This window comes from Nipponia nippon, unplaced genomic scaffold (assembly GCF_047370975.1).
Source record: "Nipponia nippon isolate SJK-2023a ecotype South Korea unplaced genomic scaffold, ASM4737097v1 scaffold_6, whole genome shotgun sequence".
NCBI lineage: Eukaryota > Metazoa > Chordata > Aves > Pelecaniformes > Threskiornithidae > Nipponia > Nipponia nippon.
The window spans coordinates 17,403,839-17,692,196 of NW_028262380.1; the positions used below are offsets into that span (position 1 = coordinate 17,403,839).

At 40.2% G+C, this 288,358-nt stretch overlaps 1 protein-coding gene and 1 long non-coding RNA gene across 10 annotated transcripts in view; both read right to left on the reverse strand.

The window, feature by feature from the left end:
* Positions 1–1,683, reverse strand: part of LOC148051378 (uncharacterized) — a 6,402-nt gene extending 4,719 nt beyond the window's left edge. The window contains exon 1 of the long non-coding RNA XR_015699658.1: positions 1,571–1,683. This is a non-coding gene — a long non-coding RNA (uncharacterized LOC148051378). The remainder of the gene's footprint in view (positions 1–1,570) is intronic.
* Positions 1,684–6,075: 4,392 nt separating this feature from the next.
* On the reverse strand, positions 6,076–231,235 carry LDB2 (LIM domain binding 2). 9 transcript variants are annotated; one of them, XM_087737396.1, is made up of 9 exons: positions 231,035–231,231; positions 230,775–230,850; positions 153,843–153,945; positions 60,211–60,383; positions 54,934–55,056; positions 53,230–53,313; positions 17,582–17,705; positions 16,391–16,542; positions 6,076–7,353 (listed from the first exon to the last, which is right to left on the reverse strand). In XM_087737396.1, the coding sequence occupies exons 2-9, from the start codon at positions 230,832–230,834 to the stop codon at positions 7,123–7,125; spliced, it is 1,050 nt and encodes a 349-aa protein (XP_087593522.1). In that variant the 5' UTR covers positions 230,835–230,850; positions 231,035–231,231; the 3' UTR covers positions 6,076–7,122. The 9 variants fall into 9 exon arrangements, with proteins under 9 accessions (XP_087593522.1, XP_087593521.1, XP_087593520.1 ...); XM_087737398.1 differs by adding an exon at positions 10,062–10,204 and having other exon boundaries at positions 7,222–7,353; positions 16,391–16,539; positions 230,775–231,235; XM_087737399.1 differs by adding an exon at positions 10,062–10,204 and having other exon boundaries at positions 7,222–7,353; positions 16,397–16,542; positions 230,775–231,235.
* Between the last annotated feature and the right edge of the window lie 57,123 nt (positions 231,236–288,358).

Sequence of the window (288,358 nt, forward strand, 5' to 3'; positions counted from 1 at the left end):
ATCACAGATTATTAAAAAATAAGTGAATAAAAAAATAAAGTAAAATAAATTTTCCATTTCCCTTTCAAGTCTTGACCTTGCAGCTATGTGCCCGCCCTGGTACCTGGCGGTGCCTGCATGAGGCCCATCTCTGGAAGGTTTCCTTCATTACTGATTGCAATTTTGTTCCCTGCTATATGGGCTTTTCTTGGAAACCGCCGTCTTGTAGATTGCCACTTGCTGAAGTGTCAGACTGTTGGAAGGCAATTACTATACAGACCACTCCCTCCTTCCCCAACAGTTCCCCTCCCTACTTGAGAACTGGCTATGCCACGGGTCTCACAATAAAAATCATAGGACTTGACAAGTCTGTTTCCATTTTAAAAGCCCACATCCCACTATTACATGGTCTTGAGCTTAAAAATATTGCCTCCCTGTGGAGTGCCACTGTTCAATCACTCATTATAAACTGGTCATTAGTATTATTTTTTCCCCCCTTCAGAGGAATGCAGCTGGTATCTACAGTAAAGTCAAATCCTGCTGTGCGAAATTTATGAGTTAGGCCCTTCTCAAGGGAGTTCTGACTTCAAAAAAAAAAAGGCGGGGTATTTAAAAATAATACCTTTTCTGAGGGAAAGAAGGCTGATTTAGGTTATATTTTTCTGAGGCCTTAGGCTGAAATAACAGCCAAAGTTGGAAATTTGCTAGACAAAGCCAACTTGAAACTCCCTGTCCCTGTTGACACAAAGGCAAGCAGAGGAGATAGCTGTGATATGCAAAAATGAAATCGCATTGCTCCTACAAAGCTCGGTAACCACAATAAAGGTTCTTGATCACTGTCCAGGGACACCTTAGCTATGATCCCAGCTCCTATAAATTGAGCGTCTGTAGCACGTCACACCTGATTCACAGCAGAGGAGCTGGTGATTTACGCACAGAGACAGTCATAGAGCTGCTGAAAAACCTGTATGAAAAGATAGCTGTCTCAGTTGCTCACCTTTTATCATCACCCTTTGGAACATGAGTTTAACCCAGAGAGGAGATTTCGAAGAAAACAGCCAAAAATTCCCTCTCAAAATGGAGTTTACAGTCAGACACAAGCCCCAGTATCCATCGCAGTCCCTAAGTTTCACACCTTCTGTCTGCTGAATTTGATCTCTCTTGGCAACCCAGGAGCAATCCACCTTGGTTTTGATGGGTTTGTCTATGTGGAGTACAAGTGAATCCTGCGTTTTGTTTTACACATAGCCAGAAGAAGGTGGAAAGTTAAAAACTTGGGGCAAAACAGCAAAAAAATTTTCAAAAGCTATCAAAGAGAGATGAAAGAAAATTGAATGGAAAAAAAACCCTCAACCCAGCATCTGAAAGCACCAAACAGTTCTTAAAAGCTTTTTCCAGTACTCAGACCCCCCAAGAGATCACTCAGGGAGGATAAAACTTTATGGGATGAAATGAGAGTTGCAATCAAACACGATAAGGAGGGTTAAATGCCTGCTTCGTATCAAGCATTTGCTAAAACATCTCCTAATGCACTTACAAAGGAGACGCTAGCCTCATATGTTATAGCTGCTCAATACAAAATTGTACATACCATCTCAAATGAGTTCAGAGTTGTTGAGACAGAGCTATTAATTAAACTAGGGCAATACACAACTTGAGGATCTCCAGAGATCAGACAGAATTCCTTTTAACATAATATAAAATACAGCTCCCCCTTGCCTTGCCCTGCCCTGCCCTCTTCATGCCACCTTCCAACTAGCAAGATCCTAGACACCTGACAAGTATTTATACCATAGAGCATTGTACCAATTAAAAAAAAAAAAGCCCAAACACCAGCAAAAAAAAACCCTCATAAAATCCCCACAACCACACACAGAAAGAAGATAAAAACAACCTGAAGAATTTTGGACTCCAGCTAATGAGCTCAGACCTACAGGACCCTAAATTTGGGTGTCCAACAGGAACGGAGGCATGCTCGGTGGGCATTTATCTGGGTTCAGCTGAAGCACGTTCCCCTGCTAATGTGAAGTAAACATCAGCACCTGAGTTATCAGGATACATTTAGTAACTTACCCACACCCAGACTTATTGCTCTCATCCTGCTCCCTGTGAAGTTGATGGAAGCACAATCAGGAGTTTCTTGGGGAACTGGAGTGTTTGTGCTCTGTTGTGGCTGGATGCTTTTAATAAAGTTTTTGATTCTGTAGGCACAAGTGTGTCATTCTCTGATGTCATCTTTAGTGCATAATGGTATTTGAAAATGTGCTTATGGATTAAGACTGCCCATACACCCATTAAAATTATTTCTTGATGTAAGGGATATAGTTCTTTCATTTCAGAAGTGACTCACAGGGTCACAGAAGAAATGCTGCCACAGTTAGATTGCTCCATCGCTGATCCTAATAAAGCCTTTCCCTTTGAAAGAACTAGTCGCTGTCAAAATAACATGCTAAATTAGAACAGATTTTAATACTGTGAACATTCAGTGGAAATTCATATCTTCTCATGAAACATAGCAGCATGGTCCATAAATTTAGAGACCTCCATAAGCAACTCTTTATCTAAAGGTACCATCTGCCATTCTGCAATGCTGGGGTACCAGCAGACTTCCTAATAGAAGCATAATGATATGCTAGAGTAACATCAGTTCTATGGGATGTTAAATATTCAGTAGCTCCTCTTACATAGTAGAAGACTCAGGCCTTAGCCTTGTATAAAAATATGCTGTCAAAAAGCTAGAAAAAACAGACAAATCATCCAGTCCTACACAGTAAAACCAGCTGCTGGAGTTACTTGTGCCCCAGGGCAGCTTTAATTTGGACGTGCAATATATCACCATAGGGCTACTTGATCAGAGTTGCAGTCTCAGGAAATATTTTCAGGACTATTCAATTTCCATTAGCAGTTTCTCCAGGATATATTAGGCACAAACTGGGTTTCCTTCAATATCGATCATTCATGTTTTCTCTTTCATCCTGTCTTTGCTAAAATGGGATTTTCATGGAGGCCATGAAATTGCAAAATTTAGTCTGTTCTTATGGCTGGTTCTATCATTTAGGCTCCTTTCATGGTGTTCCGCAGCAAAGGCTGGGTAAGGAACCTCTCTCCACCCTGGTGTTAGAGAACAGCCAGTAATGCTCAGTATTCTGCCTTTCCATTCGGCAGATTCCTTCCCCTCTCCCCCCATCTCTTTCCGCACACTTCAGGACCGATTCTCCTTGGCAGCTCTCTGGCAATGGGTACTTTTGCTCTGTTCCCCAAGGGCGCAAGTCGGTTACACTTCCCCAGCGTGCCAGAGTCGTACCTTCTCCAGGACCAAGGTTAAAAATTAGTTGCTTATGACTTTCACAGAGCCCTATGATGCTGCAAGCATACAAATGCTAGCTGTGCCTCCCGAGGTCCCTTCCAAATTGAATTACCCTACAATGTTATTACATTCATACATACTGATGCAAAGATGATGAGACCCGAGGACACCTTCCTTCTGAAAAGACTACAAAGCTGCAAATATTGCTTCTTTTTGCTTGTTGTGAAAAGGGAGAAAGAAGGAGCTTTGAGAACTGACCTGTTCTCACGCGGGGCCGCTGGTGCGACCAGCTGGTGATTCATGTGACTTGGAAGCTCCCTGAGAAGGGGACTTTGCCGACCCAAGACAAAAAAAAAAAAATCCCCAAACAAAGCAATTCAAGGAATAACCAAAACCCACCAGTGCTTACAATTCTTGCATGTTCCAAGTCCTCTGTAACAGCAACCGGCCTAGTTATCAGTGTTCTTACTCAGTCACTTTACTAATTACATGATTCTGCTTTTCTAAGTGAACGCCTGGAATTTCCTCCCTCTGATTTGCAAGGGTGCTTCTCAGGGCCAGTATTTCCCTCCATTTAGCTAAAACAAACAAGAGCTTTCTCTTTGAAACTATTTCAGCATCATGAGATAAGTTTCCTTCCTCCTTTTAATAATGGCAGGGCTCTCCAGAGGAAAGCGTCAACATTATTTCCTTCCAAATTCTAAGAGAGATACAATGTTCTTGTAGGTGGTGAGATTAGATTACAGTAAAATTAATTGTTGGTTTCAAGCTTTCATTCTTCAGGCAGAAACCTCAGCTCTCATGAACACGTTACTTCAACTCACCTGTGATCTTCATTCACCTTTCCCACTTCTCTGCGTCCGACGGTCACGGCGCCCGCAACAGCTGCAACCCACAACCAATCCAGTAGTTAATGTCATCGCTGTACCTTAATTCCCTACCTGTAGGGAGCGTTCCCAAGGACAGCGCACACGGGAAGACACAGGGTCACAGGCTCTGTCTTGGTGAGTTTACTGCATCTTTTGAAAAATGGTAAGAAAAGCCCATGCAGCAGCCCAGGGCGTGGGGCCGAAGGAAGCGGCAGTGACGAGACTGGGTGGCCGGCTGCTGTACATCTCAAACCACTTCATTGAGATGACCCGTTTGGACACTTTCTTTTATGAATAAATAAGTGAATAAATAAAATCAGCCAGCTCCATCTGTTATTCACCCTAACCACAATAGGGTGGATTAATAGCTTGTAGATGGGGTTTTTGAGGAGATATGGAGAAAGTGTCCTTCCAGATAATTCAAGGACAGCACTCTAAGGAGTCTGTTACCCATTTTTCAAGCGTTCCTATGTTTATTTACTGAAACAACAGGAGTAATGTGACATCATAAATCTTTTAAAAATTGAAATAGTAGTGCCAGTCTTGAAAGATTAATAATAAGGAACGCCTTTTAGAGTGTGCTCATGGAAATGTAATATGAATGATTAGTGTTTTTGAACATTAGAATTACAGTGTATAATTGTAATGTTATAGCAGCTATATAGGAGCCAGTGATCCCCTAATGGAATACATTGTGAATTTAATTATTTACATGGAAAAATCGGGGCTGATATAGCCACTGAATGATAGACCTGCCGTTTCCTACGCCCTGCAAGTGTTACGAAGGAGCAGCGTTGCTAGCTATGTGGATACACTCAGTCCACCTTTGTTATTTAGTTTGTTTCAAACTCTACCCTACAGCTGATGTGCTTTTGTGTCTCTTTTAGGCTATCTTCCTGTAAGGCCTGCCATGGGTGCCAAAATCCACTGAATGAGGATTTTGCTTGCAGGAGGATGGGGCCCATGCCGGAGGCTGAGGTTCGTTCTTGGGCAGGGAGGGAGCTCTCTCCCGCTGCAGAACCAAGCGGCCACGCAGGGTCCTTTGCCCTGTATTTCTTCTGCAATGGTGGTTTCAAAACTATTTGGCCAAATCACATCCACCAAAAGCATGCTTAAAAATATGCATATACGCTTGGGAGACACATTTCCCTAGAGTGGCTTCTGGGTATACATACAGTCACTCAGATAAAAAACAAGAGTTCTTCAGATGCTTTTATAATGTCAGTAATATTAAAAGTACAGTTTCAGTCAAGAGCAAAACATCACTCCCCCGCACAAAAGGCAGGACCGCGTAGATTCAGCATCTCTGTGTCGGTAGCTCTCCCTGTAAGTATTTGCCACCCGCGGGGTGCACCCTGCAGGGCTTCTCGGCTGCCGCGGGGTGCAGGCGTGTGCCTCTGCCTCCCAGCTCAGCCGAGGGCCTTTACACGCCGGGCTGCATTCAGAGCGGCTGCACCAGTCCACAGGTTCTGCTTGCTCCCGTGAACAATTGATTTGATAGCAAAGGGAAGAAAGAAGGGGAATTTTTTAAATCCTCTCAGCCCCAGTTGAGGGACTCATCATAAAACTATCGGACAGAATTCAGCAGAGTGGAAATCCCTGCTCTGATAAGCCCCGGCCCTGGAAGGCGAGGGGTGCGAAGTTCAGGACGGAGGTGTGCTTGCTGGATGCCCTGCACTCCCTCACGCTTGGCTCTCGCTGCTGTCGCTGACCTGTGCTGTTACACATCATTAATGTTAAAAAAGAGCATCTAACCAAATTGAGCTGCACGTGATTCACACCTGAACTACAGGCTTTCCTTTTAGCTGGAAAAAGATTGTAATTCAGTGAAACATTAATTCCAAGAATTCCTGGTGCACGATCCTGCACATGGGCCTGTGTCTTTTGCATGCAAGGAACTGTAAATGCACTATGTAAGAGCACATTAGTTAACACAGTTTATTGGCACACTTATTGGCAAAGCATACATAAAATACAGTTGTATTATATAACACACTGACTCACTGTGTCTTTACATGATGAGTTGAACATCTTAATATGTAAATGAAAAAATTAGTTTCTTTTATAAAGTTTCACATAAATACACCGGATTAAAAAAAAAAAAAAAGTAGAACAAAAAATGGTTTGAGGGCTTTACAAAAATATTATACAAGAAATATACTATGAAAAGAAATAACAACAAAGCCAACTCAGATACAATAATAAAAACACAAAAGTTTTAGATTTATTAAGCTGTCCACAAAGTTAATGGATTACATGGCTTTAAAATATCTGGATCGACAGCAATTTTACAAAGCATAAACTCTCATAGGACTGAGTGTCTTTTTCCACATAAAAATATTTCTCATGTCTTTGATGAAAAAAAGACATTTCTTGTTTCAGCATTTTTATTAAATGATGGAAAGAGTATCTACTGGCATCAGCTAAATGCAAATTAAAAATGCTGGATCCTTTAAATGATTAACTGATGAAAGTTAAAGAAAGAACAAAAGTTACTTTAAATTACTTTTCCTTAAAAGCTGATTTTTTTCTGAAACAAGAAATTTCAGGTGCAAGTTGAAAAGGAGAAAATATATTACAATTGTAAAAAGTTTTACATAGTTACGTTAATGAGATCCTGAGCACTGATGACTTGTTAAAATATGGCCATTGTTTGATGAGGAAATAAACAACCCCTTCCAATAAAATGCATTGTCAGAAATTTGCCATGAGATGCTAGTCAATTGTCAATTATTTTAACTGAGGTCAGTGCCAGTATCAAGTTGTATGTGAATGCCTCCAAGAAATGTATACGGAAGCTTCTACAAGATTTTTCCCTAATTAAAAAAAATCAGATAGCTTTAGTTTAGAAATAGATACTGTATCCATTGAAAGGTAGGGTTTTTTAATTTTGTTTTGAAGAATGCTGTGAAACAGTAATTAATAACCCACTGACACACATTGCAGTGGGTACTGCTGCGGAACAACCTATTGGGAAGCTTGTGGTGTGGGGTTTTCAGATTTAGTCTCCTGGTTAGCAGGAGGTTTGCTGTTCCATGGGCTGTTATTTCCCAGTGCAGGTGAATTGTTGAAATCTTCTTCATCATCCATGCCATTTGCTGCATCATACTGTGTATTCTCTAATCTAGTGATAAGCCTTTCGTCTTCATCCCCAAATTCGCCTCCCATCAGAGTTGGTTCTCCTACCACCATCACATCCTGTGAACAGCACCCAATATTTGTTATATGGAAACCTTGAGAGAGAAAAAATCAACTTAAAAAAATTATGTTAGAGAATTTGCATCTCTTAACTTTGTGATATTTGAACAACAGCGTTAAAAGTTCCTGCATAGTAGGAACCAGGAGACAGGCTGACACTTTATTTCTAATTTAAATGAAAAACTATAACGCATCTCTCTAGCCGCATGCTCATGGCTCTGGATCTCAGAAACCCCAGAACTGAAAAGCAGGTAGACTGAAAAATGCTCACGATTTTAAGCAAATAAGCAGGCTATGAAGCTGCCTTGAACTCCTGCTTGAAATATTTAGCCTTTATCCAGCAATTCTTTCCTGAGCCTTTTTATTCGGAAAGGCACCAGGGTGCGTCTCAGTTGCAGCTCAGCGATATGTGTATTTTAAAAGTAGTTTAAAAGAAACTGCAATTCTTATCCTCAGACTTCTCAAATGTGGAGCACGGCACTCTAATAAAGATGGTAACTCTCTTATCCATAGCCAGCCAAGCCCTTTTACGCATCCAATATACTTGACATTCTGCTACTTAATTATGGTAATTAATTTAGGTAAAGTTTTCGATAAAAACAATGTTCACACTGATTTGACAATTTGCATAGCTAATTAAGTCATTAGCAAAAACCTGCTGATTGCCAACAAGCCCTGAATTTACCATCTGTTATTTCATGGTGCCTGTCACCTAACTCCATGTAGGCAACCCTGCCGCCAATCTGTGCAGTAAGAGGACCAATCTGTCCAGCTGGTACCGTAAAAGGAAGATGAAGAGTGCTAATTATAATTACACTGATGAAGCTAGTAGTCATCCAAAACTGAAGCATGCAAGAAAGAAAGAATTCATCTAATCACTGCTTTAAGTACAAATTGTCCTTCCACGAAAACAAGTAAACCGCCTACTGTACTCCAGTGCATCACAGATTTGCTGCAAAAAACCTAACCAGCATGGGATAGAAAGGTGCAAACTTGAGATTGGAAAGCAAAGGTGCAAAGCCAGAGAGCTCGCTTGTTCTCTCTGTTCAATGGAGAATCAGGCTGCTGTGCTAACCGCTAAAGAAATATGTGGGAGGCATCTTTTCATGCAGCTCAGGTGGCAGGGCATCAGCTAGCGTTTGCTAAAAGTGCAGTAATTCCAGATGTCTAGCTTCGTACCTGCTGATTTAACAAGCCCTTCCAAGAATCCAAGCAAACAACAGATTCATATTTTAAAGGATCTGTTCCTCCTTATGAATGTAAAAGCATTTGTAAAAAGCAAACAGAAGACAAATGTTTGCCTTCAATAAGGTTTCTTTTTAAGCAGATAGGTACTTCCTTCACCGTGAAACAATACAAAGTATCGCCTGTAAGTATGTACACTGTTTCTCGATATCCTTCAGCAAAGGCTGACATGCTACAGAAGAATGTTTACATCACATTTTCAGCCTGTGCTATGTGAAAAATTTGTGAGTAGATGGAAACTGTTACATGATTTCTTCTTTACATTGTCTATATTTTGTTACTCCATATATCCATAAAATATTTGGTTAAATAAAACTCACACACAGCTTTGCAACATAGAAGTTTAAAAAGACAAAGGTGTTTGTAACCAAAAGTTTATCCTAATTTATTTCAGCCCTCTAAACAACAGACAATGTAAGGTGTGCACTGCTGAACCAGACCTGACCCCATTGTATTGCGAGAGCATTAATGACAAGAGAGACCTGGCAGAGGACAGCAAGTTGGGTTTGAGCGTGCAGTGTGATACGGCAGGCAAAAAGGACCACAGTGGCTGAAATACAGAATCACAGACCGAGGTGGCAACAGTTCCTCTTACTTCAACCCTCGTGAGTGTGGACCTCAAGTTCTCCCTGTTGCCATACCAGCAAGAGGTCGGCAACTTGGATGAGACTTGGAGAAGCGCATCAAAAATAACTATGGGGCTGGAACAGCTGGCTGGGGAGGCCACGTGAAAGAATTAAGTATGCATTACATCCACCAAATGACTGGGAGGAGTAAATATGCTTAACAGCTGCAAGTGCTGAAAGGAAGAGGATCGCTTTAGGCTAATCTGATGAGATGTAAACTAGGGTACTAAGATGACATTAAGTAAACGAAAATGTAACCCCCACTGCTAAAACAATATTCCCGTTACTGAGAACCGCTGACTGAGGATTAATGACCCCACTGGAACAGTGCTAGCTTTGCTGCTCAGGTCACCTAACGCTGGGCTGGGAAAAATCTCAGTCGGTGGTAGGAAACATTCGTGCATCAGTGGGGAGATGCTCAATGACCTCGTAAGTATTTCCATCTCTAATTTCTCAGACTCTTTGCAAATATTATTCCTTTAATATAATGACAGCTACTGAGAGGACAGTTTGCACTTTTATTTCTCTCCATGCTATTGAGTCTCTCTCTCTCTGGGAATTAAACTACAATTATATTGAGGTTAGTGGAGTTTTCCCTCATTCTATTTAAAAGATAAATATCACGGCATTAGTTACAGGACATTTAAAAAAAATTATATATATATTCTTGACAATCCTGCCACTTATAGTTACGTCAGGCAAAAATAGTGTCTCAGGAAGCGCACATGCTGGTTCCTCCCCGGAGAGGATTCTGCTCCTCAGACTGAAAGCTGAAGACCCCACCGAGTGCACCCCATTGAACCTCCACTCACTAGATCCCGTGCAATGACCACCAACCTCTGAGGAGGACTGGAAGTGACTCCTTTTAGAGCCCCTCAATGCTTCTCCTTAAATTGGCCAGTGGGGGTCACTGCTGTTGAATGACACAAGGCTCCATCCCTCCCAGGGTTGAGGCTGCAGCTCTGGAGTGCTCCTAGCTCCTGCTCATGGAGTGAGAAGCAGAATCCAAGAATTAAACCCTAGTCTCTTGCACGGCAGCACACACTGCTATGGCCTAGTTATGGTAGCACATATTTGACTAGATTAGTTTAAAAAAGATTTAGACTGTAGTCACTCAATCTTATTAATTTACTCTGTGATTAGAAACAACATTTTTGGTCAAGGAATGTCTCATGATAGTAAAGTATGGTTGCAGTGAAGCACTGTAAATAAAGCAGTGGATGTTTTACATTATGTGATAGAAATGTATTATTTAAGAATATAACCACAAAAGCAGCTTTCATGTATATCATACCTTTCATCCTGAAATAACCCTAATTGCCATCCAAACTTAAATTGATGCATATAAACTATACACAGAGATCACTTCATACACAACTCAAATGCAAGCACTTCTCTTTAACAGACCGGTCATTTCTCAAGCTTCATCTTTTTTACACTAGCCTCGAAATTTAGCTCTGCTATGCCCTATTATGTAATGAAACTTTTTAACTTGGGATTTTAAAGATCATCCGATGGCTAAACAGTAATGTCTTACTGGAGTCTGGAGGTAAAAATGTGTGGTGGGCCATGTAAAATTCCCCATCCTTATGCCTGCCATCTTTGCTGCTGTTAGTATGTAGCCCTGCTCAGTGTGTTACCGTGATTAGTTCGTAGCTCAGGTGTCACAGTCCCCAGAAGGAGAAGAACAGTGCTTCACAAGCCTGAGATAATTAAAAACGCCTGGAACTATCAAGTATATTGTTCAAGCAAGTCTGATACTCCAAGGACTGAAGGTTGCACTAGTTTTAGCAGCCAGCATACCTCTTAAGTTCTAAGTCAAAAGAAGAAGGGTACCTCCTCCTGCTTTCCTTCCTTCCTTCAGAATTGTATTAGGGGTGATTATTTTAATAATTGACTTCTTAGCTCCTTGCCACAAAAATTATTAATGACTGAGAGCCCCATTGCTGCCCACACCCGTAATGGTCACTGCCTCCAAGACAAAAACATCGGACTGATGTGAGTGTTGAAATGATCTATAGAAACAGAACTGACATTTTAATTAGGTTTCAGAGTAAACACTTTCTAGAGGAAAATGGTTATCTTTCACATCTCATCATAGTCCTCTCTGTTAACTTGACATTCTGGTCTTGTTTGGAATATTTTTTCTGAAGTGCAACAACTGGAAACCAATTTGTTCAGTCTCATCTCTCCTTGCGGCTAAATCTTAGATTCTGAATTGCACAATTCTGAGACATGGGATAATTTCTGACACTAATCTTCTGGCCCTGGAACTGTAGCTCTGGTACTACTACATCCATTACAAACCACCTAAACCTACCCCTCATTTCTGAAACATGTAAGAGATTGTATTGCTCCCTTCCACATTAGCAGGTTTATTTATGGATTTGGCTTTTGAGGAGCTTACAGAGAACTACAAAGAGAAGGAGAGATTATTGAGGTATGTAACTTGCTTAAAGAGTGCAAGGAGGCTCTAAATAAGACTCCGGATGTAGCAAAGAACATTTGATTTACTTAGTGGCATGTAGTTATGCTTTATTGTTTCCAACACAAATGATATTTTACTGGGTTCATGGTCACAGTATTACACTCAACAGGATCTTCATTAGTAAATGAAAGCAAAATCCACCTATTAATTTCTGTGGTTATGACTGGGAGCAGCCTAGAGCAATGGGTCTTAGAGTTTGTGAGAGTTGTGCATTGCTGTCAAATTTCCAAATTCAAACAGATGAAAATGGATCAATGTGCACATTTTTTATTGAACTTAACAGAAAGTGATATGGCTGTATGGATCTCTTCTGATGATCTTGCATATACCTGTAATCCACAGATCACAGTGTACAAGTCACTGCTTTACGTACAAGGGTCTGCACTTGCAAGAAAGTTTTATTTGAAACAAAAGAATACGAAAAACGCAAAGGAATACAATTTCAGCCAGTAAAGAGGCTTGAAAACTGAGCAAAGACTTGGGAAAACACTGCAGCTAGCTTCAAATATTGAAGGAAATAGTACTGTGTAAGTGATAAGGCAGTGACACACCTGAATTAGATAACTGATTTCTTTAAAAGCATAGGAAAGCTAACATTAGAAAGGCAGGTTTTCTATGAACCTTGCAGAAGGAGTCTTACCCATCTTTGCTCTTTGTTTGGAGGAAAGAAGAAATTGGTAATTCCAGTTTCTGCACAATGGGTTAACGTTTCTTCCAAAAATCAGACGTGATGGAGAACATGAACAAAACTGAGAACAGTTCAAATGACTGGCATCTGCTGAGACTGAAACAGCTGAGTGGACTACAATTTGTGGGTCCCTGTACTGTCAACTTTCTTTATGCATGAAAAAAAGCCTGTGGAAATCACTGGAAGTACTGAGCCTGCACCAATGAGAGCCTGGGAGAAGAAAACTTCTGGTGAGAAAAATGTTTTTGTATTTGTGCTATTGGAGAGACTTCAGTGGCACTTGGTTCTGCTTCCAACACACTACGGTGTGTTGCCTCAGCACTTACAGATTCAAGTCAAAAGAATCACTGGCCAAGTAATAGGCCAACCTAGGCATGAGTTGTGCAGTGCAATCATGTAGCACACTGGCTAACTACATTTGTTTTAAGAATGCAGGAAATACGTAGTATGTAGGAAAGGTGTTAAACAAGGGACTTGGGCAGGAAGAGTCATATTGACATGAGGAGATGCTGAAGGTCTGCAACCCGTAGCATGAGAACTAACAGAATCACAGAAACCACATTACAGAGGAAAATGAGTGTAATAGAGTGCAAGTGACTGTCAAAAGGGCAAAACTTTGTATTCTATTTAACAGGGCTGAGAAAGTATAAAAAAATAGAGATATGAGGACAGACTGCAACTGACCCTTTTCAAATTACTGATGAGAGGGAAGATGCACGCATACCCACCCACTGGCAGAGGCCCTTAAGATGCTTTCGAAGACTGTGTTGTTAAAGATGTATCAGAATGTGTCAACACAGTCAAAGCGCTCATGAATTTAAGGCAACAGAAAGGGCACAAATGATACTGATTGATTAGGCTGCAGCAACTGAACTTCAGGGTGCAGTGCCAACGTGACCCATCATCATTTCACTTTCTGGGCTTGGCTCTGTATTGTCAGCACTGTCCCTGCCTGAAGAACTGATCAGAAAATAACACAGGTAGAGGAACTGGCACAACCTCCTATTTCTGAAGAAGAACAGGTGTGTGACAAAAAATGGTCCATCTCACTGATCAAGGTTTGCTCAGCCCCATGTATTTATCTGAAGATCTGGAAGGGGCTATGGGGAAAATGACAAATCTCTCTGAAGTTTCAAGCTTTGTCATAGCTGATGGTACTCCAGCTGCTTTCCAGTCACTGTCCTGAACATGGAACATTTGCCTCTCCAGACATGGTGACCTCATCAAAGAAACAGAAGTTTCTTTGGTGTGGGTGAGAAACATGGATGAAGGATATGGTAAGTTAACACATTTGCCATAGTGTACACAGCACTACTGTAGGAGCAAAACTGATGTCCTAAACCAAGAAATATTACATAGAATAGAGGCTAAAGAAATATTCTCTAACCAGGATTAACTTACTATCAAAGAGAAACCAACATAGGAGCATAAAAGTGACAGGAAATTAGGAGTTAGATTCTATTATGGTGAAGAGACTGGTTTTGCTAGCTGGGAAGAAATCACTGGAGAAAAAGAGAAAGCGGGAGTACATGACTTCATATTAATCCAAGTTTGGTATGGGTATGAGCTCATTGTTGGGGTTCTCCAGAGAGGATGACGGGAAAAGTAGAACTGAACCTAGCTCTGCTTATGTGAGTCATCTGGACAGAAGATGCAATGATTTTATTCCTCTTCTCTAATAATGAGGGGGAAAATGCTTTTAACACTGAAAATGAATTATTTCAATAGTGTTTTTTCTACTGAGCAGGAAAGTCCCATTCACAGAAAGTCCTATGGCCAAATGAAACTTATAGTTAGCAGAAAAATGTCAAATTGTGTTTGAGGATATCTTGGTTTCTATTGCATATAAGGAAAATCAAACATTAACTACTGAATGATTCTCTTAAGGTAAAGTTAAGAGAAGGAGACAAAAAGCAAGCTACTGCTACCTGCAACTAACTTCACAAAGCAGTGGCATGCCTGTAATAAGGCCCACTTCAAAGAATGCATAATTTTGAAGAGACATGGTAACATCTCTCTATTTAACTGAAAAGTGTTGAATAGTTTTACACTAAAATATCCTACTGCTAAAATTATTTTGAGTTCTGTCTACTCTACAGGGTGGCCCAACCACCAGTTCCATCTGGTTTACTGTGTTTGCTGTGGGGAAGATAGGAAGAGCTGTTAGTATGTCAAACCAAACGGCTAAGCATTTTCCACTGTGCAGAGGGAAAGCAGAAGAGTCCTAAAAATGGAACCTGATCCTCCATACAAAAGAGTTTGGACCATCTTGCTACTCTGGTACAGAGAGCAAACAATATTGAAAAATATTGACTATGCAGCATCCTGAAAGTCAATGAAGACTAAAAATCCATCCTTCATACCATGATAAACTTCACCATTATATCTCAGATGCTCAACTATCATCTCCATCGGGAAGAGTAAGCTTGACTACTTCATCTGTCAAGACTAGCCTTTCAGTACCTGAAGTCAGCCTGAATATCAGTGGGAGTGACAGGTAAGTATCAGAGGGCTCAATTACACTCGAACATATGAGCACACATGGCTACCACCGAAGCCAACAAAAGTCGTCTCTCAGGGAGGAGTAGGCTGAAGAGAGGCAGAGGATCAGATTGTGGTCCTACTGAACTGAACTCAGGGCAGGGAGTAGCCGAGATAAAGTAATTTTACTGTCTTTTAAACTTGGAGACAGCAGGGAACTATCTGGTTGCTCAGTTTTACACCTAATTGCTGTTTTTTTCTTAAATATGGTTGATTATTGATCCAAGGGGTTTCTTGGCAGACACAGTCAGTGAGGCAAGAGTGGCCCCTGCCACCAGGGGATCAGGCAGCTGGCCTTCAGACTGCTTTGTGCTGCCAGAAAAACCCAGATGCCTATGTTAGGGAAAGAACCTGACTCCGGGGATGCGAGCCACGTGAAAATTTTAATATGACAAGGAGAAAATATGAGTTTAATGTACTGAAGCCCAAAGCTTCTGTAAGCTAGTGGATTGCTGAATCAGTTGCTAAACAAAAATCTTCATTTCATTTCACTGGTGTTAGTCTACTCCTCTTTTTTATCTGGGTATTCAAGCTTCCTAGGAAGTGCCTGCTTTGTGCTAACAAAAGGCCTATATTATTTGTCAGGCTTCAGAAGAGACCTAGCCCTTTCCTATCTGCTGATCAGAAATCCAATAAAAATCCCTGCATGTTATTCCCAAGATACCACTTTACAGTTCCTATAATATCAAATTAATTTCCCCAGCTTTAAAATGCATAAGCTATCTCCTTATTGACTAAGGCACACTTTGTCACAATTTGGGGTCTGATTACCCCTATATTGTGAATAAGGCAATAAATGTGATTATTAAAGTGCTAGTACAGTTCTGGAAATGACTTGGTGTTTCCCTATATAATTAGGATGTCACCAGTTACAGCTAGCAGGGTGGATAAGCTGAGACCCCTATTCCAGGGGATCTATGCTCTGCAAGTGGAGTGGTTGGAAAAAGAGATAACCTCTGCAGGTAAATTAATTCGTAACCTGTCCCACTGAAGCATCTGAACCCGACACCGACTAGAGGTAAGGTACTAACGCAGAGAGACCAGCCGTCTGCTCAGGGACAGCTGTCCTATTCCACAGGGACTCATCCTCACTTAGCACCGGGCAGATGGAAGTCTGCAAGACTCATGCTATATCTAAAAACACGAGGCCCAATCTGAGTCCCACTGCCAGTGGAAGGACTCCCACTGACAAGAAGGGGAGTTGGCCCAGACCTTAAAAAAATAACATCTGGTCCTCAGGATACCCCTGCTTGAGGGTCATTCATTAAAGCTGCACTGCAGAATGGCTTCTTCACATCTCTCCACTAATTCCCCAGCTTCCACAGCACACTGTGCAAGATCGCCTTTTGCTTGTGATAGTTTAGGCTCAAGAATGCACCTTCTTTACAATGTAAGGAAAGAATTAAAGCACCGTAAGCGATTCAGGCCTAAAAGGAAAGTGAGACTTACAGGTACCTGACTTGATAGACTCAGGTTTGCAGCAGCTGACTTTTTCTTGCTGCTGGTACTATTTGCATTGTTCCCAGCACTGCTGTTGGAAGTGCTGCTGGTAGAGTTTTTCCTTTTTCTCCGTTTGGTTGTCGGTTGTCTTGTGGGTTCTGCTGCAATGAAATGGTAAGAAGGAAAGCAAATGGCAGATATTGTAAAGCGTGTACTAAAATCTTCCATAAGCAGAAGTGCTGAAATATTTTTTAATTTATTTTTAAATTCCTATGTTTACTAGTATAGGTACTAGTAGTAGTAGTATTAGATTTAACATATGAACCATAGGATGATATTTGGACCCAAACCAATGGAATCTGCTTTCAATTTTGCATAATGGACTAATGAAGTTTACTCTCTTATTATTATTATAAACAAAACTCCAGGTCTTATTCTGATGTAGGGTACTGCCTCAACTGACCCAGCCAGAGGCAAAGGCTAAAGGTAGCTTTCTACCCTGCTGCTGCCATCGATACAGCAAATGAACAACTACCATTTCAGTTCCTTCTACCTCTGATGTGGGCTTCATCTTTAAAACTGCCACTCCCAAGGGAACACGATAGAGACTGCTGAGTGCCATTTCTCTGCGAGTCTTCCAAACTCAGGCCGAATTAGGACAATTACACAACTTTTCTTCAATTGGAAAAGAACAGAGGGGCAATTGTACTTTTCAAAATTTGGCCTGGGTACTCATGTGAATAGGCTTAGATACACAAATCTTTAATAATCTGAAAAAAGAGAGAATTATTATTTTGAGGAGTAAGAGGAAGGAGATTAGGTCCAGGCCTGTAAATAACACTATATTAGTCTCAAAGACAATTAATTATGAATTGTAGCTGTAATTTCAGAGTCACAGCAGGAAGCTGAATTACACAAACGATGAATTCTAATGGAGCCAGTAGGCATTTTGCATTCCATCTACACATATTTTTGTACTAAATTATATCCTAGTCATAGTGAAACCATCTGAATGTGCACATCTATAAATCAGTTGGGTCAGACTGAAATCATAAAACAACAGAATCATTTTCAGGCTTACTTTTGGAACAGTGCTAATTCTTACTACTTCCCTTTGTAAGTAAATTTGCAGTAAATTTTCCCATTGTTTCTATATTAATTTAACCATAAAATAAGTAAAATACTGAAAATGAAACATACCTGGTGGGGCCACCATTCTCTGCCATTTTTGAAACAAGCAAGTCTTCAAGCAGTCTCGGGGACTTAGATTGTAAGTTTTATGTCTTGACATCAGTTCCTGCATTGGCTCCAGTATTACACACAACTGGAAGAAAAGTGAGAATAGAATGATTTCATCCAAGCAAAGACTCAGCTGATCAGTATTTACATAGCTGGAAAGTATATTCCTGGATTTTTTTTTACCTTTGCTAACAGAGTATGCCTTGTACAGCTCAGTTTAATCTGCACTGGGATTGCAGGATCAAAACTCTGAATTGAGAAAACTTTTGCTCGGTATTTGCCATCTATCTGAAGTATTTTTAAAAAAATCAGATAAACTTCAACTCTACAGAGTCTCTACAAGACTACAGAGATTTCAGAAGAGTAGAAAATTTTCATGCTTGATTGCCAAAGCTGCAAAGATGAATTAATAAATAATGCCCATAGTGGATTATCATTCCCGTATAGCAAAATGTACACACAGTGATCTTCTGACCTGCTGCACTCCACAATGAAGACTTCTCATAAATGAAGGTTGTAAACATGATATATTATCTTGCTATTGCTTGCAAAATAATTCAAATACTTTTGCTCCTTTCTTGTTATGAGGACTATACATTCTCTTCCTATCACATGAATGATGTGTCCAAGAAAAAGAATTATTTTATTTTCCTCGTCAGCTTGAATGCTCTATTATGTCGAAGTTGGAGATTTCTGAAAACATGGCATTTCAAGCAAACCTCTTCTTTAAATAGAGTCTTACATATTTTCTGTATGTTCACTTAGTAATGAAAATCACTGTTCACCGCTTTTTGCTCCTGTTAGCACAGCAGATCTAGCATAAAGAACACAGTAAGCTGGTTTCTATTCCCTCCTGTTTATCACCACAGAATCATTTCCAGTCAGTTAAACCTTACGCAAAGCCACAGAAGACTACAGAATCGCACACGTGTGATTGAGGGCTTACTCTCTCTTGCAGGATCCTTGTTTTTTTGGTCATCCTACATGAGAAGAAAAAATCCAGGTTGACCCCTACGTTCCACCTGAAATTTGCAGGGCTGATGCATAGGAGGAAAAGGTTCCTTACTTGCTAACTGAGCACATTTGATAAGGAAATAGCTGACACAGAATAAACGTGGAGCCTGTACGCGATATTTAGTCACTTTTCAAAGCAGAACTGCATTTAGAAGCAGGGGAAGATTTGTCTTTTTTTACCAACAGAAGTAAGGCAACAAGTTGGTCAAATTATTAGAAGTTAGAATGGCAACTGCAGAAAGGCATAACTTAAGCCAGGTCTTGTTTTGAGTTATTTACTTAATTTTAGCAGGTCTTGCTTGGATTTACTTCAGCAGGCAATGTTTTCCTTCCGTGCTTTAACAAATATATAAGACATGAGGCAAATGCTTCTCTCTGGGCGGCACAGCTGATCAATGTTTGCTCCATTCTCCCCGTGTGCACCCCAGTCTCATTCATATAAATGGAGATGCCAAGTATGCAGGGGAACTAGCTGAAAGGGAGGTGCCATGAGGACTAAGAGATTAATTCAGCATTTAAATATTACTGTGTATCGGCACTGCCTTTTGATGAGCCTTTCATTAACAGCAGTTAAAACAGAGATAACATAAAGCAGCAGGGAGAATGAAGAGCTTCAGTATGAGGTATTATTTTTTTCCCAACTGCAGAAATTGAATCTGCAGTTGCCTCATTGATCTTTTTCTTACATAGACTTTTTACATATATTTTTGTAGATAAATATCTGCAAGGTAATCTAACAGACAGAAAGTTGCTATCAGATTGTGCACTTTGGGCTCAGATTTTCCTCTGGTTCAATATTCTACCAAAAATGAAGAGCATCATGTCCTAAAGTATGTGCAGGATCCAGTTTATGCTGTGAAAGAGGTGTTGTATTTTGAGTTCTTATTCAATTTATTCTGAAACCTGCAGGCACTTGCTCAGGTTTTGTGTGAGAGAGATTCATGATCATAATTGACACCATTGCTTTGGTTCTCAAAAGCCTGGGTTTCTGGCAGGGCTGCCTAAATTGTCTCATTATGACCAGATAGTAACTAGCATGAAAAAGATACCTGTGATAATTCTTAACAAACTAGTTAGCCTGGGCAGAGCACTACACTCACATAGCTCTACTGCTGCTGGGACTAAAAGTATGTAAATATACATGTAGGGTCTTCCAAGATTTCCTTAGGGACACTTTATTCATGACACATTTACTCCTCCGTATATATTTATTGTTGGCAACAAAGAGAATGGTTCTTCTTTATCATCTGCCAAAGATGTTTCTTATTGTGCACTAAACGTAATGCGCACTGAGGAGAACTATGCAGTCCCTGCTGCCTGTAGATATCTTGACTGCTAATCCTGTCTATAATCTCTTTCACTTCACACACAAGATTAAAATCCGATACAGACCCAAAACGTAGCAATGCCTGACTGTTCTCCCATGCAGGGACTCAAAATGACAAGCGCCGGGGCCCTTACACTGGGACATGGAACAGTATCATCTCCAGGATATTTGGGAGCCACATGGACTTGTGTGAATTCTTCTGGTTCTGGGACTGGGGAATTCTCAATCGTTTTCTCCCTCTAATGTCTGCAAATTGTAAGGTCAGCTTTGGATGCCTGAGTAATAGGAGAGCATTGCACTCTGTAGTGACAAGGCCATTTTAAATGCATCTAGCTTATGTGAATTGGGCACAAATGTAAAACGAACTGGATTAACGATGATTGATATTAAATATCACAGTCTTTCTCAGTGACCTTTGAGACCTACTTGAAATCTAAAGTATCTCAAAACCAAATCCCTGAAAGAGGAAAAAATTGTGGTCCAATTACCTGCAGTCTGAGGAACCTGCCACTGACAATCAGTAGCTTGGTTTTTGCAAAGAGCTAGATTAAAAATGTGGGGACAACATGCATTTAAGAGCTAGGTTGGCCAAAACCACCTGCCATCTTTAACAGCTAGTGAGCAGGGTAACTGGCAGGTTGGTTTGACTGCATCATTTTACAAAGTGACTTCTTAAAACAAAGCTAACGAAATGTTTTACATACTCCTACATTCACTGGCATATACAAGAAGCCTGAGGCTTAGACTGCCTATTCCCCACAGATCACCTAATCTCACTCTGTGAGATTCCTTTTCAAAACATCTATTTTAACATTTTTTCAAGCATTGGATCATATTAAATAAGGTACAAGTCTTTACTGTAGTACTGTAATAATAATATTTGGAACACCAACAAAACCAATCTCTCCTCCAAGCATTTTCTGCACAGCTCAGAATCAGTCACCCAGGAAAATACCTTAAAGACTTAAAGACTTTAGTGCAGTGATGATGTATCATCACAGAAATAACTTCTATATTTCTAGGGGCCCAGAACCTTTAATGGCAATGCTTGACAAGACACAGTTAGACATTTCCAAGCTCCACATTTAGGCAACACAAAAGATGGGACTCATTTGTCTGCACATAGGTGTCTAGAGCCAGCTGAAATGCCCTAGGTTATGCTGGGTCTGATCCATCTGATCTCTCTTGCTGTCCCAGAAGAACACAAAGCTCCATGTGGATGTTTCAGGCTCGAGAAGGTGTCTTAAGTGTGTGGACAATTGAAAGAAGCCCAAAGTTAAAAGAAAAATTATGCTTCTTTTAGCTTTTAAGACATATTTGGAAGAACATGTATCGCAATAGATTATATACTTTCCCTCTGCAGTACTAAAACCTACTGAAAGAACTCCACGTGATGCTTAGTAACCCAGTATTATTAGAATTAGTTTCCAGTCATGTTTTCTTATTTGAACTTATCACAATGATGTCTGACCATTACTGCAGAACCATTGCTGTTTCACTGTGTCGTAGCTGTGTGTGAGTTGGATCAATTGCTAGAGACGAACACAGCGCTTTACAACGAGAGAAACCACTGGCAAGAAAAGTTTGTATTTGTGGGTGCCCAGTACACACTGGGACACATGCACACATTTTGGTGCTGTATAGAGTCTCAATGATTTTGCTGGAGTTCCATATGGATCCTATGGACAATTCATCAATTACAGGGCTTGGATCCAACTTGAGAAAATGTTAATGTTATACTCTTGGGGCTCAGGGAAGTGAAAGTAGGGAACATAATAAAGCACATGATTTTTTGTGTTAGTAAAACACATCTGGAAGGATTTGATTTATTTTTTTTTTAATGACTCTTTTTTAGAGAAGACTAGCATTTATAGGTTTCAGAAAACAGCGTGTTTTAAGAAGGGAGTTATATGAGGAGATACTGGAGGCACTGCAGACAGGAGTTAGAGGGTTCTGAGAATATGGATCCACACGTAATTTCCTGTAATACTTCAGTTATCAGCAGAGCCAAAATCAGCCTTTATAGGTAAGGGGTCAGATTCAGCTCTGAGATCACTCCAGTCACACCAAGAATGGTTTTAGCCTTATGATTTTTGTTCTAACACCGGGTTTCTATTCTATTCTGAGAACACATATGCATTCTGATAGCAGTGAAGATTAGCAGAAAGACCAATGTGAAAGCTCTCTTTTTACCTTACTTTTGCATACTATAAGCGTATGTATTCTACTGCTAATTTAATTAGCAGGTACACTCTTCAGTGAAACCTCTTGTCTCCAGGAGAATTTTTACATTTCCAGTAGCGAAGGTTTATTACGGTGTCGGTGAAGATGCTGTGGTCCTGCCGGCTCTGAGCTGCAGGTGGCAGAGCTAGCCCAGCTAACAGCCTTCCCTTGCTTCCATGCTAGGAGCACAAAAGAACTGCAGCCTTTCAGTCTTTCAATGCCTTTTGCATTTTAAAGAGAATTCAGCGGGACTCGAGCCTTGCAATACTTAGGTGTCGAGACTGATATAACCACCAGCCAGCTTCTTTAAAGCAGGAAACCTATCTGGTCAGTAAGTGCTGGGCAGCCAACAAGTCCCAAAGTCTACCAAAAGAAGCAAGTTTTGAGAACTGCATCTTCCCGTGGTTACCAGTTTTGTCTGTATATGCAAAAGTTACACTAACCACAGTTAAAAAAATGGAATTATCTAAAATTTTCATGTAGAAGGCACTTAAAAATGTTAATGTATAATGTAACATCAGTTCTTCTGAATGAAACCAGCAAGGACCCTGACAGCGATGAGAGTGTTTCCTGAAGTTTTACTGAAATTTAGTTTTCACTCTTTCATGCTTGAAACTTCTCCTGGTTGAATGCCTGTATTAATCACTTGAAAACTATAGGAACTGTTGCATAGTCAGAGCTCACAGAGATTTACAACCCTTCCTAAAGGGGACAAAAAACATTTGAATGGGAGCATTAGTCACTGTCTAATGTTCAGGTAGGATGTTGACAGCGAAGGTATACCTGGAATACACTGTGCAGCTTTGAAGGGGTTCAGTGCTTTCTTTTAGAGCTCATTTTTTATCCCCCACAAAGATTTTGAGTTATTAACTAACAAATCTGAACACAATGACATTTTATTTCTACGTTGAAATGCAGTCCTCCCTCTCCATGCCCTATATGTGCTCCAGAGAGAACGGCTCCAGTTAACACTGCCAGTGAAATTCTGGCCCCAGTGGGTTTCCCTGGGAAAGGCCCCATTGACTTCAGTGGGGCGGGATTTCTGCAAAGAACCAAAATGTCTCTGCACGCTGTTTCGTAGACATCTACAGATATATATTTCCAGAGGTCCATGATATGTTACTGATATCTCTGTGATGAGGAAGGGGACGCATTACGGACATTTTTTCAGCCCCTGCAAAGAGCTATACCTGCAAGTCAGACTTCCAGGAGTGGGTTCAAAGCCCTGTACAAGTGCCCTGCACTCCCAGCAGTATGGCACTGAAACAGGAATGCTTTGCTGCAGTCCTCAAATGCAGTCCTCATTCTTTGGTGTTAGAAATAGGGAAGACTTATAGCTGAGTTTAAATTTCTCTGCTCGTGCTTGTTTTTCAAAATTAATGTAAGTATCATTCCTCTGCAGAACAGAGGGAGGAATGAAAATTTCCTAGGAACATATTGCTGCTTCTTTCACTGGCCGGCTTGCAATTCACTGCTGAAAATAGCTTGTGTTTTTTAAGAATCGCATGTGAATACAGAACATTTTCATCTCAAAAACCATCTTTGTTTTCCGTTAAAAACATGGAGATATAAAAGAGAAATGTTTTGGTTTTTTTATGAACCAAAAGAAATGAGGTTTTTTTTACATATTTGTTTTTCTGGAGGGGATTGCTTTTGCTTTGTTCTAAGCTCTTGCCCAGTATGTCAAGTCAAATATAAGTCTCTTCCATCAGTGCGTTTCAGTGGATCAGCTATATCCATGCTCCTTCCCTGCATGATAAACTTTAAGCCAAAATAAGTGGTTTTGAGATTCCCATCACTCAACATACTAGTCTGATACCTGCTTTCACTTTTTGAAGAGCCACTGTACACTCCTGCTGAGATGTGGACACTAATAAGAAATGTTCACTGTACATCCCATGTAATGATATCCATAGAATAAATAAATGATCAGTTTTGAAATTTTGCAGTACATAGTGTAGCAAGCAGCAAATTCAGTAACCACTTTGATTTAAATTATAAAAAGTAGTTATTTTAACCTGACTATTCAAAATCCAATCTGCACAGGCTCATTTATTTTAGTGAAACCTTAGATGATCTAGGGACAGAATGAAAAGGCAGCTCTTAACCCCAATAGCTTAAGTAGTCCAATACCATAGAGTAATCCCTGACTTGTTTACCGTGACTACTATTCTCTCCGTATTTCCAATTCCTTCTGTGCCAAAGATTTTTAAATTGGCAGTGTATAAGCAGATTGAAGTCCTTGGTTTTGGTACATAGGTACGGAACAATATGAGCTTTTGGTATCCAGGAGGTGGGAAACTGCTTGGAAATATGGTATAGGCACATTTACTGTATTTAATCCTAAATTAAATACATTTGCTTTAAACAGATAGTAATGAAAAGGTTTAAAAACCGTCACTGAAATTTCTTTCTTTGGGCTTTGACTTAAAATCTCATTGAGATGAATGGGATTGCACCTTTCAAAGAAATTGTTTCAGACTAGTTCAGGGCTCAGCAAGACAGCGCTGCATCAGCTTGAACTTGGCTCATATTTTAAGTACGACTCCAAAACCATATGGAGTGGATATTTTGTTTTAGCTTTAAAAAAATGCAGAAGCTCGTTCTGCAGCGCAATACCATAGCAAGAGTAGATTCTAGGACAAATTCCATAACCTGAGATTTACTGGGTCTGGGATATACTTAATAGCCATCATTCCTCACTGGAGAAGGCTCCATGTTTTGTGACTACTCACCATGCTAAGTCAAGAAATATTTATACTTGCAATCACCTAGGATTTAGAATTTCCAGCTTAACACTTGCAATATTAATGATCATTAGCATCTACAGCTTATTATTTATTATTTATACAATGCCAGAGATATACACGGATATTTTACAAACTACTGAGCCCCTTGTTCTGAAGAGATTCCTATCTCAACTAGATAAGAGGGAAAATACTAAGCCAGGAGTAATTTGGCAACAGTAAAGTATGCACATGAAAACAATTTCATGTAGCTATCTACAAGTCCCTTGAGAACTACTGATATATATTTAAGCGGTTCTCACCTGTTGTCACTTGAAAATATGGCTGTTCTGCTATGCAGACTGCCTGCCGCACATTAAGCAAAATGTCATTCATTTCATTGATATTTTGGTTATTTAGGAAACAATATAAGATCAATTCTGCCACAAGGCTCCTGGAATTCACTCTTTCTTTCCTGTGCATTGCCAGCCCTGCAAGGTGCAGTGGGATGATGTGCAACCACTGAAGCTCCATGCTGGATTCACTAGTAAATACTCAGCACTCCGTAATGTTTATTCATCCTATGCTCTGCCCTGGCTGCCAGTCTAAGACTCTCCAGTTTCTCACCAACACCCAGAGGTAGCAAATGATTTCTCAATAATGCAGTATTCAGCTGCTCAATTGCTCCCAAGCTACATAGCTCATCATGTTTTTACACTGCTCTGTATCTGCAGCCATTTCAATTCCCAGCAACAGTGAGAATGGAAAGAAGCAGCATTCATTTCAGGTAAGGCTAAGCTTAAAAAAAAAATGTGTTTTTCCAGGCAAATACTATGAGTGGGTAGGAAACAGAAAGTTCTTAACACAGCACAGCTATCACCAGCACTGCAGCTAATTCTCATTAGTGTGTTGGACCCCAATTTAATTTCTTTCTCTCTCCCCTTCCCTCCTTTTGTTTTTTTATAACGTATCAGCTAGCTAACAGCTTCCACCAGTGCCCTCTCCTCCACGCACTCTGCACGCAATGCAGGTGATAATGGAAACTCTGCTAGCTCTCGTGGCCATTAATTTTGCCCTTCTGTGTGGTGGCACCAGTGACAGCATCAAAACTGTGTGCCTGGTCAGCAAGGAACCCAACCTCCTTTACAGTTCAAAAAGCTTCTCCCTCCTTCCCTGCATCCCACCCGGGACTTCAGGTTCCTCACTCCCTGCAGTATGCCCATACTAGTGAAAGGGCTCCATGTTCAACTCTTCTGTAACCAGAAAAGCATCCCTGTAAACGTCCTTGTTCTTGCAGAACTGCTGCTGAAATGCTTTGCAGACAGCTGAGCACACTCCCCCTGAGGAGAGCCTTGTTTGAGGGCCTCCTTGGCATTCATATTGTACCAACCTAAGCATTTCTTACGCTTCGTGACATCTTCAGTTTATATGTAATGAATGGTGTGAAGCACCTTTGAGATGCCATGTAATGAATGCTGAACTGGGCAGACGTGCTCTCCTTTCCCCGTCTGCTGGAGTTGCATTTGTGGAGACGAGTCTGACATCTGCCTTATTCGGTTATCACTTTGGCAGTATGCACATCATTACAGCATGGGCTGGAATGAATTCTGTTTCACAATACTCTTAAGCATTAAAAAAATGTTTTAGGCCTCTCAGTCATTGCTGTAACTATTTGGTAACCCTCTCCCCTCAGACTTTTTGATAAAGTCGCTCTTTTTACTTTCCTTGCAATTTTGCTTAATCTTTCTATTTAGATCTATAGTTTATGGGTTCAGAAAGGAGCTCTATTGTTTGTATTTTTGCTTCTCTCTCTGAAGTTTTAATACTGTTTTTTAACAGGTTTATATTTTTTGGACTCATTGCAAGAACTTTGCAACTTTAAATTATTCACTTTTCCTCTCATTACCCAGCCGTTAAAAGAATGTCCTTTCAGTAAATGCTCTTTTTCCTACTCACCCTCTGCACAATGGGGAGATATTTTGAAAAACCCTTCCTTCAACGGCATCACACAAGTCTTATGAGCTTTTAGCATTGTTTGCACCAGCTGCGCTCATGTCTTTTACTACTTCCTACACCAAAGTGAACAGCGAAGGTTATCTGGTTCCTTTCCTTCTCTCCTGTTGGCAAATCAGGTAAAGTAAGGGCAGTTGGTTTCAATAATACAAGTAGATTTTCCTGGAATCCCAATGGCAGAGGCAAATTGCATCCAGTTGCTGTATGTATTTTCAGCTAATGAAAACAAAAGGACTTGCAGGAGAAGTTTCTTCTTCCTCCTGATGGGCTTAGTTCCGAAGGCTGTGAAAACCCAGATTCTGAATAATTCACCACCTAACTCTTCCTTATGGACCTCCTGGTGCAATCTGGCCTCATCCAAAGTATATAGATTGTTTGGTGTTTTCTGCAATGAGGCTGAACTACTTGAGCCTTCTCCTTGAGCAGAGATCCTAACTGCAGAAAAGGATCATTACATCAAATCACAAGCCTGTATCAGAACAAAAAGTCTTGTACAGCCCATCGTATTGTGTGATTCTTCTCTCACAACTATCTGTATATTCAATGATCAATAGGCAAGATTTGTGTCTTACATATCTCAGATCAGAATTAAGGTCTTAAATGATTTTAAGAGAGACCATAAAATTTATCTTTGTAATTTAACATTAGTGTTAAATTATATTGCAAAGTGCATCATGTTGACTGCATGATATGATCCTTTATACTGCACTTGGTATTGCGCTGAGTATCAATTTCAGAGAGCTTGTGTCAGGACAAAATTAAATTTTAATGTAAATCGGAACAGATCCATTGATTTCAGCCTATACTGGATTTGGACGGAGTTCCACCATTACGTGGGAGTTAAGGCTGGTCCGTAGTAATTAAGAGGAGGAACTAAGCACTTTGGACCAAATATTTTTTACTTGAGCCTGGTCTTGTGAACTAATCTCTCCTCTTTTACATCCAATTATAGGTTGTGAATTGACACAGAAACCCAATAGCTGTTGTTTTACCTCACTCTGTTTCAGTGGCCTGGTGCAAAGCACATGACATTTGAAAGCTTTCTTAATTTCATTTTCTCTAGGTAGTTCAAAAATTATACAGCTTACAATTTATTCTCATTTCATTATTATCACCTCTGCTCCTAACACAATCACCAATTGTATTTGTTACACAGTGCTGAGTTAAGAACAAAACAAGGGTGACTTCGGAGACTGTTGTGCACTTCAAAAAAGGTTCATTCCTCTCTTATTCTTTGCCAAGTGCAGATATTTAATAATCCGAATTCCTTAATAATCCACCATCACAGCCAGTCCAAACAGTATCTTTAGGAAACAGCATCGGAAAGGTCTATTTCCCTGTTTGCCATCTCCCATCACTATCACGTGTGATGTTGCTGCATGACATTTCCTTCCTCTCTATTTCTCCAGAGGCAAACAAGCTACTATTCAGCAGTTCTGAGTCAAATCCTAACACCTGATATTTCTGATATGCAAACTGTTAGCTTTTTCTATTTGTGCAACAATGAGACCTTATCAGTTTTGCCGCTTTTCATTTTGACTATGAAATGCATCCACTATCACTCTTCACCTGTGTCCCTGGCAGCTCCCTCAGGTTCAGATGGAATCCGGTATGCTGTTTGTCTTGTTCAAACTACTGCTGATCCAAAACAAATCACAGCATTATAAAAAAGATCAAGAGTGTAGGGACTGCACTTGAATGCTGACAATTTTTACTGTGCAGCTGTGTTACAACTTGGAAATAAGTTTAGGAATGTTTTCATGGTGAAGTGGTCTGGAGATGGCAACTGCTGCCTTAAAGATACTGAAGGCAGAACAATAGGAGAGGCTATAACTGGCCAAAATACAAGTCTAAAAATACAGTGGTGCAGTTGAAGTTTTAGTTTAGTGTATAATTTTTTGAGGATACTTCAAAATATGTGCCACAGATGAAGACACTCTTTATACTGAAAACCAAAACATTCCCTTCGCCTATGATTTTATAAATTCACTTCTGTACATTGCACCATTTTCAGGTTTCCTTGTACAAGAAATCAGCTTTCCTTCATACAAGAGATCCACATGAAGATTCATACATACTGAGGCAATACCACAACTATGATTCATCCTTCAGACTAACGTGTACATAGCAACTCTAATCTTATTTACAACCATGCAAAAAGAAAGCTTTTTCCAGAGTATAAGCAGCTAGCTCTTCTGTGTCATGAATCTCTTCCCCCGTCCATATAAAATCCTCTTGTTTCTATACTGCAGCTCAAGCACAAATGCAGTGTTTTTCACATAACCAGTTCTATTTTTAGCCTGAATTGTAGGAAGGCTGCAGCATTAATAAATGGAAGAGAAGTACAGAACTACACCGCATGGTAATGTGCCAATGCAAAAGCGAGCTTGGCCTTTAGCCAATGAACTGTGGTTAGATGTTAGAGCAATGAAAGTAAAAACACCACTTATAATGGAATGATTAATAAGCTGACAAACTTCCATGCATTTATTTCATACTTTTTGAATGCCAACCTTATTAATACCAACACATTTTCTATTTTATTAGTGATATCTCTCAGCCTGAAGCATAGAGAGATATATATGTATATGTATTTTTATATATACAATTGCAGTTTGCTTAATTCTGTGTTCAAATAGAAAGGAACAATATAAGAAGCAGATGATACTTCGCAGTGCAGAGCTTGACGTAGGAAAAAAGGAATAAGGAAGGAGTTTTTCTTTATAAACTAATAAAGCAACTCCACTAGACACTAAACCCACTGTTTCATGATTTTTTTCTCCTATTGACTCTGCAATTCCCTTGTTTGGTACCAAAATTATGAAAGCAAAAATCCTCCAGAGCTGTTACACAGGGGACAAAAGTTCACAGTTCTTATAGGGACACAGAGTCTTCTGTAATCTCTCCACTTCTTGCCCAATCGACAAAGCTTGTCCCAGCACTGTTACACTGTGGACAGATGGATGTTTATATAAAAGACCTTGCGCCTCAATAAAATTCCATATCGGGGTTATATAAAAACAGCAATTACTGGAAAATGGAACTTTTTAATTAAACGCATTCGAAGAAAGCAGGGATTAATGACTTTAACGTAGAGAGCATTTAATGCTTGCAGTCATAGATCATCCACTAGTGAAGCTGTATTATCACCATCAGGCAACAATGCTTTGAAGTATTGATAGTGTGTGCGTTAATAATGCTTAAACTGTTTGCATAACAATGTAATTAGTAACACAACTAATGTATACTATACCTATTATTAAAATAATGTTTGAATAAACTTAATTCACAGCAACATCCTCAAAATAAATAAGGATACACCTCGGATCAGGCTAGTTGTCCCTTGGCACAGTGAACGGCAGATAAGCTACATTTTGAATCTTTTTAGTAATGCTGATGTAGTAGGGTATGGTTCCTGATAATTGCCCCAGAAAAATGTAATAACTGCCCATCTGATTCTCTCATTTGTAGGTAGGAAGGAAATTATTGCTTTGCACTTCAATTAAATACAGGCAATAAAACATAGGCAAAATTATCTACCGGTTCTGAAAGCGTGCCTGCACAGATCAGAGCCTGGGTCATCCTCATCTTAAAAATCAAGCTCTAACTCTGCACGTCACATGGATCAAATACTATATGTCGAGTACAGAAACCCACGCACAAAAGTCAAAAGAGAAAAAAACCAAAACACCAACATTAGGTTTGTTTTTCTGTTTAGAATTCTATTCAGGTACAGCAAAATCAATACTTTTCCTCTGACTGTACACAGTGTACTCGAGCTGTTCTGTCAGGATCTATACAAAAAACAGAGATGGGATTTAAGGTGGGTGGATCTGATGGTCAGGTGGAGGTATAACACAGTGGTACGTGCGGCCCCCGCTTCCCAGAACGACTGCATCTCGCAGCGCCATGGGGGAATCGTGTGTGGCGATGGCACCGCCTCAGCCCACCTGCTCCCACAAGAGCTCAGTGGTCTGTCGGTGCTGCGGAGGTAGTCCCCGGGGAAACTCATCTAACGTCCCCCGAGAGGGAACGTGCCACGACATGCGGACATGGCCAGATGGGGACAATCCAACCTCTCCCCACCCCCCCGCACTGCAGCATAGCATAGACAGAAAGACGGAGAACTACCAACCAAACTGACAGTCGCTAGACACTTAGAAAAATCAGATTGCCCAATCTGCCTGGTATCTTAATAAATTAGATACTGGATCATTCAACTGCCTTATGACACGTGATGCTGTACCTCAACTTGACCTCCCCTGCACTAATCTTCTGTGATGTGAAATGACTAAGATCCGTGCTCCCTCCTTCCCCATGTATGTAAAGAAGTGAGCTAAAAAGCAAATAGGAAAAAACAATTTTCTTAACCCTTTCCCTGCTTCTCTTTTTCCCTCCCCAGTCTTTTACAAGCCCATCCTGCGGTAGCTCCTGAGATGCACCAGCATCATCACACGCTACTAGGTGTGGCTGCTGTCTGGTCTTGTATTGGTTTGCATGGCAAGGTTTTGGTAGCAGGGGGGCTGCAGGGGTGGCTTCTGTGCGAAGCTGCTAGAAGCTTCCGCTGTGTCTTATAGAGCCAATGCCAGCCGGCTCCAAGACAGACCTGCTGCTGGCCAAGGCCGAGCCCATCAACGATGGTGGTAGCACCTCTGGGATAATGTATTTAAGAAGGGGAAAAAAAAACCCCTGTGCAATTGCAGTGGGAGAGAGGAGTGAGAAAATGTGAGAGGAACAACCCTGCAGACAGCAACGGCAGTGAAGAAGGAGGCAGAGGAGGTGCTCCAGGCGCCGGAGCAGAGATTCCCCTGCAGCCCCTGGTGAAGCCCACGGTGAGGCAGGCTGTCCCCCTGCAGACCATGCAGGTTAACGCTGGAGCAGAGATACACCTGCAGCCCTGGAGGACCCCACGCCAGAGCAGGTGGATGCCCGAAGGAGGCTATGAACCTGCAGAAAGCCTGCGCTGGAGCAGGCTCCTGGCAGGACCTTTGGACCCATGGAGAGAGGAGCCCAGGCTGGAGCAGGGGAAGAGTGTGAGGAGGAGCGGCAGAGACAACATGTGATGGACTGACTGCACCCCCATTCCCTGTCCCCCTGCGCTGCTGGTGGGGAGGAGGTGGAGAAAATCGGGAATGAAGTTGAGCCTGGGAAGAAGGGAGGGGTGGGGGGAAGGTGTTTTTAAGATTTGGTTTTATTTCTCATTATCCTACTCTGATTTGATTGGTAATAAACTAATTTCTCCAAGTCGATTCTTGTTTTGCCTATGACGGTAGTTGGTGAATGATCTCTCCCTGTCCTTACCTCGACCCACGAGCCTTTCGTTATATTTTCTCTCCCCTGTTCAGCTGAGGAGAGAAGTGACAGAGCGGCTTTGGTGGGCACCTGGCGTCCAGCCAGGGTCAACCCACCACAGGTCTTGGTGTGTGTCTTGATATGTCTGTGTTGAATTTCCGGGTTAGTTGTACAGGTGAAACAGAAAAAGGAGAGAGCAATAACACACAATTGTTTCACAAAAAGAAGCTTTTCAATGGTTGTCAAATTACTTAATCCACAGACTACTTAGATGAATAACTGAGCTGCCAGCTGAAAAGGAAATGTATTTTCTGGGAAGTCTTTCAAATGCATCCATTCATTTGAAGTTCTCAGTAGCAGCAATATTGAAAAAGGTCTTCTGTACATATATCGGTGCTACCAACTGCACTGCAGCACTGCTCTCAATGCCGTTAACTGTGCAACTAAGGTCGTGCTTCAGCAGCACAGCAACCCTGGCATTAAAGCTCCTGGGTACCAGTGATGCAGAGAGCTGTGCTTGTAGAAATTAATTTGACTGCTTCAAATTTTTTCAAAAATTACTTTTCAAAAATTACTTCAGATTACTTTTGTATCAGCACACTTCAGGCCATACAAGGAATCACCTGCCAGTTCCATTCCAGCATCAGATCAGGTATTGCCCAGCACAAAGTCAGTCTAAATTCCACAATGGATGCTCTGCTAATATAACAGAAATGTAATTTGCTCCCAGGCAAGTTTATATGGCTTGGTGATCCAGTGCACAAGGATCCAGTACTAATGGGTATGGAACCACAGACTTATGGGTACATTTATGCTCCCAAATAAAATGGGTGAGGCCCATTCTCCAGCCTTCAGGGTGTGTGACAGAGCAGCACTTATGCGCACACAGCTAAACTCTGCCTGCTGCCAGCGGAGGGTGGCCCCAGCCGCTCTGCTTACTGGAAACCCTCCCTCGCCCAGGCTGCTCAGAGAACAGTACCAAGATGCGGTCTGGGAGAGAGCGAGGTGGCAGGGGATAAGTTGTCTGAGAAAACATGCCAACAGCTCACCTGGGTGGATATTTATACACCAGCTCTCGACTCAGTGCTGTAGCTCTGTTTGGTTTACTAGCAGAAATGCAGCCAGAGAGACTTATGCCAAGAACATCGTCTACCTAATGACAGCTACAGGTCTGGTAACTCCGATGTCGTATTTGTTTTCCATGGTGAAGAGGAACAGGACTAATTGGACAGAGCTACATTTCTGGATCAGGAAGCCAAAACCTGCCATCGCTTGCAGACAGCACTGTCCATACATTACTGATGCATGTAGACAGTACGCAGTGGTCCTGCTGGTGCTGGGGACACTGCGGCTGTTATTTCCAGAGCGGCCACCATGTCCCCGGAAGCTGACAGGACACAGGGTCTGCCTCTGGAAACTCTGACCACAGCAACAATTATGATTTGGCTTTTTATACTTTCTTTATAAAAAATATTTACAATTTGCATCTTGTTACGTGAGCAAGGCAATGTGAATCTTACTTCTGGCACAGAGTCTGGGTAATTTTGCCTATGCTAACACATCAGTTTTCTTCAGGCAGTTCCGTGCTTTTAGAGAGCAAGGACAGATTTTGAACTTTTCTGCTAGTGTGATCACAGTAATGTATCCTCTATCTTCAAAACAGCTTTTTAATGTGTTCCAGCCAGGACTGAAAATATCACACAAGTCGCAGAACAATCGTCAAATTCTCATTATCACCACTAGTGTCAGGAGAAGTCAGTTTTATGGGGAAGGACTTACTGAGACCTTAATATTCCTGTGGTATTTTCTTTTTTTTTCTTTCCTTGAGAAAATAGCCTCCTGGTAGAGCCTGCGGCATCCAGAAAGACCTTCCAATGGTTCCCTGAACTACTCTACGTCCCATCTATATAATAAGGAAACTAATAATTCCATAATTCGAAATGGGTACTGTGAGGATACTTTCTGCTCTTGCCAAACACCAGTTATGTCTCAGTGAAATGGGAGCCACTGGGCTCAGTTTGGCAGTAATTCAGTAAAATGTAACGGCCTATGATATACACAAAGTCAGACTGGATTCTCTGCTGATGCCTTATGCCCTTTAATATCATCTATCTATGAATCAATGATGCTTTTATCAGTAATTTTGAGGTGTTCTGATACTGTAAGAACTGAAAATTAAACTACCTAAACAGTTATTACTTTTTACTGTGTTTGTTTAAGGGACCCTTTTAGCTTTTACAGTCACGTTCCAAAATATTGTCCTATTCAACACCAAAGTAAAGGACATCGGAAATTCTTTTCCCCCTTTTTTTCTCATGCAGCTAAACCAGAATTTTTCAAGTCCTTAAAGATGGGACAGTATTTGCAGCTCTTGTGTGTCATCTCACAGAGGAAGCCATTTATCACCAAGTTAAACTTCTGTGCAAATGCCTTTTGACTTCCACAGCCATTATCTTTTGTGGCACAGATTGTTAAGTGTAATTATTACCAATTAAATAAGTAATAATTCAATTATGTTTCTTATAGCAATTTATATTACAAGGGAAAAACTGCAACTTCCCATATTTAAGCAGTCTTGATGAAAAGAAATAAAGACATATTTTTCAGTGGTTGAAATGGGTTGGTATATGCTAATATACCCTATGACACTTCAGAGATGCACCAGCACTTCCCAGACTACAGGAATACTGGGATCTTTTTTCCCCTATATTACCATTCCTACGTTTGACAACACGGAAGTCCAATACCATCTCTTGACTAACATACATATTTCACAATAGTATCTGAACAACCAAGTTTCTCAGCCTTCAATCATGTTTTATAGGAAAGCATCCTCAGCAACACTATTGATCCAAAGATCAGCTGAAAAGATCCAAATGCTTATCACCCACTTTGATCAACACAACACATTCTTAGCAAAAACAGCTGCATTGTCTAAACCACCTAAACCACAGTCAATCGGTGGCCGTATCCTGGTGACGGTGTCCAAGCCCAGACTTTGCATGTACTCACCCACAGCATCCAAGCATGTTTGAAAAACCTGTGCTTCTTATTCTCTGCATAATAATGTCCACACTTGTGTTTCCTGTAGTTAAACAGCAATTCCTATCTGAGTCTGAACTAGACTCCAGAGTAGATAATATTAAGCTCCACAACCTTCCCCACTCCTAAAAACTGTGAAAAAAATCAGATCTCTGAGGTCTATGAAATGACATCATTCTTCCTTCCCTCTCCCGGCTGCACTTGTAAGCACCCAGATTTTTGTTTTCATAGCTTTCTGAAACAATTTTCTTTCTCCAAATGTATTTCAACACACAGTCCCATGTGTCTACTATCCTTTCCCCTTCTGATACTTGGTTCAGCAGATGGTGCAAATGAACTGGCATATACAGTATTTGCTTAATCCTATGCTCCTTTGAATTGCTGTTTTGAGACTAATGCAGCTACTTTATTATTGTGAATTGTCTGCATTATATCCTTGCCTATGTTTGATTTATCTTGTTCTTCCTGAGCGGGTTCATTCTGAGAGTTGATGATGAAGAATCGTACAGCTTGGAGAGCCCTTTCGTTAGCTCCACCGAAAGGTGGAAACTCTTGCGAAGAAATTTCCTGAAGTCTAAGAGATGACACAAGGTACAAAGCACAGCCAGAGCCAGAGATTTCCAATCATTAAAAATATTCTGAGATTGAACGGGAAAAGTATGAGATCATTATGGCATGAGTCAATTGATCAAGACACGAGGACAAATCAGTCTGCAGACACCACTGACCAGCAAAGCTTTAGCAGGAATATGCTCTTTCAGACCCCTTGTTTTTACGCGTTTAACTAGTTTTGCAGACTGCAAAAGAACCCTAGTCTTGGTGTTCTGGGAAGCAATATGGTATGAGCACCACGAAGTGAACATTTAGGGTGTGGAGAACATGAGAAATGCTGGCAATTCCTTTATATTTAATAGGTATGCTCCAGTTTCCCCAACCCTTCAGTAATCTGTGGCTTCAATAATCTGTGGGACAAATGAGTTAAACTCTTCTGTTGTTGAGAAGGAAGAAGACTGCAAGTATTTGTATCCAGCTGTATAACCTGTGATTGAATAACCCATCAAATATCGAATACGCTGCTACTTAGGAAAAATCTTGTTTCAGAATCGTCAGTACTAATTGACTGCCTTCTCTCCCTTCTCCCCCTCTCCCAGAAAGCAAGGCCAGAAGAAATCACGTAGAAGTTTTAGGAAGGGTCAGGATCCAAAGGACACTACACTAAGGCTGCTGTTTCTTAGGTGGCAATGCCAGCTTAAGCAGCACCATGCTGTCCCCACTGCTGTGCGAGCCCAGCTAGTTGTGTGCTGTACAGCAAACCAGCTGGGGGAACAGATCTGTCCAAAAAATAACCAAGGGAATAGGCAGCATGTGGGCAGAAATGTGTGGCTGAAACTGGTGATGTGGGACAAACGTGTGGCTGAAACTGGTACAGCCAGCCAATCCATGTGTCGGTTTCTGAAAGCAATTGGAGAAGGTTTTCTGCTTGGTGATAAACAAAGGCGTTTTTAGGACTGTGTTCTGAGCCAGATCCTTGCTGGCTTGCTTAAGTAAAGCTATCTTACTTTAGCTCTAATTACTGCTGATCATCTCAGCTCCCCAGAAAGGGTCATTCTGGAGCAGAGACTGATGGTATTGTGGAGGCTTGTGGCTCTCAGGTCCAGACTCAGAAGAGCTCTTGGGGATCACCCTTACTCCACTATGGCTGGGAGGCATAAGTAAGATGACATCACAGCTGCGGACCAAATCTCTTTGTCCAGAAGCCAAGATAGATGACAACATAGAAAACTACATTTAGTTCTATATTGCATTTAATTTTTTTTTTAATCTGTGTATGACTCTTCTAGTTTTTCCAGTATCCAAGTACAGTGAAGAGGAGAAAATGGTTTTTAGAAGAACTGCCTTCCTGATGGAATTTCAAAGAATGGTCATTTATCTGGCAGGCTGAGCTAAAGCAGTTTTTCTTCTTATTGTGACAGAAGCTGTCCCCTGATCCTGGCAGAGTAGCAGCACTGGGAATTCACCTTCAGCCAGGGTTTGGTATTACAGTACCATGTAAAGTATTAGGGACATGTAAACAGACCATGGATGTTCAGCCATTTGAGATTCAAGAGACTGTCTCAAAGCATTCCCTGAACCTTGTTACTCTACTACCTCATATTCTGTCTGATCCAGAGTTTAACACACCTCTGGGTTCATTCCAGGATGGGAAGAGGCTGTACCTGGGCACAGATAAGGTTAAATCTTTAGTTTCCATGGCTTTACTTTCCATGGTGATCATTTGTAACCCTCAGGTCTCCCCCATACTTGTTTAGTGCCAAGAAGGCAAATTAAAACAGGCTGGCCACAGGAGGAGCGTGGGCGTAGCTGAGGATGCACAAGCTCCTCTCCCGATCACTGGGTTTTACTGCACACACAACGCTGCATCAACTCTGAGGAGGATCAAACCCCTGTGCCAATACTGCTGATACCAGGGGAGTAACAGGTTTGCATAGCCCTTTACATCTGGCAGAGGAAAGCCCATCTTCTGGGCATGACCATGTCAAAAGATCATTTTGGGGGGGATTCCTGGAACCTTCTCTCATGCAGAAAGGTCAGCTTGTGTCTGGCTGCCAGGGCGGGCAGCACCCAGCGGACTGTCATCTCCGTTGAGTAATGGGGGCAGCAGACAGGGCCACGGTGTGCTGCTTCACCCTGCCAGCACAGCAGGGTCCCTTAGCCAGGAATACCACTGTGTGTTTGTTACGAGATGTGCAAGAGGTCTAAATCAAACATTCAGGGAAGAATCTAAATCACGAATGCTCCCTACCATTTTATGTGGGGAGATCAAGCCACACTCTCTGCTGCTCACAGAAGAAAAAATACACTGAAACTCTGTCATGGTCTCTAGATAAGACTTTGAGCCACCTAACAGCCTAGCAGTAAAAAGAAGCACTACTTTTTTTTCTTCTATTGACTATAAAATAGCCCAAGGTCACCAATAAGCAAAATGTAGGCTCAAAATACCAACTCCATGTGCAGGCTTGAAACAAAAGTTAAAATTATATCAAATCAACAATAACTCATTCCCATGGTGTTCCACCTGCCCTCATTAGGTTATACAGAACAAATGTCAAAGAGATAACATTCAGGAAAAAGGTGTTCTTCTGATAAGGAAAAGAGCTTTGTAGCAGTTCCTTTGGGGGGAAATAAATAGTCTTCCTTCCCTCCTTTTAAAAACAGACCAGCTGATCTATTACTAGATTTGTGCAAAGTTTTGCACAACAAGGTCCTTAAACTGCTGTTATACTTCATTTGTGCCTTGGTAAAATAACGTCATAAGGTCCCAAGATTATTATCTCACAGTGATTTCTACATCAGACCTGCAGTTTACATGTACAAATATCTTTTTCCTAATTGCTAGCACTGCAAACTCTTGCTTGGAGTTTGAAAGTCAAGCTGTGTTCCTTCTGTCTCATATATCACCACAATAAAACACTGCACTCGGCGCTTAACAATTCTGTTGTAAAGTGCAACTCAGAAAGGAGAAACCCCTCTAATCTTTGCAAGCTGCATGACTTTGCAGCACTAACAAAAGAAATCAAAGAATAAATTCTTACTTTACTCAGACAAGCACACAAGGACCAGAGGTATTCAAGAAGGAGCTGGCATGTTTTTCAGATTTTAGACCCATTTTGTGGACCCAGACACACACTTCCAAGTGTTACGGGTTCTCTGTGGCATTCAGGAGCTGTCCTCACATCCCAGAACATGTTGTGTTATGTACCAGTTGGGCACTTTGATGCTTGGCTGTTACACGCCTGCCTCCAGTCTAGGCAGCTGGCCTCTTCCAGAGAGGCAAGTAAAGGTATTTCTGTCACTACTAGAAGTGTGTATGGGAGAGGAGTAAAAAGAGACTGCCATTTCTCCTGCCAGCTGACAGAGCAAGTTGTTATTACCAACTGTGATCCCAGTATGCAGGAGAACAATAGTAGCATTTTCCTGTGACAGAAAGAATAAGTACAAACAAGCACGCGTTTCTGTTAATACAGAAAAAAAAAGGAATGAAACAGCGGTAATGATATCAGGCAAAAGATTAGGAGAGCTGGTCTTCAAGCTCATTCTTTGTCTGTGACCATGGGCGTACCACTAAATGCAACATCAGAAAAAAAAACAGATCTGAAACTACCTACATTTAAGCATTCAGCTCCAAGAGTATGAGCCATAAAAGTCCTGCTGAGGCACCTGTGTTTCACCTGCCTTGGTTGAGGTGAGCCTGGCACATACTCAAACAGTTCAGAATTCACAAAATAGGGTGCTTAAGCCCCCTGAAGGCATAGCAACCCTAGTAAACTAAATGTGCCAGTGCTGTTCTCTGGCAGTGAGGCCAACTGGCAGGGAACGTCCCGCCTTCATAATGCTAAGCCTTCTCATGCACCAAGACAGGAGACCACATACAAACTGCCTTCCAGCAATGGACTCTGTATCATGCCAACTCCTGAACTGCGCTCAGGAATTATGTGAGAGTCAGCAAAGCAGGCCAGGGACAGCTCTAAAAGAGGACAGACATTGCGTTCAGGTACCCAAGAACATCGCTAGGTGCTGTTTAGTATACAAGATGGACATAACCTGAGGGTTTGAATAGATGAATGAGCTCGAAGTCTGATAGACCTGGATGGCTTAAGTACATAGAAGTACAAGTTGAGTACACAGAAGAGCAACCACTGGCACCTTCACTCCAATCTGCTGTTCAGTCGCTCTTCAACAAAAAAATGAGTCCTGAGACCAAAGACTGGAGCATAGAAGTCCTCATTCTTAGTCAGCCACGCTCCCTATCAGCTGAGACAATCTGGCTCCTTTTTGTACTCTCCTTTCTGACCCAGGGAGCCAGGCCCTCCTGGCTGCATTGTGGCCCAGCTTCAACGGGTTGCTCACAGCAGACGCTACTTTTTTAGCCTGTTCATGGTGCATCGGCACATGAGGCTTTGAACTCCCTCAGGTTAAGGAGGGCATTGACCCATGTGTCAAGATTTCTGGGCAAGGGTTCTGGAACACCAGATAAAGCCAGGCATCACTTACCACCTCCAGTCCTGTGCTGTAAAAATGAACAAAAGAATGGCTGGCTGAAACCAACATGCCACACATGCCTGTGGTGTCCCAAGCAATGAACTCCAGTCAAAGATAAGCCTCTAGCTGAAGGCTGCAGTGAGGCCCCTAAGTCTGACTGTGGCTTTATGTCCTTCTGAGCATCCTAAAGCTCCTCACCTGTGCAAGGGGTATAATGGCTTTTATAACAATGCCACCGGAATAAAAAATAAAAAATTGCAAAAAGATCAGATACTATGATGATGGGAGTGCGGTTAGATCTAGATTTTCAGAGTCCACAGAAAACATGAGAAGGCATAACAAAATTCATTATAGGAAATTGCTTTACTATGCTAGAACTTTCAGGTATGTTTTTAATGATGTCATGGACATACACTTTAGTAAATGTATGTGGATGAACTTTTTTCCCCTCTTCATAATTATTTCTATTTTATAATAGCCACAAAAGCCTGCAGGCAATGCATTTTCTTGTACTTTTTGGATAGCTGAAGTCATCTGGTTTTCCTGATGCTATGCAATTCATTCAAGGTGTTTAATACAGATAACCAACCACAGATGCACTCCCTGGACTTTCCCATTGCCTCAATAACACACTGCCTAAAATGGCCAACTAATACGGGGGGGGGGGTTCAACTAAAACTGGGGAAAACACAGAATTTCATATTCATATAAAAATACCAATGTGATAAACAAAAAAGTCATCATAGATTAAGCCCTTCTGGGTTTTGTTTAATTTTTTTGAGCGCTCCCAAGAGGGAGGTTGAATTGTTCATCACCAAAGGCGTTTTCTGCACAATCACAATTTCTATGATATTCTATAGATTCATACAGCTTTATTTATTAAAACACAGGGAGTTGAGTGTTATTAAATGCATGTTTCTGACAGCCCCTGCAGATACGAATAAAGCAGCTAATGAGAAGAAAAACTGTCCATATTGCCTTATTCCCAAGGCACATATCATCTTTAAGCTAGACTGCGATGACAAATGGTTGTTTTCACCTTTATATACATCATCTTCCATGATTACACATATAGATGAATAGCTTTTTGGACTGTGTCCATAACTAGCCTCAGACACTGTCTCAAGAACTTGATTCCAGCCTTACCAGTAGGAAGCTGAGCAAAGATGAACTATATTCATTGTTTGGGAAAGCATATGTTTATGTGCCTAAAAGAAACGAGTGTGAGCAAAATTTCAGCAGCTCACCTTTTAAAAACTTTGTCAAAGCAAGCTTGAAGAATATTAAACGCATGTACTTTTCCTCTAAGTGTTTTTTCCCTGTTTTGGCCTGATTTTTTTATAACTCAGTATAATTCCACCAAAATCATCAACCCTCTTGCAGTTGATACTCTCTGAAGTTCTTTCTAATCTAATTCTTGTCCAAAAAGAAACTATAAAAGAACAAAACTTTGAACAATGAAATCAAACACTGGAAGTTAAAAATGTAAGCTCCCTTTAGGTTTGAGTGAGAATACAAATTAGGGGTAAAAGCTGGCATGATACATCCATCTCAAGAAGAACTAATCAGCCACAACTTCCATTTAAACAAAGGCATTTTCAAGGACCAATAACTGCCTTCATAGCAGGTGTCAAAAAAGGCTGCTTTCTGCTTTAATTTCACTTAAAGGAAATGGAGAGAAAAAAGCCTAAAATATCAGTCCAAACCAATCAGCGTTAAAAGAAGTATTTTGTTTTATATTTTGACCCTTCCTGTGATTTCTCTGGTTTTCTATCCTCTTCAAGGGAATGGTCTTTAGCAGAATGTGGTGCAAGAAATGTGGGAGGACAGCGTAAGCAGAGAATTGAGAGCATCTTCATAGACAGCATCCTTCTCAAGCCCCCTGGGGGGCTACAGTGCTTTGGAATGTGGGTAGATTTTGTTTCTGCTGCTTTTCCTCTTGCTTCATGTATTTCTAATCCCTGCTGCAGTAGTCAGTGAAAAAGAAAAAGAAAGCTCTTGAAGCTTTTTTTGGTCTGGAAGGGAGGCAGCCTTTTCCCTCTGAACTGGGTTCGTACTCAGAAGAGCCTTGAGCAGTGCATGGCTGCTCCCTGTGGTCTCAGCAGAACCGGGCCAACTGGCAGAAGCTTGGGAGCAAGCCTTGGAAGTCAGGGTATGACAGTGTCCACATGGCCTTTGCTGCTGTGAAGTTCGCTGATTAATCTGATAGTGTTCGTACCTTGTATTTCTAAAGGTAATGACATACATAAATACCACAGGAGAAGCTTTGCACCCACTTATATCACTCTGGAGAAGGGCCACTGCTTTCTGAGATGTTATTCCAGTTTGCATACTTGTGTAATTGAAAGCATAATTTTTCCTTACCATTTGTTATAGCAACAGGAAGCTTACTTTAGGTAGCAAAGTGGCCCACAGTAGGAATATGAATATTAAAATAAGACTATGGGAACCAACCTATCCTTACACTAAACTAAAAAGGATTTGAAGAAGCTGAGAAACAAAGAGACCAGATGGTCTTCAAGATACAATTAGCCACCAAGAAGGTGGACAAAAGAAACAAAAAGTGTCATGAATATGATTTTGGTGATAACATTGAAAGACTCCAAGAATATACATTTTGTTCTGAATCATTTTTCATTCTCCTTACACTGTTAGCTATCATAATGAGCAAGCTGTATTTCATGTTCTGTTTCTTATTGAAATTATTTTCATAAAATTAATTCATTTTTAAAATTACATTGTTCAAGGGCACTTAGCCATAGAATATATGATATTCTCTCCTTTGTATGGCTTAACATTTCATCTCAGACACTGGGAAAGAAAATCAGTAAGGCATCCAAGGATACACTGGAATGCCACCACGATATTGGGAGAGTTATAAAAGACAGAGACTTGCTATTAAATAGACTACCGTATTTCAAAAGACACCATAGCTCAAACACATCTTGTCAAAAGCTAATCAGTGGAAAGGTCCGATGTAGTGTTTAGAAGATTGAAACTTTACTTCCTTCCTCTGCATATCACTATCAGAAGATTATTCCATTTTATATTTCATTACTTTTCCTCATTACAGAAACCTCTGCCTTCTTGTAGACTTGGGATCTACGTTACATTGTGGTATACAGAGTGGTAATACTCCTGATGAAGCTGGTGCGGCGAAGCACCAGAGTGAGTCAAGGTCTGCTCTGGAGAGTACCGTGATCTCTGCCTAGTCACCAACACCATTTTGTTTAAACAGTGCTTGTGTTTTCCCTGGAGGTTTTGATCCAGCATAGCTGGGTCCAATCCTGCTTTATAAATGAGATGCTATGAAATCTAGGCTAGGGAATATGGCTGTGGGCTTTTTTTCATGTGATTCATACTTACTTTAGTAAAAGCACCTTATCTTGCGTAGAAATGGTGCACCGTCCTTCAATTAAATCAGCTCTAAGTTTTGCCTGAATGATTAATAAAATGAAAAAATTCTCTGTCTTACTATGAAAGCACTATTCTTTTGTGTTCCTTCATTCTTTTCTATTCCTAAACCGTTTCTTCAAATCAGATTCCCAGGTTGATATTTGTTCCTTTGGGCTCACCTAAGAACTATAATCTGTGGCTAAATCAAGTTAATTTTCTTTTGTCACAAAACCCCAAAACAAAACAACAAAAAAACAAGCAATAAAAATAAGCAGTTGTTGTTGTTGTTCACGAAGCATGGCATTTTCATGGCTAAAATTGCCCAGGGGAATGGAGAAATTAATTTCAATAAATTGGATTTTATGGGAATAAAAGACCTCTGAATAAATGAAAAACTATGAGATGACATTTGGATCAAAGGAGATATACCCATTGACTTCAGTGGATGTTGAACTGGATCTTTGATTAACAAACTGCCTTATTATGAAGTAACGGTGAGGCAGCAACACCAACTGGAAAAGGTAACAAGGCACAGGTTTACGGAAGAGATTTGGGGTAAGGACGAACACTCCATATAGCACAGTTTTCTAGCTGTGCAGAACACCGTACCAGAAATGACACAATTCAGATGGAAACCTGTGTTATCATTTTAATAATGTCTCCTGCCTCCACTCCGCTCACAAGCCTCATGTATGCATCAGTACAAGTCTGGTTCAGCACCTCTGCTCATCAGCGCTGGCTGTAGATTCTCCATGTTACATCCTATGGGTCTACCTGAGGTAAGGTAAACACAAAATCATGAGCTTCTGTTTATTAATTTGATACACCTGTTGATATTTCCTTTAACATGAACAGAAGGTATCCTTACAAATCAAAAGCAATGCACAGATTTGCTCATTAATGACCACTAGATAGACACTGATATTCATGTATGTGTACATACAGCAGTGAAAAAGTTTACCAAAGTTTTCTAATAGGTTAGTACAAATGAAGAATATTTGCAATTAATCAGCAAATTACTAAACAGTATGGTTCATAGCGAACCAACAAAAGTGTGTGTTCCACTTACATCCATATGCACATATATACAGATAGAATTTTGTTTTTCACCCAGAACCAGTGCGATAAATCAACCGTTTCTCTTTCTGCTTATTTTGTTTTCAATTCAAGTTTTGTAAATTATGGTAATCTGGTATGAGCAAGAGTCTTTTCTAAATTGTACCGCTGAAAGTCAGTAGTCACTCTACTGAAGTGAATAAATTTATAGCAGTGTGAGGCCATAATAGGTCAGACACAACTGCTATGATGTTCTCAGATCCAGAAGTAAGAAAGGGAAATTTACAGCTTAGGATCTGTAGGATTCCCCAGCACTTTCTTGTCTTTTCCTTTCAGTGCTGGCAAATTTGGAGATGAGGTCCAACTTCAAGACAGATGCCAGCTGATATGAATCCACACTGCTGCTCTCTTCCCTGCCCAGCACAAGTAGCACTCAGGGAGCTATTAAGGATGGTCATCATTTGGGTAGAAAGGACTAGATTAGTTTTTTCATCAGATTAGTCTCCTGACAGTGCTTACACCAGTCCAAGGGAGGTGACTGGAAGACAAATTTAGTTTTGTGTGTGCCAGTCTCTAAAACCCAAAGAAACCCAGGACTATTATTCACTTTTGAAATGCTCAGTCTATTTTACTGTTTAGAGTCAGGTTTTGGGTTTTAGGGTTTCTGTTGTGAATATAAAATGGTGAGATTACAGCAGAAAAAGTGGGACTATACGGACAGACTGAATGACAAAGTGGGGAGGCATCCTCCATACAGACAAGGATCAGGGGATCACACAAGAAAGATGAGAATGTTGAAGATCATCACACAAAAAAGATGTTCTTTTTGGGAACATCCTAGAAATAGGATCAAACTCAAGAGTCCAAAGCAGAACTCCAACATATGTAGACACGGAAAAGCCAAATTTGATCCTGAGATGCATCAAAGAAGATCTCTCCAGCAGAGATGGGTAAGCGGTAATGCCATTTTACCTATAGAAAGAGTGGCAGAGGAAGGGGAAGGGACAAGCAGGCCAGCCAGTAAAGTTAACTACGTACAGAAAATTATTTAAAAACATTATATGACCGAGTTGCTTGTGATATCACAATAAACAGACTCATGAAAGAATCTTTCTGGAGATTAAAAACAAGAGGTGGGGGGGTATAGGATTCACTTTCCAAATCAAGAGACCGCAGGGCTGCCATAAGCTTTCTACAATGAATACTTCAGGTTCTAAAAAAACTGCTTCCAAGAACAAAGATCTGAATGACCAGCTTTGCTTTAAAGCCTATTTCTTGACCTCTTCTGAGCACCGACCCCTCCCTGCATAACAATTTGCACCAAACACCCATGGATATTCAATATTAAACAACTAATTAAAATTTTTGCTGTTTTCATTGCTTTGAACAAGAAACTAGTTTTGGCGTTTTCAGGTCTTCATACAAATCGTACCTCTGCAGCTCTCATTCCTAAACTTAATTAATAGTTATTATTATTTATGACTGCACTGCATACTAGCCCAAGCTTTAATTTGGTCTTCTAAAAAGAGAGCCTGTGGCTGTGTTCTTGGACTTTTTTCCTTCATCTTTTTTTTTCTTTGGAATAACATTATTAGTTCAAATCTTGTAGCTTGTTTTTATACGGCTAGTGCATTGTCTTTGTCTCTCTTTTACCTTTCTGACTTTTTTATTTTTAAACTGCTCCAACCTAACTTCATTCTGATTTCTTACTCATGGATGCTTCAAGGACTCACATCGCTGATTATCATCCTTCCATTCTCATTAGTCCAGACCTTAATTTTATTTCAAAGGTCATATGGTCTGTATGTCCAGTGGGCATGGTAGCTGGCTTGTGTTCATACACAATATATATTTCTTCTTAACTGATATTCATGAGCCTAGGAGTGCCCTTTGTGTGAAGACTGGCCATTACCATCTCCAGACCACCGGTAAAATTTGCCATTTCTGCTAAAATCCCAATTTGTTCTCTAATCACTTGCACTCTGTTTCCATTCCCCATTTTTCACTGCCTTCTGAAATTCCTGCTGTCCACAGACACTAAAATCTATTTCAGAGCCATGAGAAGCAGAAGTGGTCATGACTGCACCAGCTCACTGTACTCTCCAAAGTCTGGTTTAAAATTGCCATCTGATTTTTTTACATGCTATCAGGTTCGCTCCACCGTTGTTTGCTTCTCACGTGCCACAATTTTCCCATCTATAAAACACTTCATTTGTTTTAATAAAATGCTTAGCTATCAGTGGATGAAAAGCATACCACTATTATTGTTAAGAATATGAATGTTATCTTTCCAACTCATGTCCTATCCAGAGATCGCTTCAGATTCCATCTCCTCTTCAGAACATTTCTAAGTTGGTGCTTCGTTCTCTACCTGTCCCATCCTCTGCAGCTCTCCCATCCCTGCTCCCCTGTCCCACCCACTCCATCCTGATTACTTCTTTTTTAAAAATTTTGCTGTATTGTTTTCTCTGATCTTTCCTTCTTATGACAGAATAACTCTCAATATAACTATTTTGTGATGTGTCTTTATTAAAAAAGTGAAAAGCTAACATTTGACTGAATGAGCTGTTGCAAAGAATACATTTCTTCTCATTTATTATTCTGAAAGTAACATATAACACTGTCTGTAAAGCATTAGATGCATAAAAGAGAGGAACAGAAACCACTGTGATCATTACTAAAATAAATGCTAAGAAATTACATTGCCAGAAAACCTTGGAAGAACCAGCTAATTATAGCTGGCACAGACAGATTACGGATAGCCAGCTATAGTCATCTGAATCCTTCTGTGAGAACCCTCTGATTTTGACTGCATTTTTCTGGGGAAAGCTGCCCCAAGCTGATTTTAGGTTGAAAAATTCCATCATTTATAGGAATAAAGTCTACAAAATGTTGTGTCTGCTTTCAGCATCTCCAGTTCTGAGGATTCTTTAAAATTTTGACAGCTTTCATAGGAAAAGCTCCAGAATGATTAAATGATCCAACCCCCCTCCTTGGAGTGCTTGTGAACCCTTAACAGAATTTCTTATTCATATCCATTAGGATACAGCATCTCGCTACACGATCACATACTCTGTTTCCCTAACACCCCCCATTCAGTGCACAGCACAAAGTAAATGAAGTTGCTGTGTGTAGGACTTCATTCGTATCTACTGAAAACATGGAAACGTGGCAGAAGCATGAAGCAGGGAAGAGCAGAGCAAGAAAGTTTGAGCTCAGAGTAACCCAATGCTGCTTTAACAAACTGCCCCTGCCCCCGAGCTCTACCGTGGTACTAAGCAATGGAAAAACCATTTTCACTACTGTGTTCCCAGAAACACCTTTTTCAACTATACTGCTAGCCTGAGACAACAGACTGCATCCAACGGCAATAGTTTTGTTATTAGTACATGGGACAAGACGAAATTCCAAGTGCTCTGCAAAACCAGGCCCTTGCTTTCTCAGAATGGCCCCCTCCCCTTGGCTGACCCCTCTGAGTGCCCCGGTGCTCATCTCTGTGCCTCAATGCCGGACGTGCACGCCGGGAATGACAATGCCTCTTCAGCTGGTCGGTGCTACGCAGCCATTGACATTCGCAGCTGAGACACTAGCATGACACTGCAGAGAAGCCTACAAGGAAATGAGTAGCACTGGACCAGTTGCTGCTGAGAGTGCTAGTCATCCCGTGCACTGTGTGTGTCAGGGAACCTGTGGGAAATGCAATGCATGATGACGTAGGTAGAAGATGATGACATAAGGTAACTCACAAAGCGAAACAAATCCACATTGCATGAGTGACTAAATATAGCATTTCTTTTCTCCCAGTGCCGGACTTTGCATCCTTAACACGCTTGCATGTAACCTTTCTCCTTCTTCACTGAAGATACACAAACAGCTGTAAAATATTGACCAGATAGCTGCCACAAACTGTTACATACTAGGAGCAAACTAGCTCCCAAATGATTTGAGTTCATATCCTTTCCATGCATGAAACAGTATTCCGAGAAGCAAATTTCCCTGCACATTAAAGGAAGCTGTTGCATGCGTGCCTATTTTGCATGTGCAAAAGAAAATTTTGCATACACAATGGGTATACATACCAATGGCTTTTGATTGCAATGTAAGTACTGCCTTTAGAAAATTGCATCCCGTTAAATAATTCATGTTATTCTCCTAGCAGAAGAAATCCGAAAGTGTCTAGTGAAGAACTAAATTAGTAAAAGTGGGGATTCAGAAAATATTGTCCTCTGTGTTGCAATAGTAACACTTCATTATTGGTTTATACAGAAAACAAATAAATTGGATAATTTGTAGCTCAGAGAAGCCTTGGTTAATATAACCATACAGGATGTAAGGGGAAATGGGAGTGTGCATTCCCCTGCCTAGATACCTCTCCCGACACAGAGCGGGAGGGCTCTGCCACGCTGACTCTCACTTTGCAAAGGACAGATGCAGATTTGGCTCCGTTAACACCAATGAACTGGCTCCCAGAGCCCACCCACGGCGTGGGGACGAGGCAATAGCTACACCTGGGGAAGAGCACTAAGAAATCGCTCCAACCCAACCAGTGCAAGAAAGCCGAGACAAATTTTGAAAACCTGCTGGGCAAGATAAAACTACATTTTGAGGGTAAGGCCAGGTAGTCCTGCCTAATTGACAGTAAAGGCTGGCTTTTTTATAATTTCAGAAATTTTGAGAGAATAAATAATTTTATAGAAGGCAGCAAGAAACATTTGAGCTCCAAATTGTGAATAGGGCTGCTGGTATAAAGCTACTGTTTTTAGAGTACATTCAATCCATTATGCACTGAAAATCTAAATAAAATAGCTGAGCAACTAGAAAATTACATAGGGGAAAAAAAAAAAAGAAGGTAATGTGTGGGGGTGAAATTATTGTAGCTTGGTGGAAACTGTTCCTCTAAGTGTTATCTCCATCTTCAAACTCCGTACAGGATTTCTGTTTGTTCCTGGACTCGTACCGACTGAGACTAGGATATAGGTCTTGGCCTTATTATCTGATAGTTTGTAATATCTACTACTTGATGACTTGATGAGAAATTACATTTTAAAAACCTTGATATTAATTTAAAACCTACAAGGTTTTGCTCATTATTTCTGAGACAGCCTATTCAACTCCTAGTCAGCAGCTACAGCAAAGTATGCTGACCCCATTGATGAGGTAATCAATTATGCTGGAACAAAACAAACTGGTAACTAGAAAGACAGGAAGCCTATGGTTTTGTACAGAGCCAGAAAAAGCAGGGAGAAAGAGCGTTTGGCAAATGACACAGGACAAAACATTTCATTTCCAGGTTCCAAGAAGATATATTTTAAATTTGTATTAAATATGATTTACAAAATCAATGTTCTTCTATGCTGGACAGCTTTACTTGGAGGGAATGAAGACAAACCAGGGCATGCATCCAAAGCTGTGGCTCTACAGGCATGTGGCACTCTGGAATGGAGGTTTACATGCCAGCAACTGCAATTATCCCAACTAGCAATGATTTAGCATTCTGTGATGTCTAGAATGTAAAAAAATTCAGGCTGTACCTTTATATCACAACCATCTGAAATCGAGGTTTAAATTCTGCCCTTAAAGAGACTGCAGCACAGCTTGCTGCTGTGTGCACGTTGGAGAATAAAAATGATTAATTCTGCCCATCAGTGAAGTTTTCGCTTATGAGTATCACAAGCCTTTGCTGTGTGCAGCAGAAAAAAAAAATGGAAATCATTTTTATGCTTAGTTTCAAATCCTTATTCAAAACCATGTAACAGTGCTAATTACTAAACACAGGGAAGACTGGATAAAATATCATAAAATGCTGACTTAAAAAAAAAACAACCACAAAACAAAACACCTTAAACCTAAGTGCATTTACCACATTTTTTAGTGCATGATTTTACAATCCCAAGTTCAGAAAAGATTTTCATGTTAAAATTAACAGAAGAAAGTAATTGGGAAAGAAGTAAATCAAAATGGAAATATATCATCTACTATGAGCTCCCATGATGAGCTGAACATCTGAAAAAAGAGCAGAATGATCAATTCCTCACCACAAGAAAGAGAGATGCAAAGATTGGCTTGGGAAAAAAAAAAAAATTCCTTTTGGAATCACCACAGCGGGAGCCAGAGGAAGCTTTGCACCCAGAGACCTAATGTTGTCTGTTAAGCTAATAAAACTAGCCTGGAAGAAGAAAAAAAGTAAGACTTCATCTTTTCATCCCCTTCCACTTCACTGCTCATCTCCCTAGCGCTTATCTTGATCCCAGTTTTCTTTTTCTGAGGATTTTTTTCCTCCCTCCCCCCCTTCCTTCCTTTCTTTTTTTTTTTTTTGATGCTGACAGGGGGAGCAGCATGGGTGCCTGATGCCAGCTGCATCCTAACAGGGACCCTGCCTTTCTCATTTGCATTGTCACATCCAGCAATTACCGAATACGCCACAAAGGACCTGGAAGGGGTCGGTGACAGAGAAAGCACTGCAAATTCAGCATGGCCCTCTGAGCCTTGCGGAGGACAGGTACTGAGTACTGTGGCTGGTATCATAGAATCATAGAATTGTTAAGGTTGGAAAAGACCCTTAAGATCATCGAGTCCAACCGTTAACCTAGCACTGCCAAGTCCACCACTAAATCATGTCCTCAAGCACCACATCTACACTTCTTTTAAATACCTCCAGGGATGGAGACTCAACCACTTCCCTGGGCAGCCTGTTCCAATGCTTGACCACCCTTTTGGTGAAGAAGCTTTTCCTAATATCCAACCTAAACTTCCCTTGACACAGCTTGAGGCCGTTTCCTCTCGTCCTATCACTTGTTACTAGGGAGAAGAGACCGACGCCCACCTGGCTACAACCTCCTTTCAGGTAGTTGTAGAGATCAATAAGGTCTCCCCTCAGCCTCCTCTTCTCCAGACTAAACAACACCAGCTCCCTCAGCTGCTCCTAGTAAGACTTGTCCTCTAGACCCTTCACCAACTTCGTTGCCCTTCTTTGGGCACGGTCCAGCAGCCCAAGTGCTTGCCAGTGTGCCTGGTCTTGCTAAGGGGATGAAGACCTCAAAAGAAGGCCTTGTGCCACAGGAAAATTTAGAAAGAAAATATGGAAATAGCCTACCTAAGCCAGCTGCTTGCTGCCCAGTTTGCCATGAGGGTGTAATGCAAAACTTGGTGTGACTGAGGAGGAATCCCCAGTGGGGATTTCTGGAGAACATGCTCTAGGATGCCCCATCACGAGACAACGACAGTGTGGCTATAGGGATGTTGCCAAAGCTCAATGGTCACTCTCTATACCAAACCAGAGATTAAACTAACTGTGAGAATACAATATGCACAACACACGCGTATTATTCTTGTATTTATACATGGAAAAATTCTAATGCAATGTATTATTCCTCTGAGGTTTTATGCCATTTTGTTCTTTCAGTTACAGTACAGCAGCCCTGCCCTGCATAACTCAGACTGTAATTTGAGCAGTAACTTTTACGCTAACACCACGTACGCAACAATCAGCAATGGCTTATCATATTGGGAGAGTAAGGACAACCGCAGGCTGTCTATAAGCTGTCGGGATACAGTGAGAGAAATCTCACCGCACATCTCAGCCTGCACACTGTCCCCCTTAAAGTTCAAAATGCTCTGGGGGCAGGACTCCATCCAGAGGGAAGGTGTAACAAAGATCACAGACCTGAATGAAGTGCAACTAAAATATAGACTATCAGGTACAGCTCTACATTAGGCTGCAAATAACTGCATTTTCTAGTGCGCTTGTTATCTTAAATAAGCATCTTGAATAATTACTCACACAATTCAAAGGAATAAAATCAGGTATTCTTGGCCAAGTTAGCTTGGTGTATCACTGAGTAATTTGCCTCATTTTATCTACTAATGGCATGTCTAGAAATAAGAAAAAGCTGAATTTTAACCTTGAAATATGAACTCTACAGACCCGTATTTCAGTGTATGCATTGTAAGCCCACACCAGGGAATACTTTCAAAAATAAAAATAAATTTCCAAACTTTGAATGCACTTTAAGGGTCAAAAAGCAATGGGAACAAATGCATTATTTAATCATAAAAAACACACTCGATTCAGTGCAAGGCTGAGAAGGGAGCTTAGGCTCCCAGAGGCAAGTGAAGCGAGGACTGCTCAGAGGGACTGCTGCGAACAGGACTGGAGCTGAGCCTTCCCTCAGCCCTGCCTCTGCATGGGAGAGGTGGGGAGGTCGAAGAGCTGGAGAAGACAGGCAGCTCTTAACAAGAACGAGCTGCGATTTTCTCAGGAACAGTGAAGCAGAGAGGAAAAATGGTGGAAAACTTCTTGCTTACAAAAAATGAAGCCATTATTCAAAAATTACAGTCTCTGTGTTTCTCCTTCATCCTCATGAAGAGTAAGGTCCATTTCTTACCTGACTGACACAGGCTCTGCTCTCATTACCTTGACTCAAAGCTAACAGTAACTTTTAAAAAATGCTCACAATAATCAGCAGCTATAGTATGCTTACCCTGAGGTAGTTGAGGGTGAAGTTTGTCAGACCCATTCGAGTGATGTTTTTGGACAGCTGCTCCAGCACCTGAGGGTCTTGTGCCTAAACAACAGAGGAAAAAAGAATTTTCACTTGGCTTTTTGTCTATTTGTTTTTCTCTATGTGCTTAGTGGAGTGCAGGGAGGGTTCTTTGAAGAGAGATGCCATTCCTATGGAAAAAATACACATTGATACTAAATTTATGTCATGAGCTACAGAGTTCTGTTTGCACATAAAAATGCAAAGCCTTATGAAATTGGAGCAGAATAAAACTGTTTTCCAGTATGTTCTTTCTGTCCCTACCCATTCAAGAGAGAGACCTAGGAGGTCCGGTCATGCACCAGGGTGCAAGCGAGCAGGGCCCCACCAAAGAGCTTCCTGAGGGATCAGAGTACACTTTGAGCCTTCCATTTGTTGGCTGGGAGTCCCAGCAGACTAAGCAGATAAAGGCAGGAATAAAGATGTCTTTTTCTTTTTGTGGATAAGAAACTGAAGCAGAGAGAACTCATCAAGGCACCTTCAGCAGAGCTGATCACGTAAGTGGCATTAAGCACAGGCTGGAGAACCCTTCTGGTCTAAGTTATTTTCCCAGAATTAAACAGGAAAAATGCAAGCACTGTCTTTCTCTGACCCTAGCCAGGAGCTTCACCTGTGAGACCAGCCTCCTCTTTAAAATGAGATCAATCTCATTACTAAAATTAATACCTGCTGGTTGCTGCCTAACCTGGCCTACTCTCTTTGAATTGCAGCCCTCTAAATCCATATTGTTGCTCATGGCCATCCTTGTTGTCCCTTAATGGGATACTGTTGAAAAGTTCAGAAGATCAGCCCTCTAAAATAACTCAGAGAGAGAAACGGTGGGGCAGATTTTCAAAGGTATTTTCTTCAGGCCTGTAATACAATTTTCAGAAGAGTCCAGGCTGCTTAAGTTATTTAAAACTCCTCGCTAAGAATGTATCTTTATCTATGTATATCTAAGTAACTTGATGTCAAAATATGGGCACGTATTTGGGCCTGTGTTCTTACGTTCTATAAAACCAGTCCTGCAAATAATTTTGTATATGGAGCACTGCTAATCTGAACGATTCTACAGTGCAGAACTGAAAGTCGCAATAAGACTCTGTCCTTTGTTTCTCCCCAACGATTTACTTTATAAGAGTTCGACTTCAACCTGTAGAGTATTTAATATTTTAATATTCCATTGTGTGTGTTTTCATACAATTAAAAAAAAAAAAAAAGTCTTGAAATGTGAAAAAAGAAGATCTCGATTATAATTCTAAGGGTTTCCAAGTAAATACATGGTAATTGCTTCTTTTCTGTCTCATACAAGGGTAACAATGCTTAATTTAAAGACTAAATATAATTCATACCTACAATGATGAAAATTCACTGAATTTAGTGTAGTTCAGATCAATAAGAACAGATTATGGGCCCAAATCATACAGACCACTAAATGGGATTAAAAGGAAAACTGTGTGCTAAAACAAAATGAAAACATAGCAACAGTGGCAACAATAGAGCACTGAGAAACAAGGGAGCGATGAAAGAACTTGTAAATGGATGCGGTTGCAGGCAAAACAAAATATTTATAGTTAATTGCCTTGGGTGTGAAATTTGCTGGAATTCTTCATAAACCTAATCTCATCTCTTTGCATTAGGTCAAGTGAAAAAAGGATTACTTACATGCATGGCTAGAATGCTGCGTGGGACTAATTCTCTGTACTGTCTAATAGTAAAGTGCCATGTTTTTATTCTCATAAGATCATCAAAAGTAAACTCCAAGATAAGACGTCCTTCTGTGCATACCTAGAATACATAAAATGCATGAAATAAATTCCCAGGAATTTTGTTTGCAATGGTATTGTATCATCGATTAAACAACATTCAAAAATATCAGAGCAGCATTCTATTGTTCATCTCTGCTAGATTAATTGGTTTTTTTTCTCTTGGGGAGAAAAAACGAATATGGGAAAATGACTTCATAGGCCTTACCGCAGAGACAGTAACTTATAATACTATAGATTTTATAGCATTTTACAAACATAGAATATTGTGTGCGCTAAATCTTATTTATTGCATCAATTCTCTTTCCCTCGCAGTTCGCTACTGCTAATTAATGACCGAACTTCGCAGTGGAGGTGGCTGTGGTGCAACTGTGCGCACTTGATGTCAAGCTGCTGAACCAGTCGTTCCCAAACCTGTTTTATGTTGCCCTTTCCTTACAATAGCTTGGCATATAAACCTTCCTTTCATGTCCAGTTGGAGTACAGAGCCCTGAATGCCTGTGGCCAAACCTGATTTTGTTCCTATTTTTTTCCTTCTTGTCTTTTCCAAGCGTTCTTGTCTTTTCCAGGCATTTTATCCCATTTTTACTTTTCATTTCTTATCTACTTTTATTAACCCTGCCCTTCCAAGGAAAGCCAGATGGGGTGTCTGCCATCGGGCTGTATGAGCTGCATTGCCACAGCAGGTTTGAGAGCCAGGGGGGCAGAGACAAGGTTGCAGTCGTGGACAGCAGAGCTGCTTCCACAGAAAGTGGCTCACGCAGCTTTGTGAGGGGCCTTGTCTGAGAAAGGAGAGAAAATATGGGAGGAATAACTGCAGTAAGTGGGTACCATCTGGAAATGAAAAGTAAAATAAATTACTGGGGACTTTTAAACAACTGTCCACAACTGTATGTGGAAAAAATGCTGTGGCTGTGGTGGTCTTTAAGGTGCAAAATACATGCCCAGCATGGTATCCTGACTGGAGTACTTTAAATGATGCATGATCTGAAAATTAACTCCCTCTGTTGTTGATCTTTTTCTTTAAATTGGATGTTCAGACTTACAACTCCTATTCAAAGTAAACTTGCAAGTGCAGTGTCCAGAGATATGGTGGAAACAGGGTGTAACGGCTTTCAAAAGAAAAGGTTCCTGCAACTGTATTTTTAATACAGCTAATATTTGATTGAACAACTAGCCATCCTAGATTCAGTTGAGTCTGTTGAGCCTTTTTACAAGCCCCAACTCAGACTTGGCTAGTTCCCACTTGGGCAATGTGTGGCTTTTCTGGTTAACAGTTCACTTAACGTCATCATAGTTTTTCCTCCTGGCTGTTTCTGCAAAAACACGTAGGTAATTTTAAACAGACATACTATATAGACAAATTACTGTAGACCTATGAAGGAGAATCTTGCAACAGGTTCTCATCTGCCCTTTTCAACATACCTTAGTGATGCCTTCAAATTTTTAATGTGACTTATTTTGTCATTTGACCCTGATTTTGATTTTCTCATCAGTTGCACTATGATAAGAAATTACACAGGGGTACACATGCACACACTTAAGGGTTCATACAAGAAGAAAAACATTTTATATTAATGTTACTGTGTTGAGGCCAAAGATCCCGATTACTGAGCAGTTAACATGAAAATATTTCAGGCTTAAAATATTTTTTTATAATAATACCTGTGGCTTCTCAAATGTTTCTTCTGTTAAGCTCAAAACCCCACAGCTCTTAACAGATTTATTTTATGTACTGGCATTAACAAATTTTAATAGAAAAACTGAAACACATACCTCATATCACAGTAGTAAAAATTTATACATCTTACAAAGGAATTTAATTTCCTTATGTAGAGCAGAATTTTACGCATTGCTTTTAATCAATAAAATTGGTGCAGTTCTTATTTTAAATGGGCCTCTTATTTTTTTTTAAAGCTGCCTTTTACATAGAATCCAAAAAATCAAAAGGGTCTCCAATTAAGAAAACATTTTCTGTTGTGCTGAATTCATGTTACCGTACTGTGAGCTCTGACATTTTGTTTCTGTGGTAACCAAAATCAGCTGATTAGTTGGCATGGCAACAGAAAAGATGTAATCCCAGCAGACACACTCTAATCAATGCCCCCAGCACAGATGGTCTCCGGAGGATCAACAAGAAAGAGGCTGGCAGGCATTCAGTATATCACGTGGTTGCTCTAGACTAGGCCAGGAAAAAACTAAAAAAGAACATTTCTCAAACTAACCAATAGCTTTTTAACCCCTTCACTGCACTTATTAATTGTAGGAATTTCAACTGCTTGCACCTATGAAAACCAACTTTGGTCCTGTGCCTTATTGCTGAGAGTCTCACTCTCCTAACACCGGGCATCTTTTAAAACTCTTCCCTTTTTATTAACGACCATTTCTCAAACCTGACTCTGTGCTTGAAAAGAAACCTAAAGCTTGTACACATCTGGGAAATGCCTAAGATTGCTCGTAAGGACTAAAATCACTGAGTTTCAAGGGCTTCACCTATAAAATCCAGCTGATGGCCGCACTGTCGGGCGCAGGAAGAGACCGGTGTGAACACGGGTTGCTCACTACTCAGTGGTGAAGGCAAAGCTTGCCTCTGCCAATCTATCGGGAAATATAAATAAACATCTCTAACTGCAGAAAAACAGTTTGCCTACACATAAAGTTGGAGTGTCGGTAAACACAGTGGAAACAGAGACTTAGGAGGATTTCTAAAGCTTTCCTTTACCTGGAGAAAAAAATGAAGCATCTGCCAGGTAAACAAACATGGTAGTTTGGGCTTCAGTCTCTTCTTTTACCACATTTAATTCATGCCATTGAACTGTATTAAATTCTTTATAGTATTTATTTATACCTCGATAAAACAATTTTAAAGTGTGTGACACTTCACAAGGACCTCTTGCCCTCTAAAGACAAGCTGGACTATTCATACTGTTACTGTTAGGCATATTCTAGCCATATTTGTTTGAAAAAAAATAATTGGAAATGCCATTTTATATATTCGTCCAACACTGCAGTATGCAGTGAGTTGCTCTAACTAGGAAAATGTCGAAATGAATGAAATGCAGCTGTGGATTCCTGATTCAATACTTGATGAGAACTGTTTCAGCCTGTTATATTAGAAGTCAGTGAATTTGTAGCTTACAAGTCGTGAAACTGAAACAGCTATTAACAAATATAGTTAGTTTGTATTTTTGCATCAAAAAAGCTCTTCGTGGTAGCTTCACTGGGTCAAATTCAGACATGATCTAAGGAGCTACGCAGTCCATTGGAGTGCTGCTTATTACAGGAGGTCTGCTTTGTTCCACCACCGACGCTGTGAGAGTTAGACGTTCACCTTGGGGTACAAGATCTGTGCCCTCAGTATCTCTGCTAGAAGTTACACACACACAGCTGAGACAACATTTGGCTCTAACTTTCTCAGAGAGTAATATATTCTCTTCTTCCTTATTCCACCAACTACCGTGTTTTATTTCAAATTTGCTCTTACTAACACAGTCAGATTTTAAACATACAGCCATTAACACCCCCTAATTTTTCTCCTAGAATCCAAATCACATCCCCACCTGAACTGCCAGGATACAGAGGTTTGTATTGGGATGGGGAACAGAAACGACAGGGCTGAAGCAGGCCGCGCGCTGCCAGGGCTGCGGTGCTCAGGGAGGCTCTCACCGCACACAAGAGGGTGGTGCGGCGGGAGGCGACCGTGGCCGCCCTCACGCGAGGCGTGCACCCAGCCCCGTCCTGGCTCCTAGCCTGTCTTTGACTTGCTGGATACTAGTCTCCCTTCCGAAGTAACAACACTGTAATGTGCTTTTATGATAAGTAAAATAAACTAATTGAATCAAGAAAAGCGTGTTTTGTTTACTGATTAAACAAAAAACCCCTTTTATTTGCTATTGCATTAAAGCTAACACAAAGGGAAATGACAGAAATCATTTTAGGGAGCTACGCAAAGCAGCAGCTACTGTATACCCTCATCACGTCCTCTGCACATGGCCAGCATGCACAACTCCTCGTGGCAAAGAGGTGCTACCTAGGAATATCTGGTCTCTTTGCATCTCTCTCTGTTTGTGTTTATGTAAGTCACAGGGGGCTGAAGTGGGAGAGCTGGAACAACGACACCATTAAACGCACACCTCCCAGCTCACCAGTGCTCCGCACACCAGTGGCTTCCTCTCCCTCTTCTTTGAGCCCCACTCCAAGGGCCATGAAGATGTCAGGGAAGACACTGCGAAGGGATGGGACGGGACTCACATATATGCTAAAACAGCACACGCCATGTGGGCCCTGGTCATGATGCTGCCAACAGCTGGTGCCTTTTTTGACTCCACTGCAGGCCACGGGCAACACGGACGGGTTATGTCCTCCTGCTGCCCCTTCTCCTTTTGTGTTTTTCTCCATGCAAAGGTTAAAATTCATAGGGAGGAACAGGTACAAGATGGAAAATCATCATTTCCTGTTAATTTATGAAAGGGTACATTTCAATTTTGAAAATCAGTTTACTGATTTTTTTAATATAAGAAAATTTGTGTTTTAATTAGTATTTTCCACCTTTTTGGTACTGTTTTTTATAAATATCTGGCACTCAGTTTAATTACAGGACTAGAAGTGGCCAATGCACGAAGATAATTCACTATCAATTACAAATATTGAATATTCACTAACTGCCTGATCCAGAGCACATTTAAATCAATTGACTCCTTCCATTGACTTCACTGCCCTTTGGACCGGCATCCTACTGTATTAAATCACTATTTTCCTAAAGATTTATGGTCCTTGGATTGGGTAAGTATCAAATGTAAAGCATACCATCCCAAATGGTAGGTACCAGCAATGTGAAATCTCATTGTTGCTTTAAAATCAAGCCCAGAGAAAAGGAGATGGGCAGGTTGAATTTAATTCACCTACAGCTGATGGTTCTGGCAACCTGGCATTATGCGCTTCTCTTGCAATCTTTCTGGGAGAATTGCAGAGGATGCCCACAGAATTTTCCAGTCACGTAATGAATATAGAAAATAGTAATTAAATGGCTTCAAGGGTTTTCAGTATTAGAAATAATCTCAGTCTACCAGAAAAATGCAACAGCCAATATTTTTCACCCTTATATACACTGAAAAAGAAAAAAAAAACAACAAAAAAACCAAACCAACAACATGCTTTATTGAGTCTTCCCTGTTACCTTGGTAAACATGGGTTTTCCATGCTGAGTGACCATGGTGCATTGATCACAGTCCACTGTGATGGATGAGTTGTGGTATGACTCTTTTGAGTGCTTGAGAATGTAATACAGGTCTGTTACACCTCCTTCAAAGACAGTGCTAAAATAACGAGGAATGAGGGTCCTTCCAATTGCTGTGAGGAAAATACAAAGCAGAATTCAGCAAATGCTCTAGGTTATAAAATCTCAAACCATTTGCTAACAGAACATGAATAATTTTAAGCGCAATGAAATCAAACTTTCATTTAATGAATATAATACATGTTCTCTGTCTGCTGTAGAAATGAAGTTGCGCCTGCTCCCATTGAAATCAATGAAAACGGCTTACTCCATTCAGAGGGAGTGGGCTCATCTTATTTAATCTTTTTACATTGATGGTGAGTTAGAGTCACTCTTGAAACCATCTGCAAGGTTTTTTGTCCCAAAGTAATTATTATACAGAAAGCCACATGGTGTCAATTATGACTGAAAGTTGGATATTACTCATAAATGTACAAGTGGTGAGCATTTACAGAAATACACTCATACACCCAAAAAGGCAAAGCACATTTATATAGGGGGGTTGTGTACACATATATGTTTGTCTGTGTGTGGGCACGTGTGTATTTATATATACCCACCCACACATACACATACACATGCACACGTGTGCTTGATTGAATAGGAGGGCTACTGCTGAGAAATCAGAGTCCTGGGGACTGAAGAAGGATCTGAGAATGCAATACGATACATGCTACACAATATATGACTACCCACAGGTCTAGCTGAGATCTCTCTTTAGACCAGAAGTACTTATGTCATAGGCTAGAAAGTCTGAGCAGATGCCTCAACTAGCTTATATGCACCACTTAAACGCCAAACTATGGACTCAAGGTACCCAATTCTGCAATATTTACTCAGCCAAAACTCTCAGTGAAGCCACACCTCTCACTTCAATAGCAGTTTCAGGTAAGCACTACAAGGTCTAATTCCAAATACCTAATAGTAATAGTGAGCTTCTGGGTGTATTTCAGATGCACAAACTAGCAGAAGCACTGACATCAAAGGCAATTATCTTGTATGCAACTGATGTTTTCCATCTCCTTTTTTACAGATAAATTTGGATGCAACCACAAGCCTGGTATGACAGAACACTTCAGTTTATAATAGACCGATACTTCCATACCGAATGACTCATTGCTTTGCATGCATTAATCAATCCACAGTAATTCTGAGTGGTGGATACACAAAAATTGCCTCCATTTTACAGAGGGAAAAACCAAGTGATCTAAACTGTGTTTTGGAAGAATGAGATAGAAAAGTCCCCATCAACAGGCAAGATTAGAATTTATTAGTTCCTAATTCTTATTTGTCTATTAGGACTATGCAGTGACTCATGCCTCCCCCATTTGCTGTAGACTTTTGAGAGTAATTTCTAAAAAAATTATTTTCATAGGAATTTTGCCAGCATATGAACAAAGGCTCCTGACCCTAAAAATGTATTTGCAAGTGGGTGTTGCAAATTAAAAAGTATGGCGTTTTCACAGTAGTTCTGTGAAAACTGTTTCTGCTCTGTGCATCACAGTGTGGAATATTGCATGTGCAGTCATAACGCACATTATATAATGGTAATATACAAATATAGAAAATTAGGACTTGTTAAAGCTTTTGCTGTAATATTAGATATTAATGTAATTTAATGCACAAAAACATACCACACCCTCTGGAAGTGGCTGACAATTCAATGAATACGTTGAATGACTATTCTACGACTCTAGCTCCTAAAAAATCCCACCCACGCACCACGCATATATTAGCTTTCTACAGTCTTTTAATTTAATTTAGAAAAACTGAAGTCCAGTGTATCAGCATAGGACTCAACTCAGGCTTTAACGCAAATTTTTCCATGTTCGTAGGGTATATAGTAAAACGTGAAATTTACCCATCGAGTTAATTTCTTGCTCCCCTAAGGCTAATTAGTGCAAATTAAATTTCCTGCTAATCATCCTAAGCAGCGAATGTGTGATATGAAAATCCAGCATTCCTACTGATTGTGATAAACCTCTATTCACGTGACTTATGAACTGCATAAATATCTTGAAACTATTTTAACTGCAGTTTAGAGACCGTTCCCAAAGTAGCATGGTCATATGGTGTTGCTTTTTGCCTTGTATTCACAGCTACAACACATTCAAGAAGGCTAGAAATACATTAAATACCTTATACTTATTACTTTTCTTAGTAAGCATTATCTGTGTTTGCCACAGGGCTATGCTACTGTGAACAACAAAGTGAGGAACCAAAAGGCTGAAGAGGAATAGAGGTGCACACAAGGATATGCCCCCATGGAACCTGATTTTCAATGACAGATGCACATGCAGACCCTGTCTGTCTGTAAAATTGAAAATAGCTAATGCAAATGTCCAGCACAAACGATTATAGCTGATATTCACCTCCAGAAGAAACATTCATGGAAACCCGTATTAATAAGCAGACCTGTCCTCAGCTCATCAAGTTGCCTTGCCACAGAAGACTGAAGCAGTTTCAAGGTTTTGGTTCTCTTCCTGAAGCACTCAATGGCTTTAAAAGATCATTTCATTTCTAGGATAAACATGAAACTCTCTAAAGCTTATTTGTGCAGGAGACAGTATTTCCAAGAGCAACAGAAGGCTGTGGAACAGCTCTTATAAAGCCTAGGGATCATCACAAACTTTGTGCATTTTAAGTGCGAAGGACTTTTCCTTGATGTTTTCTCCTCCAAAACCTAATTGTGTATTATATGTGTGCGCACCCTCAGCTCTGCTGCATGCATACATACAATCCTTTCCTGGGCGTAGGAATATGAACGTGGCAAACGTGCTTTTCCTTCCCTTCTTGCAGTAGATGGACATGCTCAGGTGTGCATGTACACACTTCACCTGTGTCCGCCACTGTACATCTCAATAGGATTTTAGCAACACCATGTATCTTCTGCCAGAGTCAGCTGAAGGCTGCTTCCCAGCAGGACTCCAGGTAATGTGAAGGCAGGAGTGTGGGATAACCCGTGGCCACTTCAGGGTGCAGTTTAGCCACCCTTGCACCAGAAATGTGAACTCACACCTTGCAGAGCACAGCACAAGCTGTAGGCTAGCTTGGTCTTGGGTTTGCAATTCCCCAGAGGCAGTCACAGATAATAATGGCAAGTATAGTCTGAGTAGCATATGGTGTAACATCTCATCACGCCAACAGGGCTGAACGAAGCCTTATACGCTACTGCCATTGGAATTTCTTCATGTTTTAGAGCTTGGCTTTTAGTCCACAGAATACATTTTTAAGAATGTGTCTCTGTGCATGGTTTTGTAGTGCTCCTCCCTCCCACACCACACTCCCTAAAGGAGCATCACATGGACACCCTCAGAGCCAGCGCACAGATGTTTGCCGCAGGAGCTCTGAGAGTTTGCAGTAGCAGTTTGAGTATGGGGAGGCTCTTGTAATTTCCTTCACTGGTGTCAGGGCCCTGAGAGCACCCTGAGAGCACCCTGCTCTGAGGCTGGACTGCCAGAAGGATTTTCTTTCTGGCTTCTCGGTGGAATCCTTACCCAGCTACTGCAAGGCTTTCTGCCTACATCCTCATGGAGCTCCCTGCAACTGGATCTCCTTCCAGTCCCGTCTCCTATCCAACTGTTCTTTATTCTTTCTCCAGTCTCATTGCTCACCTACCCCCATGGTCCAATCCTCTGTTTTCTCACCGTATGGTTGGTTGCTTCGCATCAGTTACCTTCCAAGTTCAATGTTCAACTCCCAGTATCTCCCTGTCTTCTCTTCCCCTCCTCGCATGCTGCCCCCTTTTCTCTTGCTCGGGGAGGCTCACTAACGTTTCCGAAACCCACCTGATTTCCTCACTGTCCTCACTTAAGCAGGACCAGCTATCTAGTCTCAGTCTCCCTGTTCTCCTCCACTCTCCCCAACACACCAGCTTCATGCCCACTTTCTCAGTGCCCTTCCTACCCAGCCAGGCTGCCCCAGCTCCTTGTCCCAGGCTCCCTGTCTCAGCATTCTAAGCCCTCCTTCTGGATCTCGATTTTGTGGGTTTTTTTCCCCCAGGATTCTCTCTCTGCTCTTTTCCCCACTCTGCCTCCTCCTAACAGCACATTCTTTCTCCAAAGGAAACCCATCTCCCCTTCCTTCCTTCACCTTCTCATCCAGCCAGGGAGCAGGCAAGAGGACCTCTTCCCTCTGTGCCTCCCACCCAGCCAAACATCTTCCTGTTCCCTGTGTTTTTCTCATTGACTTCCAACTCTCCCTTACTTAATCACCCTCCATCTTCTCCTTTCACCTCCCAGTTACTATTCCTCTCCCCTCTCCTGCATTAATGTCATTGTGCACTGATTTATTCCCTTCTCTTTTCTTTCCTCCTCTTCCCTCTTCTTTCCTCTACATTTAGGTCAAGTTGCTTCCTCTGCAGGGCCACCTGGGTCCCAGGTGCATCCGCCGGGAGCACAGGAGAAGGAAGGGCCTCCTGCTCTTGCATGCAGCACTGGCTGAGCCTTCCCCTTGAGCTTTGCAGTGGAAACGTCCATGAGTCCACATAGCCCTGTGGCTGCAACATGTCTAGTTACTCTTTGCAGTTGGCATGTGGATAGCCCCATTGGGCTCCTGTGAGGAGCCTTACTATGTTCCTGGGGAAGGGAGTCCTTGGAAATTTTAGCTGGCAAACTTTAGAAAAGCCTGCACTGAGTACTTGAGAATAGGCACTTTTTTTCCCCAAAGATTTATAAATTTGCTAAATCCAGTCAGATTTCCACAAAGAGGACAAAAGGGAAACTCCTGCCACAAAGGTGAGCAACCCTACTCCAGAGCATACAGATTCCTGGGCATTTAAAAAACAAAGTTGGAAGACTTCCGTTACACTGACAAAACAATATTTTCCATTTTGGGGGGAAAGAAGAAATCTTTTTTGGCTCAAATGAAAAAGAACTAGCTAAAAGCAAAACCAATTTCAGCTTAATTGGGTCAAGTTTGGCAAAATGATAAATAAGTAGAAAGAAGTCCTTTTAATGGGACATATCAAATAATATTAATAAGAGATGCTATATCATCTGCCTGCAAGAATACATTGGAATAGCCATGACTGCAGATGCTGAGGCTCTGAGCCCAATACTCAGGCTTAGGAGAGCAGACATAGGTTCACACCTGCATCTATACAAATACTAACAGGCTCTCACAGTCACATTACCCAGAAAAGACCTTTTTATAGTGTGAAATGTGACACCCTGCATTGTAAGATACTGGATATACTAGAAGAAAAATTCACCTGCCCCTCAGCATTCAGGCATTAATTCCAGATCATTAGAATGCTGCCTTAAATTGTCGTTTGGTCCTGGGCAGCATCCTTCATCCCTAGCTGAGTATCTGAGGATGCACTATTTCCCATGAGAAGCGGGCACTGCCCCTTAACGTTTGCTTCATTTGTGCTAGCAAATCCCCAGATAGCAAAGCAAACTGACAAAGATCAGCTGGATTTAGCAACAGGTAATGGTTATTTATATGAAAATGTCTATAAGAAAGACATATCTGAAGTGACTATTTTGCACAAAATATAATGCTGTCATCTGCTGGAATGACATACCTTTAGCATATTCAGTGGTGGAACGGTTTGGCTACATGTGATTTTGTATACCTTTCCAGTGGATCAGAGACCTAAATACAATTTTAGAATTGAAGTAAGACAGGTAGATTTGTGACACTCCCCCAAATATGAGCGGTCCGGAAATCAATTAATTCAATCTATGAACATAGGCAAGAAGCTTTATAGGTCAGTATCAGTTATATTATATGTAATTTCTTAAGTATCATTCCTGGGGAATTCTAAAGAAAAGAACGAAACCATCTGATATATTAAATGGCCCAAGGCCTGCCTCTCAGGGAGGGAGGCACTTAGGTCACACCTCTGCTTTTTGGCCGGGGCATGCAACAATAATGATTAGGGTGCCCCTCTGTCATCCTGATCCTAGCAATCATTATTTCCATGCCGTCCTTTCATTTATTTTGCCTTTTAAATATGTTTTCCTGAGTGTAAAATACTTTATTCTCTCAGGAATATGTTTAAGTCTAAAATTATTCTTCCATCCCAAATTGAACCAAAAAGTCCAATGATCTCTAGGTGGGAATGGCCATAATTTGTGAAGTTCAGGGTTTTCATAAGCCTCAGACTAGCTATGGGCAGAAAGCCAGTTAAAAAAATAGTTTGTAATATAATTGTGGTACCACCACACACCACGTGGGGGTGAAGGTACTGTTGGCTTTTTTTTTTTTCCCCAAGGAAAATTTGAATAAAATAGAAAGTAAACATGTTTTTCTAGTTCACGGGAAACTGGTATTATTTGTGGGCTAGGAACAGAAGAAAGCTTCCTCCCTTTGTGTCCCAAAGATAGGCTGTCAAAATCTCAATGCCCTCTCTACAGAATGAAGGTTTATGGCCTCTTTGCAGAAGCAGGGCTTGACAGCAAAGCCCTTCTTGCTCACTGAACTGCTCACGTGTTGCCTTTACAGTAGAAGCTCTCAGGGGCAGAGACTTGGATTTAGCATATACATATACACCATGTAAGACAACTGCCAAGTTGGTATAGAAGTGAAACAATGGAAGTGTTAATCAGTGAAATAAAAATATTGGTTTTATTGCTTCCAGGCTGGTTTTTGCAGCTCTGAGTCCTGTCAAGTCCTATGTCTTCAATTAGAGGTAGGATATAAAATAAGTAATGAAACAGACACCAATATAAAAACATAAAATATAAAAAGCCTTTAAAAGTTCCACAGAATCAGCAACAGAATGAAAAAAACACCCTGTGCCTACGGCTTAAAGGAGCTCTGTCTGGAAGCTCTGGTGCACCCTGCAGCTGATTATCTCCTCAACATGCTACAGATGGGCTTGAGGAACTCCACTGGTTGGGGCTGTGGGTTTTTTTGGCTCCCAACACAAAATTTTGAGCTGCCCTGTAAAGCGCTAGGCAGACCATGAAAGTCTCTTGCTTGAGAGATTATCACAGTTGGATCTCAGTAATTAAATGGAGATGCTACAACTAACTCTCCTTTGGCCATACATAAGGGCTAGGGAAGACAGGAGATGACTTCCCATTGATTGCAAATGAGCCTTCCCGAGCACCGCAGAAGAAAGCCTGAGCTTTCTGTTAATTGTTAATTGACATCTCTGGGCATGGCTAATTGACATCTGTGTGGGCCAGAGCTTGGCATGTTCATTTACATATATTTTTTTAACTGAAATAAACAAATCAGTACACACAAAGCAAAACTTCATGGAGGTACACAGTGATGTCATAGCTGTAACTCTGCCTATAGTTCTATTTGCCCCAATTCGTCCCAGTGAAGTAGCACGTCAGGTGTGTCCCTCCGCAGCCAGACACAGCCCATCTGGCTGGGACGCGGAGGGAGGGATCCCTCCATGAAGCTGGACAACAGTAAAGCTCCAGTTTTCAGTACTGTGACCTGCTCTCTGGAAGAGCTGCAAGGCAGGCTGCTCGTGGGAACACCCCTCCACCTTTATAAGACCTTATCTGGTGAGTGGATTCAAACCCAAACAGCATGAATCTGTCAATTCCCGGGAAAAGCTACTGTTAGATTTGACAGTATGGCATGAAAGGCAGTGAAAAGACAGTCTAATAAGTCCAAATTCTGTCTCAGAGATGTGTGGGCCATGTTGATTAAACCACCCACATGTATCCGAGGCAGAATCTGGCACACACAGACCTGTCCTTTTTTTCTCCCTGTCTAGTGGGTAAGATTGGGCTCCTATCATTCAGACTGCTTATAGAACAAAAATTATAATATATGATTAATTTCCACTTACAGGAAATGTCTAGTTATTTATACAAATTAAATACTAAGTAAAATGAAATGTATGATTTAAAATCTATTACAACAGTAGTAATAATATACTGCAGTATACTAATATACTATTAATAGTAGTATACTAGTAATATACTATATTGTATTTAGACATTCAGAAAACATCTGTATAATCTACAGACATTACAGATTTTGAACTCCATGAAGTTTGGAAGACAGTGGAAGTACTACCTCCATATGGCTAATAAAGCACACCTTTTTGAGGAGTAAAATTAGTCGTGTATACATTCTTCCATGTCCTTACAATTTTGTTTTTATCTTTAATGATCTACGTAGCACTTCATAGAAATTGGGGAAATCTAAGCTTTCCAACCATTTTGCCTTTGTTCTCAATTTTGTAGCAAAACTGCAAAGTGGGAGGAGTAACATGGATTCAGCACTGTGGCTGAGTGACTTGATTCCTTCCCACATCCAGAACCCAATGTTTTGGGGTGTTTTTGTTTTGATCCATGGTTTTTGATCCATGTTTTCACGGTATCTGCAATATCTTATTTATTTTATGTCAGTAATATTGCCTACAGTTAAAAGCTATAACCCAAAATACTAAAGGTTATTCAATTTTAAATGTCTAGGTTTCCCTCTCCAGTTCCTTCTATCCTGTGTAATTCAAACATTGTTTTAGGTTTGACTCTGCCTTTTCTCCAGTAATTATCTTCTAACAACATTTTACCCTGGTGAGGATTTGCCTGTATAATTTTGATTCAGTTGACAGTGTATTTCCTTTTCTCGAACGTCTGTAACTAGCACTTCAATCCTCTAAAACACACTTGAGTCAAGAACAAGTAACAGAAACTTCATGACAATGAGACCTCAGCTTAACTCCCCACCCTTATGACCCTTATTCGCATAGACACATAATCTGCAACTCAGCCTTAAATCCATCATCTCTCTGAAGAGAGACAATAGTTTACTATAATTCATTTTGGTAAAAATAGTCGGAAAACAACTATAAAAAGCCCTATGTGTCTCAGTACAAAGCTAAACTGCATCAGCATAGTTTTTCATTAAGGCTCAGCCAGTCGACCTATTACAATAAAATTTGCTCCCAACCCTTTCCTTATTATACTGGCAGCACACTACCAGTCTTTAAAGAATTGCTCACTACGAAATTCAGAGTCTTCAGATCTAGAGTATTTCAGCCTCAGGCAAAGACACTGTGGACCATGGGATGTGGAGAGCAAGCGGCAGAGCCCCAGATCCCTTTCACGGGATGGCAGCTGGGCTTGGAGGGCACCTCTGGGGATCATCTGGTCCAACCCCCGCTCAGAGCAGGGTCACCTGCAGCGGGTTGCCTAGGACTGTGTCCAGTTGGGTTTTGAATATCTCCAAGGATGGAGCTTTCACGACCTTTCTGGGCAACCTGTGCCAGTGTTTGACCATCCTTTGAGGAAAATGCTTTTTCTTACGTTTAAATGGAATTTTCTGTGGTTTATGTTGTGCCCAGTGCCTCTTGCATTTCACTGGGCAACACTGAGAAGAGCCTGGCTCTGCCTTCTGTACTCCGTCCCCATCATATATTTACACACATTGATAAGATGCCCCTTCTCCAGGCTGCGCAGTCTCAGCTCTCTCAGCCTCTCCTCGTATGGCAGGTCCTCCAAGCCCTTAATCGTAATCGTGGCTCTTCTCTGGACTCACTCCAGTACAACCACGTCTTTCGTCTAAATGGTGAGCCCAAACTGAATATCCTACTCCAGATGTGTCTCACCAGCACCGAGGGAAGGATCACCTCCTTCAAACTCTCCCTAATGCAGCCAAGGAAGCTGTTGGCTTCTTTGCTGCAATGGCACATTGCTGGCTCACAGTCAACTTGAACTCTCAACTCCCTTCCTGCAGGTCTCGTAACCAGCGCCTCAAATTCAAGCACAAACAGCAGAGCACTGGCCCTGCACAGTTTTGTACCAGCTTCAAGCTTTACGTTTTCGCTCTGTATCCAGTGACAACACTCTAAGAACTCAGGGAGTCTGCTAACCGATCATAAAAGGAAAACTCAGAGCCCATACAGTTTGTTGTTTAAACAACTGAATTAGGTTTCTAGTAGTACAGAGCAGGCCAGATCCTTCCCCCACATTGAAAAATTCAGAATTTCTCACGGCAGGCACATTTCTGAGGAAGCCTGTGGTCTAAGCTGATTTGTAGGCTGGAGGGTAGAAGTGTTTGAGGGGGTTACCCATATTCTTTTTCCACAGACAAAAGACATACCCTAGATGAGGAAGCTTCAGTTTTAACTGTAAAAGTTCCACATCTTATAAATCAAAAACCGTCACTCCCCAGCAAAGATCTCTACATGAATATTTTACCAAAGAGAATATTTATATTTGCATAAAAGATCTGCACTCTGAGTGCGAATAAAGCCAGAACAAATGGTTTGCCTGGTTGCATTATACAGCCACGCACACTTCTGTCTGTGCTAATCATTCTGTTTGAAGAAAGAGTATTTCAGTTAACTTTGTTCAACAACTGCAAAGAAGAAAGTTTTAAAGGCAAGCCAAAGAGGTTATTCACAGCTGTATGACAAACCACTGTCAAAACATAACAAACCACAACCAAACTCAAGCAGAAAATGACAAAATGTAAGACCGTAAAAATGATGGAAATTGTGCAGGACAGGCATTTTAGATGAACAAATGCAATCTGTAACCAGCATAAAGGACCAACACAGCACAGAAAATGATACCCAGAAAAGTCGTCTCAAGAAATAAAGGCAAAAACATAAAATTCAAATGACAGGACACCAAAAGGAAGAGACAAAAACCAGGCAAACCATCCAGTTGTATTAAATCAAACACATCCCTGACCCCTGACTTCATCTGACCTAGCAGAATACTAAACATGGCATGAAACAAAAAATTATGTAAAAGCACAAGCAAAATGACATTAAGATAAAGGCATATTGGCCATACCCTCACATACTGCCACAATTCTTTTATGCAGGTACCCAAGCTGGTCTGGGGCAGAACCTAGACAGAGAGCTCAAAACCAAAGCTTAGTTGCTGCAGAAAATGGGTGTCTGCCTTTCTGTGGCATGTTCATGCTGGTGGTGGGTTAACTGACCAACGCACACATTTCACAGCAATCGACTCGATTAATCTCTTGTTGATCTGAATCCAAACAGTTCCATGAAAATTAAGCAAGTCACAGGAACCACACCAATTACCACCTGCAAAAATTTTGGCCATTATGCTGGGGATCTTTCCCCCGCCAGATTGTATAAATATTCAAGCTATTGCTACTGAAGTGCGTAGGAAGATTTGTTGTGCTGTATTTGCTGGTGCAAAGTTGTTCTGAAGACAGATGTCTACAAATGTAATTCTACCAGTTTCTGATCTCCACTCTTTCCTCTGAACCATGTTGAGATGGGAAGCTGAGGCGGAGAAAAAAAAAAGATCCTACATGTATTCTAGACATACTATTAAACATTTACAGCCTATACGAGGGAAGAATAAACAACTGACAAAGTACCGATCTGAATAATGCATAGGTCCCTTTCACCCTTAGAAACATTAACAGAGAAGCTGTGAGTGACTGAGACAGAGTACCATGTCTAGTGGATAGCTTTTTCACTTCCAAAGCTCCTGATTTACATCCAGGCAAAATTAGCAGCAACATACACCTTTCATTAGCTGCAACTCTGATAAATACTGGTTTTGGTTTCAGTCCAGTTTGTATCTGCCAGAATAGCACCTCACACCACCACCACCATGCCTGACGAGAAGCCTGAGGACAAGCACAGGCTGCCAGAACCTCACAGGGCTCAGCTCAGGCAGAATTTACCTTTCTTGGATACTTTCCGCAGCTCTCCACAAGCCCCCTCCTGCTGAGAGACAGCTACTAACAGTACTTATAGCAGCTAGTTTAAGTTAGTTAAACCTACTCCTTCGCTGTGGTTAGTACAGTGTAAACATAGCCATGAATGTGTCTATAAAACATATTGTAGGCAGACACCAACTTGCTCTGCTAACACTCCAAGTAACCCAAAAGCTACCTGTTTGCATAGCGTGGCATCATGTCTGAGCAAGTAAACCCTGTGAAGAGGCAGGATATATTTGTTTGGGCTCCGAGCCAGGTGAAAATGGCCACAAAGCATCTGGTCAGCTCGGCACATGGGCAGAACGGGCTCATATAGGCATTTGCCATAAAGGCATAGCTGACCTCCTCAACACTGGAAGACTTCTTTTCATGGCAAGACTGAAGCCCACGAGTAGGCAATGTGAAGCAGAAAGAAGTCCCTTCCCTGAACACAGGACTTCGTGCTCAAGCACTGTCAGTCAAGCATCACAGCACGGTCCACATTCAGGTGAAAAATATCAGAGGTGAAATGTGTTGATACGTGCATCAGAAGGCACATAACGTAGTGGGGAGTGTGTCTGGAGAACTGGTGGGAGGTGAGGGGTTACGGCGATACGATAAAAGATACACACGGCATTCTCAAAATCCTCAAACTGCATTGAACACATGTGGATTGATAACCAGCATGATTTTTCTGGTAATTTTATGCTGTAGACATATGAACAATATCTCACCAGTGGATAATATCAGTTGTCATTTATATACATGTTTTATAACAACCAGAACACTCTTTTTCAAAAAGCCGTTGGTGGTTGGCTTTGATTTCTTTTTTTCTGCAGCAAAGCTTGCTTTCCCACTCTCTTTCTCTTTCTCTTTCAAGTTCATGGAAGCTAACTGCAGAGAAAGTAAAAAGGTATTCAACACACTAGACAAAATAATGAGGAAAATATTCTACCATTTAAAAATGTTTTGTTGGTTTTAAAAGTGCAGCTTGTTTATTACGCTTAAAATGAAGGCAAGTGCCCTGTATTCAGCTATACAAATCAGATGTCTGACAAAATAATGTCAAATAATAAAGAACCACTTTTAGAAAAGGGCAAGTAATGTAACAGGTTTAGAAGCTTCAGTCAGAACGCACATTATACGTAGCTTTTAATAAAATTTTATGCAGCAAGTAATGCAGAATGCTCTTAACTTGAAAAAGGTAACATCAGTAATAAGTGCTGTAACAAATCTGTGCGGAAGTTGAAATAGCCTCTTCCTATGTTTTCTGTCCTTTTCGCTCTATGATACCTTTTTTCCACATTTCACCAAAAGTCATTATATCATCCTCTTGATATATTTTTGCTACAACGACTTACTGTGATTTCTGGAACCACTACAGGTAAGATGCAGTTCCCGTGACAATGCTGAACTACCACTGTCAGGACAGCTCCAGGGACCCCCTGACCACGAAGCATAACAACCACCACACAGGATCAACCCGAATGCCCACCCAGACCAACACCTGGGCCTGACAACAGCCAAACTAAAAACCTAAGAAAAAAATGGAAAAAAAAAAGGACAAGTGTGACATGATCCTTGCCCTGGTCCATCACACCTGCTTCCAAAAATGACCAGGTGGAAAGCTACAAAGGTGATGGTTGCGTTCAATTGCACATGGAAGTCACGGCTACTAATAGCTATTAACATCCAAGTACAATGAGATCGCAGGGAAACCCCATGCTCCAAATATCAACCTGACAACTCTTAATTTAATTACAGAAAAATATATACAAACATTATGATCCCAGACTGGAAACATATAAAAAAATTTCTCTTGGAACATATTTTCTTACAGAACTGAAGAAATTCAAGGTGGGAACTTCTTCTCTAAAGGTTTAGGAATAACATTTATCTTTCAGCAGTGTTGATAGGGTTACAGGGGTAACCCTATGCCAATAAGCATCCCTGTTGACATCAGGGAGAATGACCCAGACTGATAACTCTATGTTCTGATATGTGAACATGAATATGACTATCTAATTCAAAATACGTCTTTGACAAATTATTTTTAGAAAAATCTGAAAAATGTACAGAAATCACCTAATGTGGGAAGACCAATTTAATTTAGTATCTTTCACATTCGTTATGGTCAAACAGGACTCCAAATAAAAAAAAAAAAAGATAATTCACCTTGCAATGTAAACATGCAAATATGGTGCTGTATACATACACATTTGAAATATCCCCCTGGCTTTCAAATAATTTGTACATATTTCACACTAAGAATATCTTTTTTAACAGCAGCATTGCAAACTCAACTCCGGATCTGGAAACAAATTTGCATGGCGATTGCTGCAGTGAATAGTTAGATGACTTACTTGTTTACAAAGCCTAACACCATATAACAGTAAGTTTGATAGGAACCAAGTCATACTTTTGTTATAAGACAAATAAAAAAGGTGCTGGAATAAAATGCCTAAAATGCCAGTCCAAAATTGTTATGTTGTGGGCATCCATTACACAGAAGAGTAACAGAAAGTAACACTCCAACAAAGTCATTTTTTCACCATAACCACAGAAAAATATCTCTGCCTGAAGTCAGTCTTCCTTCACTACACTCATACATGAAAATTTTCAAATGATTTTTTCCCCCTGTTAATCCTGATCTTACTTCAGACATTATTCAAGGACAAATCCTGGTCTCTCATGGATCTCCACTTAAACAGCAGGAATTTTGCTTGCGTAACAATAAGAAGAACTGAAGAAAGTTATCTTCATTTTTGCGAAGCTAGTCATCCAAGGGGCACGGGCAGAGGAGGAGTGCCGTACTCTAATGCAGGACAGGTAGCTGCACTGTTTTTCCTCCCTATGTGTCTGGACCATGTCAGTAAAGCACACTGTGTGCCACTTGAAAAAACTCAGGAAACATGGGCTTTGCTCTGCAACTACTTGCTAATACAAACTGAATTCTGTATATTTTTTTTCAGAAAAATTGTGGATTAATTCAAAACTAAAATTTCGTTTTGCTACAAAAAATAGAAAAGGAGAAAAAATCACCCACAGTGAGGCATAAGGAAAGCGATTTAGACAAATAAGAGCTGTTCCCAGACCTCTACAGAAACCTTGGACTGAACATGACATTTAAAATTTTTTTTGGATCAGCACTCTTGTATTTTATACAGTACTTTATCCACATCTCTCCTATCCTCTTGTTCCTAGAATCAGCACAGCTAGAAATATAAATTAAAAGGTTATTCTTGCATACCTCACATCTGGTTAGAGTTAGGAACTGCTAAAAATCATATGAGGGAGTTTATTCTCACAGGCTTTTGAGCCTGAAATTCTTTTTGTTTCCTGCATTTGCAAGAACTTCGGAGGCATGTGGTTCTTAAAAAGGGGTGTCTTTTCCTTGCCGTTGGAAAAGAGTGAAATTACTTTGATGGTCTGAGCTATGGCTTGGAACTTATAAATAACTCATGAAATATTTGAATGTATGCAAGTTAACACAGAAAACAATTCACCAGCAACCAACGTGATACTAATGACTCTTCTCCCCTGGGCTTCATACCCAGTAGGTGCCCACGCTGACTGCAGAATGTAACACAACGCATGTCACATAACTGCAGGAAAGATTCATGGGGTGGTTTGGTTTTGGCAAACCGTGCAACCGAATCTCACCTGTTACTGCAGATGAAACTCATATCAGTATACAGGGACCTATACTTCTGAAAGTAGAAAATATCAACCCTCTCTTACAGTATGTTCTTTGTGTCTACATAACGTGCCCACTCCAGGAGCAATAAACATTTAGCAAAGTGACTCTGAAATTCTTCAGGCTAATCCCCTATGCCTACACACTCACGCAATATCCTACTGGGGTGGAACAGGAGCTTCTAACCATACGCACACTGTGCCAGCAAAGCAGCATGAGTTTGCTTTCCCAGAGCTATTCCCATGAGGTGGTGTGCAGCGTAGTCACAAGCAGTGGCTCTGAGTGACATTTCTCACCTTTAATTTCTCCTAAAAATCCGCCACTTCTGAGGCAGATGGCAGGCTACACCCCCAAAGAGGCAACTTCACAGGAAGCCTTCGCTTTGCGTGGAGATGCTGCATAGGGGAGCTGAACTTTTGCTCCTCCTCTGCTATTTCCACCTGCTTTTTTCCCCCGAGTTTCATCACTTGTATGTCATCCCATTCACATTTTATTCTCCCATGTTGTAAGCTGTCTGCTCCATTCAATGTCCTTCAAAGGGGTACTCGCACGGAAGTCACTCACAAGAAGGTCACCCAAAGCCTTTCCATTGAAGAATTTGTGTTTGCCACTTGTTTGTTAAGTTATCGGTGCTCCGTATGTTCTGAGTAGTGATAAATGCACCCAAAACTGAAGAATCTCAAGAAAGGTGATGGGAATGGTTGAATTTCAGAACACAGGTTTTCATGCAACTGTGAGAAGATTTAAGAGCAAATGGTAGTACTAACAAAACAACATTTTTGTTTACTGCATCAGAACTACAAGTTACACTTGAGGAATGACATTCTTAACAGTGTCAAGAAACAGTGGTGTTTACTTTATAAAGAGTAAATTTTAACCCAAATGCAATCAGAAACCAAGAAAAATTCTTACTTTTTTCAGAGAAACTTCTATGTTTACACTCCCGTATCATGAAAAAAATTACAATATCTATGTTGTGGGTGTCTTTTTTGTCTCCCCAGTGATTCCAGAAATTAAGAATATTTTGGTATATTCTATAGCATTTTATTTGAAATACCTAACCTTTATATAACTAGCCGACTGATGTGGAATAATCAACTCCTCCCCATATGCTATACTCACTATACCGACCATGTACGTTGGGATGACACATCTTAGGCAAATGTTGCAGCTCTCCCTGCCAAGTTTACAAACTAGTCCCAAGACTGTGACTGCCGATGGATGTTTCTTAATGGGCACTGTGAGATGACAATTATGAGAGATTCTTCCAACTACCTACCCGTTTATGAATCATTCTCCTAGATTTACCAGGAATTACTACATTGTCTTTATTAAATGCGATACTAAGCAGGAGTTTTGCTGAAATGTTGAATAAAAACTGGTCTGCCGGCAACATTAGATATGTTGAAGGAAAGAGTCATCGGCCACTTGCATATCTGCTAACCACAGGAATACACTACTGCAAGATGGATGATCCATATTATTGATACCACATCGGTGTCACTGTAATGGAAAATTATACAGGTTTTCTTTTTGTCTTTTTCAGTATTTTTTCTCAATGCATCACTGACAGTAATAATACGAATCTGCTCTTGTTTGAAACGTAGTGGCCTAGAAAATATATAAACTGATGCCAGTGTGTCTGCTACAGAGCAGAAGGATCCCAGTGGGCTCCCTTTATAAGATTATTCCAGTATGGGTCAACTGTTGCAATATTCAGCAACCTAAATATCATTAAAGGAGTTATTCCCCACTGTGTCCTTTTGTATCTAACACCTTTTTGAGCAAAAACTTGCATGTTTCCTCCAATACATATTTTTGAGTATCCCCCTTATCTTGCTTTTTCTTGGAAAACACCCTGGCAATCTGTAGAAATGAATCTCATGTTGCAGCATTGCTGTTTTCGATGGCTGTTTTCGACAGTCCATGCTACAAAGCGGTGTGTTCACCTGGTTCACTCTACACCACAGTTCTACTTCCCGGCTCCTCTGAATGGTTACAAGACATTTACTTCATATATGGTTTCACTGGTAAAGTTAAGAGCCGCATTACCTGAAAAAGCTTCAGAAACGTAGGCTCATTTTAAAAGCAAATCTCTACATGATCTGGCACAGTTACTGTCATGAAAAACATTGACAGCAAGGGCAGATTGTCTTCCAGATTTGCAAGATATATTTTGAAAATAGGAAAACAGACCATTGTGTTTATTTACCTACGCTTTTGAAATGAAATGTGCAATACAGAACCCCTCCTCAGCATCACTGGGGACAGTCAGCAGCAGTCAGTCTTTGCTGAGATACAGAAGGGACCCTGCCTTTGAGCAGACAAACTTTCCTGTAACTCCTTACAATTTAGGCTGACTACATGCAATACCATTTGTCGCTGCAATGCACTGTCAATTAGCATATGCAAATTATGAATTAAAATATGCAAACCATATGTAAATCACACTTATTTTTAAAAGGCTTGCCTAAAGAGGGGGATGTAGCTGTCACTTTTAACAATAGCAAACACCTAATAGCAAACGCCTACGTGTAAAACTACTAAAAAGACACAGTAATGGTGCAGTGTTGGAGCACATCTGAACCCACATCCTCTTTCAATACACAAAATAAGTTTTTATGAGATTTTTTTTGGCATTTGTTAATGGTGCATTGCATACGTATGCCTACTAGCAGATGTTTTAAAACAGGATAGCTGGAAATATTGCAACAGATAAGCTTGTAGAGAACAATCTTTCCCCCTGAATATGCAAGCAAGCATATAATGCTCTGAGAGAGACACGGTAAGTACTAAAAAACCCTTGTACCATGAATAAAAAGGAAAGACTTGGCCCACATTATTATGTCACTGCTTTTCTGTGAGAAGTTGAGCCCTGAAGTGGAATCACAAGCTTATGATGAGCCCCGGAGTCTTCTTTAATTTATCATCATTTTCCCTTGAAAATCTTGAGAGCAAATTTCAAAGTCTCTCCCCTGTCTTCTCTAATGTCCTATGGCGCACAGTAAACTGGGGGCAATTATTTCATCACGAAGCAATTAATTATTTTCACTCATGTCATAAAGATGGGTGCTGAACACGTGCGAAACTGAAACAGAAAGCTTACTGCAAATACTTTCATTGAAAATACTGTTCTTACAGCCTAGTTCCCAATCTACACACAGCTTGATAGAAGTATAATTGTAGGACAGTAAATATCATTGAAATACTTACAGCAGCAACATTCTAAGAACGGTCACGGTAGTAGCAGGCAAATGGGTATTATTCAGGTAAAGCTTATCCCTCTTTGCATACAGGCATGACGCATGCTGTTATAAATGTATCACCATGAAAGGGGTTAAGGACAACTTCATGTGAGCAAAGGGCCATGCTCACAGGCAGACCCACGCAGTAGGCAGAGCGGGAGCAATGCAAAACGTGACCAGCTTAGCTGTTTGCTGTCATCCTGCTGGGAGTTAGAAGCCCATGGGGAGACACCACAATGGCCCTCGTGATGGCTCCTACTCCAAACGAGGGCTTGGTGGTGGCTGAAGATGACTTGGCAAGGCAGCCCATGACAAAAGCCCCCCTCTGAGGTCAGTCACCTCCAGAGGAAGAGCAGTAGCAAGGAGCAAGAATGGTCACTTTTAAAATGACTACAGCTGTTTCCACGTGTGCCTGTGCTCTAACAGTGTGGTCTGCAACCATTATTTAATTGTAATTTCAACTAACCGTTTTGTAGTAATTGATGGCTGAATAAGAAATTCAACAGCTGCCTATATGGCTGAACAAATTATATTCTGCTTATAATACTTTCTTAACTCAGCCACCCACTATGGCTGAAATATTTGATTGCTAAATTGATTTTTCATTAATTTAATCTTCAAGGATGATTATTATTCTGAAGCTGGACCACACACAATAAAAATAGGCATTTTATTAGTCATACAGTCATAGGGCACATAGGGAAAAAGGCATGTGCCCTGGCTGATGAATCCTGGATGATGTATAATTTGTAGTTCCAATGCCAACTTGCAGAACACTATTACTTCATCACAATTGGTCTGATAGAAGTGAAAAGAAATCTGGGTCCCATTAGTCCTTTTAAAAAATCTTGACCTTGAAAATACGAAACTACTTGGAAGAGATTATTAAATAGCTGTAATAATAAAAAATAATCCCAATACTGAAATTTTAAATTAAGAAAAGCTCTTTCTCATTTCAGGAGACGTTTGTTATCAGGAAGACAGTGCATCCTGAAAGTGCTCTGTGATAGTTTCACAGTAAATAAATGCTTCTAAAACCATGGACTGTGATTACCATAAAATACATCCTTGCAAAAAATATAATCAATTAGCAAAAGGTCTTTAATCCAAGACACTTTACAAATACATGTCACTGAAACTACTCACACAAATAAATGTTTGCAGGAGAGCAAGGGGGAGACCTTAATGCTTTTTGAGTGAAAACTTGCTAGGAAGCAACTACACCTACTTCAGTGAATAAGAGACGTGGTCAGCAACATAAATTAATGGTGTGCAAGCCATCTCAAAAGTCCTGCTTGGTAATGTTTTTGAACTACCTCTTTTTTTTCTGGCAGTCACCATTTTGCAGGTCTTAACTACCCCAGCCAAAGCAAAGCAGCAGAATACTGCTGACCTCCTCAGGGTCTAGAGAGGCCAATTTTATTTCTAAGGTTAATATTCTCCCTTTTGGTGAGATTTTCCTTTCATTTCTGAGAGTAACCCAGGCCCAAAAGACTTCAGCACGATGCCCATCAACTAATGAATTAATCAGCTACACCGAAAACACCTAAAGCCCTGGACTGACCTGAAACTAGCAATGTCTCAACCAGCTTAGACCCACCAGGGACCTGTCTTTAACACTAGATCTTTAAAAAAGGACATGGAGAAGAAATGGAGGAAAAACTTGCTTCTATGTCTTTTTCTCTCCATATTATGGGTACATAAGAATCTTAACAGCTTGTGTGATGAAGGTGTGAGGAAAGGAAGTGTAGTAATACAAAAGACATAGATGGTTCTCGACATGCAACATGTCAGCGTACTGCATTTTTTTGTTTCAACTTTCTGCAAAACGGATGTTTATACTGGAAGAACTGGTTTTTTGCAGAACCCCATGCACAACCTTCTGCAATGTCCGTAATGGTAAAGCAGTGGATACTTTGCACCGAAGAGAGCCCAGAGGGTTCTGTAGTTGTAATACTAAAATATTTTTCAAACAAGTATTCTCCAGTAGTGTGAGCCAGGCAAACCCAAGATGCTCCCCCCTAAGAATTTTCTTCTACTTTCTTTTAATAACAACTCTTGTCAGTTAAAGTGTTCAAGACATACCCCCCCAACAAAATCCATTACTGTAGGGGAATAACGTGAAGAACCACTTCACAGCTGAAATTAGATAACCTGGACTTGCTTTGTTCACCAGAGCCCCTTTCTTTTCTTGCATATATTTTTAAATTATTTTTATTTCCTAAAGTCAGAAAATAATTTAGCCCATTACAAATATTTTTAATAGGAAAACTTTCCTGTGTGGTTAATTGTTACTGACAGGCATCTAAAGATGAACATTTTTAGCTGCCCAGAACCTTCACATTTATTATCCTGCTAGAAATGATGTGCCTTTGAATTTCTACTGGTGGAATCCGCATCGCAAGAATCATAACCTCCAAGAAGTTCCTTTTATATTCTGAGCCAAATTCAACCTCTTACTTCAGTAAAACTTACTACCACACTGTTCCAGTGAATTAGTTGTGGAAGTGAACTTACAATGGGTAGAGCACACACTATGTTTTTCATATTTTTTAAGGTTTGCACTCGTGTCAGCAAAGACGACCTGAGTTTTACTGCTATTAAAGGTGTTTTATGTCCTCTTAGCAGCCCAGCAGTTTTATTACACCCATTTTGTGTTTCCTTTGCCAAAATTATGTAAAGTAGCCTAACATAAATAATTCCATAATTACAATCCAGCTTTTGTACAATCTAAAACCTCTAATAAATACATAAATCTTCTGAGTCTGAGTACTTCTGAGCAATGTTTTAGGTATGAATGAGGATACCTCTCAAGGAAAGGTTGCATCTTGTTCAATATCAATTTTAGGATAAATAAACTAGCACGTTCTAAGCAAGGTGTGCCACATATGATGCATTCATAGGTGATTAACAGCAATGAAGAACATAAGACCTCATAAATCTGCAGATTCAGTCCCCTACTGACTCAGCAAATCACATCATACAATCTTTTTCACAAGCTTACTGAGCTCTGCCTTAAAACCGGTCCATTTCTTCCTCCACTACTACTGATTCAGACCCCATTGATCTGATGACTAGAAATGTTGTTCTGATTTCCAGCCTATATTCGCTCATATCCTTTTGTTCTAGTGCCAAATGCCCCTTCTCTCCCACACTGCTCTTTCCCCCCCAAAGCTCATGCAGACAGCAGTCCAGTCTCCTCTCAACCTTATATTACTGGACTAAACAAGCCACAACCTTTTACTTTGTTGGCACAACGTAAGGTTCTGTAGCATTCTGATCACCCCTATAACCCTTACTAATGCTTGTTCCACTTGGATTTCATCTTTCTTAAAAATGGGTGTCCAGTTTTTCAAAAGGGAGCTCTCCAGTGCTGCTACAACATTAACATTTCCATGTCTCTGCAGGAAATATCTCATTTGATACTTTCTAGGATCACACCGCTTTCTTCACAGCTGTATCACATCGGTGACTCATAGTTATTCTATGACTGATTGTTACACACAGGTCTTTTGCCTCCTCTGTCATTTTCAACTGATAAGTCTCTAGCAGAAATTCTTTTTAGCAGCCCTTAAGTGCCATCCGTACTCTTAAATTTCATCTCATTTCTACTACTTGAGTCCTCAAGGTCAGAACATTTTTCCTGTGTAATATTCCGATCATCCTTTATATTAATGATGCCTCACAATATTTTGCTACCACCAAATTCCATTCCTCTACTTCTACATTTTGTGCCAACATCATTAATTAAAATGTTAAGTAAGTCAAGTCCTCTAGATTGATCCTTGAAAAATTCTGCTGATATCTTCCTTCCAGTGTGACACTTCTCCATTTAACATAACCTGTTGTCATCTCTTTTTTTATTCAGCTCCATTCCGTTCTGCAGTACCACTACTAACATCCACCTTGGTGAACTGGACTAATAATTTCCCATGTGTGATCCTGTATCAAACACTGAACTCCAAATAATATCAGATCTACCACATTTCCTGTATCTAGGTATCAGGGTAGTCTGGGATAATAACTTTGATAAATCTATGTTGCATTTGTTTGAATGTTCTAATATTGTGCTTGCTTAAAACTAATTTAAAGGTCAAACAAAATGAGATTGTAGTAAATTACCTCTTAAGAAAATTGTCGTTAAAGAAATTTTATTTCAGAGCAACCCGTGAAATAAAGACGACTTATATGCAAGAAATTAACTGAAGCACTAAAAGATCAGCTATTAACCAGCAGTGATCTAAAATGGTTGTAAGAAACAGGACAACTTATCATGTAGATTTGGCATAGAGCCTTAGAATATAATGTGTCGCAAGAAATAAACATTCTTATATGAACTTGTGTTTAAACATGACTATCTTCCTATATCTATTAACAAACTAAGCATCCATGCATCTTCACAAGACAGGAAAAGAAGTGGAAAAGCACAGATCTGTGAGGATATAGCAGGCTTCTCATAGAAGATGGAGCATAGCAAGAAAAAGCTATTATAAGTGCCAGGTAGAAAAATAAAAAATGGCAAATACATGAATTTCTGCTCTTCAAACAGGTAACACATTTTCCAGGGTAGTTAGAGACTTGATTAGAGACTGATTAGCATTGTGCTCTAGCAGGGTTATTGCGCTTGCTATTGCTAGAAAGTGAGGAGTCAACATCGTTGGAAGATCTGTAGCTGTTAGCCTAAATTCAGTAGTTAATATGTGGCTGTGGAAAGAGTTTTGGAAGATGTTCTGTGCCACTGGACCCAGTTTCTCCTGGAGCTTTTTAGATCTTTACCGGGGAAATATACTCACCCAGGAGGCAACCACTATGAACTGGTAAACAAGGACGTTTCTGAGAGCATGTAACTCAATTAACATGCCTGTCTGCAGCTGAAAGAAACGTCTGACTGGACTGTAACACTGCAGTTTGCCTGAGCTTTAAAGATCACATTGAAAGAAACCACAAGTAGCGAATATGGCGGTATGCTGTCTAATTTGAAGGGATGCTCTGAACAGAAGGCTGCCCAGGCCCAGCCCAGAGGCCAGCTGTGCCTCCTGGGATTCCCTCGCTGCCTTCTCCTGCTTTCTGGAGCTCCATGGCCTCCCATCCGTCACATGCTGGGAGTGTGCATGCCCTTCATGACATGATGGAGGCTGCCTACATGTCCCATCATGGCTCAGGAGGCATATATGACAGGCGTGTGGCTGCCATATGGTCGATTCCTGCTTTACCTGGAACACAGGACAACCGCATTTGTAGTCAGACAACAGGATGGGGCCACCAAACACTTCCCAAAGGGCCTCTACAGGTTTCTCCAGCCAAAAGGTTGGAAATACTGCCAAGAATATGTCAAATCTATCACCACTAGCTATGCCAGTTCCCTCCAGAATATTACATTAAGGTCAGTTCTGCAGCCTTAGCTCCAAATCACTTAAAGATCTGGCTGTAGGATGTTTAAAAGACTGTTTAAAGCTCAGGAGTGATGACCCTTTTCCTCTGGTGCAATGTCACTCTCTATCACATGAATAAAGTTAGGTTCTGCAGCAGCTTCCTTCTCTCCTCAGGTAAGGCTGAGACACACGCTTTCAGGCTTGAAGAGCAGGTTTTGAATTTATTTCCTTCGCTCTGGACTTTGCTAATGCAAACCTGTAATGTAAAATGTTTCTACAATTTAAATATGATCTATTCATGACAGTGAATGGGTTCCTACATCGTCATTGCACTAAATTTAATCTTGTTTCTCAGAATCATTACAGAACACTAAGAAATGCTGCTGCCACCTCAGAGATTATTTAGTTATTGACAAGACTTTCTGGGACACACTGTAACATGCATGAAGGCAAAGTTAACAGGAGGAATGGTGGGAAAAAATAACCTAACCACACATTTTTTCAAGAAGAAAAAATCAAGCAATTGATTACAGACAACAAGAAGAGCAAAATGAAAAAGAATATATGGTCTGGAGAATGAATCAGATGATATTAATTAAAAGATGAAAACTGTTGTTTTCTGAATGAAGCTATCAGCCAGACTATCAGGCAGATTCCATTTTCCCCTACACTTTCTGTATCAGAAGTGAAAGTTTTAAGGTTCAATGCCAAGTACATTGGTAAGGAACAGCTGAAAAAAAATTGAGGAAAATTAGCCATTTCCTAGATTATCACAATAGCTTCTCTTACTTTCTGTTAAAATGTTACAAATCAATAGCAATATACAGTATCCATCCCAGACACTGTTGAATATAAGACTAACTCCTGGTTTTCCTATGTGATGAACTAGACTATACATCATTTTCTAGAGCAGTAACTTGCATGACTGTGGGATTAAACTTCTCCATATGCTTTTGAGCAGCACTCTTGCACTGAATTACAGTACTCTGAGCAGGAAAGCAAATGGGGACAGGCCCCAATATTTCTCGTTATGGATGGTAACAATAAAAATAAATAAAAATAACAGTTCATTACTGCATGAGCTTCTTCTCTTACTACAGGAACTGCCAGTGCCAGCATAATTCCTCATTTGCTGTACAGGGAATATCACTGGAACTTGCGCATGCATTTTACTGATCTCCCTCACGGAAGGTAGTATGTGTTTGCTGACTCCTTTTAAAAATTCCTTTCCAAAAGAAAAATAAAGCAAACAGGAGGGAGTACAATCCCATACAATGATCTTAAGAAAGGCCCAGAATGAAAAGGGAATCAGTTCTGTAACAAGTTCCCTTCATTTCTATGATTTCATGAGGGAGTCTTCCCCCTGGCCTTTCCTCAGCGACTGGAGGGTTTCTCTTCACGGGATGCACACACCTCCACGCCAGAGCAAGGCAACGCGGCACAAGATACCATTAACCCAGTTCCTGATGCCGCGCCTCAGCTGGCCTCAACATACACGGCTCACGTCTGCCGGACCAGACTCTGCACCTCTATCAATTTCCAAGGGGTCCCCTTGGTGGTGTCTGGTCTCCTGGGGCAGCTTCTAAGAGCAGCCCTGGTAAGACAATTATGCACAGATGCAATATAATCGACTGGACAAGTTCCTACCCTTAGATTAGCTGAAACCCATAACAGCAACAACTGCTTTCCTGCAGGTACAGTGCAGGAAAAGGTTTGCATGAAGTCCATTCATATCCCCTGACAGCCAAGTGGATGTGAGTTAAATAGGAGAATTTAACTCACCAAGGTGAACTTCTGGTTAACTACTACTTCTATTTTTCCACTGTTTAATTTTTTAATAATATAGTCTTAGTTTGCTATGGAAGAAGAATTATTCATGGTTTAAACATACAAATATAATGATGTCAAACAGCGAAATGAATCTGTAACCAACATTTAAGCATAAATAGCTCACTATTTTATAAACTGTTACCTCATTATTTTATATATATGTCTAAGGGTGTGTGTCTGTGTACACCTACACAAACATATTCCAAATATAATCACCAACAAATCTTGATTACAAAACAAAGGAAAACCTTGAAAAATCTAACAAGTATTATCACATAAATTTTGGAGAAAGTACATATAACAGGCCAACATGCCAAATAGCTGTCTTAACATTTTATATTTGGCACTCAGACGATGAGTACCTTGTACTTAATAGTTGAAGATGTCACCTAAACAGAATGCTCTTCAGATATTTTAAGCCGTGTAAAATTCAACATACCCTTTCTAACTTACAGCTTTTTTCCAAGCTATGTGACAAATGGCTATACAATTTAAATAAAATAATGAACTTGTATCTAATTTGCAGATTCATCATGCACAGAGCTCTTCGGAAAATTCTTATGCACTGCTTTTACCTTCATACATAATGTGGGAACATGCGTATTGTAACCACCACCAAAAATATTTTTATAGTGTTTTCACCCCTGCCAGAGGAGTTTAAAACTCAGAATTCAGGACTTGAGTTTTACATCCTTCCTTTGAAAAATCTAATGTTCCCTTCCATTTATTAGGTTTTAATTTAAATACTCAAAAATACATTCTTTAAAAATCATATGTAGAAAAGTAGAAACATATACCTGTACATAACTTACAGGATGAACTAAAGTAAAAGCTAAAGTAGAATCCACAGTCTGCACATTTTGGTAAGTCTTTCAGTGTTAGACTTCTCTCTTGGAGAGAAGCGGTTCCTACTGGGATGTTATTTAATATGGCAGACAGATTCCATCCAGCTGCTCCTTTTATATCCAGGGAAACAGAAAAAAACAGACTGGAGATGTCTTACTATTACTTTTGCAAGCTCCTACTTTGAACAAGCTACTTATAATACAGAAAACAGCTTACTGATTCTTTAATGAGTGGACTACATAGCACCACATTTGATCTTGTATGCAAGGTATTTCTTGTAATGGAAAGTTATTCTAGAAGAGAGTACAAAATTAAATAAACTATTAACAGGAAAAAATCAACAGCACACAGATGCAATGAGTAAATATAAAAAAAATAAATCAATGGATAATACCATTCCTGGGATATTTGTAAGAAACATTACCTGTGTTATTACATTAATTACATTACTCATGTAAATCATAACTAGGTGAAAAGGTTTTTTAGAACAAGTTGGTTTTTTTTCAACACAGTGATAGTCTCTGAATTAAACCAGCTAAAAATCAAACTGCTTCAAATGGAACAGTAAAGCACAGGCTGATCCATAGCAGGAAATCTTGTTTTTCAAAGCCAAAAAGTTTTAATTGTATATATTCAAAATGTTCTCGGCTATCATAATTTTCCAGATATCAAAGGTAACGAATTTTATTACTACATTGTATTCTACAGCCTTCACTCTTAATTTTATCAATCCAATACAGAATTTGATAGTTAGAAGCTGAATATTGCCATAAGTATCCGGTGTCCCTACCGACCACTCACTTCACAGTTGACCAAAATTCTTCCAAGGAAACCCAAAACCCTTCCAGTTTTAATTAACAGATTGTAGCTAGCATCCTTCCTGACTGAGGGTGTAAAGAATCTTGTTAAACAGCTACTGTGATCAGAGAAAAATGTGGAAATACCGACACTATTTCCTCTCTTAAAATACCACCGCTCCCAGCAAAACTGGCTCTCACCTGGAAAAGAGCTGGAAAACCACCTGCCCTCCTGTTGCAACACAAGAAAAACAAACTGCTAATTCTCAGTACTCTTACGCATTTACGAGATATCAAATGATATTAAAAATGGCCAACCACTACACTAATGTACCTCCTCCTGGAGAGACTGTAGGTTTTATTTTCACTTTTCCATCACACTGAATCTCATGGAGGGTGCTACATGCTTCAGTGCTGGATACACATTAGTCCTGTGGCAATTTTCCTGAAATTACACATTAGAGAGGCTCATACAGCCTGGAGATAGCTTCATGATTAACTGATATTTCTTTTTAAAATCCTAGGTTGGAGTGCCTGAATGTTGACAGAAAACAGATTTGTACCTAATGCAATGGAAGACTTATTATTTAAATATTTAAACTGCACTTAGCACTGGGCTTTCATTCAGTAATCTAGATTTGCTTTATGAGATTATGGGATGTTCACTGGCACATCAGGTACAAAACAGAGAGGCCAAATTGTTGGGTGACATCTTTGTCTTACTTCTCAGGGATGGTTCTTACTTCTCAGGAGGTTTTGTGCATATAGCTAAATTTGGGATGCTTTCTGAGTACATTTCAGTGCGTGGACATATATCGTCTTCCCTATTCTTTTGTTCCATAGAGAAGGGACATGAGGATAGTGTGTGTTTACAGATGTTCTCACAGTAGAAGTTATTTGGAGGAAAATATTCAGCTTTTTGAGCAAGTTACATGTAAGCGTGTGTTACCTGTTATTAAGTACAAATCCCAACAATAGCAGCATACAATTCTTGCTCAATTATATGATGTATCAGGTGTCATTCAATGGACAAGATCCAACGTACAACATGGCAAGTTGAATGTGGTGGGATATTCTAGTGAAAAGCTGGTATATCAATTCAATTTCAGCTCAGGGATGATGAAGGTACTTTCCAAGGCTTTTGTGCAGGGAAAAGAAAGGAGTTAGTAAATGATGGGAAGAAACTCTTCTTCAAACATGAAAACACGGTGTTAGGTACTAAGGATCCTGGCTAATAGATACCATATTCCTGCTGTCTTTGTAATAAGATCATATGACTCCTTCAGTGTTTTGTGACTATTTTACCTTTCATGAGACTTTAAAATTAAATGTAGTTTCAAAAAGTTAAACACTCTGCTGAGGGTTTACATTCTGTATACATCCAAAACAGCTGTCCTATACATTCCCTCATTAAGCACACAGGGAATACCAATATTAAATTCAAAGCAAACACATGTTCTGTTTCTCTTTCAACAGTGTGAAGTTCAAAAGAATAAACATTGCCTATTGTTAATTAAACAATATATACACTTGCGTTATTGAAATCCATTTTCAAAACACATGGGCTGAGCACTGAACTGCATAGCTGAGTCACACACCAAGACAGAAGTCAGGAAAAATTACAGCTGTCCACTGCAGCTGTGGTATCCATTATGCTGGGATTTAACAATAGACAACAACAGAAATCCCACTGCAGACCAGAAAGCTGGCGGAGAAGAATGGACTATAAATCAAGCAAGCAACATTGCTGTTGCACTTTTAAATGACATCTCTCCATTAGAGATGTCTAAGTTATAGATAGGCAAATTAGGACAATATTATAACGAAATCCTTAAAATGGATCACTGAATGTCATCATATTTTTTAAGAATACAGCTAAGGTCTGAACTTCACATTCGTCTGACTTTTCGAACGAGTCTAATTTTCATGTGGAGCTGGTGGGGTGGTTTTTCGTTCTGGAGAGGTCTGAAACTCCTCATCTTTGAGATGCACAGTGCCAATAGGTGTCCTAACAGCACCTGCACTTGTGTCTTGTCACATGAAACCAGAGAGGCTGGTGGGTATATTCTGTCCTGTGTCTCACATTCCAGGCAGAGAAGTGAGGAACAAGAATATGTCCTTCATGGATGCAGCAAGAAAAGCTTTTCTAGTTTTGTGCGAAGGGACACGCATATTCCCAAGGATATAACCTGCAATAGAAACACTCCTAAAAGAAAGCTGATGCATAGACAAGAAAGTTATATGCCTGCAGTTTAACTTCACCTTAGTTGGTTATTTTTGTGAATAACTATATGCTCAAGTTAAAAACATCTAATATATTGCCACAACTTTTGCCAATAGGTGGAACACATTAAAAATAACTCGCCTTAACTTGACAGTAGGAAATTAATATGTAGCCCAGGGTGCTGACTTGAATTTTAAACTCCGTAACAGGCAGCAGTTGTTCGCTTGGCCCAGCCAGGGAGGTACTGATAATTTTAGGGGCCTAATCTGACCCTTTGGTTCCCCAAATCCTGTTGGAGATTCTTCCATTCCCATCCCACAAACAAAATCAACCTGTAAGTGAAAAAAAGCAACCAGCCCTCCTGAAGTTTCTCCTTGCCCCATTGCTTCTTGTTATCGTGGGGTCTATTCTCAGTGGCTTTACCTGCAGGCAACCTTCTGCCCACACCCTAAGGAGACTCTTGTAAATCTAGTGCTATAGTTTTTCATTTCAGAGAACACCTTTTGGACTTGAGATGGCAGCAGTGATTCCAGAAGGCAGATCAATTTTTGGAACGCATTAAAATATACATTGAAAGTCACTACTGCTAAGTTTTGATGGCTTTCCTTGGCATATAGTTGTAACCCATTTTTTCTAGAAATCCAATTCTTGAATTTTTGGAGGGATTTGCATCATCATAAACCTTACAGCTAGAATGCAACTGTACATATGTGATGAATTTATAGCTGCTATTGCTATGAGGCTGAAAATTTCTGAAAAATTCCAGAGAATATAAGAAGTTAAAAACAATATAGAAGTTTAAAATAACACAAAATATCAAGGAAAGTAAAACAAAATCAGAAAGCACAGTTTTGAAACTTAAATTACTCCCTAGAAAATGCTGCAGAAGTTATGTGTCTGAAATGATTTCAACACTGCAAAATAATTCAGAGACATTTGATACCAACTCTCCCTAGTGCAGTCTGGGGTTGCAATAGCTTTGGTTACAGTTTTGATGATATACGTAGGATTCTTGCAGTTCTCAAATTACTTTCTTTAGGGATATTTCAAAATATCACTTGGAGATTGGAGGAATTCAGAAAAAAAACTGGGTTTCCTGTGGTGCCTTGGTGTTTGGGCTCTGGTCGAACTCCCAGCGAAATCTGTGGGATTAGCAAGTACTGGCTGTCAGCCTTACATCACAGGTCTTCACAACGGGGACTTCACAACAGTTCGCATGGGCTGTTCAGCACAGGGAATATTGTCACCGGACAGAAGAAAACTACAAATAGTTAAGTAGTTGAATGGAAGTCAGTTTTCCCTGCCAAATCTTTGGGGTCTGTGTCAGGTCGGCTCGTTCTCTAAGGTCTGAGCCTGTCCTCTCCTCAAACTAATCACAGCTGGGTTGTGCCTGAAATGTCTGCAAGATGGAGAGGCCTTCAAACAAACCAAAGCTTTCCTTTCAGCTGTCCTACTGCTTGGGCAAGGTTTCAGTCTTGAAGGACTATGCCACTGGGGAGAGCAGGTCCCCAAACCAGGACTCCTTAGCACGTGTGCTGAGTGAAATGGTACTCCTCCAAGCATACTTCCCTGGTATCTCCCAACACCAGCTCTGATGATTAATTCTGCCTGCAGGTTGCAATTTCTTCTCTGCAATTTCTGTTATTTATCTCCTGTCCTATCCTAACTTTGTTTTGTTTTGTTTTATTGCAAGTAGCGGCTCTGTTGCGCATGACTGAGCACAGCCACACGAGACAGGACCGGCCAGCACATTTTCTCACCTTTTTAAGGGTGGCCTAGCCAGTGTAATTGATTCAATTGCTATCTGAGTCAGCTAGCAATTCTCTGGCTGAAAGGGATAGATGAGCAAGAGATCATAATTATTTTTTAATTTTCAAAAAATTAGTAATTTGTTTTCTTGTAAAAAATATTTTGAGTTATCCTAGGGTTTTTGTTCTCTGACTAATGTCAGAAACATGTAAGAAACACCTAAATTCTAAGAAAAATATTTCAACTGAGGAAGAGATACATAAACATTTCTATTTGAAATAGACTTAAGACCTGCTGTTAGTCATTATTTTTAGATAATTCTTTACCTGCCATCTTGTTTCTTTTCAAGAACCTTAACATGATTTCACCACGACTGCAAAACCTCAAAAATTGCATTTTTGTTTTTATAGAACAAGAACTTTTCCCAGTAGTCACCTATTTCCATTTATCTAAAAATGCATTGTACGAAGAATTCTGAGTCACTATGAACTGTGGAATAATAACGCTCTTCTAAGTTTCTTTTGAAATGTGGCTGGAAGTTGTAACTTTCTGAAAATAACTTTCTACTGTATTCTGTATGACTTCAGCACCAAATCCCAGTCTCAGCTGCCCATCCATGCACAGAGTTGAGTTTTCCCTTTAACTTAACAGTCATGAGAGTTCAAACAGATCGGACGCCTGGTCACAAGACAGACTTTCAGAGCACTTGCTTGTGGAAGGCTCTTTATTCAAGTAGAGCTAAGTCAACAAATGTCCCAAACCAGCTTGCTGAACATCTGTACCTCAGCACAACAGCAACTGGGGCTTCCACCCCACCCTTGCCAGTAGAAGATTCACACACCGAGCTGTCGAAATACTCCCTAAACACGTGAAATGTAAAATCTGTGTTTGAATATATCTTCCCTTCCCTCCCTCTTCCAGGAGAAGGAAAAAAAAAAAAAAAAGAGACTAAAAAGCCACAATAACTTCTTCTTGGAAAAAAAAGGAGTTACATGTTGCCTTTTTTCAATATAATACAACTGGCTTACACAAAGAAAGCATGAAAATGTAAAATGCTAGGGTTTGTAATTTAATTGCCAGTATGTGTATTTTGAAATATTCTGGATTTTCAGGCAGGTAAATTCATAATGTGAATACCGCATTAATATTGTAGAATATGATCCTGTAGAAGACTTATGCATGTATTAAACTTTACATATACAATGAGCCCCATTGAATTCAGGAGCTGGCTTGAAAGAGTACTGCAAATGACACAGTTCCAAAAATAATGAACTGCATTATTCATTACATATATAAGAAAATAGCACAGTATATACATATGTATGCCTGTGTACATTTTTATTATAGACAAGAGCTCCAGTTAAGTTTGCTTAATATTTTTTAATATAATACGTTGGTTTCAGTTGCTTATGTCTTTGCCAAGCTGTAATTATTTAGCTGAAATTTTCCAGGCTAGATGTTTGTCTCAGATGAAATTTTATTTTTTGACTTGCAACAAAAGCAGTTTCTGTCATTCCAAAAGAAAAAGGAGGTTAGGGAAACATGTTATTTGCCTGTGTTAAAAAAAAACCAAACCAAACTCAAACCCTTTTTCTTTACTGGGAAGCTCGAATGCTTGATGCATTGAAGCAAGAATAGGAAGTGTGGTAGGATGAAGAGAAAGGGTAAAATGCAGAAGTTTCCCTAGTATCCAGGATATGGTTGTTACTGTGATTGAAAATCCACTTCTGAAAAATCTGTACTTTTCACACAATAAAATACACCAGAGGCCATCAGATCAGTCACCTCAGTCACCAAATGTTCTGTCTGTACTGACCATGCTCTCCCCTTTGGATCTGGCTGCTAAAGTACATCTCTTAGAGACGGAGTTTTCTGTAGCTGCCAACTGCATAGTTCAAGAAATGGAGAGTTATTCTGTGCAGCAAAAGATTCCAATAATTCTCAAGACAGTGTGTGCTTGGTTCTAAACTATAGAAAATGGGATTTTTTTTTTTTTAATTCAAGAATATTTCAGTAACATCAAGGCTGCTGGCTCAGAAATAACATAAATCTCATGGTAGGAGATGAAATTTTACATCTAAAACCATCACTCATGCAGGGCTTGACTTGAGACGGCCAATGTCAAATGTCTGGTGCCACCTGAGACGCTGTAGGGTATCTGAGACATCCCCATGGGCTGGCACAAATGCCACAGGCCTTGGGAAGACCGGAGGCCAAGGCGGGCAATGAGAGGGCGCTTTGAATGGCTCTGGCCATCCATGCTCTGTAACTGAAAGCAACCCACAGTGTCACAGCTCTTTACAACACATGAACTAGAAAAGATGAAGAGAAGGGTTTGATCGGAAGGGTTCAGAGCTCATTTCATGAGAAGAGAGTAAGTAAGAGCTAATGTTTTCAGCACAGAGAAGTGAAGCCTGAAGGTGTTGTACCATGGCAGCTTAAACTGATGTAATTCACAGCTACCATATGCCTGTCCTTTTTTCTATATATCTATATTTCTCCCTCTGTCTTTCTATTCCAGCCACATGGTCCCTCCCTCTCCTTTGCACCACCACTAGCGCATGTGCAGTCAGGTGGTGAGCGAGTTTAGAGAGCTGCGGTGGCAGGAAAATAACCCAGCATTTAAAGTAATTAAGCTTCCATGGACCTGCACTTTGAAAGATGTGATGTAAATGAAATTGGGGGGAAACATGGGAGAGGTAAAAGAACTATTTAATCTAAAAGAGAATGTTGATGTGACAAAAAAATAGCTCTAAGCAATCATGGAGAAATGTAATCTAGAAATTACAAAAGAGTTTCTAAGCATTACCGCCTTGCATTGTAAAATAACTTTCCAGCAGCAGTAATGAGAAAACAATCCTAAATAATGGAGCTTGACCAATTTAATAAAGGGATTATATGACGTGGTGGCCTGTGGTGCCACACCACTGGACTTACTGCATTTCTCTGTTACACCCCTCTAGTACTGTCATTCAAAACCAAACTCCCTGTTCACAAAAGCAGCCTGCAACGATGGGCACCAGCGCGATCTGTCGGTGCCCTCCACGGCAGGCGAGAACCCGTGTGGGCTCAGTATAACGTGTACCTTAGTCTGTTACCAGGTGCAGTTGGAGCAGTTGTCTGTAGACAGCTTGTAACCCACCACAGGAGGCTCCCGTGCTGAGAAAGTCACAGGTTACTGAGCGTGTTGTGTTTATGCCCTCCTTGCACTTACCACTGAGTGCCGTGCATCTACTGCTAATGATGCAGGAGGACCCTTTCAGCGTCGCATCAGAAGCTCAAAAGTTAGAAACAACCATGTTACTGTTGCTTTTTCAACCCTAAATTGAGGTCTTGTCCTTGTGTGCAACTTTTAATTACATGAGCTCCACTTATTTTTTCTACAGGCTTGTAAAAGGATCATTTAAAAACATTCTGCTAATATACTACATATGTCCTGACTACATGTGAGGTGAAAGTAGTTACTACCTACGAAACTCATTCCAATGCGTTTCTCAGGCTGACACGAAGGTAACTCTCTACTCCAGTTCCTCATTTCACTGCGTGCTATAGTTCATGCATTCCCTTAGGACACAATTTTTATTTTTAGAGAAGCCTCTATTTGCTGACTGTTGTGAAAGGAACACTCAGGAGATGCGATTAGCAGTCACTTGTTTCAGTAAACATTGAATGTAACATATGCCTCTCAAGTAATGTGTATCCAAACATACAATTTACAAATAATTAACATCATGTTAATTAGTCACATTAATTTATGCCACTTTGTGGAATTATTTCCTCAGAGTCTTTAGGAATGCTGCCAGCAGTTTGAGCCAAAGAGTGTGAAAATTTGCTTGAAGTAACTGTTGTGACTGGCTGTGACACACAGCTTGAACAACAAGCGACTAGGGGCCATGAAGACTGATTGAAGATCAGGAAGCCGTGGAGGTGGCTCGCTGCTGACACGGCCTGACGCGGGCAGCCGCCCGGGAGCGCTCCCCGGGCAGGGCTCGCGCGCGCGCGCGCGCTGCCTCGCGGCCTGCCCCGCGCCTCTCTCAAAGAAAACACGTGCAGGAGGTGATCAGCAATATCCTGACAAATTCTTGTAATTACTGCGGGTTATTTCAGATGATGAATCTTAGAAAAAAAGCTGTTGAAACCAAACATAACTTCAGAACTGATAAATGCCAAAATTAAGCTTTAACTTCTCAAAAACAAAAGAGAAGCCATTTGGAATATTGGCACAATCTCAAAAAAATCAGGCACAGCTATTCTTAAATGTGTGAGGATGGAGCTACTAAACACAGCTGTACATTTCAGTAATACAATATGAAATGTGCCTTGTATAGAAGAAGAGTTGCCGTCTAAGAATTGAGATGGTGAGGCCAAACACAGTAAGAAACAAAAGAAGCTATCTGCAGTCACTTATGCTTTGCAATCAATAGTTCTGCTTTCATAAGTAATGATATATTAAAACTATATAACATTTGTATTGGGATTGCAACTCTTCAATTTTTAGGAAAATTATAAAACGACTCCACGTAAGTAACTGACTGGGCAAGGAATAGCATCACCAATTTCTCTTAATGCACCTGAATTCCAAATTATGGGGATATTAGAAACACCTCAACTATACATTCATTACATTTCTACAGAAAAAAAGCAGACTGAAAAGGCAGCTCAAATGATAAATACACACAGCATTCTAGGAAGGCCACACTACGGCTGATAACTAGACACCCAGAGAGGCAGGCAGGTGTACAGATGATAATGCAAAAACCAACAGGCCCTGAGAAATGTATTAAGAATCTTTTTTTTTTAATCCTTCTTCCTGTGCCAAGGACCATGAGCCATGATGTTAATACAAACTGACTTATGCAGCCTCCAAAAAAACTACACTGCTGGCCCAGACTTGGGGTTTTGGTGCAGGGAAAATCCCCACTGGTGCCTGTCTTGCCTTACTGCACCATGAGGACCTTTGCTCTCCTTCAGACAGCCGCAATACTTCATGACTTTAGTTGCTGGGAAATACAGATTTTCTGCTGCTGCTGTTTGTAAAACTCTTCAGAAGCCACTGTTGGGATTTTAAACAGGAATGATGACAAATGGTATGGGCCTGATCTGTTGCCCGCTGAAATCACTGGACAAATTCCACTTTTCAAATGATCCACATTTCAGTTTGCACTGTGTACTTCTGCACGGTACCTGTATGTATGAGCATATTAGCAAACCACTGCCTCTGCTTCTTAACAAGCTCTAGGAAGAGCTACAGATAAGAGTACCATATACAGTGCACGTTAAATGCCATCCGAGATAGAGATGACACATAAAGGTTTGAAGCTATCACCTTTTATACACCCGTCCCACATACAGCTATAGACAAAGGTATCAACATGCATACCACTGCATGTAGTCTAAGATTATTTTCCCCAGTCCATCAAAGATGCTTTCCCAGAAATACTGGAATCATTGTAGGTTGTCTAGCATAGCTGGTTGAGCTAGCTACAGAAATAAACAAATAAGTAAACAAATACTATATAATACACATTATATATAATTTTATGTATATGTATATGAAACCCATTATATTCCAAGTATTACAAGTTGTTTTGGGGGATGCTTATCTGGCTGATTTTGTCTTTTCTTGTCTTTATCCTTTACAAATACTTAACCAGACTCTTGTAGAACAGTGTCTGAACATGTGAAAAGTACCCAGTAAAGCACAGGATGCCACTGAGAATTTGAAAGTAGGGCATCTTTCACAGGGTTTAGATACACTCTGCCCTTCCAAGTGATTGGGAAGGAAGCAATACAACTCTTCTCAACCTAAAAGCTCACTTGGTACAAGCAACCATTCTCACTGCATACCCATTCTAAACTTAATTTTAAATGGTAGGAGAGGTACCCCATCTTCTCTTGCAGCTGATGATAGAACATTGATTACTGCTCAGATATTTTTGGAAGTATCTCTTACAGAATAGAAGTATATATTTCTAGGTAGGGTTTTCAAGGAGTAACTTTAATGACACGGTTCAGCTTCTCTAAGGATTCCTTCAAGATCCTTAGAGGTCCTTACATTCAACATCCTCTAAAATAAAGACATTGAAAATATTTATATTTATAGAGGCCTGGATTCTGTGCATGTGCTCTCTCTATTCACAGGATTGTGGTACCTTCCTCTGTTGAGTCTGGTCCTTTGACAATTAAATAGAATTTTCTCCTTGTCATTTTTAATGCTACTTCTGAGCCTTTTGCTAGAGCAGCCAGTCTCGATGAAAAGCCCCCACAGTACATTCAGGCATGTCTAGACAGATGGCATCCTTATTATATTCAATAGGAACACTTCAGTTCTACCTGGTATTGTACCACCCCTCAGCCCCCTTCCATGTGGCTGCCGTGCCCACCTGTTGTCTCTCGTGTTATCTTTTGAGTGTAAGTTCTTTTACAGTCCTTTTTTACGTATCATTCATTACATGTGCATATACAGCAGCAACACAAAAGGAACCCAAGTACTAACTGGCCACAAAACAGACCACATTAGAAACATGTGCCATTAATTAACAAAAATCAATGACAGTTATGCTGGAGACATCGTAAGAGGGAAGAGTCTAATGCAGGAGGCAGTAAATTAGTTTCTAGTTTGGGTTGAAACATCATTTTCCAAATTAGTTTGAGTTTAATTTATAATTTATACACTCTGTGGCCAAAAGGGACTGCTCTGATCATCTAGTCTGACCTCGTCTATACACAGAACAGAATTTTTCTGAGATGCAGCTGTTTTAAGAGTAATCTCATTTCATTTCAGTCTCCAACTGACGCGTCTGCCACCTTCCCTGGTGAGCTGCTCCCATGCTAAATTACCTTAATACAAGGAAAATCTGTCTCCTTCAAGGCTGAATTTGTCTAAGTTCAACTTTTACCCACTGGACCCTTATGTGCTTTTGTTTGTGACATCTAAGCTTCCATCAAGCCCGCCTTCCATGGATAATTATCCATGTCCAGTCCTAAAGCTGTGTCTCAGTCATCAAGTGATTCAGCATTTTCGGCTTCTTGGATAATCCCTGTAAGACTTCTAATTGTACGTTCTCCAGGCCTTTTGTTTCTATAGCATTTAATTACAGCAGATACTGTTGCACATTCTTTTTCACTGCAGATGGTAAACTTCTCATTTCATCCACTGTATCATCTTCTACTTCTCTTCAAACACTGAACAGAATTATTAATCCTTATTATTTATTTATTATTATTTATTATTTATTTATTATTAATTACTAATAAAATAAAAACATTTCTGACTTTTCCGTATTATTTGATTTTACATTCTGCATATTGCAATGGACCTAGTCTAGGATTAAGGTGATTTTTATTCCTAATATCCTTTAAAATCTTTCTTACTATTTTAATTCTATTTCTACTTATATCTCATTGATTTCTTTAGCTTCTCTTATCCACTGCATGCATTTTTAACCTGTAATTTAAATTCACTGCGTCTACTTTCACATTTTCCCATTATTTCTATATTTTCTTGCATTTACTTTTTAAAGATGATTCTACGTGTCTTCTATCAGGGACTTTTCAGAACTTTTTTCACATTTTTACAGTCACGGCTTTTGGATCAACCAGTACAATCTCTTTCAACAATACCAAAGATTTACAATTCCAATTTTAAATATAATATTGCCATCATTTATGCCAGGAGAGATTTCAGCTTTGGTAATAACATGGATTTTTTTAAAGTAGTAAATGTAGACATTATTGGCTGGTACCATAATTTCTATTCACAGCTATAACAAGCTCGTGATCACTAGCTGCATATGCAACAAATGCTTTGTAGATAATCAGTTAACTCTTGGTGCATCAGAACGCCCTGTACTGAGCAGTATTTCCTGGACTAATGAACCGGCATCTTTGCTTTAGGAATTCAAAGGTAACTTTGATTCTGGCTACATCCAAATTCTCCATCACGCAGCAACTGGGGAATCTTTATGTTCACTAGGATTTATGTGCCTAATGGGGAAAGCCTTTTCTTCAGAGTGTATATCAGGTTTAACAGTGAGTGCCTCAGCTGGAGAGAAAGAAAGAAAGAATATGGGATTTCATTTCTGTCACCTATATACACTGAAGAATGATGAGCCATGTGCCTCTTCAGAGACTTGAAGAGCTTGTGGCTCATACTAAGATGAATCACTGAGATAAGAATGAATGTATCATTTGGTCATTTCCTGAAACCATGTAAAATCATCCCCTGAGGTACACTTCTGTGACTTTTCCCAACCTCTTATTTACTTACTTTTTTAATCCAACGCAACTGTTTAATTTAACCACTTCTCAGTGGAGAGCACTCTAGGGCCCATGTGATGTTCTCCCATAACATTTACTCTAAACCTTCTCTTTTTCACTGTTGCCTGCAGTGCTTGTCCAGACCATGCTCATCAATCGTCTCCAAACAACTGGACTTGCCCTTTCAAGCTACAGTAGCTGGTCCATGGCCACTCAATTACAAGGTTCTCGCAAAGTGTCCCAGAAGCCAATTCCTGCTTTGTCAGGGATCCCTTTATGGTTTTGCTGTGGCAAACAGTTGTGGTAATGAATTTTGGGGCAAAGACACAACGTCTCTCAACACTATGGCAATGTTACATCTAATGATTTCAACATCTAAGAAGAAAATACGATCTTGGAGAGAATAGCATGCGTGCATACGGCTAGAAGTGTTTCTTTATGGTTACATACGGAAGCAGAAGGAAGCCTTTAAATTCTTATGCAAGCAAAGGCATAAATAAAGCCAGACACATGCAAAGGATGCTTACGAGAAAAGACTCAAAACTCTGGCCATAGACAGCTGAATGAACAGAGATGTGAACTCTCTCATGGGTGGGGGTTTCCGTTGGTGATGTGGTAATATCTTCATCCATCACAGGAACAGGCAGATGAATGCAAAAGTACAGTTACACAAATGCGTTTAATTTACACAGCCAGTCCTCAGAGCTGTATATTTGCATGTGAGATGTACATTGTTTGCTTGATAGTCAATCACAACTAAACTTACAAGTCCCTATGAATTATATTAAAAATGCAATATTTAAAAGCTTCTTTAGTGCCTTGATGTAAATGCTTTATAGTTCATACTGATGGATGACTAACTGATTAAAGTCCACACTGAATCAGTCCAGAGCACTGATTCAGTGTGGACTTTGTTGTAGACGTTGTATATTTATTAACTTTTGGGAAAGGTTATAGTCTAGAAAGAGAAGACATTTCTAAGTGTTCCTAGTATGCTTATGTGTCATGCACATTTGTCTGGAATTTTTGCTTTGTTCCATTTCTGAGAGTTTTTTGAAGCATGAAAATTGGATCCTGTGTCTCTATAACACTAACAGACTCTCAGCAAATCTGCATGTCAGGGTGAGACTGGATTCCATACAAGAGACGACTAACAAAAAAAAGTCATGCTTTTAACATGGGACTGAGTGCCTGTGTGGGCAATGTGCATCTACAGTTCGAAAAAGCCTAAACTCACTTTCGATCTTAGGCTGTCAAGTTATCTTTGTACAACCTTACAAGCAAGCATAAATTGCAGAGAATCATTTCTAATAAAACCACAGGCAGTGGCCACTAGCATAACCGAAGTGGGCGAGGGAGATCAGCAGTGACCAAGGCAAGCAGAAACATATGCCCCCCCCTTCTGCCCCACTGATGTGGGACCACACAACCTGGTTATTTTTTAATAAATGTCAATGCATTATTGAAAAGATACTTTAAAAGGCATTTATGGTGTGTGTTCATGTCTTCATACTGTTTTATCTCTATATGAAAAATATATAGTGAAGGGAGTGAAGACAACAAGGGTTTAAAGGAAACTTGGGTTTTTTTAGCTTTTTGTTCTGCTTTGAAAGCCTCCTTAGACATATGTTTTTGCTTAGAACAGAGGTGAATAAATCAGTTGATCAGCATTCCCCTAGAGCTGCCTGTATTGACTTTCTTGGCATGATCTCATCACTTAAGTCAATATGACTTAAGAGTTTCTCTAACAGTTTATTCGCCTCTAATTCTATACTGTTCCTGAATCTAAACTTCAACTTACTTAACAGAAAAATGGAAAGTTTGTAGGAACGGAGAGTCCAGAGATGTACTGTCATAAGAAGCAGAAGTTCCCCTCGCAGACCTGAATTAGTGAGCTGCTTTTCTTCAGACATAAAAAGTTCTCCATATGGTCAACTTTGTGTTTACAAGTAAATCAGAAGTATTCCAGAAGGAAAGTAATCTTTGTACCTTTACCACGGTCCTCCACATTACTAAATCCAACACATTTATCTCTCTTTTCTCCAGACTTTGCTGCATATCGCTTGGCTGCAAAAGCCAGACAGTCCATTTGAAAAAGTATATTGTGGGGAAATGCCACGTGGATGTATTTGGAGACACTGGCTCTTTTTCTTACCACTTGTGAACGCATTCAGGGAACAAGTAGATGCAAATCACCAATTTGTTCACTCAGATGTTTACTTATCGGCTTATTTTCCTAAGTGACTACATACTTACAGCCAATAATGAGGCCTTCGTTTGCACCTAACAAAGGCGCGTTTGGAAATGAACAGATGTAGGATGCAATTTGGCAGCCGCTGCCTGTCCACAGTAGCGGGTTGTACAACCAGGCAGAGAGAAAGGAAGAAGAAACACGCTCGTACTCTAATCCCTGCATCGTCCAAGTGAGGGGACTGAGGCCACCCACATAAGTGGATCGCCTTTTGTGGAGACACAGGAGCGCGGCGTGGCTGGAAAGCAGCAGGGTCGTGCTGCGCGGCACTGCCAGGGGTGGGTGTCACAGCAGGCAGCGGTGCCAGCAGTGCCGGCGGCCGGGGGAGTGCTGAGCTCCAGCGAAGGCCCACGGAGGGAGGCTGGATCCCCCAGGCTGTGCCTGCCGCGGGCACGCTGTGCCGGGAGTTGCAGCCAGGCGATGCAGAGCCATGCAGCACCCTCCCTGGCGGTGCCCAAACTGCCTCAGAAGAGCCTACAGTCAGTTCGGGAAACAAGACTGAATGAGCCAGGGGGACTTTGCACAAGAAAAGACTTTCTGCGTCAGTGAACAGATTCTTTTCCCCTACAACCACTCCTGGCAAAGGCTGAGCTTTCTCCCAGCTCTGCCTCAGTCTGCTGCTAACTAAGCACGAGCAGGTAACAGCACAACCTGGTGTGCGGTCTCCAAGGGGCCCTGCCTTCCCACAAAAACTGGCCATCAGCGAAACAGACATCAACAAATTTTTTGCTCTAAATCAGCACTCTCTGCTGAGAGGCCGGCTGAAAAGAAACATTTGCGCTGAAGCGCTACAGCAGCGGGAGCTCACCGGGCCCCCTCGGCCGCAGCAGCACACGGTCCTGCACAGGACCTTCCCTCCCGGGAGTCCCAGCTAGCTTAGCTAAGAGGGATGGCATTCATACAGCTGAAAAGTACCACAAACCCTAAGAAAAGACACATTTTAGCATTCATTCACAGCAGCTAACTGCTTGATTCCCTCTCTTTGATCAACACTGAATTTTCATAAAACAGCAGAATATTTCTCAGATCTGCACACAGAATTTGAATTTAGTTTTCTAGGCACACACCTTTATCCTCTCCTCATATAAATAAAAATGCTTCTAGGGTTTTTTTGGGGGTGTGGTGGTTTTTTTTTTACTGTTTGACTTATTTTCACCCTGTTTTCTTCTTCTAAATCGCATGTATTGCTCCTGGACACGCCAGTCTTCTTACAAGAAATAAATCTAAGGTCCTAACCACTGGGAACATTGGAAATCTTGTAAAAAAAATTGAGGGTAAGGTGCTAGTTTTGCCCAGTTTGCCAAAATCTAATTTGGGTTGTCACATTATGTCTTTGTAACCTTCCCTTGTAATTTCAGCTGGCTGGAGCTGCACACGATTACCATCCTTTGTGTAAGAGCTGCCTCCTGTGCCGGCAGTTCTGGTGCAAGCAAATCCAACCCTTTATAGGTTGGGTCATACCTTCAAATTTCCTTTGTGTTCTAGTGAATTCTTTCCGAGGCAGAATGTCCACTGACATCAACAACAGTGTTACCGAAGTAGTGAACAAAAAATGAACAAGAACAGTATGATCGCATTTTTGCAAAGTAATCATCCACAGGCTTAAACTTAAGCATCTCTTTGTTGAACTGGTGTACTGATCCAGAACTGATAAAAATTGAATACATGAAAGTATATAATTGTCCTATTTTGTCTCATCAACTTGTATCTCATATATAAGAAATAAACATATTAAAACATGAATAATAATAATAGAGTACATAAGACTATAAGCTAAAGTAAAATAGAATAGAAGCATGGTCTCCTGATATTCTAGCTAGCTCAAAAAGCAACCTGTCCAGGGCAGAGTATTTGATCTCCTGGCGAAGATTTAAGAATAGTTTTGAGTTTTGTACAGGCATTTGTAAAGAACGATTACATATAGTTGATTATTTTAACTTTTATGTTCCTGAGCAAGTTTCCCATTTCTCACCAAAAACCAATCCCACAGCATTCATATCCTTCAGTGGTTCTTTACTCCAGTTTTAACAGAACCAAGGTATAAATTCAGGACCAACGCTTTTTTTGATATTTAGTCTACTTAGCTACAAATACAGAAGCGTTTGGTAAAAGACTGTTACAAGTTCCTCTATGGTCTATTTTTTTGGGAGAGCAGCTGCACTTTGGAGGAGGCTTGCATGAGCTACTTGCCCTAATTAGGCTTTAATCTACAAATCCCATTATGCAGATCAGTTTGTATTACTGTAGTTGCATTTAGAATTACCCTTCACATTGTACTGGAATAAGCACAGAACAGACACAAATATTTTCAGATTGCTACACAAAGTTTGCATTTTCCAGAGTAAATCGCACAGGAGTCACATAGCTACAAAACCACACAGAAATTGGCCAATACTCTGCTTAGCATCAAGCTGATCTCACATCTTTCAGTTGAAATTTTTTACATTTTTTTTTTAATACCTACTTTGTTAGCACTCCATATAGCCAGCAAGACACATTCCTTCAATTCTAAGTGCTTAGAATACATTACATTTGGAACTTTTTTTTTTAGGTCAAAATAAACTGCATGAAGTAGATGGGTCCGCAATGAATCAGGATAACAGGAAAACAAAACAAAAAAAAAAAAGGATGCAGCCCCCCAACAGCTTGTTGGACTAAATCTGTTGCTGAAACAAAAAGCACACAGCTCCTCTGCCCATCTCTGAAATATTTCCAAACACTTCAAGGTAACAGTTTACAGTGGCTATTTTATACAGTTCCTACAGACTGTGAAATGCAAGTCTTGTTGAAAGCTCTGATGAAAGCAACCTCCATTTAATACCATGTGGTGATAATTGTGCAGGAACACAGGCACAGTGCAGAAGCAGTTTGCACGAGGGTCAGCACCACCTCCTCATGATTAGTATGGAATTAGTAGTCCAGGATTAGTAGTCATTTGAACCCCTTTTCACCTACATCTGCTTTCAGTCTGTACCAAATGAAGATGTCTGATTTTCAGCTTTAACCACAACACCAACTTCTTTCTACAGAAAAAATGTTAAAGAGTGTTTCAGCTCAGTTTATAGGCAGATGAGTCACTACATACATTCGTGCTGGCGAAAGTTGTGCTGTAACTTCACCTGTAACAGGCAGTAATGGGCACTTGGGATAATGCTTCGCATCATGGGAGGCAGACAAAAGAGCTGCAGTTTGTACAGCAGTTGCTCCTACCTGACGCCTTCTAGCTGGGCCAGCACAGACCACTTCTGCAATCACAATCTGAGGGGTAATGAGCGACAAAAAAGATGATAGCTCCTACAGGTGTCAGCAAGTTTTCCCATAAATCATGTTTAAACATCACAGGCAGCACCAGCATCTGGGCTGGAAACCTGGAAGGGAACCTAAAGGCAGCACAAGTGAGACTGCAAATTCAGCAGAGGCTGCTCCTCCCCAGGAGCCTGGTCTGCAGTCCTGTTTTCCTCCTGCAGTGCTTTGGGCCATCAAGCTGCTGGACATACTTTTGCAGGGCATGTAAAAGTCAAGGCTTCTTGAAAGGCCTGTGCCGCTCTGTAGAGCTCAGGAGCCCTTATACACAGATTTTTCCATGGGATGGTGATGCTACTGCTTTCACTGAACCACTCCTGAAGTTTCTGTGTCAGGAGAGACCTTCTTTCCCCAGATGTGCTGGTTCCTGCTTTGTGCTGCTTTTCTGAGCACATTTAAACAGCTGTCACAGCTCTCTCACAAGCTGGACACTGTGATCCAGTTTTTATTCTACAAAAATAAAAAATCCTACCTATTCTCCAATAATGGCCCAAATCATTTCAGTAGCACTAATGCAATCTGTAGTGTTTTAGACCATTACTCAGAAAACAGCAATTGTGTTCTGTTTTATAAGTGTCACCTGTGTAACAGTTTAAGTTTATAAATCACCTCTGGATCCTTTGTGATGAAAGGTGCTATACAAACTCGAGCTATTATCATTCCTACATTTCACTGCTCCATAAATGAGAGAGATACTACAGCAGCTCCACTCCAGCAATATGTTTGCTATCACATAACCCTCCCTCCCCAATATTTCATTTTTACTGGAATTAGTGATTAACATGAACATCACACCTTTTCCTATACCCCACCCCTCTGGGGGTTTTGGATTTTATGCCTGGCAACGTTGCACTGCCTTTCTGTAAGTCGTTTCATTGGAATCAGACAAGAGCAATTAAACTGGCTATTAGGATGAAAAGTGTGCAGGTCAGTGCAGCGTCTGCCAGGCAAACCCGCCTTAAAAACACAGCCCTGAGACTCCCACCCATTTCTGAAAGGTTCAGGAGACTACGGAAAAGCGCTTCATGGACAAGCTGCAGCAAAGAGCTCCTTTACAAACAATGGGATTATTTCCGTTTTAATTGCTTTACATGGGCAAAAGTTAAGGAAAACAATTGCTAATTTCTACAGAAAGTTTGAAATAGGAGGCGGCTGGTGTCCTGGTCTTCATTCTTCCCTGCTTGCCCCACAACTTTTCTTTTTTGCTGCAGCAGGTTTTCTCTAACCAGGGCCCCACTGAGCAGATCCCATTTGCACAGTTTGCTATTTCCCCTCCTCCTTTTTGACGCGCTGCAGCAACCTGAGGGAGCCAATAGTCGAAACAGATAACGAGCTATGACAAATAATGCAAGAAAAAATGGCCAGGTAAAAGTCATTTGACAGTATCCAGTTGATATTTCTCAGCAGCAAGGGGGAATGAGGCGCACCAGGCACACTCTGCCGAAAATTTCTGTCACCAATGTAAATTAAGCAACATGGCAAAAGCAATCAGAGGGTTAAAAGAATCTTGCCTTTGCCCTTGTTTGCCTCATTTCTTGTTTCTCTCTTAAACTGCACCACTGGGATGAACCACAAGACTTCCCTTCTCCTTATTAAAAAAGCAAAAACTGCTTATGCAGCAACTGCAGCAGGGCTCTGTTGTTAGCAGATAGTAAGGACGTATGGAGATGAGCTACAAACGGTATCCATATCAGCGGAGACACTTACGGGGAAAAAATTGTTCTGTGAACATTACAAATTCTGGCTCTAATTAAACATTCATCTCTCACTCTTCTGGGGGTGGAGAAGAAAATCATTGTCCTTTTATACTGCAGTTAAAAGTGGAAAACATTGCATCCAGAAATACAAAGAAGAAGTATTTTTCTATTCTGTGACAGCAATGAACGCTGAGGGTTACGCTGACTGAAGGTAATTACTACAGCTCTTTGCTTGTTCTTTAAAAAAAAAAAGGACTGTGCATGCCTCAAAATACTGCCTTTTAGAATATATCTGTAAATCATTCTGTGCTATAATTCCTTTAAGCTGTGGGTACAAGCGCAGACATGATTCTCCCCTTGCTGAGCTTCCTGGCCTTAAAAACATGCTCGAAGATACGTACACACCAAGTTGAACAAAGAGACACAGACAGAGTAGAGGTGTTCCCAGCTGAGACTGGGTTCATTGAGGGAAGGAAACACTCCTTCCCAGGTCTCTGGTGAGGCAGATGAAAGGCATCACCAAGTTTAATTGTGGAAAGAGGCAGATGAATATTACAAACATTAGATAGGGAATGACCAAAGAACTCAAAATGACCAGTCTCATCAGAGTCTCTGCCTTGCACTCTCTCACAAAAACATTGGATGAAGAGCGCCAAAACCTAGAGCTAAGCTGCTTTATGAGAATAACTTGGTGACATTTTGGAAGGGCTTATACACTGCTTTGGGAACATCTCTGGTTTGTTTTTTTCCTCTCCCCTGTTTGAGTTCTTTTTCTGTTATCTGTGCTTTCCTCCTTTTTCAGACGGTGAATCCTCTAGGGATTCAGCGAAGCCTGAAGTTCTTTCTTGTGGAGGGGAAAGAGAGGAGGGTTGTATCTATCAATAGTAATAAAACATTCCACATGATTGATATAAATGTTTTTGACTTTTTGCATGCGTTTGGGAAAGGCCTCAGCTGCCAAAACCCACTCTCCATATTATGCTCCCATTCGTCTTCAATATTCAGGGAAGGGGAAGACTCACTCCAGTGTTTTTGAAGATCTGATGGCAATGAACTGGAGCTCAGTGCTACAGAAACGTGTGGCACCATCAGAGGCAGAAGAGAAGGAGGAGAAGCAGTCAGTGTAGAGTTAACACAGCTGGTCTCCAGGGCCCAAAGGCCCTGAGATCCATAATTTGTGCGTGCTTAGATCACCACTGTGGACTCTCTATCCCCCTTGCTTTCTTAGGATTGCTCTGCAAAAGTTAACCAACATAAAGCAATGCAAAGCGACCACTAAGGCCAAAAGATATGAATAACTGCATTCACAGTTTCCAATCTACAACGCCACTGAGGAGAAACACCCACGATCCAAGTCTGAGAAGTAGCTGAAATGTAAAATACTCTTAGTCAATTGTATGATTTCAATTGAAAGATTAAGATAAAACTTTACTGCAAAACATTGGTGTTCATTGCAGAAGATTTGTTCATGCTGTCAAATCACTAAACTCAATTTGATTTCTTTTTCAGCCCTGTCTTGTCCTGTCAAAAACTTGGTCGTCTTGTTTCTTACATGCACTCTCAATTTCTGACCACGGACTTCTAATGCCCAAACAAGTTATATAGCTTTTATATGAGCTAAGAGCTAGATGGAAAAATAACCAATTACTTGCTATTACCAGTTACTAGACAGTAGTGAAGGAAACAGAAAGCTGAGATTATATTTCTAGCTATGTGAGAAGCATGTACTTCAGTGTGTATGGGCAGGATCGCAAGCAGAAATAACATGGTTTTTCCAAACAAGTGGATAAAAGTTGGATCTATCAGCTCGATTCCTGTCTTTGCCTGGAGAGATCTCGGGCAAACTTTCAGATTATTTATCTGTAAAATTAAAAGGAATGGTTTGTTTTCCTTCTAGATCTTTTAGCATGTTTAACAAGCTGAACTATTAATCATACCACTAGTCTAGCAAATCATACATAAAAAAATTACGGGATTTCACTGAGCTAAGACTGAGATAATCCAGACCATGTTACACAATACAGAAACCTGTGCTTTAAAGACCCACTGTTTCATTTCTGGAAGAACTGTCACTTATTTTCTTCTACAAAGGAAAATTAAAGTAAATAATTTTTTAAAATAAAATTAATAATGAATAGGTTATTTTGTCACTGACCAGATCCTAGACTTAGATCTTTCTGAATACCTTCCAGCTTTGATGTTAGCCCTGCTTTGAGACACAGTTTGGACCAGATGGCCTTCAGACAACCCTAGCAACCTAAATATTCTATGATTCACTTGACTGACTAATTTTTGATTTAAAAGGACAGTAAGCCTATGTCCATTTTCCCCTACCTAAGGATGACAATCCTCAAGAGTTTGTAAACTGAGCTAGTAAATGAAGCACAAGTATTACAACCCCATCATATTTGAAGGTTCACACCACACTAGGAGGCTAAATTAGCCCCCAAGAATTGACACAGTGATTTTTGTATGTCCATGAATCAAATAATCAGAATTTATTTCTATAAATAACCAAATTCCATTTAAACATGAAAGCAACTTCCAAATTAAGAAAACCTGGCATTAGTTTAGGCTAAAGATTAATTTCTTCAAATAAGATGTGCTCAAACATTTATTGGTACTGCTAAATTGCAACAAACCTTCATGTGAGGTAGTGAAGTGTACCATAAAGAAACCAAAGATAAATGTCATTTGTTTTCACCCAACATATACAAAAGAGAATAAGATTTACTAAATAAAATGTACTTCCATAACACAGAATTCTGTGCAGTTCTTTTTGCCACATTCCTAATTTTTCCTGTTAGATAACTAACATCACTTGAGTATAATACACCAAGAGACAGCTATAATCTTCCTCACTTCTTAACCCAAGTCAAATATTTGTTGAAGGAATGTGTTTTCAAATTATGAGAATACATTTGCGTTGTAGTTTTCTGTCAGTTTGATAGTAGACAGAAGAAAATGTTCACCTACTCACTAAAATTATGCTTTTATTCAGAGTGTTACCAGAAAGACTCATTTACCTATCTGTATCTTCTGACATGATAAGTAATTAAGTAAAATAATTATAATTTATAATTGGAATTATTATTTAATTTCAGGGCTAAATATTCAGCTAAAGCTCTTCATTATGTAACTTCTACTACTGTTGGAATCGTTTTGATGGACAGGAATTTGCAAATATCACCCTAACTTCATCCAAATCTTCAAGGAGAACTACCACCATGCATAAGCATGCAAAAGTGGAGACCCTCACAGATTAAGTGTAGGAGCTGCTCACAAACCTCAAAATTAACCATGGTAGAAAAAGATCCTATAGGCATTACCTTTATTAAGCCTCAAAGTTACAAATGCTTACGTCTGAGCTCAAATCTAAAACTAAATTAAATTAAATTAAATTAAGAGTTTAGGTCCTGATCATTGTTTTGATTTTTAATTTTCTCCACCTAACTCTGATATGTATGCAGCAAGTAGCTTTGCTATTTCAGATTTCTAGTAAAATTCATGCTCTGCATGACTGTATCAGCCTTCGTCACGTGGGAGTCAGAAAGAGTGGCCTGTGGGTGAGAGCATCTCTGTGGGTCATTGACAATGCCCTGAAGAATGCAGTCTACTATAAACAATTAGCTGATAATTTTACTGAAAGTCTAATGATAGTCAATGACTTTCTTAAATAGCAGGTCCCGGAATAAGAATCAGCCTTCATGTGACAAAAAGAAAATCCTTAGAGACTTAGTGGTTGCAGAAGAAAACCAAAACTGAACCAGCACACACCCAAAACATTTGAAATCAAGTGACAAAATTTAAAAATATTATGTTCTTTAAAGCTTATGCTATTTTGGAGAGTTATCTGCCACTTATAAGCAGTTAGCTTTGCCCATGCTAGTTAAACATTTGAGAATGAAACTGTTTTCTGGAAAAGTAAATTCACTAAATCAATTCCTAACTTTTTTGGAGCTCACAAAAACAGCATCTTGTATTCTCTAGACACTGGCCGAGATCTTTCCTATTGCTCTTACTCTCAAAAATAATCCCACTCTGCCAGATTGCGTTAATCACAAAAACAATGCAGGAATAAAACCACTGTTGGTATAACACCCACATTTCATAGAATCATAGAATCATAGAATTGTTAAGGTTGGAAAAGACCCGTAAATTCATTGAGTCCAACTGTTAACCTAGCACTGCCAAGTCCACCACTAAACCATGTCCCTAAGCACCATGTCTACCCGTCTTTTAAATACCTCCAGGGATGGAGACTCAACCACTTCGCTCGGCAGCCTGTTCCAGTGCCTGACTACTCTTTCGGTGAAGAAGTTTTTCCTAATATCCAACCTAAACCTCCCCTGGCTCAGCTTGAGGCCGTTTCATCTCATCCTATCACTTGTTACTTGGGAGAAGAGACCAACACCCACCTCGCTACAACCTCCTTTCAGGTAGTTGTAGAGAGCAACAAAGTCTCCCCTCAGCCTCCTCTTCTCCAGACTAAACAACCCCAGCTCCCTCAGCCTCTCCTCATAAGACTTGTGCTCCAGACCCTTCACCAACTTCGTTGCCCTCCTCTGGACACAATCCAGCACCTCGATGTCCTTCTTGGAGTGAGGGGCCCAAAACTGAACACAGTACTCGAGGTGCGGCCTCACCAATGCCGAGTACAGGGGCACTATCACCTCCCTGGTCCTGCTGGCCACACTATTCCTGATACAAGCCAGGATGCCATTGGCCCTCTTGGCCACCTGGGCACACTGCTGGCTCATGTTCAGGTGGCTGTCAACCAACACCCCCAGGTCCTTTTCTGCCAGACAGCTCTCCAGCCACTCCTCCCCCAGCCTGCAGCGTTGCATGGGGTTGTTGTGACCCAAATGCAGGACCCGGCACTTAGCCTTGTTGAACCTCATGCAGTTGGCCCCGGCCCATCGGTCCAGCCTGTCCAGGTCCCTCTGTAGGGCCTTCCTGCCCTCCAGCAGATGAACACTTCTACCCAACTTGGTGTCATATGCAAACTTACTGAGGGTGCACTCAATCCCCTCATCCAGATCATCAGTGAAAATATTGAACAGGACCGGCTCCAACACTGAGCCCTGGGGAACACCACTCGTGACTGGCCGCCAACTGCATTTGATTCCATTTAGCACCACCCTCTGGGCTCGGCCGTCCAGCCAGTTTTTAACCCAGCGCAGAGTGCACCCATCCAAGCCGTGTGCAGCCAGCTTCTCCAGGAGAATGCTGTGGGAGGCAGTGTCAAAGGCCTTACTAAAGTCCAGGTAGACACTATCCACAGCCTTCCCCTCATCCACTAAGCAGGTCACCTTGTTGTAGAAGGAGACCTGGTTAGTGAAGCAGGACCTCCCTTTCATAAACCCATGCTGGCTGAGCCTGATCCCCTAGTTGTCCCGCATGTGCCGTGTAATGGCACCCAAGATGATTTGCTCCATGACCTTCCCTGGCACCGAGGTCAGGCTGACAGGCCTGTAGTTCCCCGGATCCTCCTTCCGACACTTCTTGTAGAGGGGCGTCACGTTTGCTAGCTTCCAGTCATCTGGTACCTCCCCAGTTGACCAGCACTGCTGATAAATGATGGCAAGTGGCTTGGCCAGCTCCTCTGCCAGCTCCCTCAGTATCCTTGGGTGGATCCTGTCTGGCCTCATAGACTTCTGAGCATTCAGGTGGAGGGGCAGGTTGGTGACTGCCACCTCTTCAACAACTGGGACTTCACTCTGCATCCTATCTCCATCTCCCAGCTCAGGGGCCTGAAAACCCTGAGGATGACCAGCCTGACTATTAAAGACTGAAGCAAAGAAAGCATTAAGTACCTCAGCCTTCTCCTCATCCTTCGTGGCAAAGTTACCTTCTGCATCCAACAAAGGAGGGAGATTCTCACTGGCCCTCCTTTGTCACTGATATATTTGTAAAAACTTTTTTCGTTATCTTTAATGGCGGTGGCCAGTTTAAGTTCCAGCTGGGCCTTTGCCTTTCTGATCTTCTCCCTGCATAACCTCACAACATCCTTGTAGTCCTCCTGAGTCACCTGCCCCTTCTTCCAAAGGTGGTAGGCTCTCCTTTTTTTCCTGAGTTCCAGCCAAAGCTCTCTGTTCAGCCAGGCTGGTCTTCTCCCCCGCCTGCTCGACTTACGGCACATGGGGACAGCCTGCTCCTGTGTCTTTAAGACTACCTTCTTGAATAACATCCAGCCTTCCTGGACTCCTTTGCCCTTCAGGACTGCCTCCCAAGGGACTCTGTTAACCAGACTCCTAAACAGGACAAAGTCTGCCCTTCAGGGTAGTGGTTTTGCTGACCTCCTTCCTTACTTCTCCAAGAACTGAAAACTCTATCATGTCGTGGTTGCTGAGCCTGAGACAGCCTCTGACAACCACATCACCCACCAGGCCTTCTCTGTTCGTAAACAACAGGTCCAGCGGGGCACCCCCCCCGGTTGGCTCGCTTACCAGCTGCGTCAGGAAGTTATCTCCCACACACTCCAGGAACCTCTGAGACTGCTTTCTCTCTGCTGTGTTGTATTTCCAGCAGATATCTGGTAAGTTGAAGTCTCCCACGAGAACAAGGGCTAGAGATTGTGAGACTTCAGCCAACCGCTTGTAGAATACTTTGTCTGTTTCCTCATCCTGGTTGGGTGATATCTGCCTTATTAGCCTTCTCTCTGGTCTTTACTCATAAGCACTCAACCTTATCATTACCTTCGTTGAGCTGTAGACAATCAAAACGCTCTCTAACATACAAGGCTACCCCACCACCTCTCCTTCTTTGCCTATCCCTTCTAAAGAGCTTGTAGCCATCCATTGCAGCACTCCAGTTGTGTGAGTCATCCCACCATGTTTCCATGATGGTGACCAGATCATAGTTTTCCTGCCGTGCAATGGCTTCCAGCGCCTCCTGTTTACTACCCACGCTGCGTGCATTGGTGTAAATGCACTTCAGCTGGGCTATTGATCTCTTCTCCAATACAGGCATGCCACCCCTAGGCTCATCCCTAGCAAGCCTGGTTTTATCCCCTTCCCCCTTTGAATCTAGTTTAAAGCTCTCTCGATGAGGCCTGCTAACTCCTGAGCCAGAATCCTTTTCCCCCTTTGCGACAGGTGAACCCCATCTCTCTTCAGCAGGCCTGGTGCCATGTAAACTGCCCCATGATTGAAAAACCCCAAATTCCACCTCTGGCACCAGCCTCTGAGCCAAGCGTTCATGCGATGGGATTTCCTGTTCCCTTCCGTATGCCTCCCGGCTACTGATGGGATGGAGGAAAACACTACCTGCGCTCCTGATCCTTCAAGTAATCTCCCCAGTTCTCTAAGGTGCCTTTTGATCGTCTTTGTGCCTCTATCAGCTACCTCATCCCTGCCAACCTGAACAACCAACAGTTGATAATAATCAGATGATTTTACCAGCCTAGGGAGCGTCCTAGTAATGTCTCTTATCCTTGTCCCAGGGAGGCAGCAGACTTCCCTATGGGATGGGTCCGGTTGGCATATCGGGCCCTCTCTTCCCTTCAGAAGGGAGTTGCCTATGACAATTACCCTTTTTTTTTTTTCTTACCAGTGGCCCTTCACCTTTTTCCAACAATTCCTCCACCTTTTCCAACAATTCCCCTCCACCTTTTTCCAACAATAATGCCCAGATTCTTAAATCTTAGGGGTTTGTATTTGGTCATTTTTTGTTGTTGTTGTTGTTTGGGAATTTTGTTTGTTTGTTTGTCTGTTTTAATCTTTTATTGGTAATCTGAAAGGTTTGCATCAATAGCCTTCAGAATCTCATTACAGCTTTCTTGTTTCAGCTCACAGAAATGTCTGGTGGACACCAAGGATGCCGCCGCCTTCTGTGTAGACCAGCTCAGGCAGAGAGAGATAAAAATACAGACATTGCTACCTGTAGGCTACATCCATAGGTCTAAGGCAGCAATGCACCACATACCAGGGTGCCCTCTTCTTTCTGCAGGGCATTACAGCAGAGAGGCTCAGCACTTACCAACAGCATAGCTGTACCTAAGCCCTATCTATCATCTGCCTGAGCTAAATCAGGAACTGCTGGATGCAAGAACTAAAATTCCTACTTCTTCAGCTAAAGGACTAACACAGAAACAACAGAAGAGTTCTAATCAAGCTGTGGTCTAGCTACCAAAACATGGCACATAACCATACTGGCACACCTCATTTGCCCTAAACATGCCAAAATCATCAGTGAAAAGTAGCATTTAGATCTGTTCCAGAAGAAACCTGGATTCCAACGCCCACTCTTTCTGAGGTGACTTTGCAATAGTCTCACTGACTTCAAGCTAAGAACGATGCACGTATAATGATCAGAGAGGTTTGCCATGTTCTGTATTTCAAGCTGTAGCCCAGAGACCTGAAAATCAAACTGAAGTTTGGTTGAACAACTCAACGATTTTGCAACACTCCTTTCTGTCCCAAATTTGTCACATAGGTGGAATTATACTCCTCACACCTGGCACTGAATTATGTGTGTGAGGAATTCATCTCTCTCAACCCCTTTCTCTAGTCACTTATTCACTGAGAGTCCTTTGTGAGACAAACATCGTTGTTATTATTATATATACAGTTATTGTTATATTGACATATTGTTATTGTTATATTATTGTTATATTATATTGACAAAATTATTGGTAAACAACATTACAGCAATATTTATTGTTTAGCATTCCAACAATTTCTTTCTGCTGAAATCCACTGGAAAACTAATGGCAGGGAAGCTACACTGAGGACTCAAATCCCTTTCAGGCCATCAGCATTTTTAGTGGAGGACTGAAAATAAGATTATTATCATGGGTATATTTAGCACATGTGAATTTCTCATCAGATAGTGGTCAGAGGCAAAAATAGCTTTGAAGCAAGTGAATACTTTAAAGAGACAGACATGTTGGGGGATGTTTAAGAACTGCCGCATAAATTAAATACAAAATTTAACATCTTTTCAAATTGTTGTTCTTGCCTGTGACACAATTAGTAAAGCTATTTATGTTTATCCAAAATGGTACATTTTCTCAAAGATCACCGATTCCTTCTGCAGTAAAGAGAGTAGTGAATTTAAGAGCTGGTATTCATTTCCCCAAAAACAGTCTTATAATGCCATACACAGAAAAGATCCACTCCTGGAGCACTAGTGCCCAGAACAATAATTACGTTAGGGATGTCTTGTCTACGTTAATACCTGACAATCTACTTAATGTGTTTATTTATTTAAATAGGGTAGCATTTACCTAAATTATGGGAACATCAACTGGCCCAAAGACAGCTAAAGATGATGAAGAAAATGAAAGGACATTTTTATTACTGGCTGTGAGCAGCTTGCAAAATGAAGACTGGAGGCAGGCAGAGAGATGCTAGGGTGTGTGGTTGGGGTATTATGATGAAAGGGAAAGGCAAAATTTGATCCAAGGAGTAAATTCACTGGAGTCAATGGAGAAGCAGGGGTAAAGCAGCTTTAAAAAATTATCCACGGTATCACAAGAAAAAATAGAACAAATTGGACAGTATTCTTTCTGACTTTGGCTTAGGATGGAAGTTCTTCTTAAGCATTGTGATCTGGACAGTATGGGTTAAATTACAGATAGATTTTATGTAGGAAGATGATGCGAATATGTGAAATGAGGACATTGAGAGTCTCTCTACTGCTTATACAAGACCCAGCAGAAAGCTACACATGAGCTTTAACCCTGTAGGAAGCATATCTGGGAGCATCTCATTCCCTGCAAGAGCAGTGCTCAGCTAAAGTGAAGTTCATGACAAGTGAATTCCAGGCAACATCTACTGCCTGAATGTCAGCGTGCTGCACAGTGCACATTTCTTGCCCGGATCAGCAGGAGAGCCAGCTTTCTTGCATGCTCTGTTCCCGCTTGTATGGGTCCTTCAGATTTAGGACGTCTCAGCCAAGGAATTTGGCAGCTCCAACTTTCTTCCGTCTTACATTACTTCTCCCAAAGGACCAGTCAGAAGATCTTCTGAACCATGTCAATGAAACAGGACAGCATATCTGTCTCAGACTTTGAGAAATTCAGTAAAAGTTCACCATTTCCTGAAGCCTGGATCCTTCTGCTGCTGAATACATATGTATTCAATATGGAACCAACGTCTGCATTGACTAATCTCTAAGATTCGGTAAAACTGAAGGAATTATGAAGCATCACAGAATCTGGACTGAAGACGTTGGGTTCTGTTTTGTGCTCCATCTCTGACTTGTCAGGCAAACTTGGCCAAGTCATTATTTCTCTCAATACTCTACAGTCCACTTCTACAAAACAGACATGCAAACAAGTGTACATACAAATACCACAAATTATTATGCCAATGAGTGCACCTTTAACATAGGATACTCTCTTCTTAAGAGTGAAAAATTTGACTAAGCGTGAATGATACCCTTTCCTCCCAACACCCGGTATCTATAAAAGGGTTAATTCAAAAACACCCTCAGAAACCAGAGAACTACAGGTACTCTTGATACCCTGAACATGTAATATTTATAACAGTCATACAACTTTAATTTTACTTCTTTGCCTTAGAAAAAAAAGAGTGCAATTTTTCTAAGCACAGCACTGCAGAAAAAAAAAAAATGAAGCGCTCGTTAGTTTGGAATTTTCCACTCCTTTTTGCTTGTGCCTGAAAGGCAGAGGACTGTGGGGGTTTCATAGCGGAAAGAATTTAGGCCTGTCTCCCTTTGACTTGCAAATTTTAGAAACAGTGAGCTATCCATCTAACCGGTTGGCAAGGATTTAAGGTTGATTTAATATCCCTTAAGCCAGTCATGAAGCATTGTACAGCCTTGTCTCCTCTTCCTCCTCCCTCCCTCACCCTTCAACTTGTGTATAAAAGCTCAGTGCATGGAGAATTTACACCCATAACAGTGGTGGTCACTAGTGTCACTATAAAGTGTCACAGTAACAGCACTTAGAGGTCTGGCAGTGATACTGCCATGAGCTCCAGATTTTCTTAAGCAAAATGATGCCTCACCTGTTAAAACTCATGCTGGTCCAAAATATGGTGCCTATGCATCAAATACAACAACTAAAAAAATATTTTCACAATACAGACTGGAAAGTGGTAAGAAGCTTTCCCACTGCATTTTCAGCACTATATCAGTATGTATTTACATGTCCTCTTTTCATATTTTACTTTATTTTTTCAGACCTCTAGAGTAGGTAGTAAAATGAGACACCTAAAATACTAAATATAAATTATGGGCAAAAATATATCATCGTTGAATTCACTTAAAAAGCTCTTCAGAAAAAAATTTTCTAAAGCACTTCCATCTGTTGTCCTCAAACTATATAGGAGTTCTTCTACCATGCTCATCACAGTGACTATATATATAAAGACACTTGTCCAGTCTATGCTTGCAGTTTTTTTTTCTTCTTTTGAGTGACTTGTGCTTTGAAAAGCTGACTTTTTGGGGGAAGGATCTAATTAAAGAGACAAGCATATCTAAGCTAAAGCTGTGTACATTTTTTTTAATTGCTTGAATAGTCATAGGAACAGGTAAGATGATTGAAGAAAAACCTGCATATTTATTGTGTCACAACCCCCCCTTGCACTTTCAGGGGCAAAAGGTAATTTGTACCTAAAATCCCATTTGTACACGTTGCTCTCTCAACTGGACATGACCTTTGAATGTAAAAAGGCAGGCTGGTGCAGACATTATCTCCCACAGGGGGAAACGGTGGGCTACTTATCATCCCATCAACCTCAAAGCCTAAGTCACATTTGACATCAAACTAATGTCGCTGAGATGAATGACATTCACCTACTAGATGGGACGCAGAACCAGATAAGCTAGAAAACTAATGTAGTAAGGTGGGGCCATCGAGGAAATACTGGCACTCTGTTTCATGACTACTGTACTCACTTCAGTCCATGTAATACAAGGAAAATACTATTAATATTAATACTGCAGAATTCATATATAATTTCATCAAAATCCATATAAAGACAGCAAGAAGTAGTTAACGGCATAGTCAGTAACCCAGCATTTCATTACCTCTGCTTACACACTACTAGAGTTTTGTATGCACGGAATCATTCCAAAATAAATCAAGACGTTTAGCACAGTTCATTATTTTAAAAAATCATCCGAAATGCACAGCACGTTTTGTATAAAAACACATTGTGTCTTCACATTAGGCATTAGGAGTTCTCTTGTACAAACTTTCAGATACGCTGCTCTCGATTTTTTCAGAGGATGAAATAAAAAGTCCTACAGCAGAATCAAACCGAGCTCTCAGTCCCGTTTTGCAGTCATGTTACTGGACAAGGTATAGCAAATCAGCAACAAAAGGATCAGCAGAACAACCTTATCAGTAAATCACTTGCTACACTCTTAATAGTTGCCTTTCAAAATGTGGTCTGCAATACTTGAAGAGTTATATTGATTTTATATCTGTCCCTGAACTTGCCTGTGTTTAAGTTTAAAGTCCGCGAATATCAGTTAGCTTTTAATAAAGTGCCATTTATACAATCATACTGCAAACAAGGCTGGATTTCACACATGCACGAGTGATAACCTGCCTTCCTCCCTTCCAAAGCAAGGAGAGGACTGACAGCTATAAAAGGAAATGTCTTTTGGGTTTTTTTGGGTTTTTTGTTTTTTGTTTTTTTTTTTTCATTTTGGTGGTATTGTCTGTGTTTTTATTACCTGCTATGGATCAAAGAAGGAACCCCTAGTGACTTTGCTTCTTCTCTCCTATGGTCTATTAGCAGAAAAGAGTAATCTTTGCATAACCAATTATTTACTGACACTTTCAAGCTCTGGGGCTAAAATGATTTGGGCAATTTAGTTAGGCTTTTTTCCTTGCAGCACATTGCTGGAGATGTTTTACCTTTGGAAATTTTTCTAGTTTTCCTTTTTTCTTTAATGCTCATAGTGGCATCCCGTCCTTTTGCCTGGACTCGAGGCCCAGGATCCAGCTGTTGCAGCTCACCATTTCAGCTGGCACCACCCCATTACCATTTTGTGCCATGCTGTCTTCTGTACACCAGGCAGCTAGGAGAATGGCCAGATCGTACCAGTTAAGCATGAAAAAGTGAGGGGATACCAAAATTACCTACGCTCAGTCCTCATGTGTCTATAATTTAATTCCAGAGGACATCGTATTTTCAAATAATATTAGCAACATTTTACAACATTCAACTGTACATCATTTTCCAATGTTTTACAATGAAAACGTCCCACTGTCATAATCTGTGCATCTCCATTGCCCAGCTCCATCCACTCTTGCCAACAAACACATATTAAGCATTTTTTTCCATACGATCTGCCCTAGGTTAACCAATTAACAACATAATTAATTTAGCAGTGAATAAGTTGGCTTTGCTATTGTGTCGGTTTATACTGGGGAAGCCTGGCAGCTGGAGGCCTAAGGAAGAAAAGCATCCCTTCTCTGAAATCTCCACGGGGACCAAGTCCGATGGGGTCAGGAACGTTACTGGCTCTGACGGAGCAGGACAGGCCAACAGGCGAGCCTGAGCAAGCGTGAATGATGTGTCTATTTGGCAGCTTTTCTGAAGAAAACAGCTTTGTAATAAAGACAAGGGAAATATGAAAATCATAACGATATCCTTCTACGATAGGTAGATCTATGATGGATCTAGGTAGATCTACGATGGATCTACCCCTGGTCTGGCACTCCGATCTCCACCCACAGCCCTTGGCGAGGAAGCTCTGGTGAAGGAAGGTCCTGCAGGGAGGTTTTGTTCACCTCACTGCACACAAGTGAGAAATTGCTTTGCCCCCTGAGCACCGGCCTGAGTTTAGTACCCGTGTTTGCAGGCAGGGAATCAAGCCGGGGTTGATGAAGGGGTGTTTTTGGAAGACAGGATCTGACCCTGTTGCAAGGGGGCCTCGATCAGTACCTGTCAGAGGAGTTATAATTGGGTAGTGCTTTAGCTAGTAAAATTGCACAGTGTAAGGCACTGGGGCCTGTTGCGGAGCTGGCCTTTTAAGTGTGTATTGGGTTCAACAATTTTCTCTGCTTCATGGGTGATGGAATCGAAGATCTCCTCGTGAAGTGACAGCTAGGTGATGCAGCTGCTCATGAAAGGAAGCTCAGGGCTCAGTCAGCAGGGAGGTGCAGGGGAGCTGGAGCAGGGGCAGAAGCTGCCAGAGCTCAGGAGAGCTGCCACCTGCCCAGGAACAAAAGCTGTTCTGGAAGGAACATGCCACTGCCCTGTGCCATCGAGCCCAGAGGAGCAGTTTGAGCTTTAGGGAAGACAAGACTGTAAAGACCCTATGGGAAGTCTAAAAAAAAAAAAAAGAATTTTTTTTTTAAATCAAGCTTTGCTAAAGGATGGGGTGGAATATGTTGGCCTTGGAAAGATGGCTGGAAAACACCAATTTGAAGGAAACTGTAAATATACAATGCAACTGAAGACTGATTTGAAAAGATTTAAATGTGGGGTTGATATTAGCTAGGAGTGAAGAAACTGAGGCAGCAGACATGGCAAGCAATAGACTGGATACAGACCCTGCTACCTGGATCGTGGTGTATATAGCATGATAGGCCTGTTGCATTTTTGTACTGCAAACATAATGTCATTTCAACTCCACAAGAGGTTAAAAACATTTGTACAAAGTCTTTTCCTTCTTTAGTTTCTCTGAGGCTGAGCTACATGACTATGTGTGTGTAGGAAAACACTTTGTTGTGTTATGAGCATCATTTAGGAGATCTCTAGGAGCTGAGGAGAGGAGGGAGCCTTTGGCTTAGTCCCTAAAAATTGACAGTTCTTTCAATGTGTCCCTCGTACCTTATAAAGTCCCAGCCTCAGGTGCCTCCACCCATTTTCAGAACCATATTGCACTATACTCCGCACTTTCGCTAAATTAACCATATGCACAGAGTCTTTCCTCTGCTGCACACCCTGTAAGCTCAGAGGAGAAATTTTTTTTTTTTCCACTTGCTCAAAGGCTTACAGCTCAGTCAAATCAAAAGCAATTTTCTCTAGAAAAAGCAACAGCACTTCTCCTTCATGAGAGCTATTTCCATGCCAAATTTCAAGCTTCTACCTACAGCCGAACAAGCTGTCAGAGTCCACAAATATTCCCTGTAAAAGTGGAAAGTATGTTTTCTCTGGGTCCGTATTAGAAAATGGCTCAAACCTTGTTCAGACTGGCAAACGGGATTTCCAGGCAGGCATGCAGCGGGAGCATTTTTAACCCCCAAGTGAACACTCTGGCAACTTATAAGTGACTGAAAACAAGAAGTTCAAATTAAAACTATTATGCAAATTCAACACGTAATGCAATCCATAAGAGATCGTAATTGCGCCTGAAAATTTGCTAGTGACCCTTGCTTCAAATAATAATAGCAAACAAAAGGCATTTGAGAAAATGAGCTTTGTTTTCATGTTTGTTTTGCGTACGTGGCAGAAGTTGCACATCATCAGTTTTCCTCTTCCCTGTGCAGAGGCATCTACTTGCCCAGCTCCCACGATTTGTTCAGGCATTGCAGGCAGTAACCAGGAGGAGAGAACTGTTTTAAGGTTCAGTATAATATGATTTAAAGCCACAAAAAGCAGCAGCAAAACAAATGGATGGCTTCTAAAAATGGTGGGCACCCTGCAGTCCCCATGGGCCTTGGATTGCCATTGCTTCCTCCGCAGTATTGAAAATCAGGCCACCTACTTATGCCCTAAAAAAAATTAAAATCTAATGGAGGCATCTTTCTTGGAAAATCCTTGCCATCTCCTTTAAGCCTGTGGTTCTACTCCTTAAAAAGCAAATCAAAATAACAAAAATCCTAACCCCAACCTAGGAAACAGTAAAAATATCTTGCCTTTTCAAATACTGCTTGCACTTAAATCCTGTTTGACATTTATCTTATGCAATGTGGTCTAAGGTGAAGAAAGGAACTTTTTTTTTCTCCCCTCCCCCCAATTTCAGACTTTCATTTTGTGTGGAAAAAAGTTACAGCTAAAATTCTGTTTCCATCGAGTGCTATACAAATTTGTAAGTCAGAAATCAAAGGAGTTAATTTACATCTAAAAGCAAATCGGCGCACACAGGAACTAGAGCACATGAGAAGCCCTGAGACAGTTGTTTGTTTATGATAATAATTTTATTTATTTTTGTGGGATGTATGCTTCCTCTGGTAGTCAGATGCAACCTGATACAGTCCATCTATCTTTCTCTGATCAAACAGCAGTGAAGATGATTACAACCTTTTCTGCTTGGTCATTTTTATTACTTCTGATGTTACTGAAAGCCTAAACTAATATTAAATTCCGTATTATGTACAGTTATTCCTAAAATGGTATATTATATAACCTGAAAAAAATATAATTGGAATTATAAGCCAGAAATAATTAAAAGCCTATAGAAAATAACCTGAATTCACTGCTGGATTAAGCTGTATTTTCATCTTTTAAAATATTTTTATCTTCTAATATCTAACAGGAATATACACATCCCTAAGAAAACATGTGTATATATGTGTATATATATATATAAATAAAAAAATAAATTTACACACCCCTAAAAATAATAAATCCATCTTATTACTGACAGTTAACAGAATTTGCTGGACTGGTTCTTTTCAATGGCAAAGCTGAACCCACTTTCAGAGTGATAATTTCTAGGGTTAATTGTCATAGTTTCCTCGACGCAATCTTCTCCACCAGCTTTATTTTATCTGCCAGAGCACCAATATGCCACGATTAGCATAAATTAAACTAAATAAATTCGGTGGGTTACTATATTATTTTATGCTAATCCGTTTATTTATTTATTTTTAAACATTTCAAGGTTAGGGATGGGTGAGCAGTGCGATGGCGAATTCCTAATGGCAGCTGGTTCAAATTCAGCTCAGAAGTGCTTAAAAACTGTGTGATATTTTTCAGAAATGTTTGGGATAAAAAATCCAGTGTGAAAAATGTCATCAAGTGCAAACTGCTATATCATTATATACTGACCTTTTACAGACGTACCCATGGCACGCTACTGTGAGGCAAGGAACTCAATACGTGCAACTCAATAACACAGAGCAAGAGAACAAGAAGCACCAAGCAGATTTGCTTGCGTGACTCAAATGAGAGGCTTTCCTGGTGTTAAAAAAGATACATGCTGACCTCTTACTGCTCCAAGTAATGTCTTTTCACAGACTGTAGAAAGGAGTTTGCTCATCTTGAACAACTGCTTCATGCCAGCTGCCCGTGCTGGTACTCACAAAGGCCTTCCTTGTGAATCTGCTGACTACAAATAAACCAGAGGCAGCTAGAGGATGGGGCCGTGGTGCATGTGAGGAACATACAGCCAGAGCCATGCCGATGACCATCTGGCCAAGTTGGTGCCCCTCTAATACCATTCTGCTCCGAATGGAAATTTTCTCAAAAGAGGTGCGAAGAACACATGTAGTATGTTTATCACTGACTGAATCTCTCTCTTCAGGAGAAGATCTAACTCAAAATCATAGCCAACTAACGCTTGATAAGACTATAATTGTTCAAGGTAGGTATACATTCTCCATCCTATCTGTCAGCACAGCTTGTGCAAACACACTGTACCACATCATGTAGAAATGAAACTAGCAGTGAGATTCACAAAACACTTTAATTTGCTTCTTGCACGTGATGGCAGAGTAAAGACATATGCTGTTCTGGTTTGTCAAGTGTGCAACAATATAAGAGGTGATGGGTACAGAAGCAGACCTTGAAAGAAATGGAAAGCCAGGATGAGATTTTCATCAGAGAGTTTTGATGGAGTAGGAGGGTGGGCAGAGTAGCTGAAGTAGCGAAAAGATGGTGAAATTGTAATCAGTCCAACTGCGCTTGCACAAGCAAATAAGCTTTTCATTTATTGATGATAAAATTATCTTTATTCTCTATTATCAAATTACAAAATATTTTCTTGTTTGGCCAGTTACATATAAGACAAATTGTGACTCTTCTGTTCCAAAGAAGATGAAGCAAGAGCATGACAGTACAGATACAGAAGAGGAGACACAGTCTCTATGTAGGGACAGAATTAAACACAAGGGTCCAACCAGTAGCAGAAAAACTAAAGACCAGATCTAGAATGCACAGCTAAGACAAGGAAATGCAAATTTTGAGTGCCTAGGCTTGAGAAGGGACAAATTGATCACTTAAAGGAGGTCTGTATAGTCTCTGCCAAATTAACTAATAGCCATAGGCATCTTTTAAGGTCTCTGCTTAAATCAAGTGTCAAAGTGGCTGATGATCTGTGCATGTTCCATACATTCCACAGTAGCAGAAAACAGATGAAGGAAACATCCAACAGCAGCAATGTCCCACTAATAACTTACAAATTCTTACTAACCCTTCAAAAGCCAAGGTTGCCACCTGACTAGTCCCGTCAGTGGACTGTCTCATCTTACCATAAGTTACCTTTCTGTATGCCACCAGAGCTAATGCTTATGTGGCAGAAGACATACATGACAGCACCTTCTGCGATCCAGAAGCATACACCAGCAAGAATTTGAACAGAAGGCCTCCAGTTTGGAAGTCAGAATGGACAGCAGGGAAGGGTTAGAGACTCTACTCAGACCTTCATTTTCAGGGCTCATACGCTGTTGATGCCAAGTCTCAGACAGGTCTCGTATTTTGCTGCTCCATCCCCAAATCCAGCAGCCAGATGTGAGCCCTTCTGCTAGCACTGCACGAAGTCAGTAGGGAACAGAGATGCGTGCTCAGGGTAAAGCTGAGGTAACCCTTGTGAGATCAGCACTAGAGCAGTCAACACCTTGTAGGACCCAGACCTTGGTGAATTATATGCAAACTGTTGTCAGTAGTAACTGTTGACTATGGAAACCAGTTCAAAAATACTTACGAGTTTAGAGCACTTGAAAAAAGGGCAGTTAAAAAAAAAATGCACGAAAGCAGATACCAGATGCATTGTATCACATACATTATAGTAGCTTTCCTTCACAATGATTTTCAAGATGATATCTTAAAGGATCAAAACCTAGAAGCATTAAAAAGGGTGTTAGATGCTGAAAGCCATCAGAATCCCTTGTTCTATCACTCTGAATACATTATTGCATCTTACTTTCTAATGCTGAAAATGGATAGATTTTCAGATAAAAATTAGGAGAGCCTGAATTGCACTCACTCTGGATTCTTGTATGCATTTTCATAATGTTTTGTGTAAAGCATTCGGGGAAAAAAATCACATACATTTATGGTCAAATTACTGGTAGCTTAGCTTCACAAATGCTGTAATTTAACGGTTTAACAGTAAATTAAATTTATGGTTTGTAATGTAAATAAATTGTTCTTTTTAATTCAAATAATAGTAAATAATATGTCTATAATAGAACTTCTGTTTAACAATGACAGACTATTTTCACAACAGATGAAATTTACTTATTTGAGCTTGTATTTATTGCTAAACAATCTCACAATAACAGAGATTGTTTCCAACTATAAATGTGTGTTAAAACATTTAACTTTAATAGCGGAATCTTGTCAAATTGATGCACAGTAATAGAATGTCATAAAATCTTATTCCAAGTTGTAAACTGAAGCATTAAAAATTAATTTTATACACTAAGAAACACAGGTTGAAATTACTGCTATATGGTCAGAAAGTTAATTTAAAGCACGGGTTAAAATTTGATTCTGCTTAATACATTTAAAACAGAAAAATCCTAAAATTGTTGGACGTTTCTAAAAGAATCAGAAAGTGTTTAGGCTTCAGTTCTGCCAGATTCAGGATGATCTGTGCTAACAAATGTTGCTGCCCTATCAAGCTGCTCTGACTTTAGTCCTCTAGGGTGTGCAGAGGCAGACGAGTTTGCAAGACAAGTGTCCTTAAGTTAAAAATTCATGGGAAAGGTCATGTTTCTACCATTTCTGAAGTGCTGAGTCGATCAACAGAACGCACGAAACAAAACAGTAAGGCACCGAAATGATTTCCTGCTGACCGGCACTCTTGGAAGCAGCACCTGGGAAAGGCACAGGATTGAGGATTGCCACCGCTACCCAACTTTGGGGCATTCTCTGCTTCTGGCATGCGACAAAGCGGAGCTGGAGATGCAGGGTGCCTATTCCACTGGCAGGAGCAAGCACGCAGGTACCTTCAAAGGCCCCTAATGAAGTCAATGTGCTGAGCTAAGCTGAGATAACCGACTTCTTAAAAAATGGGACATAGATACATGGGAACCTTCTGGCTAGCAGCAAGGCTAAATCTCCGGTAATTAATCCCCCTGGTGTTGACCTAAAGACTTTGTGTCACAGGGAGGACGTCCTTGCCTGGAGCAGGGGGTTCCTCACCCTGCGTGGCAGGGGCAGTGTAAAAGCCCGCACTGGCCAATTCTCATACAAACAGGAAAGGAAACACTGAGCTGGGCAACACGCCTCCGCTTCAGGTCCTACGGTATGAATGTGGCCATACCAAAACCCTGTCTAGTCTGGGGCTGCAGCCTGTCCTGATGGAGCCAGTCCCACTGGAAGCTTTTCCCTTTGGATCAAGTCCTCAAAATATGCCTTTATGTATCCAGCACAACCTGACCCTGAATTTCAATAGTGAGCTGTATGACAGTCAGAGCAACGCAGGGTTTGTCTCACACAATCACAGTTATCCTTTTGATACTAATTCTTTCATTTGTATCGGAGATTCTTAGCTTGCTTTCTATTTCATCTGCTTCCCAGAGACCAAATTTACCTCCCTTAGCAATGTTTTGCCCCATAACTGAACACTTCATGATAGATACACTACTGTACCTTAAACATGACATTTCCTGTAGAGTAAAAAAGGCTCTTAAAGGGACTTTGTGACTTCACCCTACTGAAGCTGAAGAAGGCCAGATATAATTGAGGATGGCAGTTGGCTGGCAGTCCCTCAACAGCAGCCCCACTACTTCAGTCCTTTCAAAATCAGCAAAATAAAAAGCAGGTCATTCAGAACTGTGTTTTGTGGCCAGACACTTGCAAGAGAATTGAACACGATCTAAACTCACAGCCTGATACCATTTAAAAGCACACCACAAAATTCAACACACTTATTGATAATTTGGAAGTGGAGGTCTTAATAGTTGTTTTTCTGAATATTATTTTCTGAGATTTTCCTCTTCATGTATAGCAAATGGTTTTATAAAAGGCATTGTTTTTTTAACCATATCTATTATATACTGATACGTATTCTTTTGAGGATTACATCAGCTACCTTAGCTCATGTTTAACAACATTGCATTCAACACACATCCCTACTGAAGTTGATACAGGATTAGGTACTAGCTAATATGAGGGCTAGCATCAGAGCCTGACCCTTAGTACTGGAAAACTCAGACAGCATCTTAACCTCACTAAGAACCCAAAGTGCTTTACAGATTGAATATGCAGTAATTGATCACTCGGGCTGAGCCGTCCTCAGAAATCTCTCATCAGGGTGTCAGTTAGACATGAGATATGATAAGACTACAGCAAAGATGGCAAATTTGCAAACATAAGCTGAAAATATCTAGCAGTCTTCTAAAACGAGGGACAGTCTAGCTATTAAGAGCAAAATCAGCTCCCTTCCCTTGGCTGTTCTAACTCACTGACAGCTGGTTCAATCTTCTTACAAGTAGCTCTAGTTTATTTAAGAATGCTTCGTTCTGCCTGTACCACCTCTTTCAATTTGCTATTTCCTGCTTAAAGGGGGGGAAAAAAAGGAAAGCTCATTGAAAATGTAAAGTATATAAATCATGTATCAGAAAAATTAAAACACATAAGTCAAAAGCATTGCTTTACTTGTTTTACAAATTACAAGAGTTGAGACTCATGTCTCCTCATGCTCCCCCCAGAGCTGTGCCACAGCTCTGCCACTATATCACACTGCCTGCAAGAATGCTGCTGAGTTACTCCTTGCAGCTTTCTCTGCAATGGAAATATTCCCTGCAGATTCAGCTTTGTTTAGTCAATTTTTAGTCAACTGAATTTCCAGGTGGTCATGTACCTGGTGGATGAAATAGTAGTTGCTTTCCAAGTGCTGCAGGGAAACATGATTTTATTCCTATATTTGTTTCCTTTGGAATTTAAAAATAAATGTGACCAACATCTCTATCTCAGGTTCTGAAAGAAGCTAAATTCTAGACCAAGCTAAAAATTGATTTTAAAAACATCCATTTCTTCCAACACTGGACAAAAAAATTTCATAAGAAAACGAGCAGTACTGCTAAAATGATGTGGTGTTGTCCTGCCGCTCTGCCTTGAGCTTGCCTGTCTTTCTGCTATGCATTTAAAAATAATGCCAATACTTTCACACAGAGCATCTCCGTGATGCTTTTTATTTATCTGGTTCTTTGCACTTCCAGTTAACGTCCAATGCAGGAGGCTCCCAGCTCTGTTGTGAAGGCATCTTGTTCAGCTCTGCAAGAAAGCAAGCTGTGAACTGCAGAGTCTGTGCAGGAGCTGCAGCACTGGACTTTTAACAGCAATTCTCACTTAGCTCTCGAAGAAGAGCCACTTTGCATTCGTGTGATCCTAACTTAAGCATAAAGTATACAATGCTCACAAGAAATTAAATGAAATAAGGGAAAATACTACTTCTGCCTGCACTGAGAAATCTGTTGGCAGGGCTGTGTGTTTCACTTCTGTACAGGAGGCAATAGAGTAGAGTTTCCATCAAGCTTTCTAACTGTGTCACAGAAAAACTGGAGCCATGCCACTGACTTATATTCACCCTCCAGTGAAGATGGCAGCTTGCTCCACCTTGTTTGACTTCAAGGATTTTATCCAGAACAGTGGCATTTCAGCAGTGAGAACTGTGCCTGCCAATATCACGGTGGTCTAAGTTCAAACCCCGTTTCTCACAAATGCAGCAATGCCTAAGCGTAGCACATTCCTGAATACAAAGAATCAGCCACAGTCAAGGAGCAGGATTTGTTGAAGTTCTGCCACAAATTCTGTTTTAAAACTCCCTGTTTTCATGTGGAGTGGACACATGAAAATCAGGCTGTGTGGGTGAAAAATTAACAAATCTTTGAAAAAAAAACCACAAAGCTGCATAATCTGCTGTATTTCAGTTGGTCTTTATCCGCAAAATCCCAGATCTTTGTTTAAGCTACAAACAGACTATAAAAACCAGCTTGCTGGCCTCTCTCCTTATTATCCACATCCCTGCACAAATCAAATGAAGCTTTTGCTGTAAAGCTGATAAAAAACTACACACACATGAGCAAGCTGATGTATTTAAAAAGTGGTTATCATTTCTAATCCTTTCCTCTCTCTCCAGGGAATATCATCTTTCCAAGGAACACACAAAACTCCACCACTGAGCACACATCAGCACTTATACTTGTTTTGATTAGGGATTTTCTAAAATAACAATGAACGAAGTAGTCTGGCATTATCATTGATTTTTAGCACCTAGGGAAACAGTACGACAGTTATCCAATTGTTTAAAATCAGTGCATAGCCAAGACCAGTTCTGACAAATATTTGCACTCACATAATCTATTTCAGAGACCTTCACAAAATGAACTACAGTACCTGGTTTGATAGCATGTGGATGCTTTTGCCATTTCTTTGTAGATAACCCAAGGCCCCGTGTGTGACCCAGAACAGGAGAAGTGGTCACAGATGCTAAACTTATGCCTGAGCTCTCCTAGCAGGCACTGGCATTTGTTTGGGATTCGAGGTATCGACTGAGATGCTCTCCATCCAGTTCCAGTTCCTTGCCAATTGTGCCAGGAAAACAAAACAATTTTTATTCTCTAATTGAGACATATCCAAATGATATGTCTAAATCCACTCTAGACAATCAAGCTTAGATTCAGGCATGAAAGGACTAATAATCATTTCACACAGGTGTAAATCTAGTCTTGCAACTTGCCCCAAGCCAATGAGTGACAGCACTGGGAAACGAACGTGAGATCAGATTCAGGTCCCACCTCCTAGAATTCAGTCTTTTAAATGGGAACGTTTCCCCATAGGATGAAATTCCTCTCAAAAGAGTAAATTATCAGCCATTGCATTCCCTGATTTCAGCCTGATTTGTTACAGACTTAAGACAAAGACTAGAAAGTTTGACTTACAGCTTAAGCAGTGCTGCGAGGTTTAAGTGTCCCTCTTCACGTTGTGCACATTAAAATTTTGTCCATTCAAAGACTTTGCTTTATAAATAAAACTGCAGACATGAGTTATGAGTTTAGACTCCTGAAAATATACACATACACAGGCAAAGAATAAGGAACAGAAATACAGCACTTAATACACAGATTTCTGACTGCTGCAGAATGAAAAAGGTGCTTCTTCAATGTAGGCTTGAGCACAGTGGGCCTTACATTCATAGCTGTGGTTCCTGTGTCAAACACGGTGTGCATTTCATGTCGTGTGTGATTTTTAACTTATGTAACACACCACATGCACTATGCTACGTAGTTTCTATCCATTCAACCGTGTATTAAGAGCCTCAGCTTTTACATGAAGGCAGTACGCAGTCCACATAGTAGGGAGCGGGGTGAGATAACAGCATGCTCCCTGCCAGGCAGTGGCTGATCTTGAAAACAGGAAAGGGCGAAGAAACGGAGATGAATCTACTAATGCAAAAAGTCTTTGCTCTTTGTAAATTTTTAAGTGCTGGTAAACAGCAGGAACAGCACTTTAGAAGTAGCCACAGAAGTTTGGGAATTATGAAATATCAAAATAAAATCTACTCGATTGAAGCCATTTATATCTATAGAACCTTCTCCTGTAAATAAGGTTCTTTCATTTTAATTTTCTCTGATCCTTTTTGTCTTTTTTTGGACATTAGAATTCATAAAGCAAAGACTCAAGCCTGGCTTGCTTCAGAAGCAGCACAGACAACTAGCTGTTTGAGAAAACTAAACTTAATTGAACATGGATATGTATTTTAAAGGAATGGAAACAAAACTGACATTAGGGAAGGAGTAAACACTGCAAATTCTCCTCTCTTTTAGCTAAAAGAAGTTGTCAGGGTTTTTTATTTGGCAATTTCTGTTAAATGAATAATCAGATAAAACGAATAAAAACAGAAGTAACACCTCCTTAGTCTGACATGAGCACAGAGGTGAATCAGATTCAGCCTTTAACAGCCGCCCTCGGGTGCCTGAGGAATCATAGCAAGGTAATTCACACACCGTTAGGGCAATTTTCAATGGACTTCTGTCAGTTGAACAGTTGATAAAAGCCGTCTGGACCATCAAATACTGCATAGTGCAAGATACAGAAAGTGGTGAATGTATGTAAGCCCAATCAGTCTGAATGACAGATCTGCCTCCTCACTGCCTAGTTCTTTGTTACTGTTTTTGACAGCTATATATATTCCATTTTCAACAGAGTTCAGAAGTCCAGGCTCTATCTATATGGCATTTTTAATTCACATCTACACAAATGTCATGGTATTTCTCTAAGGGAAAAAAGTGTAAAAGATTATTTTTGTGTCAGCTAATAAAATTATTGTATAATTCATTCAATTATATTTCCTTAGCCATATATTTACATGGATACCTAACAGTTACAAGGCAAATGATAGACATAGACAAGATCATGCAGTCTACACAGACTGTCACTACTACCCAACAAGATATAAATGAAGAAGTGGTATGGAAGAGGCTCAGTCTTTCACAAGGACCTAACAGGTTACCTCTCCTATCCAAAATGAGACAGCTATGAATCGCTAACAGTTTAGCCTCACAAATCCAATGCACAACTGCCATGTGATTGAACAACCACTGTCCTTTTCTATCAGACATTTAATAATGGAGAGAGACACCAGCATTTATCTTCTGCCTCTAAGAGGCTTTCTCACCTATAAGAAACTTAGAAATAGAGACAAGAGGTATCCTGGCTGCTAAAAACTTAACGGGTGAAAATGCTGGCTATTTGCATGACAAGCTTTTGCCATGGCACAGATTTGTTCTTAAGATGTGCCTTGATATTCAGGTCTGCATTTTCAACTGCACTAGTGGTGTCAGCCACCTAACCTCACACTGGCTTGTCACGTGCATGTGGCATTTATCTCCTCTGTGTGCCTATGACAATCCTCCCCTCACCCATGCAAGTAACTTTCATTGACTTTGTGGAAAATTAGGTGTTTTGGAATTTTGAAAATGAGGGTGATTTTTTAAGGCCTTAAATATATGTTCTAGAACATAATCCAAGACCCTGTTGTTGAAAGCTCTTGTCCATGTTCATCATCCTCACAGTCTAACACTAAAGCTCTGCTTCTGTAATAAGGAACACAGATACAAGAAACAGAACAAATGTTAAGTAGGACTGGCGTTGCAAGTAAAGACAAACTCTTTATTGCAAACATGAGGACCAAAATTCACACCATCTAATTCCATCTAAGATGTGGATGGACTTCCGTTTGCAAGAGGGTCAACTAGAAAGTCTTTACAGTTGACTTGTACAGAAACCAACTCTCTGATGAGCCTGGGAGCTCCCTGGACCTGTGCACGTGGAAAGGCAGTTTGACCTGTCAGATACCCACCTCCCATGTGTGGCAGGGTTTAGGACAGGCGATCAAAGAAGGTATCTGACCTTGTCCAACAGAACAAATCTTACCTGAATTAACTGTCACAATCTGAGTAGACACGTTTTTGATCCTTTGCTAGCTGCATCCCTTAGACCTTCTCCACTTGTTGAGGTGTAACTTCAGTCACAAATCATAGCAGAAGGCAGCAGCTTTATTTAGTGCATAAAATACATTGTTTGCACAGTATTATCTACAGTAGCTTTTGGTTATGAATTAAAGAAGAAAAATCTCACTAAAGAAGTATGCAAAAGCACAAATTCTCAGAACAGCTACTGTACAGGAATCGCTGGGTACAGAATTTTTCACCTCCGGGATGATAAGAGTGGCAGAGACAAAATAAATGAGACCATGGTAATTTTCCTCATAAAAACAAGAGGTTATATGATAAAAAGCTGAAAAAGACTGTGTGCTGAAATGGAAACTGTCTTTTCTCCATTGATGCAGTCAGACACACCGTAGAAGATTAGAAGTAACCTGCAAGGTTTTATTGCCTTTGATTTTTAGCTCCGCGCTACATAAAATTAATTTGTATTTTGCTGTAGAAAATGCAGGATTAATGATGCCAATGTGGAAGAGAGATTTTTTCCTGTGCAAGTTCCGTGAATTCTTCTCAGACCTCAAGCAACACTTACAGCAAAAGAAAAATATCTGCTTTGCGTTTTATGGTGATATACAATTCACAAGAGGTCCAGTTTAGATCATGCAGGCTTTCAAACTTTTGGTTACATAGCTAGACCTCATTGACTCTGATCTTAAAATCAGATTGGATCTCTTAGAATGCTAAGTAACTTAGCACGGTATTTGGCAATTTTCCGGATCCTGTGAAAACAGCGATTCCCATGCTATTTCAGTTCCTTCTCCCCAAAATGAGGCAAAATGCGGCAAAGGTGGCAACAGCAGAAAAATAAGTGAAATAAATAATAGTAAAAGAAGAGGTTAACTACAGAAATAATTTTTTAACTAGGCAGCATCTTGTCCAAAGCTTTAGGAAGGGTGGTCTAAAGAAAAAAATCTGATTTTGTAGTGAAAGGTCAGGAATTATAACTCAGAGGATTTGTGTTTTCTTCGTAGCATATATATATATATATAACTAGCAAAAGACAATTCATCTTGGACTCATTATTTTCAGAATTTTTAGAACACTACTTTTCCAGCTCACTGTGTTGCCTTTCACAAGAGATAAGACCTCAGAACACTCAAGAATGATATTAAGGAAAAAATTCATCTTGATGTTTACTTAAAAAACCCCACAACAGTCTGGGGAGGATCACTGTGTTTTTCAGGTGCTAGGTTTCCCTGCACGAGCATCAAGTACATCTTAGAAATGAACACACAAAATAAATATTTGGGATCTGTTCTTCTCCTACCTCCTCCTCCAGTGTTTACCGCACCGGCAGACACTACAAACTCTTACAGTCCTTCACTCTCCCCCGTACCAAGTGCCCCTCAGGGTCTCAGGTCCCGTTTCCCTGGCCAGCCCCAGCAGTAACCCTCTATCTCCAGCTAGAAGTAGAATTTGCTCCTGTGGTAGGGCCCCCGCTGACTCTTTTCATGCACTGGAGATGAAGGGATGAAGTGGCAGGTAATAGGAAGCTTGGAGGAGCTCAGATCTCCAAATACTGCAGAAACGAGAATAGGAAGACCGTTCCCAACTGTGTCAAATTTGTAGACCATGACACTTTCTGAGATTCTGAAGTGTGGCATCCTTCTAATTCCAAAAGACACTTTTCTGTCTACAGAGACATAGCACGGATGAACGCCCGTGTCCCACTAAACTTGAAATAGCACAGTCTGACCAAACTTCAAACAAAAGGCAGGTGGTCTTCAGTAGAATTCTGCATAGCAACGCATTGCTATTTGAACGGGGAAGGAAGGTCCGGACTGAATCTTGGACAAGATTTCTTACTTTGAACAAAATTAGAAAAAAGATCCCAAAACCCAAAACCAGACAAATCCAGATACCTTCTAACAGATGGCTCAGCTGGGTGGGATGAATCAGTAAAGTGGTATTTCCAAAGCATTTCAGGGATCCTTGGAACTACAAGCATAAAAGTACATGGTGAGGGAAAGAGAGGCTCAATGCATGCCTGTAAATGTTCCTGAACAGGACAAACAGCTGGTTCTTCCTACCAAGAGGCAGGGAGCAGCTGCCACCACCCACCCCCCGCCCCATGCCGTTTTTTTTTTTTCTTTAAGTAGAAAATAGGACTTTCGTACTCTGCAACATGTCTAGAGCACTGGGTGGAGAACTCGAATGAAATATACCTTTAGCAAAGCATCTTATGACCTTTCAGCCATCCTGAACTAACTTTCATTGCACTTTTGGCAATGGGTAAAATTGGGTTGATTTCAAATAAAAGGATGCTCTCATGTGGTCCGTGGGAAAACAAATAAGAGCTTGAGTCACTCCTGACATGTCTTGAGGAATTCAAGGCATCAGATTTAATAGTCTATATTAAATGTATTATCCCTGAAATAACTTCTGGCAGTTTTGAAGCGCCTGAGAAAATACTGTGGATTGGAAACTTGAGGAAGATCATCTTTAGTGCCACTGCAATTGTAAACAGTAATGATGGCAGACAGATGAAAGCTTCTCTGCTGTTTTGGAAGAGAAATACATTACAGAAATCATAAAAGGATCTTCAGTGACAGCAAAGGAATCTATACAAAAGCTCCGTAAGAATAAAGAGGATATTAGCGGAGATTCATTATTGCTGTCTTTATAGATGTCTGTATTTAAGCTAGTTCAGCAACAGGATGAACCTGGTTGTTGCTATTCTCAGCGAGTACAAGGCACCCATGATGTGAAACAGGAAGTTAGGTTTCTTCTGGAGGAAGAAAAAGAAGAAAATGTAACTTTAAGAAAGGTTTGCACTGATCTAAGTCTGTCAACAGCTCTCAGCAATCCCACCAAACAAGTCTGAGCCACATCTGAAATACCAAAGCACGGAAGAAACTTCCCTTTCAGGATTTGTAGCCATTCTCACATCATCCAAGGAAACTTTTACATGTTTTCTTAAAGGATTCTTGTGTTATCTGCCATCCCTGCAACATGAACCACGTCTCTCTAGTCTGAAAAATACGTGAGGAGTTAAAAATGTGGTATATATTGTTCTTCTTTTAATTTTAACAAGCAACGTTAGAGGGGAAATGGACAGGCAAAAAAACCCCACATGCTCTTTGGTTTGTACCGAGACAGGGAGTCCTTGCCGTTTATGTAGCACTGGGCAGAACTCATCCAAACACAGGCAACTGAGTACAGCACAATTTGAAGTATAATAGTAGAGATAAGAAATGCAAAAAGAGAGTGGCAAATGATCCAGAGGGAATCTGAGAAGGAGCTGCTTACTTCAGTCCAGAAAATCTAAAACTCAGTTAAATTTCCAGCCGAATATTTTGATGAAGAGTGCTGGAGCTCTGCCATGAATTAATGAGCAGATTATTTTTCTTTAAAAGATACAGAACTAGCTGGACACTAGCTTAACAAGGTAATTATCAAATGAAAGAGAACTGATGTACTGCTGTGAACCTGCATAAAGACTCTTATAATTACTGATGTTTTGGCCTATGTTTGTTTTAGAAGAACGACACATTTTAATATTTTTGCATAAAATACGTTCAGCTACGTTGTCTGAAATAGTAGGTTTACTCATATGTAATCAATCAAATATTATCTTTCCTAGACTGCTTTTCAAATAGGAAAGCTATATATGCATGACATTTTACCAAGTCGTTTGTGCCAAAAACCTGGGAAAACTAATAATTATTTTATGAAAAAGCAAAAGTTTAAGTTTCATGAATAAGTTTCACAAATGATGGTGAGACTCTAAATACATATCATGATGTTTTTAATAGCAATTTTTCTTTTCCTCAAATGGCTGTATATAATGTCAGTCACGGATATATTAATGAGATGTTTACATGAACACTTGTAAAAATGCCTGTAAGCATTCTCTGCCTCTGAAAATTTTGGTATTTGCCCCTTTGCCTCATCATTGCATAGGTAAGGCATATGAGTCTAAACCAAAAGCACTGTTTTCCCAAGCACTGGGACTTGAATATAATGAGTATATTAGGATGCTATTTTCTCGTTGCTACCTTCCTTTATAACTAAGCTAGCTAGACATGTCAAATAGCATCTTTCATAAAGTAAAACAGTGACAAAAATCAGAGTATAACTATGATTGTATAAATAAGGAAAAGAGAAAGACCTAGGCACATGGAAAGCTTGCCGAAAGATATCTATAATGTTCCTCAGTGAAAATGAAAATTGGATGGTAATGTGTACATGGAAAGCTGTACATGCTATCGTAACACAGCTGTCTGATCCAGGCTCCCAGCTCTTTTTCTCTAATTTAGAACTGTTTCAAAATTTCATGGTAAAGGACTCATAGTTGTCCCTTTCAATCCTGCTGACTGTTGCTTGCAAATTCAAAGCACACAGAAGAAGTATGGTTTAGATCTTATCAACAGGTCTAGAGAAATGTGTCACGGTCTGGTGAGTAGATATATCAGTTTCATAAGGACAAATTATAAATGCTGTGCAATTGCAATAACCCTTACTTTAGAAAAGAAGTGACAGAAGTGGAATACTCAATTAGAAAGATGTGCAAGCCAGAAAATTCTCACATGCCAATATTATCTCATTAAAGTCTTGCTTAAAAATGGCTTTAACATGCTCTCTATAAATAATATTTTTTGTTTATTGTCTCTGCATATTAACTAGCACTTTCAGTAGATACTAAAATGTCTTTAAACAATCATTCAACTCGAACAGAATTGAATGACTACCTCATGATACATTGGCCAAATAAGCAAAAATCAAATACTGACATTCTTCTCCTTTCTAGAAGGAGGTCTAAATGCTGGATCAGTCCTTCTTCTCCAGAAGTAGCAGTTCTGTAATGACAAAGGCAAGGAGAGAGCTGGTCCTTGCTCACTGTCTCGCGGGACACTTCATTTTTTCTTGTAGCAAGACGCACTAAAGGTGGTCAGGTCCAGAGGACGCTCTGCCCTGTGTACTTGTGTCACAGCTCTCACTGACCACTTCTGCTGAAAAGCCACACTGCCATTTTCTGTACTAGCTAACATTCCCCATGGACATTACTTGCATTCCTAATATTTCTTTTGTGTGCTGTGGGTGACCACCACTCTGATCAGAATGACCAAGTCCACATACCTGGGTTTAGGATAGCAGTGACTTGCCAAAGAGAAGCAGACATTGATCCTAATTCTAGCAGCTGCAGCAACAGCTTCACCAAGAGCTAATGTTGCATTGCAGTGTGCTCAGATGCCAGGGGATGTTCAAATCGAAGCTGACAGCACAATCTTAATCCTGCTTCCCTGCTCATCTGTATTGCAATAATGCAGACTGTAATTACATGATCACATATATTTGCACAAATGAATTTAATAGTATACAAATTTACTACAATCTAGATATATGTGTGCACCTTTCTAAAATCAAGAGACGTATCAAGGTATATTAATACTAATTTGAAGTCATGGCAGTCCGCAATATTTCTACTGACATATTGGTTACATTCTTTTGAAAAAGTTATTGCTAGGAGCAGCTAAAGTTATATTTATTATATCTGAGCTCTACAGTGTAGAATCACACCATCAGATTCTAAATAGGTCTTTTATCTTTGTTATTATTAAAGAGAACTGATGGGGGGAAAGAAACTTCAGAAGAATGCATTTTGGGATGTAAGACTGGCTTTCAAAGTATGCCAAGAACACACATGACCCCATTCCCTGAGCAGTGGGGTTTCCATACAGCACTCCAGGGCTGTCAGCTGGGGCTAACTGCTTGTCCCAACATGGGGGAAGTGAGGCTGGAGCAGAGAAACCCAGCTGCTGCCAAGCCTGGCCACCGGCTTACCCCGAGGGAGGTCAGCAGCACCGGAGGGGCAGGGACATAGCTGAGGAGCAAGGCTGCAGACCTCACAAACACTAAAAAAAGTGAAAAGGGTGGGAGGCGGCATGCTGAATAGTCTACCTTCTCCACATCTCTAGAATTAAAAAATCAAGCAAGTGTTTGGGGAAGCGGAATTGCCATCAGACCAGAGAAGAGCACTATCACAGGAACATGACCAGTGCTGGAGATGTAGGATAGACTCCTCCAGGACTAAAGTGCTTTTTTTTGGAAGCGAGGGAGAAGAGCAGAGGGTTATTCCCTCTATGCTATAAATTATATCAAAAGTTAAGTGAAACCAACTTTTTTACCCAGGATGCCAGACATGGCACCTGGCAGGATGCCTAATGATGGCGTTATCACAAAGGGGTTCCTTCTCCAGAGCTAAATTCACGATCACTTTTTAGCTCAGTTAAGGACTGCTTTTCCGAAGTCAGTGGCCGAATCACCCCGCTTTGGTCTGCGCTGTGGAGAGGCCTCCAAGCTCACAAACTGGATTCCCTTCACAAGAGAGGAATCAGGTGGACTCCAGGAATGCACCTAATGTGCTCCAGCCATTAACAGGCATTTAGTTCACTAGACCTAGTCCAAAGTAAACCTCTGCAAAACATGTTCGGTGTGGACATCATGTCCTCAACACCAGCTGTTTTGCTCTTCAGATCCTCTCCTCCGGCACTGCACTACTTACTAATGTCAGTGTAGCCACCAGCTACAAGCACAACAGACAACCTTAAATCAACAAGCTGCCCCTGAGAGTGCTAATAGTACAAACTCTGTCTTTCCGGAGGTGGTTGGAGATGCTGGATCACCAAGTTGGCATGTGTAGTCCAGACTTTTCCTTCCTATTTACTCGAGCACCTTATTCCTACCGTAATACGGTTCTCAAGTTGTACACAAATTCACTTTACAGGTTGTGCACATTTTATGAAGCAAAGTCAAACCCTTCTCTCACTATAAGATATCCTCTGTTTCATTTTCATTCTAAAACTACTAACCAGTTCAATCAATTTAGTTGTGCATGCATGATGAAGAAAAGCAGAATATTGAACAGAAACAGTCTCAAAAGGGCAGATACTCTTTTGTTTTCCAACTTGATAAACATTTTCTTGGTGCAAGGCCGCGTTCTAGTTCAACATCTCTTTGCCTGGACTTTTTTCTTTTCTTTTTTTTTTTTAAATAACCATGACCTGGAGCATCCCTTTGGATTACAGAATTTGATGCATAGCCAGCCATGCATGTGCAACTGTCCCTAAGAGCCAAGCCTCAGCAGAAAAGCTGGTGTGCATACAATCTTGAAACAAAAATAGCTGTCAAATCAAAGCTAATTTGCCACAAAAGAAAGCACTGATCCTCAGTTAGGGAATACCAAGCTAGTTTGAGTTCAGGATTGCTTTAAAAAAATCATAGGGACTTTATTTTATAAAAGAAAAGTGTATTTTTAATCTCTCTAACATCATTTAATAATGGATGAACTGATTTTCCTTAAGGCTGAAGGGTGGCGGGCGGGGGTGGGGCAGGGAGGAACAAATACAGATAATATCGGTTCTTGAGAGTGAAAAAGTTTTGAAGTCTCTGAGCAACTAAAAGAGGGGAGGGAAACACAAACAGTTATACAGCAGGCTGCTGCTATCACATGTGCCACCAAAAATATGTTAGTTTAATGCTCCCTGGACCAGGGTTTCATTTTACCTCATTTTAGTGAATTAAATCATGAACTACAAAGGAATTTGGATCTGAATGAAAGAAAGAAATTTGATATCAGGATGAAAAGTAATGCCCTATTAATTCAGGTCCAGACATTAGAGACAAAAATAAAACTGAATTACACAGTATTCTAATATTTCTGGACTAGATAAAATTGTATATCAAAGTCTTTTTCATAGCCAAATGGAGATGAGAGCAGTAATGGATTTTTAAAAGATACAACAAAATGCTCAACATCTACTTTCAGGCACCCAGTGAGCTGCACAGATGATGTGGACTCCCAAGCTGCTGCTGACCCGAGAGCTGTCCACTGGTGCTTCTCTGCACACACTCCTTCACTGTATCCAAAGTGGTAAACTTCTAAGATTAGCCCAGGTCACAGATGAAAAGCAGCTGTTTCAAGCTGAATGGTATGAAAAAGGCAACACTGATAATGAAGGAATAGCACTTTCAAGACACTGTAGTCAAGGCGCAAGCCCCTTTGGCTGAAGGAACACTCTTACAAGTGGGCAGTTCATTCTGGAGTAGAGGTATGGAAGAGACATCACCTCGACTCTTGTCCAGTGCTAAGCTGCATGTGATGGCACCCTTGAGCAATAAACTTTTCTCAGCCAGTGAACGATGATCCACACGTCTTGGCTGGGTGACAGCAATGAAACAGACCTACACAGTGAAACCACAAGGTTGCAGGTAACTCCACATGCTGCAGCGCTATCTCCTCAGTGGCCCAGGCTATGTGTAGTGCATCAGAGCTAGCCTGTGCTACTTCTCTTGGCTTTCCCATACAATATAAAATCAAGGCAGCAACACTCAACTTTCAATGACTTGGAGCCAAGATCCTTCAAAAAGAGCAGCTCTGGAATACTGGACCTGGATTAGCATTTCCTCCTGTGCAGGCAGAGCTGGGCACCGAACAATGTCCTCAGGAGACAGGACATTCCCAGTACTTCAGTAGAAGAGTGGCTTCAACTCCACAAAACCAGAGGAATATCACAAATCTCAATCATTCTGTTCCAAATCCAACACATATTCCTATAAACTGTCCTCTCTGATGTAAACTTTTAATAGTATCTATATATTGGCTGCGTTTGTCTTGAAAAAACCTAAACAAATACTCCACAGAACCCACTTCTCTGAGAAAACAAGGAGAGAAGAAACAAGAAATGCAAGGTACTGCTTACACTGCTATATGAACCAGAATGAGCTTAAAATACTATGGTATAAAACCTGTATGGATCAGAATAGTGGAACAGCAAAATGTCAGCAACATTTTAAAGGTAATATAATTTGGAGTGCAGAATTCAATATGATAAAGAACGATAGCCACTGTATAATATCTCAGCCTTCTCATACACAGCAGACTTTAAAAAAAAATTCATTACTATATTAATTCAAGGAAACTTCCAATATGGAATTGGGAACAGTATCTCGGTGTCCAGAGTCAGCTTTTGGCTCTATTTCTACTAATCATGGTGCTGCAGCTGACCCAGTTGAAATGTATTTCTATAAAGATTCCATAATTTTTGGTGATGTTGCATATTGTATTCTCCTAAGCCATTTAAGAATATTGCACTACAGTAAATACCTAGTGCCTAAAAATAAGGTGCATCATGTGGAACAGCACTACTGCATCACTGAAATACAATGTGAAAGTTTTATTTGTACAGTAAACACAAACACGTACATTTGTGTAATAAACCTAACACTATACTAGGATGCACGTTTGCATATTTGACTGTGTTCTATTTGTGTGTGCATACATGTCTGTGAGATTAAATTTGTGGGTAGAGGTCATATTTCGCAGTGAATTTTTTATTATCCGAACTTAAAAAAGATTGTCTGCAGCTACAAGCCTTGTCCTGCCAGTGTCCTAGAGCCGTGAGGTCTGCACCACCACTTCCTGCAGTGTTAAGTGTATATGCACAAGAGAGAATTTTCAAATTCTTATCAAGCTATTATAAGATACATAAAGCTCCCAGACCCATTAGGACTGATACTCTGATTCACCTGCACCTGAGGATTCAAACAGGGAGGAAAAAAGTCTGACGGTCCACTGTTTAGTTATTCAGTGCTCTATAAAAGGAAATTTGTTTCTAATACCTTCAGGCAAACCATATGCTCCCAAGTATTATAGTTTATACTGGCTGTGGGTAAAACTACTATACTTAGTTAAATGCCTCTCTTTGGTCTAGAAATGAGATGACAATATGAAAATATGCTCTGCCACAAAGTTTCCAGTTTTTTATGGTATTGCTTAAGTCATTCATAGAGTGGGGTGTTTCACTTCTGAAACAGAAACAACGTAAGTGTAACAAAAGAAAAGAAATAAAATGAAAAACGTAGAAGAAAAGTATTTCCTGACTACTAAGGGAAAGATATATATAATTCTAGATTTGGATGAATATTCAGACTGAGTCTTGTTTCTTACGGGGACTCTCTAAGTATGTTAGAACATTTTTCTGCAAGAACATAACATAACATAACATAACATAACATAACATAACATAACATAACTGACCATCTTAAAAATCATCTGATAATTTTAAAAGCTGAGTAATAACAACCAAATATTTTCAATTTCATATCGAAAATATTTTAAAATACCTTAGTACAGCAACATTTTTATTTCTCAATTTTAAAAAAAACTTAACAATCTATATTTAACGTACAGATGCCATGTGAAGACAAACACTGATCTGTCTGCCAGTTATTGGCCTTCTGTGATGGAGTAACTACATCAGTGGACAAGGGAAGAGCTATGGATGTCATCTATCTGGATGACATAAGGCCTTTGACATGGTCCCCCACAACATCCTTCTCTCTAAATTGGAGAGATATGGATTTGATGGATGGGCTGTTCGGTGGATGAGGAATTGGTTGGATGGTCGCATCCAGAGGGTAGTGGCTAAAGAGCTCGATGTCCAGATGGAGACTGGTGACAAGTGGTGTCCCTCAGGGGTCCATACTGGGACCAGTACTGTTTAATACCTTCATCAATGACATAGTGGGATTGAATGCACCCTCAGCAAGTTTGCAGATGACACCAAGCTCTGTGGCGCGGTTGACGCGCCTGAGGGACGGGATGCCATCCAGAGGGATCTGGACAAGCTCAAGAAGTAGGCCCATGTGAACCTCATGAGGTTCAACAAGGCCAAGTGCAGGGTCCTGCACCTGGGTCGGGGCAACCCCTGGTATCAATACGGGCTGGGGGATGAAGGGATTGTATGCAGCCCTGCTGAGAAGGACTTGGGGGTACTGACAGATGAAAAGCTGGACATGAGCCAGCAATGTGCACTCACAGCCCAGAAAGCCAACCGTATCCTGGGCTGCATCAAAAGAAGCGCGGCCAGCAGGTCAAGGGAGGTGATTCTGCCCCTCTACTCCACTCTGGTGAGACCCCGCCTGGAGTACTGTGTCCAGCTCTGGAGCCCTCAGTCCAGGAAAGACATGGACCTGTTGGAGCAGGTCCAGAGGAAGGCCACAAAAATGATCAGAGGGATGGAACACCTCTGCTATGAGGACAAGCTGAGAGAGCTGGAGCTGTTCAGCCTGGAGAAGAGAAGGCTGCAGGGAGACCTTATTGCAGCCTTTCAGTGCTTACAGGGGGCTTATAAGAAAGATGGGGACAAACTTTTTAGCAGGGCCTGTTGCGATAGGACAAGGGGTAACGGTTTTAAACTAAAAGAGGGTAGATTCAGACTAGATATAAGGAAGAAATTTTTTTACGATGAGGGTGGTGAAACACTGGAACAGGTTGCCCAGAGAGGTGTTAGATGCCCCATGCTGGGAAACATTCGAGGTCAGGTTGGATGGGCCTCTGAGCAACCTGATCTCATTGAAGATGTCCCTGCCAATTGCAGGGGGGTTGGACTAGATGACCTTTAAAGGTCTCTTCCAACCTAAACTGTTCTTCGATTCTGTGATTCAGTAAAACAGACCACAGTTCTTCACAACTGCCACCACACTATGCAAAGAAAGAAGTCATTTACCCTGAGTTTGTAATAGTGAAAAGTTGTTTAACATTTTGGTGTAAAAAGCTATTGATTTCCATTATTTTGCATGGATTTCCAGCATTTTATTAACATTGTCTCCAGCAGAGAGAAAGAACTGAACACTACATAATTTGGACCAAATGGGTGAACAAAAGCCAACCACAACAAAGGGATTATTTTTATTGGGCAGGGTAAAAGCCCATAAATCACTGTGATTCTCTCATGTTAATTTTGCCTTTATTCCTCCTGCTCTCTGAATGGACCCTAGACTCCTATAATGTATCATGTCCTATTATAGTATGATTTCTCCCAAAGAGGGCTTATCGCTTAATCTGTTTATACAGCAGCAGAATCAATCTGATTGACTGGGATTTCAGTGTGCCATTGCAATCAGAGGCTATATACAATTGTGCAATATTCACATTAGGAGTTTAGTAGTTCCTTTCCAGGTGCCGCTTTATAGACATAGGGTCTCTGACACTGATTTGTAAAACATTCTTAGTAACAAGCAGAAGAGATCTGAGATATCCATTTGTAAGATATCTGAAATCTTGTATTTATTTGTAAGATATTTGAAAAAGAGGTCCATAGGACAGTTTTCATGATAAACCTTTCCATGGAGTACCTAACCAAGGTTTGTGTGTGGACATATGTGCATGCACACACATGTTGCACATGGCTGGCACTTTACAGCAAAGAAGCCCTTTTGTATCTTAAAGGTATTGGTAACTCAGAAGCACAGGAATATTATGCTAACTAACAAGCCTGCAGCAGGCAGAGGTGAAGGTCTAATTCAGATCTGCTAATCACAAATCAGGAATCAGAAGGAATTATTCCTTCAGCTACTGTCAGTAATATGGAGAAAAAGAAAAATGCATGTTCTGAAGGAAATTGGTGAAAGATTCGCATGGGAAGTCTTGCATAGCCAGCAGTATTAGAAAAACATTATTCATATTGCTAAAAATGAGAAATAGTAGGATGTTTTTAATCACAAAAAGTTTAGCATCCAAGATGAGAAAATCATTCCAGAACTTGTTATGATGGCCGAGACTGAACTGAACAGGGGGCTGAAAGCTGGCCCTTCCTTTGGCACCAGCGACTCCAGGGAATCAGAGATGCAGGTCAGACACAGCCCCTGGCTGACAGAGGCTCCACAGCCTCCCCAGGGAACCTGTTCCAGCACCTCATTTTTTCTTACTTGTAGGAACTAACCCCTCAGTGTACTTTTTCTATGCAATTTAAGGCTAGCATCTCTTCTCCTACTCATCATGGATATGGAAACAGACCACATGCCTTTCCTTGACAGGTCTTGTTATTATGTCCCATTTTCCCCTCTCCTTTTCCCCATGTCTTTTCTTCTGTAGACTGACCAACTCAAGTTCTTTTATTTTTTCTTAGTAAGTCTTATTTTCAAGACTTTTGCTTTCCTCTGGATACTCTCCAATCAGACCACATGTTTCTGTACAAATGCCACCCAAAACATGCATTCAGTATAGACAAAGAAAAGGCAGTCCCAATCAGTAGGAGAGACACAGCTGGTGTTTCAAAATACTGGATTCGCCAAAGCTCAACTGACTGGGACAAAATACAGATAAAAACTATGCATGAAAATTAAGAATCTGTTAAACAGATTTGATAAGATATCCAAAAGCCACAACTATACTGCGAGAAAGAAAACAGCTTTGGCAAAAAAGTTAGTATAAAAATTAAGGCAATAATTAGAAGGAAAAAACCCTGATAATTACGATGAATATAGAATGTAAAAGCAAAGAGAAAAAAACGGGAAAGCATTCTGTAGAAACACATTATGAAATGTAAAACATTAGAATGAGATGCTGAAGGTGGCAGTGAAAAATCCATGACTGTATGGGCTAGAGAAAATCAGAAAGACCTTGAATTTTATTCAAAACTTAATTTAATTTGAAAACAGAAAATTTGTTAACATCAATAATGAAAAGCTTTTTTTGTTCTACTTTTGGAAACAATGTTGATCTTGAGATGAAAAGTGCTTCCTAGTCCATCAGCAGCTAAGAGGGATCTTAAATAGCATCTATTAGGAGTAAAGGTTTTAAAATTAGCAGTTCTAAGAGTTTCTTTTGCACATTTATATCTGGTGTTACAAAACAATAATTAAAAAAAAAAAAGAACTACTGAGGGGATTCAAAACAACACTACTGTTGTGCTGATATTTAAGAAGGGACACTATACAGTCAGGTAACTGTATAACATAATACACTTGCTTGATATCAATCCAGACAAAATAGTGAAGAAATTATACAGGATTTAACTGACGAAGATTGAAGTGAAAGGGATGTAATTAATGCCAGTCAACATGGGCTTATGTAAAATAGGTCTTGTCAAACAAATCTCATTTTATTCTTTGATGAGCTTACAGAAGTTTGGGTGATAGAGACAAGTGCATAGGTGTAATACACTTAGACACCTGTAATGCATTTGACTTACTAGTGCATTGCTTATATTCTTACTAAAAACTATTAATATATAGTTTTAATAGAGCATATGTAAAATGGATTGAGAATGCCTTAAAACACCAATTTTAAGAAGTAATTATCAATTAGAAATCATTAACTGTGGAGTTGCTAGTCGTGATCCACAGGCACTTGTGGACCTGTTAGACCTGATTTTAACAAAATTTTCATCTATGTTCTGAAACTAAACTCAAAAGTATTGCCAAGAAACCTTGAAAAAAAACAAAACTAGAAGAGTGGTATAGAAAGATGAAGACCAGGCAGTTGCACAGAATAATCTGTTTCACTTACTAAGCTAGGCCAATTTACTGTGTTGTACCTGAATGCTCAAATCATGTTTAATGACTGGGATTTCTCAGGGAAAAAAATAAAAGGAAAAAGAAAGAGCATGTTCCTGGAAATACTACAATCTGTTTCTCTTGGCAAATTTAATTTTCTCTGTAAGAGTTATGTGAGAGAAGCCAGACGACAGTTTTATAGAAACCTGGGGTGATAATGTAGTGTGCTAGCCTTTCGAAATCATCTTTTTGACAATAGTTAAGCAAGTGGGTAATGTGCGGCAAACTTTCCCTGTTTATTCCCAGACTATGTTCCCCGCTTGCAAGAAATGCCCACCAGACGTAGCTTTCCACCATTAACCCCCGCAGAAGTTATCCAACAAAGGGCTGTAAAGCTACCTGTATCGCACAGGTTATGAACAGGGACAAAGGTAGAATGAATCTGTTGCAGCTCACTCATTGTGTATTCACTAAATGAATTGTAGTAAAGTCTCAGATACACCTATGCAATATATTCTAAAGGCACACAGAGAAACTTAGGTAAGCACTTTAAAGCTGATGATTTTACCAATTGGCCCAAAGTTCACTGTACTCTGAAACTATTGCCCAGAAAACTCTACCTCTAACTTTCCAGTTATCAAAAAATCAAGAAATGAAGAAAAATCAAGAAGGGTTCACGCACCAAACAGAAAAAAATGATCAATAAGTGCATAAAACGCAAAGCATGGTATACTTATATTGTACATTCCAAACACAAACTGCAGTAGCAATTTTAACACAAAATGCATATTCAATTATCAGCTACAGATTCAGAGCAACAATAAAAGTGAAATCACTATATTTTTCTAGGAATACACAGAGCAAAAGAGCTCAAATGGTTCCTTCTGAAATTTCTGCTGTGTAACGTTATGCAATGCCATATAAAATCGGGTGATGGAAGCTCATAAAAAGTGCCTGAAATTCTCAATACATTCTACATCTATAGGCTTAAATAAATCCATTTTGAGGACTCCATCACACCTACCACACATGAGTTTTTTTTACAGCTACAAATGTGACAGCTCATGCTTTTGCCTCCTCACAGTATACAGCTCCTCCATGAACAGAAAGCATTTAGTGAACAGAAATGTAGACAAGCTCTAATTTTCTGTACAGTGGCAACTGCATCCACTATGCGTTACACTGTCACTTTGCTCTGAAAGAGTTAACTTTCTAGCTCCTATTCTCTGCAGTGCTGCATAAACACTGCACATTATTCTTACTGAGCATGCTTCATCTTTCCTGTCTCCACAGTCTTGGGCTGTCAATCACCTGTCAGTCCCTACCACATCAGCACAGTGCGCATCACCAGGCTGTCAGCACAGCAGCTGATGAGACTCTGCTAAGAGCTGTCAATCAAACTTGTTTCTCTTATCTGTTCGGGAAATATTTTGTCTCTAAGAAACAAAGAACCTGGGCAACAATGGATCAGAGTCTAGTATTTACTCTTTTACAAGGAGAGAAGGCTCTTAACACAAAACGAATGTTTTATCCACAACCAGGAAAAAAAATCTGCTCCATTAGGCATATTTTCTTTTTTTGATTTTGTTTAAATCCTATTTACTTTTTGACCCAATAAATCAGGGCATAATAAATTAAAGCAAATTTCTTTTTGCTCTCACTCTAAAATAAATTTCATGGGTTTACTTCTTAAGTTTCTGTTGAATATAATCCACTGCAGTTTAAAACAGGTAGCATCTCTTTGGTTTTGGGAATCTTTCTCTGTCTTTAGGCACTGGAATGTGTGATCTTTCTCTCCGTCTCACTGTAGCCAAAAAGCCAGACTAGAGAAAACACACCTTTGTTACGTTAAAATATATCTTTACTTCTGTAGTGTTTCTCATTAAAACTCAATTTCAACATAGAATTTAACAGCATGAGTATGGTTCACAGATAATAGCAGACCAAAAGAATAGCTGAGGGGTATAAGCAACCAGGACAAAAACATACATTTTCAGTGAATGTTTGAAAGAAGATAGTATCTTCTTTCTGGAATGCTGTACTGGGGAGGAAGAATTGCAGAAGGTAAAATTCTCGCATCTCCAGAAATAAAATGCTGAAGAAAGACAAAAAGAGCCGCAAAGATGGGCACAGCAGCGATTTAAGGTCTGACACAGAATCTCTGCATGGAAAGTTGAGCTGGGCTTTCAAGTGCACATCTATCCGAGGCAGAGTAATGTTCTGCAAAGATAACTGGTCTAGGTCTAACAAACCTGGCAATCAAATTAATTAGCAGTAGTGGATCACTGAACTAACAGACCTCTACTCTTCCCAGGGCATAAGTAAGTACCTTTACATGCCGTGCCATACAGATATACAGGCACATTTAATACTAGGTTGAGTATCGGTACATAATGCTGTCTCATGCTGAGTAAAGTAAACATAACCCAGTGACTTAAAATCCCCACTCTGGCCCATATCTATTTTTCGCTACAAATTAAAGAATCTCAGAGCTGATAGTCAAGGAGGAACCTTGCAGACCCAACAGTGAGAGCGGCAAAGGGAAGAAAACCACTTTCCTCGGTATAGAGAGGTGTGTGCTGTAAAACAGGATAATGTGAAAGGCAGGCCTAAAAATATTTGGTGTTTTCCATAAAGCTTCAGTTTGGGGCCATGAAATTAAATAAGCAGCTTAGTTTTCTGAGACAAAAAAAAGTGAGTTTACAACCCTTACAGTTTTTTGGACAGAACTGTATATTAAAATTTAAAAGAAACAGGAGGCAAGTAAAAGTAGTATTTTTTTTAAATGTTGTAACACTTACACAAACAATTATTTACAGGCCTCATTCACATGCTCTGAACATTTGGATTGCCTGTGGGACTGGGCTGTCCAGGTAAGAGCAGAGGGCAGACAGAGCCAGCTGAGAAAAAGGCTGCGATAGGAAACTTTTCCCATGGCAAGGGAAACTTTAAAGCAAGCAGGGAAAAGAAGCCCCCAGAGGAGTTTGGGGACTGCAGTCAAGGTTAGAGAAGAGCAGAAGAGAATATGCAAGTTCCCAGCAGCCTCCCACAAGACTCTTGGGGGCTTTGAAGAAGGAACCTGAGGCAAAACACTGTGCTCCTCCTCATCTCCGGCAGCTGAAGGCAAGATCCGGATAGTCCCTGAGAACAAGGAGGGAAAGGGGCTTGGAATCACCATAACCCAGAGAAGAATTGTGGCCGTGGACAAGGAAAAACTATTTGTCCTTCCCCACACACACCCCACCACAAGATTTTTTCTGGAAGTTGTTTGCTTCAGAAGAGAATATTTTAGTTCCCAAAAGAGGGAAACAATTGCCCAAAGGAAAGAAAATGAGGTGGCAGCCACAACCAATGTCAGAGACCTAAGCAAATCTCTCACAGGCTGAAGCAAGACAAAGGCAGGCAATTTTGAGCTGAATCCTGGAGCAAAGGCAAGAGGTTGGCATCCTTCATCACTTTCAAGTCTATAAATGACTTCTCAACGGATGCCTATTTCTCTTTTCTAGGGCCTAATCTTGGTCCCCTCCATTACCGTTTGTGCCTACAAGAGTAAGAACAAACAATTTGTCTTTTCTCTTCCCTCTCAGCCAGCTCCAATGTTTTTAATGCCCACTACATACTAAAGAGCGTGAACACGGGGCGAGGAGGCGGTGTCTCACTGGGGGACAGTGCGGATGGAGACGAGGCACTTTTGTTTCATCTCTTCCAAAACTCCCTGGGTGGTGCTGCCGCCACTCCGCATACTCTGGCTCATCTAACAGAAGCCCCAGCCCACTGGCCAGAGATTTCATCGGTTACTTGGAATAAAGGTAGTGGGTGACATTATGGTCTTTGGGAGATGCCAAGAGCCTCCATAGTCGTAATGGGGCACACGTGCAGCTAGGGTGGGCAAAACGGAGACCTCAATCAGGTCTCTGTGCTCAGCGAGGACCTGCTACAGGTAGAAGCGATTTTCTGCTGATGTTTGCACCCAAAGGGGAGAAGACTGCTCTGTTCTCAACTCCTGGACATGTTTTTGGACACAAACTTCCCTGGTAGGAAGAGAGGGTTGCTCCTAACACACAGCCTCCATTCTGCACCCTCCCCAGGCAACGCTGGAGGTGTCCCCGAGCAGGGACTTGGACAACCTGGCACCCTCAAGGCTGCTCTCAAAGGCTGCTCAGATGGCAATGGAAGTCCCAGGCCAGAACAGCTCAAGCATGCACTTTAGAGTATCACTAAACAGGAATACTGCTCATGTCAGAAAGAATCATTAATACCATAGTTCAGAAATACGTAAATATTTACTAACAAAGGAAAGGAAGGGTGAATGAACAGAAAGAGCCCTATATGCTGAGCTTTAATTCCAGATGCTGAGAATAACAACACCAAAAGCAACAACAGTTTGTGCCGAGGTCAGAAGTTAAAGCCAGAGGAAAAATCCTGTGTACTAGTGGCTTTTAAAAACATGCCCACAGTAATTTGATCTTTCAATCATGCTTATCAGCAACAAGGCTAAGAATCACAGTATTGCCCCGTACCAAACTGTCCCAGCTACAGATAGTACAACCATTATCAAGCATTTGTGACAACAGGAATATTTTACTCTTTGACAAATTCTTTCATATGCAGCACTGTTTTCCAGAAACGCAACTCCCTCTGATCTAACTGGACATTAATTGCTTTTTTGCTGATGTATCTGTGCCTTCTGGACTGATAACACAACTAACAAATCTGATATCTGACAAGTTGACTCAACCTAATCAGGACAGATCAGCTGTTACCAACGTTGCTATAGGCTGTAATTTGAGGACCTTTACAGAGTTATCACTTGCTTTGAAAGGCAAGAAACTGTAATTCTGTCAACACTAATCCCAGAATGTGCGTTTAAAGTAGCTGTTATTTTTTCTCCAGGAGAAGGTAACACTTGTCAAATAAATACCTGAGATAATTGATAAAAGGAATTAGAAGTATGTGAGCGATACGCTGACAATCAGTCAATCTCACAAAAAAGAACCACCTCGCAAGATTCAGAACATTAAGCGGAGAGCACAAGCTGTCACCGTGAAGCAGGGGTCACTCTGAATGGAGTGAAACAATTGGCAATGCAGTTTTTCAGTGTTTACTTATCTATCTGTTGCTTAGTGCTAAAGCTGAGTGAATTATTCACTTCAAACAATTTGTTCGATGAATTTTACCACTTTTTCCTGCTCAGCGTATGCGGGCAATGGATATCAATGCCATCAGATTTATTCACTGCTTCACTTTTATTCGAGCTTTCATTTAGTGCTTGACTGAGAGTATTCTAGACTTCCACTGCTGTTCAGACAATATCCAGGGCAGGTCCTTAATGTGTGCAAACAGCATAGACCCATGCAGCTGATGGAATAATGATTATCTAAACCAGCAAGGATATAGCTTGTGGTATTTTTTTTCTGATCCCTGTATAAATCTGGAAGCCGTTCCAGCAACAATACTGAAATTTGCTACAAAGTTCCCTTTCTGTGAACAATTTTGCCCACAAGACTCAATGCTCAAATGTTTGCGGAAACCAAATTAACAAAGAGTGCAAGCGCAGCCAAAACAAATTAATTAAAAAATTCCAAAGATTATATTGTATTATTTGCCCTACTCCACTAGGAAATGTATTTTCATGTAATAAAATGCAGAGGAATTCCACAAAAAAAACAGATTCCCAACCCATGCAATTCTTTAATAGAACTTGATGGTCACTGACTACAAACAAGTGACTGTGTCATTGCCATGGTTGCAGCTGTCTTTTACAGGTAAACTGTGTTTGGAAACTCAGGCTTAAAATTAGAACAAAAAAATATATCTCTTACTGTATCGCTTTGGTCCATCTTCCAAACAAAACGAAAGGGTTAAGGTTGCATCATCTTCAAAAAATTCAGTTGCAAAGGCATCCCACCAGAGGTTGTCACTATCCTAGGAAGCAACAGATCATTCACTTAACAGGAGGCAAAATGAAAGTATTTTCATCCTTTGTAAAAGAAACTCGACAGGATCACACATAGTTTGCACTTCTTCACCTATGATTTTGGGGTGTAGATGTCTATATGATATTTCAAACTAATTTTCCTAGATAAAGTTCTAGTTCTAATTTAAGAAAAAAGCTTAAATGTTTAGTTTATTATACAATAAACTGTCTTTCATTTTATTGAGCACACTAAATATGTAAAAACTTTCATTCTCATAAATACATGTTCTTCTTCAAATGTTAAAAATGGTTTTATAAATCAGTTGCAAATAAAGCGATTATGACTTTTCCCCCCCTTTTCTGGGCTGTGTATCTCAAATGCTTGGTTCCAATAATGAAAAAAACTCAGTCCTTAATTCTATAATGCTACATAACCTGATTATCAGCATGAGTTGACAAGAAAGTTATTTAGAAACTAAATATAATAGCCATTCCACTCCAATGCATTTAATATAAACACAATGCTACTGCAGGTTAATTAAATACCAGCTAGTCACTTAAATGTAATTGTTGTGAGAAATCTTTACTTTTCAATGTGATACATGAAGTGAAAACAATATTTTAAGTTGACCTGTGTATACTTAGACTTACACTAATACACATAGCTGGAACATAGCAATTATTAATATAGTGTACAATGTAAAGCATATCCTTATACACCAGTACAGGTGGTCTGCTGGCTTTGACAACTGAACCAGGCATTTTCAGACCTGGGTGGTCAACAAGAGGCACCCAAACCTTGATGTCTAGCACCTGTGCAAGTGGTCCAGCTTGCAAGGGTTTTCACAGAAGTCGGGCAACAACAGAAGCCACCGTTTCATTTAAAAGCTATGGATATATTTAATAGCCGGATTTGAAATGTTTGGTGCAGTCTCTTCTGCTCCTTTGAGACCCTGAGATTTAAATCACTTGCGGCACACAGGATCAGCAACAAAGCTGGAAATACACTTCTGAAGATGCCCCAGTTGCGCTCCTCAGAGCCACTCTATCCCACTCACGGCAGCTGCCTTCCCAGCGTGCAAGGCCAGGTTCATGCAGCGTAGCGAGCACTGAGTACCTCTTAATGCCTGAGCAATATGTAACTAAGCCAGAAAACATTTGTTACCTTCACAGGAAAAAAACACTGAGATAAAACGCCCATTTAAGATGAAACATGCATCTATCATACTCGTTATATGTACGCATGTAGAGAAATAACTATCTTTTTAGTTTTTTAGATCTGCTCCTGTTTTTCCTGAAGACATTACCACTGGATTTCACTCCAAACTGCTGAGCAGGGTATCTTTCCTGCCTCAAAACTTCACTTTGATTTTTGCCAACCATCCAATGGAGAAATGGTAAGGAGAGGTTTTAGCATTCCAGCTCCTACCAGAGACCCTCAAGAGACTTCTTGGCTGGGTCAGAGCCTGTAATTCACCACCCGGCCGTGGCAGGAGGTACCTGCTCAAATTTCAGTCACACAAAGAGGTATCAAAACTGTCCCCACAACTTAGAAATCTGTTGTCACAGAGAGCTGCTGCTCTTTCCTCTTTGTGGGTGTAAACCTGATGAGTGTTTCCACATGCAAATACCGCTGCATTGACACATTGTGTAGCCACAATGATAAGTACAGGAGATATATATATATATATATACAGGTGTCCAACAGAAGCCCAGAATCCAGCTTCTAGCAACACACCTCTCTGCACTAGCCCTTCACTCGGGACAGCCTGGTGGGTGACATTATAAGCCCATACAAGAGTGTATTGTCCAACAAGTAATTATGAGCTACCACTCTGCCATTTGCCAAAAGAGAGGCTGCAGTATCATTTAACTGGGATCTTTCAGACATACTTATCATAGGGAAGGAAGAGGGGAGGGAAGGGTTTAAGCAATGTCACATACCACATTCGCAGCACTTGTTAACTCAGTAGTTGAGTATCACTGGAGCCACTCGTGCAGCATCCAACGACACAGGAGGCAAAAGGGGAGCATCACATAGTTGGGATGCAAATGCACACGGGAAAGACAGAGAAGAGCAGGGAAAGTGCAGGGCCTCACCTCAAAACCACACATATTTGCACTCACTCTTGCTTCCAAGAAGTCTGAAGGCAAGGAAAATGTGGAGACGGAATTGCTGTGGATTCCCTCCCTGCATAGATGAAATATCCAGACTCTGTCACAGTTTGAATACTGTCCAAGGACTTTATCTTACGCTTTTGCATATTTCATGTCAGAAAGAAGGAGAAACAGAAAATGCAACACCCCGCCCCCACCCACAAAAAAACCCCCAAACCTTAATAGAATATATAAATCCTCTGTCAAGCTTGGATACGCTCTGCTGATTAATTCTCTGCTCCACCCTTGTCACAGGTGGGCCCAACTACTCTCACAGCCAAATGGTGAACAAAACCAAATGAGGTGTCCCCTAGCCAAGCTTAAAAAGGATCCAGTTGTTATGAAAAAAAAGAATAATAATAAAATCACCCCCTTTTTCTTGCAAAAAGGGGATGGTGAAGGCAAGGCTGCCCCCAGGCATCTTTAACTTATGCTCTGACAGGTTACGGGGGATTTTGCCAGAGTAATTATTTTTCTATTCAACAATAATGAGAAATTACCATGGCAACCTCCCTTTCACGTAGTGCACTCACACGCTCAAACATTGAAATAATGGCCTAAACATAACAAAAAAAAAATTAATACTTTAAAAATATTTTGTATTAAAATAACTTAAGGAATGGGTCAAAGGAGAGAAGAGGGCAGAGACAGCCAGCGAGCTGGGTCAGAAGTGAAGATGCCATGCTGCTGTAGCCAGCTACCCAAGCAGCAAAACGTCTTCTGCCACAACTGTCACTGTTCCCTCTGATCCCCTCCACCCCCGGTATTATTTGTAATTTGAAGCATGGCTCAACTCTGAATAGGGTCTCCAAGTAAATGGAATCCTAGGGTTTCAATATTTTTTCCTGACTCTGATTTCTTTGGCAAATGTAATCAGATTTTAAGTACAATGATGTTCTTTTTCCTCCTCCATCTAATAGTCCCACATGTTCACTGTATGATCTGAGAGTCAAGCTGGGTTCTTCTTTACACCTTACACACTTACATGATTAAGAGTCTGCAAGCCAAATGAGGCTTTTCTACTTGCCTGTGATGGTGATTGCTGAACCAAAATAGATCTTGCAACTGGGATATAAGGCCAATTGAACCTATGGCATTTTCTCCAAATTCCTTTATTTTTGTTTAATGACTTGGAAGGCAGAATGGAGTTCATGTAAAAAGTCAGTACATGAAACCATGCTCGAGAGGGGACGCAGATACCTTGCAGGACAGAATTGGAATTCAAAATGATTTTGATAGATTGCAAATCAAATAGATCTCAAATGAAGATGAAATTCAATAAAGTGAAGTGACAAAAGCACAAATACAAAATGGGGAATAACTGGTTAAGCAGTACTGTAGAAAATGGTCCAGATTATAAAGCAAATATATCAGCAATCTGTTGCTCTTGCAAATAAGGGAAATGTCTTCGATAGAATTCCCTTCCAGTCCAGCAAACACATCTCTGGAAAGACTTCAACTGGAATAGTCTGTCCACTTCTGGAGTACTGTGGCCAGGTCTGGGCCACCCACTCTTAAAGAATTTAGCTGAGAACAACAGGAATCATTGAGCTTAAAGACACAAGCAAACAAACCAACTAACCCCAAAAGACTCCCAGGAAGCAAGGCAGAAGGACCTAGCTGTGTTTAGTATAAGACAGAAGAAGCTCACAGGGAACGTGATGACAGTCTTCAACTATATGAAGATTGCTATAAAGAAGAGCGATCACTTGTCCTCGGTGGCTAACAAGGATAGAAGAACGAATAATCACCTCAGTTTGCTGCCATCGCAGGTTAAGTGGTTTAATCCTGTTACAGATTTCTAGGCTAGTGTTTTGCAGAAGGGAAACAGCCACAGAGCACGGCTACTGTGCTCCCAAGAAGAGTGGACGCAGAGGTCCCACTGCCTACGAGCCCTGGGCAGAGCTGCCCCATCGCGGCACCTCTGTGGCTCCTACCTGGTGAGAAGTGGATTTTTGTTTTCTCCCTTGCATCGCTTTTGGCTGCACACATGTAACAGGCGTAAATAGTATATTAAAAAGAGTCATGGAAACAAATAGATGCGATTCTGAACACACACAGGAAACACATCTGTTCTGAAATGGGACCTTTTTTTTATATAATCACTTTTCAGGGAAGAACTGAATTTTAAACATCAACCTATGTGGCTTGGCATTGGACAAGGCAAAAATAGAGATAGTGCCCTTGGGAGCTTACATTTTTCTTCTGGCACCTGCAACCCTTCCCTATTGACACTTACTATTTTCAGAACTCTATATATCCACACTCTTGTTGGCAACATACGCACTTCTCATATTCTTTCAAGTTAATGCTGCGCGAGGAAACTGCCGTCTCCCCAAGGAGAGAATGGTATTCCTCCTCTCCTCCCGTTCCCAGAAAATCAAACTACACTTGAGCTTTTAAAATGCAGTTCAAGATAAGATTTTGCCATTAAATGCACCTGTAAAAACTGCACAGCCATTACAAATTATGAAAATCACAAGATAAGTATCATAAAAAAATTCTGACACTAATGTTTATACTCAGAGCACACTGACAGACCATTAAAAATAAAATGCCTGAATACAAGAAACCAATAACTTTCCCCATTAGCTTTAAATTAGACCCAGCTTGAGTCTACCCAATATATTTAAGGTTCTGATATAAATTTCACAGGAGTAACAAATTAACAGGGATCCATATATCTTAATTTTATACATTTGGACATTTGAGGACTGATCTATAGGTCTGGCCCTGCAATACACAATGTTTTTTATGATCTGGCATAGGGGTTTTTTTGCTATTTACATATATTCTATATGGAACACTGATATTCTAAGTCTTAAATTGATTTTCCTGGAAACAGTATGAACAGAGTGAAAGAGTGGAATACTCATATACAGAATGTAGGTGAGAAACCCATACAGTCAAATGGCTGTCTGCTATCATACAGGTACAGGAAAACGCACACCTGTCTTACATTCAGAGCATCTTTGCTAGCAATATGTGGTACCTTGTACAGTTATTAAAAGCACCTGAAAAAGAGGACCAATCTGGTTGCCCAGGGCTGGGTTGTAAGGACCACTCCCATTGCTTTTGCATTTGTTATTCTATCATCTCATTCATTTTATCTTAAACATAAAGCATGTTTTACATAGCATTAAACATGCCTTTCATCTTGCAGCTAGTGGTATCTTACAGAACCTCCAGCTCCCCTCCCCCTGCCAGGAATGCCCGACTCTATTCCTTCCATTTGTTATTTCACACATATTCACAGTTTTAATGGTGTTGCTTGCTTTTATTTCACTTACTAGTGTGGCTGGATGCCATCTCTCAAACAATGTGTAGTAAAACCGGCAGAAAGATTTTAAGACTTGGCTTTGGTCATAAGTAGTTTTCTATTCCATTATATACTTGCAATTTCTTGCCAAAACTCTGCTCAATGCCCAAAACATATCAGTTTCTTCAGCTTACTTAATAATTAATTAAATTATTGTTTACATTCCACTTTGGAACTTATCTTCGTTTGTACAGTAAAGAAACAGCACCAAGTTTCTGTTCTATTGAAAAGGCAGAATAGAGTCATGTAACAAATCCCCACAGCAATACCGCCTCAGAGAGGCTGACTCAGGTGCAAAACGGGGGCAGTGGCTCTGCTTCTCATGTAAATCTGGAGTAACTTGAAGAACCCAATGGAATTACAGGGAAAAGCTCATAACAGAAAGCTACACTTACAGATTCACTGGAAATTCTTAATATATCAAGGATCCTATTTTTATTGCCTATAAACCACTACACTATAAGGCAACAAAATACAGGATGAGGCGGGGGGGGAAGCAGTTACAGCTCATTTTCTGAATGGGCAGCTGTGAAAATCAAACATTAATTATTTGATTTCAGATAAAAATGGGAGAAACAAAAAAAAAAAAAAAAAAAGAGGGGCTTTGCAAAATATGCAAATTGATTCGTGCCATTTTCTTGATGTATTCTGAACCCGGGGACATGGGAATCAGCATCACTACAGCGGAACAATTATGCTGTAACGATACTGGCCATACACCTCAGCCTTGCAGGCACACTGCTTTGCGACAGCGTCACTTAGATTCTCAAGCAGAAAGTCCACACTGGGCAATTATATGAGGGTTTCAGATTAACTGAAACATGCTGACACTGATATGAGGAAGAGAAATATTTTTCTTGTATTTAGAAGGATGGTTGACCTCTTCCTCGTTATTTGGCCACTAGCATATGCCCAAATTTGAGACTTTTTGTTAAGAGTAGTTGCGGCAAGTGCTCGCTAGGCTGGCAAATAGCAAGACCGATCTATGCACAGCTATAAAAGTATAATTATTACATTACATCTAAGCCACCCAGTGTTTCCATCTACACAGATGCTTCATGTATATCAAGTTGGATATCCTTTTAAAATTGGAGTCCTTAAAATTACGGAGATTTTCTAACTTAAGTTGTCAGGAAAGGATAAGACGGAGAGCTGTCTGGTTCAGTCTAATAACAGAATCCAAGAAGAATGCCTGGTCTCAAACCTATTATTTGTCATTGTTTAAATTTTACTGCAGCTTGTGGACAAAAGAGAAATGAATCCTTAAATATTCACTCTGTGCATGTTTCACTATTCACCTACAGCAAACAGACACAGATTGCAGAGTTTAATACTGCATTGTAAGCAGTACAGAGCAGAAGGGGTTAATTTATGAAACGTGTCATTTCACCTGCTTCTTTAATTTGAATTCATTATTTCCACTCCTGGAACTTGTGCACAAGAATGGATAGCAGAAAAAAAGAGGGAAAAAGAGCAGTGAAGCTGGGCTCAAGACATATTCCACTGGCAATTCCTTATAGCTGCCACAGCATCATCCTTGATATTTCACAGCAATATTATCAACAACTAGCAAAAGATGGTCTTTTGTCCTTTTTAACTATATGGGATAAGATTGCACTCGGTCTCAATGGATAAGACCTATATTCTGGCTGTGTGAGCAAAAAGACGGCATTAACAACTAAATCATGTGCAGTTGTTAACAGAAATAGACACTTCCACCCACAGTATAGTATCTGTTTGGACTTCTGGTATATACACGGTGCATGCTAAATCCATATTCAAAGTTGCTTTAAATTTGAGCCCTTTTCAATAGGCATGGGGATGTCTCTAGCTGGCTGGGAACAGTAATGGATTTCCTTATTCTCCCTCCATGATCATTGCAGAAAAATCACAGGCTTGAGTCTTGTGTTTATCAAAAATGAACCACAGTTACACTTCTCTATTCTGCTACAGAATACCCCACAGCCTCAGCCTTTGAGAATGGTTTATAGAGATGGAATATTAAGTGTGTCTATTATCTATTGTACTACCATCAGCCATATGAATGTTCTTATTTTATTCTGACATTTTGACCTGGTTTCTTTTTTACCTTGTTTACTTCCATCTATATGAGTAAATGGAAGCTACTATGCCATCTATCCCAATGAAAAGGCAATAACTAGTATTGCCATCAGTGAATACGGAGCATCAAACATCGCATGTCACTAGGGCACAGAAAAAAAGTCGTATTCCCAGCAACATTAGTAAATGAGTCTCTCTGGGTCTAGCTACCCAACTGCACCAACTCCAAAGGCTCTAAGATTTAGTGAACACAATTGCCTTGATCAGTTATTACAGTGAAAGTAAAATTATTACTGACAACATTTAAATACCACAATGGGAACACGATGAAGACAGTCCTTGACACCTCCGTTTCACGCTGGACTCTCACCACTTATTCTTTGTTCGCTGAAGTCTCATGAGAGCACCACGCATATTAGAGACAGGCACAAAGCTGGGACCTTCAGAGGTCCCTGCCTCTGAACAACTACAATCTAAACTGTGATCTAACAGACTGTATTTTGAGAGGTAAGAAATAGCTCTTCAGCTGAGTTAAGAAAACATACTGCTTTTATCTCTTGTGCCGCCTTCTTGTGCAAGTCTAGTGGCCCAGGTAGGGAGGCGAAACCCAGATAAGACAAACCACACTTCTACCTACATCCCAGCTTCTTGGGGAAGTATCAAATGGTGACAGGGCTAAGTAATGCAGCGATGAAGAGTTGATTTTATCATAAACGAAGCTTATATGGGTTGAAAAGACGTATAGGTGAGGAGATATATCTCTACACACCCTCTACCCTACAGGACTTCGAGAAAACTCTTGCTAAGACTCAGCAAAATACTTTTAAAATTAAGGATATGCTTAAATGCTTTGCTGGACTGGGATCCAAGTATGCATTTGTTAGCCTGCAAGTCAAATTAATTAGAGATTAAGACTTCCTATGAAGCTTTGCAAACCAGGTAAGAGCATATCACAATGTTGGACAGCTCTGCCTAACCAAAAAGCTGTTACTTCTTGGGAAGGTGCATGAAGTGGAAAAGATCCAGTGTATCGTATGTCCCATCTCCTTTAGAGGACAGGTAATCTCATACACAAAAGCTTAATTCAGTAATAACTAGTCAGAAAAAGAGAAAAGATTTAAGAGGGAAGTATTTAAGAAATCACTCCCTTTTGTTACTATTTACAAGCATATCTACACTTTAAATCATATTTTTTTGGCTGCATTTAAGTGCTTAATAATGTAACTGTGGTTCTGAGTGGTCAGGTATCACCCAAAGAAATTGTAAGAGCACTATAAAATTCCAGATAGTGCAGAGAAGCAAACATTACATCAGTTTACAGAAATTCTGGTAAGAAGCAATGGTAAAGCACAAAACTGAGTTCTTTGTTACGTATTATTAATTAAAAAAAACCACTATATCTTTTCTTCATAAACAGTGCATATTCTTTAAGCAAAAAAACACTGTGAGAATTAACAAATAATTTCATAAGAGAGATATAGTCACCTGCAAATTATGTCCCTTAAAAGTTCATTGACATTTTTTATTCAACTCATCTCAGAAGCCCCACTCCTGTGATTTTTTTAAAGGATTACTTCTTTAGTATAGCAAAAGTACATTTCAAGTTAAGTCCTGTATACATTCTGTACTTATTAGGATTAGTAATCACAGCCATTTTTGTCAACTGGCAATGCCACTCTATCCACCAACATTATCTGTGCTAAACGTGTGTTTCAGAATCTAAACTCTACTTAAGAGAGAGAAATGAAAAAAGGTAACACTGAGGTATTAAGTTATTAAGTTCATATTTTAGACTCTACTTACTTGGTCCAGTTTTCAACACTACAGCATAATTAGTATCACTCATATCAGCCATTTGGGCCACTAATCAGCTGAAGTTGTCAGATGCTCAGGTTTTTGAAAATAATACGGCCACATTTATTGCTTGTAATTTTTGATATACAAACACATGTGCATTCAAACTTAATCAAACATTAAGGCTGAGATTTTCAAAGCTACTTAAAAGACTTATGCATTCATTTTCCATGGCATTCAGTGGAAAACAGATGTTGGAATATTCTGTGCAAGGCTCCAAATCCCAGCATGGAAATGGAACTTGTTACATTTGCTGAATCAAAGCTGGAGGGTGACAACAGGGCTGGGACTCATTTTACCCCCAAGACAGTTGTCTAAATTCATATGAGATAAAAAGCCTCCTGGAGATATCTGTCTCTTCACTGACTGTAGAGGGAGCCTAGAGAATAGTTCAGTCTAGCCATGTAACTTTTATAGGGATAAAGGTAGGTAAGATAAATCCTACTCTATGTACCTACCAAGAATTTAAAATTCAGGAATAAAACTGGCTGAGGTTTTGGGAGCTTACATAGCGAAGGACAAACATAAGTGAAAAGCTGGGTGAAACAACCGTATCTACTTTGTCTAGATTTTTACAGCCTTGGCAGGAAAAGCTATAAATGATGTTCAAGTTTTTTGCTCACAACGCTCAAAGATTGCCAGGCTGCCAGGTTCCTGCTGTTTCATATAAAAAGCTCCGAGTGGCAGACAGAAGTTGGAGCACTGGTTAAAGATTTCTGCCAGTATGAAATGTTTTAAATGAAGAAGATGTGATTATTTGCCTGGCTTCCTTCACTCCCTGCCTGGCCATAGTTGCCAATAAAGGCCCTCAGGTCCTGTATTTTACCTCACCCTGTATTTGGATACAAATTCCTGTACAAAATATGATTAAACTAGAGGCAGAATTGTTCTTATGTATCTTCCTACATCCTCAGAAATCTGAAATATAAGGAAATCCTAAGTCAAGGCAACACATATCAAATATTGCCATTTCTTATTGTATTATTCTGCTACCATCAGATCACTTAGTCGCTCCCCGTTTCCGTCATGCAGCACTATCCTTCTCAAGCACGTAACGCTCACTAACAGGCACGTGACAGCCAAGTCTGATTAATGAAGGAACAATAATCAGGAGTCCGGGTTGCTCTGAAAAGCAAGGGTGGGTTGTGCTTCAGACACTCACAGATTCTCAGTATACCACTGAGCCATGGTTTACAAGTTTGGATGGTGAGAAGCAGTATTAGCACAGGGCAGTGAACTTTTTAAACTGGCATTTGCATTTACGAATTAAAACCCGGGTCCAACTTGAGGTGCCTGAATCACCTGCTTACAATGAAAAAAACTACTTAGAACCAAAACTTTTACTGTTATTGCTGCTATAATATTGTATAACAGTGTAACAGATCACTGACAAGGGTGTTAAGGTTGCTAAATCAAAGGATATTTAGTTCCTGTCCTGAAAGGCACCAAAAGAAATAGAGAGAGAATGAAGCACACATTGGGAAACCCAGAGGTTGTGATAACAGAGTGGTTTTGTGTGTTTGTTTTAATTATTAACTTCAAATTTTCACTTCAAAGAAATGGGAGAATTTACGCATGCCAAGAAGTGCTCCCTTTCAAAACTCTGTACGCACTGAGCAAAGTAAGTACAGCTTTCTTCTAAATGGCCTATCTTATCTTGTCAACCTCATTTAAAGTAAAACGGCATCAGTAGTAGTAATAAGAATGCCGTTTGGTGAACAATTCCTTCACAGAAGCCAGCTATTACATACTGTAACAAATTAAAAACTCCAAAAGTCTATGTGGGTCCCCAGAGAAATGCTATTTAATAAAGCAAACACCGATATTGAATGTGACAGAATTCCATTTGCTACAGAATCCCATCCAACGGAGTTTGGCTGCAACTGAAGCAATTAGGGAAAGCTGTGATTTAATGATTATGCTAAAACCCTAGACAAACAAAGCTCTCACCTACCAAGTGGCCACTTAGCTGTATCACTACCACCAAAATGTATAAAAATCCTTGTAGGATTTCATTTGCTGTCAGTCAACTAGCAGGAACATGAGCAATTATTTACTAAAAATGTCTAGTTACTAGCTACCCTACTGCTTAAACATGAAAAATGTATAAATCTAAATTTAAACAAAGTAAGCAAGGCCAAGTGTGCACTACATATGTCAGGGAAATCACCCACTAAGGTCATCCTTGTAGCTGAGACCTGATATGATCTAGTCAAAAGATCATAACAGGTCACCATTTAATCCTTTTTAAAAAAAAAAAAAATCTTTATGTTGTATATGATAATCCACTGGGGCCTCACCTCTGGGTCCATAAACATCTAATGAAATTTTAAACATCTTCTCATCATAGCAGTAGCCTCCTATGAACTACAACCTATCACTTCAGACTCTGTGGACCTGTTAGATCAGCAGTGAAACTGATTCACTTGAGATTTCTTAGCTTTCGATAGATGGTATTTGGCCATCCCTATTTTCTAATGCTTTCAAAATTTCCTTGTATAAAGTTGTAGGACGTAAAGCAGTATAAAAAATGACTGTATGCATGTTACAATTTGGCAAACTTGCTTACGGAAAGCTTGTGAATTTGCTTGGAAACTATGGAATTTCTTGGTGCGGTCATGCCAGCTGACAAGCTGCACTGTGAGAACTGACTAATGGTCTTTCTGATTTTTAACTTTCATATTAGTCTGAGAGCCAAGTGAGTGACACCTAGGACTGCTGATGTAGATTTTTAACCTCGTTGCCTTCCAGGTGAAAGCATCTTCTGACAAAGAGCAAGCAAAGCCTTGGAAAAAGCAGTTCCCTTCCTCCCCAGCTTCTTTAAGGAACCAGATCTAGAGACATGGTGCATATCTATAGCCTAAACAAAAATGTTTAGCCTAAACGAAAGTGTTGATACAGCCTTTTAAAACGATAAAGAACATGAAGTGTGGGAGAAAGCTCAAATACACAGAAAACTATTTTATGACAGAAAACATTTTTGCATAACATAGTGCATCATGCACAGAATTGCTGCAGACTGAAATAACTTAAAGAAGCTATGTACAGGAATGCACTTCTCAGGGAGCTCAGCCCTATTTTCAAAGATCTAAATCCTCATGTCTTAACAAAAGCATATAGTGTGAGGGCTTGGGGTTTTTATGTTTGTTTTGCTACAGCTGTGCATTTCTAACTAAAATTAGCAGTAATCGTGTTCAGAACCCTAAATTGTTTTTTTTCAGTACTATGTGTTCCTCAAGAGTGCTATAAACCCAGAACATCTACAGTTTCAGAGCTTTTCTGGAAGCTCTGTGTTCAGACTACTGAAGAGCCTGAGAAGGCAGCAGTAGCCTTGACAAAGCCAAGCAACTACATGGTCCCATTTCTGGGACTGTGTAACTGCCAGAGGAGCTGTCATCTGAGAGTGAGACAGAAAATCAGAAGATTCAGTGCTAATGTCTTCTTAGACTAGGGGAAGCTTATGTCAAGCTCAGCCCAGAATATATGGATCCACACCAAGCAGCTCGGTTTCTCCCAATGCAGTGACAACCACTGTGAGATGTTACCATATTTCTATGCACTATGTTTCATCAGAGCCTACAAAACTGATCATAGCTGGATCTCTCCCCAGGTCCTCAAATACAGACTGTATGAAAATCTTAGAGATCCTCTTCTGAGGGTGCTGGGTGCAGGTGCTGACTGTTCAAACATCTTAGGATTCTCCTTCTCCAAGTGAGTTCTTCCACAATCAGCTTGACTTTCACACCTGATTTCTATATGCCACACTGAAGGATCACCTCTCTGCTCTAGAACAAATGACTTCTGTTCTTTTCTCTCCCTCTTGCTTTCTCAGTTCCACTTGCTGATTTGGAAGAGTTTTTTCTCCAAGCAGATGCACTGATACAGATATGCATACACTCACTTGTTGTTGATATTCTCAGCTCCTGTAGTAGTGTCTACTGGACCAGGTCATCTGCCTTTTAAAATAACCTATTAAGTTATCCCTGGTCTGAGGCACACTAGAATGAATGTGAACTTTTTATAACCTCAACAACATGTGAGGTCTGAAAGCTGCAAGAGGCCCATCAGAAACTGCCAGGTCAGCACAGAGCCCACCATGTATCTAGCAGCATATCAGTAAGGACAAAGGAGTGTATTGAAGATCAAATATGATTTGTATTAAGCAAGAAGCTCCTTGTTCAGACTCCTGTGAGTGTTCTAGTTCAGTAAGGCTCAACATCTGGCAGGGGTCAGATCTGGGCTGACTTCCTTCTGACTTGATTCAACACTCTCCAGTACAGCTGACAATCGCAGGCCTTCGCATCCTAAAGTCTCGATGGACCCGCAGAACAAGTACAGAATCAAAGCGGCTTCCAGCTATCTCCCTGAAAATACTCACACACCGTGATCTGAAGGGACCACAAGCAGGATTATGCTGTCAGTATTCTCCTCATCCCTCTGCCAATATTCCAAGCACTCATTAGTAGCAACCAAGGAGGTGATACCAAACTGCCCAGGGGAAATGGCCTAGAAACTGCAGAGATACTGAATATTTGGAACTGTATTATACAGTGTGCTGCAGACATACGATCCTATGGGTTGTCAGTTGATATATACCAACTGAACCCAGTGGTCAGGATGGGACGTAAAAACAGAAGTGTCCTCGATGTTGTATAGGATGAGTCTCACAATCAAGAATGTTGTATGGAAATATCTAACCTATCGGACCACCAGCAGCAGTGCCTTGCAAACATTAAAGAAGACATGTTCCTATGATAATAAGCACAGCAGTCAGGCATAATAAATGTCTCCTAAGAAATGTAAGGTGAAAAGGTGGTACTGTATGAAGGAATGGTAGCTCTAAGAATTGATGTTTCCTACTTGAAAGACTACATTCCCTTTTCATTCCTAGAAAATGTCCACTTGCCAGGTGTACTTCTTAGATTTAATCAAGTACTTTTGTACTTCCAAGGTGGCCATCTATTGGATTTTAAGAAAAAAAAACCCAAAAGTAACTTATCCCATGGTGAAATAAAGAGAAGCAGGTATGCAATTTATTCACTTTGATTACTGCTACCATAAATACCTCTAAGAAAACTACTATACATCATGTTTCAATATAAAAGAAAATTATTTCCCACCCAGATAATGATCAAAATAATTCTGGATATCTTCCTGATCTACAGGTCTACCCTACGTGAGATGCAGTAGTGTCTGTTCTGCATGGCATAGTGCTGGGAGCAAACAGATAGACCTTGTAGCTTAACATTTGAAATAGTCAGTCTTTAGTATCTACTTTCTTACTACAAGCTTAGAATAACTACGTCCTCTATTCTTCTGCTGTAGACTGTGCACTCTGTAGCTTGTCCTATCAAAAAATTAACTTGAAATCAAAGCTCTCAGGTCCTCTAGATAGATATTAAAGTGTGTTCTTTTTCTTGAGAACAGGAGCCTATCCTGATGGTAGCCATGGTTGCAGAGAGAAGCCTGAGTGTGACAAAATGCATTTAAACATTAGCAAGGGAATAAAGGGAATTCCAAAGTCTTTTTCTTCTTCAATAGGATGACATTTAAGCCAATTGCATGATCCTTCAGCGGCTGGCTCTGCCTATTTTAATTGCGTATGTTCGTTCTCATGGCCATCAGTGTCAGATAACTGGAAGCTCACTTGGGGGCAGGGTGTTAAACAAGAGTGCAAATTTCTCATTTGGAGCAGAAGAAACTGTGATCATCGTTGATATTATCTTTTCTCATTCACCTTCTTTGATTTGAGTGTTGGTATCAAAAGAAAGTGACCTGAACATATTAAAGACGATGCAAGTTTCACTATTCCCTGTTGCATATGACTTAAAAATTAACGGTTCATTAATATCCAAACAGATCTGCTTTGGGGAGACCTGATCAGAATTCAACACTGGATATCACAAACATCTGAGAGCACTGCCAATGCGTTTTTAAAAAGGCCCAGAAGAAGCAGTACATTATTTCCACTGCTTTCACCTGCAAAAGTGGTATCTCTGCTTCAGTGACAGAATAAATACATGGAAATTTAATTTTTTTTCTCCAGTTCTCAAAGGGGGAGCATTTAGCACCAGTATAAGAAAAAATCAGCTTATTTGATCTAATTCATGACATACTACCCACTGGTAGGAAGAGAAAGATGGCAGCTCCCCTTCCTTCATGCTTTGATAGAAAGTCAACAGAGAAGTAATACAAACTGACAGGTTTTTATGACTGACCTCCTGATACCTACCGGTGCATAAACATGCAGTTGTTAAAACTTATCACTAGGGCCAGGGTTATCCCCTCTTGACTAGGAGTCTGCCAAGTCGTAAATAAATAAGCTAAAAATAGAGTTCCAAAATAATGTGTTCTATTTAGCAGATTCTGTGAATAAAATGTCATGTCCCAGAAAATCTCCAAACAGGAAAGTTAAGATCTCACAGTTTCATGCCTTTACTTTCCAGATGTTGCACAAAACTTGGTAAATAGGAAGGCCATCTATACGTCTCTTCACTGACAAGTGGTGTCCCTCAGGGGTCCATACTGGGACCAGTACTGTTTAATACCTTCATCAATGACATAGACAGTGGGATCAAGTGTACTCTCAGCAAGTTTGCAGATGACACCAAGCTCTGTGGTGCAGCTGACGCGCCTGAGGGACAGGATGCCATCCACAGGGACCTAGACAAGCTGGAGAAATGGGACTGTGTGAACATCATGAGGTTCAACAAGGCCAAGTGCAGGGTCCTGCACCTGGGTCGGGGCAACCCCTGGTATCAATACGGGCTGGGGGATGAAGGGATTGTATGCAGCCCTGCTGAGAAGGACTTGGGGGTACTGACAGATGAAAAGCTGGACATGAGCCAGCAATGTGCACTCACAGCCCAGAAAGCCAACCGTATCCTGGGCTGCATCAAAAGAAGCGCGGCCAGCAGGTCAAGGGAGGTGATTCTGCCCCTCTACTCTGCTCTGGTGAGACCCCGCCTGGAGTACTGTGTCCAGCTCTGGAGCCCTCAGTCCAGGAAAGACATGGACCTGTTGGAGCGGGTCCAGAGAAGGGCCACAAAAATGATCAGAGGGATGGAACACCTCTGCTATGAGGACAAGCTGAAAGAGCTGGAGCTGTTCAGCCTGGAGAAGAGAAGGCTGTGGGGTGACCTTATTGCAGCTTTTCGGTACTTACAGGGGGCTTATAAGAAAGATGGGGACAAAGTTTTTAGCAGGGCCAGTAGTGATAGGACAAGGGGTAATGGTTTTAAACTAAAAGAGGGTAGATTCAGACTAGATATAAGGAAGAAATTTTTTACTATGAGGGTGGTGAAACACTGGAACAGGTTGCCCAGAGAGGTGTTAGATGCCCCATGCTGGGAAACATTCGAGGTCAGGTTGAATGGGGCTCTGAGCAACCTGATCTCATTGAAGATGTCCCTGCTCATTGCAGGGGGAGTTGGACTAGATGATCTTTAAAGGTCCCTTCCAACCCAAAGCATTCTATGATTCTATGAATCTATGACAGACACCCTGAGGTTCGCGGGCTTCTGGTAAGCACTGATCATAGTATTTGGTTGCAGAGCAAGATGTAACAACTCCCTTCCCAGCTGAGCATTTCTGCTCCACTCTGTAGCCAAGCTTCTGTTAACAGGACTGCGTTTTTTATTTTATCCAGCCCTTTTGATTAGCTTTAAATCACTGTGACAAACATCACCTGAACCCCGCCCTCAAAAAATTATGGTGCTCTTTTCTATACAGTTATTGCTATATACTATTAGAAATAAAAGTGGCTTTTGAACAGTAAATATTCTGAGAACAATTCTATCAAGGCAAGGCCCATAAAATTCAGCCAGAGAAAGTACATCCCACTTCTCAAGTATTCAATTTAATGCCTTGTTCTACCACTTCGCTGCTGAATAATCTACAGGCAGTTGTTTGTAGTGTAACAGTCAATAGAAGAAGTCACTGAATTATGTAAAAATCTTTTTGTAGGGAATTTTTCAAATTACAAATCTGATCTCAATTTGATTTGTTTATGTAGATTTCTGCAACCAAAGTTTAGTTCATACAAATGTTTGTGAAGAATGAATTTAGGGTCAGGTTGCCAAGATGAATGCAGTCATCAAAAGAAAAATAATTTTGTGATTAAATTAAATTCATTTCCAGTGGAGACAGAGGTAGCTTATTTTAAATGAGTTGCAGAATTAGATAATAGAAAAAACAGCATGACAACCTACTGTTGCTACTAGTTAGTCTGCCACATGACGGGAGTTCTGTTTGCTTTAAAAAAATGCTAGGAAGTGATGAGTAAAGGTGACCAACCATAAAGCAAGAGTAGCAAATCTGAATAGAGATAGGAAATTTTTTACAAACAGGTCATGAACAATAAATAGTGAGATATAACACTTATCTGAACAATTTCCAAAAGCAGTAAAAAAATTTATGGTCTGCTTTTGAACATTTCATGAATGAAAAACTTATAGATATGCCATCTAGAAAGAACAGGAAGCCAGAATCAAAGAATTCCTTTATCACCTAAAACAGACTAGGTCAACTGAAGTCCACCCCCATCCATGTTTTTAATAAAAAAGCCTCCACAAGGCAATCTCTGCCTTTCTGAAAACACTGTCATGTCCCCACTGAGACATCCTAAGTCAGCTGGATTTCAGCTCCATCCTGCCCATGACTTCTCCTCCCTGAACAGCCACAACGTGGTTTCGCATGTGCCAGACAGCACCTAAGCCCCTGAAGGGCTGGGCCAGTGTGGGTAAAGACGAGAAAATTCCTACACGACAACCTCGTCAGTAAAGTATTTACCAAGAAGGTCCAAATTCAAGTCTCTCTGCAGCCTGCAGAGATTCAAAACTGCCTTCTCTAGCACCCAGGCAGTGCTCTAATTTCCAAGAGAGCCAAAAAGAGGCACCATTCATCCCTTTTTAGCCACTCTTTTGAGTCTCTGTCACTGTTTTTAGAAAGGAACACAAACTTTCGGGGCCAAGAAGGGATTAAGCAAGAAGGAACTCTACTCTGGAGCTATGGGAACTGAGCACCACTGGGAGATACGGATTTTGTATTTCTGGAAACTAACCAGTAGCTTTTCTTGTCTCTAGTCTCTGGTCACATCTGCATTAGCAAGCTGCAATAAGAGCACAACAGCTTGTGCTGATGATCCAATGCGCACAATACATGGATTTTGCGGGGCGAGGGAGGAGGAGAGAAGGGTTTAATTTCAGTGAGCTTGAGACTGACCTCATGGGCTGAATGCTGAGGAGCAGTCAGAGACCTTAAGGTCCAGTTCACACATGCCAAGACTGCTTTGCAACATGACCCAGCATGCAGCAAGTGGAGACATTCAGGTAATCTGCTTCAAAAGCAGAAATCCAAGAACAAACAAAAACACTAGCAGAGGTCAAAATGCAGCCCCTATTACCTTTTCCAGACACATTTAAGAGGAAAAACAGCGCTCATTTCTGCGCCTGGTTTTTGACAAGAAAATTTTAGGTTCCTATCCTCAGGGCTTTGGGTGGGCAACTATGTCTGGGTGAATCCCAGCTCTGGAGAGGTGCTGATCTTTCACAACCAACCAATAAATAATCCCCCCCTTCTAAAGACCACCCCACCATGAGCTTAGTGCTGAGCTTAGCAAATGGCTTGTTCCAAACTGCTCCAAGGTGCCTGGCTTTCACCCTGTGCTTTACATGGAATCAGCCTATGGTTTTATTCCATTGTGGGGGCCAGGCACCTAGCTGTGAGATGACTAAATCTTACTTTTTTCCCCACTTAACTGGTTTTAGCTAACTGTGTCAGCTAGGCCACTCTGCATGTGGGAAATAATCACCAAAATAAGCAACCCAAGAGCTTTTAATTATGCAAGGATTCATACTCCCAACAGCACTACACACCCAGCTCATAGGAGATCTGGGGCTATATTCTAAGGGCAATTACGCTAAAGCAAGCCCCATCGACTTCAGAGAATCCCTTACTTTCTATGACAGAATCTGTGTGACAGAAATCAGAATTTGGCACTTCGGGCAAATTTGAGCCTGACATGGCTCAGAAATGCTTGACAGGTGCTGCCTGTGAGAGGGTCCTCCTCTTCGTTCCTTCCAGGGGGAGAGCAAGAAAACCTCTCTGACGGCTTAGCTTTAGGAGTCTCTTTGCCAAATACCTGCCATATGCCTAAAGGCATTAGAGAAACGTGGTTACATTTATTATCATGAGACCAGTTGGCTCTGTTAGGATATCTGAAATAAACCCTACATTTTTTAATGGCCTGGTTTGTTTTTGCAAAAAGCTGAATCTTCGTATATGAGCTGTCATATCAGATTCTATTTTATTCTTTTATTTTCACAAAGTATTGCATAAACAGGAACAGCTGGTGTTGATTTATAAACACCAGAGTTGTCTTGAGAGTTTAGATATTATTTTGCCAACATTTAAGCCTAATCATTTGCTAGCAATTGTTCTGTACCATAGTGGACAGTGGTTCTTCTGCTGCCTGGAGACAAAGATATTTTCTAAAAATAATACTAATAATGTAATTCTGAATTACACTTAGAAGAAGGATCTTACGTGCCTGGATCTATCTGTCCATATATCTGTGTGTGAGTGTCTTTGTCTTAGAGAATGCTACAACATTCACTGCCCCAATCTCTTGTGAAATTATTGTAGCCTGCTGTAAATAGCCAGGCAAAGGCATTGGTGCCTCTGAGAACCTGTGTGTCATATGCACGCGTGAGTACCTTGAAGTAAGATGTGAAAATGCAACCAGTTGTTCAGCTTAATGTTTAAGCACCTTAACCGGGGGACATTTTTTCCCTTGTTTTACTCACAGTACAGTTGCCAAGTTCTGGAACAAATATTCTCCAGACAAGAGTCTCTTCCCCGATGTTATCCTGATGCGTTCCCATTACAGGGCCACGCTGTGCACTGCAGAATGCAGGAATCAGGTGATAAGATACTGTGTGATCAGTTAATTAGAGAATTTATTATAAGCTAAAAGATGCCCGTTATAGTTTCATAGGCAAATTGAATTCCTGCACCTCCAAGTGGTGGCACTGAATTTTTTTAGGAAAGTCAGACAATTTTTATCTTATTCTAAGTTTTAATAATGGAAAACCAAAGACTTGGTTAATAAATCATTACAAGAGAGCAAACAAAGGGTAGAAATAACTGGTGAGCTTTCACAAAAGAGGAAACCTACCAGCCCATCTCCCAAGGACCTGCGATGTTAGGTATAGACTTGTATGACTTTGAAAAGAAGATGGATAACATCATGAAAAAGTTTACTAGGCATGGAGAGTCACTCTGGCTAGCTGATCTGAATGCAACCCAGTTGTGGGAGGCTTAAAATACTAAACAACAATAAAACAGCAGAGGGTATTGATGAATGCAAAGCAATGCATATGAGGGAAAACAATCCTAATTAGATCTAAACCACAACGGACCCTAGCTATTATCACTCGGCACAAAAATCTCGGAACCATTATGGATAATTCCACAGAAATATTGGTTTAATGATATGTAGTGATAAAAAAGGCCAACCACATGCTTTCAGCTCAGAAAGGAGGCAACTGGGGATGGGTACAAGAGAGGTTTGCAAGTCATAGAAGTTCTAGACTTTCTTGTTGGTGATTAGGGAATGATTATTCATTCTAATAATCATCACTGTAATAAATAAATTACAAAAAAAATCTGGGGACACCTAATAAAATTAGCTCACACAGTTTTGAACCCAGTAAGAGGAAGTAATTTTTCATACAATGCACAAGCTGCAGAATTCATTGCTGCCGGGCTTTGTAGAAGTCGCAAGCATAAACAAATTTTAAAACGCATCAGGTGTATTAGTGGAGGCAGAATGCCTTGGCAATTCCTGAACGCAGTGCTCCAGGCGCAACCTCACGTTTGGGATGAGCTGATGTATCAATAAAAAGCGTTTGGTCTTTTCCCAGTTTCGCTCACTTACACTTTCCCAAGCCATCTGCTGCTGGTGGCAGGATAATGGACGTCTGACCCCTCTTCCCTGTAAATCTTTTCTTCTGCAAAGGCTGATTCCAAGGCCCGACCTTTTGTGTAGAAAATACCAAATCCTGTAACTCCCTTTGGTTTCCAGCTTCATATCAGTGTCCCATCCCTAATTAACTGTTTCTCTGTTCATATCCCTTTCCCCCTTGCTTTCCCCCATTACTTCCTAATGGCACTAACCAGAGGTAGCACTATTTCTGTTCTCAGCTAATTCCATTCTCCCACCTGCCTTCATTAAAGTTTCTCAAAGATTTACAACCTCACCCAATGCGGTGCCTTTCATAAAAATGTTATAAAACAAAGATCACCTTCCTGCCAAATTTCAGATCCTTATTCCAAAACAATAGGATGGGGGATGGAGGGAGGGTGGGGAAGCTACAGCTATTGAGAGCAAGGTTTGCCAGGACTTTTCAGTGTGGTCAAAACAAATATATTTTCCACTTGCCTAATGCTTGGAAATGTTTGAATAATTTTTGCTGAATTTTCCAAAACAAATTCAACTAAGAAGAAACCCAGCATGGAAAGCTTTGCCCCACAGAGATGCCAAATGGTTAAAGTCTGGCGAAGTTATCAGCAACTGCAAACAGGGAGTTATCGTGGAGAACACTAGGCAATCTTAGTAAAACCTCATCTATTACACCACCAAAGAGCACAAAACATAGTATAAAACATGTGATTACTGATGCTTCTGATATAATGAAAGCATAGCCTTCTGTGATAGATTTTGGCAATCTTTTCACTGCACGTTATTTTACAAGTGCATTATTTTATTTTGCAAGATGTCATCGAATTGAAAAAATCCTTTTTGTCATGGGCCAAAAGGACTTTTAAAACTAGAAGTAATGAGAACATCAGCCCTGGCAATGACTGCAACAAATAATGCCCTGCAATTCTCTTTGTTTGCAAGTATCCACAATTTTTTTTTAATGGCTATATTATGATTGATTTTCAAAAATGGGAAAACAGCCGTTTTTAAAATGTGCCTTACTAACTGTAAGAGACAGTTTTAAATGCAGATAAGTGAAGGGATTCGCAGCTAAGACTCAGGCTTGAGGCAGTAATTTACCCCACTGAGCGCAGTGAAGCCCGGCTTCACCTTCCTGGCGACGAGCACCAAGCACCAGCTTTCAGCCTTTGGTGCCAGGCTGCCCACACCGCTCAGCGCTGGCACCGCAGAGGCGAAGCAGGACACAGGCCACTCGAGGCACTGGGACTCAGCAGCTCCTCTGAGGCCAGGACATGAGGCCAGGTCTGAGGGGATGCCAGCTGCAAGGCCGTGTACAAAGTCCCTCCCTTTTCTCTGGCCTGTCATACGTGACTATCAAGAGATGCTGTATAGGAATAACCAAAAGAATAAAAGATAGATTTGCATATGTGACTTCTGAGTTTCCTGGCTTTTCTATGCTTAAATAAGTAGTGGTCCATTAAGCTTGATCTTCTTTATTAATTATATTTAAGGAGATAAGTACACTCCCAAGCACATTCCCAATAATGGCCAACTCTGAGCTCCCTGGAGAGCACTTCAAGTGTCTTCTTTATGGCTCTGTAGGCCAGAAGAGCTTTATTTTTCACAGATCAAGAAGACTTGATTGAGCTCACTTTTTTGCCTTCTGTATGTAAACAGAAAGAGAACAGTTTCCAGAGATGAGAAAAGCTACTCACCAGTTTACAAGATCTGACCATTGATAAACAGGCTGGTTTTAATCCAGAATTCTTGCGGATCTCCTTCACCTCAGGACCTGTGATGTACCTCCGTGTATTTATGGCACAGGGACCCTTTCAGTTGAGCACAACTTCTCCGCCACTAGCCTAAAGGTAAAGCCAAGCTATGTGCCATGTGCTTTTCCTCCGAGTATACATAAAGCTTCTAACAGAAAGTTCGCAATGAACTTGAATGAATTTTATAGAGATAAAATATTCAGTTCTCCAGAGGCTTACTCCAGTTGAACTAAGTACGGAGTGATACGGGCTGCCGTAAGAGGGCTCAGTGGAGAACTGGTCTGTGATTTGCATTTTAAACATGAGAAGTTATGCTGCAGGCTGAATACATGACGCTGGAATACATGTGATGAAACTACTGCGCGGAGGAAACCCCATCTCCTGACCCAGTTTACAGTCCTCAGTTTTCCCTATGAACCGGTCAATATACTAACCTTTAAAAACAGCCTTGCATAGTGAATTTGCTGTCAAGTAGCTTCAGTTTTTTCAGCTGAAAAGAATTTTAAGCTCAAAGACAGCAGAGCTGTTCTCAGCTGGGTTTGACTCCTTTTACCAATGGTGCGTACCACCAGCGCTAAATCCCATTTGAAGAATCTTTTTTTCTCAGATCGAGGAGAGAGAATTCAGGTTGGCTGCTCAAAGAAGGAGTCTGCTGGGCAGGTAATCAGGGATTTTATTTCTTTTTTTTTTTTTTTTCTTTTTTGGTCCCCCTTTTTAAACTGATCAAATTTCATACAGAGAATCATGGAGAAACAATAAACATGGGAGCCTAGAATAGCATTTTTGCAGAGACAAGTTTCAGGATAGAATAACGCTTTAATTTTTTCCAGGCATCCTACAGTATTGCTGGCAAGCCTTGAAAGCTGTAGAAGAGCAAGCAAATGGATTCCAAATCTCTACCATGGGCCAGATTGTATTTAGCCCTGCATGGGACTGCAAGGAGTGAGCGCAAGGGGAGAGAAAACAAAGAACCTCCTCCTGTGCCGAGGCATAAAACAGCAGGGAAACATGAGCACTGCCTCATGCGAAGATGAATCATGACATCGGTTTCTCCCAAAAAGGGCTGGGAAGAGTTTAGGAGTGATTGGCAGTTGTCCCTCCTCGGCACCAGCCATCAGAGCCGTTCAAACATGAGGAAACATCTTTGCAAAGGACCACTGCATTTCACCTGCCACACTCCTTTAGGACTCCTGAGAGGACGTCAGCCAGAATTCACACTGCAACATCTTTAAAAGCAAATCCTTCCCCTTCCAACCTGTCTCCAGCACAGACCCCGGTCTCAGTCAGAGTATGGAAGGGATGTCTGAATCCCAGAAATTGAGAAATTCCCAGGAACAACCCCCATATAATGGGTGGACTGACTACACAGCCTAGGCTTCCCCAAGATTTTTGGTGTGTGGGTTTTTTGGGTTTTTGTTTGTTTTTTTTTTTTTTTTTAAATTCTGTTCTCTTTATGATCCTAGAAGCTGAGGAAATATTATTTCTAGAAGAAAAAAGCTTTGAGTATTTTAGCACACTACCATCGTATACTTGGAAAGAAGTAAAATATTCCATCATCTCCCCTGTGCAAGGTACACATTGAAAAATGGGTGATTTAGTTTTGTCACACAACATCTGAAGGTGAAACCAAAATGTGCATGTTGCCTCCCCATCTAACAGACTGGTATGCTTTTACACCTTATCGTTAAATATCTATGCAGCATTGACAGACTTCAAGTATCTCTACTGGTGGATTTACAAACTCTCTAAAGCAATTCATATAGTCTTTCCATGAAATATAACCTCTACTTGCCAGAACACAGCTACTTATTTAACACACATGCTACACCACTGTTCATGTAAAACAATGAAACAACTAAAGCAAAGAAAGTAGGTCAGATTGGAGGGCAAGAATAAAACCATCTTCCTGACTACCAAACAAATCCCTGCCTCTGAAATCTCTCTCTTGCTCCTTGCCATTTGTTTGTTTGTTCCAACTTCTAACTTTGTTCCTAACCCAAATTGTCAACTATAGGGATAATCATGTTATGAAGAGACCTCATGGTTCCCTGCATAACTACGTGCAGCAGTACTTCCTAGAAGGTATTTTTGCACAGATTTCTACCACTGCACCTCCTCTGCAGCAAAACCTGATCAAGATGGGCGCAATCAGCAGAAGACTGACAAAATTTCTCTCTGCTTTTGAAAACAGCAAACAATGCTCCATGTAATGATTTATCAGTTTAGTCATACGACAACAGTCTCTTTTTTAACTATGCAACCAGAAGACCCCTTTATTTTCAGCAGTGTTACAAATTAACTGTATTTTTACTCATGTGCTTTTTGAAGGTATAGGACTCATTCTTTTAAAAATAAACACACTGGAAATTAGTTGATCAGTCTTAAATGAAAAGATACACAAAATGCTTCAAATAGTAGAAATGAACCTTTTGTAATCATCAGTTAAAACCTGCAATTCACTCTCTTAAGTGATATTAACATTTAAAACTTCTAAAACATCAAAACACCATGGTAACACATTTTTATCCTGTACAGCAGCTTCGTTCACAAGCGTTTGACTCTTGTTGATATATTGTCCCTTTTAAAAAAGTTCTTCTCATGCAACAACACAGGTGCATGGGGTAAATGGTGGCTGCAACAAAACCACCACCAAGCAATCTTCCTCTGTCAGCTGGCCGGAGTTTCATCCATATATACCAGCTGTGGGTGCAGCAGCATGATCATTTGTTATAGCCAAAGAAATGTCAAAATTACTAGACGATATAAAATTCATGCAGACTTTACAATTTTAAAGTAAGATGCATTCACACAACCTTTACAAACGAATAGTCAAACAAGTAGCCTTGGTGAGACAGAACTGTTGACAGTTTTGAACCTAGGTCTCTAAATGAATACTCCTTTCTTTCCCTTACACTGGCCCCTGGCGTGTTTTATGTGAGGATATTTAATAGACCTCATCAGCTCATAGTACACAAGGCTCAGAATTAGTTGCCTTTACTGAATAGGCTGGGAAAGCTGCCTCAACAAATCTGTTCATGCTTAAGTTCTTGTCGCTGCCAACTGACGTGCTCGAAACGGCTGCCTTTCCATCCTCTGCTGTTAGTTTAGCTGCACATTCACAGCAGAAAGGGCAAAAGATATAGTCTACAACTATGCCAAAATGAAAAGCAAGACCGCTCTTATGCCCAAAATACAACCCTGCCGGTGCAGAACTAGTGTCTAATTTTCCCTGGCTCAAGAGTTTTGAAACAAAAAAACCAACGGTCCTGAATTTCATCAGTCCTCTGCAGTCTTAGAGACTCATGAGAGCTCAAGCGTACTTAGAGAGCTTCCTTCTGTTAGCCGTAATAAATACACTTGAGCAATAAATACATTTGCGCAGGCAAAAAAAAAGAATAGAAGACATAAAATAACAATAGATGCAAGGCTGACACTGGTGCAAAACTGATGAAATTGCTGGAGGATTCTGTCCTTATAAAGACCCTGTTACGCTGCCAAGGTCAGCTGGAGCTTGGGTTATCTGTTGCCCGAGGCTACTCTACCTTGTTTTTCATTCAGAGATCATTGTTCTTCGGTTGTTTATGTGGATTTTATTCCACCCTTTTCTTCATGCTTTGCTCCCTTTTCAGCTTGCAGTCCCTACAGCACATACCAGAAGCCCATCCTGGTTGTGCACTGAGAAATCCAGACTACTCTAATGGGAAAGAGCAGCTCTGAGTGAAAATAGAGTTTTCCTCTTTAAAGGAGAGAGAGAGACAGAGAGAAGGTATTTAACAAATCCTTTGTGAAAAGTGAAAAATTCACTAATTAGTTTTAAGGATAGCTCATGTAATCTAAATCGAGGAGGGGATGCCATCTAAATATCTTTATCACCATAAACAAGATAGTTAAACAATACACACTTTTCCCTGTATTTTACTGCCATTTAATACATTACATTTATCAGTACTTAGAGATTCATCAGAGGGAGCAACATAAAGGAGAAATGAAGGAGAACTGAGGAAACTAAAGGGGAGAAAGAAGGGGAGATAGCGCAATGTGTAATATTATATCATATGCATAGCAGAATAATTGGGATTTTAGAGTGCAGGTTTTAGGTAAGATTTTTATAGTAAAATGTTGTCTAGCATGGGGCAGGGGGAGACTGAGAGACCAGAACCTCCCATCATGAATGTTACAGTTATCTTTTGCATCAGTTCATTTAAAACCATTGCAAGGTATGCCAAAGCTTTCTTACTCCTTCCTTTAGGGTCAGTATCTGTAGAACACTTTACAGGAAACATTTGCACCGAGTTGTAACACGCAATACATTCAGCTTTCACGGGAAAAATTATACGAAAGGGGCAGAATTGAACCCTACCATTAGCAACGCCAGCTCCTGTTGACTGAAGTGGGAGTTGGATTTGCTTCTATCAAAGCTGACTTTGGCAGAGGTACTCCCAAAGAGCCATGTAATAGGCTTCCTTATCCTTTCCTCTCTGTGGGGTTTGAGATGGTTTTTAAGCTGCTGCATGACTTACATGCCCCTGAATGCAAGATATAGAACTAATTAAATATTTTGCCTACTTTGGAATTCTAACTGTTCATTTGTTGTGCAAGAAAGGGGGGGGAAAAGTTTAATCTGAAAAGAATAACAATTAATCTTATTAACGTAGCTATTATTTTCTGTTTAAGTTTTGGTTCAGATGTGTTTCTGTTTTTAGGGAGATTTCTTTTTTTCCATTACTCCCCAAGTTGATTACATCCTCCAGGACAATTAGAACTTGCTGGTAGAACAAATAACGTATACAACTCCAGCATAAAACTGCTGCATACATTTGGAGGAAGCTGTGCATAGAAGGAATCACTGTAAAAACCTAAAGAATCTGTTACTTCGACATGAAAGATAACCAACCACTGGAAGCCTAAGGAGCCTAGATTTCTAAAAGACTGCTTGACACTTGAAATCAGATGGAATCAGCTCAAAGTTCCTCAAGCACTAAATAAGAACCAGCTAAAAAAAAAGTCTACTCTGCCTAAATTGTATACTTTTACATTATACATATATGTTTAAATCTATTTTTGTAATGCAGTAAAGTTTGTATAGCAGAGTAAGTATACATCATAGCCTTTGGTGATGGCCCTTACATTGTAGAAAACAGCTTAGTGGAAAAGAAACACCTGGCAATTTTGTATCACCAGAAGAAACTTCTTTTTCTTTGAGAAAAAAAAGCCTAACTCATTCTGCGTGCATACAGAAAGTTCATCCACTTTCACAAAAAAAAAAAAATAGTTTCAGTAAAAGCTTTGAAAATCACTTTCCAAACAGTGAACCTCATCAGAAACCGGTTTATGTCCCTTGTATGGGATTTACAAAATTCTTTGAGTGAACGGCATTAATCAAGGTCACTATTTGATACAAGATCTGTCCCTACGCTGTGTCAGTTATACAGCTTTGGGAAAAGATCTTTAAACCTTTGTAGAAAAGACTACATGGAAATAGCTGATAAACTGGTATTGATTTTCACATATCGCCCTTGTCAAAAGGATTTATTGATGTGTCAATGCATGTTGTGGCAAGGATCATAGCAGGATAGCTTTAAAGGATTTATGGTGAATCTATAGGCTTTAATACACTCTGTGGTAAATAACTAACAAGTACTGTGTATATTGATTCTTGTCATGTGGTCAATGGAATCTTTAGCCCACTAATTGTTAGTATTGATGAACAGTTCATGATCTAAATGAGCAGCAGGACATCATTCCTAACCAGCACTGCTCCAAACATGCTTTTCTTCACCATTCCCCCCGCCCAGGAACAATGCTTACTCACAGAAGTATACGTCAGGACTCCAACTTACTAACTTTAGGTGAAGACTGTGTAGGCTCTTGGTGTTCAGATCCCTATTCTCTACCCTGTGGTGGTTCCATGCACCTTTAAGCCTCTATAACTCAATTTAAAATAGTCACAGGGCAGTTAGTTAATTGTGGCTGTAACTTTCACCTGGATTATTCCTATTAGGACCTCTAAGTGAGCATCTTACTTCAAATTCAGACATCTGCCTGTACTATTAGAGGTTTATTATTTTCAACTTTTAAAGAATTCAACATTCAGATACACTGAGTACATAGATCAGCCTCCGATTTGATGTCTGCAAAGAATTTCGGGAGAAGAGAATTATTGAGTTTGCGTAGGTGTGTGCTCATTCCTGGCAGCTTAACGCCTCAGCCATGACTTTTAATTTTATTATCTACAAACAAAAAAAACCCAACAATTAAATAGTTGTAAAAAGATTTGTCAAATTTACTGATAGTGTAAAATCAATACCCAGAACTAACATAGCTGGTTAATTAATCATTAGATAAACAATAAGTAAAATTTCCATTCATACTTATGCAGAACTAGGTAAACACAGCATGCGCATGCAGAGCATTATCGATTCATTCCATTAGCCTTGCATCTTACACAGAGTAATAAATACAGTTTAGAATGCTTTTGAATGTCTATCAGATACCTCAGGGACCCACTAGTCTGGCTCTCAGCATCTTAGACACATGAAAAAAAAACCTCTCATAAAAAAACCCAACACCCCAAAACAAAACAAAAAGAAAGCAAGCTCTAAAGCTTGAAAATTGGTCTTCAGTACACCCCTTTCTCCTCAAAAGTTTGAAAAAAAGATGATCACATTAAGCCTATCAGAGTTGGATTAATTTGGGCCAAAGACAAAAGAATAAATTAAAAACTGAAGATATATCAGAGCAAAAGCAGGGTTTTCTTTTTTACATGTTTATCCAAACCAATCTGTAGAAGAAAAGCTAGGGATGGGATTTCAACCTTATGTTCAAATACTGACAGATCATACCGGACATTCAACATTACCTTCTTTGTTTGTTTTTTTTTTTTCTTTATTTGAAGCTTTCATTGCCTTTGTGTGTTTCTACAGTAATGTTTGCAAGCCCCTTTAAAAAGTGCTTTTGCCTAGGCGCTGCTGATTACCATTGCCTTCAGTTTGCTCTGCTTTTCTAAAAGCGCAATTTGTGGCTTGCGGCGAACATTTGAGGGGACAGCAGAACAGTCTCGGTGTCTAGCCTACTTTAAGGAGGGTTGCTTGAGATGGCATTTCTCTTCACACCAGACCTATACTAGCCAGTCACTACCTTAATAACTAGAGAAAAAACCAACAGCTTTCTAAGTAAATATTTAGCAGTTCAAAGCATGAAGCCAACCTGGTACTCACGCATACATGGAATGTACGGTCAGAGAAATCATTTCTAGCACACAGCAACAAATTTTAAATTAAATAATTTTTAGCAAAATGCTTTAAAGTTAAATCTATAAATGTATGTAGTGTTTGTGCTCTCTTAAGAACTTGAGCCAGCCTGTGTTACTGAACTCCCCTGGATCTTTTATTCCCAATAACTTTTGGGTAAAATGATGGGATTGCGGCACACAGATTACTGAAGCCATAACACGTCAAGGGAAACATACTCAAACATTTTCTCTTGACTCAATTACAAACTTCAACATGCTTTCAGATCCTGATTAATAATAACACTGAGGTATGTGTTTAACTTTATGTATATGCCTGAATCCCATTTACTTTAGCAGATCTTAACAGGCCTCCTGTACAGGGATCCTTTACTCAGAAAAAACCCTTCATTATAGGCTAGCTACTGGCCTCATTTCTTATCCTTATAAATTCTTACCATTATATTATAAAATTATCTTTTTGCTACATTCAGGTCATTTGTCTCAGAAGCAGAGGATAGGAATATAACATACAACCTGACTATCTTAGATCCCGGGTAACAAAATAAGCGGAAGGGCAGCCAAGTAAGTTCTTAAATCTTTCCAACATCCATTAATCCAAGGTCTTATTTCAGAAACAAAAAGTTACTTTTTATATCACACACACAAACCTACCGAGCCCTGGTTGAGATCTGAATAAATAATTTTGTAACCTGTTCAGTCAAATGGTATTATTTAATTCATATAATACCTTCATTAAGACCCAGCAATCCTTCTCACGTCGTAATATATGATGAGGACAATAGGAAGTTATTAATAAAATACACTATGAAGGGTAATATAACTAATAGATTCTGTTTTGTGGGGTTAGAAGGCTGACTAATTATTGCTATTGTTCTTTACAACCTCCTGATGAGATTAATAATAAAATACCACATGGGACTTCATCATCTTCATCATCTACTGCTCAATTCAATATTTAGCTGGCAATTTAGCTTCATCTGAATATAATTTTCAGCAGCTCCTTAGACAGCCGCATGTTACAACCCATTGCAGGCAGTGTTGTGTATCCTATGCGAGAAGCAGGAAAGGGACTTGTTAAAAGTGCAGAAAAGGCAGTACACAGCAAGGAGGTAAGTATCCTGCATCTAAGATGTGGCACCCAAGCATGTAAAAAACAGTAAAAAAACCCGCAGTTCTTATAAGTTGCTTGACAGGCAGAAGTGTAGTCAGAGAAGCCAGAATGATACACAAGCTTTTCCTGAGACTTCTACCATTATATCATAGTTGTGTACAGTGCCCTACAAAAAAATAACACATTTTTTAAAGAACATAAACTAAGTAAAAAGGAAGTTGCAGCAACTGATACCTACAAGCAATGCAAAAGAAAAGCTTCTAATTAAAAAAGATTGAGAGGCTCTTTGATACCTGAATTCTCTGTTAATTGTAATTTTTCACCCTTAGAAGAAGTTATTTTCTTCTTCATCTTGTTCCACTCCACCAGAGCAGTGTTCAGCCCTATGGCACAGAATATCAAAAGGGTAGCTAAAAGGTGAAGATTAGTGGTATAATGCTGATCAAGGGTAGCAACATTTGGAAAACAGGTTTAAACCTGGCAGGTAATTAATATGCCTGCTGCACTCCAGGCTTGAGCCATCAGAGCCAAAGGCAACCTCAGAAGGATGGCTTTATCCATCCCTATCTTAAACTTCTCCAATGTCATTAATATTCTGTACATTTTAATATGCACAGTTGTACAATATTTTGAAGAATGGGAAAGGGATTGAACTGAGAATATATTGGTAAAACACAGTTGGCAATGGTGCATATGGTGTTTGCTGGGGACATCGCCCGGGCTGATCAGAGAAAAGGCACTGAAGCTCCACCATGAGATATTTTATGTTTTCAGTAACTATCAGCACTGTCACTAAAGGCTGATCTGCAAGCATCTCCTGTGTCCAATTATCACTACCCATTTTGGTAAACGACAAGCTATCAGGACAAATCTGTCTTCCAGACTCCTTCTGGGTATTTAAACATAGCACATTTCCCTGTTACAAGCTAAATCTGTGGGCATAAGCACTATAAATGCAGTTTACTGAACTTATGGCAAGACTGCCTTTCTTCTTCTGAAGAAACCAAAAACCTTTTTATGGTTTGAATACAGTTTCTCTCTCTGTCTCTTTTTATTTTTTTTTTTTTTAATATAGAGATTGTTTGATCCTTTCTACACCACATCGGGTCAACAGAATGAAAGCAGGACTTCAGAGGAATCAGGTGAATCCAGTCACTTTCAAATTTAATTTGCAGCAATAAATGGGATTCTACCTAAACACAATTCATTTCCCCTGCAAATCAGTTCAATGTTATAACCAGGCAGCAGTATTTATAGCCCTGATGGTCTCTTCAAACTACACTGTGGGATGAAGTGTAACTACTCTTTGCTGGCACAACTTCGGCCCAGCTTCATGCTAGTTTCTTTGGGCAAGTCTGTGAAGATTTTGTTAGACCTTGTAGAGGAGAAACAGCAGATTTCCCAAAGAATCTCAAAACCTGGATGCTTTCCCCTGGGAATGCTGTCTCCACTGGACAGAGGGGCTTTTCCTCTACAGAACCTTCCCTCTTCATCTACTCCTATTCTTACCTGGGAGAAGAGGGAAATGATAATATATGATTCACCTTCTTAAATACTTCCCAGCTGATGATCAATGTCTGTTTTTAAACACTCCCAATGTTACAATTTCAAGTATCAATTTTTTTCCATGTTTTTAAGACTTTTTAACTGTAACCTGTAATGCATTCATAATTAGAGGTGCCCTTAAAGATGTGTGCGAAATTCAAGTGTGCAATTCATCTTAGGCCAGCCACTGGAACACACTGCCATGAGGCGGCTGGCAGGAGCTGTAAGGCAGGTCCCAGGAGCACTCTCACCGCTGCTTTCTGCGGTGGCCACGCTGGGGGAAAGATGGGGCAAAGGAGGGAATTTCTATACAAGCCTGACTGTTCTCAATGTCTTGGTTACATCCTCCTATGTCATTTTCCTACATCCCAACTAACAGTGCATAGAAGACAAGTTGCATCCAAGACAAGTTGCATCCTAAAAAGAGTCCCCCTTTGTTTCGCTGCCAGCCACACGAGAAGCTCCTTGAGCAAGCCTTCCCTGCAAATGCCAAGGCAGACATCTCCACTACCTTCTCAGGCTCCTCGAAACCACCGAGGGAGGGATCACTTCACAGTCAGGGTTCAGTCACATCAAGGGTTTTGCTGTGTAAGTACAGTCGAGAGACTCCAGTCAAAGGCACAGCTCTAGGCAGCACTACAACACGGAAGAGCTGCAAATTAAGCTACCAAACTTACTCAGGAGGCCACAGAATATCCACAAAAGGGCATAAAAGTAGCTGAAAGCCATTAATCCCCACAACCTCTGGGATGCCAAGTTCTGTGCCATTCCTCCTTAGCTATCCAAGCAGACTGCAATGTTTATTTTTCTTGAAGTACGTTTCCAACTGTTTTCAACTTGAAAATATTTTCCAAAAACCTCTGCCCTTGCCAGGAGCAAGCATTTCGGTGCCTGTCAGGATTGGGGCTCAGTGCTCAGCTCCTCTCACTTTCTGGTGCTTCCTCCGTGAAATGGGGAGTTACTGCTTCTTCCCAGCCCTGTTAACCTTGTTTGTTTAGTTAGAAAACTTGTTGGGAGAGGAACTGTCTCTCACCATATGTATGTAGAATACTCCGAACAATCAGGCCTTTGCCCCTCCAGGCACTATCAACGTTTAAGTAAGAAAGCCAAGTGATGATAATTCTTAGAGAAAAATGCAGGGAAAATAACCTAAAAATCACCAGAATTGACATAAAACTCTCCAGCAGATGGGGGCCTAGCACTCCCTGAGGGCCCTGCTTATGTGAAGACCAGTTACTTGTAAACATTTATAAATTCTGGCAAATATGTACAGACTTCCACAGAAGTAATTGCATTCCCCTCCTCTTGCATCAGAGGCAGCTGGTGCCATCTGAAACATACCCCATCCCTACACCGTATCTACACAGGCATATACCTCTGTAAAATGAGTTCTTGTATCTGCTGATGTGTTGAGGGCAAAGAAAAACCTCCATGAAAAGGTGGTTCTAAGAATCATTATTTTTGATGGAAGCGTCGCCTGTGTAAGATGCACAAAGCAAGCATTGCAATTTGCTCACTCAAATTACTTTAGATCTCCCAGCCAAGGTAAGTCATGCTGTTCATTTACTGGTAGGGGCAGTTTAGCTTAAAGTTTGCCTGATGAAAAATGAACATCTGTTTTCCAAAATACAAAATGACAAGTTATAATGTCCCACTCAAGTATTTCAAGTCGTAAGTCATTTATAAAATACAGTGGCTGCTGGATACTGTAATAAAGAAACAAAAATCAGATTCAAATTAACAGAGACTGCAATAAAATCAAATAGCAAATATAACCCTGTCATGCTGAAAAACTAAAAGATTATAGAAAGAGGATGATTAAAATTATCTTTATTGAGAACAACATTCGCTAAATAAAATCAGTCCTTTAAACCCCTTATGACAACTACACTAACAAAAAGGACACCCAACAGGACCACAGTTGCAATACACAAAAGCCAAAGAAATCCAACTGGAACGAGACACCCGGTTCCCATTTGCTGCTCTGAATGTCTCCTGCCCTGACAGAAACCTGTGGCAATGAGGGTTTCGTTAGGGAACAGGCACTGGATAACCACCTGGACAAATACGGCCTTCCTGCAATGGCAGGCTGGGGCCAGAGCATGCTGACGGTGTATTTCTAGAGAATACAGATAGTGCACAAAAGTCACGTTATAATCTGAGAACAAAAACTCTGCCTTTGTGTGTTTGGGAATATTAATGTATAATAAGGACAGTAGGTAAAAGCAGCCAAGTAGTTTCCTTACGCTACCTAGCGGGGTCTGTCTGCGAGGCTTTGAATCCCTGTCCCGAGGCGTGCGGAGAAGCCCTCAGCAGTTTGCAGGGCTGCACCATGAAGCTGGGCTGGCAGCCCCTCAGCCGCGGAGCTGCTGCCAGGGATCAAGCATCTCCTGCTCAAACACACCGAAGGTTCAGCCCTTTCCAGCACTGTTAAAAATGAACTTTCCAGTACCCGTCTCTGATTTCATACATCTGCGAGCCCTGCTCCTGCAGGTACGCTGTCAGCACAGCACATGACAACACATCAGAAAAACAGGTTGTTATTTCTGTGTTTGCGTTCCCAGTCCTTGCAGTGCACTGGAGGCTGATGAGGGTTTGCCAAACCATTAACTGTGATCTGGAAAGAAGCACCTTGATTAGAGAGGCACTGAAGAGCAGCAACAGGAGTCGTACGACTCTGGTGTGCTGAAGTGGGAGGCCTGATGGCTGCTCCCTCTTTTCCCACCAAGATAAAGAGGAAACTCACTTGGTGCTTCTAAAGTACAGTTTTGCTTAATTAGCTGCCTGATCACTTTAAAGCACTGTTTGCACACAAACATTGTAGAAACTAACTGTCTGAGAAGTTGTTAGCTGATAAGAGTGGCTATGCAGGTGGGTTTGAATCCCTTTCAAGACAGATGTTGTTATTTACATCTGTTTTGAAATGTGGCACCTGAGGCTGTGCTGTATACTTGCCTCATGTTTGAGTCTAACTTGGAGAGTCCAGATTTCAGGCTTTGCATGAAACTCGGCTGGGCCCCAGACTCCTCAGAGAGCAGCCCCTCCGCCCCAGAGAGAGAACAGCCCCCTGAAAGCCAGGGAGCACCTAGTGCTGTCCCAGTTTGGCTTCAGATTGCTCTGGTGACATTCCCTTAGCGAAACGTAGCCAATGCAGCTGTAAATAAAGCGTGCTAAAATTTGCATGCAACTCTTGGGTGTTATTTAACCTGCTGAGGTAATGAGCTGCTGGAGTGGGAAGGCAGCAGAGGAGAGGGAGGAAAGGGAGGCGAACAACCGATACTGCTCGGGGAAAGGGGCTGTTAGAGCAGGGGGTGAGGGCTGCCCTCCTGGAAACGATGTAGCTGCCAGAGTGGATGGTTTGAGCAGCTCCAGCGCTGAACAGGGAAGAATGCAGCACGTGAAAAGTGCGGTAAGAGCAGGAAGAAAAGGCCCGAGGGGAGCACAGGTGGGAAGGATGGTATAAGGAGCAAGGGAAGGGCCATGAAGGCAAGGGTAGCCAGAGCAGGAAGACTGCCAGGAATCATGCTCATTACTTATTTTATAAGCAGTCTGTAGTTCATAGTTACAGGCTGTGCTTCTACAGGCAGGCAATGATGGCTACTGGAAAATTTGTACTCCAGCTATACAGTAAATAGAACCCTTGAATGAAATCACCTATAACTCATATGATTTGTTTTCTGTGCAATAATTCTCTCCTGTATGCTGTTATACTAGAAACTATTTCTTCTAATGCAAGTGATTCTTGGAGTTTGCTTTCTGGGCTACAAATATGTTCTGCTCAGGGTACGGAGAACCACTCTCTCTCCCTTCTCCCCACTTTGCTTCCTATTCCACGTCAAGCCAGTATAGGTGATTTTACAAAATGAGGAAGTTATATAGGAGTCAATGTCACATTACACTTACATTTTAAGGAGTTTTAGGACAGGTATACAAGAGTATTGTTCATCTCAGCTCGTTCTATTTAGGAAGGCTTAGAATAACATAGCGAATGACGTGTCTACTCCGATAAAACGCTAGAGGGCTTGGATGCCATCTCACACTTCGGCAGAACAGTAAATACAAAGAGCCCTACTATGGGAATATGAATATTCACTAGCAGCGGAGGGAGGTGAATTGTTATGCAAGTGGCAATATCCATTGCACACACTAAAATTCCTCTTGCTTCCCTCTAATGCACAATGTTCCTCTGCTTTTAGATGGATGTATCTGAATATACTTTGTGTCTTTAGCATTTTTGTAAAGTCTGACGTGAACTGATTTAGTTTAAAAAAACCTGAATACCACATTATTTGTAATATATTACATTAATCAGCTTGTTATAAACAGCTAAGAGAAGACACAGTTTTCTACAAGCTTAAATACTTTCCTCTGCAGGAAGTAATAGATGAGTTAAATACAAATAGGAAAGCTTAGTGAGGTGTAAAGTCTCATATTTGAACTACAAAACTGATACAATTTTAAACTGACTTAATACCATCCTAAGTCTGATTGTTTGAAAGCCTCCATCATAATATTTGTTAAAGTATCTTACAGTATTAAAGGTCAGAAAACAGGGTTAGAAATTCTCTGAAAAATGTGTAAAGGAGATACATATCCATCTCCAGCTTTGATACTCAGCACAGCTATTACCAAGCCTCCAGGAAGAATTTCAATAAAATAGCAACAAAACCCTCCACTAGTAGATCTGCTGGAAAAGCGTCCACAAAAAGACATTATTTCATCACTTGGACATAGTAGGAAAGCCGAGTTTGAATTCAGCGTACGATCATTGGATGGACTTCACAAACAAATAAACCACTGAGAATGGGCTAATGGAAGAGAATAATCTGGCCAGAGGAAGTAATACAGAAAAAAACCCCAACCCAACCCATTACTAAAATGCATTATATTATTAACTGTTACCACATAGTATGACAAGGCAAATAAGGAATAATCTAACTGAAGCATTTAGCCATTTCTCCTGCTTGCAACTGTCTGCAAATAGGCTCCTATTATTATTATTACTATTACTCTTCAGAGTTGCTCAATGAACACTGTATCGAACACATCTCGGCATATAACGTTTGCAACTGTTCACAGAGCATATTCATTAGATGCAGTTCAACATTTGCACTGTAGAACTGGCTGGCTAAAGCACAGGATAAAGTTTATGTTCCCTGACCGGCTAATATAAGCTTATAAACAATTTCCATCTACAACAAGTTGCAAAATAATTTTGTTTAATTTAATCCTGGCTCCATCGTCAACAATAGATTTTTACAAACCATCACTTCAACAATTCCTTAGCAACAGAATTTTTCACTGAAAATCATCACAATGTCTACATTTGAGAAAAAAGCCTACAGGCACATTGTGGTGGACTTCAGTCTCTTTACATTTAAGTTAGCAATAAAAATAAGCCCCAAGAAGAGGCTTCAAGTGTCTTTTTGTTGTGCTAGGAGACGGCAAGGAAAAACACTTGCATAAATGCATCGAGCCCCAAAAGCCACTTATGTGCCATGTTCTGCACACGGTAGCAAAGCATTCAGAAGTGAAGCAGATAATATTCTACAGAGATGCATTAGAACACTTCTCAATTTAAATTTCTCAAGACCTCCATTACAGCAATAAAGCTCACCCCAGTAATTTTACCCTTCTGAATAGGCTGAACATTAACTAAATCAGAATCAAACCACTCTGTGAAGCTTAGAAAATAAAAAAATAGATAAAACAAAGCTGCTATGCAGGAGCAACTTCCAATAACAAACATAACTTTTCTGTTATTCTTTCCCAAAACTATGACTCAAATGCAGGGAAAATTAATGCTTGAGATTTAATTAATTAAATTACTGTGTTTTCCACCTGTTGCTTCATTATGATTAATACTGTAGTCACTATAACGCAACTGTCTTTTGATTGAAGGGGACTGCAGTCCATGACACTGTGATATATAAATACAGAATACTGAAATTTGATTAGTTCTTCATGAATTCATTTTATTCAGGTGCTTGTAATAACGGATATCTGTCTTTCTTAAAACTGCCAGCCCATTTTTACTGAGCTATTACTGTTTCAATGAAAAATAAAAATGTTGATTTTAGACCTAAATTCTGAATTTGAGAATGACGTTGATGGGAATATATCACAGCAATGCCACCACGTGTCACAGCAGATGTCATTGCCTATGGAGGATAATCTGTGGAGGAGAGAGGGGTCTTTACTTGCCAGTCCCGTTTGGCCCTGTGTAGACGTTATTCATATGCGACAATCCCTGACACCAACCCTTCTGGATCATGACCACACCTGTTATATGGATATGGATATGTTTTTAACAGAGGGAAATGTTTATTTCTTTCTGCAGACGAATTAGCATCTATTAGATCTGTTCCAGTGAAAAGAAACCTTCACAGACTTTCAAGAGTCATGTCACTTCACAAATTTTAGAAAAACAAGTGTCCTGATGCTTACAGTTTGAAGTTTGGTGGCTTCCATACAGGCAGGGAGCAGCAGCACAGCCAGATAAGGGTAACAGAGCTGTGCTACAATCAGCAATGTTACTTTTTTCTCCCAAGCTCACTTTTTCAATATTCTAATTCTCTCATAATTTCCGTAAGAGGTCTAATAAAACCAGAAGTAAATTCAGATACTATTTAAGAAAATGGCACAATAACGTCGCTTCACTACACCTTTACTTTTAGAGATACAGGCAAGCCCTTTGGATAGCTGGGGGTTATTCTTCCTCTCTTTCCTTCCGTGGTTTTTTTTTTTTCTGCTCTGTGCACACAGGTATATGACCCAGTATGCAGTAACACATCAGCCTGGAGGAGAAGAACTTGCTCCCAGTGTGCTATGGCCACCTTTCTGTTGGCGGAAAGGCTTGTGTACTATAGTCAGCCATTATCTTCCCAGCCTGGAAATAAAATCAGTTTTGTGATTGGCAGGATCAGGCTGCAATATTTCAAAGGAAATTACTTGATAAATGTTGCAAATATTTTCCCAGCTTTGTGGCAACCAGACTATTGTTCAATATGCCTTTTTTTTCCAAATCTAAATAATGCATGCATCTTAATGATATGAAAAAGGCTCAGGTTGGCAGAGTTGCGCAAAAGGAATTCTGCACACTGTTTAAGTCAGTAGACAATTATTCTCTGGTGTTTTATGTCTCCTCCATGCTAGGCTTTTTGCTATAAATTCCATCAGAACATGCAACATGAAGTGCACTTTTGGACATGAAAATCATTATACTCTGGGAAACAAAGGTCTTATCCTGTAAGGTAACGTGACCCAGATCCACTAAATGACTTTTAGACGCCAATAGGAAAATTCAGGCAATAGAACTGTAAAGTGTTGTTCTCAAAATACCCCTGAATTCCTCAGTTACGTTTCGTAAGATATATCTCCACCAGGCTCCTTCGGTGTAGCCATCTACATATGAGCTACTTCTCTAAATTCCCTGTAGTCGGTGGAGAGAGAGAGATGCTCTGAGGCTGCAATTCATCTGATCTATTTTAAATGTCCACCTTGGAAGGAGACAAATTGTTTCCTGTGCAAACATGTTTCTCTCCAGTGATTATAAATGGAGTCTAGAAATGTGCCTCAGAGGTAGCCATGCACATTTGGTCAGGTGAATCCCATCCCTCATGTTTGCACAAGTCTCCTCTTCTGCACATAAATCAGAACTGTGGCCAGTGTGCTGGGAGCAGGGCTGGATCCCAGATTTCCCTGCTTCCAAGTGAGTGCCCCATTCCCTAACATGTGGTCTCGAGTCCCTTCTCCAACCTATCCTGCCTGGTAAGCATGGATGTGACTCTCTGGGCCCATTTGCCCACCATAAACAAGAGAGCTGAGGAACCTCTTCATCACCAGCACCTTATGCAAAGCTGAGAGAGTAAATTGGGGCCGGAAAGGGATACGTGGCTGCTCCAGGAAGGAGCTGATCTGCAAGTCCCAAACTGAAGCTAGTCCTTCCCTGCAGACAAAAGTGAAGGCAGGATTTACAGCTCCTGTTTTTATTCCTGCATCACCTGGTGGCTGGGCTGGTGGGTTCCCTACAGAGTGTTCTGGCTGCTGCAAATCCCGTTTTGAGAGTGTGGTTAAGCAGCACAGCTGAGCCTGTCCAACAGCTCCTCGTGTCAAAATGAGCAGCCTCTTGGTCTCCTTTCCGTCCTACCTCATCCTCTCCTGGCTCTGCAGGCCCTCCACCTCCTGTGTTTGAGCTTGTCTGACTCCTCTGTGGGCCAGGTCAGATCATTCACCTGGCAAAACACCTGATTTGTCTGAGGTAGCTTTCTGTATCTTCAGCAAGCCGAATCAATTTGTGGAGGGGTTAAAGATGTGCCTTTGCAACTACAAGAGAGGGCATGGCTGGAGGGAGACCAGCTTGACAAGAACCACCAGCTGAAGAGGCCACTGACCAAACAACCTGGCTGGGAGCAGACCCGAGTCAGCACCATCATTCAGCCCTCCCTCGTCCCTTCGCATCACCCCTGGTCCTCAGTCCCCCTCTCTCCCCACTCAGCGCTGCAGGGACACCGCACAACCATTACAGCTGGCTGAACTGTTTGCCCGGCCACTTCCTAACCCAGTTCTGTGAACCGATTCCAGTTAAAACCAAAAGCCGTCCTTTTTATAAGAGGTAATGGTTTCGCAGAGAGGGGTTAGAGAGCAAACAGAGAGTTAAATGGGCATAACCTCCAGCTGGGGTTAAAGCATGATCCATTTGCTCTGGATCTGCAGCTGCAGTCCCAAGTGGGACAGAAGAAAACTGGGCACCACTGCCCTCCCTCCCAGCTGTCTCCCGCAAGGAAGAAGGAGTGACGGAGATGCTCAGTGCTATGTAGGATTGAGCTCAAAATACCGTTACCTAGCCTGACCAATTTTGGCATATTTTTCCATCTTTACCACTAGAAACCACAAGATATCCTCCAATATTACATACAGTTAGCATGGGAAATTACATACTTTTTGGCAGAGCAAGTACCCTGGAAAGTTACACTGAATTTTTATTCAACAGAAACGTGCCATCCATACACTTGTAAAAATTCAACTGAACTATAACTAGCTCTTGCATTAGCATTTAGGAGCAGACTTAAATTTTCAGGAAAACATCCCTAAACAGAGGAGAATATTATGTGCTGTTTCAAATGTTAAAAAATATGTTTGAATTAAAAAACTGTGCTGATAAATATAAATTTCTCTTGTGCCATAATTCTGAAATGGGCAGAATTATGCAGCTTTGAATGAAATACGGTCACCTCAGCTTTCTTGGATGATTTATTTTAGATTATTACAGACTACTTACACTCTGCTCTACTGTTATTTTTTTTTATCTAGCAGAAAAACATATTGTTAGCTATATTTATGAAAGGGTGTATACATATGCATATATACATATGTATACATACATGCATATGTATATATATTACTCAATCAAAAACTGAAAATTTAATTCTTTGGACTCTTAAATATTTTTAGTTGTACCAACTGTGAAGCTTCAGTTTTCTGGATGACAATTAAACACTTAATGCACAAACTCATATCAGATACCCAACTGTTAGAAAGCATAACAGTTTTGAAAGTTTACTCAAATAAGGAGACTAGTTTGGATTTAGATGTAAACAACCATGGTAACTTTTATTCTCTGTTTTAAAATATTTTTTAAACTACATTGTTAGCTACAGTTGCTGATATAACCCTCTGAGTACACCAAGTTTCTCATCTTCCACTTAAGACTGAAATAGTTTCCAGTTGGGAACCCTTCTCTGGGATAGTAACTTTTGTTTCTTAAATGGTGTGGTAAAAGCAATAAAAATTTTTTTTTTTTTCTTTTTTTACAAATTTGTAGCTGATGTGAGATTTCACTGGAGGCCTGGGAAATCCCCAGGGAATTTATATGTTTTGGCAGGTCTCTGGCTACCACAGGTAAACCTGGACAGATTCATAATGCAAAATTTTGCACATTTTCTCTGAGCGAACACAGGATTTAAGTATTCTCTATCATCACAGAATCCATGACAAGAAAAATGAAAAACAAGTAATGGAAATTCCTTAAAAAGGAGGAAGAAATCAACTCAAAAAATCTTTGCATTTGACACACACAAAAAAAAATCAAATTAGCCTTCTATTTTCCCCAGTCGCTTTACCTGAAATCTTTCCCTGATCTGGAAAGTTACACAAATGCTTCTTCTGGCATAAGGAAAGAAAGGCAGGGTGGGCAACAGGGATAAGCCCAAAGAAGAAAGTCACCATCTTCAGTGACAGCAGTGGCTTATGCCTGCTAACAGTGTTCCTTGGGAACTGCAGCTTCTCCCTGCTCTTCGAGCTTCGCAGGCACTAATTTTGTACATTATGAGTCACAGAGATGAAAAGTGTGGGCACTGCTCCGTAGCAAAGAGCATGCAGTGGAGCCAGCATTTAATCTGCCTAATTCAGCCTACCTCCTAGGATTTAAACATAAGGGGGAAAAAAAAGAGTATCCCAAAATCAGAATTTGGAAAGACACAGGCTGTTCATACAGAGGGAAAGGAAGGTGAGAACTGGCTGACAAAATACAGTCGGAAGCTTGAAGATTTAAATCTCTGTGTAGCTAGATGAGCGTAGGTGCAAACTATTGCAGTTTCTTGGCTTGGCTTAGAAAAGCAGTGAGTTGATGGATGAAAAATCATAATCGAAAGGACGACAAAAAGATATCAACAGGCAACAAAAAAAAAAACCCAAAGGAAACCAGAGGGGGAATAGTCAAGAGGAAAAGCAGGGAGAGGAGGTGACTTGGGGGTGGGGCTAGAAATGAGGTAGAGGAAGCTAATATAATAGTAGCAATCGCTCTCACGGATCCTTTCTCAGAAATCATTTGCCAAAACAAACAACTGACGATCATTTCTGGGGACAAAAAAAAAGAAAAAAAAAAAAAAGGAAATGAGGACACTAGTTCTCTGTCTCCCATATTTGAAGAAAAAATAAAATCACCAGCAGAGGAAGCCACTTCCCTTAAGAAAGACATGTGCAGGTAGGGAGGAAGAACACCATCCCTAGGTCAAGCAAAGTAACCTACCCAAATCAGCTGAAAGGAGCTCCTTGCTAGAAATACAAGGTGGTGAGCTTGAACGCTTACGGTCATGGAAAGAAACTGGGGAATATAGTTCAAGACACTACTGTCACAAAGATACAAGCTATTTTTGCAGAACCTTACCTACAGCTTTAAAAACTTTTCTACCAGTCAAAATAGCTCATAGTCTTGCCTTCCAGGACAAACTTTAGCAGCATACGCTTATTTCCAGTGATTCTCTATCCTCTTCCTAAATGAGCTTTGCCTCGTTCCAGTTAAATTTAAGTTATTGATGATTCCTTTTCATTTCCTTAAGCAATTCTAGACTAAGCATTGTGCACACCTGTAAAAATCTGTATACATTAAGTAATAGCAGGGACAACGGAGCATATGATCTTTTAGCCTCCAGGAAAAAGCAGACTCCAGCTGCCCTTTGGTTCAGACTGAGAGCTGAAATTGGTTCTCCTTGGAGCACCATCTGAGCGCGACCCAAAACATGGAAGGACACTCAAAAAACTGTCTGACAAAAACTGACAAACAGATTTTGAAAGGTAGAAACAGGCTCCTTCTAACTCACTTAGTCCAATGTTCAGGCTGCAGCCAAAGCTAGTTGTGTCCCAGTAGGCTGATATCTGTGATTCCCTGAACAGCCATCCTTAAATGAGGGAATTGTATAATGCAATTACCTGCATCACAAGCAATTGCTCTGAAATAGTGTTTTACAAGTGAACTGAATCCTTGTTTAGCTATCCTGAAGGTAAATCATGAAATAATTCAGTCACTTCATTTTGAGATAAGTTGGCCGAACTTTCTGAAACTCTGCAGCAAACAAAAACTTGAAAATAGGGTATTTCCTTAGCAGGACTGCTTTATAATGCTGATGAATTGGTATTTGTTAGGCAAAAATAGCCCATGTGTGAGATAGAAAGAGTGAGAGAACAACTAACTTCCCCCCTGCCCCTTTGTTAGCCACTTCCAGATCCCCAGCCACTGCAAGCACAGCACCTCCTGTCGCCTCCTATACCTTCCTGACTCCATACAGGATATCCACCCCAAGGCAGCCTGCTTCCCTAAAACAAACTGTTTCAAGATTCTTGGATTTCTTTTATCTGCCTATGAAATGCCTTTCTGCAAACAATGTACTCTCCCAAGGCAGGGACACTGAAATACCCCATGGCATCTCTTTGGTACCAGAAAAAGGTACGTGCAGAAACCTACATTTAAGCAAATACCAGACTATCCAAGTGAGGCTGAAAAGGAGAGCCTAGAGATGTATATATAAACCTAAAATTTAGTTTGTCTCTTGCTCTGATTCCCCTATGTGAGGAACCTCTGTTCTCTATTGACAAAATGGGGAACTATACTCCTAAATTTGGTGCTTAAAATTAAGCAGTGTGAGCACCCTTGTAGCCATCAAGCCAGTATACTGCTATTCCTCCAACTAGTTTAAACTGCTCATCTCTTGCAGAGTTTTCTGTTTACCCAGGACCACCTTGTCATCTCTCCTCTTACTCTCCTCGAGCAGTTTTGCCAGCCACACTTGGTGTGGGCATTGCCATCTCCAGCAGGACCTTGCAGGGCAGGCTTATGCAAGTACCAAGACCAGCTTCCACACTGGGGTAAACTGCAACTAATCACTTAGTGCTCGCAGATGGATTACAAGAATTAAATAGGTAAGGCTTTCATAGCATTTTCAACATATCTATGGCACTACAGCACTGCACAGAACATCCCAGAAATGCCTTCTCCAGTAAAAAGCAATCATGCTGCATGTTTACAAGAAGTCCCCACAAGGCATTCCTCTCATCTTCCTATTTTAATGTATTCAGCATCTCCAGTAACACTGCAAGGCAACACCTCCTCTCTGGATTTTAAAAAAAAAAAAAAAAAAAGCCAAGAGGAAAAAAATCGTTTTGGACATCTGCAGTCATACCTACAGCCTCGAAGAGTTCAGTGCCTAATTATCTTCTTTGTATCTATGGTGAGGTATGCTGGATATGGCTGATGAAAAGCCATTTGTAGAAAGGCTAAAACATGTAACAATTAACTGTATTTTGCCCTGTTCCTATACATTTCAGTAGCATAAATGCACAGAAACAATATCATTCAAAGTACATGATTAGCGTATTCTCTTCATCTGCTTGAAAAGGATTTTTGATAGATTACCTCAACTCTGTGACTCTATCGAAAATACAAAGTCTTAAAGTTGCTATCCATTAACCTTGGGGACAGAACAATTAAGAATGCTGGAAGAAGCAAGAATACAGATTCTGCTTTTCTAGTTTGCTTAACTTCTGAAAATATCTTCTTAATGTCACATCATTTTGCACAAGTAGATATAAAAACATTTGTAAAAATAATGCTTTTTATTAAGATACTAAAAACGTATCAACCAGACAATACAAATCCTGGCTAGGAAACATCCTTCTGTCATAAAAAAAACAAAAAAAAAAACCAAAAAAAACCCCAAACGATTTATTCTGACAGTTTCTGAGGATCTTTGATATCAAAGTCTCTTTATAAGACACTGACAGTCATCAAGTGGATGTTTGTCAAAGTACATTTTCCAGATGTCTAAATAAAACTGGTTTACTTTGATGAGTTTTATACTGATAGCTGAAGGTAGAATACAGGCATTGCTTCTATTTGCAGCTCTTTACTTCAATGGCTGGCTTGCAAATTTGCTTTAATGCTCCATCTATTTTTGTTGTGTTTTTTGACAATTAATTACTAAAAAGTCATAAAATGCCGAAATCCCTCACTGTACTTTTTAGGGAAAAAAAATATACGCACTCCTTTGGCTTGCACGCTTATTACAGCAGAAGTAGTAATTGTGTGGTAGGGATGGCAGAAGGTGGTCACACCAGAGGACAACCTCCAGGGCATGTAACAGAGGGTTTAACCCTGTTCCTTCGAAATACAGGGAAGCCCTAGCATTGATTTCAATGGGAGCAGGACCAGCCCCTCTGAGAAAGACTTTGACTGAGCCAACCGGCTGCCTCATTCCCCACAGCCCCACATGCCGAGGAGCGGGGAGACCTGCACACCTGCGTTGACGCCCGTTTGCATCCTGCGCGTGTTTTGGGTGCGCTGAAGACCTCCACACAGTCCATGAAAGTCCCTCCTGTCTGTCCCCCTTTAATCCTCTTTGGTCTGAGGCCAAGTTTTGGCCTCTGAGTAAGGCATTTTCTTTTTTTTAATCACAATGTATATTATGAAAATTAACCTTCTTCTGACATCTATTTTTTTGGTGGTTCACAAGTTCCTTTCTTACACAGCTCAAATAAAACACAACATTTGTTTTAAAACCTAGTGGAAGACATAGCTGTACAGAGTAAATCTATTTACAAAGGTACCAAACTCTGTTATCAATAGTTACATCTCACAAGCTTATCCAAATAGTTTAAAAAAGAGGGTTACTGTGCCCAGCATTTTTTATAAATATTTATCTCAGTTTACATAAACGAGGATTTAGGGAATGGAAAAAAGCAAAGCCATCTCCATGTGGTGACATTTTTACTCTGTTTTCTCTGTATTTATAATTTAACTGATGAGGATAAATTGACTTATTCTTCATTAGTAGCCAGTCAGAAAAAAATAACTTGGCTGCTAAGTACAGGCTGAAGCATAAATAACCCTGCAAAATGCCTGAGGAAATTAACTGAGTGAGCAGAGCTAAAAACAAGGGACTATAAAGAGTTCCCAACCCGTAAGGAGAGCATGAGATAAGTGTGGGTGTGTGCTGATGGGAGCCACAGCGAGTCCCCACGGACCCCTGCATCACTCACCCGCACCAGAGAGGCCCCTTCTCGCCCAGCAAGCAGGAGGCAAAGAGTTTCTTTGCACCCTGATGCTGCAGCCAACTCCCAATCCACGCTGCCCTCCCTGAAGACATGCTTCCAGAGCCCTGCATTGATGGGGGGATTTCACCTACACACCATCCTAAACAGATAAAACAGTGGCCATATTTTGGGTGAGGCACCAAGGACCTCTAAGGCTAAAACCCATGCACTGCTGCAGCCTCGGCTGGAGAGCTGCCCCGATTCCACCGTGCCCAGAGCGAGACAGTGAAACACGTATCCACGGATGCACGGAGAATAGGGGAGTGCCCATAAAGACACACATACAACCCCAAACGTTCACATGTGGAGGACTACATCTGCATTTCAAATACTATGAGATCAGATTGTTTCCCAAAGTCACATGCACTTTGAAAAGCATTATTGGTAAATCTAGCTCTTTCAGGAGTACTCAAGTCCCAGAGAATCACAAAATCTAACCCCAAAGATTTTTTTTCTTCAGTAGAAACAGTGATGAACAACCTTGTTATTCAATCACAGTTAGCTTCTGTGATATGAATTTACAAAGTAAAGTAATTTTTTTGTGCTTGTCCTCTGCTGAAGTAACACTTGCACTTAAACACTCCACTGCAGTGTTTAAGGTTACAAAGAAGTATTTTATCTAGAAGAGCTGTAAAGCTGCGTGGAAAGGGTGTTGTTAAGATCCATTTTTAATCAGATATAAATTTAACAAAAAAATTACTCTATTTTGATTTGGCACAGGATCCAGTCCACAGCATTATCAGTTATCTGTGTCGCCTGGAAGGAACTCTGGGTAAGTCACAGGAAAAAGGTGGGAGCATTGTCGTGGTTTCCTGATGGCCAAACACTACAGTATTGTTCTGCTTTGCTTTTTTCCTTTCTTTTTTTAATATTTTTTTTAAGAAGGCGTTATCGCATCATGTCATAATTATTTCTGCAACATCCTCTTTCCATACAGGAGCTGATGCACTATTTATTGACTTTGAAAACTGCATCAATATACACGTGCAACTCAGTACTGTTAACTCTAAAAAACAAAGTCTAATCACCCAGTAATGTTTCTTTTAAAAGACACTTCTGGTACAGCATTGTCTACTATTTCACTAGAAAATCTATTTTATATAGTTTTATTTTTTCTCAATAGTATCTGAAAGTACCAACTCTTCCATTTTTTAGTCCAGATGTATGTTATTACCTCAGTGTTACTGAAGCACAGAGTTCTATCATTTAACTAGAAAAGAGCTGAGGTATTTATCCAGGAGACTGTATAAACAGAGTTTACGGAAACCTAATAGGTGTATTGGTTTTGAGCAAGCTCTGAGCAGAGACATAGACGGTGCCATGCACTAAACCTGAAAAGATACAGGGAAGGAATAGGCACTGTGTGTTATACACACTTATTTTGGGTGGTGTTGGTTTTTTTTTCCACTCAATTGTTCGTGGAGGACATATAAAGCTAAAAAATTATGTTAGCACTTTAAGACACATTCTCTTTTAATAGTGTTGATGAATTACTGTCTCAGGCTCCAGGGGCCTGTTTCTTGTTTTATAGGACCGAAGCATGGGAAGAATCCATGTGATTCAATAGTGTTTCAATATTTCGCTGTTGAATTGCAATATATGACAAGGACTGCTGCTCTGAGTAGGGGAGAGATCCAACACTTCAAGAATATAACAGATCCAACATTCGACATATTCTTTCAATGTGTGAAAAACTGCCTTGTTAGTGAGAACAGATTCAATATTTCAGTGCAGTATGAACATTATGGCCAAGATATTTAAATCTGACTGCTGATACTTACATTACTAAATTTGAATTAGACACTTTAAATGAAAGTAGCCTGATTAAAAACAAACAAACAAAAAACCCCAAACACAACAGAACACTAACAAAATCAATTAACATGATCCAGAGGTGGCCTAGAGGAGGAGAGCAAAAGCCAAGAGGCACGTAGAGCAACCGATCTCCAACCCTCATCAACAGGCTGCATACTTAAGTAGAGGTATCTGACAGTGACCACTGGGGTAAAATTTCTATAAAACACAGTTTCCTCCTGCTTTTTCTTTGGCATTCTGGATTGGTTAATGAAGGATCATGATAGGATTACATGGGCGATGCTATGTCATCTCCCCCATGTTCTCTCATCTGAAGGGAGGGTAACAACAAAATCAAAGTTAGAATAAAATATGCTCTTACTGTATGTATTTATATATAACATATGTGATATGTATTTGGGGAGATATTAGTTAGACTTGGAAAAATCAGTTATGGTCTGGAAATCTCAGACTGAATCTTAAGAGTGAAAAATAGGGCCATGAGAGCAAGAAGGGTTATCAGGTGTATTTATTCTTTCTCCAGGTTCCAAAGCAGTGCTTTTTATCTAATGGATTGTTACCTCTTCGTAAAGATGTTTTCTTATTTTTTGTCAACTAACCTCTGTTCATCATAGTGCTAGGGAACCTTCGTCTTAGAGGGCTCTTACAGCAGAAGTGCCTGTAAGAAATGCCTTTAAGGAGCCCTGTTTTCAAACTCAATCCTCTAAACAGAGGCCATTCTTGCTACATTCCCTGGGGCTCAGACCCCGACAACCAGTTACCACCAGCTAGTGTGTGTCTGTACGTCAGTCAGACAATAACTGACTGGGTGCGTGCTGTTAGTCTACCACAAATTCAAGGTACGGCACGTTAGGGAAACTGCTAACACAGAACATTTAAGAGGATGTATTTTATTCTATGTTGTGCAGGTTAGGAGTATGCAGGGCTAGTCATGAGCTTGTCTAAGCTCTGTCTGCTAAAACTGCCATTCAGTCCTAAAGGAGAAAGCGGAATTCAAAATGCTCCTGTGTGGCAGGTCTTTTTCTTGTTTCAATTGGTCAGCTATGTATTCCCTATTTAATCATACAAGCATCAGCATTTATCAACTCTTTTGATGCAGACTAAGACAAGCGTGTTTAATAGCCATACACCCAGAATTTTCCTCAGTTCTTTGTATGTTTTAGAAGACTAATTTTAAAACCAACAAAGCATTATTTATTGTCACAAGCTAGCGGGAATGGTTTTGCCATGTATTCCCCACATCCAAACGAACAGGTGTTGTTCCACCTGGAAAATGCTGAGTGATGATTAGCGATCGGGCTAGTTTACCCTAATATTTATAGAGATTACGACAGCTCTCAAGAGAGAAAAGTCCTGTGGGAACGGTGTGTAGGAAAAGCCGACCACAGGGAAAAGGGTTAAGCTGGATCATGCCCAAGAAAAAAAGCTTGGACGAGCATTTCTGTGTAGTGTTATTTTAAATACACATGCTAATAACTACAATGACTGTAGAAAACATGCATGCATGTGTGAAGGAATTATATTTATTATTTGAGTGAGCTTCAGTCTGCACTCTACTCTGTGAACATAAATAAACGTTTGCTGAAATTACTAAAGCATGAGAGTTATTTTCTGGATCATCCTCCTGAACTATTAAGCCAAAGCTAATACGTAGATAGGAAGAAAAAACTGTCTAGATTGCGTTATTCAGTGTAGCAAGTAACTGCTTGTAACTGAGTCACGTTAAGTTCTTGGTACTTCTATTCTTGGTCTCCAAGGCCAAAAGGATCAAGTCAGCACCTTAGTCAACAAGAAATGGCCAATGTTGTTTTCCACCACATGGAAACAGAGTGCTCAGGAGACACTACTTCGCTCTGCCATCAGCAGTTTCGCCCAAAATACTGCACAGGTTAGTTCACACTCCTGTAAGAATTCCCTGCTATCACAGCCACACACAGATTTCTATACAAAGATAAATCATTCTCGAGCTGTATAAATCAGCTTTCCATTTCTTTCATGCTATCACTTAGAGTTATGGAGGTGGAGAAGGGCTGGCTTAAAAAACTCTCCATTCCCAGGGGTGTCTCATTGGCATCAGGGACTTTCAAGTTTGAACAGTGCAGAGTTCCACAGAAAATGTAGAAAATATACCCAGTTTGGGTGTGTGGAAACCATTTAGAGAGTTGCAATAACATAAATTAAACAGTTGCAAATGATTGTCAGATGAGGGGGTTTGCCAGCCAACCAGGCTGTTACAGTCATTGGGGGGAGACTATCACAGGGAATGATGTGGGAAGAATTGCCTCTGATATTCTGGGTACACTTTATGGAAGAACAAATATATGAACCAAATCCAAAGTCAAAAGAAAAATGGGAGAATGGAGTTGAGTCTAGCTAGCAAAACTGAGACAGAAGATACCTACAGAAAAATATCTCTAACATACACTGGGCAGAGCTCTCCAGAATAGTGCCAATCTCAGCAAAGGAGAGAGATGACACTGCTGCATGGGCAGCTGCAAGAAGGAAGGCTTTTCATTCTCTGGCAGCTTTAGAAGCCTAGTAAGAAGTGAATACCTCTATTTTCTCATTTCTTTTGATATTGAGCTAAAGATTTTTTGCAGTCTGAAACAAAATCTCTTCATTGCAACATGACAGAGATTATAGGAGATATTCTGACTGTTGCATTCATAGTACAGGTGAATAGTTGTGCAAGTTCCCAGGATTTAACTCCTGGTCAGTCTGGCAAAGCTGTTCCTTGTGAAAGTTGTTCTCTTTCCCATGGGAATTCAAGGAAATTCAAACTCTAGCAGAAAATAAGAGGAACACAAAAGCCCTCAACCATCCTCTTTTCCTTTCCACAATTCCCAAAGCATGTAAATTTGAAGTATTTTTAAAGCCAAAGCAGTGCCAAAGACATCCAGTTTAGAAACCACTGTGTAGTCAAGGGGAAAAGGAAATGAAACACGGAAAGGGAAGGGGATGTAGAACGACAACATGGGTTCGGTAAAGGACCTATCAATCACCAGCTAGCGCTAGGGCATCCTGTGCATTGACAGCTACTAAGGACATCAGCTTTTGTGAACCAAAGGTGAGACAAACCAAGGAAGCATTAAAAAATAAATGGAGAAACAAGAGGGAAAGAAAGAGCTCTCAAAGGCCAGGCAAATAAGGTAGATCTGGAGGAACCCTTTACTGCAAAAACTGAGAATGCAAAGGGCTCGTATGGCCAGACATCAAGCAGCATATGCTGGTAACTTGGTTATGCCTGAGGGAGCCCCTCAAACACTAACGCTCAGATTTAACCCAATAGTAAATTTTGGCCCTTGATACTTTTAGCTCTGCTGTTTGCTGTTCTAGCAACAACGCACCTGTAGTTCTGGCAGCAATTCGTACTGTAAATACTCACTGCATTGAGAATCCTACAGAATTACTGACCACAGTGGAAACATCATGCCTAATGCTGCGTTGTTATGCTTAGTCGTGCCACTCTTGCTGTTTGTGTGGAGGGTCGGGGTGGGCACACAGTGCACGGAAATATTATCTTCTCAAAGAAGAAATGCAAACCCCCTGCATTTCACACACTCTGAAAAGCCAAACAAAACGCAATGCTTGAGGGGGTGGCATTCCTCCGATCTGACCATGCGATCAGCACGTCTGACATGGTCGAGCCAATGTTGGATCCTGCCTTAGCGAGGTAAATCCATCCTGCGCCCTGCACTCCTCCAGCTCCGAGCCTCTCAGCACCACCCTGTCTTTCCTCTGCTACTTCCCTTCTGCCATCAAGCCCATCTCAGGGGAGTAAAGGATGAAGTCTCTCAGAGCTCTCATGCAAAGGGTACATGGACACTGCTAAAATGTTTTTGAGCTAAATAAATAAAACGTTTGGCCAGGAACATATTCTCAGCAGTGGATTTTTCAATTTTTTTTCCCCGCAAATATTTTCAGTGTCACTTTCTGGCAGCATGACCTGCCTACCAGAAGGACCCTGCTAAAGTCGCTGCCTTTGGGAGAAGTTACTAGACAGCACCCAACTGCAGCAAAAGCAGGGGCCTGCCCCCAGCTATATGACCTCCACCATGCACATTTGCCCATACAGTTCAGCGTATGACTCTCTCTCCACTGGTTTGTGAGAGAAAACTAACTCCCCTTCCTTGCGATTAGGCTTTGCACATAGTTCTCTGCGCTATAGCCCATTCCTATGGGGCTTCATAAGAGAAAAATACATGACCTCTTGGTGCTGCAATAAATCCTTCTCAGCAGATCTGACGTTAGCCTTTTAAAGCTCCCCTATCTGACCATGTCATCAAGCCTCTTCCTTATCAGTCGGCTTCATGCAACATCTCACCTCTTCCCAGCCTCGCTTCTGCAACCAGCCACTTAGAGCCTTCCTTTCCTCTTTTGACTTGTGCCAACGGCCAGGAAGGGAAGCTGGCAAGCGAGTCTGCAGCCACCACGCAGCAGGAAGAAAGCAACAATGGGTATGAAATCCACCCATCCAGCTGAGTTACAAACCCATATTGTTAACCATCCTGGCTCTCTGACCCCATTGAAGTTCCCTTACGAGGAAAGAACAAACTAACTGTTTCCATCCCTGGCGGGGAAGGAAGAGAGAGATATCATTGTTGTGCTGACACTTGGGAAGTGCTCAGATACAATGGCAATGAGTGTTAATAGAAGATCCTAGACAGGCAGATTAGGACATTCTCCAAAAATTGTTTCACTGTAAGAGATATGCCAACCCATCAATGAGCTCTTGTCAGGGGCACCACAATAGTTGGACAGGCTGAAGGAAGAAGCATGTAATTCGTGTGTTAAAGATTCACTGCTAGCTTTGAAAGCTTCACTCCTTCCATTCATCCAGTCATCCAACTTAATGCTTATTTTTGCTGATCGCAGCTGAAACAATGAATTGTGTGAACATGAGGCACAGAAAGGGCAAAGGGTTCTAAAACCTCAAGTACAATAAAAACTAGAGCAAAAGTTATCTTTGCTGCAGCAACCTGTGCTGAAAAACCCCATTTAGGCCCCAGATTTACAATTAAGTCAGGCACCAAAAGAGACTTGTATATGAGTGCAGAGCTTCTCAATGGTAGATCACTTCATAGGTGAAGGTCTATGAGAACAGAAGATGCAACCCCATCCCAAACTGATCTTTCAAAAATTTTTATGCAGTAGAGAATGTTTGAGGTCTAAATGTTCCATATAAATGTAACCTTCTGAATGGGAGCAAGATGGAGGGTGGATGGAAGGAAAACATCAGAATTTATGCACTTCCTTCATACTTTTATCTGAGGAGACCAGTTTTTCATAAAATTTCATGCAATGTAGAAGGTTTGCATGCTTGTGCTAACTTGTGACACCCTAAAAAACAAAACTGCAAAGCCTCTTCTGACATGCCAGCCTGTGAGAGCACTGACATGTGAGAATGTGTTCAGCCTAAAGATGCTCTTTCTTAGTTTTCATGCAGATCTCACTATCTTTGAGAATTTAAGCAGATAATGTCTGGCAGTTCAACTCAGGCATCCAGGCCTTTTTTCCTTTTCTTTCTTCTTTTTTTTTTTTTTTTTTTGGTGGGGGTGATGATGACCTTTTTAAGGCTTTGTTTAGTATTTTTATCAATTAGCAAACAGACTTGGAAGCTACAGTCAGAGCTAATGAACTTCAGTGGATGTTGAGGTCTCTGAGCCTGCACATTAGGACACAAGTAGAGGACAATGAATCAGTTCATTTGTAATTCAGACACTGCACAATGGAGTTAGTGTTTAAAATTTGACAATGAAACCAAACAATGCACCATTTTCCTTTTTTTTTTTTTGGATATGCAGACACCTACAAATTTTAAACATAAGATATGCCAACCCCTATAAGGCAAATAAAAGGCTGCCAACAGGGAGTTTGCTCTTCCTAGTAACCTTTTACAAAGTCCTTAGAAGTAGTCCTGCAGGTCAACCAGTCCCAGAAAATCCCTCCCAGAAGTCGACCACAATCAGATTTAAAAAAAAAAAAAAAAAGTATTAATATATTTTCACTACCAGGTAGAAAACACTATGCAAATTTGAAGACAACATAATAAACAGTGCTAGGTATATCAGACCTTTTTTTTTTTTTAAAAAAAAATGTCTTTTATTTATAGCACTACTGTCAAGGAATTCTGGTTTCTTGCTTTTTTATTTTTATATAGCTGGCAGTATTATTTTTAACTAAAATTTCAAACATGATTCTTAGACAAAATCAGGTGGGGAGTGTGGATGGAAAAGCGACAACAGAACTTTCTAGGCTTTTGGTTTTGTGCATTTTCAAGGGCTCTGCACTCTCCTAAGTGATATTGGATTCAACTACGAGAAATTCACAGGACCGAAACCCATACTTTTTATAGAATATGTATTCAGTTGCTCCTTTTGGCAATATCCTCCTGTTGAGAACACACTGCCTATTCTATTTCAGTAAGTAGAATTGCCACTTTTTGGCTGCAGACCATCCTAGAAGCTTACAATATTTTGCCTTCTTTCATACATATATTATTTTCTTACATACTGGGGGGGGGGGGCAGAGGGGAGTCCTGCAATATCGTCTCCTTTTACAGCTATAAGATATCAGATATATTTCTAGATTTTGTCCTTCACCTTCTCCTCTCTGTATTAGAGCTCACGGAAAATGGTCAAGTAACCTATTTCAAGCCATGTATCAGTTCTGGCCTTTGTATAAACACAATGGTCACACAGGCCAATTGTGCACACTCATTGCTAAATTACGTTCCTGACAAAACAAGCGCTACTCTATTGATCATCACCAAGTGACCCTTCTTGACCCATCTGTTAAGTCCTGAGGAAGGTTCCTCTACGGAAAAATAAAAAATAAAAATATTTACTTAAAGCAATCCTTAGTATTAGAAAGAGAGCATCAAAGCTGACTAATCTAAATAGCATCTATCAACTATCTTTACTCTTACTGCCTAACAAAAATAAAAGCCTCAGGGCTGTTCTAAAACCAAAGCTGTTACTTTGCCAATATTTTCCTCACTCTGTTAGCTGGCCCGCAGCATTATTGAGTTTGAATCTGTTTTTTCATGGTGTTCCCAGGAACTGAGCATGAGGGTTTATGCCAGTCTGTCCTTTCCTGATCTCTCTCTCTCTAGGCAGGCGGGCCAAGCAATGCAGAAGAGATGGCAGTGTATCTCCATGTTTGTGCCCACACAGCCAGGACAATTAAAGCTAGCTTTAGGGTCTGCTTTAGTTCTCAGAGCTTTGCTGGCATTCCTGTAAGTGAAATGACTCTGGCTAGTTTATACAGCTATCATGTATGATGTCTAAAGTTTAAAAATGTGTTCATTTACTAAACCAACAGTTGTGCAAAGGATTTCCAAAAAGAAAAAAAGAAAAAGAAAAGAAAAAAGGAAACTTCACAGCTATTTTAGTGTTTCCTCTTTGTTCACAGTTAGCAATTAAAATTGTCTAGATTGGTTGCTACTATAAAAGCAAACAGACGGTTGAGTAAATATTTTGGGTTTTCCACACTGGCACACATAACCTCCTTTTTATCAGTGCATATTATTGATTAAAAAGTCTCATCAGTTGTGTGGACACAGATATTAGCTATTGGTGAAGCATTTAGTCTTAATGGCATTATCTTTTTTTTTTTTTTTTCCCTTTTCCTATTTTTTTTCCCTCTCCAGTTAAGCAGCTTTTCTCCTCTGAAGATCACTAGATCGCCAGATAGCAATCCACTCATAAGCACTGTCAAAAGATGCCCTAGATAAAAGATTTGGGTTATGATTCACAATGTGTGCAATGTATGTACTATTCAGGACGTTCTTGACTGATACCACTGTACAGCATATTCATCTGCAACATGGATGTATGATGATTATGATGATTTTCAGAATAATACTGAAAATATTTTATTTTGGTATTATTAAAAAAACTACAACTAAATTAACATCAAAGTTGGAAAATTCAGAATTGTGAATATATTGGTCTTTTGGGTGCTGCTCCAGAAAGCCTAAGAAATGATCCAGAGAAGTACAATATTCATTACTGAACTTCACTAGCAAAAACGTAGGACTGTATTATTAACAATCTTTCCAGGGCCAGAGGACAAGAAGAGTTAGGTCAGAGGATGTCTAGCTCTGGGCCTGAAAGCAGGCTGAGAAAGAAAGGGTGCTGCTCAACAAATAAAAGACAAGCAGCATGGCTCATTCAAAAAGGACAGCAACTGAGAGGGACACAGACGGCCCAGACATATTTTTAACAGCTGAATCAGAAAACTAGGTGAAATTTGAACAAATGAATCTTCTGGTCATGGCCAGATTGCCTCCAACAGTCTTGTCCATTAAGCTTTAATATAATCTGTGGTAGAGCACAGCAAGTCACAGGTACCGATTCAGTCGCCCTGGCACGGGCCAAAGGTTTCGGAACGGACTGAATCAACTGCCAGGTCTGTCCCACATTCCTCCAGAAAAATCTGCATTCGCAGGAAGGGCAGCAAGCAGATAAGTATTTATTATTTCATTCGCATGTACAACTGGTTTGCCAGTTCAATGCGGGGGAAGAAATGCAAAGGTAGACATTTCAGGCAGGTACTCTGAGTGGGGGTTAATATAACTTTGCATTCAGTCACTTAATTTATTAAAATATAGTACAAGATACATCATTATTAAAGCGTTCTTTGGGTCTGGATTAGAACTGCAAGAATTATTTATGGAAGGGAAATAAGTCTTTTGATAGGCCTTGTAGACTTAGACTGTAAAGTACCAATTAGATAGGAGAATATATTTGTGTGTGTGTGTGTGTGTGTATATATATATATAAATTAAAGATTGTAACTATCATTTTGGACTTTCTTTTCCATTCCAAAGGCAAAAACCCCTCTTTGCTCTGCAAATGAATTCTTATATATCTAGAATCGTTCCAACTGATTCCATAAATCACCTTGGAATGACATGCTATAGCAATAACCAGAAACAAAGGGAATGTCAGAGACAGAAAAGTCACTACGGTCTTTTCCTTAACTCACAAGCAGAATTTTAACAAGGAGATTTTACAATTTTTTCATACCCCTTTCTAGATCACAGACAGCTGAGTCAGGTCTGTGGAACTTTTTTTCAGGGCTTTTCCTTTTTTTCTTTTTTTTTAAATCAACTACATTGTGATATGAAACTATAATGTTTTGCAAATCATAATAACAAGGACCTAAAACATATTTTGATGAAGATGTACTAATGTGCCTTCAAAATTTAATTACTGACACCTCATAAAAACTGCCAACAGTCCAAGGAGAAGTTACTTAATCTCATAGATTGACAGTTGCAAGTACAACCTCAAAATCAAGAACTTTTAAACTGGACTAATCACAGAAGTTAATGAATTCCCCGAATTTTCCTGAAATCACATCTCAATAATACACAGCTCATTGGCCCTCTTCATTTTAAAAGCAACTGGGTATCACAGCATAGTTAGCCATGGCTCCTACATATATAAGAAGGAAAAAGCCTTCGAGGGTGGTTTAAACAGTAAAAGTGTAATGCAAACAGAAATATTTAGGTCTTAGTCTTAATAGAAGCTAAGCTTTGTTACACAGCATACAGTAGACTGAGGAATAGCACAATAATTATTAACGTACTACTTGAAATATTAATATGTGATTTTTTTGTGGTTTTAGTAGGACTCGGTAGGCCATGATTGAAAAACCATTGCAAATACAGATATTTTAAAGGGATCAAGTTGTAGGAATTGCATTTGAGAGAAAAGTAATGCCAAAAATATCCTAGACACTAAAAATTTATGTATACCTAACTAAATATTATCAATTGTTACACAAAAGATTATGTATAGTGAAGATGGTATCAGAAATACTTAAGAAGAGTAATTCTAAAATGTGAACTTACAAAGCAAATATGACAGGTATAAAAATTTACATGAAATTTGGTACTTGATTTCAGGAAAAAAGCCCATCCAAACTGAGATCAACCAAGGCCAACTGAAAAAAGGTGAAAATATTCAGCTCTCAAAATACACAGTTGCTCAGATCTGTAACCTTTATTATTTTATGCTTTTCTATTGTTTCTATTTCATTAGCTATATTCCAGTAAATTAGGTTTTGATTTTAAAAAGCTTTGCAGCATTTTTTGATTTTGTGAGTTCCTTCAGACTCCCTGCAGCAGCATTAAAACGTAACCATTTCTTGTTACTAATCTAAAGATAAGTTAGCCTAATTACTATTGGTAATTGATTAAAATTTATGAATTAGTTAATATGACACTGGTGCTGATGCGGGCTCCAAAGATTTACTCAAAAACTGAACACAAAGCATGAATGATAGATAGGCTTCTCTAACACATTTGTTCTGTTTTATTGTTTTCCTGTTGTGAACCACTGCACTTAAAATATGCAAGATGCCTAATGGAAGCACAACTTTACAGGCAAAGATATGACAGGACTGGGGAGCAAGTTGAGATGCACTCTGTAAGGATGTGGTGCGTTTTCCCAGTATGAGAAACAACCTGGGGACACAACGTGGTGGAGGAGGGAAGAGGGCACCAAAGGAGAGACGAAGCAAGAGAGCTTGCAAAACCTCAGACACAGTAACTGAAGGCATCGTTTGGAGGAACTTCAAAGCAATCTGAGAGACTCTGCAGACATCACCATCTGCCACATACTTCTAAAGGTCTGAGCTCTCAAGGGGCTACTTCCTCCAAGACATGAACATCTTCACAGAAAAGATTAGAGATATATCATGAACGATCTCATCCTCACCATTTATCATGATAAACCTGCCAAGTGCATTAAATTTGCATAAAAGGATGTGGTCGCCTTTAATAAGCTACCTATTTCTCTATTTCTCAGTGATAAAAACTGAATTGAAACACATTTAGAGTTTAGAAGCACATTTAGAGTGCTGCAACTAATCATTGAGCGAACAGTCTTTCACAAAATTGCCACACTACAATCTAGTTCCAAGATTTTGTAAATGTGCTTTTTCATTCATAGCATAAATTTAGGTCATCAGCTATTACAACATTGTGCACCTCTCTAAATGAACAAGAAATGCCAATTTAAACTTGGGAAAAAAAAAATCTCTTACAATGTCACTTAAAAGGAAAAACCCACAGCATTGGTATTTTGAATTATAATCAGTGGTGGAATCATCTGTATTCATTGCAGTTCCCTGTATCAGCAATGGAGGTTCTGGGTGAAACTTCAACTAATTTCACTATTCTTTAAGTTTGTATGCTGACATGTCTAACATTTTCATGTGTACGTTGTGGCAACACCCAAAGGGAAATCCTGAAGGATATTCAAATCTTTGTAATCTAGTGAACATTTGTTGATAAATAATATATTAGCTTTTCACTGAGCTCATCAAGGTACTAGAAGTTAACTAAGGAAACTGTCTTCACTACAGGATATTATCCAATCTTGCACTTTCATGTCAGGTCGCAACAAACTTCAAAATGCCCTTTTAAAGACACTGTATGCTGCATCAGCAAACCCTTCTGCTTTTACTGTTCCCTTTGGGTTAGTACTGTCTATAAAAATGGTATTTAAACATTCGTTTTGTTCATGGTCAGTCAGACTGGTATATTTGCTGGCAAGTCGCTTCTGAAAACCTTTCCCTTCCTAAAGCTAACTTTCACCATTTACTGTATTATTCTCCTACTTTCCTGAATCCAAAAGGAAAGAATGGAAAATTCTGGTAAAACTCACTATGGAAAGCATACCTTGAATGCACCAATTATCTGCAAGTGCGAATCCTTTTCCTTCCTCTTCTCCCAAAATGGCATGGTTTCCAATTAATTCTTTCCAGATATTGTGTTCAGAGTCTCCAGTAAAATCAGCAAGCCATAGACAAAATCCCGAATATATTTTACAAGAGGGTTTCTGTGGGATGGAAGGGACTCGGCCTCAGCTGAAGGACTGCTACCTGATAATGAGCTCCTCTTTCCACCAGCCACTATAAATAGGATTTACAATCTTCCCCCAAAATACCTGTAATACTCTAGGTTAATATATGAGATCTCACCCCCTCTAGTGACTGGTCCCAGTGAGAATAGGATACCGTTACTTACTGGTAGTTAACTCGAGCCACTCCCTCAGCTTTTGCTTTTGATGCGGAGAATCCCAGGCGCTGTGTGTGCTGCCGACCCAGGCGTCTGCGCACCGGCAGCGCTGCCATACTGCACGCGCTCTGCTGGAGGCTCCTCCAGCAGGAACCCCTCCGGGTGTTTTCCTTCCCTAAGGGCCGTCTGCAAGTATTTGATTAAAAAGACCAGCCTACAGGATTCCTTAGTTTAGAAATTAAATGTATGGGCTGAAAGAAGAGCAAGGCAGAGAAGTGTATTTACAAAGCGACAATAAGAGCCTGCAGTCTGGAAAAGTTAGGCCCCAACACAACAGTTGCCTCATTCAGACATGGCCGTTCCCTTCTAGGTGCGGGGCTGCCTTGCAGAAAACCTGACAGTACTCCAGCTCAGACCTTCCCTTAACCGAGCTCTGAAAAAGCCCAGAAGCAGCACTGCCTGGTGCCCACATGTCTGTCTGTAACAATATATTTACAATCTGCCTGGTGCTGTGGTGACAGAGCACCTCAGAGGCTTTAATCCCCTCATCCCGCGCCCCGCTCCCTCCACAGGCTCCGGCGGAGCGCAGGGGAGATGAAGAGAATTAGCAGAGTTTGTGGAAACTCGGCCGACTTCTGATGAGGCCTGGGCTACTGGCCTAACAGCCTCCTTCCCCCTCCAAAAATATTACTTGATTACAAAGGCAAACTAATAATGAAAACCAATGCCCTTCGATGAGGTTGCAAGTAGGGGATTATTTGAAAGCGTGGTAGTGCGAAAATTTCAGGCCATCACACTTTCACTGAAGACTCCAACGAGGTTGCACCTCAAAGGCACGGTGTATAGAAAGCAGATAAATGCAACAGCGAAGCATTTTCTGTGAGAAGCCACAAGAGAATTGAAGAGTCTGTTATCTTCACCAGGTTCTTCCCAAAGTCTTTCTATCGCCACAATAAATAAATAAGCCGACATTCACCACAGTCATCGCTTTCCTTGCGATTCCTCAACAATTACATGGTGGAGTCCCAGCTTCCTAGCCCAAATCACTTTACCATGCAACTGTTTGTGTTGTGAGAGCTTTCTTTAATGGATTCATGCTCAAAGTGTAAAAGGCAAGCAGCAATACACATTTCAATATTTAAAAGCATAAATAAAAATCTTAATAGATCCCAGATGTTTCGTTTCCTCCAGCCCTTGTCAATGATTGAGTTGGTGCTGATGTAAATGATTTCTTAAGATGAGTGGTCAGTTCGATGCTGAAAAAGGTTTAGATGTCTGGGAATTTCAAATGCAATTCCTAGAAATAAATAAATCACTAAGGAGATGCAAGGGAGACAACTATGAATGCAAGTGGCTGTTATTTTGTAATTTTATGTATTTTATGGCCTGGAATGCACCCACAGGTTTTAAATGCCACTGAGTGTGAAACAGACAGTAACATTTTGACAACATATATAAAACCTTGTAGAGATAATTATTTCAATCTCATTTTCTTAGCAAAAGAACTCCAAAGGTTCATACAAATAACAAACTGAAGGAATCCATACTTTAAGATAGATATATGGCGCTGGTGCTGTTCAAGCTAATGAAGAATTTGCTATTTATTTCAGCAGAACTCAGATTTGCTAGCTGCATCTATTTTTCACTTATTAAAGCAGCAAATTATCATTTACTATACCAAACAAATAAAGCACTATACAGAAAGCGCATCTACAAAAAAAAGCTGCTGGGCCCAGTAACCAAGGCCATGCTGCCAAGCACACAAGTTCGCAACTGTAATGAGCGGCTCGATTCTTTCGCTCTGATTTTTACTGCGAGAAGTCCATAGTCTCCTAAATTAAAGCAACCAGGAAGGAGGGGTTTGAAGCCCATATTTAGCTTGCACAGACCCATGATGTCTGCACCTGACGTCATAAAAATGCTGTAAGTCTGCCAGGTCAGCAGCCACAAACCCCACATGCTGCCAGTCGCGGGCTGAGCAGACACTAAGAGGCTATGAATTTCATTTAATCGTCTCCTGTCCCCTTCCCGGTAAAGCAGCAGAGGCTAGTAGCTGCTGGAGAAAAACGTTGAAAAATATTAACTATGAATGTCCAGGATTTGGTTTGGATTGGTATTAAAACCAAACAAATGAAGAATGAACCTAATAACAAATCTTACAAAATTCATTATTTATTAATACAGCTAACAATGTAGGCTTCGGAGTCCACTTTCAAGGATTGTGTGGATAAGCTCAGCTAAATGATGTACTTCATACAGCCTGCCAGATCAACCTACTATTCTGCTAATTTATGGGCAATACGTTTCACTCTAGTTAAATTTCTGATGGAGAAAAAACTTCACCCCCTTTCTGTTATTTGTTTTGCTACACAATATTCCTTAATAGCGTGCTGCTTGCTTAATAGCAAGTGCTGCTTGTTCTTAACCATGCTTTCTAGTATACCTTTGGCATTTGTGAAATTACAAGTGCAAACATAATCTAAACCCCTGAACATATGGTTTTATCACAGAGCCAACTATGGACAACACTTAAAAGCTGAATATGCCCTTCTAGTCCTTTTAAGGTGCCTCAAATTCATTTGTAAGAACTAAGTCACCTAAAATTGCTAAAGCCATTAGAATAGGTAGGTTCTACAAAACAAATTTTTGCCAAACCAGCTTCTGCACCTTCTTCTAACACCCTTGTATACAGGGCCAAATGCTCATTTCATTGACGTAAAGAGGAAAGCTTTGCATGGGATGAGGAGCTGCAGTTACAAGATCAGGCTGAAACAAACCTAGGAAGCTTGTGATAAAGATTTTTTTTTTTTTTTTTAAATCACAACAGCACCATTGGCCCACAAACTATGTTATTTGCAATCGTGCATCTGTGTGCCATCAATCTCTAAGGAAGGGAAAGACTGCTGGGCTGAGCTCTCAATTTATGTTTCTCAGTTGACTCTTATAATCACACTCAGTGTTCTCAAGCTTAGTGCAGCTATTCGGGTAACAAAATTAGTACACCAGGTGGGTTTATCCAAGTTCCCATGATCCTAATAGTTTCATATACTTCCTAATAATTATCTAGGAAATGATACAGGTAATTGTGTTTCTAAAAAGCCACCTTCAGCAAAATTGGGAGAGTTCTTTCCTCTCAACAGGAAAAATATTTTAATAAAGTAGACGGTATATGCCTATAAAAATGGTGAGAAAAAACTATTGAAGAAATCCACCCTTTTTTGATGCTGTCTTTAGATGCAGCGTTAAACAAAGCTAAGGGAATTCTGGGGTCCACAGATGATGAAAGGTCCCAAAATAGGATGGGCACTGAGCAGGACAAGGATCCCTTGGTCCTGCAATACTGTGATCAGGATGAGGCATTAATATTCATATTCTAGACTGCGATTAGAAAGAAAGGTCTAGCTCCTGTGCAGGGGTGGGCCTAACCCAGCAGAGGTGCAGCGAACTGCTTCCCTTCCTTATTGAAATTCAGTCCATCTAATTGATACTGCAGAAGGCCGTAGCGTAATGAAATAGAGCAGAGATCATTTCAGTAGTTTTAGCCATCTGTGCTCTCCTGCTCCCGATCAATGTATAACCCCGCGCAGGACTCCACTCTTTCCAACTTCAAGCAGTCTCAGGAACGATTTAAGTTTCTATAGTATGGTAATCATTAAGATATTGCTATTAGATCACCATTCAGAAATGTATCAAGACTGTGACTACCTTCATTTGTGTAACACCAAAAATGTTTTAGTTTTGCTTAAGGTAGCCCAGTTTCTTTCAAAATGACAATTTAAACAGCGCCTTTCCCTCACAACCAGAATAAAATATTTATAACTGCCTCATTTATTTGCAAGCAAATACAGGTAATGTCTGTTAAAAAGCAAAATCCATCAGACACGGGGTAGTTTTGGTACTGTAAGTAGTCTCCAAAAGGCAACAGATGTGGGGACGGGGGAGGGGGGAGCCGGTTTTGTCTTTTTAATATTCAAAGTGGGTCTGTTCTCACTGGCTAATTAAATCAGTAGAGTGCAAACAATAAAAGAAAAAAAAATAAGTGTTGCCTTTCTTCCCCAGAACCACCTCTCTGGTTCATCTCTACTTATTTACTACAAGAACTTATTTATTACAAGACTTTACAATATTCCCTCCCCAAATCCTCATGAAATAAGATACATATTCCACAGCACCAGTTCCCATCGAGAAGAATATGCTTTTCCCGTGGAATTTAAGATAAGATAGTCTTTCCACTGTTAAGAGAAAATGGACTTGGAATGAGCTTCTCTGATTGACGTGAAACTACTGAAGAACCACACTAAGAAAGTAATAGGTTTAATAACAATATCAGATGTACAAATCAACCAGCAGAATGCTGCCCTAAAATATATTTGTACTTTCTTGGCACAGCCAGTAAGTTTGCACCGGTGTGCTGAATTATTTGAGAAATAACGAAATGTGTTAATAACATTAAAGAGTCGTTTTCCAAGAACCTACAGTATTATAGTATTTTCTAGTCAGATAATTCTCTGTAGTGCATAAATACATGTAATATCAATTAAAACATTTTGATTTGTGAAATTAAAATGTATGTGTTATATTTAGATTTGGTTTTGAAAGTATTTTAAACACTACTATCTACTTTTAGCCTTTAGTTAGTTACGATGCATAGCACAGTATTAAGAACAAGCTGCAGATACAGACCAGAACTCCAGTGTGCTAGTGCCGTACAAGAACAGAGAAGGTGGTCCCAGCCCCAAGAATCTTAGAATAAATATAATGGTACACATCATGAAGACAGGGTTGTGCATGAGCATCAGTAGCCACCTATCTTTAAGGCCATAAAGCTCAGCAAAGGATCAAAATACCAATGCATGAAATAAGGTAGATTGCATGCCCTGAGCCCTGGGCTGCTACTGCTTCCCACACCAGAAAGTTAAATGCAAGTTTGGCCGCATACTTCTACGTGTTATGTTTAAGTGACAGCACTGTGGACGTACCTGAAGATAAGGGACAACAGAGGGATGCAGACCCCTTCCACTGTAAGGGAACGTATTCAGCAATAAGTCAGTATTTGGCAACAGAAGGCAACCATTTCAGCCCAGTTGTTGCCAAGTTTTTGAAAGCGTCAGAGCCAAGGAAAGTGTCACGGGACATAATGCATGAGTTTACAGGAAAGGCCTCTCCAATGCTCAGGATCATCATAGAAGAAAACATGGATGTGCTTGCTTGACGGTGTAACGAGTGACAGTCAAGAGACTAGTGTCAGGTCCTGTGAGGTCCTGAGCCTTTACAGATGCACAGTTCCTTCTCAGCTCCATGCATTTCTGGCCCAATTTGAAGTTTATTGAGAATTTCTCAGCAAAATACAGCTTCATTGTAGTTAATGATTTATCCACAGCTGAAACACTGACCTATTTAACCCCAAATTCAGGGGTTTACAGAGTTGCGTGCCCATTGCCAAATGCTTACTACATCTTAGTTACTTTTAACTCTGCTACTGTCTTAACATACTCAACACCAAAAAGTACTTTACTCCCTTCAAGCGTTTTTTCAGTTAACCAAATTAATGGTTGCAAACAAATAAAATATTTACTCTGTACTGCAGCCAAAACAGTGTTTCTTTATCTAATCTGAATGATGAGCAAACATCAGAGCACTGGAGATAATAGCAGCAGGTCAGACTTAGCGAAACGATGCCCCATTTTATGACACTTCACAGTAAAATACACAATGTAAGGACCCCGAACAGAAATGAGCCCACTACCGCTTAATTTAACTATACCTCAAAAACATCAAGTAACCCAGCAAAGAGATTTCTGTTGATGGTCGTATGAGAGGGCATTTATCAACACCCATTAACCTCTGGTTTTTACCTGTTAGTTTTCTAAAAGATGCTTGTGTTGCTTCGTAAGCCACAAGGTGTCACAGTGGCTCAACTGGTAGGATTCTTGTCAGTCTAGACACGCAGGTTGTGGCTTCAGGTTACATACCAGTGCTAACACCGCTCTGTACGAGGAAGCCTGGGCTAGGCTGCCTATTTAGAAGTGCAGCCCTTTGGATGAAACAATCAGTCAAGGTGTAACTCGGTTGCTTCAGGATGCTCTTGATGTGGGTGTTAAATAATCTTACAGCACCGTCAGAGAAGAGGTGTACTCGGTGCGCTGGCATCTTGACTGATCTTTTTACTTTGCGTTATTAAACCTGACAGAGTGTTAAGAGGTACTGAAAAGAGATGAGCTAATAATTCACATCAAATAACAAATTTTATAAATTCTACTTCGTTCTACTCAGAGTCGCTAGGAATTAATAACAATTTATTTGAATGCATTAATTATTCAAATTTAAGACATATTTTTGCTCATTTTTCAAAACAAGCAGTGTGCTGTAAGCACGTAATGTTCTGCTAAGACTATATGCTGTGATTGGTCATATATCGTGTGTTACTGTTTCGCACCCTGGGCTGGAAGAGCACAGATGGAGCTAGAGCTTAAAATGCCATGAAGCTTTGAATTTTTTCACCAATTCTTTCTTATTACATTTTTCTAAAGTAACTGCACGGTAAGCAGTGCCCTGTCCCATGAAAAAAATATGCACTTACATCATATTTACTGACCTGTAATTTTCCCATTGCCACCAGTCATTGCCATTAATTTGCTTTACATTCATACACCACTCAGTCCTCACTGCAAAGCAGTCAGAGATTCTTTTCTGGTGTATTTAATTTCTAAGTATCATGGTTCTATCTGGGAGGTTTTGGAAACTCTAAACAGGAAACGCTGCCTCTCAGCTCAGCCTGTATAAAATAAGCAACTTCTGTCTGGAATGCTTAACAAATTGAAATTTGCATTCTGCAATTATTTATAAGAATAAAACTCCATTGATCAAACATTCACAGAAATGCATAAAGAGCACAAGCATAGCCAAAGCAAATTCACTGTTAAACTCAAGTGAATAGTCATGGAAATTTTGCGTGTAGTATTTGTTGCACTCAGGTAATGAACCTTTACCCAGTGTGTTGGCTTTTCATGTCCCATTATTCATGCCACCACATTCATTAAAATGGGCCTATGGTTTTTAACATAATCAGCAATGTGCATAGGTGTGGCCTTCAAAGAGTTATTACCATAGTTTACCGGCATGCTGTTCGTAAATACAAGCAGAACTCCAGTCAGTGCAAAATGCCAAGCTTCCCACAAAACATATGGTAATTTTTGCTCTGTAAAATGGATAGATGCGCTATATAATGCACAATTGCAGCACATTATAGCTGAACTTCTAATTGCTTAAAATGATACTTTAGATCACATCAACAACATTATTACCTAATTACCCTAAGGGTTAACTGATACTCCAGTGATTAAGTCTAGGTAGAAGTGATAGAGCTATTGTATTGCCTTCATCCACTACAGCAAGTGGTATGGTTGCAAATGCACACATAGAATCTATAGTCTGTCGATGTTTTTAACATCTTGGTATGGCGAAGCAGAAAGGTGGAGAAATGCTGGCCGAGTACCGAAAGGAAGGAAGGTTCCTCCTGCAAGATGTTGAACAACTTCAACACGAAGAATTTTCATTTGCTCTAAAGGAATTGTTTTACAGCAGCTTTTCCTTTGTAGTCACAATAACATTCTTGTCATGCGAAATGGAGTAACATGGAAACATTTCTGGTACTTAAAGTGGATACAAGAATTATGGAAGACAGTGACACTGACCTGAAAAGGCAAGTTACTATCAGGATATGGGGGATGGGGTAAAACACAGAGTTGTAGGCCTTCTTCCACCGCCGCGTAACCCACGCGTGAGACTTTTGTAAACTGCATGAAGAAAACAGAGGTGCGAGGCATTTCATGTTCCCTTTTTCCAACTGTAAAATACTATCCTGGTCGCAAACCTAGCGGCAAAGCAGGTTTCATGCCTGCCTTGCCAACCACACCCTGGAGGATCTCTAGTTTGTAGAAGGGGAGATGGTTAGGAATGCTGGTGCTGCTGACTGCCTTCCTGAGGGATGGGGTATGGTGAGGATGCTTCAGCTTAAGCAATAATAAAACTAAAGGTTTCACTCTATTTACTTTCTTGTTTTCTGAGCATTTTAGTTTTACAGATTTGAATGTTTCTGCTCAGCTAACTAGGCTTGGCAAGTTGACTCTGCAGCTTAGAATCAGGAAAGATGGATATCAGCAGGTATTGCAGATCATGTGTGATAGATACTACAGCAATGTTCTAATTTATTAGTTGCTTGGAAGGACGCAAAGATCTAACCATTTAGTTTGCAGGTAACCAGGCAGTAGATTTTAAGCACATTTAGAAACCTACGTAAAGTTTTGGCTTTACTGTGTCAGTTATGAGTTTGTGACTCTGCCCTGGCCAAGTACCTGGATGTGAATATTGACAACAGAAAGATCTTAGGGAGAAGTTCTAGTTTGACACTTATATTTGGCTGTAGTTATCAGATTTATTCATAAAGAAGAAGTCTGCCATGCTCACATCTCATACTTCAAGCCTGTATGATGCAGACGGGAACACCATCCTGGCCAGGAGCTTCATCATGAGTATGTCGTCTTCACAATGGTGTATGAACAGCAAGGTGGTGCCAAGGCAACCTAAGTCTCACGGAGAGGACAGCCTGCTCCTGTAAAATTATGGCCTTTGCAAAGACTCTACATTACCAACACTCTTGAGCCCTGAAGACGTGATAGGCTTAGAAAGCCACCAAGTCCTAGTTCACATTTAGTTCTGCAAAGGTCCTGGTTTTCCAGGTGGGTGATTTTTCACTAGCTGCATCAGGCACGAAAGTGCCAGAGTTGTCTCCAGAAGCATCAACTGTTCCCATACAGCGGTTTATGGTCCGCAGGTGGTTCTAGTTGATCCGCAGTTACCTCAAGAGTACCATGTGTACTCAGCTTAGATCAGTAATTTACAGCCTTTAGTTTAGAAGGGCATGGCTGCGCACCACAAGGGAACAGAAATGGAAATGGCATTCTGATCATAAAGTGCTTTCTGGAATTCTAACAGTAACCAAACGCAGTAAGAATGTACTGGGGAAAAGAAAGACACAAGCCTAGGGAGAAGATTTCAGCCAGGGGTTCTAGGACATTTCTTTCACTACTATTTTTGCCTAATAAATACAACCATTGAGACCTGGCCAACAGGCCCTGCCCTACCACAGTCTGTTTTGGAGACTAATCATCAGCCACTTTGGGGCAACCTTGTCCCTGCCAGGATCACCCCTCTGAGGCTTCAAGTAGCCCAGAAACAACTTTTGGAAAAGACCACCCGGCAAAACTGAGGATATATGCTGGCCTGTTTACACAGTACAGTGCAGGAAAGAAAGCTCTTCTTGGGAAGGAAGCAACCAAACAAAGTATCGGCAGGGTTGGAATGCCTGTTTACAGCAGATACGCAACTTTTGGCAAAAAAGATACAAAAAAAATACCATTTGAAGTGAGGAGTCCAGCTAAAAATATTGCAATGAGTTCAGCAGTCTACCCATACCCTTTTTCTGTAAACAAAGTAAGTATATATTCCAAAAACAAATGATATTTTTTTTATCTGATCTTGCAACCCTACTGCAGGCAAATCTCCAGCTTAAGTAAAAGCGCAGGACTGGGCCCTTGCTATGATCTCTATTTTGTTCCTTCTCACCATCCAGAGGCTTCTATTTTTGAGACTGGATCTGCATAGTAAATCTTGTTTACATCAGGGAAAGACCGAGTTTAAGTTTTTTCTAAGTGGATTTATGGTTTAAAGAGTAAGGAATGAAAAAGAGAAAAGGGAGGGTTGAAAAGGTTTCTTTATAGAAAATGATCTAGTAAGCCTCAGAGTGATTTGCAGAGGAAATCCATTTTTACACTTTCACACTGACTGTCTCTCCCCCCTCACCAGCCCCTGCCCCCAAAAGCCCCCTGTTCCCTATGCGTGCAGTTTACAGTCTATATTATAACTTCGGGGGGGGGGGGGGGGGCGGAAGCAGTAAGACATCTCTGATTGTAAGCTAAGGATCAGCATGGAAAGGAAGTAAAGTCTTTTTTTTTCTCCCCCAGCCTCATAAGAATTGTTAGTTTGTAACAATTTTAATTGAAAACAGCTGCAACTGAAATTTTTAAAAGGGATGAAAAAACTATATGAAATAGAAGACAATCAGTAAAAAGAGCCTTGAATCCATTCTGAAGTCAGTGTCTGCCTAAAGGAGTTCAAGGGTTTTCTTTTAAAACTGACTTTTTAGTTTCAGCAAAGCATGGTTTATAAGTACTCTTAAAATACTTTACTCGTGTTCCTAGAATTGCTAAGTATTAGTATATTTGCGGGTGAAAGAATATTGCCTGAAAAATACTTTGAGACAGAAGTTTATGTGTTTTCTCTTCAACAAAACAAACTCATTGGACAAACTCAGACTTATGTACACAATATGAGAGATCTGTTTGCGATACTAAGTTGCTATGTGAACAACTGTGATGTCACAACATAGATTTTTATGACTAATCTATTAAAAATGCATCAGGAAGAAGAAGAAAAGATTATTTCATCAGATAGCAATGTGAGGAAGTAAAAGAAGAGACTTCCATTAAACTGCAGAAATTTTGTTTTGCTTTGATTTGCTTTAAATATTTGGTTGAATATGAAAGTCTGTGTAAGCTTCCAGTCCATTTAGTAGCTTTTAAATAATCATAACATCCGCCTTTATTTTCCTTTTAATTTTCTTTACATTTTCTTCCATCGTGAAATCTCTACTTTTGTTAAATTCACTATAAAGTTTAATAGGAGTTTAATATGATTTGATTAAGCTGATTGTCTTTAAAACAAATATGCTACTAATCAAGTTCTCTAGTCACCCTTAAAACACTGCTCTCTTAGCCAGAAGGAAAGCTGGGTTTTGCATATAATGGTGATGCAAAGCGTACCCTCTTGTAGTGACAGAGAGAGATACAGGTGAATTTAATATATTGTGATACGCAAAAGTTTTAACAAGACAGGGGACTAAATAAACAAGTGAGAGGCTTCATACGTTTCTTTGATTATTGCCAATAAAGCAACGCCTCAAACTTTAAACTGTCAGCAACTTTAAGTGATCTATCCACAGCGCACTGTAATGTTACTGAAAAATAATTATATACGAGATATAATCACCTTTTCTTTTAAGTGTGAGCAATTTCAAATGATTAAAAATTAGAACAGAAAAGGATTTACAACACCAAAGAGGAAAGGAGGCTTTTTTTTAAACATTGAGTTTTACGAAAAACAGAGAAAATAATATTTAAGCTAATTTATCTGTGTTGCATATTGCTACCTAGAACTTAAGACACTGCTGATTATGCCACAACAGGATTGCTTTCTTGAAGTGTTAAACTAACACAGATACAAAAATATGAAGATAAACTGAGTTTGAGTGAATGGTAATGAAATCCTTAAAACCACACACAGAGCAAGGAAACAGCTGCGTTTTGGTTAACCAGAAAGTTAATCAACTACGATAGAAGTAAATAAGATTTATCTTTATATCTGCCAGAGATTATTAAACATTTAAATATTCATTTTACTTCTTTAAATCAGGATTGTTGATGCATTACAAAATGGCACTAGACCCTCCCAAAGTATTATTAAGAAAGCACATATTAATTTCCATTTAGAAAAAAGTATTACCAGATTAGATTTCTTTGAACAACTTTTAAGGAAGGTAAGGTGTTCCTGTACACTAGTTAGTAACTCAGACTCCCTAATTCACTTTAGATCACATAAGAATTAGCTAGGTGGTGGACTTTTGCCAGTACTTACATCATAAAACCACCCCCTGCCTGGGTGTGATTGGAATTCTTCGCCTAAGACTGACCCTGAATTTAAAAAGGCAGTTGTAGGTTCTGCCTGAGGAGCCCATAAAGTTGTAAGAAGTTTGGAGAGCAAAAGTTTGCACATCTAGCACAGGCTAGAGTTGCTAATTCTTCACTTTCATGACTACCATTTCTTCCTAAAGAAAACAAGAACAACAAAGATAGCCACACTGCATCTAAATGACCTTTATCACTGTACTTTGTCTGCTTAATACACTGAGCACATCCTTCACACCAGCTATTATTCCCTTCCACCCGATGCCAACACAAACCGGCGTGGAAGCAGTGGATTTCTCAGGGTGGGTCCCCAAGCGCAGAGCCACTTTGAGGACACTTCCACCTCCCCCAGTATACCGTAGACCCTGCTGCTGGGAGAGCAGGAGTCGAAATGCCATTTACCGGTGGATTCCCTAATGGTGTCTCTACCAGGCCATTGCTTTTTTGGAATAATTTCTCACCTACCTGCAAGCTCTGGAGAGCAGCTACAGGAATTCACTACAAAGGTGGGCTCTACAGATGGAGGGGAGAACACAGATAGACATGACGTACAGATACTCCTTTCATAGGCTCTCCATCCATCCTCTGTACAACTTTATCAAATTATGTACGTTTTGCTCTGCCTTGGAACTTCCACCACTGCAAGGGACAGAAGAGAATCTGACTCTAAAGGATTATTAAGAACATTTTTATTTTGTAGGAAAGCAGGAAAATCCCAAAGGCTTGCCAAGGATATATCTGGGATAAGAGCTGTAGGTTCCCATCTTTTAATGCATCCTCACTTGCCACTGGCTCTCTCCAGAAGTTGGGTCCAAGTGGAATCTGCCAGCTTGCTACCCCCAGTCTTTTGGAGAGTTTCTTTGTAATTCCTTTCCCCTTAAGCTGCTTTGCTTGTGCTCACCTACCCCCTGGGGCTCACAGAGTACAAGCAGCCTCCTTCAGAGACCAGTGCCTACATTATTCCAGAGACTGCCTGAAGAGAAACGTTCATGCAGTAAGCCTGTATCACCCACAGCACAAGCACATTCCTTCCATGACATGCAGGGCTCCGTCGGTCTGGATTCAACAAATTCAGAGCTAGTTATACATGGTCCAGAAGCCTTCAGCTACCAATCCCAAACATGCTTGGAAGTGCGTAAAATTAATGCGAAACTTCCACTCCCAACCTGCCTCAGAAGCCAGCATGATTCTTTACAGGCTGTCCACACCTAGTCACTGTAAGTGTCCCAGGAAAGTAATTCAATGTTTTTTTTTTATTAAGGAAGGTGTTTTAATTGGAGGATGAATGAGATGAGCTGAAGCTAGCCAGAAAATGCATTTCAACAAACAGCAATGCTTACAGCACGGAGCTCAGAAATTAAAAAACAGAGAACCAGAATGTAAACACTGAACAATCACAAGGCAAAAGTAGTTCTACTCTGAGCAAATAAAGGAAATGCTGGAGCATAAGGCCTTCATTAAGTAAGCACTGTCTGTCAAAGTAACATGCTGCTGAAACCTATGGCAGTACTCGCCAGGCAGAGTAGGCTACCGCTTGTTGCCCACAACAATCCACGTGAACGTGCACAGCAAAAACTGCAATTAATTGCGCTGAAGTCTAACTCAGCACACCTCAGCAACGCAGGAGGGGGAAGTTGTTTCACAAGTCCCTCCAAAACTTTTCTAGTGTAACATTTGTAAAGGAGCTGCAATCAGAAAGTGGTCAATTATTAGAAGTACCACTAAAATAGTATGTAAAAAGACTAAATTAGCACTGACAGCTTTTCAGAACAGCTTGTATATAAAACCCTGAAGCAATCGCTTAATGATACATATTTCTTCTTTTCACGTGAAAAACTCTAGAAATTATTACACTAATACGTACAGGAACGTAAGGAACGTAGTTGCAAGACACTGACCAGCAAACACTAGCAAATAAACCCCCCAAGCCCCCTCATTCTATCTAAATGGCAGTGACGCTCCGCAACCAACAACTTGGGGCAAAACTGACAAACAGTTGCCATGATTTTGGGAGCAATGAGCTGCTTGGAGTTTTTAGCCAGCACAAAGTGTATTTACCAATTACTCCACAGCAATGTTTTAAGACTAGCAGTGATAACAGTGTTAGAAAAGCAGTTACCCCGTAGCGGCTACCCAATCAGAAAGCAGGTCACATCTCGTTAGCTGTATCATATACATTAAACGTCACAGATTCTCCGTGGCTTAGCTGACAATTCAGGCATGTGTGTTTTATTTTATGATAACCTCATGTTCTCTTAAAGAATTACAATACAGCAAACAGATCAATCCGAGATCCTTTACCATGCTTCACGGCACGAATTTGGCAGATATTTGCCTCTGTATAAAGCCATTCGCTATAAAAGATGAATACTTTTTGAAAGTGTTTTCAGGGCACCACTAGTAAACTACTACGAAAAATTGCAGCACCAAGAATGTTTGCTGCACAAACACAGACACATGGGCAGAAATGCAGCCTGATTCAGTCCATGCAGTTTTCACTTCAACAGACTAAAAAGTGTGCTTTATTTAACGACGTAAATAACAAGATGCAGCCTCCACTATTTTTTGTCTTTAAGTGACAGAAGTATTTCCCCTTCCCATTCAGCATATTCTTTGTGGTGGCTGATCTGGGTGTAGAAGCCAGGGTGTATAAACCACTAACAGATTATACAAAGCATAACCAACAGAATGTAGTTTACATTAATTGGGTACTTTTGACAGCTATATGATAAAGTCGTGAACCGATCATCTCTCCCGCTAAAAGCAACTGCATTCTCAATGTAAACACGAATTTCTCTTGTCGGTCGTCCTGAACATGTGTTCCTTAAGTGCAGCCTAGGAATAAGTTTTTAAAACTCTGCTCCTGTTTTCTGTTATCATTCATTTTTAATTTTAACGAGTTTACCAAACCAAACCAGCGAAAGGTTCGTCTCTCCCCCTCAACCTGCAACATTTCTGAATTAGTTTTGTGCAAAAGCTCAAGCGATACCTTGCAATATTATAGCTGCAAATGCCAGCGGGACAGATCCTGAGCAAACAACACACTAAGGCAAAGAAATTTCCTGAGACCAGCATTATAATCAATCCTGAAGTGCTGTACTGTAATTTCAAGATTTCAGCCTAAGCTGGTATCTCCTCAAAGAGTTGCTCTGCGTGGAAACATAATGAGGGATTACCCAATTAAACTACTAAATTAATTAGGGTTTGTGCCTGCATATACTGTACTGTCTAGTGGGACGCTTCAGCTGGAATTCGGGCTGAAACCTCCCACGGTCCATGCACAGGAAAACAAGGCTGAGGGACTTACCTCCGTCCGCGACTGCAGCCTCTTGTTCATTTCATATATTCGGTACTCTGGTTGCACCATGTATGGTGTGTGTCTCCTATAAAATGGGCCAAAAGGAGAAGAATAGAAAGGGTCATGTGGTGTGCTGGACATCTTGCCTGCTTGCAGAGATTCAAGCTACACAGAGTATCATCAACATCCATACAGAGCACATGGGCTGTGTGTTCTTCACAGTACAAAGTAGCAGCGCGCACACACACACACATCCAGGCTGCACGCACTGGCTGGGAACTGCTGTGGGAGCCCTCGGCAGCGGGAGGCGGGGGGAGCGGGAGCGGGAGCGCACAGGCTCCGGAGAGAGAGGGAGGCTGGATAGCTTCAGGCACCGCCGCTCGCTTTTAAAGCAGCAGTTTCTGGAGGGGTCATTTCCTGTCCGCGCCGCAGACTAGTTCAAAAATATAATTTTCCCCTCCGCCTGACACAGGTCTAAGGTTTGGGTTTAATTTTTCCCAGCCAGGACCCCTCAGGAACCTGGCAGCAAGGCTTGTTAGCATATAGGTGGTTTAAAAGCTGCCTGAGCCAATCACCCTCGGCGAGGAGCACGCTTGGGTAATGTCAGAAATGTGATTACTACAAAATACATAAACACAGGCCACGACGATCCCCGCCGCTTGCAGCTGGCGATTCACCCGCGCCGAGCCGCTTCCCCTCCGCGCCGCTCTGCCCGCTCGCCGCGCTCGTGCCGGGCTAGCCCGGCTGCCGCAGCCCTCGCGCGCCCGGCGGTGCCCGGCGGCGGGGCGGGGGGGGGGGGGGGGGCACCTCGCACCAACAGTTTGGGGGGACGAGAGGGAGGGCGGCCCTGCTGCCGCACCGGAGGCGGGATGGCCGGGGAGCCTGCCCAAAGCAGTAACCTCGGCCCAGCACACTGCACACAATGGAGAGCAGTCAGATGCTGACAACAGAAACCTCCCCGAAAAATGGAAAAGCACAAAGAGCCGGGTGGGAGAGCCAGACCCCCGAAAACCTGCCGGCAGTCCCCTTCGGCGGGGTTACCAACAAACATGGGCCGTTTTAAAAGCGGCTATCCGACTCCAAGGTGGCGGCAGCTAGGTAGGAGACTGGTCCCTGTTTTCAGGATCGCTCCTGTGCACAAACCCAGGAGTGGTTAGAGTACATTGCAAATGAAAGATATCCAGAACTGGGGGCGGGGGGGGGATCCGAGGGGGTTAGGCGAGGCAAAGGGGAGGTAATCACCCTTCGGAGGTGAAGGATGAACTTTATGTGGGGAATCATACTTGCAGGAAAGTGCTGGGAGCGGATACCACGTGAATGAAAAGTCCTCAAAATATAGAGGAAACAAAATGGGCTCATCCGCTCCATGGCAAAGTGCAAGGTTTAAGAGGGGAGCCTTCAAATTACCTGTACAAAAAAGCCCTTGAAGCACAGAGTGTGTCTTTATACGCAGCTGTAAAGTATCAGGCATTATTTACAGTACTGAATAAATGTAAAAACAACAATAAACAGCGCTGAATTAATCTCTCATGTAAATTCATTCAAGCAAATGGAACCACTCTAGGAACAGATTTAGTTAACTAATATGATTAAGAGAATAACAATCAGCTGCAGTCAGAGCGGTTCTCAGCTGGGGCGCTTCGCAGGAACGCTGCAGGGTCGCCCATTTCGCAGATGGGGAAATCAAGGCACACACCATTACATTTTCTACATTTACGTAATAATCCCAAAAAATACTTGAGCGTGATATGGCTTCACCCACTGCCAAAAAATTAATTCGAATCCAACTGAATGTAGGAATATTTTAAGATATATTTGAGAAATTCCAGTTTTCACTGGCATTTGGTTAAATCTGCAAAATCTGAGTTCTCTTTTCAGGATAAAATAAAAAAGTTCATGGCTTTATCCTAGTGACCACTGATCTGGATCACAATTTACCTTTGACGTACCAGTCGCTGTTTAGCAAAACTATTTCTGTACGCTCTCGTGGAATAACAGTTTCCGTAAGAAGTGAAGTATTGAGCTGTTTTATAGACTTCCCACAGCTTCTGTCACTAAACAGAGAGCCAACAGATAATACATAGGGTATTTCACTTCTCTCTTCTAATGCTCCCCGGCCATGTAGCAACACTACGCTGTTGCTCCAGGACCATCACAGGAGGCGGTGAGCTTAATAAAGAGCATGTACAACGTTTGGCTCAACAGTGCTGCAATGACAGTGACAGTGCTCTGCCAGGGTTCACTGGCCGCACAACAAGCCTCTAACATGGCTACGTACCTAGGAGAAAACTTCCCTGCCTCTACCTTGTACTCTTAACAGATCCCAGCAAGGCTACCTTAAAGACTAAAACAAAAATGACCAGAAAAATTACAGAGTTACAGCACTAATATACACAATTTTTATGGCTGAAGTACCACCTACTTAAATAAATGTCAAAAAAAAAAAAAAATCAACCCACCAAACTGTGGGTTTTACTTTGTTTGCAAAGCAAATCCAAAGTAAAACATATTTGCCCAAGAAGGGACACACTGCTCTTTGTAATTAAAATGGTGGAATTTTGCACAGCTTGAAAACTCTATCTGTTTTAAGGACTTTTTGACTAGGCTAAAATTCACTGTTTCAAAAAGTTAAACATGGCAATAATATTAATATTTTTCATGTTGGCTGGGGTGGGGGCAAAGGAAGAGGTTGCTTTCAAATAAAAAAAAAAAGACAAACTGAGCACTGAAGGTGAATGAGCGTAGGATTTGCTTTCATGATTGGGAACTCCAGATACTCCCTCCACAGCCCACAGAAGAGCTTCTGTGTACCGGTCTAGTGCAAAGCAAAAATATGCAGTGATATTTTAATAATTCCCATTGATTAACTGGCAAATTATCGCACACCTACAGCCCACCGGCAAGAACCAAGTCCCAGGGTAGGAACCTGCTAATTACAGGCTCCGGCAGCACTTCAGTTGCCTGTTATCATCTAGACCAGCGTGATGCACAGAACAGTAAAACAGAACGCAGAATCAAAGGAAAATAAAGTTACAGGGATCCTGACAGTGTCATCTCGATTCCCACTTGGATCTGCTGCCTTCAAAGTTTCCTGTGCTCTCCGGGAGTGCCAGTTCGGGGGTGTACAGCCAGCCCTGCTGCCTGGGCTGCTCCAAACCCCGGCACCACTGGCACCAAGCCGCTACCCAAAGCGGCTCTGGGGTCAAAGGCAAACATCTGGCCCAAGATTTAGGACAATCAATAAATTCCTTAATCTGGAAAATTAGTTTAATGCGAGCAGAGGAAAAAAGAGGTGGAGGAAAACAAGAAGTGACTGGTTAGTTTTTCCAGATCTGAAAATGAGTCTACGTGCCTGCATATACACTGCTACAAATAGATGAGAAAACGGTGTGTGCAGAGTTGCGTTTACTCAGGTATGTACATGTGTGAATCTGCCACGCCTCAAAGCGGAGAGTCGTACCCCACTGCTCAGAGCCCAGAAAGGGAAGGCTGCGGCACCACCTGGGTTACCCAGTCCCCAGATCTCTGCACCACGTAGGCTCACCCGGCCCCGGTGTGGGTGCTGCACCCGGGCATGAAAGGAGGCGGCACAGCAGAGCAGAGAGGGACCAGGACATGGGCCCGCCATCCCCACCAAGGAAGGAGAGGTGGGTAAGAGAAGGGTGCTGTCAGACCCCACCAGCGGAGACAGAGCCATGTTTCATGTCCATCTGGCCAGGCACTAACCACACAGGCCCCGGACACCCCAGAGAGCCTCAAGACATGGTGTGCTGAGCTGGCTGATGTCTGGGTGCCGGATTGCCCTCTCCTGGGCAGAAACAGAAGGACCCACGTAAGTCAAGGACTCCCCTTGGACAGCTCTGGAGGACAATTTCCCTTCATTTCAGGGGGAAGTGTGGATTTGGTGGAGCAGAAGGGTGCAGGTCCTCTTCCTCTGCATCCACCAGCGTGAAATCCGCAGCGCCTACGAGTAGCTGAGATGCACCACAATAGGACCAAAAACCAACAGCAGAAACTTCCTCCAGGACACAAGCAGGGAGCAAGAAGGGATGAACCGGAGCGGTTTGTTCATCTCTCTGTGCTGTTTATGCTGTCACATGTGGCTGGGTGCTGCCTTCTGCTTGTGACTGTTACTGGACCCCCTGACGCAGAGGGTCCCACGCAGCCTGCACCGCGAGGGCACCCACGCTGCCCACTGCCACGCCACGCCACGCCACCACGCAGCATCGACAGCCCCGTCACGCAGCGCTGCCAGAAGTGCCACGCGCAACCGAGGCACCGTCCTCGCTTTGCCAAGCTGACAATCGAAGCAGCGCTGAAAGCTGCACTGTTTTTAATAACCACTTAGTAATAATAATAATGCAGAAAAGAGATACAGCTGTAAATAGGTGTAATTGCTGTATTTATCCCTGGTATGCGTTGACTGTTCAGTCTCTGTCGGTAATCAGGTTTATAAGGATACATTTAAGGTGTTTTGTAGCTGTTGAAAAGGCATGAAGGGTGAGACTGATCTTAGTTAAAGGTACACAACAAATGAAGAGCTAAAAACTAGAAGTATTTGAAATGAGATTTCTTGAGAATACTCAAGTAAATGTTAATTTCTTGAAAAAAATAACAAAACTACCTTTTCAGACTGTCCTTTGTTTATACAAAAGCCGGATAGAATTGAAGACTTTTGATGGAGTGACCTTAGGTAAAAGAACAAAACTGTTTTCCTATGGATGCTCATGAGTGACTAAAGGAAATCTGCTCATCAAAAGTTGGGATGCACAATGAAGAACCACCAGCAATACCCCATCATCTGTAATATACATGCAATTGCGGAGCTCAAACACAGGATTTTGACAGGTTTCAGAACTGAATACTGCCATTAATTTCTACAGCTATAGAATAGAGTGCACCAGATGCTTGCAATTTATAAGAAATCTAGAAGCTGTAATTTGTTTGCATTAAATATTAATACATTGAAATAAAAAACATATCTCAGAAAACACTGTCCTTTCACAGACAATTTGTGGACAGGAAACTCAATAAATCTGTTTAATCCATTGTTAAAAATATTTGCTGGGCTCAGTATACACTTCCAGGCTTTTTCCATGTAGATGACTTATTTTTTTGATTGTGATAATTGTCCTTTACTGTCCTTAATACATGACATGATTATTTTTATCACAAAGGTTTTTAAAAAATCCATAAGTGGGGCCCAACGAAACTACTGTGTTTCAGAGTTTACAGTGCAGCAAGAAGGCTTCACATCTTTTAAATGCTCCAGGCTTTTTGCAAACTCAAACCTACCTTGCATAAATTACATACAATGATAATTTGATACATATGACAATTCTAAGAATTCTTTTCACCTGTTTAATGCTAGTAAACTAGAGTTACAGCTCCAGCACTCACCAACGATGCTAGAAGTACTTCTGAAGAGATGATAAGACAAAAGGGATTTTAAATATTTTTCAGTTCTGCAGCATACACAAGGTCTTTGCAATCAAAATGGATATTAAATTTTGTCTTGGAACTTCATGAATGCTGAGTTGAATGCAGTCTTTGAGGAGCCTGCCCATCTCTGACCAAGCAGCCTGTCTGCTTTACCCATACAGCACAGCGCAGCACCTGCAGCAGGCAGAGCTGGGGAAGAAAACATGAGACAAACTTGAAGTGGTGCAAATCATATCTTGGTGAGACTGTGATGGGCCCTGTACATACCAAGATACAGCAGACAAACTGACTTATCACCTCTCCGATTAAGCTATGGTAAGCCAGTATTCAGTGTGTTTTAAGTGTCCTCACTTTGTGCCTAATGCAGAGGGGATACTGGTCTGTAGGAGCTCTCAGCTGCAGAGTCTGGCTCTTCAGCTCACAAGGGACTTGTGCTTTAAGCACTAGAAGCTTCGTTTTGCTCCTCACTGTGCCATTGGTGTGGTACCCTGCGTGGACGGTGTACTTGGGAGGCCTCCACCTACCCTGCATCGCACCTGGGCACTGTAACTACGAAGTACATCATGACCATGACAGAGAGAACTCGTCAAGGGAAATAATAGCTCCATGAGGTGCTGGGAGAAGAGGATGAAGTCCCAAGTGTGAAATATTCAGCCCTTGGCATCCAGGGGAGCTTCCCTGGGCTGCAATAGCTTCAGGATACCAAAGAACACCTGCCCATTGACAGACCAGATCACCTTCCAGGCTAGTAAGACACCAAAGAGATTTTATATACCTTGGTTTTGCTGCATCTCTGAGGACATCACGAAGGCTGCTTTCCAGAATCCAGCAGCTTCAAGAACATGTCTGTCTTGTTTTCTTCCATCTCCCCCTTGTTTCTGTGTTCACTCCATTTTTCCCATTTTCCTTCATATCATCCATACCCACCTGTAGCCCCTTTCAGAGTACAGAGTTCCTTTTCCATGAATCATTTCTAAATATCTGCCTTGGTACTTTCTCACCCTACACCAAGCTTTTTCTTTTTTTTTTCCCCCTGCCCCCACAGACACTGCTGAAGTTTGGGGTGGGTTATCACTGCTGGTAAGTGCTATTTGAAGCAACTGAGATTCTTCACCCAAAGTGCTCAACAAGTTTAGCTGAGTGTATTTTCCCTGAAGAAAGCATGTAGGGCTGATGCTGAAGATGGTGAATCCAGAGTGGTCAAGCAGGGAAAAGAAAGGGATGAAATTCCTGTCATTTGCCTCTTGCAGCCATCTCCCAGCAGCTGAGGAAGAAAACAGCCTTCAGCAGCAGAGAAGACAGTACTGTGGTTTATAGCATTGGCAGACAGCCAAAAAAAAACCCCAAAGAAGTGGTGGGGGAGGCTACAGGAGCAGACTGTGGTCTGGGAGACTGATCCTCCAGTGAAAAATCAGACAGGCCAGCAGAGAGGTAAGGACCTGAAGAGTCCAAGGCCCTTTCTGATATATTACAGACAAGCTAAATATGAATTAAATGCAGGTGGCACAGTCACTCAGCTCTAACATGTTAAGCAATGTGTTATTCAAAATTTCTTAAGTCTATCTCAGCCCAAAGCAAGAATCATTATAACCACCCCTCAATATAGTAAGAAATAAGCAACACCAGATTTCACCACAATCTTTAAGCAAGCCTTCCTCCTTAACTTGCCCTCACAAATATATGGCACCATAGCCTGCCTGTGACAGATTACAAACTGGGCCTGAGAAAGGGAACAGATGTGTGAATATGAAAAAGAGATGCTCATTTTGGCTAGCGTTTTCCCCAAAAGTTCTAGTCCCTACTCCCGCCCACCCAGCTCCACCATACTGATTTACCTGTTACACACCTCACCCACTGCTCAACTTTTAGCATATTTCAATTAGTTGAAAGCTTACTTTTTAAAGGACTCAACTGGGAGCACTCAGCTTTGGAGGCATTTCAGTTTGAGTGCTAATTAGCAACTAGCTGACTGTCAACTTTTCTTCTTCGAAGAGAGGGAAGGGTTGGTGATTCCCTTCTGAATTACCTGGCAATCAAATACATGTTGAAATTTATTCATTAACTTATAATAATCATCCCTAGCACTTCTTTGGCAATTTTCATCTTCAAAGCACTTTTATAAACATTCATAGAGACACTGTGGTGATCAGCACTACGACAAAACTGTGCAACTTCCTGCATGTGGGTCTCTCTCCCCATTTTACAGGTGGGGAAGGTAAGGGAGAGCCGAACGACTGAGGCAGTCAGTGGCAGAAATGTCGTATTACCTCAGGAAATGATGGCTGACGGATTTGTAATTGGATCTTGCGTAGCACAGACATACATACTAAGCAGAACAAGGGATGGACGGACAGAACTGGTGTGAAAGGGAATGATGCACGGAGAAATTCTCTGCCTGGTACCAAGGTGGGATTAATTTGACAGTAATTTGGGTCTTATAATTAGGTCTTTATCATATACCTCAGCCAAGCTCCCACCAAAGCCTATACTGCATTCACCTCGTTGCTTGGAACCAACAGTTATGCCTTACTACACAACATGCAGTGCCGCTTGGTTTTATTTATTCAATTATTTTAACACCAAGTCCCAACCAACAGTGGAAAGAAATGTATGTTGGAAAATATTATTTTCTACACAGATTTTTCTAGAGTCTTTTATGTCATGTTTCTAACTCATTCTCCATTCTTTATAAAGATTTGATCTTAAGCTTAAACCTTTGCACTCGCAAAACACAAGCCAAAACTTGCCAGGAAATGAAAGCATGCTGAATATGATCCGTGGAGATTCTGGATATCACTCGTGCAGGTACTCTCTACCCTGTTGTAGATTGTACACTCAATGCATGAAAAATGCAATCAGTTACCTGTATGCATATATTGTAGACACAATGTATTTTTTTAATTTGGCCTTTAAAATTTTAGTGTATGTTATTGATTTAAATTTTATACTTTGAAATGTTACCATGCTCTGCAGTGCTTGAATTTTGCCAAGGCCTTGTACAGCTGCATAAATGTGACTGAAATAACCAGGAGTTTTGCTTGGAAAATCTGATTATGCTGCAAGAGCAAAATGTTCCAGCTCATGAGGGCGAAAGACTGGCTGTGCCTCTCCTTTTAGTGAATAATGATTTTGCACAGAAAAATAGAGTCTAAGCAAAATATATACTGAATAAATCTTTATCTCTTCTATGTCATAGATTCTGTTCCTTCTACATCTCGTACCTTCCAGGCATGCTACTCAGTGACCTATATCCAAACAGTGACCAAAAAAGTGACCATGTATCCAATTCAGTATTTAAAACACACCAGATGCATCTTAAACATGTCCGACATGCACATATTGCAGAGAACATGGAAAGATGCTGACGCCCCGGGAGAAGCAGCAGATCTGAGCTCCCTCTGACTTCTAACTCAGCCCTCATCAGGAGCTGCTGCCTCTCACGGAGACAGGACACCACCAAGCAGCTGCTCAGCGGCAAAAGCTGGATCTCCCAGCTTCTGCTCTCATCACTAGCTTTGATTTTTGATTCTAGGAGTGCATTCTGCTCTCTGCTGTCTGTTGTCTTCCCAGCATCATCCCATCGCACAGATCCTGCAGCCCTGCATGCCCATTTATACTGGTGTATTAACAACCTGCAGTTTTAACAACAGCACGTTTTGCGTACGAAGTACAACAGCTTGTGGAATTTTATGTATATTTCTCCATATCTCTTTGCTTGTGAAGTCTGAAGTTTGAAGGTTATTGATTAGAAAGCTTTGTTTCTAATTAGACAAACAGAAAAAAACTCCGGCCTGCTTTATTTCTGCCTGACACTGTACCCAGAGAACTGGCACAACTCGTTGTCTGTAGCAAGCCTTCTTCAGTGCAAGCGTCCTAATAAATATTGCCTTGATTTCAACATCTGGTTCATATTAAATAAAACTACAGTTGTGAATCCAATAAAGACATAAATTTTGGAGGGAACATAAAAAGCTTTAAATTAACCAGCAAGACATTTGTGTTAATTTGCAAAAGCAAAAAAGCCAGTAAAATTGCCACAGGACCTGCAGTCAAACTTTCCTGTGCCTTAGCTAGAAAAGGTAGCACAACAATGCCAATTATTTTAAAACCACCTCATCCTTAACGTGATATGAAATTTCAGACTGATTTCAGGCATTACAATTCTAACTCACAACAGTCTAGGTTTTTCCATTTTTAAACTTAAAATCTTAAGATTTAGGGGGAAGGATAAATCAAAGTGTGAGAGAAGGGATATTTAGTCAGCTAAAGAATTATGAACACAATAAGGACAATTACAGGGCTGTTCTACATTAACTGCATGAGCACTGAAAATTTTCTTAAGTCTTCATACAACCTTTGTATTTCATGTATATACATACATTACAATCGCACCCTAGTTAGTAATATGTGTTACATAGAGATCAAAACAAAGGAGGTGTTCACATGCCTTCAGTTAAGTCTACACTGAAATTTACCATTAAAAAAAACCATTTAAATCCAATCATTTCACATTTTGATGAACTGAGTTTAGATTTTCAGGACTTCTTTGCATTATGGGACAAACCAAAGTGTTGCCAGCCATATCTAGGCTCACTTACAGTCTTCTAGTGGAATAATAAAAAAGCACGATGGGATGTGGGTGTCAGGATGAGTATATGATCAGTATATGTAGTCAAGTTTATGGAGGGACATGTCCATGGGTTGTCTCCTTGCTGCTACCATTCCCTCTGCAAGGGAGGTGGCAGGTAGTTTGCATATGATCTGCAGTCATACCTCTATTTTGCAAGTCAGGCTTTTCTAAGTAGTTTCAGGGAGCACATCTGATTGCAAGTAAGTCAAAGCCAATAATATTTTTTTTTTAAGAATTCCAAACTTAAGCTTCATTTTTATTAACTGGTACAGAAGAAACATTTTAAAATAAAGTTCCTGTGTTGAAAACTTGTCCAGACTAATTTCTGTATGTTTACTGCTGTTTCACACTTCCCAGAAGGTCTTCGTTGTAAATATATTCACTATGGCACACTTTTAAGTCTTTGCCAATTTAGAAACTCTAAAATTAAAATTCACATTAATTTGCTTGATTCAAAATAATCTAATTGAGTCCCACTGAGAAAATCTTACAGCATTTCTTGTCTAAAGCAAAAGCAGGCACCTGCCACGTTAGGGAAATGCAAGCTTTTATGAAAACATAGATTACACTTTTCCTTACAGTCTCAGAGTGTGGCAATGAGGCCATAAGGGGAGACCCCTCTGCCTCCTCTTCCAAAATTTTTATTTGCATGTATTTGGTTTCTTCATGGATCTCCCATAATCATTCTTCAAAGAGAGCGCTCATTGCGATGAAGAGGCAAGAGGTGAGGCTGCGGTGGGAGACTGGGATAGTGAGCTGAGTGACTGTACTAGCTATTTCTTAGATTTTTACACCATATGATGGTGCTAAATGAAGTTTAACAGCCTAAAATTTAAGTTAATGATGTTTCCTGTAAGAAACCGGGAGCATATATCATGCATACAGCTTGACATCATTTATTGCTAATTTCAGAATGGCATTTCCATGGGCATATTGTGCTCAGATCATATTCTGCTGTTCCTACACATATCATAAGAGCATCAGATCAGTGGAACCTGGCAGTGCGTATCAAGGCAGATACACTCTCCAGTGTGTCCTGTGGCACTGACTGCCCAGCTGTCCAACGTGATGTCTCTGAAGTCATACATGGCAGTTCACGCAGGCAGGTCTTCTTCTGCTGGCAGTGAGGTGAAGAGGCAGACAGCACGCCCCACTGGCTTCCCAACACAGGGTCAGGACATCACTGCAAGGCTCACCGATGGGATCCTGAAATGCACCTGTCCTGCAGCGTAGATGTAATCCCCGTCATGCATTGGTTAACGCTAAAAACCTTGTACAGCGATGGAGCGCGGTTAGGGACAGGCTATTTCACAACGGCTGGAAAGTATAGTTCAGTTCAGCCAAAGGCATAGATACAAAGATGCTTATTTTACTAAATCCTAATGAACCTTCTTCTTCATCATCATCCTGCCCTGCAGTCATCACTCTCCCAATCCAATCTCACCTTTTTCTTTTCCTTCCATTTTATTCAATTCCCAATTCTCATTCCCCCCTAATAGCCCATTCCTTACATCTTACCCTGAACCAGAATATTTCTATCTTCCCTTCAATTTCAGTTATTTCTGAAACACCTACTAACTCTTCCCCTGCCACTGTTTTTAGACCTCTCCTCCCACCCAACATCTACTTTGTTTCAACACTGTTCCTCCATCCTTCACCAACATTTACTCATCTTTCCTCAGCCCCTTGACAGGTCTCAGCACTGCTGGCAAAATGCTAGGGAAGCTGCAGCACACAAACCTTGTTTGGTCACAGCAGCCCAATGATGTATTGTGCGTCATCAATCCCACAGAAACCCTGAAGTACATAAAATATGGTAATGGCAGCCCGCCCAGAAGAAACGATCAGATCTGCTGATATTCTGCCAGGGTTTCGTCAGAGATCAGGAAAGGTAAGAGGGAGTGCATGGGAAATCAGAGAGATAAGAACCTTGGAATTATACGGAAATCAGTGCAGCCAGTCAAAAAGAGTTGGCTTTTTTGGTTTTGTTTATGTTTTTGAAAAGGCAGTGATTTAGGGCAGAATATTTTTATTTTATAGGAAAGCAAAGTGCTGCAGGTTAAAGTTTGGTATCAGGTTCACTGTCAATGTGAAGATATACTGAAAGTTTACTCTACTGCTACTGTGATCAATCACCTGAATTCAGGTCACGGTTCCTTGAAATATGTATTCAAGACTTGGATATAGTCAGGAGAAAGAGAGGAGGCAATGGTGTTCACAACATGATCTGTGTGGCTTGTAGCCATCCCCATTCAAGCCAGAGTTATGTCCATTTGGGTGCTCAACCAACTCCGGTTCTGCTGTTAAGCCAAGTAGGTTATAGACTTCTGTTTCTCATGAATACAAAAGCTTAGGGATTTTTTTTTTCAGGATATAAAAGGGTGTTGTGCCCCATCTTGTACGTTTTTCCTACTTGACAACTGATCTTAATTTGAGTTCCCTAAAATAATGCTTGAATAAAGTCCTGGATTTTTATTTTGTTTTTTTTTTCTTTTATCATGAATCCATCTTAAATCAAGGATCAAAAATCTTACATACAAAAAAGATCATTTAACAATATTGCCAGAACTAACCTGGAGACACACAAGCAGAAAGCTCAGATGAGTTTCAGACAAACATCTGAAGTGTTGAATAATGATTTGAGTTAAAAATCCTGCCTTTACAGATTTTCTATTCCTGGTGAAAACTGGACAAAGAAAACCAAAGTAAAATGGAACACTTACATCAAGTAATTAAAACCACATGAGACCACGTAGTTTAAGAAAAAATCTATCGCGTAAGAAAGTTTTCTGATGACTGTCGTAAGGCATCAGTTACTTTTGATTCCAGGTACACGTGTCTCAGCTGTCCTAAGCCCCCTTCAAGGTGCAGGTTTCTAAAGGATGTTTTTTATGGCTAGGCTACAAGGTCCTGCTTCAGCTGCAGAAGGTCAAATGCTGTATAATTGCAAAGCGGGAGAAGACAGGCTACAATGCAGTTTTTGTTTACTCTGATCCTCGCTAGCTGCCGTACGGGACAGGATGTGTTCTGCTGGTCAGCTGAGACACACTGTATTTACAAGTGCCACTTTATACAGATAATCACTCATTTTACACCCACAATCACTTATTTTCACAATACTGGGTCCAAGGAAGCACTTACGTTTTCCGTCTTCTGCAGCAAATGATGTGTGTATGTTACAGACAGCAGTCTGTATTTTAACTACTCATAATTCAGTTCTGAGAGTTATGAACCTTTAATAAATCACATCTTCTGGAGCAATGTCCAAATGCAGATATTTAAACACATGTTATTGAAAGTTAGTCTCCATTACACTGAGCAGTATATTCCAGGCAAATGCACTACATATTGCCTGATTGACTTTACCAGAAGGTCTTTATAAGAGCATGTTTAAAAAGTGGGTCAGCAATACTTTAGCCTATATCTATCTTTCTATACTCCTTGGGTTTTGGGGTTTTTTTTATGTGATGATGGTCCAACATAAAACACTGAGTCAAACCAGCAGAAACCTGGTGTCCTCATCTAAGCCAGCTGTCCTTATCACTTGGACATTAAATCATGCTCCTTCTTCTATGTACTACGTTTGGTTCCAGGACTTTTGGCTGAAGGAAAGGCAGAGCAATACTCTCTTAAATACTAAGCCATAACCTAGTGTTTAGGACACACTCCTAAGAACCAGTGTATGGACATGTGAACCCCTTAAGCAGAAGATGGCAAAGAGGTGAGGTTTCCCACTTTGTAACCACAGAGCAATTGTATAAACAACGGGTGGAGGCAGCACCACTCCTTATTTGTGTGGAGACAGTGGGACAGTGAAACACATACCAAGAGAGTGTTGAACGTAATAATCAAAACCAACAGTGGTATACAATAGACCACCCAAAACACAGCTGTAATAGTTTTTAGCTCTGCCATGGAAACAATGAATAGAAAAACTAAGCAGAATAGTTTTGAAAATAGCATTTCTACTTTTCAAAGTAGAATTTTAAACTTTGAACCAACCAGGATAGTAATTAGAAACTTTTTTGCAGATATAATTTTTGCTGCATGAGGTCAACTGTGCTAACAGCACTGGAGAGGCGTAGACCCTAACAAAGTGATAGGTTAGCGTGCTGTGTAGGAGCTAGGTATGTTACAGCAGCTGCTTTAACTGGATATTTCCTGGTATTTAAAGAATTGCATTCAGAGGTAATGGCTGTCAATACTGAATCAGAACAACCATCATTTTATATCATACAGAGATTATTACATAGAAAAAATATATTAAAATAGTTTTGAAGTCTTTCCATTTTCATTCTGCTCTAGAAATAACGCGCTTCCTGGCAGCAAAACCACTTTGTTCCAAACCAAATCTGTAAAATTACAGCTAGAGTTTCCCTAACCAGTCTTGAAAAGTGTGGCAGATGTGTGCTAAGAAGAGGTCCAGTTGATCTGCATCCTGAGGGAAACATGGGGGGATCATAGTTTAGATTTCCAGGGCTTCTCTGCAAGACTGACCACATCCCCGTGGGGTGGCCTGCAGGGCCACCTCCATTCTGCTGTTGCTGAATATCAGTACTCCAGAGTTTCTTCCCGTAGGGGAAAGTTCTCAGGCGAGCGTGGGTATCTCTCAGCCCACGTGTGAACCTTGCCAGCCCCATCACACAATACTCACTACACTTCATCCAAAAGCTGCACTGAATAAGAAACTACTGATAGTTCCCCTCTTAAATAGGGCATAAGTGCTTCCATTTTGCATACGGGCTCTGAAGAATAGCAAGATTAAGGCTAAAATTTGTGAATTCCTCAAGTTTGGGGTGCCTCAGTGATTAGATGCCCAACTTCAAATACCTAGGGTTTGATTTCCCTGAGTTGTTTGTCATCTGCTACTCCTTCAGATTTCATCTACAGTGAGAACTATCAGTGCTTCAGGCACCTATACCCCGATTTTCAGAAGCGGAGCCAAGGAAGAAATTATTTTCCTATCTATTAAAGCTTCACAAAAATAATGTTTTTCCCCAGTCCAGGTTGGAGGAAACATTTGGAAGCATTAGGTAGAAAGACTATTACCATGGGAAATGAGTGGGTAGACAAATCCTTTGCCCAAGTGTAAAAGCCTGAGATGCAAGTTTCTGCTCTGAACTTGATGGTTCAAACCCAGATCTTCTCTGAATGTTCCCTACACTGCACTATTGGTTGCATAGAGTGGTACTATCTCTTTCTCTTACTTAAAAAAGAAATTCCCTATTGAACTGAGACTTTCCATCAAAAGCAAGGGTGAATCCAATCCTATTAAAAAAAGTTTTGATAAGGCAGCACTGGCGTGTGACCCCTTTCTTTCTTCTTACTCTCCCACCAATGTTTGACAAAAAGAATCTAAATCTAAACTAGCTCTTATCTTAAGCTTGGCAGATGAAAAAGCACTTTCAGAAGCTAGTTATCACACAAGAATAGAAACCAGTTCACTTAAGTTTTGGTGAGCCATATAACCACAAAGACCATCTGCCATCTTCCTGCTGTCCTTTCTGCTCTGCAAGAACAGAGTACTACGTACCTACTAACTCTGGCAAGTCATAATGCTGGGGGAGGGTTCCCAATGCCAGCTTCATTCATTAAAAATCCACATTCCTTCTTTGGAAACCTTCCAGCCTGAGCCCCACACGAGGCAGAGACTCAAGGAATAATTAAGCTGGAGAGAAGGGTCCCGAGTCCCATCCTTAGTGGAGCTGCACTGAGGATAGGCAGAGTTGAACAACTCAAGGGTGTTCAAGCTGTTTTCTGCATTTGAAGACACTTAATGGTGTTCTAGGGGGAAAAAAAGTAAAATGCTAGTATGTGGTGTGACTCGTATGGCCTATGTGCGGTACTGTGACATTTAGGGACAACAGAGCTGAAGAAAAGAAGAATTATATGATAAATTATACATATTTCTGTAGTAAAAGAAATCTACAGTAGCATAGATTCAGAGGCACAACATTTATTCACAAATTCAACCTTTAATAAAAATGTAAGGACATTTTTTCCACTTTACTTTAACTAGAAGAAAAGAAAAAAAAAGAGTAGCTCTCTCCTAAACTTCTGTGCCCCCTCACCCCCAACATCTCAATCTCCACTGCGCACACATAGATCATGTCTGCCTCAGAACGTAAATACACAGCAGTGCAACAGAATTAAAATTAACAGATGAGTCCAAGGAACAAAACGAGCTAACAAATGTATCTTGTTACACTGCTGTCAGAGAACAAGATTTTTATCAGAAATGCTGTTTTTCAGAGGACACCAGGATAATTTCCTCCTAATAAATTTCCATCTTATTGAGAGCAGCTTAACGTTCTGCCAGTCAGAGGGAATCTCCCAAGGGTATGGCTTACACAGCTCTCCTACCACTGGATTAGATGTATGCACACGTTTTAAAATACAGTGAGTACGTAGTACCTCTGAAAGTGCGTTGGGGTATTTTTAAAAACACACAACCGTGGCAGGACGTTTGCCTCGTTTTAAAAAAGATTCGCTACTTTGTTTATTGCAGTCTTTTCCCCTGAATTCAGAGGAAATGAGTGTGCATAATTCCACATTCCCTGGAAGGCAAAAGAAGAACATCGGTCTAAATAGTTTGTGGTGTTGTTTTGTAATTTCCATGAATCAAAGCATATTTTTTTACTGCATCACCTATAATTTTTCATAAATCTCTCTCCTTTCCCTTTAAAAATATTTAGAGGAAAAAAAGAACTGTGTGTCATAGGGTATTAGCTGATTAGTTCATTCAAACAGTGCTAATTATAGGTTTAATTGCTCAAATGTGAAAGTCATTTATTTAAATTAGCTGCATCAAACATACAGTATGCTCAAAACCTGAAACATTTTGGTACTGGGAACCAGGGTTATTTGCTGTAAACAGAACATGCAAAATATAAGATGAGAAACAATGTGCCTCTATGTACTGATCGGCAAACTCATTTAAACCCCAAACTCCCTCCTCCCCTGCCTCTGGGGTCGGAGAACAGCCTCATTTGAACAATGACTAATGGAATGCACTGAAATGTGCGGAGGGTTGAAAGGAGAAATACTATTCAAGCCAACAAACTCATTTCATTTGTGATTTAGAGGGACGCTGCACCTTTCCCCTGAACTCCTCCTGAGAAAGAATGAATAGGCATCTCAAGGTTATGTAAAAACGGGTATTTCGGGTGGAAAACTATATTGGTTTTTAAAATAATAAATGAAGAAATAAATAAAGGTTTGTTATGGCATAAAAATACTGCAGGGAAAAGATGTTTGAACCACAACAAAAAGGTAGTCAGAGCTAGAGTGACTATAGCAATGACAGAAAGAGTATGCTTGTGAATTAAAAAATATGCTGTACTAAATACACAGCGTGAGAACTATGATCAGAGTGCAAGAGATGGGCTCAGCTTTTTAATCTGAGAAAAAAAAGGAAGAAAAAGAAGAGAACTGTAACCAACAGAAAACATTAGATAATTAACATACTGAAGAATGCCTGGCTGCCAATCCCTCCATCTTCCTGTGTTGACAAAGGAATGCATATATACATATAGATAGACGTTTATTTTTTAAGAAAGTATTTTTTTAAGGAACAAAGAGATTCAGAAGAGCTAGATTCCCCAGACATATCAGTTTTCATGTTCTGTATCTCTGTTCCGTCAGTAATCAAGTTGTATCTGAATGTTATTGCATTTTTCTAAACCTTCAAGTTGATATTAAGCCCCAGTATTCTCAACAACATTATGGAAGTACACACAGCAGCAGCGGCAAAGGCTGGTTGATGCAGAAAGCTCCTCTTAATTTAATAAGGGTTTTTAAACTGAACGCTATGCACCATTGACTATGCAGGAAAGCTATTTTTTGCTGCAAAAGTTCCCAGCTCATGAATATCCTTGTACGCTTCCCTGTGCACAGCCTCTCTCCATGCCCCCTTTTCCTGCTGAGAGGGTCATATGGCCATAGGAGAGCCTGACCCCCTGTTTACATTTCACTGTGCAGATTACACAGTGAAGAATAATACTACAGCTGGTTACTGCTTACAATTATTTAATTTAAAAAAAAAAAACAAACCAAAAAACAACCAACCAACCAACACTTTAAAGCTGAATTTATATAAATCCATCTGTCTCTGTGTCTCTTTCTCCACATGCAACTTGCCATTTATTTTTTGCTTGTAGATTTGATGCACTCATTCATTACAAGCACAGAGCTTCCTTTTTGGGTGGGGAGAATGGTTATACTTTTGCTCCATGCAATGCAGAGCCTGAACTTGTAAGGATTAGAAAGTAAAAAATGTTTGGAAAACATTATGGCCATATTTTAGACAAGCAAAGCAAGGCAGGGAGAAGGTACAATCCTACCATCATGCAGCAGGCAGTGACAGTGGAAGCAATATGCTCCCATACTGGGGGCTGAGCCAACTCTTGCATCTCTAATTTTTAGAGACCCCTGCTCTCCTGGCACACAGTGATGCCCCCCCCGGAGAAGCAGATTTGAGGATGTCTAAGCAAAAATGCAGCTAAACATAATAGCCCAAGCAAAAAAGTGCCAAAAAGATAGTATTGCAAATTTAGAAAGTAAGTCCTGGGTAGATTTTGCTGAGATTAAATCTAAATTGAGTGGATTTCCAATGTGATCAGGGAACAGCATGTTAAGGGAGAGAGTTTGAGACATATCCTTGGGGGATTTATGTGGTTATACCTCCAGATGATCCCATGGCAGTTGGAAAATGAGATACAAAGGGCTCTATTCTGCCCTCATTTACACAGCACTTAACTCTGATTTTCATGCCATTTAAACAAGAATGTCATGTAAAGTGTCTTGATCATTGAAAATGGTGCCAAATACATATTCTCCCCTCAAGATTACTGCATGCAATTCAGATCATGGGGCATTTACATGAGTAGAGCTGGCCTTTAGAAAAGAGGTACAGACATTAAAATAGAGGTTGCAAGGAAACTAATCTGAATTGGCCTGTTTCTCAGATACTTAGCCAAAATAACCATGTAAATTACAGTTTCTTTAGCAGTTTTACATTTGTATTTGTCAGAGCAAACTGGTATTTATATACTAGACATACTTCATATAAATGTCCAGGATACATATGCAACGTTCAGAATGCCGTCCTTTAAGACTATTGTCTAATTTGCTAATATATGTAAATCTGTAATATTGCTGGTAAAATGCAGTAAGAGGGATGCATCACATCTTCCATTCATCATATGATATCATGGTAATACGTCTCCTCATTCTTAGGTGTTTTAAAAGCTTAGCATTTCCCAGTTACAGAGAGTTATGTTGCCCTCTGGATAAAAGATGGAGAAATACATGGCAATGCTGACTTTTGAAGGACAACTATTATACAATATAATAAATACATAGTATGTGAGTCCCCGCTTAGCTGTGCTGGTATGTGTTATGAACAGGCCTGCTTTACCTTACTCCTGTTATTTTAATCCTCAGCCACCTAAATGAACATGAGGCAGACATCTGAAAGGTGTTAGAGTATGTTCTCATACTCGTGGTTGCATTTCAGTCATTGACTTTGTTATCTCCTTATTAAACACCACACTTCAATAAAGGTGTGATACCAGCAGGTACGGTCCTGTTCTGGATAGGGCTGTACTTTAAAAAACGCCAGCAGATTCTGTGAAGGCACATGCTACAGGGATCCTTGAAAATCATAAGCAACTATGAATGCAAAAGGCAAGATAAGGTCATGAGTCTCTTCTCAACCTTTTTTGACACTTCCTCGGGCTAAGTCTGTATTGAATTCAGGGTGCCAGGCAGAAGAGCAGTCTAATCCAACAAGTTCCCTTGCCCAGTTTTATGCATTCACATTGCTGTCTTTGGATACCCTAGACTGACCTAAGGGACGGATATTACTCTGAAGCTCAAACCTTATACCTGAAACTAAGCAGAAGCCTTCATTTATGAAGTATGGATAGGAAGGAAACTGGGTCTCAAGGCTCAGTTCAGAAAATAAGGAGGAGTCTTTAATTCATCAAGAACCTCTTCAATACATATTTTGACACATATCAATTTATGACTAGGTTTTTTTTTTTAAGTAGTTTGTTGCATATTTGGCCACTTTAGAATCACGTTCTCTTTGGGAAATAGATAAAGATAATGCAACAGGAATATACTCAGGACTATGCCTGACAGCAGCAGTGAAGCATTTTTGTGCCCCTCTGTTTTCAATCTCTGCAAGTAATGCAGCAAATAGACTGGATGATGCATTATAAATTACATGATACATAATAGCAATCATCATCACTACCCAAAATGATACAGAAGATAACAAGAAAATCTAGCAAATATTCAGTGAAAGCCAAATTTGAAATTTTGTGTCAATTTACTCTAGGAGTTAGTCCTAAAATAAAAAAAACAGAAAAAAATATCATGTAGTCTACCTATAATCAAAGAACCCCACAACATTTCTGTTATGTAATGGCTAAAACTGAACAGCCAAAGATGTATTTTGTCACCAGATTTTGAGCAGTGCGTATACTTAGGAAACTAAAAACATGTCTGAAAAAATTCATGGACAGGTGTACAACAGGCAAAATTACTACACTGTTATTTCTTCTCTAGCCTATAGGCTGAACTTTGTGACAATGTTCAGTGAGCACCCTTTTTTGCTAAGAATTCTCCTTGTGCTCTTCTGACTGAAAAAAATGCAGATATACGTCAAAGTAAAAATAATGCTCACTGAGAAGGGAGAAGGCATTAGCTTTTCTTCCCCAATCTCAATTAATTTTCAGTTTGGATTTGCTGCAAGTTCTGTGGGAGAGATTAGAGGGATTCCGGCTGTAGTGATTTTCCCTGCAACGCACACCTTTCTGTGTGCTATAAAATGACCAAAAGATGGTGTAAGTTTGGAGTGAACATATGGCCGCCTTTTCCACACATTGTCTAAGAATTTGTACAAACAAAGGATGTATGTCTCACTTTCTAAAAGCTTCTTCTTTTATAGAAATAGAAAACTTGGTAAAAACCTAGGCTAGCAAGGGAGTCTGGTACTACTTTCTTAGTCAGTGAGTACTGACTTGATTTTTATATCTCTAAGTGTTACTAACTTTACCGACGTCAAAGAAGGCTCATACCCTTAACACAATATGAAGAAAAAAGGTATCTGGCTGCACTGGCCTCGTGTTTCATTGTACTATCACATCACAAGCTGCTGCTCTGATAGAAGAAATCACATATCCTCCACAAAGGAGAGAAGAGAAATGTATATATAACAGTCTTTGAAAGTTCTGTAAATGCACATTAGGCACTGACTGGATTTCACTGGCACAATACAGACTGCTCTGACCGCAAAGGCACAAAGTCATGTGTCTTTAGCAAAGACAACAGAGAAGACAGAATTTAAAGTTGCCATTAGGGAGCACAAGTGAATAAGGAGTAGTGTTTCTGATGGGGTCTCCCTTTGAATTTTTAAAGCACGATAATGTAACCAGAGCACCAGCTATTCTCTTCAGCCATATTGAGCATGGGTAGAGTGGTCATCCCTAAAAATATGCCCACTGAATCACTAGTAGCATAGTTAGCTCAATTTTTATCTCAAATACTTGCAAAAGGAAAAAAAAAAAAACAAAAACCCAACATTAAAATAAACTATTGCCACTTAGAAGAATTGCACCATGGTAAGAATGTAACTGGCACAAGAAAACCATAGTTTTGTGCTTCCGTAGTAGCACTACAGAAGTGTACTTCTGCACCCCGTAGAATCCCCAGGGGAGCGAGGAGGACGGACACGACCCCCTTGTGCTTCCCGCCAGGCAGCCAGGGGCGCTGGGGCTGGGGCTGGGTTTCAGACAGCCAGCTTGAGACAGGCTGAGGCTTCTCCGTGTAACTTTTTGTCCGACGGCCTGAGACCTAGATATGCACATTTTCCCTGTCAAGTAGGGACACAAATCATGGATGGAAGGATATAATTATTTGCTTCCAAAAATTGCCTGTAATGATAGGGAGGTATTTTGGAAGCGGAGGATAGAAAAGCTAGGACAAGTGGGGGGTTTTGTTGTTGTTTTTTTTTTTACCTGAAATATCTACCACAAATGCAGGACGCAAGCCACATGTTAATTAGATAAACTCCTAGGTATTCTGATGGTCTTGGCTATGTGTATATATACTTAATACAACAGGGACCATTAGAAGCCATATAGTGAGGCCTCTCTGTTCCTGTAAATACAACTAAAAGCATGATCACAGGGTTATGGCATGTATCACAGGTATTGCCTGTGCATATGTGCTATTTCAAAAATACCATGGGTTTTATTGCCAGGTATAACCTTTCAAAAACACTGGACAAAAGTGTGTATGTAGGTGGTAGCACTTCAGTGGAATTGGTAGATTGCAGCTAATCTAATGGTGTAACGTGATACCTGTTTTCTATTTAATGTGTTGTGAGAAATCTAAACACAGTTAAGATTTTTATTTTTATTACTTTCATTTTCCCCTTTTTCCAATGTTCTTTCAGTAGCACAAGCACTGAAAGCTGAACAAAACCCATAATGCAATGTTTAAAATAGTTACCATTTTTTCAGGAGTATTTTTTAGGAGGTGGTAGAGATTGAGAGATTGTTTTCTAAATTAAAGAGTCCAAGATTTATGGGCAATTTGAGTGGTACCTGGAAAATCGAAGGAGTGGGAAGGAGAGAAGGAAGTAATGGTGGTGTATTCCAAGGCAGAAATAAAAAGCTTTTGTTGTCAAATTCTTATTACCAAGATTTAATACTTTTGCTTATTTATTTGAACAATAACCCCTTGAGTACTGCACTCAGATACCTGAAATTGTGCCACTAGCATGGAGTGGCACAGCATACTAGCTAAAACACAAGCCTTACTACCTTGAGTATAAAGCTGAAGTAAATATGTGATATCCACATGGTTAGACTGCTGTGAGATCCAAGGTAGTACGGACACAAGGTTCAGGCTGCCTCTAACTCAGATCTCCCTGTACCATCTCCACTGCTCAGTCAAACGCAAAGGAGTCTGGGCTGGCAGCTGCCTTCAGGGCTAGACCTTCTCCCAAAGGCAACCCCAAGCTGCTGTATTATTCTACAGAGGTTCCTATGGCCCACTCAGTACTCTGACGCTACGTATGGAGAAACAGCTACGGTCGTACAGGAAGCGCCGTCACTGGGTGTCCTCTCACCCGCTCCCCAGGGAAGAGCTTGTGCTTTGCTTGGTAGAATTTCAGAGTTGTGGTCGCTGTTCCTTTTGACATATGTATATTGTTAAATATTTACATTACAGAGGATGGGGTCAAGAACAGTGCCTTGCAACTGGAGCAGAAGGCAGCGAGGTCTGTGGGGATTTTTTAAATTTCCAGAGTTCATTCCAGTGTGAGATCAGCCCTGAAGAAAGTTAGCCTCTCCACAGGGATGAGATTTCCTCTTAACGTAAGAGTGCTCCGTTTTTCAGAGAAGTGTAGTGAGCACCAAATGCCTTCCACATCTTTACCTGTCCTGGACGAGGCAATGAAGTATGCTGAATATAAGCTCCCCGAATCTGATTTAAAATCGAAGGGGAAGCCAGTGAAAGCATCAGAGGACAGCTCTGATGTGCTCACAGTAGGTTGCTTTGTTGAGAAAACACTTTTTAAAAAGTCTCTGTTCATGGAGGCTCTTACATGCTGAAGACAACATAATGAGTATCATACATGTTCCGAGTTCATACAAGAGTAACAAATGTACAAATATCTGAGTGTGGATCCTCAGCTGGAGATGCCAGCAAGTATTCAATGCATAAGCTGCATTCTGGGAGTTTCAGCATCTGCAAGGGATTCAGTAGTACCGTTAACCTGCAGCCTGAGTTCACCAGTTGCTTGATGTATGCTTTGATGTACACAAGAAGGTAGAGAAGGGACACCTGTAGATGATGGGTGGCCAGTTGGCACTACAGAAGAACAACACCCGACCTAGTCCATTCTGTGGATCTGGTCTGGTTTCTGCCCTTCTGGGAGGCAAGTACGGCGGACTGCCTTGGGTCCATATCGCATCACAAAATCAAACCTGCATTTACATTTCTTTCAAAAATGCATGCATTACATTTTCTTTCAAAATTACAGGTTTAGTAGTGTGGAACAGATGCCTTCAGGATGCTATTATTCCTTGGCCAAAGTTACTGATAACTTACCGTAATCACTCACCCAGCAGGCCCCCATTGTTCCTACAAATGAATCACTTTCAACATTCTGCTTTTGTCCTCCTTCCCCATGTAATTATTCCTGAAAATAATCCCTCATCAAGTAAGTAAAACCTGGGCAGGGCCACTCAAATTCCATGAAAATGAATATAGCATTTTCTGAAATCGACTACTTCCTCATTTTTTCATGCTTCAATTTTCAGCTTTCCTTCAAATTCACATTCTATGCCTGGTACATTTTAACTCAAAGACTTTATATTTAATAGATTATTATCTCTAGCTGTCTTGTTATTTGTTCGGAAGTTGTCAAAAAAAAAAAAAAATCCATAGCTATTTCTTGAGGGAAAAGGACCAAAATTTATTTCTTTTAAAATATTAAACTTCAGCCATTTAGAAACATACATCCTATTTCATACTCATGCCACACAGTGACACACACTCTTTTTGTAGTGTTTTAAGTGTAAACATCTAATTTTAACAAAGTTTAAGTAATCTATTTTATTATACATCCATATACTTTAGAATTTAAAGATAAAATATTTAATTTTAACTTTCTCAGTATCTAGAGGGAATAAACAGGTCATAAACTGTCTACAGGCGCATCCTAGTAAAAATCTCATATTATCAAAAAGCCCCTGATACTTTCTGATTTTTCTGAGAACATTTCTTCTGAAGAGTCGAAGCTGACAATTAAACAGAGGATCCTGGAAACTAGCCCACAGAAAAGAGTTCATCTGTAATACACAAAATAGTACTACAAAAGAGTTACATGCAAAATATTTATTACTTATCCCTTTATTTGGGCAAATAAACTTAGTTGTATTTCACTCAGGAAGTAGAGTGTAATTTCTATTAAACATAGTTTCATGCCTACTTGGTGTATAGCAAATACCTTGCAGTGGTACAATTTGACAGTGTTACAGGATGAACAGTCATGAACAACTCGGACAAACGAGATCCTAGCAGTCGCCCTCTTTTTTCTGGGAGTTTTAGAAATACATTTTATGGCAGTAGCTGCAACTGCGTATTTATTTTAGCTGATCCAAATAATGTACTACTGGCTAATTAGGGAAGAGATATTTACTTACAATCTTGCAGACACAGTTTACTAAACAGTTCCATTTACTGTTCAGTACAGTTAAAATTTTAGTACTCTTGATATGGTACCAAGCAGGCTTAAACAACTGTGACAGCTGGAAAGAGGCAGACTTTTTTTATTTTGCTATTTTGCAAGCTTCAATTAAATATCTGCAGTTGAAGCACTCTCATAAAAAATCATAAAATTCTTCTACGGTAGAAAGTAGAGCCAAAATAATGTTATTTTTTAAGAAGAAGTTGCAAGAAAGTTTAGACTAATTAAAAACCATCCAAAATATCCACTTTTTCATAGGTACAGGGACTGTGGGAGATGGAACAGAGACTGGAAGACAGGAAATAGCCTCTTACACGCATGCATACACAAACCACAACACGCTATTACAAATTCTAGCCATTGAGCAACCTGTGTATTACCTTTAGTGCCACAAGTCTATCTCAAAGCCCTTACTGAGCGGCCCACTGTGTCAGAGCAAACAAGAGAAGAACATGGGTGCCAATTCATGTGGGGAAGTGGATTAAGCTGGAATGGTTACAGGAATTCTTGCTCTGTACTCTGTGTCCCACCTCTCTCAGTAGTCGGTGTCCCCAGAGCAAGGGCACACAGAAGTTCCACAATCTGCAGCCAAGATTTTAATCTGAACCATAATTGGAGATTTTTTTTAAACAAGATCTCGCTCCACGACTAGATAAAAGCAGCCAACATGAGGTTTAATACCTAAATTAGAATAGGTTTAAACCTCTGAAAGATAGCCATCCCAAAAGGATTTTGCCATTCTTGGTGTTCTATTTCCTAAAGAGAATGGTAAAACCAAACCCCTACTCTGTGCGTACATAGCCAGTGAAAATTGTTTTGGAAAGCCTAGAGTAGGAAGCCTGGATATCAGAAGAGATTCATGAATTATCGTTGGGCCCAAGGGCAAAGCTGTTGGTCCTGGTTAGCATTTGACAGGTCCAGACAGTGGGAACTGCTACGAGATGGAAACTGCTTACTTTTCGTCCTGTACCTAAACTGATAAAGTTTACTTATTTTATATAACTCGTGAGAAATTTAATTGCAGAGCAAACTTTTTTATTCTAGCTCCATGCCTTTCCTAGCCCTCGTCTTTGCTAATATTGTTGTTGGCTGGGTAAAGTGTTGGAAAAAGATATTCTCAGTGAATAGTAAACTTGCTGCAGAATGCAGTTCAGTAGGGAAACAAATAGGTTTGTTCAAAAAGATCACAAAGATCAGAAAGAAATTTTTGTGTCTAAAACCGTTGAGTATTCATTTTCAAAATAGCTTTTTTACTTTGACACGTGTCTTTTAAAAGGAGTTAAACAATTCAAAATTAAATGAAATGTTTTATCTCAGGGTCATTTATCAGTTTTAATTATTTGTATACCCAAAAGCAGACAAATTTTTGTTTGAATTCTGGAACAGACCTTAGAGATCAGTTATTTGCCTAGCCCAGTTAAAATCTTAGAGTCATTTCCAGTGAGAAGAAATCCAGCAACCCAACTAAAAGTGCAGGGAAAATCTATAACTAGTGTCCAAAGAGGATGTGGACAAATAATTATATACTCTCCCAATGCTCTGTATTGCCACTAGAGGTTATCAAATGCAACACAAGAAACCAAAGAGCAGAAAGAGCCAGGAGCGTGGATCACAGTACCTTGCTAAGGAAAGATGGCCCCCATTCATCTCTGGCATACACAACCAGCCAAAACTGAGCATTCAGAGATAAGAATGGGGAGATTTGAAGGAAGACAGCAAAGTGCAAAATATATCGTGTTGTAAAACAAGTGACACTCATCCACTAGCAAATTGCCAACATGTCATTCCTAATTTGCTATCTAGTTTTATACTATATGTGCAGATAGATCAGTCCTCTTTCACTGATAGGTGTAGAACCTAGGGCAAAAATAATATTAAATGCAAAAAGTGTGAACTTGAATTTCTATTTCTATTGCTCTAGTTTACCTGCCCAGTTGTGTTTGGGGAACTTTTTGATGAAATTATCATCTTCAGGCCATAACAGCTCAGGATTGCTGTAAGATTTCCAAAATCTTAGAATTTGTCAAAAGCTTTGCTGTGCATCTTTTGAGGATTCTCTTTGGCAAGCACTGACACAAAGTTAAGTTTATCTCATATTTGTACACACATTCACACATCTTCTGCAGGACAAAATCAAACCTGCAGTGACCAAAGGGCTGTGAGTAACATGAGAGAGTCAGCTCTAAAATATGTGAAGGAAATGAAAAAGAAAGTAGTAAAACTACATAATGAGAGGATGTTATTAAACGTCCATTAGACTTAGGAGTGTTTGTTTTCATTATGTCTCTGATACTGGTTTAAAATGGGCCAAATCCAAATGTAGAGGCATATGCCTTCAAGAGAATTCTCTGTCTTCAGAGAATTCACTAACGGGAAAGCTTTAAGAGCCATTGAGTTAGTCCTTGGATTTGGAATTGATGTATCTGCCCTTTGCATCTTTAAGATGTTGCACAAACTACCTTAATTACTAAATAAAACAGTTCAGATCTCAGAGGAGAAGTATTATGTATTTGGCTAAAGGAAAGGGAATCTCATGAAGCAATCTAAATGCCTTCAGGTAATGCAAGTACAATTTCCAGTGAGTTACGTGCATGCAATTCAGAGCAAATTTTGGGCCCATTTGATGCAATTAAGTATTAATTATTTCATTTTTCCCCCCTAATAGATCAGTAAAAAAAAAAAACAAACAGCTGCACAATGATGTAGAAACTGCCCTTCTGCCCCAAAATGAATGAGACTGTAGTAAGTCAAGCATAGTCTGTTCTGCTTACCCTAAATAGCATGATGCTAGAAAATGATCACGTCCAGAACATTTCTAAAAGAGCTTCCACAAAATACTGCAAAACACAGTGGTATGAACGTGAACACTTCACGTACTCCGTTAAAACTGTCAGTGAGGTAGGGAGCGCCTAACTACTTCCTGAAGAGTCCTGTAAAGAAGGATGGCAGTGATCCACCATGGTTTCTCTGGTAGCAAGTAGTTTCAGGCTTCCCATGTGAAGACTGATGCCTGAAAAGCAGCTGACTGCAAGCCCTCCTGCTCAGGAGTTCTGTAGGTCAGCAGACAAGGTTGCATGAGAAATCCTGTAGCATTGGTGACGAAAGCAAATGGACCTAACAATAAAAGACTCCACTTTGAGCCGAGCAGCTATACTCTTCCGTATTTATGGGAAAACAATCAGAAATACAAGCTTTGTGAGGTTCACCTCATAAATAACATATGAGGTTCCCCACCTCTTACTGGGGGGTTATTTACCCCAATGTGAAGAATGTAACACGGCATGAAAAGCCTCTACTCAACAGGCTGAAAAGCCACAAGGCTTCCTTTCTGTCTGCCTTTTCTGCAGAAAGTGAATGGGAGACGAACACCTGTTTAATCTTAAAATCAGCTTCAGCCCAGCAAATGAACTTACTCAGGTATTTAAAGACAAGAGAAGTTTAAATTCTCTCCTAAACTCCTTACACCCAAACTTGTTTCCTTCCAGGACAGTTGCATGCACTTCTTTCTTCCAACAGAGACCTTTTTAATTCCTTATTGCTGTCAGTTTCTTTTTATTTAAGAAGCGAAGCTGTGACAGGGCGTGGGTGTGGGAGCCATGTGACAGGAGGCTGTGCAGGCAGCGATTGCTAAAGGCCTGCCGAGCTACCTGCCGAGCTACCTGCCGAGCTACCTGCCGAGCTACCTGCCGCCGACTCCGGAGCCGCCTCTCAGCCCTGTGGTCACCCAGCCAGGGCAGGCAGCAAGGCACCCAAGCACCTCCTCTCTGGGCACCGAGCAGCAAACACTGAAGCAGGCAAATCTCGCTTTCCCCCTCCCCCCAGTATTAGTAAAGAATGTGCAGGATCAAAAATGCAATTTTACCTGGTTTTTTTTAAACCACCGGGGTTTCTTTAAAAGATAAAAAAGATCATAAATTACCACAGAGACCATTTAATGTCTAAAGTAAATCTTTCCTCTGTTGTCATTGTGCTGGCTGGTTTGTTGGCCTGCAAAGCCACAAAGCTGAGCGGGTGGCAAAGGAAGATGAGGTGCGGTCCGCAGGGACAGGCAGAACATGGCAGCACAATGCTATCCAGGAGAGGAAGCGTGCGGGGACAGGGTGTTCTTTTTTTAGGCCGGTATCTGGAACCTCATTTATCCCAAGGTTGGTTGGTTGGTTGGTTTGCTTGTTTATTTATTGAATGTATCTTAGTCTAGTGAAAAACCACAGTGATGTTCCCAAAGCTGCCCCTCCGGGTTCTGCAGGAATCCATCCTGGCAGACGGATCTGCAGACTTGGAGGAAGTTCAAGTATTTTCCAGTATATCAACAAATATGACAAGAAATCCCACTATATTCTGAGTGATGCCATAATAATAAGGGAGGAAGAAAGTAGTAACATTAGATAATCCCCACAGAAGACTAACTCTTTGATCTCCAGCATTTACATGCATGCCTTTACACTTGGTACATTGTAAGCATTTGTTTTCTTACCAACAAAATACAGCTACAACCTCCACTTGAATGTTCCAGAAATAAAATTCTCCTTGATCCGGTTATATGCCTTCTAAGCACTGAGGGAGAAAACTGAGGCCTCAGATGACCACGATGAGTAAATGAACAAGTTACCAGACAAATGCCAAGAACTAATAATGTCTATTTAGTTTAGCTGCTTCTAAATATTAAGTCAATTATGGTTCTGCTTTCTCTACAAGAGTCAGTGCATTATCACAATTTTAATACTTTTTCTCCAAACACGTAGGCAAGCCTGACACCAGTGCTTGTGTAGATAGGGAGTGCTAGTAAGAACGTTTTCATCACGCCATTTCTGTCTGCAATGGGAACTAAACCTACTTTTACAAATAAATTTTGCATCAATGTCAATAAAATTCATTCTCCCTTGTGTCCTTGACCCCCCCTAGGCCTAGATTTCTTTTGATTTTATTCTGTCCGGGAAACATTCACATACTTGAGCAAATGGGAAATAATGAGCTATGACCTCTCGCGATACTGCTTGTCTGGTTACATCAGTGAATTTTCAGCAAGGGAGCCATTTCAATGGGTGTCAGCGTAAAGGAAATGACTCACTAGGCTGGCTTATAGCTGCTTGTAACTACAGAGGCCATTAACTAAATCCTAAATAAATAGAAATAAATAATAGAAAATAAATCATGTTTCACTGCTAGCATTAAAATCCAGTACATGTATTATTAAAATTAAATGGATGCAAATAGTCAAAAGTCTCTGACCAACAATTTTTTTGAAATGAAACAACGGAGATTTTTTATAATCATCAAGAAGAGAGAGGAGAAACAAAGAGAGAGAAAAAGCCAAAAGGAAGACATTTTCCTGGCTGTAGTGCCAGAGTCATTCTTTCACAGGCTTTACATCACAGAGAGCTCAGATTCAGAAGATGTTGAAAATGTGCGTCTCCAGAATATACCCATCACCTTTCAAGATTTCAAGCGGAGTTTATTCATCCTTGGGAGCAGCAGCAGTAAAAGGAAGCAGTGAGAATCAGGACACATTCCTGGGACATTATAATGCATATTACGCATTGTCTCAGCTTGACTGTGAACAAGGCACTTGAAAATGAGCATCAGCTAATTAGTTGCATACCATAGAGGAGGCTTGAGCCTATTTCAGTTACTGCACAAATGATTTCAGACTTTTTTCTTCAAATCAGAAGAGGCATAGCCCTCCACCCCTTTCTTGGATGTGGAATTTTACATGTGACATGGTGATGCAATCTGGAACAAAACAGAAACCCTGGAAAGCCACAGACATAAAAATAGTGAGAAGAGAATTTTAGCTTCCTTTCTGCTTAAGCAAGTGTCTGAGAAACTGAAATCTGGTTCCTGCTAAAGAAGTTTGCCTCTAAACCACAAATGGCACTGCAATGTAGACATACCCTAGGCAGCTGTAAAAAAAAAAAAAGACAGCTCGCTCTGGTACCACACACTATTTAATTATAACAGCACGCAGTGTAGCTTGTCATCCATATGGATACCCCACACTGAATTCTGTGCTGCCATGGGTCCTTAAGCTCATCTCTGAGCAAGCTCACCTGAAACCCATTTAGTACCTTTACACTGCAGTCAAGTCTGCCATAGACATACCCTAAGCTTATGCTTTTCTAGGCTAAACTCCTGTCAACCCCATTCAAATGACACTTTTGAAATAGAAGTACTCCAGTTCCTCCCCTGACAGACCACAAAAAGGATAGTGAAAAATTGAAGTCCAACATGGTAAGGGCAACAGCAGTCTCCTACTTGCTCTGTGCAATAGCTCTCGTAAGAGGCAGCTGGCTACTGGGAAGCTCTGTGAGCGCTATAATATAAATATAATGAAATGACAAGGTTCTGCCGTCTCTCATCCTTGTCACTAATTGCATACTTTCACAGCTCTCTCTGAGCCCTAAAACTCTGTAAACACAAGAAATGTGAAAGTTTTAGAAGATGACTAACTGCCTGAGAAAAGTTGGAGTTACACATTGGGAAGGCATAAAATGGAAATAACATGTGACTGCAAAAGAGGCCTTTTTTAGTCATTCCTACCGCTACCATACGACTGAAGCAAAGTGTGCAGCAAAGTAATGCTCAGTGGACACAAGCTAATCACTTGTTCGCAAGGCTGAGCTGAAAGCCTCCACCTTCTGCGGTGTCGACCCTGCGGTGACCACCTAGACCGCTTGCCTCACACCTGCTAAAGAAACAAAAAGGTCTCTCCGCATCCTAGCGTGCGAGGTGTGTGCCAAGGGAACATCGCTGCTAAAGCAAGCCTCCTCCTCTCACATGCACACACACAGCTTTTGAATAAATGTTGCTGAACATCACAGTAATTGTATCGAATGACCCAGCGTTTGATTCCGTTGATGATTACAGAAGTGCAGCAAGTGATACAGCTGACAACAGCAGTTCAACAAGGCCAGTATGTGACTGTATGTCATACTGGCACTTCAAGCATGTAACAGCATTTTTCATGTAAACTGAATAGGGGAAAAAAAAAAAAAAGCTTCATAGAGGAACTTCGACTTTGCACTTGAACTTTCTTTTTTCTTTCCGTTTCATTCACTGGTTAACAACACAAGAATTAAAATCGGAAAAATAAATCAAATATTGCTGAAATATGGTGACATAGAACTAACATGAGCACCACAATTACATTACTGATCATCAGCTATGAAGGGGCTGATCTAAGTCATAGATGTTATTGACAACTGTGGAGGTATAGCGAGGGAAGAGGGCCTCTGAATAAAGGGAAATTCCTTCTTTGCCGAAGCGAGTTCGTAACCAATTCTTGGGTGAACTCATTGGACGATTATGTTGCTTTTGCCTCAAAAACAGCCTTCTCTCAAATCAGGACAGAAAAAAAGAAATATGCTTATATTTAATGAATTTCAAAATTCTCTTCCTACTCCTAAAACTAAGGTACAGTCTGACATCAAAGCTATGTCACTATTTTTTTCTCAGGAATGACAGTAGATTGTAGGTGTCAGTCTGAATTTTTTTCAAGTAGTTCTCTCTAAAATAAAAATCTTTCAAAGCTAGAAAATGACATCTGAATTTCTTGTCCTTTGATTTCTCTCCCCTTGCTAATGCTCTCAGTTTTGTTGTCATGAGAACATACATGCGAAATCCCCTAGCGTGAACCTTCATGGCACCTTTTTTGATACAGTAGATTGGACATTTCTTACTCTTTATCATTTGATCCCTGAAACAGTTTGTTAAGTTTTCCTCCAAAGGGATGTTTTTATTGATTGCTTCTATGGCTGTGAAACATATTTTCTATATTAACAGAAATGTTTGCATTTTGTCTTTGTAACTTCAGAGGTAGAACTCTAGTAACACAATTTTATTTTTTCTTCCAACTGATGTCTATATTAAGGATCTCCTAACCTTTAAGGCAAGCATTTTCAAATCAATTATGTTGTTTTTCAAGAGGGAGGCTGGGGAAGAATTGAGAGTCCAAGTTAAATTCTATTTACTCTTTCACAATCATTGACACGTTCACAAGTGATCGGCTAGGAAAAGTCTGGACAGAATGAACTGAGGAATGTAATTGAGGAGTCTGAATCAGAAAAATAAATTAAAGAGAGACCCTGTATAAGAATAATAATAGCTTCTAACCATGATTTAGCTGTTGTAGTGGTGTTGCAGTGTACATGAGAAATAGCCCATAAATATCTAATAGAGTTCAAAAAAAGTGACGGAAATGGAACACCAACAATATTATCTGTTACATACTGAGGGAATGAGAGAACTGGAAAGTAAAATATTGAGTATATTTTTCTGTATTGTTTATGTTGGATAGGAAGTTAGGAAAGGTCTCAAGAAGAATTTTTCCCATATTAAGAAGTCTCGGGGACTTCAGAGTTTTATGCTTGCCTGTGATATTCTAATCACTAGAGATTAACAGTACTGATATTCATTAAAGAAAATCCAAATAGGTTTCCTGGGAGTAAGGAATGAAGGACTGGACTCATGATCTATCTGTTTGAAAAAACCCTACCACAGAAAAGCAGTTCACATTGATCAGCTGTGATCTTTGCATCTTCTGTAATTACGTCAAGCAGAGCACACCTGATTTGGGAGTTACACATACATAAGTATCGACAGAACATGGCCTAATACCATCATTCATTAGCTCTTCTCTAAGGAGAAGACAAAGGAAAAGTGAAGAAAGAACAGCAACACTTTTGCAACATTTCTTCGTCAGTTATACAGCAACTTAAATTACATCAATTATTTTCAGAGTCAGAGACAAAGTTAATGTTATTGTTATTTTTAAACTTGGACTGGATAGGAGCAAGCAGGGGCTCACAGAAGTGGAAGCCATAGTCAGAATACTACGGTCTCCTTCTGCCACTAACTGGAGCAATACAGTCTGCTCTCCATCTCCCTAAACTAAAGCAAGGCCTTTCGCATGAATCATTGATACGTTTTTCTCTTGTATTGTTAGAGTTCAGAGAATACAACTGCAAAGCACAAAAGCATACATACAGGGGTTTTCTTTTTACGTAACTGTATCAGGTATTTGTATGATTTCAAAAGCTACACTCAGACTCATCTTAGAGAAATGCTAATCTTTCAAAGATGAAGATGCATGAAGGAAAAGGTATCAGTGGTGAGACCTCCAGCAGAGAGCCTCTGGCCAACCTGACCTCCAAGGGGAATGTCCACTTTGCACATTGAGCAGGGCTGTTCAGTGCACTTTGGTTTATGAAGATGTAGCTCTATTCTTTGTCCACTTTATGTTTTATTTTCTCAGAACCATTTTGTTACATAGATTATACAGCTTTCAGTCAGTGGTAGCCATTTGTCAAGTGTTACTAGAGCAATATGCATAATTATGTGTATTCTATATGTGAATGGAAGGGAAGATTGATCCAGACTTGGGTGTTAGAAAACAGTTCCAGCAAGCCTAAGCTGAGCACAGTCCTAGATACAGAAGTCTGTGCTATCCTTACCGGATAGAGAGGTTTTGGGAAGAGGTGTTTACTTCAGGCTTAGGCTTCGATAGCACAATATTCTACAGCATAAAATTCTATAGCATGTACATCTGACCCACACAAAGTCAGAAAAAAAAACAACCCCAAACCCCAGAAGAAAGCAGAAATAGGGCAAGGATTTTTAAACCTATTTTTTGGCACCAAGCAAACTCAGAAAAGCACTGTAGACATGAAGAAGTGCATTTCAGCCCCTTCCAAGTACCAGTTGCCTTTATAATAATTTCAAAATGATAAAAACTTCTTTTGTGGTAAGAATGAGGGCTCCCCAGTGAGAGTTTTAAAGACATGAAGACATTAGAAACATTTGCAGCCACTTCATTGATTTTTAAAAGAAACGTAAACAATGCAATTCTGGCAGCTAATTAAAATGCTCCTTTCCAGTTGCACTGAATTTCTTTTGGAGGATCATTACTTTCCTTGCAGCAAATTTTGGTACTTTGTTTTAAGGTTTCAGATTAAGGGAAGGAAAGTTGAGAGGAGACAATAAAGCTATACAGCAGCACCAGCATACATAGGAGCATGGACCTTTTGGTACAGCCAGCTAAAGCAAATACCATCAATTGAGCCAGGACTGGAATGCCTTCTGATGGAAAAGTCTTATAGACTGGTATTTCCAGACAGAATAATATCATAAACTATACAAATAAAGGAAGTGATATTTATCTTTCTTTTTATGTCACATATTAAAAAGAAATAGTTATGAAGGATAAAGTTTACAGTTCCTCTTACCCACTCGACAGGGGACAGCTGCTGACCCTGTCATTGTGCAGTACTTGTTAGTGTTATTTCTTACTGGTATTCCCTAGGCACAAATGTGATTAAAAAGACTTCTCAAAGGTCACTGGGCAGAACATCTATTCTCTGTCCTAAGACATGAATTACAAAAAAATAAAGCAGCGAAGAAGATGACTGAACCACTGACTAAGCAGAGGTACAGGACTTTGCAGACCTGAACTCAAGACCCTACTCTGCTCTGGCAAGACAGGCAGATGGAGGTAAATGTCTTCAGTAAGTCTTCGACATGCCTAAGCATTTCAGCGTTATTTTTTTTTTAAATCCCATTTGATATCCCTCTGCTTTCTCAAGTGTCTAGACGTCTCTGAAAACCTGCTACTTAGTCTCCTGGAGGGATAGTGGTACTACCTTATTTAGGTGCTGAGACTCCTGAACAGTCATTTCAGAGACTGTAGCATAGAAGTCAGCACGGCTAAGTTAACAGCCTAACCTTTTTTATAGCGCATACTGGGATCCAAGGCAACAAAATAAGGCTTGACTTAGACAATTAAAGCTGGACGGTATGAATTACATTCAGTTTTCAAAATGTAGCTAATACTCTCCTATTCAGAGAGGCCTGGGGCAGATTCACACATTAAAGGGTATGAAACTCATATATTATGGTAATGGGAACCATGAAAATAGACAAAGATAAATAACCACATCTGAAGAGTGCACTCCATGAATCTCCTAAACATGAAGACAATTATCTTATTACAATATTTTAAAAAATATATTAAAAAGTTAACCTTGTAGGATAGCACCAAAAATTCTGATATCTTAGGTTACTGAGATGAGAACCCTGGATTGGGACTGAATTAATTAATGCAATAACAGTCAGAATAATCACATTTCTGTTATTCCTAAGCATTGGGGGCTGAACAAATAAACTCATTCATAGCTGCACCATTCCCTGGTGCTCCCTCGTTTTGTGCAGAGCCATTCAGGAGTCTCTAGCCTCCACTCCTGGGTTAAACCCTGCTAAGATATGTGTAGAGACAGGGAGATCGTGTCCACACCTCTGCCAAAGCTCATGCACCAACCAGGTAATCTTCCTGCTGGTAATGGACAGTTGACTATAATTGCCTTTTTTTTTTTCCATAAGTATAAAAACCAGAGACAGCTAAAATGAGACAAAGGGAACATCTCAGATGAAATCAGATGTGACCTTTTCAGAATGGGGAGCATTTCAGTGGTTTTAATTAGAAGCCTAGGAACAAGAGTTAAATAAGCTTGAAGATACCTGCTCTTTCAGCTGAGCCTGGTGAGCTGGTAGGAAACTTTTAGAAGTCTGCCTGCTTTACAGCACATAGGTTTTATAGCCTCTCACTCCATTAAAAAAATAAATAAATTAGAAGCCCCAAGGCAGCCACATATTTAGAAGCAATGAAAACCCAACCTGTCTACCTCTAAAGCATTTAAAGGCAAATGTATTTGGGCTTACAACCCAGAAATGAAAGCATAGCAGAATGAATTAAAACATTGCGACTTTGCTGTAATCTACGTTGCTGCTCATGGCACAAGTCTGAAGATCAAGAATTCATTCTGTGTTTCTTAATATTTAATAGAAATAAAGAATCTCAGTGCTAACAAAATTAACATTGTGAACAAACGTATCTCATTACAATGTCAAACTACGTAAAACCACAATAGACCATTCCAGGGGAGTCAAAACCAATTAGTTGTATCAGAAAATCTACCAGACTACAAAACACAGAGGCCTGTGAACTTCTGCAACTGGTACAGAGATTAAAGAAACTGCAACACAGCATGGGGACAGGGGATAAAGTGAGTGGGTTTAGAAAAACTCCAAGGGAACTGAGAAGTTCATGCCCAATTTCAAAATTTACCGAGGTTTAGGAGACTTTCTTTTCAGTTTAGAACTGACTTCCTAAGCAATTTTAGACTGCTTCTCTTTCTAGAAATAAAATCATGCTCCCAACCCATAACTGATAGTTCATTTCACAAAATTGACCATCAGTACAGGACTCTGCCAAGAGAATGACCTCTTCTTTCACCCCTTTGTGTCCCTGTTCATACTTTTATTCCCAATGTGAATCCTGGAATGGAAAGAGGATAACCTAGTCTGAAAGCACAGCCATTCCTGAGCCTTAATTGTGGCTTGAATCACTCATTAAAAAAAAAATCTAAAAAATATTTCTCCACCTCAAAATATATAAGCTTTATGTACCTGTCTCCCTATGTGCCTTTTTGAAGTATATTTATGTATGTATTAGCTGTTGTCTTTCACTCCTGGCAAGTAGCCAGCATTGCCTGTCTGTAGGAACTGTTAAGCAACCCCCACCCCTGAATAACTACTTGGCATAGTAGGACTGCTAGTAACTTATGCAACATGCTTCACATTAAGGACTCCTCAGCTTCAAAGATACTCTTGAAAATGGGAATTAAACACTTACGTTGCGTGCTTTGGAAGTTTAGCTCTGTGTCTCTTGATCATCATCAAAGTTACCCTACAAAAATATTTCTCCCTCAATTTGATACCAGTATTAGAATTAAAAAAGATTCTGTACAACATTTTAAAGATATTAAAGGGAGCATTTCCTAGCATAAAATCTGGCTCGCTATCATACTGGGTTTGTATTCTGCAATTCTAACAATATTCATAAGCCTGTTTATTGAGGATGAGGAAAGAAAACGTTGTGGGGCAATGTAGCTTACCATGTAAGACAACCCATTATGAGGACTCCTTTGGATTGTCTTTGTTAACTTTTTTGAGCTAAGCATCTCATCTAATAAAAATATGGAATTTGCTCTACTGCTTCACAAAAGAAATATCGTTTCTTGTATCTTCTACTTGTCATTTTCTCCCATGTAAATCTGCCATCATACAAAACTTCCACATCAAAGAGCAAACTTTGTAGAGGTTCAGTTTTTAATTTCTCCCTCCCTCTTCTTTCTACTGTCTGTATATGGATGGGGGTGGGGTCTAACACACGTTAGTTATACTGAAGAATTAAAAGACTTTTTCATGCCAATTAAAGTATGAAGGAACTCAAAGTTTTCCAAGGCAGCCCTTTCCCACAAGACTTGTGTTCTAAATGATGCATTTTCTAGAGCTTAGTGGGGAATGAATCTTTCCATAAAGTTTAGGAGGCAAATACCCTGCTTTTTGGGGTCTTAAAATAAGGAGGTATTCACTTGGATCAGGTATGCCATACATAACTGAAAGATACCTATTGGTGTGTAAAGAACAGATTTGCAAAGATGGTTACTTAACAGAAAAGAAAGATTCGCATTTAGTGGGATTTACCAAAAGAGATTGTGTCCAATATCCAGTGGAGTCAAAGAGAGTTAGATATCAAGCCTAGTTTTATTAACCTCATCAGAGATCTATTTCCATAGACGGAACCTCATCTTAAACCCTCCTTTGCTAGGTTTTATCAAAACATACATCACCCTACATTTTTTGAAAGAAAATTCTTGGGGTTCAATTTCCAAATTCAGGGTGAATGTTGCTTTGGTAGTTTGTAGGATTATGAACACCTACTAAATGGCATTGTCTCTATTTCAGCAATGGAATTTGATAAAAATCTATATTCTGCATTAGCTGCAAATTTACACAAAGGGATATAAAAGAAAGCCAGCAATGTCACATTAAAACTCTTTTAAGCGAATATCTAATCTGGGTAACTTTCAAAAAAATGCATCTGAAAAAAATGTCAGTGTTATTTAGCTTAAGATGGGAAGCTGAACAGAAATTTAAATGACAGGGGTCTTTTTACAAAGAGATAGTGCCATTTTTTAGCAGAGACATTTCTCTTCACAAGTTTTTCAAATTATATGTTCTTGTGAAGGATGTTAAATGTCTGGGTTGTAAATTTCAAATTGTCACTGCATGATGAACTCCAAGATGAGAAAGGAAGGAGAGAATTACTTGTTTTTAATTCAAGCTGAACATAAGCTATTGAAAATTCATATTTCATTTGTGGATTTTGCTCAACATTCACAGGAGCTGGAAGTGCTACTTCAAGGCTAGCTAGCAGAAATAAACCAGAAAAAATTCTGAGTTATGCCGCTATTATTTCACCATTTTGAGGTAAAAATTAGAGCTAGATGGAACTGAGAATTTCCACTTTTTCAGAAATTTTCAATAAACAGTTTTTTACATCTGCTTGGAGTTAAAAAAATATTCTTCACTGATAAACTCTAGCTATTTAATTCAGTTGGACTGGTGCATAATGTATAGCATCAAAGCAAATTAAAGTGTTCTAACCCAAGAAGTTATAAACATTCTGCTATGATTCCATCAACAACTTTTAAAATGAAAATTCATCAGAAACAGCTGATTTCCCATACAAAGTTTCATTCTGAGAAAACATTAATTTCCAAGAGAAACATTCCTGGCCAGCTCTAGAAAGGATGCCATGCAGCCATGCTGGCAGAACATAATAAGGTTCTACCTAAAATTTTATGTCTGTAAAGAATATGAAGAGCGTGTAACATCAGTATCTCAAGGATTTCCTCCGAAATCTGGAGCCTCACTTGGTTTTGCAGTACAATAAGCTGCAGACATTTGACAGGGAAATGAGGACAGATTTTTCCCTAAGGATCGTGAAGACATATTTGATAAAAATGTGTCAGGGCCTGCACCAACAGGATCAGGCTTGAAATTGTTTAATAGTTCAGAGAACCGTGATCCTCTGCACCATTAAGTCAACTCGTATGGTTTTGGGCAGGCACAGTCTTTCTGTACCTCAAGCTACCCACAGCTGTGCCTTCTAGGGCTGCTGTAAGGCTCATTTAGCTTTTCTAAAGGACTCTGAATCTCCCGAAAAAAAGATGCAAGCTATTGCATGCTGTCCAAATCGATCTTGGCGCACAAGCTGTTTGTCTTGGAAGCAGCGAAGTGTCCAGGCATGTTACCGCAAAAGCCCCATTCTTCGCAAGAGATTCAAAACAAAGTACTGCAGTAATACGGGGAAAGCAGTTAGTTTAGTCCCTTGATTGTCTTGATAAGAGGAATTGTAATTATTCTGCCAATAACAGGGGCGGATAGAATAGAGGAAAAAATGTTTACCATCAACAAGAGAAATAAATCCCAATTTACCACCATAGGAGAGAGTAATGGAGAGACTACTGATGGATTAAGCGATGCCTCTTTCCCCTCATTCTTCTTAGACACAACACACGCTGATGTGGGTTTATATATTTTTAAACAGAACTGTTATGGACCTTTTATGTAGCGGAAATATTGTGTACTCTAATTCAAAAGGGATTTAAGGAAACCAAGTAAAACCGGGGAACTGGGGTGGGGAGGGAGGGGAAATAAACTTGAACAAGTACCTCCCTGCACGTCAGATTCAGAAAAGCATAGCAAGTAGTTTTGTGCAGATATGAAATACAAGCATGTTTTATTTACAGATGTGTTCCCCATGTGTTCACCTGTGGAATTCATTCCAGTGTACCAGAAAAAAATATCATATTGGCCTCATAGCCACCATTTGCTGCACACTCCTGGCAGTTTCCAAAATGTCTCGGAAGACAACGCATTCCAGCTGTCTCCTGCACTCATCCTCTGCCTGAGATGCAAGCCTAACAATGCAAAGAGAACAAAGCTACTCCCCTAACAAAGGCAGCATTAAACACTGGCAAGGAAATAAGGAACAAAATATTCCCTTCAAACATGGGGAAGGCACACAAGTTCACATTTTTTCTTCTGTGTGTTTTCTTAGTAAGGGTTTGTATATCTCAGAGATTAAAAACGTAACACATACTTGCTTCAGTTGCTATGGTAATTCTGTTTTTTTTTATTATTATTATTATTTAACTGAAGAGCACTGTAAATAGCTATATAAATGTCCAGAACACAAAACACAGCTTTGCCCCAGGCATCTTTTATTTACACACCCCTCTTTTCCGGCAAAACTTTATTATTGTTGTTTTTAATGAATATGCACACTCTATGCATTGAAGCAAAACTGAAGCAGAGAAGTACAGGAAATTGAATCCCCACTAATGAACAGCATGGTATTTGAGACTGTTTCAGAACCCAAATGTCACAGATCATGTTCAGGTGAAAATTATTTGTCATCTTACGAATTCAGAAATGGAGGGTTATGAACAGTACTTTCAGAGTAATCATCTCTGCAATACCACCAAGTCACCACTAGTGGAAAGGGGCCCCTGTGGTAGATGTCCTGGTGAAAGAGTGAGGGCAGACTCAGTGGCTTGAAACGAGCATTTGCTGCCATGCCTATTTGTGGGGAAGAAAGGGGTATTGCCATGCATCAGAAAACTTTGCAAATTAAAAGTAGCCAAAATCTCGAACACGCTTACAGTTATTTGAGTCAAATTACCTAATTTAATAGGACACTGAGAGTACCTGTCTGCTTTGACAGGCATTGGCCCTAGGCAAGCATCATTAATAGAGGAAGATGTGCTTTCTGAAGGACCGGAGATATGCAGTTACAGAAAAAAAGAAAAAAAAGCATTGAGAGTCAGACAGGACATGAGGAAGGAGCATCTCCCCAAAACTGGTTGTGATAGCACAAGGTATTCAAGCACAATCATAGAAACGCAGAAGCATCACTGTAGGTCTAGTCAGATCCACGTTCAGTGTTGTACCGAAGTGTGGAAGTGTCTGCACCGTGTGCCTGTGTGCATGCAGCGCTTTTCCGAGAGCAGGGAGCGGTAGCACATAAACAGCAATCCATCAAAGTGTGGGTGGAGCAATGCTCGGGAGAGCAATTTTAGCATGCAGAAAGATGCAGAATACTAAAGCCGCAGGTTATGGAAGAAGAGCTGATTAAAATGAATGGTTGGGGCAATACAAGGAGAAAGGTAAAATGTAAGACAGAAAACAGCAGACAAAAAGGAAAAGAAAGTAAAGAGGCAATAAAGAGATATAACATTTTTCTTACAGGACGTCTGTCATGGTTAGAGGGATATTGCACCTTTCTACTCTTTTCTGGTGAGTTTTATCCTAGGCCTTGTACATCTGCCTTTTCTGGAGAATAAATTTGCTCTTCTCAGAACAGTCCCTAGACCACAGTACTTTGACTATGTTCTGAATAACTGCTATGCAGCCTGGTTCCCTCCGTTCCATCCCCCACAACTCTGCACCAAGTAGGATAAATAACAGTCCTCTTAGCAGAAAAGTTACATTTAACAAAAGGAATGATTCCCTTAAGAAAATTTTTAAAAAATATCGGTCTATCTGTACATACTTTGATGTGCCTTATCTAAAGGCATACCATTTCCTGAAAGAATAGGTAGGTCCATTTTATCCAGCCACCTCGTGGGTTCTCCAAAAACTATCCCACCTCTCCCCTCAGAAAGTCAAAGTGTCAGTTCATTCTTCTGCCTTCTTGCATTTTCCCACCGAAGAAGCTTCTGAGGCTGAATGAAACAAAAGTTAAAATTGACCAACCTATATAACCAGAATTGTCTCTGAAGGCAAATGGTTTAGGAAGTGGCTAAAGTGTGGCTTAGCTTTTTCATTCCTCTGTCTTTTCTCTTCACTCTCACTCTACTATACTAAACCTATAAATCTGTATTACAAGTAACCTATAGCTAGGATTCCATATAACATAAATGCATCAATTCAGATTAGCTACACAGAGAGCTTTTTGAGTAAAAGCAACAGTGCGGGTATTTTCAGAGCAGTTAATAGATAGAAACAAAAAGCAGTTTACTTTCTCCTTCCTCATGAAGTTGCCACATAGCTTCTCCATCTCTCAAGCTTTATCAAACTGTAAAAGAATTAAAACACACTCTTTTATTGCTTCCTCTTCAAGTGTCAGTTATTCAGTTGCTAAGGAAACACGAAATGCAACTACATAGCTCCAACATACCAAGGTTCAGCTCTGCCTGATAGGAGTGATAGAGAGAACCAACGTGCTGAACAACAGAAATACATTCCCAGGCAAATAAAAAGGAAAGAAGTGACTATTCTGTGTATAAGAGAATCTCAAGACATGGCTCTAAATGTTGTTCCAGACCCTTTTGAGCAGTGCTGCTCTTTCTATTTCTGTATTCCAGTTAGCTCCTTCCCTTGGCATCTCTTCTTCCTCTCTGCTCAGGACCACTTTGGAAGACCTGCACTGATTTTGCAAAGGTGTAAGGAACTGACCCAGCTGCAGTCAGAACCTGCACACTCGGGTGCCAGCTTCCCGTGATTACGGCTTGATGGATGACAGGCTACACCCTCAAGCATCAGCCTCTATTCTGATCCTCGAGATGCCTCCTCTCAGCCTGGCTTCACTCATACCAATAACTATAGTGAGAGCTCCCTTGGTCTGGTGCAATTTTACCACTGACCAGCCCTGTGGAAAGCAAAGCACACACAGTGGATGCAACTTGCAATTTCTGGCCAAGCTCTAAATATGAACAACCGTTTGTTTTTGAAAATTAAATTTACTGTACTGCTGGTTCATTTCAAATATCAGTCAGTCTTCAGGCCAAGAATACTGCTGCTTGAAAGGCAGCAGTCTCAGCAAGGATGAGTTTTTAGAGGCTGAATGAAAGGCAGATTTGGAGGACTTGCAGTTGTCTGCTCCAAACTTGATTTTAGTATAATTAGGATTTATTATTTGGTGAGCATTGACAATGTGGTCAGCTAAGTATAAGACACAAATAGACTGAAGTTAATAAGGTCTCAAAGAAATGGAATCCAGAAAGCCCACACTTGCTCCTGCCCCTACAAAAAAATGATCCAGACTTGTGAGTATATGCACATATGCTTATAAGAGGGATGCTGATGGCTTTTTATTGATGTTTATTGCTTTAGGTCTCTGAAAAGCAGCTAGATTTCAGGAGAGATTTGAATCTGTGTTGTTAGCCAGTAACGCAAGAGCTAATAATGCCACTGGCAAGGGCAGGCTACCTCAAGAACAACTATTATCTTCAACATATTTATTGGTGGTTGAGATTAAATGAAAGGAACTTAATATATACCTATGTCTGTCCTTTCTTAATCAGGTCTGTCCTTTCTTAATCAGGAACTGGGCAAACAAACAAGTAGAGACACCTGTATAAATCTTACTAGTCCTTCACTGAAATTATGGCATTTGACATTTTTTGCACTATATTTATTTTTTGTTTTGTTTTGTTTTGTTTTGTTTTGTTTTGTTTTGTTTTGTTTTGTTTTGTTTTGTTTTATCTAGTGCTGAGAAGTCCTTCCTGATAATCATGGGCATTTTTTAATGTACAAGAATTCAAACACTTCTTACAAAATTTGGAAATATATCAGCTAGAGCTCACATGGCACTATCAGCCTCACTTGCTCTTCCAAGATTTCCGGCTTGTTTTAGAAATCATTCTATTCTTAAATATAAACACATTCAGACATTACTTTAAAAATCAAACATAAAATTCCTGATCATTTGCTTAGCAAGAATCTTTGATTTGTTCTTCATAAAAAAAACTTTCATGTCCTCTCAGTCAGAAAGAAAACAAGAGAAATGTTCATGCCTGTACATAAAGTAGGCAGTAGTTTAACAATCACTTAATCTACCCGTGATATTTAGATGGAGTCAAACATATTAAGTGGTGCTGAGGAAATAGGTAATTCAGAAGATAAAAATACTGTTATGGCATCACATTTATAGTTCTGTTCTACACTATTTATGCTCTTATGGCATTAAGTTCTAAATTAGTTCTGGTTTTAAAAACATGTACGATAGGCAAAATCTTATGTTGATCATATCTATATAAACGCATATTTTTGAATTAACAGCATTTAAAAAAAAATATTTATATTGTATCCACAGCCTTCCTAGTAGGTTGTTGGGGTTTTTTTGGTTGGGATTTTTGGGGGTTTGGTGGGGTTTTTTGGCTTTGCAATCATTACCAAGATGAAGTTTCCAGTACAATAACCCTAGCTAATGTCTGATGCTTTCACTTTTCTTTTACATCTATGTTGTTCAAATGTCAGTGATTTTAGCACTGAGTTTAACCTTTACACATTTTTCTCCTTTGCTCCTGAAACCTTTCTAGTCTCTTTCCTCTGCTGGGTTTGGATGACAGTAGACTAGAACGCATCATGCACATATACACATTGCTGTTTGAATTCCTCCAAGGCATTTCATGGCAAGTCTACTGAATGACATTGTTCTTTCAGTGCAGACATACAGAATGTCAGCTCTAAAAGCCTGTTAGATCCCTCAGAGGAATGTTACAAACAAGGCAAAAGCCCACCTTTGTGCGGACTGCAACGACCTGGGAGGCCTTCAAACGCTTTACTATTTCTTCACAAGTGAAGTGGAGGATTTGTAATCCTTCTGGTGCAAAAACCCACATTAGCTAACAAACTAGTACTAACATCTGGAAGCACAGTTAGGAGCCATCGCTTGTGAATCATTCCTCCATTGGATAACCTCAAGTAAAAACTTCTAAGATCAGATATGATCCAATATTCCCCATACTAAAAAAGAAAGTCTACTTCCCTTAATAAAAGGCTATTCTGCAGTCTAGTATCTCATTTTTAATGCTCATCTCATCTCAGGTAAAACTGACCCTTTTTTAGGGGCTCAAAGTAGGAACCAAATGTAGTCTGAAGTACTCAAACAATTTTACATTCTCAGTAGCGGTCTAGTAGAGATAACGTAGACACTTCTGAATAATTTCTAGTTAACTATAACTATATAACAACGATTCTTTTAAACACCAATTTTATCCCTGTAGCCTAATGAATCTCACTTGAATGTTTACCCTGTTTTCTGATAGGGGAGATGAAGCAAAGAGAAGGAAATGAACTGACTTCCAAAATTAGAGATGTACTGCAGACCCATGCAGTAATGCAATGCGAAAGTCCCTATCTGCTGTTTTATGCATTGGGTCATGTTGCTTCCTTCATGAATTGAAATATTCATTATTGACCATGCGTGCCAGGGTGAATGCACTGCTCATGATCTCTTACCTATAGAGTTGAATTTGCTTTTCTTGAGTACTATTACATATTGCTGCCTCTCCGTAATGTAGAGCACACAGCTGGTTTCTTAGTTTCTCTTTTCATTCTGGTAGAGAATTCTGATTGAAACCTCCATAAAAAGAGCAGTTTATCAGCTGATGCTTAGATCATGCATTCCATGGGGCTGGCAAATATCATAATGCTCGGTGGTAAATGGTTAGCATGGATGTTTATTTAAATCTGGCCAAGCCTCTCTGGTTCTGGAAGCTGTAAAACTCCCAAGGCTAGGCTTATGAAAAAGTTGTGTGCTAAGAGGATGAGAAAAATTCCAGACAATACAAAGGAAGGACTTTGCTTAGTGTAAAAGACAGGGACGAGTTACCAGCCTGGGACCAGTCTAACAATGAAATAATCTGGAAGGGGATTTTCTTACTGTGCTGCCATCTATGAGTCTGGCTAGGTCCCAGAGAAGCTGAAAAGAGTCTTTTGCACATTTTGATTATTTCTACTGCTAGTTTTCTTCCACTCCCAGAAAGCAAGATCAGAAAATCCCACTTTTATCACTCCTAGAATACAGTATAAGCCCCTAAAATGAAAAAGAAAAATGCAGGTGACCAAGAGAATACTGTGAGTGGAGCCCAAGTATCCCTTTTTTCCTGGCATCTTATTCACTCATTATAGCCATACATTTTAAATGCTTTGGTTACCTCATCCACCCAGGTACTATCAGCAAGTCTATGAGAATTTCTTGGAATGTGCGTCATTGGGGAACACTTTCTTTGGAGTTCCTACTGCTAAACTCTGAAAAAGACAAGCTGTTGGTAAAGTTTTAGTTCTCTCACACTTGCTCAAACAGCAAGTTTTCAGTGATAATGCTTCACTGACAGAACTGTATTAACATTATATATTTTGATATACATATATACATATGTATACATGGCCTACATTTAGAATTCAACTAAATGTCCATTGAAAGAGATCAAGTATCTTCTGAATTTAGTGGGAGCGGGATAGGGCCTTTCCTATACTTATGCTGCAACTGACATTTCTATGCCTTCTCTTCACCCTGGTCCTGATCCAAACCTAGTGAAATCAATAGAAAATGACATCACTTGACGTCAGCATAAGAACAGTTGGTCATTTAGTCAAAACTGGTAGCTTGAGATAGTTTCAACAAATCCTCAAAAACCAGGTTGGGACAAGTAAGAAGTCATCTAGTCTATTCTCTGCTTCAGCAGAGTATCAAATATAACTACCACATTCCTGACAGATGTTTACCCAATCTGCTCTTGAAATCTTCCAGTGACAGTATTTCCACAATACTGTTAGGCAATTTCTTCCCAAGCTAAATTATTCCTATAAGAAAAGAATCCCTAATATCTAACCTGAATCTTTCTCTCTGCCATGTATGACCAGTATTTTCTCTATCCACAGCAAGTAGAAGAGTTTCCCCAGTTGATCCACATCTTTCTCAAAGTGTTATGCTTGTGAATGGGCACAGTTCTCCAGCTGAGGCAACATCTGTGCTGACTAAATCAAAAAGATGGACCAGTTAATAATCATCTCTCCATCCCAGTACAACAGCTGACCTTTCCCCAGCAGTGTGCCATTGCTGATTTGTGCTACCCACTGGTAAATGTTCAGCTGGCAATGTACTATGCCTCCTAGACCTCCAAGACCATATCTAAGCCCCTTGTTCCTTATCCTATCTTTGTGCAGTTGTCCATACCTAACCCTGTACTTCTCTTCCTTGAACTGCATGCTTTTTCCAGATTATTTCTCAAGATCAGTTTGAATTGTATCTCTTCCTTACCAAAAACTTTTGTTTTCTCCTAGCTAGGCACTGTGAATCTAGTAAGTATGCTCTTTTTTCTGTCATCCACTTCATTACTGAAAATATGCAATTCAGCCACACCCAGGAGAGATTCTTGCAGAGACCTACTCAGTATCTCCTCCTGGCTTAACACATAACTACTATACATGCTGCTTTCCAACCAGTATTTATTCAGTTTACAGTGATTTCGTCCAGTCTGTGCCATAAGACAGTGACAAAAGCCTGATTACAATCAAGACGTATGACATCTATTTCTTTCATATTTACGATGTTTATTACCTTATTAAGCAAAGAATTTAGACTAGTTTGACACATTTAGTTTAGAAATCCATGTTAGCTCTTATTCTTTTCCTTGTATATGGTTGTTAACAAACCTTCATTATTTGTTCCAGTGCTTTTCCAGGAACTGGTGCCAAGCTAAGTGGTGTGTAACTCCCCAGCATCGCTGTTGTCACGTTTCACAGGTAAGCACTGGGTTTTTCTTTTTGCTGCCACCACAGCCATGAATGAACTGCTCGCTCAGGGCTGTGACACTGCTGACACCTATTCTTGAAGCACCCTGTGGCAAACTTTATCAGGTCCAGCCCAATTTAAAATGGACCTACATTCCTTTCAAATTCATTCATTAATTATTGTTACGTCTTCCCAGTGTGTGTGTGTGGGGGGCATTGGTTTTGTTGGGTTTTTTTAATTCTAAACTAATCTTCAAAACATTTTATCTTGTCTTACCAGGATACCAAATACAATATGAATTGCCTAATGCATGCTCTGATTATTCCCTGCAGCACTGTGAACATTACCCTGACTGACACATCAGCAATAAAATGCTACACAGTAAAATAAGTCACTAAAAATCTAACATGTTAATTACAGAGGCACTTCTTTGCAATAACCCTGAATGAAAGACAGATTGTGGAAGAAGCCACTAAACCAAATGTAAAATTTAGAGTATTTTTACTTTGCCTTTCTTAATTTTTTTTTTTAGTTTAAAAGTTTTTTCCAGTAAATATCTGTGATAAATTAAATATCTATGATCTCTATATGTGGTATCTCTATCTGTGATAAATTAAATATCTATAATATCTGTAATAATCTAGCAATTTCCAAAATACTTATTTATGTATTTTTCTGTTTTCCTAATAGTCATCCCAATCTCAAAGACACAAATATCAAATTTTAAAAACATATCAGTGATAATGAAACTCAAAAATATTTTTCTGCCATGATACTAATTGTTTGGAGTGGTTACTTGATTCAAACCAATTTTAGTACACAATTATCTTTAGACATGGCATTCCAGAGACTGGTCTTCACTACAAATTTGACTTTCCTTTAATTATTCATGAGATATGCCCTGATGATGTAAAATATATTTTTTTAAATACCAAGGACTGCAAGTAAATTGGTAGCCCACAGTAACAACATATGTTTATAATTATGATTACCATCAGGGAATTCAACCTTACTGAAGGATAGAAAAGAGGCCCAAGCCGGGAAACCTCAAAAAGTGTATGGAAAAAAAGAAGGGGAGGAGAAAGCTGAAATGGGAAAACCACTCTTGGATAATGGAAAAGACTCAGTTGTAAAAATAAGCACAGCTTTCAGCTGAGGCTGCTACAGAAATTTCAGTATTTTGGTGACTGAGAAATATTTAGTAACAAATTCTTCTTTTCGCTATTGAACTGACGTTGTGCAATGTTCACCTTCGAAGCCCGAAGCGTAAATTCTCTGAATTTGTCGCAAAAAACTACTAACAGATCAGCTACCTGACAGCAGGATTAAAATGCTACAAATGCTGATTTATATTATTAATATAGTATGCAGGCATTTAAAAGTGCCATAGTTAATGCTGAATTGAGGGTTCTATTATAAACTCATTTTAAGTGTTTAATAGCTCAGCTGTTTGAAATCACACTGAGCTGCAGTTGGCAAGCTTCACTTGTGTGTGCACAGAAGATATGGATTTTACAGCACATAAGTAAAAATCACTAAGTTCTGGGTGAATCCTGAAAGATTCACATTTAGAGTTTAGCTTGACTGAGGAAAAGGCCCTGAACCTCTTGGATCTAATGAAACAAAGTGGAAATATTCAAGAACTGTCACCATTCTTTCTATTAAACTCAGCACGTTCACAAATAAAAGTTCCTCAGGGTTACAGGTACCCATTTATCAAAACATTTTTAATCTAAAAAAAGTCCTGCTTAAATTCAGTAAGTGGATGAAATGTATTTATATTACTTTTACTAAGAGAAGACAAATAATGAAGATTGAATTCAAATTCTTTCAAACAAATCCCATAAAGGCTGAAATTTTTCTTTTATGTTTTTCCTTAGATGAATTATTTTCTAGACAACTTTCAGGCTAGGTCAGTTTAGCAATTTTGAAATTAGATAAAATGTAAATAATAGGCATCTTACATGATCAAACCTTTTGTGGTAACTTCAAAATGGTGCTAGACACAATTCACAGTGACTTGCTTTATGTGCTTGTAATTGAAGAAAATCTCTTTAATGTTGGAAAAGGACTGAAGTTGTAGTATTTCTGCACCTTTTTACAGGTTCACTGTTACAGTGAATTAGAACATGAAGATCGTGTGACGTTGTGGGAAGCAGCTCTCTCCTTGGCTCAGGCCTCACTCAAAACGTGATTCACCCCTGAAGAGGCCACACTGGCCTCATTCAAAGCTGATCACAGCTACTATAAGGAAAGCTATTTGACAATTGTAATGCAAAACCAAAATAAGCTGCAATTCATTATACCAGCAGGGCAGTGCCAACTCGCAGGACTTTAAAGGTGTATATCATCTAGCCTCAGCTTCAGGATTCATGTGGTTATGACTGATTCTCAACTTTCTTTTCTTTTTCTCTTTCATCATTTGCAAGAATTGCATTTCCACACTTCATGATTGTAGGAAAAAATGTCTGATGAAAAAATGTCTGATAAAAAAATGGTTGGAAAGCAAGTGAACAGTAAGAATTCAGTTCAGAAACTGGAAAAAATTGAGAAGGGGCAGGTTTTCAATAACATATTGCACATGTCCTCTGGAGTGTTAGGTAGCAGAAGCTTTAAATTAAGTTAACTTCTGCTTGAACTAACTGTGATTTCTGATGCTTAATTGGAATGCAAAAAGATTAAACAATAATAAATAACAAACCTCATTGTAAACAGCGTCATGCGCTATTGGTCAAACACGTTCATTAACTCTCATACCCCAGGGTTACTATATTGCGGAGGAAAAGCTGTGGAGTGAAGTTTTAGTTTTCTAATAAGTGTTCAGGTTCTGCTATGAAGTGTTTCTGAAATAAAGTAACTTATATACAAATTTATAACCTCATCTAGAAATATTGTTGCTCCATCCAGCCGAAATAGTCATTGCCCTTTGGAGTCATCCAAAGCTCTGGAAAGCCAAGGACGTTGGCTTTGTAGCAGTCAGTTATTTAACAGAAAGATCCCTACAGGAAGAAGTCACGTTGATCCAAAGACTGACTGCACTTAGACGGAGGTGTAAGACACAACTTTGTGACAGAGCCAGGAACAGCACCTGTAAATAATTTTCTGTTAAAAGAAACCTTTGACCACATGAATTTCCTGGAATAGAGGAAACTGGGAGGAAAAAAAAAAGCCTCTCTTTGAATTCTTATTTCTTGATTTTGTTTGGGACCTGAGTCCTCACACTTATCACTGCGGTAACTACTGGCTACTTCTGGCAAGTGTGAGGCTTTCTTTAGATTTTATAACCCAGCTGTCAACTTTTTCCTTTAGTCTCACAACAAAGGTAACGTTCCATTACTACATAATAAATAGTAAAGCCAGTCTTAGGCCCTAAAAATCTCTTCTCAGTAGAAATGACTGAGTAGAGGGCCCCATGTTTCTTTGAAATGGCTTTACATAGTAGTTACGTGGGAAAATCTTATGAAGATCTTTCATTCTTGCCTATGTAATGCTGACTTTATCCCTGCATCTTGGATCTGAACTAGCATTACATGATCACTAACAAGATGAAAGCAAATAGCCCTTCAGATTTTGAGAAGTGGGAACCGATCACAGTTCCAGTTGACTTCAGTGGTTCTTTGTGTGCCTCACATCCCTGTGAATCACATCCTGAAATGCTGAGCAGGTATGTCTTGCTGAAGATTTTATTTCTGACATCAACTCTCAGAAGCTAAAATGCTTAACTTATTCTTCTATGAGAAAAACAATGTACGTACCTGAGGAATGTATGGCTTATATCCTTTATATCTAAGAACTGACTGGCCTGTTCCCAAGATATGTGATGGACTGATCGATTTGAAAATAAATCTGAAATATCTTTTTACAAAATGTTTACTAAACTCCAAGTATTTTATAATCATGCCAATGATTATAAAATTAATAATATATATAAAGATATAAAATATGTTAATATATAAAGATATTAAATATATTAATAATATATAAATATATAAAATTAATAATATAATCATGCCAATGATTATAAAATTAATATATTGTTATATATATATAAAATCTTTACATTTTCAGCTTCACAAACATTTGGGAATTTAGTGACGTGAAATTGTGACCACAATCATAAACACTGTTTTAGCATTTAAATAAATAGTATTTGAAAGTCATTTTAGCCAGATCCCTTATATTGCTGCTGACTGATAAAACAATCAGTCTTGAAAACTGTAATAATCACATAATAAGGAAACAGTCTGGCATGAGAATACTGCAGGGAATAATATTGCAGCTGGGGGTAGAAATCATTATGCAAATTATAGGAAAACATAGCAAAGGTCTCCAAGACTTTCAAAGTCCTCTAGATCCTAAAATTACTTCAGCGTTGAGGGGGTGAATGCACTCTAGGAACTGACTTCCCCTGTCCGTTTGTTGTTTGATACTCTTGATTTATAAGCAACTGAAACTTTTTGCAGTCTTTAGTACGTGGGTTCAAGCTGTTTATGACCTGCTGTGTCATAGAGTTGGGACGAGATTTTCTTCTACTTCTTCAGCCCATGGATCCCTAGAGGCAGAGGATTTGGTTCTGCTTCTTGACTGATGGGGACTCATGGGACACTTTTTTCCTGATATGTGGAGAAAGATGTTTTGTATGTCCTTTTCTTCTGACATACATACAATATATACATGTTTAAAGTATGCATTATAAATGTCAAGGACAAAAAGAGAAGTATTTAGAAGAGCTTTTCCTTAGAAATTTAAGTTCTTTCTATACAAATACTTTCTTCAAAATTATACTGCTCCCACTTGCATCTTAGGAAAATGGACAGTCACTGAAACCTGGGATAGTCTGAAAGATTAGAATATTGAAGTGTCTGACTATCCACCATGCACATGGGTGGCAGTGGAGGGGCACTTATTCCACTGCAACTAAAACCACAGGGTGACACTCTCTGCTAAAGATGATACTTATTTTAGAGCTATTGCTCAGAGGCAAAGGATCTTGAATGGAAGCAGACCTGTGTGCTATGTGACAAAGCCCATAGCAAGGATCTGATTTAAAAACACACACACACACACAACACAAAACAATAAATTAAACCAAAACCAGGATAAGGTATTCCTCAATTTCGCAATGTGTGGAGGAGAAATATATTATGGGGTACTTCCATTTGGAAGGCAGATGTGGAAACTCTCACCTAACAAATAATAACATTGTGTCTTGCAGTTCAGCCAATAAGTAACAGTAAAACAACTTAAAAGAAGTAGAACCGAACATGAGATAAATATTTTAGACTCTTATTAATAATAATTAAGGTCAGACTATAAAGTATACATAGGATGTATAAGCATGACCTGTTGACATTTAATATGGGCAGAGCTTGATACCACCAATAACACATATGCATTGAAAGTTTCCAAATGGCTAATTTCCCAAAGCTGCAGAAAGTTCTAAGCAAGACTGACTGGGCAGAAAAAGTAAAGACAACAAATAAATAGAAATAAGAATTTTTTAAAGAAGAGCTCATTACCTAGCCAAAAAAAAAAAAAAAAAAAAAAGAAAAAAAAAAGCCATGACTTTGCAATCAAAACCAAGGACAATTTGACTGGGAAGAAAGCTAAAGGCATTCAGAAAAATCCAGGGCTGGCAGGGCTGGCTCCTGGTAAATATTTTTTTTTGGTAAGGATATTATGAACTAAAGTGTTTTTTAGCAATGTATTGACTATTTCAAGGTGACAAATTGCTAAGGCACATAGAAAAAGCTGACACATTCTTTAGCTATGACAAAAGGTAAGGTACTGAGATGATTTTTTTTTTAATGCATTAGTGTCATAGCTGGGTGTTAAAACAGTAGCTACTTGGAATAAATATTCTAAACTCAACGGATCTCAATAATCTGCACCCAAGTATATTAAAGAAATGGCCAAGAAAATGTTCATCATACTGATGTTAATCCATAATAAATCTTGTTGTATTAAGAAAATTCTAGATGATTTGCAGAGTGCTACTGTGCAAATACTCCAAAGGTACCGAGTGATAAAATCAGATAACTATTGGCCTAGGTTTAATCCAGTGATTAAACCAATGGGATATCACATACGGTACTAACCTGAATAAAAATTAACACAAAGAAGCCTTAATAATGCCAGTTATTCAGTTTTACTGATAATAAATCTAATCAAATCTGACTTATTTTTAATAGATTACAAGTCTGGCAAAAGTTGAAAAATTGATAAATATAATGGAATTCAACGCAATATACTTAACCTTTTAATAAGGCACTAACTTGTAATGTGGAACAACCCAATTGAAACATGAGCACTCTGCAACATGAATGAAGTCCTGACCAGCTGATCAATTGCTAGCACAAGGTGTCAGCAGGGGAGTGGGGATATTTATAGTGTCAGTCCCACCAACTTCCCTCCGCCTTTGAAGTACGCAACTTTTTTTTTTTTTAATGATGATTTGGAAATAGTAGTAAGATCACTGCTTGTCAGATGTCAAGTTAAAACTAAAACTCGAGGTGTAGTGAAGATACAGAAGAAAAGAGAATGATGTCCATCCCTTATTAAAATGGGGCCAACGCCAATATCTTTTAGATAGCAAAGATCTTATATCTAATTACCTGGACCCTGTAACTAGTGTCTGCAGTCCAGTATCTATTGACATGTTCCATGTATTCCAGTGTACAATTGCCTTTTCCATTCTTTTTTAGTATAAAAGGGGTGTAGAGATTCGTACAGCACGTCCACACAGAGGAGTGACGATCAGAGGTGAATGAGCGTGCTGGGACCAGAACAGCTGTTGCAGTTTACGACCTGGAAGCAAGGCTGAACTAACACGTGTGTGCCACTGCTGGATTAGTATGGTGCCGTACTGAATGTAACTGATCATCTTACTCGTTGGGGGAACTCTCTGTCATGCTCCCCTGTGTATCGGAGGCACACACATAGAGTCTCAGAGCTGGGGGCCATAAGCAACTCTTAGCTGATTGAGTCCCAGCTCCTGTATATTGAAAAACATGGAGTGTCACAGTTTTTCCACTACAGAATGAAAACAACAGTCCTTACTTACAGAAAATGAGATGCAGGATTTGCACAATTGCAATGAAAGTCATAAAAACTCATCTAGTACTAACTCCTACTACTTTATTATCACTGTTATACGTGTCTATACACCTATGCCAGTAATAAGCAAATTTCTCACTGTCTAATCCCTTTCTTTTTCAACACCACACATATCTTTGGAACCTTATTCTTAGGATACTGTGATTCCACAGAACTCAAGGCAATTTCAAGGTATAAGAACAGTGCCTGAAAAGTCTACATAGGTGCTGTGCACGAAGTAGCTTTTGCCCAAAATAAGCTACTTTGTGCACTGAATAATGTAACTGTTAAAAGGTCCTCACCTTTTTTGCTACATAATTCACCAATTCTATTCAATATATGGAATTCCTTTCTCAATGCTTCTTTCGGCCCATGTACTCCCATACTGAATTACTTAGCTTGTTTCAAAGGAAGGACTTAATATTTGTAATTCTAATATTTTAGGGTTTATTTTTGCAGAGACTTTTAAATGGAAGAATCATGAACAGAAGATAATTCAATTTGCAAAAGCACGGTAAATTGATAGTTCAGTAAACAAAGTGAATAAAACTCAAAACAGGGAGTCAAAACACCCAAGAGAAACAATAGTTTACCAATGAATACAATAAGAATCATTCAGCAATATCTGTAGTCATGACACTGAGTGGTTAGTGTATTTGGATCTTGGTAATTTCTTTTAGGAGAGAAAGTGAGTAGACAGCAGACACCAAATTACTAAATTATCCTATTACACTTTTATTTAGAAATGTACAATTCATGCAGACAGATTTTGAATAGACTGGATTTTAACAGCAAAGTAGTGCAATTCAAGCTCAGGCACCAGCTAGCAGCAAAGATATTTTTCACCATCTGCTCTTGGAAAATCCAGATTCTCATTCCCAGTACAGCCCCCACACATTTTCTCTTAGAGTGCCTGTCTTCTATCCTAAAAGATTTCTAACCTGGTAATACTTCTGAACCCAAACCCCTGTGCAAACTCATGTCCCTCCTTGAAATCAATGGCAAAGCTCACTTAGACTTCAATAAGCCCAATAAATTGCCCTTTAAATTGTAGAAGTCTGAAGTTGGCCATCTGGCTCCAGATGGTCTGAAACTAGTCTTTCAGGACTGATTCTCCAGAGCTATCTCAGAGAGCAGATTCCATTCCTGCTGGGACTGGAGCCATCAAGTCTAGGGGCACTTCGCCAACACAAATGGGAAGCCACTTCTACCAGTGAACAGCCCACCTGCTATTCAGTCAGTACTCCTTAACCTTCCTTTCACCAAACTGCTGACATTTCTTTTACCAACAATTACACATACCCTCCCCCCTCAAAACAGGGGTGCCCTAATTTATGTGCAATAGCACATATGCAAATAGCATTACTGGGGATCACCGAGAAAATCATTCATTCTCGTTTCATGTATCTCTGCATTATTATCATTATATATTCTGAATTATATCCTGTTAGTACATTTGGTACCATAATATCAAAGATTAACATGTTTTGATGTTTTTGAAAACAGTTTGCAATCGGGAGAGTCTGCCTGTAACCCAGTTTAGGCTCGGTTCAGAAAAACTGGTTGGTTGGTTGAGCACGAGTAGATGCAAACAAACCATGCTTTCAGTTCTGTATACCTCAGTCCCTTTCAGTCCCTATACATTTCTTCACTGGGCAATTACGTACCTGATCTTTGCAAGTGTTTTATCTACTATTCATAAACTATTTCATTCTTCTATAGAACATGATTTAGTG

What these genes read in the sequence shown, in the direction of transcription:
- LDB2 (XM_087737392.1), bottom strand. Translation starts at nt 230,906, where the DNA reads ATGTCCAGCACACCACATGACCCTTTCTATTCTTCTCCTTTTGGCCCA. An exon ending in TCACCCTCAACTACCTCAGG is followed by an intron (nt 17,706 to 53,229) that starts GTAAGCATACTA and finishes CTTTTCTTCCAG; the next exon opens with TTGTGTGTAATACTGGAGCC. An exon ending in GAGAATGGTGGCCCCACCAG is followed by an intron (nt 16,543 to 17,581) that starts GTATGTTTCATT and finishes ATTTCATTGCAG; the next exon opens with CAGAACCCACAAGACAACCG.